The 237344-nt window shown below is 52.2% G+C and overlaps 8 protein-coding genes across 41 annotated transcripts; 3 read left to right on the top strand and 5 right to left on the bottom strand.

The window, feature by feature from the left end:
* Nucleotides 1-3058: 3058 nt before the first annotated feature.
* THUMPD2 (THUMP domain containing 2) lies at nt 3059-14760 on the bottom strand. The gene is given in 11 exon segments (XM_039549271.1): nt 3059-4089; nt 6276-6393; nt 8122-8236; nt 8830-8901; nt 9496-9583; nt 9906-9958; nt 11382-11459; nt 12623-13038; nt 14241-14330; nt 14333-14372; nt 14635-14760. Coding segments are annotated over 11 exon segments (1512 nt in total). The 5' UTR covers nt 14734-14760; the 3' UTR covers nt 3059-3746.
* A 6445-nt stretch (nt 14761-21205) lies between these two features.
* On the top strand, nt 21206-47779 carry MAPK15 (mitogen-activated protein kinase 15). 6 transcript variants are annotated; one of them, XM_010391413.2, is made up of 14 exons: nt 21206-21321; nt 24261-24359; nt 24621-24650; nt 26948-27038; nt 27199-27329; nt 27888-28051; nt 28953-29092; nt 29503-29560; nt 30323-30460; nt 30677-30782; nt 31188-31491; nt 31764-31906; nt 33376-33603; nt 34770-34854. In XM_010391413.2, the coding sequence occupies exons 1-13, from the start codon at nt 21253-21255 to the stop codon at nt 33580-33582; spliced, it is 1680 nt and encodes a 559-aa protein (XP_010389715.1). In that variant the 5' UTR covers nt 21206-21252; the 3' UTR covers nt 33583-33603; nt 34770-34854. The 6 variants fall into 6 exon arrangements, with proteins under 6 accessions (XP_010389715.1, XP_010389722.1, XP_010389719.1 ...); XM_010391420.4 differs by lacking the exons at nt 33376-33603; nt 34770-34854 and adding an exon at nt 44725-47779; XM_010391417.3 differs by lacking the exon at nt 33376-33603 and having other exon boundaries at nt 34770-35825.
* Nucleotides 35598-60954, bottom strand: FAM83H (family with sequence similarity 83 member H). 2 transcript variants are annotated; one of them, XM_039548820.1, is made up of 5 exons: nt 59325-60954; nt 42887-43347; nt 41333-41497; nt 40877-41001; nt 35598-38484 (listed from the first exon to the last, which is right to left on the bottom strand). In XM_039548820.1, exons 2-5 carry the CDS (start codon nt 43331-43333, stop codon nt 35835-35837), a joined length of 3387 nt encoding a protein of 1128 aa, XP_039404754.1. In that variant the 5' UTR covers nt 43334-43347; nt 59325-60954; the 3' UTR covers nt 35598-35834. The 2 variants fall into 2 exon arrangements, with proteins under 2 accessions (XP_039404754.1, XP_019136641.1); XM_019281096.3 differs by lacking the exon at nt 59325-60954 and adding an exon at nt 55161-55379.
* Nucleotides 60955-67246: 6292 nt separating this feature from the next.
* On the bottom strand, nt 67247-164502 carry SCRIB (scribble planar cell polarity protein). 21 transcript variants are annotated; one of them, XM_039548822.1, is made up of 46 exons: nt 164284-164502; nt 146562-146679; nt 146265-146343; nt 144828-144917; nt 144092-144148; nt 140546-140609; nt 138927-139001; nt 138699-138843; nt 138244-138362; nt 137449-137648; nt 136586-136752; nt 135916-136040; nt 134646-134771; nt 133808-134029; nt 133022-133339; nt 130066-130128; nt 118057-118146; nt 117402-117479; nt 115314-115628; nt 114517-114597; nt 109407-109664; nt 108739-108849; nt 107406-107582; nt 106889-107005; nt 105085-105273; nt 104198-104317; nt 103894-103950; nt 100559-100615; nt 99785-99868; nt 95283-95669; nt 93745-93813; nt 91581-91631; nt 90864-90905; nt 89929-90054; nt 88089-88202; nt 86797-86844; nt 86250-86415; nt 84237-84402; nt 82731-82820; nt 82174-82362; nt 78393-78557; nt 77532-77671; nt 77090-77127; nt 76119-76193; nt 74410-74461; nt 67247-69440 (listed from the first exon to the last, which is right to left on the bottom strand). In XM_039548822.1, exons 1-46 carry the CDS (start codon nt 164443-164445, stop codon nt 69280-69282), a joined length of 5943 nt encoding a protein of 1980 aa, XP_039404756.1. In that variant the 5' UTR covers nt 164446-164502; the 3' UTR covers nt 67247-69279. The 21 variants fall into 21 exon arrangements, with proteins under 21 accessions (XP_039404756.1, XP_039404760.1, XP_039404761.1 ...); XM_039548826.1 differs by lacking the exon at nt 144092-144148; XM_039548827.1 differs by lacking the exon at nt 130066-130128.
* A 4547-nt stretch (nt 164503-169049) lies between these two features.
* Nucleotides 169050-170248, top strand: LOC104684214 (NAD(P)(+)--arginine ADP-ribosyltransferase 2). The gene is made up of 2 exons (XM_019281087.1): nt 169050-169839; nt 170169-170248. The coding sequence occupies exons 1-2, from the start codon at nt 169050-169052 to the stop codon at nt 170246-170248; spliced, it is 870 nt and encodes a 289-aa protein (XP_019136632.1).
* A 2287-nt stretch (nt 170249-172535) lies between these two features.
* On the top strand, nt 172536-173478 carry CCDC166 (coiled-coil domain containing 166). The gene has a single exon (XM_010391422.4). The coding sequence runs from the start codon at nt 172610-172612 to the stop codon at nt 173456-173458; it is 849 nt and encodes a 282-aa protein (XP_010389724.4). The 5' UTR covers nt 172536-172609; the 3' UTR covers nt 173459-173478.
* Nucleotides 173479-181240: 7762 nt separating this feature from the next.
* On the bottom strand, nt 181241-203821 carry PUF60 (poly(U) binding splicing factor 60). 3 transcript variants are annotated; one of them, XM_039549528.1, is made up of 11 exons: nt 203720-203821; nt 194942-195037; nt 193558-193647; nt 192570-192620; nt 188542-188703; nt 187355-187447; nt 186113-186326; nt 185518-185708; nt 183264-183399; nt 182376-182611; nt 181241-181983 (listed from the first exon to the last, which is right to left on the bottom strand). In XM_039549528.1, exons 1-11 carry the CDS (start codon nt 203744-203746, stop codon nt 181684-181686), a joined length of 1596 nt encoding a protein of 531 aa, XP_039405462.1. In that variant the 5' UTR covers nt 203747-203821; the 3' UTR covers nt 181241-181683. The 3 variants fall into 3 exon arrangements, with proteins under 3 accessions (XP_039405462.1, XP_039405465.1, XP_039405464.1); XM_039549531.1 differs by having other exon boundaries at nt 192248-192620; XM_039549530.1 differs by lacking the exon at nt 192570-192620.
* Nucleotides 203822-207089: 3268 nt separating this feature from the next.
* NRBP2 (nuclear receptor binding protein 2) lies at nt 207090-229179 on the bottom strand. 6 transcript variants are annotated; one of them, XM_039549291.1, is made up of 19 exons: nt 228721-228808; nt 219293-219423; nt 216590-216712; nt 216220-216321; nt 216004-216093; nt 215049-215089; nt 214871-214965; nt 214352-214375; nt 214001-214144; nt 213774-213829; nt 213450-213545; nt 211627-211759; nt 210980-211082; nt 210828-210878; nt 210460-210595; nt 210207-210260; nt 209603-209666; nt 208503-208558; nt 207090-207740 (listed from the first exon to the last, which is right to left on the bottom strand). In XM_039549291.1, exons 3-19 carry the CDS (start codon nt 216695-216697, stop codon nt 207672-207674), a joined length of 1422 nt encoding a protein of 473 aa, XP_039405225.1. In that variant the 5' UTR covers nt 216698-216712; nt 219293-219423; nt 228721-228808; the 3' UTR covers nt 207090-207671. The 6 variants fall into 6 exon arrangements, with proteins under 6 accessions (XP_039405225.1, XP_039405222.1, XP_039405221.1 ...); XM_039549288.1 differs by lacking the exon at nt 219293-219423 and having other exon boundaries at nt 216226-216321; nt 228721-229179; XM_039549287.1 differs by lacking the exon at nt 219293-219423 and having other exon boundaries at nt 228721-229178.
* Nucleotides 229180-237344: the final 8165 nt, after the last annotated feature.

Here is a 237344-nt window from a genome sequence, read left to right on the forward strand (position 1 = left end):
TGCAGTACTTTTAAAGCATTTTCGACCAATTTCTCAATTTTATTCCCTTCACAGAGGCGACCTTTGCCGTGACACCTTTGAAGCAGCACCCCCTGCCCAAGGTGCGCCGCGGTGCAGCTCATTTTATCCTGAGGAAGTGGCTACTCCTGCTGCGGTGCTGTTATTATTTCTCAGACCTTTCTCTATATTTTATTTCCCTCACACCTCCAGTCCTTTTCCGTGCCGCACGTTTACCATCAACACCACCCCAAAGGTGCCTCGGTGCAGCTGTTTTAGTGAACACACGCAGCGGCCATTCCTGCTGCAGTACCTTTTGAATATTTCTTAGACCATTGTCAATATTTTATTCCGCTCACACTTCCCAGCCTTTCCCGGGCTGCTCCTTTTAACCAGCAGCGCTGCCCCGACGGTCCCACGGTGCAGCTCTTTTAGTGACGCGGGGCAGCGGCCACACCTGCTGCATTACCTTTATTGTACCTTTTTTACCATGCTCAGCATTTTATTCCCTTTACACCTCTCAGCCTTTCCGGGCCCCCTTTTTACCAGCAGCGCTGCGCTGACGGTCCCGCGGTGCAGCTCTTTTAGTGATGCGGGGCAGCGACCACTCCTGCAGCAGTATCTTTATTGTACCTCTTTTACCATGGTCAGTATTTTATTCCCTTTACACCTCTCAGCCTTTCCCGGGCTGCTCCTTTTAACCAGCAGCGTCGCCCCGACGGTCCCGCGGTGCAGCTCTTTTAGTGACACGGGGCAGCGGCTACCCCTCCTGCATTACCTTTATTGTACCTTTTTTACCATGCTCAGCATTTTATTCCCTTTACACCTCTCACGCTTTCCGGGCCCCTTTTTTACCAGCAGCGCTGCCCCGACGCTCCCGCGGTGCAGCTCTTTTAGTGACACGGGGCAGCGGCCACTTCTTCTACAGTACTTTTAAAGCATTTTCGACCAATTTCTCAATTTTATTCCCTTCACAGAGGCGACCTTTGCCGTGACACCTTTGAAGCAGCACCCCCTGCCCCAGGTGCGCCGCGGTGCAGCTCATTTTATCCTGAGGAAATGGCTACTCCTGCTGCGGTGCTGTTATTATTTCACAGACCTTTCTCTATATTTTATTTCCCTCACACCTCCAGTCCTTTTCTGTGCCGCACCCCAAAGGTGCCTCGGTGCAGCTGTTTTAGTGAACACACGCAGCGGCCACTCCTGCTGCAGTACCTTTACAATATTTCTTAGACCATTGTCAATATTTTATTCCGCTCACACTTCCCAGCCTTTCCGTGCTTCTCTGTTTAACCAGCAGCGCTGCCCCGACGGTCCCACGGTGCAGCTCTTTTAGTGACACGGGGCAGCGGCCACACCTGCTGCAGTACCTTTATTGTACCTCTTTTACCATGCTCAGCATTTTATTCCCTTTACACCTCTCACGCTTTCCGGGCCCCTTTTTTACCAGCAGCGCTGCCCCGACAGTCCCGCGGTGCAGCTCTTTTAGTGATGCGGGGCAGCGGCCATTCCTGCTGCAGTACCTTTTGAATATTTCTTAGACCATTGTCAATATTTTATTCCGCTCACATTTCCCAGCCTTTCCCGTGCTGCTCTTTTTAACCAGCAGCGCTGCCCCGACGGTCCCGCGGTGCAGCTCTCTTAGTGACACGGGGCAGGGGCCGAGAGCCCTCTAGGTGCGGCTCCTCTCTGGCACTTTACCGCGTTCTATTTTATTTCATTGGCACCTCGCGCGTTGCGCCCGTCGGCTCATTCGGGGAAATGCGACGGCTCCCACACCGCCCCGCCAGCCGCCGCTCCCCGGGGGCCTCCCCGCTGCTCTCGGGAGATCGCACACCGCAGGCGGCCCAAGCCCCGTCTCGCCGACGGCACTCACCACCCACCGCCCGCCGCCGCGTTCTCCCGCTCCCTACCGGCACGAAGCGGCGCTGCCGATGACGGAGCCGATGCGCGGCTGCCACGCCGCTTTCCCCGCGCCTCAGGGCCGGCGGCTTCGGCCGCACAGGGCGGCGTCCCCGCATCCGGGCCAGCCCGCGGAGCTCCTGCCGCCGCCGCCGCCGCCCCCCGACTGAGGGGCCGCGACGCCGGCGCCCCCTTTTATACTCCGCACCCCCTTTTCCCGCCACTGCCGCGGTGGGCTCCCCCCACCTCAAAACCGCCCACAAGCGCCCGAGGCGGGATATCCCCCGCGCCGGAATCCCTCCTGTCCTGGAAAAGGCAAGCTCAAGAAAAAAAAAATTAACTCCGAACTTTCCACAAATGTCCCAAAAAACGAAGCAGCTGTGAGGGGCTTCGAGCTGTGCCTGGTCCCTCAGGTAACGGCGCTGTCCATTGGCTGCCGGAGTAGCCAGGGCTCCTATTGGCTGCCGCACGCTGCGACGGTTCCGATTGGCTGCTGCCCGATCCGCAGCCCCCGGGCAGCTGCTGCTGGGGGTCTCGGCAGGCGGGCTGCAGCCGGAGCAGGACACACCGCAACGCCAGCAGGCGTCCAGCGGTGCTCGGTGTCTGTCGGCGTTTGCAGTTCAGACAGACAAATTGAATCCAAATTGCCGGCGATTTCCACCACCTGCTATTTCTCCTCTGTTTTCCTGGATGGATTTGACAGCGCTTTCTTTCCCCCCTCAGAGCTGGAAAGCAAAATGCTCAGCTGCCCCTTGGCCATCTCCACTTCCTTCCACAGCTCCAGCCTTGTCCCTCTTTCTCTCCCTTTTACTTTGCATCAGGTTCTCCCTCCTCCTTTCCCAGGCAGCTCGCCGCAGAGACATTTCACCCACCGGCACCACCTGCTTCCTCTCACTCTGTCCCCGTTAGCCCACTTTGAACTACTGTAGCCGCCTGCCCGCGGAGCCGGACCCGCCGTGCACCTGGGTAATGGTGGCGTGAATTATCGCAGGGATTACTGGGGTGGGCTGGGCCTGGCCAGGTGCCTGGTGCCAGCGAAACCACTCTGTCCCTCTCCTCCTCACCCTGGGCAGGGAACAGAATACATCAGGAAAGACTTGGGGATCAGGAAAAGGGCCTAGACAGATCACTCACGGGTCACTGGAGTAAGAGACACGACTGGGGGGAATAAATTGAATTTATTGTCAAACAAATCAGAGCAAGAGAATGAGAGGTAAACCTGCAGGGGTTCAAGCCTAGGAATGAGGACTTTTTCCTCGGCAGCTCGCAGCTGCACGAGGGGGATAAAGGATCCCCCGGGGCCCCCGAGCAGCGGCTCTGCCCCCCCTCAATGGGGATGTGTCCAGACCCACCAGTCCATCCCGGGCTTTGGGGGGCAAGAGTGGAGCAGGCGCTGAGCTGCTCCATGGAGCTTCCAGCCCCTGTTTGATGTGTCGGGGCGTGACACAGTCACGGCTGGGTGTCCGTTGGCGCTTGGTGTCTGTTACCTGTCCCGGGGCCAGAAGCAAGAGAGAGCTTTCCCGGGGTTTGTCCATTCTTAAATGTGGACCACAGAGGCGGTCAACATTTTTAAGTGGCTTAACAAATTGTCAATATTCAAACTAGCCAGTTGATAGGTTCTGTCAGGTCGTAGAGGAAGTTGTAAGCACTTCTTTGCAAGAAAATCGCTTCCGGAGCTATGCTAACCTATGACAGCATCTTCCATCTCTCCTAAAAACCAAGGAGAGAAAAGCAGTGCCTTAGGACATCCAAAGAATGTGAGGCAATCTAATGGATGGCACCACGTTTGTTTGCTTCAGCAGGGCTCCACCGAGTCATGCCATGCTGCTTCTGAAGGGTCTCAGGATTCAAGTTCCCTTGAGTACAGTGCCAGACAGCTCCCACTTCCCAGCAGCAGACACCTTCCTGTACTTGTGTATGAAAGCATCCATCTTCCCAAGACTAACTGCATAGACACCATCTGGCACCAGAGACCCGAAATGTCGGCTGCTGAGAAAGGATTCTCCAACACCACGTGCCAAGGAGGAAGAATTCCCATCAACACTTCGGAATTTTGCAGGGGCTGCTTCGCTGTCGCCATCAGCAGTGGCCTCAGGAGAGTCACTTCCAGCACACTTGGTCAAACCATCCATGCGCTTACGGAGATCCTGGCTCAGCAACAATACAACAGTCCCTCCAACACGAAGCACTCTGGCAGCCACAGGAAAAATAACGGTTAGGTGTTGATCCTTCCTGGCATCCCTTTGCCTGTGTGGAACACAACACTGCTGACACTTCAGATGCCACCTGCATTTAAGAAAACACCTGAGCGTGTCATGGCTCAACTCAGTAAGCTGCATCTCCAAAAGGAATTTAAATCTCGTATCTTCCTACCTCTTCCTAGATGGGAGAACTAGGCCCTGTCCTGACTCCCAAACATTTCTGGTATCAGCAGTTCTTTCTACTGGGTTACCAGGGAAGATGGGACTCATTTTTTACCCCCTTAGTATTCTTTCAAGGATTGAGGGCACCATCAAGCCTCGAGTTTTTGGAGGTTGCAAAGGAACAGCCTCCCAGCGCAGCAAGGGCTTCTCAGATTAGCAGGGTAATTCTGAAACTGACTCTTCCTTTTGGAAATTTTAAAACATCTGTCCTTTCCCTGTTCCACTGATCCTTAAGGGCTTTCAAACTTAGGAAACAGAGGAAAATTAACCACTGTTTGCAATTAATTTTTCTAGGTTTATGTCCAAACATTACATTTGGCTTTGAAAGGGGGGGGGAAAAAATACTATCCTGACTCAGTTTACAGCAAGTAGTTTGAACAGTTTTACTGGTGGGGCTCTCATGGTAATGGTCCCTTCCTCATCTCCACCTTCCCAAGGGTATATTTTGCTTAGGATGGACCAATAGAGCAAATAAGGCCAGAGGACAAGCACAGCAAGATTGCCACACCGTTCTGTGGAACCATGCCACCTCCTCTATCCCCTTCCCATCACATTCCTGCATTGGGTGAGTGAGATCAACATGCACTGAAGATGAGTCCTAGAGGAAGAGCTTGTTTTCAGGCAAGAAGTAGAGGGGAAGATGGCTTGAACTGTTAGAAGCAGCCCACCTATTAGTTTGGCTCAACTCTGCCACAAAATGACATGGTGAGAGATGAAAGGACACACCTAAAATCTGACCAAGTGGCTAGTGAGATATTCCTGGATAGCAAGGAAAATGCATACCACTTTTTCTGGTCTGAGATCCTTCCTGTCAAGGTAGGCTGGTTAAAGCTTGGCCGTGACCTCAAAAAGGAAAGCTTGTGATTTTATACAAGCAGGCCTCAACTGAAAAAGGATTATAGCTTTATTTGCCTGGCCATGCTTTAACTTTGTCCAGGCAGGTCTCTCCTCTTTCTCCTTTCTGCCCTGTAAAGAAAACTTTTGAGTGTGGTAACACAGCGCCTGGTGCCCGAAGCACGAGCTCTGGCATGCCCCAGGTCAGAGACAGTCCAGCTGCGTTACCTCCACGTGTCGCTGACGCGACTTCGGGATCAGGAAAAGAGCTGCTTGCTGGGTTAGCTAGCTGGCTTCTCGGCAGAGGAAACACGGCAGGAGCCGATGGGATCGGCTCACGTTAGCGCAGAGACAAAGGAAGAGAGAGGCTGTTCAGGTCTGGCTTCTAACAGCTTTATTGTTAGAAGTTTTGCAACCCGAACAAGGCTGGAATCTGATGGAATGGGAATGATGGGATTGTGATGGGATGGGATCCTCCCTTGAGGCTCGTCCTCAGTTTTATAAGGAATTTGAAAACTGCGGCGAAAGGGGAAAACATCCAACGAGTTACAAGCCAGGGGGAGGATACAACTTAAAAAGAACCACTGGGGTAAACCGAGAGGCGGGGGTTATAATAGAACCAATGAACGACCCAGTTAGCGGAGAATTTTCCCGAACCGGGGGAGGCGGCTTGGGCACCGCCCAGGGGGTGCAGCTTAGGCTTCTGAGCCGCCCCTCAACCCACCCTCCGAGTCTGTGGCCTGGGGGAACTCGATCCGGGGGAGGGGCTGAGATTGACTGGCATCTCGCTGCCCCAGCCCTGCAGGGGGCTGGGTCACACGAACTGTGGCTCAGAAATATTTCACCATCATGCCTTGTAAAGAGTATTTGTGAGCACAGCTCGCACAAGATCATTCCTTGTCAACCTGCACCGCCATCGCCACTCACAGCTTGCAAGACACAACACAACAGTCTCTAAGGGACAAGTAAGGGCTTCAGATTTCCACAGCATGCACAGGGTCAGACTACAGAGCTGGAGAATGTTTGGAATAAAGCAAATCTGAAGCTGACTGAATGCTTAGATCACACACCATTGTGGCACTTACATCAAACTTCAAGTGTGTCAAAGGCTACACATACCTCTCCATCTCCTGGAGAATATCTGGTAGGAGCTGGGCATCATTCGTGATCTTGAACTTCTTCCCAAATGGAATATCCGAAATAACACTGTCAAAGCTTTCTGAAGGCAATGGCAATGCTGCAGAATAAAGGCAGGTCTTTATGTCTGTCTGAAAAGCGCACAGCAGCTATGCCCCCATTCCCCTTACAACACTGTCTGCCAGCTCTTTTTGGGTTATGCACCCAGATTCACAGCTCCTTCTGCACTTGCCCTCACAAACGACACTATGAAGCCACCATCCCTCTGCAGACTGGGAACAGACAAATGCATGACAGCATAGTTTAGTTTGCAGATTCCCTGCTCCTGATGATGTTTGCCCATACTGGAAGACGCTCCAGTAGGGCACTACATGGTTCCAAATTAACTGCTGCTTCTCAACACACAGTACATCTTAAACATGAAAATAATTTAGCAAAATACAAAAAAAGAGCTAAGTTTGTGAGCACTTTACTTAAGTGCAGATATTCAAGCGCACACATATGAATGGCATGGAACCACATCAAATTCCTCTCCATCCCCCTTTTCTCCCCCCACAAGAATCTGGTTACAGCCAGAATCACTTGGATTCTGTCAGAGCTAGTGTCTCTGAAGTGTCTCCTTGGAGTTTCTGCATACCAGCAGCAGTCAGCTCTCCTGATGAAGATGCAGTACTTGCGCCCTGTGGTGATAAAGGTCGGCTGTGTCAGGCTGTGGAGGCCAGTCTGAGACCCTTCCTGAGATCCTGTGGATCCTCCATCCCTCAGGGTGCTCAAAATTGACTGGACAAGGCTCTGAGCAGACAACAGGACTGAAGACCTCCAACAGTCCCTTCTCACCTAAACTCTGCTGTGATTCTATGCCAACTTTTCTAGAACTAGCTGGAAATGTTTCCCAGACCATTCTTGGATCAACACTTGCAGCACAACAACTGGGTATTAATTTTATCTGCAAATGAAAGGACATGTCACCTACAGCCCTGCTCAAGACATACAGAAATAACACCTTCTGACCAGTCATGAAGACACCAACTACTTGTTCAGTTTAGAAAACCTGACACCTAAGTACCTTCCATGATCCTAGAAACCAAAGTCAAACACAGCTTTTAAGTTAGAAAAAAACCTACATTTTTATAAAAAATAAATATTTCTTACTATTCCAGTAAGAAATAAATACTGCAAGGTAAAAAAATATGCACATTTCATCACTCATGCACAGGAAAAAACAGCCAGCTTGCCTGTCATGAATTTCATACAGGCGTAGTTTAGCCTCAGGCTTTAAGGTCCAGAGTAAGACCACGAAACTATTATCTTCTCTACAGACTAGGTTGTGAATTAAGAGCAAACAGATTCCCTCTTACAGGAGAAAGGCATCATCCTTCAAAATACTCCTACTCCAAAACATGAACAATTCAGCTCAGCTCAGCTTAATGAGTCCTCACCATTACTCACCTGGTAAATTTAAGTTACAGGCTGCATTTGATTTGGACTTGTCCTGGCTGTGTTCCATTAAGATACAAAGAACTCTCACATGGTACATACTCTTTGTGGTGTTCACACATTTACCATAAAGAGAGTCAACTACTGTCCACGCTGGACAATTGTAATTTTTATTGTCTTCTGCTGACTTCATTCGTACCAAAGTTCCCAGGCACAGGCAGCAGGGAGAAAGAACCAATAATGATCCCTTCACCAGCACTACAGAGTCACCACTCAGCTATTTGTTGGGAGTTAGCTCTACAACGTATCACCTCAAAAAAACCTACATTACCTGTGCAATCCCAGAAACACAAAAAAAAAAAAAAATCACTTGGAAAGCCTACAGACATACCTTTCACAGAAGCTTTAAGCAACTCAATCTTATCCATTAAGCCTGCAGTTCTAATATTCCCATCTGCACCCTCTAGCTGTGAATCACTTATATCAGCACCCCAGTAACAGGCTTCCTGTTAAGAAAGAAAGAGAAAAGTAATTTTGTTAACACTCAGGTTATTTATTTTATAAACCCTTCTCAGAAATGCTTTGTTGCACAGCTCCTTCAAGACAACCCCCTTTCAGGGATATCTACTATTGTTACACAGATCAATTCACAGTCCAGAGGATGGAGGAACGGAGGAAGTATGTGCTGTCTTCACTTCTTTAATGTTCTGGTCTGCTCAAAACACTCAAAATTACAGAAATATCAAGGGCATGTCCTAACAGCAAGACTCCAGCTAGCTACAGCCACACTGCCCCTAATGCTGTCGACTGTGCCATTACACTGACTCCTCCGATCCCAGGATAACCCCAGGAAGCTTTACAAGTCCATGGTTGCCTCACGCAAACCCTGCAGTGTGAATCAATAGCTGCACCAGCCTGTAGGACACACTCATTTGGAGGAACATTTGCACTAAAACGCTTTTAGCAGCTGCCTAGAAATTTCATGTGTGGTTCCATCTTTCCAGCAATGGACTTTAGCCTAACCGGTACAGAGAAAACCCTGTATCACAACTACCAGTTTCCCTGCAAAAATCCAGCCAGCTGTGACTGGGATACTTACAGGCCACTCTTTGGCAGCCTCCAGCAGTATCGTTCCTAGTCCACACATGGGATCCAGTACAAGGGCACCAGCCTACAAAAACAGAGGCGTTACTGCATACCCAAGCAAGACAGACTCCTTACCCAGGACAAAGCTTACAGAGGGATGTGCATAATCCCACTGAATCCAGCGCAGGTTAACAATAATCACTGGTAATCCCAGGCCAAACTCGCTCGTAAGGAAATATAGTAAAAAGCATCAACAGCTTCACTACAGACAGCCCTGAGGTGACATTCAGGAGGAAATATTACAAGTGGACTGCAGACAGATATTGGTACCAAATTAATCTGTGAAAAGAGATCACATTTCCCTGGAAAACAACACCAAACAAGGTTTCATTTCCTCACTGTCACTGGACAGTGAAAAAAATCTTGCCACTTAGACATATGCCTGTACGAGGATTAACAGCTCTGTTGAGAAGGACCTGGAATTACAGCAGACACCTGGCTGAACAGCAGGTGACAGCACACTCTCATCACAGATACGGCAGACCCTGTCCACACGCATTAGAGAATGGGGCATTAAAATCACTACAGCCCTTCAAAGTGTCCAGTTCCAGCCCCGATGAGCAGCACCCCCCTCCCCTTCATTCAGGACTCCATATCTTTGCAAGGAACATTCACTGACACTTATTTCAGCCAGAGATGCCATGGCCCATGCGACTGTTGACCGTAGTCCTGCTGTTCTGATATACTCTCTGTTTGCCAATGGAAGCCTGCAGACAGCAAAAAAAAAAAAAAAAACAACAACCAAAAAGTTAACTAAAACAACAGCAGAATCACTCAGAAAAGGCCATGTAATGTCAAAGAACAAATGAACCGGACAGATCTACTGAGAGACAGAAAAGTCTGCTTTTAACCATAACTCACTGCAAAGTCTGGCCTGTGTGCTCATTTAAGATCCAGGAAGATCACAAGACTAATTTGACAACCAGTGATTATCAAACCAAAAGATAAATACTCACAGTGGACAGCAAGATTTACAAATCTTGCCTGTTCTGATACTGCAAAGACAAAACTGGTGGAGAGAATGCTTACCTGAAAAGAGGAATCCCCACCACAGAGTGAATGTCATTAAGATGTACAAAGATCTAAAAGAGGAAAAAAAACCCCCAACATTTTAAAGTCTCAAACTGACACAACAATAGCTTTAACTCATTTAAACCAGATACAGATGCTTCTACAAACTTCTGATCTTAGTTTTTAAGAACAAAAAAGCATACTATAAGCAATAACAATTACTTGGAAGAAATTCCACTAGATAATCTAAATGCCACTTTAAAGATGATTTAATGCTTAAGCAAGCTGAAGGGGATTTTGTCAGCCAGGAATCCATCAGCAAGCACTTGAAATTATAAGGGGGCCTATTTTTCCTTAACACAGCATGGGATTTTTTAGTTATAAATCCATTTACTACAAGTGGGAGAATATTGTTCACTGTATACTAGCAACAAAATAAATACATAAAAAAGAAAAAACAACCAACCAAAAAACCCCCCCAAAAAACAACAACAAAAAACAAACCAAAAAAACCCAACCCACCCAAAAACCAAACCAAACCAAAAAAATAACCAACCAACCAACCAAAACCCACTATTACCCACACTAGTGCCACTAAGGGGCAATTCAGATAGAAGTTAGACATAAGTAATCCTTCCAGAAATGTAGGCAGCTAAAAGAAATTGTTCCACTGTCCCATAGAGAGCATCCCAAAAGAAGACTGAGCTCCCCAGGAGGTCTTGCATGACTGCAATTCCTGCCCCCAGAAAGTGCAAAAGGAAACATGATGCTGTCAAAAAATCCCAGTCCTCAGCACCTGAATAGTTTCAGAGCCAAAATCTGGGCAAGAACAGAGCCCCATATGAGCCTCAACAAACATAATGCTCAGTGTGGGAAAACCAGTGCCAGTAAATGAATTCAAGTTTCTACAGCATCAGTGCTGAGAGCAGCTTCCACAAGCTAAGTGCAGGGATGGAGAAACAGCTTGTCAAGAGCAAGGAGTAATTTTGAAGGTCTCCAGGCGGCCTGCACCATTCAAGGGTGCACTAAGCAAGCTGTTTGTCACAGACAAGGCCCAGGGGGAGGCTCTTCCACAAATAGCATTCTCAAGTCTAGCTCCTTGAGAACATACCCTCTGTTGCTTGCTCACTTCCCCTACAGAAGCTACAGATGCCCCGTGGCTCAGGTGATTTCCATTTTCACACAGTCAGAGTCCAGCACCCTGTAAGGTGCCAGATCCTGAAACACCTCCTCTATGGATCCTTCCCCTCCCCCTCCTCCCATGCAGGCCCATGTGGCCAGGCTGGTGTTTATTCCAGAGCTCTGGAAAGCACACACACACACACGGGCCACATACACGCTTTGCTCAGTGCTACCAGCTGATTTCAGTTAAATTCAGTGGCAGAAAGACCAACAGGGAGAGGCCATGGTCCCATGTGCAAAGGGAGCAGAGAACAAAACAGAAGATGTCAGGGGTGATTCTGGAAGCATCAACAGGCAGATGAGCACCACTACCTCTATGTCAGGGTCCCGTAGATCAGCACGCCACCCGCACTGCTTCACAAGTGCTACGCCAATGGCTCTTCCAATCTCCTGCAAGGGGGAAGAACAGTCACAGGCAATAAAATCCCCAGAATTCAGAAAACTGCAGATCACAGCCTTGGATGCACAACCCTCAGAAATCCCTGGGAAAAGAAAGACTCTATGCCTAAGAGATCAACTCACACAATTCACACCATAAGAGGTACAACAGGGCAGAGCAGGTGCGTGAGGGGCAAAGCAAACACACCACATGGCAAACAACCAACACTCAACTGGCACAAGAGAGGCTAAAGTTCAAGTCCTGACCAAGTCACAACAGAATATTCACTTGAGCTGGGCTTGATCCTTGTGGGTCCCTTCCAACTCAGAATATTCTGTGACTGCCGTCATTTCAGAATTCTTAAACACATGCACTAAATACTTCCAACGGCTCTAAAGTAGATTACCCAACAGAAAACCTGCAAATGCACAACTAAAACTCACAGTTTCAATGCTTTCATTACATCTAGAAAGCTCTGATTACTTTCTGAGTGTAAGTTCAAACACAGCACAAATTTAGGCAAACACTCTTGTAGGGAGGCTCATGTGACCCACCTCACCAAGGTATTAGCTTTAGTAGGAAAAAGTCTAAACTAGTTACCTTCAAGTAAAAGAAACCTACACAGATGGGAAGACGACAGGATACAGAGCCCTGGAGGTCTGTATGCCACCATTCTTTTCCAAGGACCAAGCTCCACTTCTCCCAAGACTCATCCCAGGGCTGCGGTCCTGAAGAACAAGTTCTCCCCAATACCCAACCAGAGGCAACCGAAGCTGCAAGTTCTGGCTTTTACCCCTTCTTCTAGACTGCCTGCCACAACTGAGAGGAGTCTGGCTCCATGGTCCTTGCAATGGCCCTTTAAGTAACTGTAAACTTATCTGCTCACTCCTCAGCCTCCATAGGCCCAGAAACCTCAAGCTCTTACCTTTGCTTATCCTCAATAAAAGGTATTGATTTGAAAAACATTAAGGGTCATAGTGAACAGGAATTAAAAACAGCATTTGTATTTCCACTTGTTTAAGGTGAATGCAGGTTAAGGGCTTTTTGAGAAAATACAGAAAAAGCTTACATCAGTTTATTATTCCAGAACACAACACAACTGAAATGACAAACAAACTACACATCTTTGTTCACCTTTGCTAAATTCTTTTAAAACACAGATACTTCAGCATACCTGTGAAGTAAGTATTTTGGCAATCGCTCCACTGCAACGACAAGACACTCTGAAACTGAAGCTAAGCTTCTCATTTGCAGTAGGATTCTCTCCACTGCCTTTGGAAGGGAATTCTGAAGAAGTCTTGCTCTCAATCCAGTACTCCTGACCTCTCACTCTCTCTGGTGCCACACACCTCTCTCCAGCTTCCACCTGACACTCCTTAGATACAATTGCTCTCACTTGTCCCGTTTTCTGCCTTTTACTTGCAGTATTTGTTTCTTCTTCTGACTTTCTCTTCAGAGCCAATGTGTTTTCTTGAGAGAAATCATCTGTTTTCCCCTCGTGTCCACTAAGCTTTCTCCAAAGAGAGATAATATCCAGCCAGTATTCTGGTTCCTCAATGACAAGGCTTTTAATCTCGTGCAGCATTTTCCCTGGAAGAAAAAAGCAGTTTGGGGTTAAGTACTTCAGCCTTGGCATTTCATTTCCCTCCGGACTGAGAACAGCTGTTAACAGCGACTGTGCTCAGAGCTCATTAATGTGTAAATCCAGAAACCAGCAGCTGACACCACAGGCACAGCTGAGCTCTCAGCACCCACATACCCACCAGAAGACACACAGGCATCCCTCTGATTACCAGCTCCGCACAACCAAAATTAAATCAGGCAAGGCTTGAATTCCGCACAAGAATTGAGCAGCTCTAGTAAACCAGACCACGTGTGAGAGTCATTCCCAGGGACAGAGGACCAGCCTACCATGCCATTCTCCCCAGAAAGCACTTGGCCCAGGATTAAGAGATGCAGGACACTTTCCAGGATTGAAAGACAGACACAAACATGAATTACTTTGAGTCATCTCAGGCAAAACCAAGTTCATTCTTTTAGAAAGAAGATTTCTGCTTACCATTCATCACTCTGCCTTCAATCCTGCAACACACACTTACTTACACATGTGGGCAGTCCTAAGCTAGCTACAAGAGAGGCATGAGGAACAAAGAGGCCAATTCACTTAAATATCTCAAAGCTGGTCAAGATAAAATATAAAGGTCTTTCTAGTTATCACTTAGAATTTTAGAATTATGACCAAATTTGATCCTCAAAGCTGAAGGTAATCTCCCAATTAAAAACCTACCAGCAGGCAGGAATCAATCCATCTACCTTGAAATTCTCATTCCAACACTAACAGAGAGGACGACCCAAGTAGCTGAGACTTAGAAGGAAGCTGTGTAGTTAACAGTCAATTGACACAGGATATAGGTCGGGATTCACTTTGCTTAACAGAAAATAAGACCTCTTGTTAAAACAAACACAAGAGATCCAGAACTGAACTTTGGTTTTCGGGTAGGGTGTTTGTTCTTCTCTTTTCTGGGACCGAGCAGGGGGAGAGAGTCACAAAAATACTCATATACATTCAGTGCCGCCAGAATACAGGCTGGAAGGTAGCTATTGAAAACAATTTAAAAGCCCTTTTCAGATTAAAAAAATGTTGAAAACACATCTGGATGAAAGACACTTCAGAATCGATTACTGTCAATTACAACTACAGCCATTAGTAAAAAAAATAAACACCTCAAATTTTATAACTAGGACTCAAACCGAGACTTCCCGTTCCCGCGCAGCCCGTGCCCGGGCCGTACCTTTGTTCCTGGACACCGGCAGCGGGCTGTGCTTCTTCAGCAGCAGGAACAGACGCTCCCCCGACCGCAGCTTCCTCAGCTCGCCCCCCCCGCCGCCGCCCTGAAGAACACTTTTCCCGTGACGCAGTCCACCTCCGGGGAGAACACACGTCGGACCCGGTAGGGAGGCTTCGGGTGAGCCCCGCGCCCCGCAGCCCGAGCTCCCCACCGGTGACAGCCCCGCCTGAGCCCGGCCCCGCCTGAGCCCGGCCCCGCCGTGCCCCGCGCGGGTGGCGGCGCAGCCCAGGCCGCGGTCGCCGGGCTCCAGGGCGCGCAGCGCACGCGGCCGCGTTCCTCGCTGAGGCGGACCGGACGGGACCGCCTGGGTGGGCACCGGCTTCGGCTCCCCGCTCACCTCCGTGGCGCCGAGCCGCGCTCGCACCTCCCGCGCGAGGAAGGGCTCCAGCCCGCGGCCCGCCGTGCAGAAGAACCGCCCGGGCTCCGCCGACGACATCTTGACGAGGCCAGGCCTGCGAGGCGGGACCGCCTCGGGGGTGGCGCCCCGGCAGCGGACTGGCCGGTCCGGGCGCGGGGAACGGGATTTAAAAGCGCATGGTTTTTGTATTGTTTTCTATTGTATTGCTTTATTTTATTTAGCCTTCGGATACCCAATCCTTACGTGCTGTTTGTGCAGGGCAAACGAGTTTTCCATATGGAAATGCACAAGATACTTGTCACCAACTGCTCAGCAGGGCAGGCTCGAGCTCTTGCAATGGCTTTATTCTCTGTACAATTAGTTCCGTGTAGCGATGACTGTATATAAATAATATAGATACATACAGTATAGTACACACGATTGTTTTCATTGTAAATTTAGAAGTGAAAAAAATATTTTCCATTGTTATTCTACACAAACACTTCGGTAGAAAGTTCCAGCTGTTGTTTTAGCATGACCTGCAACTTCAGAGGAAAAATGACAGGCAAATAGATCTATTCAGAGCTCTAAACTTCACTTTGTAGTAAATTACAGAGGACAGGTACCAGCCAGCAGAATACCAAGGATCTGAATTCAGTACAGTAGTGATTCTTCCTCCAAGGAAAAAAAAGAAAAAATCTTGCAAAAAAGAAAAGCTAGGAGCTTACATTATGTAACTAAGACAAACCGCATATGGTACAGCCTTTTCTTTAAATGTTTGTAAACAATAGGCTTACGGTTTTAGGCAAAGAAAATAAAGTTCTTGAGTTGGTCCTTGCACCCTTCACACATAAACAGCATAGTAAAGGTGCAAGGACCTCAGCAAACACCTGCATTTCATGCTTAATAGCTTAAGCACACATTTTGTAGTTTTTGTATGGTACATACTCTGTTTATTAAGGCTACTGTGCAAAAAAGATTCTCAGCCGCTGAAGGTGTTTTGTAATTCTGTAAAAATTATTTGTAACATTATTAAAGTTTAGCAGGCCTGTGTGAGATTATTAAAAAAAAATCATCCTTGTGGTTCACCCTCAATCCTGTACACAGGCCCTGCACCCCTGCACTGACAAATGAGAGAACACTGGCAGCAGCCTTCATGGCCAATGAAGTGTTGAGAAAAATGAGCTAATATGCATTGCAGTTCACTTTAAAATATAGAAATATTTTTAAATGGCACAAAGCTTGGTACAGGTGCATCTGACAGTGTAAACACAAATATATGAAGCACCAATCATTGAGGCCAGATCTATTTTCATGTATCTTGCAATCACTGTCTTTATTTCTTATTGTCAGATAAATGCTACCGCTTGTCAGCCTGTAAGAAAAATCAAAGTCAAAACAATTTTGGAGCTTTTTCAGTATCGGACCACTGTAATTTCCTTACAATTTAGGTTTTGAACTTCCACTCCTGAAACTGCTTACATTACTTTTATTTTTAAAAACACGAGGATTCATTTTCTTTTACAATATTTGAGACTTGATTATAGGAAATAGTTAAAACTGTATAATGCATATTGGAACAATAACTATCAATGTCTGAATATTTTAACATTGTTTGAAATTTTAATAAGTCCTGTCAGGAACACAGTTATTGCTATTCAGGGGCTTAAAAATAAAACAAACATGAAGGCATAGACAAAACTGTTTGAATAGTGAAATTAAGGAGATAGAAACCAGCATTCTGCCTAGAATTAATCCTTTTCCATTTGAACACTCCACAAGTTCTCTTCAGCTTTCTCTTCCAGGCAACTATGATGACATTTACATGGAGATATGGATTTAAGTGACTAACTGTGGGGGACACAGTTTTTCCAGTTTTTCAACTCTGATAATTCTTCAGACATTCCAGGTGCTCCACCTGGAATACATTTGGTTTTTCAGGGTTTGAGCCATGTATCCTGAGTAAATGAGAAAAGAAAAAATGCTGTTCGTATAAATTGACAGTTAACAGAAATGTACACTAGATGATGAAACTGGGTTTTTTTTCCCTACTAGAGTAAAATTAAGCATCAGCAAGTCTATAAAAGCAGTATATTTGAGGTTAGTATCCAGAGTTTTGCTGCTCATCTTGCAATATAAAATGGCATTTCTTTACACAATGGTTCACTATTTCATTGCATCTAATAAAAACCTAGCCACTGGCATTTACCTCACTTAATCTCCTGAAAAATGTGCCATTACAGGTGACACAAAGCAGTGAAGTAAGAGCAGTGTTCCAACCTTCAAACTTAAAGGTCTAAGAAATTTCAGAGCCCTAAGATTATTTGAACAGACTGTGATGCACTACTTGTATGTGATACTGAATGGAGTTTATATGTACTGTTTCAAGAAGTATTTCACCTCCCCCAAGTTCAGGACCATTTTTTAAACGCTACCATAGCAATATTAAGTGAAGAGCAAAAAACCAAAAACCTGATCTTTATGCAATTTTAACTATCTGTACTATTTTAAATAGTCTATCCTCTTTTCACTTTCTTGTTTTCACATGTAAACAAAACTTCAGGATTTGAAAGGTCAGCATCAAACCAGATTGTCCCAACCCAAAACACATTTTGAGTGTGACAGTGTAGTCACTGAGCAAAACTCGAATACTACGCGGCGTAATTCATTATAAAGCAAAAGCATTCGTGTTCCTGTGACCCATCTCTGGTGTAACACTTGACTGTGACAAGGGTACATCCTGATGTCCTGACATTAATTTCTAACATCAGCATGTTATTTATATCCAAAATTTAAATCCTGCATCCCTCACTTGTAGCTGTTGCAGATATACAGTTTCAGGTATTGCTGGTCTCTAGGTTTACCTTCTTCAAATGAAAACTTGTGGAAGAAACTACCATGGCTTCTCTCTTAGTCTTTTATGAATATTCATACTTTCACTTATGAGTCCTTCAAGAAATCTGTTTTTATTGCATCATCCTTTGCCTTTCATATGTGTTCAAGGTATGTGTTCATATGTGTTCAAGGAACACAATGTCACAACCAGACCTCTGGAATGCTACACAATAGAGTGCAAGATGCCTTTTTACCCTGATCAGACAACTTGTGAACTGCGGGTAACACCAAGACATCAAAAATAACATACAGCTCAAAGAGTGGGATAGCAATGAGATTCAAATGAGGAAACACTTCTGCAGGAAATAAAGCTATGGATCATGTTCTCTTACAGTTAGATCAGAAACAGTTTCTGTGAAGAAATTCCTAGAAGTGGGGATAAATGCATTCCATTCTTATGAAATTGAAACAGAACGCATAGCAGTTAAATTACTTGCACTGCACCTATAATCCAAATTGCCAAATAGAAGCCATCTGCAAAATAAAAGCCCTTCCTGCCTGCAGGCATAACCTGTGCTTTCTTCAGCTGACTTAGCTGACACATTACAGACTTCTCTATGCATTCAAGACAAAGCACTGAAAACACCTTAGGAACTTTAGTCCTTCCCATCAGTTAGGAGAAGAGCAAAGCTGTATTTCTAAGCCCCTTGTTCCTAGAACATGGCTAAGCATGTTTCTAAAAGGCTTCTAGCAGGTATTTGATTAGTTCTATACTATGGCAAGCATAAACTCTGTAATTCTTGCTTCATATTAAATTCTTTCCAGTTGAGATTTTGGATGAATCCAATTCTCCAAGCTCCTTTCAGTCCACAGAAACTGGTCTGCTCCGGTCTGTGTTTATAGTGTTTCTTCGCAGAGGAAACAATTTGAAGCACAGCTACACTTCTACCTCAGAATTTCCCGGCCCCACTTTTTGTTCAGGTCCATGAAAGCACACATTTGCAAAAACAAAGCAGAGTGCTAGGACTTCTCTTATTAATTATTTCCAACATCACCATCAAAATAAGGAATGAACTCTCATCTCCCTATACTTCATTCTTCAACAGAGAATTATAAGTAACTATGCTCCAAAGTTCCTCCATTTGACTTCCTATTATCAGAAAGCCTTGCAGAAGGCTGGGAAGTCCTTTAAATACTACTTTTTAAAATTAGCACTTTCTACAAAAGACTTACAGGACATTGCAGGGTTATGCAGTGGACATAAAACTGATGTGTTTGGCTCCTGTCAGGTGTTTTTGCAACCTCTGAAAACACATACAAGTCTCAATCACAGATGGTTTCCTTTGCTATCCCTTCGTCCAAAACCAATTAGCAGCACTAAAATAACGTTTTCATGCTAAGATTTACTGAAGCTTTTGAATAAAACTTTTTATTTTTCTGTTCTTGTCAAGCTGAACTTGAGTTTACTTTGCAATCCACAAAACAGACTTAGACTGACACGCATAACATTCTAATTCAATCACTCAGTAGATTAAATTAAAAATGAACTAGTACTGGTTCACTTCCTACATAAATCCATGCTGTTATTTAAGTAACATGCTCTTTCAGTCAAATAGGACAGCACAGACTTGAACAGTCTTCTACTTTTGAAAAGTGTTATGACTGCTTTTACCTTGATTGCCAGCTAAATCTGTGTAAGCTTTGGGAATTACTAATACTAATGGAGAACAGACCTTTTATCTGGAGTCTGCAAATGCAATGTGCAACCATAAGGAACTGTAGCGTTTGGAGAAGAGAGAAACACTCAAGATTCTCATCGAAAAGCTTTCAGCATAAACGTCTGAGAATTACTGATTTAATATTTTCATGCAGTTGTGTGTATTATTCAACAGACAACTCAAATCATATAAAGTGAATGAAAAAAAGATAATGAAAGTATAAGTTAGCACTCACCCCCTCTCCATGACGGTATTTAATATACAGCCAACAGGTGGGAAAACATTAGATTGTATTATTGTTTCTGAGTTCAGTATATTAAAATACAGAAATATTTTCTGGACTGTTTAAAAGCTTACCCAGGAGAAAAATATCAGAAAAATCACCACACAAATCCTGCTTTAAAATTAATAATTTTTAACAACCCAGAGAATTTCACTACAACATGTTAAAGTTTCTTCTTTAAAGTTTCTTCTCTAAATAAATTTGAAACATCAAATTAATAAAGAATTAGAAGCTTGAGCAGAAGCTCAAGACGAACAAGGGTTCTTCTCATCACCACCATCCACAGGACAGCACTGTATGCAGAGGCCCCTCTCAAGAGTCAAGAGTTGGCAGCTGTTGTATAAATAATATTTTAATCAGATTTAAGTGCTCAAGTCACCAGTAAAACTTGGACTTGGCTACAGGTGAAAATGGAACCAGTAGTCTCAGAAGCAGCACTCCACCAACCTAACTAGCTGGGCTGCCAGACAGATGGCCTTTTCCCATCGGTTGGTACCCATAATGCCAAAGCGCTAATGAACCCCACTGAGAACAGCAGTAATTGTCATAATCAAGACCTGAACATTGGTGTCTGCTGGTAAATGCACACACACAACTTTATGTCTCTATGAACAGGTTAAGGCAGATAAATGTATCCTATTAGACATAAACAATACAGGCTGAAGTAATTAGTGAGTCCCTTGAGGAATCCTAAATGAACATTTAAAACTAAACTGAATGCAATTTCTTAAAAATCATGGGCTGAGAGGAATAAGCCTCTTTGTAAGAGTCAGAATTCATTATTATATAAAGGAAACCTTCCACACAAAATGAATGGTCAGTGATGGAAGCATACATCAGCAATCCAAATCCCTGCATGACCAAAGATGACAATTCACTAGTAAAACTGAAGTCATATCTCAAATAAACATTTACAGTCATACAACTCCATTACACTAAATCCACGTTCATAATATTCTCATAAAAAAAGAAGTCACAACAGAGTATCTAGTGAGTGCATTCAGCTTATCAAGTATGATTTCAACCATCTAACTTGGACAAGGATCAGGCTTCAGAAATCTTCTTTCTCTACCTGCTGTAAAACACAAGAAAAAAAGGCAAAGCTCTAGAGAACACAACATAAGTATTAACTCTCACTGAAAAGCGTCATATTAAATAAGCTTTAGCCTCATGGGAAAAGTTGAAATTGGGTGGGGGTAGGGAGGAGGAATCAAAACTGGGGGGAAAAAACCCAAACAAGTATCATTTAATCTCAGAATGGTTTACGTTGGAAGGGACCTTAAGACTTGTCCAGTCCCATCAACCTGTCATGGGCAGAGACACCTTCCACTATCCCAGGTTGCTCCAAGCCCAGTCCAACCTGGCCTGGAAAACTTCCAGGGATAGGGCACCCACAGCTTCTCTGGGCAACCTGTGCCACGGCCTGCCCACCCTCACAGGGAAGGATTTCTCCCCAACATCCCATCTAACGCTGCCCTCTGGCAGTGGGAAACCATTCCCCTTGTTCCGTCACTCCAGGCCCGTGTCCAAGCCCCTATCCGGCACTCCCGGAGCCCTGGAAGGGGCTCGCCCCCTGCCCGTTCTTCCTCCTCTTCCCGCTCCTCCTCCTCCTCTTCCCGCTCCTCCTCCTCCTCTTCCCGCTCCTCCTCCTCCTCCCCCGCAGCGCTCCGGCACCGCCCGCCCGAGGTCACGGCGCCGCCTGGCGGCCCCGCTGCGGTGCTGCGCATGCGCAATGCGTGGGGCAGTTTCCATGGCAGCGGGAGCCAACAGGGAGGTGCCGCCATGAGCCCGCCCGAGGTGGAGCCGCTCGTGTGCCGCAAATACGAGATCAAGAGGCGCCTGGGCAAGGGGGTGAGTGCCTGGCGGGGGGGCTGGCTTGTAGGAGCTGGGGTGATCGCGGGAGCTGGGAGGGCCCATGAGAGCTCGGGGGGCCCGTGTGGAGTTCAGGGCACTGTGAGAGCTTCAGGCGGCCCAGGGGAGCTGAGGGCGTGTTTGGGAGTTCAGGCGCCCGTGGGAACTCTGTCGCTCAGGGCCCCGTGGGAGCTCCAGGTGACCCAGGGGAACTCCGGGGGACTGTAAGAGCTCAAGAATAAATAGTAAAATGGATCTGAGTCTCAAAGTACATTCTCTTTGTGCCTGCCAAATCCTTCTACATTTACTGTAACCCCATCACTTCAGATCATGGTGCATCGTCATATTTTCTCCATAACATGTATTTTTATACATGAGCCAATGGTAATTTCTAAGATATGTCTCCTCAGACAGTCTCTAAACCCTCCCCAGTTATCTGCTTTTCTATTCTGGCAGCTCTTTGCCATCACTTAGTTGCATTGATACAAGCATTTAAGTATTTCCCTCATTATCTTCACAGAGTCAAGGAATCACTGTGGTGGAAAAGCCCTCTGAGCCTGTTGAGTCCAACCACTCCCCCAGCAATGCCAAGGCCACCACTAATCCATGTCTCCATGTGCCACACCCACACGGCTGTTAAATCCCCCCAGGGATGGGGACTCCACCCCTGCTCTGAGACTGTGCCAGGGCTGCACAGCCTTTTGCAGGAGGGTTTTTTCCAATATCCAGCCTAAACCTCCCCTGGCACAACTTGAAGCTGTTTCCCAGTTGCCAGCAGAGTAGTACTGTAGCACTTACCTAAGTGTTTGTACTTCCTCATGCATGGCAAAGGTCCTGATCCCATGCTCCAGGACTACAGATGTCACTGGGACGTCTGCCTTGGTGTCGTTACATGACTATTTAATCACTAGAATCACACATTGCAGCTTTTTTGCTTTGTGCAAGTATTTAAACATTAAATGGGCATTTCTGCGTGGGATACGATCCCGTTGTCCAAAGGTAAAGCAGCTCCTAGACTGTGGAAAGTCAAGATTCAAATCTATGCCTAAAATAAAAAAACTGGATCTGTACCACAAGTGAGACTGAGCAGTCATCATTTGCAAGTATCACAGTCATCCAGAATAGGGAAAACTCAGGGAGAAGTTCCTGTTCCCTTAACAGACAGCACAGCTTTTAATTGGAAAAAAAAAAAGGTTTAGTGTTGGATCTGACAGTGCTGTGTTAGTGGTTGGACCCAATGGTCTTGGAGGGCTTTTCCAACCTCAGCAATTCTGTGGTGCAGGGATGCTGTCACTACAGACTTTAGTAAAAAGTCTCTCTCCATCCTTCTTACCAACCCCCCTTCAGTATTGAAAGACCACAGTGAGTTCTCCTTTGAGCCTTCTCTTCTCCAGACTGAACACCCCCAGCTCTCTCAGCCTGGCTCCAGAGCAGAGGGCCTCCAGCCCTCGGAGCATCTCCATGGCCCTTCTCTGCACCTGCTCAAACTGATCTGCATCTTTCTTGTACTGAGTGCTCCAGGTGGGAATCTCACCAAAGTCAAATACAGGGGAAGAATTATCTCTCTTGACCTGCCACCCACACCATGGCTGCCAAAAACTAGGTGCCATTGGCATCTTGCCACCTGGGCACACCTGGGCTCATATTCAGCCACTGTCACCAGCACCACCAGGTCCTTTTCCAGCTTTCCAGCCACTCTGTCCCAAGCCTGACGTGTTTCATGGAGTTGTTGTGACCCAAGAGCAAGACCTGTCACTTGGCCTTGTTGACCCTTGCACCACTGGCCTCGGTGCAAGGGCCATCGATGCTGCCTTTCCAGACCCCTCTGCAGAGGTTCCTGCCCTCCTGCAGATCCATGCTCCTGGCCAGCCTGGTGTTCTCTGTGAGCTGGCTGAGGTGCCCTCAAGCCCCTTGTCCAGAGCATTGATACAGACATTGAACAGGACTGGCCCCGGTACTGAGCCTAGGGAATCCCACTGGTGTCTGGCCCCAGCTGGATGTAGCCCCATTGCCCACCATTCCCTGGGCCCTGCCATGAGCCATCAAACAGTGCACCTGTCCAGGCCAGGAGCAGCCAGGTTCTCCAGGAAAATGTTGTGGGAAACGGTGTCAGAGCTTTACTCGAGTCCAGGCAGACACATCCACAGCCTTTCCCTCAGCCACTGAGAAGGTCACACTGTCACAGAGGGAGATCAGGTTGGTCAGGCAGGACCTGCCTGTCACAACCCTGAACTGGCTGGGCCTGATGCCCAGCTTGTCCTTCTTTTGATGCATCCCAGGATATGGTTGGCTGTCTGGGTTGCTAGTGCATGTGAGCTCATTTCCAGTTTTTCATCCAGCAGCACCCCCAAGTCCTTCTCCTCAGGGCTGCTCTCCAATACATAGAGTCATGGAACCACAGGATAGTTTGGGTTGAAAGAGACCTTAAAACCCACTGAATCCCACCTCCTGCCATGGGTAGGGACACCTTACACTAGACCCGGTTGCTCTAAGCCCCCATCCAGCCTGGCCTTGGACACTTCCAGGGATGGGGCAGCCACACCTTCTTGGGGCAACCTGTGCCAGGTCTCCCCATCCTCACAGGGAAGGATTTCTTCCCAAGATCCCATCTAAACCCTGCCCTCTGGCAGTGGGAAGTCCTTCCAAATTGTGTTGTCACTCTGAGCCCTGGTCCAAAGTCCCTCTCAAGCTCTCTTGGAGCCCCTTTATGCACTGGAAGGAGCTCTAAAGTCTCCCTGCAGTCTTCTCTACTCCAGGCTGAACAGCCCCAGCTCTCTCAGTCTCCTGAGTAGAGTGGCTCCTTGCTCTAATCGCTCTCTTCCATGTAGCTTCCATCATCTCTGATTCCAGTCCCTCGTTGAATACATTCTGGTTCCACTTCAGGCCTGAGCTGCGTGCAGGTGTCAGCACACTGCTCACCTGCCTGTGTTTCTCCCCAGGCCTATGGCATTGTCTGGAAAGCAATTGACCGCAAGACAGGAGAAACAGTTGCTGTTAAAAAGATTTTTGATGCTTTCAGAAACAGAACAGATGCTCAGGTGAGAAATTATTGTCCTGATGTGTTCCGAGATGTGGTGGGATTCCATAGGTATTTTCAGGATTTTTGTCTCTGAAAGATGATAATTATGCATGTAACAATACAGTCTGCAGCTATATTGGGATAAAAACAAGCAATAAATACCAAGCTTTGTGTACCATGGCATGTACAAAGAGGAGTGGATTTAACCCTGTCACTGAAGTGCATCTCTGTTCTGCCATTCTCTTGAAGTGATAATAAACTGTTTATTCTTTATTTCTAGAGAACATTTCGAGAGATTATGTTCCTGCAGGTAACGTTCCTCCTCTTCTCTGATTTTTTATTATGTCTGATCTCTAAGTATTTTGTTCCCGTTGTTTTCCAAAATGCAGGGGTCATTGATTAGTGTTGATAACTCTAATTTCTTTTCTGCACCATCTTGGCAAAGGGCCTTTCAGCGTGAACCCACCTGAATGAAACACTCTCCATTTGGGCTTGTTTTTACTCTTTCCTGCCCTTTCCCCACTTTTAGCAATGTGTCTGCTGCAGCATCAACACATTGACTTGTACCTTCTGTCACTTCTTGCTTCTTTGTGGATAGAAACTGTTTCTCTTATGTTTTAACTGCCGTGATTGGAGGAGGGGCTGGGGTGGGAGAGGGATTTACATGCCAAAATTGTTTTCCTCCATCATGCGGTAAGCAATTTAATCACTTAAAATAATCGAACCAAAACTAAAAAGGGAAGTTCTGCAAGGAATAACTTAAGACTACTCTTGTTTTGATATAATTGACCTTATCAGTGGCATTCCAATTATCTGTCCACTCCTCCTCAGCCTTACCATGTAGAAACATCAATATTTTGGAATAATGTTGTTATAACTTGTGATTTGCTAAGGACACAAGTGAGGCAGGGCTCATAGAAGAGGTATTTCCTAAGACTGCCAAGTTTAAGTAGGAAAGAGATTATGTTTTTTTACTTTTTAGTCATTCTTGAAGCCTGAAATAGAAGCTGCAGACTTTAAAGCTAAAAATAGAAACAGTTCCTTAGAAATGAATTACCTGTTAGATCATCTCTGAAAGTGCAGAACTCTGGAGTGGATGGATGTAGGAGGAGCAGGCTTCTGAAGGAAAGAAGGAGTCACTTGGCAGTGGAGGGCAGGGAGAGCAAAGTTAATGTGCCGTTCAGCCCGTACTTCCATGACTTTTGGTGCTCAATAGACTTTAAGAATTTTAGTTTCCCCTCCTATTTTAAAACTCTTTCTTGTGGTTCAAGACTGAGGGCTCAGAAAGGAAAAGATGTGAAAAATGCTCTGTTATTCATAACTGGGTGTTTGTCTTAATTTGTTTGTCCGCGCATAATAATTGCTTTGTTCTGTCTTGAAATTTATCACAAGGCCATTTGATGGACTAGGTTATTGTTTTATATTATGTATCTCAATTATTCTAATTGAGAAGTTGCTGTAGAATCGGAGGTATGAATGATTCTCTGATGCTCTGGTCATTGCTTGCAGGTTTTGTGTTTGCTGTTCAGTGTAGTTGTAGATCTCCAGGTGCATTTTAGGCCAATTTTAGAATGTCATTTTGGTAAGTATGTTAGTAGCATTATTATTCATTAAGCAAAGATTAATAGAACTGGCCCTGACAAGGTTTTTTTCAAGGTAACATGTTTTTTTCAGTACAGATTGAAATTTTTTCATGACTTTCTGTTATCAGTTCCAGGGCAAGGCAGTGTGAGACACTGGAATTTTCCTTCTTAAATAGTACTCAAGTAACACTGTCAAGATTTAGCTGCATCTCTAGAACAATATCCCCTTTTGGGTAAAAACCTTCTTTAGATCATTTGGATGGGTATTTTGACTGTTCTCCTCACAATGAAAACAAAGCGTGTGGTGGCCTGGCTGAGTATCACTGCTTTGTGAGTGTGTTTTCACAGGTTGCTGCAGGTGAACGTGTTGTTCTGTGAACTTTCCTAGATGTTATGCATTATAAAATGTTGGTCTATTATGAAGTGTTTACTGTGTCCCTGGCTGCACAGAAGTGGGAAATAAAAGCTGTTAAAGCTGGGGATGAACTTAATGATCCCATCAGGATTGTCAGTCTGCAAAAATGTGAGGATGGACTCCACCTGCAGTGTGATAGCTGTGTTCAGGTATCTCTGGGTGCTGTCTGATCTCCATGCAGTCAGTTCCTCAACGCAGCCTGTGAGTGTCTGAGCCAGCCCTCAGATCGACATGTTCTGGTGGTGTTTGGGTTTTTAACTATAATGTTGATGGCAACTATGATCTATTTGCATGCCACAAAAATTCTGTGGTTCAGTAGGAAATGTGTGTGCATAAAGGGGGCTGGATTTCATTATAAATGGTATAGAGGGAGTTTTAGAATAAATGTCTCATTCAACAGAGATTATTTTTTTCATTAACTGACTGGTTTCCTACTATGGAACAAACTTGAATCCTTTTTTTAAGTTTATTTCAGAAGAAGCCTAATGGAGGAAACAGCATGTTAATGTTTGTTCTAGACAGTAATACAGATGGAAATAGGTTATTGTCCTTTTTATGATTCACAAGCAAAACACGTGAATTTGACAGCTGGGTCTCTTCCCTGTGCAGAAATTTGGAGAACATCCAAATATCATCAAGCTGCTCGATGTTATCCAAGCAGAGAATGACAAGGACATCTACCTCATCTTCGAGTCCATGGGTGAGACTCAGTATTGCAGCAGCCATTTAAACCCAGCCTCTCTTAGGAGTTATCCTTGTTGTCACTTTGATAGTGGTGTGATATACATGATATATATGAATGTTTGTGATACTACTGATATTTACTGATGTAAATCTATTACTGGTATAATGTATTACAGAGACAGATTTACATGCTGTGATTAAGAAGGGGAATTTGCTGAAAGACATCCACAAGTGTTACATTGTCTACCAGCTCCTGAGGGCAACTAAATTCATCCACTCAGGGAATGTTATTCACAGGGATCAGAAGGTACATTTTGGTCATGGTCTGTATCCTTCACTCCAGTTTTGTGTTGAACAATAAATAAAATCACAGACTGATTTGGGATGGAAGGGACCTTCAAAGCCCATCCGTTCCCACCTCCTGTCATGGACAGGGACACCTTCCACTATCCCAGGTTGCTCCAAGTCCAGTCCAACCTGGCCTGGAAAACTTCCAGAGATGGGGCACCCACAGCTTCTCTGGGCAGCTGGTGCCAGGGCCTTACCACCCTCACAGGGAAGAATTCCTTTGCAATATCCCATCTATCCCTGCCCTCTGTCAGTGGGAAGCCAGTCCTGCTTGTGTTGTCCTTCCAGACCCGTGTTCAAAGTTCCTCTCAAGCTCTCTTGGCACCCCTTTAGGCACTGCAAGGAGCTCTAAGGTCTCCTTTGAGCCTTTTCTCCAGGGTGAATACCCCCAGCTGTCTCAGCCTGACTCCATAGGAAAAGTATGAAGAAATATACGAGACTAGTAAAACAACCTTGATAATAATCTTCTGCTATTCAGAGAGTAAAAGGCTAATTAATTCTCCTGTGTTCAATCCAGCCTTCCAATATCCTGCTGGATGCACAGTGCTGTGTGAAGCTGTGTGACTTCGGGCTAGCCCGTTCCCTGTGCCAGCTGAGTGAGGACCAGCCCACCCCTGCACTGACTGAGTATGTGGCCACACGCTGGTACCGAGCCCCCGAGATCTTACTGGCCTCTCGCAAGTGAGTGAAGGGATGGGAGCCTGGGACTTCACCACTTGCAAATTTTTTTGTCTAAAAGTCTTCAGTTTTTTAATTTTCAGTGTCATGTCACCAGTCTGTTTGCTCAATACACAGTTAAACTTCTGTGACATAAAAACCTCTCATGAACATGTACATGGCCTTCTTGTGCCCTTAGACTGTGAGTGTATGTACATGAGCAGTTCATCTGTTTGTCACCCTTTCTCCCACCAGACTTACTTCTTCTCCCTTAAACCCATAATTTTATAAAATTTGCTTGAGAACTTAAGTCCTCTTTTCCAAATTGAAGCAGTGTTTTTTGATAGACCTTCATGAAATATTCCCTAATCAGATTTTGAACCAAGTACCTGTCAGTCAGGCTTATGGAAAACCAGAAAAGTAAATAAATAGATGCTGGGGTAGTATCCCGAATTTTAAATGTGGATGTTTTGCAAACTGTCCTATACCCATTGTTTGGCATTTACTTTGCTTAAAAATGTAGTTCTTAAGTAATTGTAACACTTTGTGCATACATTATGACCAAAGTCAATTGTTTCCAAAGAACATGTATCTTCATTCTTGGTCATATGAAAAGGCTATAAAACCTTGTTCTGGCATTACCTTTAATATATTACTTTGTTCTGGCATTTTCCTGTAATGTATTTCCTTTTATGGCTTCTTAGACTAGACTTTGAGTAAGATAAATCTCCTTTCTGTTTCACGCATGCCAGTCTCATGATACCCAAATGTTACTCAACTGATAGTTCAAACCTGTGAGCATTTACATCTGAGAAGTCACCAAGCATGCTCTCTAGCAAATAAATCAATGTAGGTGATGTGAATACCAGGTACAGGAAAATATTTGCTTGATTTAATCCTACCTCTGTTCTCTTCCTGTTTGTAGTTACACTAAGGGTGTAGACATGTGGAGCATTGGCTGTATTCTTGGCGAGATGCTGCTTGGAAAGCCTCTTTTTCCTGGGACATCAACAATGAATCAAATAGAGCAGATCCTGAGGGTCATCCCTGCTCCGTCCCCAGAAGGTAGGACTCTGCTGCAGGGAAAGGTGTCTAGAGAAAGGGTTAAGAGTGGAAGAAAGCAGCCTGGCTGGGTCGGGGAAGAATGTATCTCTTATTCATTCTGGCACCTTTCCAAAGAAATGAAAGTTTTCATCTTGAATGTCAGAGGAAAATAAGAAATTCAGATATCCTGGTGCTTCTGCATCTGTTGCTATGAGAGTGCAAGTTTATGAAGTGTATGATTTATAAATAGGAATTCAAAAATCAGCTTAGAAAATTTGTAAGTAAATATTCCATCCCCCTTCCATAGATCTCTGACTGAGTTTTATGAGGATAATTTCCTATGTTAATATCAAATATTTGCTTTCCTTCATAAACTGTGTAGCTCTTCTAATCCTCATCTTGGCAGTAACAGTATCTTTTTATTATTGCAGATATTTTGGCTCTGCAGTCAGAGTACAAGGCCTCAGTTATTAACCACATGAGTTCCCGGTAAGCTTGAGGTGTTCGTGTGTCTTGGATCATCTAATGTAGGACCATGGAATCATGGAACCACAGAATAGTTTGGGTGGGAGGGACCTTAAAGATCATCTCATTCTACCCCCCAACATGGACAGGGACACCTTTCACTAGACCAGGTTGCTCCAAGCCCCATCCAACCTGGCCTTCCAGGGATGGGGCAGCCACAGCTTCTCCAGGAAATCATTGCAATCCCTCACTACCCTCACAGGGAAGGATTTCTTCCCAATATCCCATCTAACCCTGCCCTCTGGCAGTGGGAAGCCCTTCCCACTTGTCCTGTCACTCCAGGCCCTTGTCCAAAGTCTCTCTCCAGCTGTCTTGGAGCCTCTTATGGCACTGGAAGGGGCGGGCTCTAAGTTGTCTCCTTAAATAGAAATTATTTAAAATATGAGTAAGATTTGGTGCTTAAAACTGATTTTTTCAAGATACTTTCGTCTTCATTATGTTCACAATTATATTTAGGATTTCAAAATGCAAAACCAGATTTTCTCTGTAAATTACAGAGAAGTATGTTTCTATGATCTCAGGTCTAGATTTGTGGGATAATGGGGCTGGAAAGTGATGAACTTTAAGGTCCCTTCCCAGCCAAACCATTCTAGGATTCAGTGATTATGACACACACTTTGTGAGTGAACTCGTGTCTGTTGTCACCTTGACCCCAGAACTGTCATTCCTGCCTTCACTTGGGAATTAAGACACTGAGAGCTCGTATCATTGTTTTCTGACTTCTAGGCAGCGAGTAGCATTTGAGGAGATTTTCCCATCCTCTACTCCATTGCCTGCCTTGGATCTGCTGAAGAAACTTCTGGTATTTAACCCTGACAAACGGCTCACAGCAGAGGAGGCTCTGCGGCATCCTTATGTGAACAGGTGAGAGTGACACCGGTATGGAGCTTCCCCAATGTCTTCTGAGACATTACAAACCTGCTCTTGTCAAAAATTTTCTTTAAATGCGTTACAGAAAAAATGGCAAAGCTAATTCTTTTTCTCCAACTCTATTTACGTGAGATTGTTTAACTATCCTGTTTAAATTTTAATAATCTGTTTCCAGTCATTGAATTACATGATGTGTTCTCATTTCCTCAGATTCCACTGTCCTTCTAGGGAGCCCTCTTTGGATTTTGATGTGATCCTTCCTTTGGGTGATGATGTCCAGCTGTCTGTGGCAGAATATCGAAATAAATTATATGAGGTACTTTCATCCTATTTTCCCAAATCCTAATCCTCCAGGTAACCTGCCATTCTTGCGCACACTTAACGAATTCTGTCATTGTCTTGTCTTTGTGTTCTCCTGGGCTTTTGATACCTGCTGGCCCAGTTACACCTTGGTGTTTGATTGGCCAGTTCCATACTGTCGTAATCTTTGAGAGACCTTTACATGTTAAATTCCCACATGGCAAAGAAAAATCTCTGAAGCATGATGTCTGAGAAAGACAGAATGGTTTGGGTTGGAAGGGACTTTAAAGATCATCTATTATACTTGTTACTTACCCTGTAAAATAAACTGCAGATATTTTTAAGTATTCCTCTTTGTTTTGATGTTTTATTTTTCGGCTGTATTGCTGCATTAAGTCTAACCTGCTTTTCTGTTCTGCAGATGATCCTTGAAAAGAAGTCAAAGAGCCTTCCAAAGGAGCAAGGGCAGAGAGAAAACATTCAGCTGAGCCAGTCTGAATCCAGCACACTTCTCTCAGGTTTCAGCTCAGTGGCTGTATCTACCAGGAAAGGCCAGCAAGAACCAACACCCCCTCTTCTAAACCCTTCACATGTGCACACTGGAGCCACAGCTGGGGTCCAGCCAATAGGATCCAGCCAGAGCAAGGATTTGGCCAGAACTGTGTGTCAGAGGTCACAGACTAGTGTGATGATGTACAACCCCATCACACACACCACTGTGCAGAGTAGGTACCACCCTCCTACACCGGGAGGTATAATGCCCCTTGGGGTATTGTTGTGGGGAAGAGAGAACGAGTGGTGTAAAAGAAATAAGGGAATTTGCAAACTGATGCAAGTTTGAATTTGGTAAAATGAGGGGGTGAAAGTGTGGGAGGGAAATGACATGAGAACAAAACATTGTTGAATGAGTGTTGAGTATGGGACTGCTCCTGCCTCAGTCAATGTGTTCTGTGTTCTTCCAATTTTCCTACTTTCTCTCATGTTTTTCCTTCTGCAGGAAATGCAAATCCTGGTGCTGGGATCAGGAACTGTTCTGCACCACCTCAACAGTCCAGAATCCCCAACAATGGGAAACTAGGGAGACAAATCACACAGCCAAACACTCGGCTCTCTCCTACCAGTGTGCAGAGCCTTTACAATGTGAGTAGCTTAACTTCTAACCCTTACTTGTGGTAACCTGCGTCACAGCAACTCCCTGTAGTGCTCCAGGCCGAGTGGCTGGAACGCTGGAAAAGGTCACCTACTGGTGCTGATGATAGCAGCTGAACATGAGCCTAGGTGTGCCCAGGTGGGCAAGAGGCCAGTGGCGCCTGGCTTGTACCAGCCACGGTATGGTCAGATGCCCAGGGCAGTACCTGTCCCCTATGCTGGTCCCTCAGCTGGACACTGCTGAGGGACCTCCAATCCTGGGGACAAGTTTGGGCTCCTCACAAGAAAGGAGGGGCCACATTGTGGGGGCTGGAGTGTGTCCAGAGAAGGGAACAGAGCTGGGGGAGGGTCTGGAGCAGCAGCAGTAGCTGTAGAGGAAAGGAGGCTCAGGTGGGACCTTCTCACTCTCTGCAACTCCCTGACAGGAGGGTGCAGCCAGGTGGGGGTCGGGCTCTGCAAGTGACAGGATAAGAGGAAATGGCCTCAAGTGGTTCCAGGGGAGGTTTAGGTTGGATATTGGAAAAAACCCACCTGCAAAGGGCTGTCCAGCCCTGGCACAGACTGTCTCAGGGCAGGCGTGGAGTCCCCATCCCTGGGGAGATTTAACAGCTGTGTGGATACGGCACATGTGGAGACATGGATTAGTGGTAGCCTTGGCATTGCTGGGGGAGCAGTTGGATCCAGTGGCCTCAGAGGGCTTTCCCAGCCTCAGTGATTCTGTGATTTCATGTTTCTGCATTTCTAATGAATTGCTGTTGCTGAGCCGTGAAGGTGTCAGTCCTGTCCTCTCTGCTCCTCCCTCTTCCCTTCTTGGCCATGCTTCCTTGCAAAAGTCCTTACTCTCACTGCGTTCTTTAATGACCTCTTGCTCCTGCCTTTTTTTCTTCCTGAGCTGGCTGTCTGCTGCCTGGTGACTGCTGGCACCTGCAGAAGTGATGGGAGGAAGCTTATGACAGAAGAAGAGTACGGAAGGAGGAACCACAGATTCATAGAATCACAGAATCACAGACTGCTTGGGTTGGAAGCGACCTAAAAACTCATCTCATTCCACCCCTGTGCCATGGTCAGGGACACCTTCCACTAGCCCAGGTTGTCAGAAACTTTCAAGTATGTCCAGTAGCACACTTGCAACCCACCTTTCAGCCCCTCTGATTTGGAATCCCTTCCAAAATGTTTTGAGAGTGAGAGAAGCCATTTATTCCCCAAGATGGGATTGTGGAGCTTGCTGCACATGCAGGTGTACACATGACCAATGCATTTGGAAGAATCTTTAGGGAATTGTGACCAACTTTCTGTGACAGGAAGAGGAGAAGAGGGAGAAGATCAGCCTACAAATGCCCTGAGTTTGTGTTTGTTTTTTGAGAGGATAATGCTGACCAAAGCCCAATCTGTGTCCTATTTGCATTCCAGAAAGCTGATTCCAGGTTATTAACTTTCCTTGGCTTTTCTTTCTCACACAGAATCCCAGAAACTCTCAGTGTAACAGCAAAGATGTTCGTCCCCTTGTAAAGCCCAGTAAAAAGATGTTTCAGATCACTGCAAACGTGGGAGCTGCAGGTGATCCAAGGGCATCAATGGGCAGCTACTCCCAGGCCTACGGAACCATCAGTAAATCTGCACTGCAGAGTCTTCCAATAGCAAAGGCCTCTGAAAACCCTGAGCAGTGAATGTGGAGATGTTCCAGACAGGTGAAGTACAGCTCATCCCTCAGCCCCTCACTAAACAAGGGCAGCAGGGGAGAGCAAAATATGAGGAAATGCTTTATTCACTGCATAGGACAATGTCCTCCTTTCCTCTGGACAAGCTAATAGGAAAGGGAGTCCAGCCCCTCTGCCTTCCAGTCTCAGCAGACAAGGACACCGCATGTTTGCTCTCAGACTGTGAGAACAGTGAATGCTGTCAGTTCATACTCCTTCTTTGAATTATTGCAAAAAAACACAGAAAACTGCAATATTCTGATACTTGAGTGATTTTTAGACATATTCAGGGTCCAGAGGAACCTCCTGAAGTTCAACGAGGCCAAGTGCAAAGCCAAGAAAATGCTCTGAGGGCTTGAGCCCCTCTGCTCTGGAGATAGGCTGGGAGAATTGGAGGTGTCCAGCCTGGAGGAAAGAAGGCTCTGAGAAGACCTTCTAGTGCCTGAAGGGGCTCTAGGAGAGCTGGAGAGGCACTTTGGACAAGAGCCTGGAGTGAGAGGACAAGGGGGGAAGGCTTCCCACTGACAGAGGGCAGGGTTAGATGGAATTTGGGAAGAAATCCTTCCCTGTGAGGGTGGGGAGGCCCTGGCACAGGTTGCCCAGAGAAGCTGTGGCTGCCCCATCCCTGGAAATGTTCAAGGGCAGGCTGGACAGGGCATGGAGCCACCAGGTCTAGTGGAAGGTGTCCCGGCCCCCGGCCCACAGCACGCAGGGGTTGGGACTGGGTGACCTTTAAAAGGTCCCTTCCTACCCATTCTAGGATTCGTCAGCAGTCTGCCTAAATGGTGGATATTTTTTTGAGCAGAACAGGTAACTGTTCTCTGAACACCATGAAGACCTAACTCTTCACAGATAATCTTACAGCCCTTCACTCATTTCTATGACTCTTCTGGGCTACATGAACAGAATCCATCATGGTCTGGTTTTGTTAAAATCAATTAGAAAAGCATTTGAAATAAAGGTGGGTTCTTCTACAATACTTAACAGCTTCTCTAGTGTGTAATATTGTAAGTATTTTTAAAATAAATACTTTATATTGCACCACAGAGAATCTTTGTTTTTCAAGCAGCATTTGCTGTGTTGAGAGCGAAACTGCGTATTGGTAGGGCTGTCTTCTTCAATGAATAATTGGTCATTTTTACTGTTTTTGCTTTCAGAAAGCAAAGTTTCATGAGATACTATTGCTGAGACATCGTGAAGGTGTTGCCAGTCTACAGTGGGACTACAGGAAACTTTATATTCCTGTTTCAATGCTGATTTTGGATATGTTTTCCTCATTAACTTGAAGCCCTTGTCTCTGTCTCTGAAGTTTTACTCTACCTGTGATAAATGATTGTTATTCCCTCCCAAGCTCTGTCAGCTGCTCATGCTGGTCCAGACCTGTTCCCTCATGAACTGGAAGGTGAAGAGAGAGTGACTTCCACTGTCAAGGAAGTCACTACTTGGCCAAGGCAGGATTTTATTTTAGATGCTTATTTAAACTCAGACTCACCTGAAAAGGCATCCTAAAACCAAGCCCTTCTCCATCAATAGTACCTCAGCAGCTTCTTTTGGCTCAGCCCCTAAAGCAAGTAATTCCCTATACACAAAGGAACAAACCACAAGCAAACCAGACCCTGCAGGCTCAGGAACTGGTAAATAGAAAAGCTGGGCCTGTGCTGCTGGAGATCAGAACCACAGATTAGGTCAAAACATTGGTTACAACTGTTTTTTTGTCTGTAAACCTTCAAAAAGGTACCTCCTGTGTCTGATTCATTGTGAGATACAGAAAAAGAGTAACTTTACCTGAGAAACCACTGGGCTTTAAATACTTTTTCCAGTTAATACTTGTGTGTATGTGTGTCTGTATGTATTTATCTTTTCTGGCCCAAACTCAAGTATTGCATTTTCTATTTTTAATTCTTTTCCGAAATTGGAATAGTTTTGTCTGCTGAAAATATTCCTTGGGTTTAACAGAGACTTGTTTTTAAAAAAAGAGACTTCTGTGCTTTAAGCATGTTGGCATTTTAATTATTTTATTTGGAACATACTGTGATAAGGTTGTTTGATACCACCTGACTTTACTGAGCAAACTGTGCCATGGGAGGCTCATGCTGGATACATTTCTGTTCACTAATCAAGAAGAGCCTTGCCATTGGGGTTTGTAGCCGTCATAGACAAGTTTCTTCCTTGTTTCCCTGTGACAGTCAGTGATTAAATGGAATTAAATAGGATTTCTAGAATCATTTTTTGGTCTTGAAGGTCCCCAGGATTTTGGGCATGAATTTTCCCATTTTCTTGTCTTTGGCATCTGTGTCATATTCCTCTTCACTCGGACTTGTGTGTTCGTCCTTCTTGCAGAACACCTCGAACCTGCTGTAGACTCGCTTCTCCTTCCGCATGTTCTCCATTTTTTTCAGGAGGGTGTCTCTATCCTCCGATGGCTGCCGCTGGAGGTTCCGTTTCTGGCTCCCAAAGCTCTCAGACCTGTGGATGTTGCAGCTTTTCTCCTTTTCCCCTTTTCTTTCCAAGCTTGTGGTTGACCTGGAGAGGTCAGGGTTGCTGGTGGATGGCAGCTGCTTGGCCAGCTCAGCTCTGTTCTTCTGGCTATTGGCAGAGATCTGCTCCAGGATCACCTTGGTGTCATCACGCAAGTTGCTGCTGTACAGGATGTTGGCTGTGGAGGAAGGGAACCTCCCTTGTGTTGTCTGGCTGCTCTTGGGGGGGAGTGGTGCTGTGAATTTGTGGGATTTTTCTTCCTCCATCGCTTCCTGGCAGTCCCCTATGGACGATCGTTTGAGCACCACTGCCTGCTTGTCACACTTCCCGCTCTCAGAAGCAGGTTCCTCCTCCAATTTCTTTTCACCTTTTGGGTTCAAAAGCTGCTTCAGCCGTAGTGACCCTTTTCTTAAAAACTCCATGGGATTTTGATCTTGTTTTGAACAGTCTTCCTCAGATTTGTTGAGAGAACTGTCAGACCCTTGACTTCTAGACAGGCTTTCTACAACTGAGGATGTAGTACTTGTCCTAACCTGTGGTTTCTTCATTTCTGTGTTGACTAATTTTGGAGTGTCTTCTCTGAAGGTCACTCTGTCCTTCTTCTCTGGAAGAGCCAATTTCTGAGTGTCTCCTACAAATATCAGGCTCTCTTTCTCTGGAAGAGCAGGTTTGTTCTCAATGGGGTAAAACCGGGATGACAGCTTGTCCACCTTAGTGCCAAGATGTGCCAGGGGATCTTTACTCAACGCGTCCCCAAGCTGGGGGGTGGATGAGGCCATTCCAAATGCTCTGTCCAACTCTCCATGCATTTTGTAAGTACTGCAGGAGTCTTTGGAGTCCAGCACCCTGCTCTCCAGAATCTTATACTGCACAGATTTGGTACATTTCTTCTCCGTATTCTGTGATTCCTCCTGTAGGTAACCTGAAACAGCTTTGGTGTGGGTGACTGTGCCCCGTTCCGTGTCCTTGCCCACAGCTTTGTACTTCTCCAGCAGCTCAGCCACTTTGGAGGAGGCAGCCGTCTTGATGGTTTCATTGTCCTTTGTTAACTCACTGGACATTTGCTCTTTTTGGATCATCTGCACCTTTTCTATTGTGGTGTTGGGCTGATCTAATTTGGCAGCACTGAAAATCAGAGAGGACCTGAGCCTGGAGCTCCTCTGGATCAAGGGATTTATCCTGGACCTGAAAGCATCTGGTTTCATTATTGAGGTTTCTTCACCTGCTCTATCAGGATCTGAAGATTCTTTAGCACTGTCAATTCCCAGTGGCTTGCTATTGAAAGGCATGGGGGATTTGAAGGCTGGGACGAGGTCAGTGGGGTGCTTTGTGAGGGGATCCCCAAGAGCATCGTTATATGCCTCGGACTCCATCGGCATCGGGAGCCCTTCATCTGGTTCAGACTGGTACGCACTGAGGTACGAAGAAATCCTCCAGTTCCGTAACCCTGTTCTGTTTTCCTGTGTGTTCTTGTCGTCATCCTGGTCTTCATCCTTGTCCTGTAGGAACAGGCGCTGCTCCAGGCTCTGCTTCTGCGTGGGAGAAGTCTGGCAAATGAATTTCTGTCCTATATTCTGCCTCCGTAACATCATTCCCATTGGGCCATTGCCCGCAGGGTTCAGCTGGTCAGAGCCGTGTCTCACCTCCCTGGAAGAATTTGAGGGTACGTAATCCAGCCGTAAGGGGAAACCCTCCTGTGGGAAACTGGGTTCCAGTTCAGGGTATCGGGGTCCCTCTCCATAGTCTTCCAGTTCATTGAATCCTGGCCTCCCCCCTCGAATCCTCTCAAAGAATCCCTGAGGTCTGCCAGAAAGATGGGGATGTTCAAACTGGTACTGGTAGAACTGGTCCTTCTGGAAATGACTGGATTGGATTTTGAACTCGTCCATGTTGTTCATGAACATCTGCCGGGTGTACTGCTTGGCAGAAGCAAAATTTTCAAACGTTCCTTCTGCAAAACTGTGTCTCTTAAAAGCATCCAACTCCAGCTGCTTGGAACGGAGGAAACCCCTGACTGGATCCATCTGGGAATTCTCCATTTCCACCTTTTTATACATCCGCATGGCTGAGCCCTCCACAGTGTGCCGCAGCATGTCATCTCGTCGAAAATTGGAGAGGAAGTACCTGTCCGGATCCACTCTGTCCATGAAGGAGGGGAAGAGACTGTCATCCCTCTGGAACATCAGGGGGCCTTTTTTGGGAAAGAAAGGCATGTTATTGCCAAAGGGAGCCATGGCGAACGTGTTCTCTGCCTTTGCCAAAACGTTGGCCGGAGGAACGAGAGGTTCTGACTGTGCAAACAAAATGCGGAATTCTTCATCAAAGCTGGCCACCAGCTCGCCCTGGAAGATGTGCGCAATGCTCCTGTGAATCTTCTCAAAGGACCACATGAAGCTACAGAGAGAACAGAAGTGATGGAGGGTATTACCATCGAGTAACTCAGCTGTACCTATTTTCATTATTAAAGCATTTGCTCACCTGAAGCAAATTCTAAATTTTCTGCTCAGGCAGAAATAGGGGAAAATAACGGCAGAAAAGTCCCCTGCAGGTACTTGTTACACATGACTGTTCCCAAACCTCACAGTTACAGATTGATTTGGGATCACATCTTTGCAGAGAATTTTACACGGCAATAAATGATTTCTGTTCTAAAAAGCCAGTCAGATGTGTCCCCCAGAGTGCGAGCTGATGATAATCCTTATGTGAAGTAGATGTTCCTGTCTTTAACACTGTCAGTAACGACCTGGACACCAGTCAGTGTGTACCCTCAGCACCTGGCAGGTGAAACCAGTCCCAGGACCCCAAAGACTGGGGAGATGTGCTGACAGGAACCTCTGAAAAGACAAATTCAGGATCTCAATCCTGGGGTGACACAATCTACAACCTTTTCACCCACACAGTTTGAAGGGAACTGAACAGAAGGAGCTGAGCTGGAAATGAGGGAGGAAGATGTTCAGTGTTATGGAGTTCATCTTCCCAAGTCAAGTTCTGCTTTTTTTCCCCCATCTGCTGACCGACGGGAAGCAGGGAAGGGACCCCTTATTTTGCCTTGCCTGTGTGTGCAGGTTTGCTGTAGCTGTTAAACTGTATCACAACCCAGGAGTGTTCTCACCTTTAAGATTCTCTATTACATTCTGCTGGGAATCATGAGGGACACCTTTGTAAGGCTTGGCTGCCTGCTGGGGTTAACCAAAACCCTTAGAATTACTGTCTTTTTTTTTCCCCCCACGGATTTTTTAATTCTTTATGTGAAGGAAGCCTGGTTTGGGGTTGCCTGGGCTGAAGGACTTCTTTAGATGGTGTATCTACCGCTACTGCAAAATGGAGTACTTTTCCTGAAAAATTGCTGCTCAGTGTCCTTCAGTGAACAAAATTTTTGTCCCTGATATCCATGTGGAAGTGCCAGAATGCGGCTTTACCAACTCACCAGCCTGTCCCTCAGAATCCCACACTGGTTTGGGTTGGAAGGGACCATCACATCTTTTTTCACTCCCCTGCCATGGGCAGGGACATCTTCCACTAGCCCAGGTTTCTCCAAGCCTTGTCAAACCTAATCTTGAACACTTCCACAACTTCCCACTTCAGAAATGATACAGTATTTGAAAGTCCAAACCACATGAGAGCATGTCAGAAGTAGTCCTGAACAATTAACTTGATCTTCTCGTAAACCAAAAATGATCCAATCAGAACAGTTGTTTGGTACAGCATCAAGTGTGAATAATTCTTTCCAAACATCAGGAAAAAAAACCCAAGGTGGAATCTTATTATCAAGGAATGTGCACTTTAGTCAGATTCTTGTAACTTTTTTCTTCATAAAATTCATTTAAAAATACCCTTTATTCTATTTGCTTATCTTCCACCATGAGAAGTAACTCATGGTAGGCTTTGAGCAACCTGGTCTAGTAGAAAGTCTCCTTGCCTTCTACTACACAACAGCACGGGGAGAAACCATATTAAGCTTTAGGGTCTGTCCAACCCAAACCATTCTGTGATTTTATGATTACATTCTTAGAGCATGGCAGGTGTTTATCCCATCACCCTTTTAATAGGTGAAGGAGAAATTCTTCTACAGGAACTCACTAAAAACATTTATTCTGCCAAAAATGAACACCTTAGCTAGTAAGATTGTTATTCCCAAAAGGATGGTTAATGGCTGATCTCAGTCCTAACTAAAACCACCCACCACTAAAACCATCCATCTCTCTGTTGCCCAGAGAAGCTATGGCTGCCCCATTCCTGGAAGTGTCCAAGGCCAGGTTGGATGGGGCTTGGAGCAGCCTGGTCTAGTGGAAGGTGTCCCTGCCCGTGGCAGTGGAGTGAGACTGGGTGGGCTTTAAGGTCCCTTCAACCCAGTTCTAGAATTCCATGAAATGACATATTGGGAAGAAATCCTTCCCTGTGAGCACGGTGAGGCTCTGGCACAGGTTGCCCAGAGAAAACTGTGGCTGCCCCATCCCTGGAAATGTTCAAGGCCAGGTTGGACGGGCTTGGAGCAACGTGGTCTAGTGGAAGGTGTCCCTGCCCATGTGGGGCTGTGGGGGTGGAACAAGCTGAGCTTTAAGTCCCTTCCCACACAAACCATTCTGTGATTTGATGATTCTATGAGTGGAGGTCAAAGTTCATTTGGTCCAGACTAAGATGCAAATCTTACACTCCTTATGCTATGGCAGATTGTCCCTAGAATGGATCAGATGGGAGCTGAGCACCTTTGCAGCCAGCCCCTTGCACAAAGCACCTGAGCATCTCTGTCTCCAAACTGGACAGGTACCACGGCAGGGCTCCTCACCTGTAGTTGCCACTCAGCACCACCATGCAGTCCACTAGCAAGAACTTCTCCTTCAGGTGCCCTTTGAAGGACATCCCTGTGCGGCAGTAGTAGGTTGGGCCAGACACCGTCCTCACCCTCAGGAACTGCAAACCAGAAAGGCACTGACTCAGATGGGACCCTCATTCCCTCCCCTGCCCCTCCTTCCCTGTCTCCTTTTAACCTCCATCCTGCCACCGGGATTATCCTCCAGCTCCAGTGATTCTGCCTGCAGACACAGCGGTGTACAAACCCCTTTCTCAGTGTGTCTTCAGCCTTCACCCCATGTCGTGCCAGATCTCATTTTCTTCACATTGATCTTTCACCAACCTATGGCCCATTCTCCCCTTTCTCAGGTGTTTCCTGCCATACTAGCCCTCTGTGTCCCAGGAGACATCCCCCTTAGGACACAATCAGGTAGGGCAGGTCTTTGCTCACCTCCACGTAGTTCAGGTTGACTCTGCACTTGGCAGCTGTATCGAGGAAAAGCTGGGAGTTCATTTCATCCAGCAGGATGTAGACAGGCACTCGGCGAGAAGCAGCATCCAGCACCTCAAACAGTAGATCCACATCCGTGAAAATGTCCATCACAATGGCCACCACCTGGAGACAGGATGCAGAGACACGTCAGCCACCTGTGCTGGCTCATGCCCTGACCAACCATGTTTCCCAGCTTCTCACACCCCAAAGCTGCACTGTCCCCATCTCGGCTTCCTTTTGAAACTGGAACTTTCATTCCAACTTCCTTTTGGAACAGGAAACATCCCAATTAAAGGTTCCATTAAGCACTGTGGGCCCCGAACACAGTGAGTTTCTGTCCAGGAAGGTGCATGTTCTGTGTATGCAGGTGAGGGGAAACCTCCCCGGCTGTTCCCCGACTCATCAATCCAATGATTCCATGAATTTTTTGGCCATGTAATGACACTAGATGGTGTATGGAGCTGCTCCCCCCACTCCAGCATCCACATGCCATTTTTAGGTAATTTCCTGGCCAACATTCAGGCAGCCACTATTCAGCTGCATCCACGTGCTGGTTATATGGGAAGCAGCTTCACAGGTCTACCTTCCTGTCCTTCCCAGTTCTGTGAGTATAAATACTTGATGGAAAAGGTGTAAGGAAGAAGGAGCCAAACTCTTCTCAGTGGTACCCAGGGAGAGGACAAGACACAAACTGAAACACAGGAAATTACAGTTCAGTTACAGAAAAGCCTCTGGGACTGTAAGGAGACCATGAACATGGGAACAGGATGTCCAGAAAGGTTTAGTCTCCACCCTTGGAGATGCTCAAGGACACAGCCTGAGTGACCCTCTCTAATCGACGTCCTCTGAGCAGGGGGGCTGGACAGGACCAGCTCCAGAGGCCCCTTCCAATCTCAACTGTTTTGGGATTCTGTGAGCTCTTGGTGTATTTTAGCATGGCCTTGGACACCGTGCCACGAGAGCAGAGCAGAGACAAGCTTTGGTGCAGTCAGTGGTGGATTTGAATCATCCTGCTCCTTTGTCAGGTTCTGGAAGCAAAGTTAAGGGAATTGGCAGAGGACCTGATGTTGCTCAGCCTGGAGAAGAGAAGGCTCCAGGGAAACCTTACAGCCCCTTCCAGGGCCTAAAGTGGCTCCAAGAGAGCTCAAGAGGGACTTTGGACAAGGGCCTGGAGTGACAACACAAGGGGGAGTGGCTTTATACTGCCAGAGGGCAGAGTTAGATGAGATATTGGGAAAAAATTGATCCCTGTGAGGGGGATAAGGCCCTGGCACAGGCTGCCCCAAGAAGGTGTGGCTGCCCTATCCCTGGAAGTGTTCAAGGCCAGGTTGGATGGGGCTTGGAGCACTCTGGTGTAGTGGAAGGTGTCCCTGCCCATGGCAAGGCAGGGAGAACTGAAGGAGCTTTAAGGTCCCTCTGACTCCAACCACTCCATTATGATTCTCTATTCTGATGCTTCTCTGGCACATGTGTGATTTTACCTCTGCTCTAGCTGGGCTCTCCCTCTCTTACCTGCTGTGCTGCTCGAATCATCCTGCGAGCCTCCTCCTTAATGCTGGGGTTGTCTGGCGGGGGTGGCTGCACCAGTGTTGTCACCTCTGTTCCCCTGAACCCAAAGACCATCGGCCAGCCCAGGTCAAGCTCAGGAACGGCAAGATCTGAGTTCATGGGCCAGTAAGTCCCGGAGGATCCGTCCATGTCATTGTCCCCCGCAGTGTCTGTGCTGCCCTCCTGGTTGGCGTACTGGGGCTTCTGGAGGTTCTGGATTATGTGATCTACCTCAGAGCCACAGAGGAAATCGGGGGCCGCTTCCTCTGCCAGGAAGCGCTGGTAACTCTCCTTGCCCTCCTCTGTGAGCACATCCAGTGCCAGGCGGTAATACTCCTTGTAGTGGGGGGGAAGGTAGTTGGGGTCGAGGGGGTTGTCCCCCTGTGAGGAGCTTTGGGACCGACGAGCCATGAGGGGAGGGAAAGCTGGAGGGAAAGAAAAAACATCCATAGGAGCGGTGTCATGACAGTGACACATCTTCCTCACAGAGCAAAGGCAAAGGGAAGAGATTAAAAGCACATGGAGCAATGCTGCAGAAAGTTCAATCCAAAGGCACGGGAGCCTAAAATCAGGCAAAGGTGTGAGTCACTTAACCATTACCTTCACAAAGTTAACTGTTTTGGGCCAAAATAAGCAACAGATCAACCAGGCAGTCCTGGGATAAGCAAGGCCCATGCATCCAACAGAATGCCCAACTTTCTCTTTTAGGCTGCTGGTTGCTAGGCTTAAATTTATCATTTGTTTTAAAGTCAAGAGCAAAGCTGTAGGTAGTTATTATCTACACTCCATAAAAATTACTTTCCAAATGCTACAAAAGTTATTTACCATGTGTAATGTGGCCCTAAACCAAAAGTGCATGCCTGAATACAAGGGCACCCTCTGGATCCTTACAAATCGGGTGTTATAGCCACCTCAGCATGTGAACAGAAGCAGGCAGTGCATGGGTGCAGGTGAGTATAGGGATGTCCTGCTGGTGTAACAGTCAGAAGGCAGAGGAGTCTTCATGAGATGAATGAAGAAATAAATAAACAAGGGATGTGATCACTTTTCCAGTCTCCTCATGCTGAGAAAAAACAGAGCTGAAGGGACTCACATGCAATATTTGATAATTGTCTATAGGGGATCAATTATTTGAGACTATAGACAAATCTGATTTTACCCCATTTTTGAGAGAAAAGCTTGTTGTACCACAACAGTAATATCTGACTGATCCACAAATTGCTCAAAGCACTTTGGCTTCAGACTCTGAACTAATGTCAATGCTGGAACATTCTTTTCCTGCACCCCACCACTGAGGTGCCAGCAGAGACTTCCTCATGATCCCCAAAAGAGTGAGTGACTCCTGCTAAGTTATGTTACTGAGTGAGTTCAGAAGGTGAGGGTTGCTGCTGTCGTTGTTGCCATCCAACACTTCTGCTTCAAAAATGGGAGGGATTGCCATGGACTGGGAGGAAGATAAAGACTTTAGACTCAGACTATCACTCTCATTAAGAACTGTAAGGATAAACAAGTTTCAAGTTCTTATTCGACCACCTGCCTAGCAGAGCAGTGCTGTGTTACTCCTGCCTCAACCTCCCACAAGCTACTCCTGCTCCAAACTGAAACTCCTGGTGGAGCTGCATGGTACAACAGGAAAAAAGGTCTTAATATAAGAATAGGAAAATCCAACAGGTCCATGTGTGATGTATTGCAACAGATAATCATCTTTATAGTCCTCATATGCAGCTGCCTTTACAGTCTGGATTGTCTGCATTTATCTTCCCACTAATTCTAATTTCTGTCTTTTTCCTCTTCAAGTACAGAGCACTCCACTATGTATCTCTGGTGGAAGGTGCCCCTGCCCATGGCAAGGGTGTGGAACAAAATGGTCTTTTTGTATCCAACTCATCCAGATATAAGCCACGATGGAACAATGATCACACAGCAAACTGCTCACAGTGCTCAGAGACAGGAGAGTGACAGTCAAAGAACCAACTGCAACGCTAGAAGGAAGAAGCATCAGAAGAACCCTGTGATACTGCTGGACAATCAAAACAGCAGCAGAAAAATACTGGTCAAGTGGTGAAACAATTTTATATTGATTAATATAATTATTTCACTACAGTTAAAAATGAAGATGGAGAAGATTGAGCTTTAAAGAAGCACCAGGTAGTACTGACTGTTATCTGGTAGGACCACAGAGAACAGCAGCACTACACAGATTCAGGAGGAACTCACAGCCAGAGTGGCCTGGGGATAGGGACGTTTTACTCCTCGCATCCCAAAAAAAGGTGGCACCTGAACTCTGACTCCTCAGCCTAGAGAAGACATCTACAAACTGTGACCAGGGCATCTCCGCTGCCAGGACAAGGACTAAACAGGCAGAAAATTAACCTGGCAGGTGGTAGGTTCAAAGGGACATCAGGAAACACCTGTGCTCACCTGGGCTGATTTGGGAGAACTCTCTCGTTGCTCTGCAGCTCCCTGACAGGAGGGTGCAGCCAGATGGGGGTCAGGCTCTGCTCCCAGGTTTTACAATCAGGAGTCACTTGAGTTCCCCATGTGTTTGTGGTGCTGAGTATATTTGTGAGTAAGCAGGAAAAAATGGTACCAGTGAAGAAGTAAATTTGATGTGAAAGCAAAGTGATCATCATGGGTTTCCCTGAGACACTGGGAGAACATGGATATGGAGCTGGAGGGTGTCCTGGTACCACTGAACACAGCAATAGTGGTGGGTTGCTGGTCTGGCAGGGATGTTCAGGGAAGCCTGCAAGGGATGTTTGGAGGGGACGTGGAAAACTCTGCACTTAATCTGGGGGGGGTGGGCAGTATTTCCTCCAAAATAGACCCGCGACTCAGAACTGTGAAATAAAAACCAGAAGTTGTGTTTATGCCACTGTAAGTGTCTGCCCCAGCTCTACACGTGTTCCATGGCTGGGAGCCACCTGGTCTAGTGGAAGAAGGAGGAACAAGATGAGCTTCCAACCCAAACCATCTTGTGCTTCCATGATTCCATTAATTGTTGGCATCCTTTAATTCCCTGGGTTGCAACAAGAACAATACCATGTTGATGAATTCTCAGTTTGCATGAAAAATGCTGGTTTATACATATAAGTGAATAAATAAATAAATACCTATACACACATACAGACACACACACACACACACATACGTACATATATATACACACACACACACACACACACAAAATTACGGATATTTCATTAATCTTCCAAAATCCTTCCCTGTCAGGTAAAGCAGAAGGGAAGAATTTACCTAGAACCCCAAAGGTTATTTATGACCTTTTGTCACTTTGGTGGGCGTGAGCTGAGTTCAGGTCAAAGAATAAATAAAATTTCTCCTGCTACAGCCCATCTCCCTGAATTCAGATGGATTCTGCACTTAGTTAATGGATTTTTAAAAATTTTGTTTTGGTCTGTTCCAGCTCCTGGGATCACCTGTCTGCAGCTGGCAGAGCCCTGAGGCACTGGGTCAGATTTGGTGTCATGAAGCTGCTGACTGCCAGGCTGGTTCTCCACTTCTGCACCAAGTCACCCACTCTTTAGAAAGCAATTCCTCTCCAAATCAGATGGAAGCAATCACATACCATTTCTGACTGATACTTGTGTGCCAGAAGGAGGTTTCTAAGACACAACTGGCTTTTAAACTCCTATCTTTTCACTTCTCTCTTAACTACTCTTGATCCATTCCGTGTGTGTCCATTATCCCAGCGCAAGGCTGGATTTGATGGAGGACCAGTTCACGTGCCTCAGGAAACAGGAGATGGATCACTCAGTGTGCCACATTGCCTTGTTATTTTTTTACTCCGGAACTGTGTATTCCATGTTTTTTGTAGGGCATTCCGTGCTTTAAGCCTTGGTTCCTTTTAACAGGAGTAAGGGAACACCATGTCAGGTTTCCCCTCAGAGGGACAGGAGAGTGGACACATCAGTTAGTTACAGAAAGTACTCTTTCTTCCCTGATGGCTGGATTCTCCTTGATCAGGGGCACCTGAAACAACCTGGAGGAGAGTGAGGGAGACCTCATTGCACTCCACAACTTCCTCCTGAGAGGAAGAGGAGGAGCAGACAGCGATCTCTTCTTTGTGGTGACCAGTGACAGGACCCAAGGGAACAGCTGGAGCTGGATCAGGGGAGGGCTAGACTGGATATAAGAAAAAGGTTCTACACCCAGAGGGTGGCTGGGCACTGGAACGGGCTCCTTGGCAGAGTTCAAAAAGCATTTGGACAACACTCTCGGGCACGTAGTGTGAGTCTTGGGGATAGTCCTGTGCAGGGCCAGGAGCTGGACTCGATGATCCCTGTGGCCCTTTCCAACTCAGTTTATTCTGTGATTCTGTGCCTCCAAGCAGGAGTTGGCTCCTTGTTTGAACTTCACCTGCAAATCTATTTCCTGCAGCTTCTTTCAGAAAAAGACAAATGTTGTATTTTTGGAATTCTGAACCATCACAACTGTCAAAGAAACTGAATCACAAACTGAAAATATCCGAAATGTAGATTTTCAGCCTGTAACTACTGATGAATAGAGAATTTTACTTACTTATATGCTTGTTTATTTTATTTAATTAGGAATTTAATTTTATTTTAATTGCTGGTCCCAGTTTACAAAATCTTCTGACACGAGTAATGAGGAATCGAGGGAAAAATGAGGATGCTAAAAAGAACAGGGTGTGGCAATTCGCTTGGGGGTCTTTATAATGGGTAACAAATATTCTTTAAAATGGGTAACAAGTTATTCTGTGTCCAGTTACAGCTCAGGCACTAAACCATCAGTGGGTACAGGAGAAGAGCTCGTGTCAACCCAGCACCCTGCAGCTGTGAGCAGATGTTTGACATGTTTGGCCAGAGGGGACCCCTGAACATCCCTCCTTCAGTTTTCATGACACTATTGAAAAACTAAGGCCCTGAAGTCCCTTAGTCCAAAAACCCTGTGGTGCACCTCCACAAGGGAACAGAAAAGCTCAAGCACATCACCAATGTCCTCCATGGCTTCAGTAGCCACAATTTTATCAGAAAAAGCTTCCCAGGAAGAGTGGGCAAGAACTTCGCTGGCACTGGACAGGAAAGGAAAGGAATCCTGCTACATCCTGCCTATATGACCTGGGAAAAAAAATCCAGCAACTGTTTTAAGCTGGGTTTTTTTGAGCAGCACACGCTGATACAGGACCTGAGACATTCTTCAGACCACTGAGCACACTGGCAACATCCCCACTGATCCTGCAGCCAAGGTCCTGGTGCTTTGAGGAAAGAAAAATTCCAGAAAGTAAATTAGGCAGCAAGGGGGGAAATCTCCTTCTTCCCATTGCCAAGCCCTTAGGTCTTGGGAAAGTCACTATAAATAAAGTGCAAACAAACCATAGCCAGGGCAGCAATTGAGGTGTTCACACAGAGGCACTCCATGTCACTTGGGATGCCCGAAGGTACCTGGCCTGGCCTCCAGCAGCTGCTGAGGAGGCTGTGAGTCTCTGCAGGGCTGGTGTCACACCTGCTGTACCTTAGATGCCCAAAGGCACCTCGACTGGCCCAAAACCCCCAAGTTTCAGAACCAGGATTACTCCTCAAGGGTCAGTGACCAAATGTGTATGTATAATGTGCCTATCTGCACCCCCTTACAGGTGATGGAAAATAAGTGAATTATATCCAAGAAATATGGGATAGGATTCATCTTCTAACAGACATGCTCATGTTTGGCCAAATATTCTCTTAATTTTTTCCCCAGACATTAACAAATCAGCCTGCTAAAGCCTCAGTGCTCAGAATTGTTTTAACTCTGAGATTCCCCCTTACCCTGTCACACAATCCGTCCTACCAAGATCCTGCCTAGAACTGTCGATGCTTTATACTGGAATTTACCTAGAGGACAGGAGGCAACTTTGACAGGAGGATGAAATCAGATATTGAGGACACACTCTTCCCTGTGAGGGTGGTGTGGCCCTGGCACAGGTTGCCCAGAGAAGCTGTGGCTGCCCCATCCCTGGCACTGTTCAAAGCCAGGCTGGATGGGGCTTGGAGCAACCTGGTCCAGTGGAAGGTGTCCATGTGGCAGGGAGGTGGAACTGGATGAGGCGTAAGGTCCCTTCCAACCCAAAACATTCCATGATTCCTTCCCAATATCCCATCTAAATCCTGCCCTTTGGCAGTGGGAAGCCATTCCCTCTTGTCCTGTCACTCCAGGCCCTTGTCCAAAGTCCCCCTCCAGCTCTCCTGGAGCCCCTTCTGGCACTGGAAGGGGCTCTAAGGTGTCCCCAGAGCCTTCTCTTCTCCAGGCTGAACATCCCCAGCTGTCCCAGCCTGTTTCCAGAGCAGCAGGGTTCCAGCCCTGTGTGTCACAGTGTCACTTTTTCACATATTCTAGAAGTCTGTTACCATTATTTGGCATTTCATGCACTTCTCCGCTATCCTAAGCGATCATTCCATGAAATTATGTCCATAAATTTAGAAGTATCACCATTCATGATCAGAACCTTCAGAACCAAACCGGCAAACTTTAGTTCCTCCCCAATAAATCCTTCTCCTAATACAATGGCTGGGACAAGGATGAGCACAGACAGGTACACAGAATGGTGTGGAAAAAACCACAGAATCTCCTGAGTTGGAAGGGACACACAAGGATCATCAAGTCAAACTCCTGGTCCTGCACAGGAAGCCCCAAGAATCCCACAGAAAGAAGGTAGTATGATTTCTGTTGCCACTCTCCCTCGCATGCTAACCTGGGCTGGTGGTTGGGTTTTGCAGGAGGAAGCTGCAGGAGAACAGAAGGCAGCTCTGTGGCTGTTTGCAGTGACTCCTCCCATGCTCGGGGGCAGTGGATAAAGGAGAGCACGAAGCAGCTTGTCAGAAAGTTAACAAGTGGTAGATGAAGGCCGATAGAATGGGCTGATGAGAAGCAGGATTCAGTTCTCCTCCACCCGTCTGCCTGGGCTGTGCCAAAGACACTGCACTGTCTGCTGCTGCTGCTGCGCCAGTGCCCAGGGAGTCCTAAAGGAGTCACTCCCCTCCTTGGCCAAAAAAACATCAGGAGAGGAACAGGTGGAAAGGAAGGAGCATGCAGGTCTCAGCCATCCCTGTGCTATGATCAAGGCGGGGGTGAGGAGGGAGTCTCCAAGGGAATTTCCCTTTGGCTTGGCCTGAGATCTGCCTCTGTTCCCACTGGTATAAACGGAAGTGGACTTTACTGGCTGTGATACCTGTCACACACATTCAGTTTTGTGATTCCCAGAAGCTGTCAGACCCCCTTAATAAAGGGAAAAGTCAGATGTGATCACAGCCTGCAGATTCCTCCACACAGAAAAACATTCAACCATATGGAATATTTAATGTAAGGAAAAGTGGCTGACAGATAAAGCTGGGGGTAAAAACTGTCCCTTTACCTCTGGATTCACTGTAAGAGCAGAAACTGGGAAAAGCACGAACCTGTTGACTTGGGCAGCAGTTGGTGTCTGCCCGTATTATGTTCCATTTCAATAGACTTTTACAGTTTTTTTCCTAACAGAGCAGCAGGAAATCACAGTTTCAGCCATGCTGTGATCACCACATAGCCCTACAGATTAAAATACATAAATGAAAGGATCTGCTTTTCTCCAGAGTCTTTGTGCCAGGTGTGAATCAAGGGCACTGGACTGTGTTTGCCCAGTCTAAGCAAAAGGGAACCGGCTCAGTGTTACCTTTCTCTCTCATCTGCTGTGCCTGGTGCCAGCCCCACTGATGCCTCAGCACCTGGGGCTGGCTCCATCTGCCTCCCTGGTGCTGACTCCAGTGCTTGTTGTTACGTGTTCTGCCTGCACAGCCAGTTCCCAGGCTGCCTCGCTCAGGTGATCCCTTCTCTGGCTGGACCTGCTCCGCTGCTTTGGGACACTCCCAGGAGCTGAGGCTGCCGAAGGCCTGTAGGCACCGAGGAAGAAACTACCTGGGAGGAAGCAGGGCTGGATCCCTGAGTCTGGAAAGGGCTGGGAAGACCTGGTCTGTTCCCCAGACCCCTTATGTGCAAGTACAGGCACAAGTTCCTGGGCTTAACCACCCCATCTTTTCACTGCCCTGGACACCACCAAGAAAGGAAAGGCAGCACAGACTATTCTTTAGCCCACACTCAGCACAGCCAGCCACAACCCCTCTGTGCTATCAACACCTGAAGGACTTCCAAACCATGGGCAAGGAACGAATCAAAGCAGGTCTGATCCCTGTGTCGGGCCCCACCTGGCCCGTACACTACATTCAATGGTATCACTGACATCTCTTAGGGTGAGCTGTGAAAAAAATTAATGTTTCCAAAATGTCTCAATACATGAATTTTACAAATCAATTATTTAAAAGAAAATATTTGCCCTAAAAAAAAAAAAATAGGAAAGATCCTATGCAAACAGACTGCTGATGTTCTGGGAGGGTTGGGTTTAGGAGAGGACAGCAATGCCTGAGGGAAAATGACTGGAGCAGACATAGTGACAATGAGACATGGAAAGTGTTAGTTTGCTCTCAAGAAAATGTTGTACTTGGTAAATGATCTGGGAAGGGACCTGTCTCCTGGAATATGGTTTAAGGTGTGGGGCTTTTAATTCTGCAGTGTGTGATGGAAGGACAAGCCAGTGCCTTCTGATCTTGCTGCAGAGGAAGAACCTGTATGAACAGCAGGACATGCTTGTCCTCTCCAGAAGCCGGTCCTGCATGTGCTCATTTTCCATCCTACGGGTTGGACTTCTCCCGAAAAGGATCTCTCTGGTTAAGGCCTCTTACTTGCCAGTCTCACAGTGGTGCAGCATATGTAGTTTTGAAGTGTAGCCCAGAATTTCCTACTTTGGCCAGAACACGTGGCCATGGAATCGTATAGGAGCTGGGGCCAAGAGGAAGCTGCACAGAGAAGCTGTGACTGCCCCAGCCCTGGTAGTGGCCAAGGCGTTGGATGGGGCTTGGAGCAACCTGGTCTAGTGGAAGGTGTCCCTGCCCATGGCAGGGGGTGGGACGAAATGGTCTTGAAGGTCCCTTCCAACCCAAACCATTCCGTGACTGTGTGATAATGGATGCTGGACACCTTCCCATGAACTGCTCTGCTCACCACGCACAGCTCAGGCACATTCCTCACACCAGGACAGTGAAATGTGGGCAATAACCTGGATTAGACTCTTTTTTAGCAATGACTGCCTCTGCCAAGTCCTAATTTTTTTTTTTTTCTCTTTCCATTCTCCTCTCTGCATTTCCTGCTGAGTCTTACCATGTTCTCCTTCTCAATGTCCTCTTCAGGCAGTAGGCTCAAAGTCTGCGTTACTGTCAAAATTTCTGGCTGGAATTTGTTATTCCTGTTACAGTACCATATAATGCCCCTAGACCTTCTCCTTTGGTCATCTGACCAGCTGATCACTCCATGTTAATCATCTGAGTGAATGTCACCCCATTTTTTAGTCTGGATGGTCTTACATAGATCTCAGTCATCATGAAAAAAAAGACAATATGTCTGCCTGCTGCAGTCTGGGAGTTTCACTTCAGAAGTTTTGGCCATTAGATGAGAACTTGCTTCAATTAATCAATTATTCACTGAGCTTCCGGAGATCACAGCTGCGCTTCCCATGTTCATACCTCTGGCAGCTGACCCTGCTAAGTGGCTCCATGAACTCTTTCTGTGTCTCAGGTGAATAGTGAAAGCCCTGAACACTATAGGCTTGTAGTCGAGTGGAACTGGGAGCCTGGTCTGCACCTCTAACACCCACTGGACTCTCACTCATCTCTGCTTACTAGGGCAAGGGATCCCAGAGAACATTCTTTGCTGGAGAATCAGGAAAGTGGCCAGACATTCAGAATATCCAGGGGATCTTTCTGCAGGCCAGAGGAAGGGAAAAGTGGCAGAAGAATTACATGTTGTAATTTTCTTTGTGAAGTGGTTACTGAGACACCTGTCAACGTGTCCCAGAGTGGCAGCATGTGAACATGTCAGCCTTAACTGTCCCGTGCAACAAGGGTACAGAACAGACAGGGAAATCTGAGCTGTGGGGAGTCACCAGCACAAAACCTGATGTTTACAGCAGCTGGAAATGAAATGTCATCCTGCATGCAAAAGGTGTCTCTTAGAGAGCAGATTATCTGAATAATCATGCAACCCTTTGGGTTGGAAAAGCCCTCTGAGACCCTCGAGTCCAACTGCTCTCCCAGCACTGCCAAGGCCACCACTAACCCATATCCCCAAGTGCCACAACAACAAAAGCAATGCTCATGCCACATTCACTGTCCTTCAGCCAATCTCTTTCCCTGGGTTTTTATTCAAAAGGTAGCAAGTATAAGGAAGTCTAAAACAGAGAACTTAAAAAAAAAAGGACAGTGTAAGGTCTAATTTGGAGAAGGAGAACCACGTGCTGCCCTTGACTTTTACTTCACACACACAGATTTTAGAAATGCACTCATCAATCTCCTCTTACTCATTAAGACTACAAAAATCCAGCATATGGGGCCTGATAAGCAGTCCAGATGTGTCTCATGTAACTGTAAAATGCAAATAATTCCAATCCTGCAGGGTTTGGAGGTGAATTTCAATTGCCTGGAAAGTTGTGATTGCCAGAAAAATTATGTCTAGAACATGCGTGAATCTGTCCTGAGCCACGACCCTGCTCTGGCACAAGCACACAGACATTTCCGCATTTATAGTATCTCAGAATCAGAGACCGGTTTGAGTTGGAAAGAACCTTCAAACCCATCTTGTTTCACCCCTCTGCTGTGGGAAGGGACATCTTCCAATAGACCAGGTTGCTCCTAGCCCCATCCAGCCTGGCTTTGAACCTTCCAGAGATGGGGGAACAACAACTTTTTCCTTTAGCATGCAATTTCCCCTAAACCGTAAAAAGAGCAAGACTTTTTTTTTCTCCCTCAGAATACTCCTATTGCAAGGTCACAGCAAATCCAACTCTCTTTTTACCCCTAAAATGCAACTGTAAAGCCCCTCAGGTAAATGGGAGTGAGACCAAAATGAAAACAACTTTCTCTCCCTAAACTGCAGCTCCCATGTGTCCATCTACCGGGGTTGGGACACACTGTGCTCTCCTGCCTCTTGATCCAGGGAGAGCCTATGCATAGGGAACTGGAAACTGGTGCTTGGTACTGCTGTCACTGTCACTGCTCTGGTTTGGGGTAGTTTGCTGTTACTGACCTAGTTTTGGCCTCTCTTGCAGCTGAGCTTATTGCAGCTTCCACAAATTAGATGTTTTCAGCAGCAGAAGGATGTGACCAGTACTTCTGTCCCTTCACAGGTGCCTCTTCCCTTTCTAACTGTTCTAGGAGATGGAGAACCCAATCCTCAGGCCAGGCAAGATCCATAATTGACCCCTATTGACCTCGGGCAATTTTGAGAGAGCAACACGGAACCATCCCCTTCCTCTCCTCACACACAAATCCTGAGGTGTGTCAGGCTCACACCTATGGAAAACTCAGCGAGTACCAGCACGTGTGCCTGTGCACGCCTGTCCACACACATCTGTCCATGCTCCTGCCTGTACGTGCATGACTGTGTCAGGGCTCGTGGGCCGTGTCAGCACTCGGCTGCACACCCAATCCATGTGAGTGGAATGCAGGGGCCTCGGGAGCTGCTTCCCAGCTCCTTGCCCACCGCAGACCTCGGCCCTCACAGCACATCTGGGGTGACATCCCCTCTGTCCCAACCTCCTGACCACACATCCCTACTGCATTCCTGATCCAAAGAGGAGGCCAGCTTGGGCTCTGTTATGGGGAGCTCAGTCAGGCTGCAAGACTCTTCCCAAAGAATGAGGCTGACTTTCGGAATATCTGCTCCTTAGGGATTTCTCAAAGGGGACGGGACATAATTGTGTGAAGTGTTTGATAAGCAGTTTTGATCTAAGGACAGAAAGGTCCCTTCCCTTGCCATCCCTGACACATAGCTGGGACATTCCAGGTCCCTTCCCTCACCTCTCCAATCCCTGCTGCCAGAACTGGGACATTCTGGATCCCCTCCCTCATCATCCCCAATCCCTGCTGCCAGTGCTGGGACATTCTGGATCCCCCCTTGCCTCTCCCATCTCCTCTTGTCTCTCTCCCTTCTCCCCATCATGGTGTGACTGGAACCTCCTGCCACTGGAGCCTTCCCGCATAGAAGCAGCAATCTCCTGCCCGTGGGCTGCCTGCAGAATTCCCTGTCCCAGACGCCAGGTGCTCAGCCCTGTGCAGAGGAGCAAGACAGGCCCTCCCCAGCCCTTGCCCTCCACCTCACGCAGCCATGCAGGTACCCCAGGAGGTATCTGCCCTTCTCCTACCTTCCCAGGAAGACGGGCAGGTGGTGGGTCACTCTCTGGCTCAGGCGGCCATGCAGGTACCCACGAGATCCCCGCCCTTCTCTACCTTCCCAGGTGAGCTGGGGCAGGTGGTGGGTCACTCTCTGCTCACTTGGACGTGCCTGCAACCTGATTCACCTGGGAGCCAGGCGAGCGAGGCTCCACCCAGGGCAGAGCGGGGGTGAGTAAGAGCGAGAGAAAGGCAAACTCCGGAGAGCTGTTCCCTCCCTAGGCGTGCAGGGAGCCAGAGATAAGGGCTGCGCATTCCTGAGCCGCCGGAGGCCTCTCCCTTCCCGTCTGCCCCGAGCCTGTCAGACCAGCTCGGGACTGGGAGCGGGGCAGGGCAGGGCCCCAGCCCCTGTCCCGTCCCGTCCCGGCCCTTGACATGGACCCCCACCACAGTCCTGGGCACAGACCTTGGTCCCCAGCCCCGGGGAGGGCCCCTGGGCGCTAGCCCTAGCTCGGTCGTAGCCCTGGGCTCCCAGGAAGGGGAATCTGGGCTCCTCGGGCACTTATCATAGTCTGGGTCTGTTGGGGGCAGACGAGCAGTAGCTCCTGGGCAATGGCACCGTGGCAACAGGAGGGGCTGGGGACAGCGCTTTCTGCCCTGCGGAGGGACTGTGCCCCCCGCGCCCCTGGGAGTTCCGTGACAGGGGGTCTGAGGCCTATACCCGTGGCCTCCTATCTACCCCGACCACTGTCCCCGCTCCCGGAGCCGGGGCCCCGCGGGCAGGGAAGGGTTAAGCGAGATTCCCCGCAGCCCCGGGCGTGGCAGCGCCTGTTCCACCTTTCATGTCCCGGCTCGTCCCGCCCGGCAGCTGCCGCCGCTGCGAGGGCCGGGCCGGCGCTGACTCAGGCGGGGGTGGGGGAGGCACCACGTCAGGGAGGCGGGAGGGAGCGAGCGCCGGGGCTGAAGGGTCTCGGGGTGTGCGAGGGCTGAGCCTGCCGTGCTGGGCACTGCTGAGGTACCTCCGGTCCGGGAGGCAGCTTTGGGCTCTTCACGAAGAGAAGGGTACTGAGAGGCTAGAGCGTGTCCAGAGAGAGGAACAGAGCTGAGGAAGAGTCTGGAGCACCAGGAGCGGCTGAGGGAGTTGGGGGGCTCAGCCTGGAGAAAAGTGGGTTCAGGAGGGACCTTCTTGCTCTCTACAACTCCATAACAGGAGGGTAGAGCCAGGTGGGGGTCAGGTTCTGCTCCCAGGTAATAAATGACAGGACGAGAGGTCATGGACTGAAGCTGCACCAGAAGAGGTTTAGATGGGATATTTGGAAGACTCCTCCTGAAAAGGGCTGTCCAGCCCTGGCGCAGCTGCCCAGGGCAGTGGTGGAGTCCCCACCCCTGGGGAGATTTAACAGTGGTGTGAATGTGGCACTTGAGGATGTGGGTTAGTGGTGGTCTTGGCAGTGCTGGGGGAGCGGTTGGACTCTGATCATTGAATCATGGAGCGGTTTGGGTTGGAAGGGATCTTAAACCTCATCCAGTTCCACCTCCCTGCCATGGACACCTTCCAGTGGACCAGGTTGCTCCAAGCCCCATCCAGCCTGGCCTTGAACACTGCTAGGGATGGGGCAGCCACAGCTTCTCTGGGCAACCTGTGCCAGGGCCTCCCCACCCTCACAGGGAAGAATTTCTTCCCAACATCCCAACTAAACTCACCCTCTGGCAGTGGGAAGCCATTCCCTGCTGTCCTGTCACTCCAGGCCCTCATCTAAAGTCCAGATCTCTTGGAGCCCCTTCAGGCACTGGAATCGAGGTAACGATTCATCAGCTGCTTGGCTTCTCTTCCTGTGGACAGAGCACTTCTGCTCTCTAATGGAATGCAGTGTTATCTTTGATTGTTTACATTTTTGACATAATACCTTTTCTGTCATCAGTAAACTGCAAAGGATCTGTTTTGAGGCCCCAAAAATGATGACATTGCTGGTAGTGTCATGGTTATGATATGGCTGTTTAAGGCAGGATTTATCAGACTGAACACTGGTGACTACTACAGAGGTGGCTGCATCAGCACCAGCCATCCCATGCTCATCCCATAGATCTTGGAATGGTGTTGCTATGTACATGGGGGCAATTCAGACCTTCCAGACCAAAAAGATTAACTGTAGCTGAACCCCACTGGATACAAGAGCTAAACCATCTAGCTGATATCTCAGATATAAATTTAGATTGGCTAAGTAGTGCTCCTGGTCTGAAGCTGTGATTCAGAATGAGCTGAACCAATCCTGCCTGTAAGGAAAGCCAGTTTCAGTAGGAGTTAGGGGCTTTTCCCTGTATGATACTGAAATATGAATTGATGAAATCCCTCAAAGTCAGGTCTAAACTGTTTCATTAGTTTTTCTACAAAGTTTCGGTGTGTGGCTTTACAAACCTTTTATTCCTTTAAATAATGATGACTTGTAGTAAGAGTCTAGAATGAACTGTAAAGGAACTTAAAATCTATGTGAACTTTGGCTTTTAGATTCTATCAGCCAGCAAGGACCTGTGTGAGTTATTCTGAGATGTTATTACTTGAGGGAAATCCCAGTGAAAACACATTGGCCTTCACAGAGTTTGTGGTCAGAACTACCCCCTACACTCTTGTTTCAGCCTTTATCTCACACCAATTTAATCTACTTCATTAAGTCTCATAACCTGTATTTGACTAAAGTGCTTCTCAGTAATTTAAATACAATTATCACCTTTCAGTCTTCTTGTTATTAAACAGAAAACACTTAAAACCTCTCATTTTCTCTTTTCCCCATTACTTAAATGGTATCTGTGGACCTTTTCTGTTCCAGCTTTTCAAAACTAGCTTTCAAATCTGATTATTGAACAGGATGCTTTTACCTTCAGTTTCACTATATGCTTTTACCTTCAGTTTCACTATTGCTGTATACACAAATACATCGCCAACATTTTATTAGGGTTTTATTAGGGTTTGACTTCTCCTGAGCCACTTTCTGTTGCACTCCTGAGTGAATATTATCTGGAATTGCTGATTTTAAAGCCTTTCCTAATGGAATAAAAAGGCCTGCACCCTTCCACTTGGGAATTAGTAATAACGTTTTGCTGCTTTTCTATTTTGAATGTTGGCTGTGTTTATTTTCTTGTATTATTTCCAAGATAATACTGGTTACTTTAGAGCTTCTTCTTTCATTGTAAATGCAATGTACATGTGTAAGTGGTGCTTGTTTGGTTTTCATGAATTACAATGTATGTTTGCATTGTTACACTAGATTAGTGCAGTAATCTGGGTAATTACTGTTTGTCACCAGTGTCTTACTCGGCTCCTTCTGCCAACGGCCCGCAAACAAGGGACACTCGTGTCCCAGATTGATGATGTCTGGATTAATGACATGGGGTAAAACAAAGAGTGTGAAATGAGTGTGAGACCTAATTTCAGATTGTGGCAGCTGCTTCTGCTGTGTCTGCAACTCTTGGAGCCAGCAGAGCACGACAGTGAACCCCCCGAACAGGTGGGCAGCAGCAAGGAGAGCTTTGCTGCACTATTCTCCCCAGGAACCAACACAGCCTACATGTGCTGGCCAGGTCACACTGGGGTACTGCTCTAGCCCTCAGTTATGGCAGTAGCCAGAACAGGAGCACTGCAAGGGGTCTCAGCAGTGATCAGGAGGGGATTGCACAAATTTGTGTCCTCAAGTGCCACAGAACTGAAAACACATGGGGATATGGCACTTGAGCACATGGTTTAGTGGTGAACATAGTGGTGGGACTGGGCTGGTGGTTGGTCTTGATGATCTTACAGGTCTTTTATGACCTTAATGATTCTGTGATTCCATTACTATAAAATTGAAATAATGGAAATCTGACCTGATGGGAGCTTGCCTTCTGGTAGGTTTAGATGGGATACTGGGAGGAAGTTCTCCCCTGTGAGGGTGGTGAGGTCCTGACACAGGTTGTCCAGAGAATCTGTGGCTGCCCTATCCCTAGAATGTCCAAGGCCAGACTGGACGGGGCTTGGAGCAACCTGGGATAGTGGAAGGCATCCCTGCCCATGGCAGGGGGTGGGACTGGATGGGCTTTGAGGTCCTTTCCCACTCAAAACATTCCATGATTTTGTGATTACCACACTTGGCCCCTGGCTCCATCCACCAAGGAGCCAGTGGCCCACTGTCATCACTGTCAGAATGCAAGGAACAGACACATACCTGCCCCAAGGGCGCCACGAACAGAGACAAGGTAATCTGGAAAACAGGAACTCGTTCTCGGAGTCGCTTCCTTAGCAGTGCAGATCCATGGGCTCTTTGATAATGGAGAAGGAGTTGAATCTTCCCCTTGACTCCACACTGGTGACTCATCCCAGCTGTCACTCTGGGTTTGATCTGTTCAGGCTCTGCATTTGTACGTATCAGATTATCTGGGTTAAGTGCAGCTTTGCTTTCGCCCTTTACCTGTCTGCTCTGAAGCTGTTAAACATGATCTGCCTGTTTTTATGCCAGCTCAGTATCAAGGAGTCCCAGGCACAGACTGGCACTGAGCTGATTTTTTCTGCAGTGACCACAGGCTCGGTCACTCAACTCACAAGTCCCTAATCCAATTCCCATCCCCTGCTGTGCTGACAGAATAGGAAGAGTGTCTTCGGTGATTGCACGAGTCATTTCCCTCTAGTTCTTCACAGTAACTTTTTATTGTAAAGAACTGTGGAGAAATCTCACATTATTCTAACAAGCAGAACCGACATCTGAATGGAACTCTGGGAGTGGGAACAGGAATGTGGTCTTGCACAGTTTCACTGTTAGAAGTTGTTTGCTTTTTTAAGGAAAGCTGCCTTCAATTAATGGGGCTGATGGGGAATAGTCTGCGAAGAATCAATGTTACATTTATACAGCAGCACTGTTTGGGTACCAGGGCATGAAGGTGTTGTGAAGGCTTGCTGGTTTTTTTCTTTACCAGTGTTCATCCCTGATGGTCATCCTTTCCTTCTGGGGAAAAACCCAGGAGTGACCTAAGGAAGGAAGGTCCCTGGGATCAGGTCACCTGGCCTTAACCTCTGACCACATCGGAGACTCCCCAGTGCAGACAGGGGGGATTCAGAACATACAGTATGACCTGATTAAGAGAAAATCCAGACCTGCTTGGCTGGGCCAGTAACGCTCCCCCACAGGAACAAGGATATCCAGAGCCAGATCTCATCCCTCCACTGGCAGTGTCTCTATCAGTAGTCACAGGAGTCACATTTTAATTTCTAGTCCAGACTCGTCGCAGTCTGTAACTTCCTTATGAGGGGACAAGGTGCAGACACTGACCTCTTCTCTGTGGTCACCAGTGACAAGATCCAAGGGAATGGCCTGAAGTTGTGTCAGGGGAGGGTTAAGTTGGGTAGTAGAAAAAGGTTCTTCACCCAGAGGGTGGTTGGGCACTTGAACAGGCTCCCCACGGCAGTGGTTACAGCACCAAGCCTGACAGAGTTCAAGAAGTGTTTGGACAATACTCTTTGGCACATGGTGTGAGTCTTGGGGATGGTGCTGGGCAGTGTCAGGAGTTGGACTCGATGATCCTTACTCTGTCATTCTGCGATTCACACAAACTAGTACTGTAGCGTGTAGAGAAGGCAAACGAGATTTTGCAGTCAGGTGCACTGTGTGTCTCCTCTGTCCGCCCTGAAGAGAAACAGCATCACTGCACAGCGGGTCCTGATTTAGAATGTTGGTTTAAGGTTATTAAATAGATGAGAATTCAACACAACTGCAGGTTAATGGTTTCTGCAGGCAAAGAACTGCACCTTTGTACTGGTGGTGCGCAGCAGGGGCCCTGAGCCGGTCCCGGAGCTCCTGGGAGCCGTTTGAATCTGCCCGCTCCAGGACTGTGCTCCCGCGATCCGCTCGCCGCCTCCCGTGCTCGGCCGACGCCCCGCCGCGCCCGGCACCGTCGCGCCACGAGCGCGTCACCTGCGGCGTCACCTGCGGCGTCACCGGCGAGCGTCACGTGACGGAGCCGCCTGACCGGGCCATGCCCTGGGCGGTCCCCGCACGTCCCGCTCGGTTCCGCCCGCTTCGGGTCCCGCTCCAGGCCCGGCCCGGCCAATCCGCGCCGGCCCCGCCTATCCCTGCACAACTAGGGCCCCGGGCCGGTGCCAGACACGCAGGTCGTCGTTGTTCATCACAGGCGGCCAGTGTCCGCGTAGCCCTCCGGCCCCTTCAGGTCCCTCCGAACGGCGCCTCTGCCTTCCAGGGAGCTGCAGCTCCTCCTAATTCAGGATCATCCACCAATTTGCTTACAAGACATGGATTCCTGCATCCAGACCATGAAGGCATTGAAGAGCTGGGCCTGAAATGGGCCCCGGCGCGGTGACGGCCATCGGCTTGGCATCGCTCCGCGCACTGATCTCGAGCAGCTGCTGACACCGTGTAGGGTGCGTGCTCCGGCTGTGCCCTGGGCACCTTGTCCGGAAGGATCCTGGGAGAGACAGGGTCCAAAGCTACGTTAAAATTAAAAAACCCATCTACCGGCTTCCCTCAGCCCCCCTGCTGGGTGAGCTCGTCGCACGAGGGATTGGAAGTGGTTAACAGCTGGTTGGGCAGTACTTGCCCTCTGCCCGGAGAAGCTGTGGCTGCCCCGTCCGTAGCAGTGTCCAAGGCCAGGTTGGACAGGGCAACCCGGTCCAGTGAAGGGTGTCCCTGCCTATGGGAAGGGGGTGGGACTGGGTGATTTATAAGGTTCCTCGGACCCAAACCATTCCATGATTCTATGAACTCATGCTGGGAAATGTTGTCACACATTCCTGTCCCATTGCTCCCAAAAGAAGATTCTGTAGTTTTTAGGCTGCTTTAGCCAGCTAATGATTGCCTAATCCTCTGTTTAATAAGATGCTCCTTTCCTGTGGTTATGATATGGATAAATTCATAGTATTTGGGAATTGCTGAGATGAGGGCAACAATACAGGGAAACATCCATTTAGGAATTCATTGCCATGCCTGTGCCCTGGGAATGTCACTGCCCACTAAAGACCTAAAACTCGTTTCTGTTTGGTCATTGGGTTTTTTGTCTTCCAAAACAAGCAAAATTAAATAACCTTGACTCCTGTCAATGTTTCTTCCATGGAAAATGGCTGGAGCTGCTTGCTTGTTCCTTCCTGTCCTCAGGGAGTGGAAAAATGGGTAATATGAAAAAAGACTCGGAAGTTGTGCCGGCCCACACTTATTTGTGATAGCCTCATGTAGGGACCCCAGGTGGCACTTTGGCTGCACTGACGAGTAAATCCTTCTCAGCTGGATCTCCTGGAGTGCAGGAATTACTCATACAGCAAAAACTGAGGGAATGAAGCAGCTGGGAGTCTTTTAAGATCTAGAACTTTTTTCCAGTGTCTGTTTTAAATTTACTGAGGTTTCTTTTAAAAAGTGGAGATCCTCTGGGAAAGGCTCAGTTAGTATCAAAGGAGCCTGTGTGTTCCATCTGTTTCCATCCCCACGGGTTGGAGTGAGAGTGAGGAACCACTTTGTAATTAAACTTAAGAAATGTCTTCTGATGGCAGCACTGGGACTGTCTTTGTGGACAGTTCAGGTGTCACCAGGTGAGATGGGTGTCTCCTACCACTGTCTAGAGTAATTTGCAGTGAGTGAATCATGGAATCATGATTCTCTGTTTCTCTGACTATCCCAGGATTCAAAGGTGGTGTCTTGTCTCAGTTAAGCTGTATTTGTAGTGTTTACTCTGAGGACAGGGAAGCAGTGAAGTTAACGGTCAATGCCAATTCATGTTTAGGTGGAGTTTGAGGGATTTTAGTTGCACATGTAAAGCATGCGCAGGTTTTGCTTCATCAGTGTGTCTGAGGGCATAAAAGGTAATACATATTTGGAGTTAATGAAGTACTACATTTGCAGTTAATGAAGGAAAATTCAGCTCCTGGAGGGTCATTCATAGAATCACAGAATCATGGAACCTGAGAATGGTTTGGGTTGAAGGGACCTTCAAGACCATTCAGTCTATCCCCCTGCCATGGACAGTGAGAACTTGACCTTGAAGACTTCCAGGGATGAGGCAGCCACAACTCTGGGTAACCTGTGTCAGGGCCTCACCATCCTCACAGGGAATAATTTCTTCCTTATATCCCATCTAACCCTGCCCTCTGGGAGCAGGAAGCCATTCCCCTTGTCCTGCACTCCAGTCCCTTGTTCAAACAAGGGGAAGTGCCTAAAGGGGCTCCAAGAGAGCTGGAGAAGAACTCTAGACTAGGGCATGTGATGTGATGATTGTATGATCTGTCTTAGAAGAAATGCCAGTGATGAATCAAACACCTGTTTGATTCTCTCATACAGGGGCTGAGACTAAGCAAACCTGACCAGGACGTCAGCCAGTGCTGGATGCAACAGGAGGAATTGCCAGACATGGAGGTACCATGGTGAGAAGGTGAGAAAAGCTCAAATAGTGCTGGTAGGAGTGGCTGGAATCCAGCGGTAGTTCAGGGGAAACCCTGTGAGGGAGGAATGCTGCAGATAACCTGAGTTCTGGAGACCCTGTGGTGCAGAATAGAACAAAGTCCTCAGGTCACTGTATAAGTGACACCGTGTAGAGGCAGGTGAGCAGGGAACCCAGCCAGAAGGACCGTATTTAGTTATGAATGAAGCAAAACTGGCACCAAAGGGGAGGATGTAAAGGCCAATTGTTTTTCTCGGAGAAGATCAAAATGAAGCAAAGGAGGGATGAGCAGAGAAAAGGATGGTCAAAAAATGGTAAAGAGGATCAGAAGATACCCAAATGGTGTAATCTAGAGCATTTCAGGGTACCCATCAGGCAGCCCCGCCTTTGGTCAGTGGAGCCTGGAGCAGGACAATGGACGAAACCTCTTTTCCTGACTTACAATGTGTATTGAACCTGGGTTTGCAACTGGGAGGACTTGGAACGAATGGGCAGGGCATAACCCCGGAGTGGATCCAATGGAAGGATAAATGGATAGAGCATTCTGGTGTCACCATATCCGTGCCCATTCTAGGCCTGTTGACACTAACCTAGAACTGTAGAATGTTTTGGGCTTGAAGAGTCCCCCAACATCATCTAGTTCCATCTTCCTAATATCCTTAGAAAATGTTGCCAGGATGAAATGCCATAGAAATAGTACCCCACAATAAATTGTTCTGTCATGGAAGTGCTCAGTATCCTTTCTGCCCATGCCAGACTCAAACAGATGTTCTCATTGAGCATAATGCTTCCTTCTGCTTTTTTTTTTGCCTGAGTTTTCCTGAATAAACCCAGTTAGAATGTCTTCTTTTGACGAGCAATGTCTTGTGCTGACATTGGTAATGTCCTGCCTGCCAGCATAGTGTTTCATGGTGGGTTATGTCCATTGTTCCTCAGGCTCTGATGCCTCACAGAATTCATCTGCCAAAACCAGGTAGCAATAATAGCACTGTGTGCCCCTGCCACATCCTGTGGGAGAGGGAATGAGGAAGAGAGAATGGGAGGGAGCAGCTACCAGAGCAGGAGCGCAATGTAGGGTTGCAATGAAACTCCAAATTTATCCTCATTGCAGCTGTTTTCTATGGAATACAGAATTCTAGTTTCTGCATAGAGGGATGTGATCAGGACATGGATGATGTGCTGCTGGAGATGCTGGAGACAAAATCCATTAGAATAAACAGTGAGTTTGGAGTAATTTTATCTGTGAGAAGCTGTCACAATATTGCTGATACAGAGGAGACCACTGGGATAGCTGAAAAAGAAATCTCTGCAAGCCCACCTTCGCAGCAGCTGCAGTAAGGGAGGCTGTGTGCCATGGGAGAAGAGGCGGGGGAAAAGGTCTCTGTTTATAAGAGTAATTGTTCTGTTATTGATTCCTCATACATATGAACTTTGAGGTAAGATTACATGTTCCTGGGGGAAACATGCACAGGCTGTTTGGGAGGTTCCATCCTCCAGCAGTGCATTGTTGCAGTCTGATGTGTTGCTGATTATGCCTCAGGTAAAATACAGATGTCAATTTTCTGAACACTTATTTATAGCCTGCTTTCACTTCAGAGTGAAATAGGTTGATTTCAGAAACACAAATTACACTCTTTTGTACAAGGTCTGAAATGAGCTTGTGCTTTGGTCACTCTGTGGTGTAACAGGAAAAGCAGAGGAAAACTAAAAGAAGGGGAATGAGGTTGGAGTGGGGGCAGGTAGTGTCTTGTTGCAGAAAACAATGAATTGCCCCTTTATGGCGGGGAGGGGATGCTTGCTTTGTCCTACAGGAAGGGCTGTGGGTTGCTGGGTCTCCTCTGTCAGGAGGGCTCTCTGGGGGCTGGTACAGATTTTGGAACAGGCTTTAGCTTGTGTTTAGGTGTGTGGTTCATTTCTTGTAGCAGGATAGTACCTGCTCTTTGTCCAGGTACAGTCAGGGGCTGTTACCCATCTTCAGCTTTCCTGTGGCATCAAGATGTGATGCACGAGGACACACGGGCCTGGAGCCCAGTGAGGTGGCTTTGCCCAAGGCCCTAAGATGGGCAAACCAAACTCCTGTGGTGGTGGCAGTGGTTGCTGTGGCATGGGAGGTCCTGCATTGCTCTGGCTTTGGGGTCTTTCACTGCTCCATGTGTCACTAATGGTGACTGTCAGCACAGAATCAACAAAAGCTACATGTAGCAGCAGCAAAAGTGGCGCTGAGTTACAACCACAGCTTCATCTCCTCCAGCCATTTGTCTCTAGAAGCAGCTGGTGGGAGGTGGGCAAGACTGGAAACCAACATTCTCCAGCCTCCGGTTATCCCAGGTGTTCCAAGGGCCACATTTCTCAGAGCTGAGGAACAGGTAAATTTGTTGTGGTTTGCAGCTTCCATGACAGCCCCTCCTCTCTGTCGGCAGACAGTCCTTGAAGAGAATCCTACAGTTATTCCTGCCTGCTATTATATATGGAGGGAATGCAGGGAAGGAACACAACAATGCAATCCCTCACCTTACGTACCAATACCAGACAGGATTGACTCCTGAAACCATTTAGCAGGATCAGAGGGGTAGGCTGTGCAGGTTCACACCTGGAGTTGTGTCCAGATATGACATTCCCTACCCCTCTGTCTCCCAGAGCACGTCTGTGAGTCACTGCTGCTACACAAGGCAGTCAGATTCAAGTGTTTCTTGCAAACTTTCCAACCCAGCCAACTGTGCTCTGGTCTTTGCCTGTGCAACCTTGGAGATCTTTGCATTCTCCCTATATATTGAACTGGGTTATTTCTGTTCCTATTTATATAAAAATCATAGAATCATAGCATGGTCAAGGTTGGTAGGGGTCTTAAATACCATCTAGTTCTAATCCTACGTGAATAATCCCAAAATAAATATCCCTAAATAAACAATTTCCATTGATGATGTTCCTGTGTTTACTTTTTTCTGAAGGGGTAACTACTTCTCATTGCCTAATCAGGATTCAGTTGTGGTGGGTAAATTACACACACTGAGAGAGAAACCTGGTGGTAAACCTGGCCTAAGGAAACTAAAGTGGGGAGAAAAGAGACATTAAACCCAGCAAAGGACCCATATATAGAGCCTGTGTGAGGCTTGCAATTCAGACTCCTGAACCTTCATGTTGACCAAGGACAAAGCTATTCCTGAGGTACCACATGGCATAGCCAAGGCCACTTTTCCAGCTGTACCTGTCACACAGGTGGAATAATGAGGCTGAGGTCCGGCACTACCTTGTCTCTAGGAAAAGGAAATCCACCCTCTCTTTCCTGAGACTGCTCCTCTTTCCCTGGGGTGGCAGAGCGTGATGCCCATCCACTGAACCAAAGGAAAACCTGGTTGAGCTACAGGAAATGGGGTTGGTTTTTACCAGTCGAACTATTTTAAAAAACTTTAATAATCTAAACAAAATAGTGTTGGGTGTTGTTTTGGATTTTTTTTTAACAGAGCCAAGTAAGGAAAGCTTGCTGGTTTCATCATCAAGATCAACTGTGTTTCATATTGTTTTTTTTCTCCCATCCCTGAATATTGATATTCTCACCGCTGGCAGTAATTTGGGTGAGCATTAATTTCTGCTTTCTCCCAAAAGCAGGAAAAGCAGGAGCATCTTTGCTGGATTATGCTGTGGGTAACAACCACCACCAAAGTGTTGATACTGAAATTCCAGACTTCACACAGGGCAAACCACTGTGACTAAAGGCTCTAAAATGTAAAGTAAACTTTATTATCCTTGAACCACAAAATAGATTTCTTTGGTTGTACAAATTTCACTAGTTACAGTCTTGATGCGCTAATTTTCCCCTCGGAGTCTCTTGGGAGAGAACGGGAGAGAATCCAGAGCCTGGCACCAGGTACCGCACAGGGAAAGGAGAGAAGAATCACAAGTTAGTCACCAAAACCCAGCCAGGATTGTTTCCAAAACTGCTGTTGTTAAAAAGCAAATGCTAAAATTAGATTTAAAAAGGAAAAGCTCAAATTGCTGATGATGGAAGCAGCTTGCAGCTGCAGTGTGAGATTATCAGAGTTCCCCCTTCACAAGTCTGTAAAATCAAAACATACAGAGTCAGTTAAAATGATCCGCTGGATTTTGGCATGAAAGGAGAGGCTCAACTAAAAAACTGCACCCAAAAAACTGCATCCAGCTCTTTCCTTCAGCAAATGTACAAGCAGATGTGCCTGTCACTGCCCAGCTGTGAGGCTCAAGGTCCAACCCTGGTCTTACTTGGGAGTCAGAGAGCACCAATGGACAGGGAAGGGGATTGTGCCGAGATCGGACCTTCCTCATGGTTAGAGGCAGTGAAAAAAAAAAAAGGGCTGTTTCTCCTCACTAGTGGCAGCAGAGGCTGATGACAGAGCTGGGAGCAGCAGCTGTGACCTCCACATCTGCAGAGCTCACATGATACAGAACCTGCTCACAGCCCTTGTTCCACATGTGGAAACCAGAACTCACACCCCCACTCATTTTTCATTTTCCTTTTTCCCTCTTGCATGGGCAAACGTGCATTTTCCCTGTCCTCCACGGAAAGGGGCCTGAAGCCAATGAGCTGGCAAAGTGGAACTGTGTAGTTATTGCAAGGCACAGGCCAGCCCCATCCTGCTCTGTGGCACTCCTGATGCTCCCTGCCGGCCCCACACCAGGCACCCCATGACATCCCGCTCCACCCCACAGCCAGCCGTGGACACTGTGGACTCCCCACCAGTATCTCCTACGTGTAAGATCCTGTAACTCCCAACCTGACCCCAGCAATGCCACATTCTACCCATCCCCAGTTCCTGAACTCTACCACTAAGGTACCTGCTGTCACACCTCCCACCTCTGCCACCATGTCCTACCCCAGTTATCCTGCTCCCCATTGCTGCCACACACTGCCTAGACCCCTGCTGTGGCTGTCGGCTCCGTCCCATTCCTGCCCCAGCTGACCAGTTCAGCCCCAGTGCTACAGGAGACAGACTCCTCTGACACTCGTGTGCTCGTGGAGCGGCTCACACCATGTGTGACAAAGGGGGACGTGACCATCCAGGGAGGGACCTGTCCCCAGGACAGCACAAAGTCCCAGCAGGAACAGTGTCCCACCAGGACCAAGGCACAGAGCTGGCACAGAGCTGGCTCTGTTTTCCTTGAGCACAGAGTGTCAGTGGCAGAGGGAGGCACTTTGCTGGAATTCTGGTGGGTTTTTTTCTCTTTTTTTCTTCTTTTGCCTCCAAGCTTCCCATTCCCAAACACTCCCAAAGGGAAGTGAGGTGACACAGTGCAGGAGGTGGGAGAAAATGCTTTTTGGCAAAAGACTGGAAATTAAACAGGAGTAAAGGCAGGCTTCCTCCTGATTCCCACCAGAGGAGAAGCTCCTTTTAACCACTACAAAACCCAAGTTGAGGCAGTAACAGCTGGAGCCCAACACACTCTCACACTCCTACATTCTCCCTGTCCTACCCTTCCCCACACACAATATTTACAGGCTAACAAGCTGCCCACTGTCCTGGCCACCCTTCCTCTCCATCTGCCAGCAGTCAGTCCAGTGTTGTCCCAGTTTTGGGATGTGCCCCAGTGCACTGTTGGGTGAGAAACGAGGGCAGTTCACAGCCTCAGAGGAGTCAGTTGGCCACAGAGCTCACGGGAAGCTCCGGTCCCATCCAGAGTCTGTAGGCAGGGTGGCAGCCTGGTGCTGTCCCTGGAGCACAGGAAGCTCGGAAGGGCTGTGCCAGGCTAGTCCATTGCCCAGGTGTGTCGGGTCACCTATGTGGGGACAGCGGTCTCCAAACTGCGCCGGCTGTGTCGGAGCTTCCGCTTGCTGCTGTACAGGGCCATGTCCTCCAGCGCTGAGGGAGTTGGTGCTGATGGATCCCGTGTTCCTAATGCATCCTCTTCCTCTGGCTGCCCATCCTGCTCCCGGGGAACTGCAACGGCAAGAGATGTTTAGGTCTGAAGACAAAGCACTGGGTTAACTTCGGTAAGATATTGAGAAGAAATCCTTCCCTGTGAAGGTGGTGAGGCTGTAGCACAGGTTGCCCAGAGAAGCTGTGGCTTGCAGCAGCCTGGTCTAATGGAAGGTGTCCCTGCTCAGGGCAGGGGGTGGGACTGGGTGATCTGGAAAGTCCCTTCCTAGCCAAACCATTCTGTGATTCTGTCAGCACACAGCTGGCACAGTTAATGCAGATGTTAAGGCTATCATAGGATGACAGAATGGTTTGTGTGGGAAAGAACCTTAAAGCTCATCTCATTCCATCCCCTGCCACAGGCAGGGACACCTTCTACTCGATCAGGTTGCTCCAAGCCCTGTCCAGTCTGGCCTTGAACACTTTCAGGGAGTGTTCCAGGGTATTCCCAGGTGCTAGATTTGGGACAGCACTGGTCTCAGTGACTCACAGTAACCCCATGCCCAGAACTTTCTGGTGACCTGTAGCTCATGTAGTGACCGCTGTCGATCCTGGGAAGAAAGTGCCATGCGTGAGAAGACACCTGCCTGTAACACCCATCATTCGCTCAACATGACTGGAAGTGCCAAGCTGTATGAAAAATCAAGTGTCCTGAAATGCTTCTGCTCTCCAGACCATGGACCCACCCTGACTTGGGTCTGTGGGGGGCTGAGGGGTCCCTCTGTCAGGGAGGGGGAGGAGCATCTTTGATCACAGACTGGCCCAGCCAGTCAGGAGGGCTTTAAACTTACTGGCACCACAGAGACATGGTGGGACGGCTCCTGTGACTGAAGTGTTGGAACGGGAGGATCCAGGCCCTTAGGGAAGAACAGGCAGGGGCAAGGGGGTGAGGGTCACCCTCTATGTCAGTGCCCAGCTGGATGCAGGGAGCTGCACCTGCGAGGCTTGAGGAGCTGACCAGAGCTCACAGGTCAGGACTGCAGGGACAGGTGACGTTCCTGACCAGAAAGACTGAGGGGATGAGATCTCCATAGACAGATGGGAGCAGCCTCACATTCACAAGCCTTGGTCCTCATGGGGGGGGGAAATTCAACCACCCCAGTATCTGTTGGAAGGACAACCCAGGAGGGCACAGGCAATCCATGAGCTTCAAGTGCAAATGGGCTCCTGGGAAATCTCTCTAAAGCCTTTGGATGCAGCAGAGAACCTCAAATAGAGAAAAATCCATGAAGATCTGTCAGACTAAAGGCTCAGTCTGCAGAGCTGTGCCCTGTGTATCACCCTCTGCTCCAGATGCAGGTCTCTGGCAGCGGGAAGCCATTCCCCCTTGTCCTGTCACTGGAGGCCCATGTAAGAAGTCCCTCTCCAGCTCTCTTGGAGCCCCTTTAGGCTCCCCGGAGCCTTCTCTTCTATAGGCTGAACACTCCCAGCCCTCCCAGGCTGTGCAACCCCAGAAAGAACACTGGGGTTTGGAAGCAGGGGACTGATTCTCAGACAAGGCACACAGGTATAAAAGGAACATGAAGATAAAAATCCAGCCTGGGTGGGTGGGGAAGGGAATCCCATGGCTTAGAGAGAAGTCAGTCCTTTTAGATCCTTATGCCAAAGGAGCTCCCAAACATGCAGGTTTAGTGATCCCCACGCAGCACAGTAAGCTTTAAAAACCTTTTGATTGTACCCTGGGAAAAGCTCTACTGAAAACAAATGGGGCAGCTTTGGTGGGCAGATAAGGAGTTAAACCACAGGAAAAGGGCAGGAAGGTGCTGCCCCAGGACCCAGCAGCCTTGGGTCAGTATCTTGCAGCTGAGGAGGAGGAGTGATAAGGCTGTGTCGGGAGAGACTACTGATGCCACCAAGCTGTATCAGGGAGTCACATGAAGCTCAGTTATAACAAAGTGCGGCATGATTCATACAGCTGAAGGGTAAAATGACGCGGAAGGGGAAATTTACTGCAAATGTGAATAGATTCAAGAAACAAAGAGCTCTAAAATCAAAGCCTCTGTCCTAGAAAGTGCAAACCCACTAATGGCTGCAGCCTGGAGCAATTCTGGAAGGAACTACTTCCTGCTTTTCTTCTTTTATATCCTTTTCTGGCATTCCCAGTGGCTCCCATCAGACCCCAGATCAGCCAGAACCTTGTGCTGACTTGGTAAATTCATTTTTACAATACTGGATGATGTTTAAGCTCAATAAAAGGAACAGAATCCTGACTGCATAAAAGAAATGCACCATCCTTAAATGAGATGATGGCTCTGTAGGCACTGGCAGAGATTTCTGTAGACTCTGGCAACTTCCCAGCAACACCATTTCACTTTGAGGTTTAGGTATTGGAAAAGATGGGAGAACACAATTCAGAACATCCTCTCCTCCTGCACAAATGTGCCACACAGCTACGTCTGAGCACTGCACGCAATCCTGGTCCCCTCCTCTACCTTAGAAACCGATGAAATAAAAAAGGTCCAGATGAGTGTGGCAATTATTCCCACAAAGAGGAGCCAGGATTCATCAGCCTGGAAAGAAGGGAACTGCTGCTATATTGGCTGACATGACTGGCACAGACAGAGCAAGTGAGACACAGTCACTCACTGCATCCCAGAAGACACAACAGAGTTATCAAGAAACAATTAAAGTAAATAAAATGCCTCATTATGGAACTTGGTATCACAATGCTCCATGGAAGATTAAAAAAACCTGCACAGTTTTATAGAGGCTCATTCCATTGCTGATGCAGATACAACACCTGGCTCAAGACATGCCTACACAATAGGTGAGCCCAGAAAATTGAGAATATCCATCTATGCAAGCTCATTTTCCCTGTTTCTTATGGTCTTACCCTAAGAACCAACTTCCAGCCAAACAGAACCCTGATGTATCCTGAACCAGGACAGGCCTCACATGTTTCCCATCCTGAGAGAAAACAGGAAATACTGGAGGAAAGCACAGGCATTGCCACTGGTATGAATCCAGATTCCAGTTTTGTGAAATGTTGGCATTTTGGTAGGAAAGAACCTGTGAAATGCAAGTCTGGAGAAGAAAAGGATGGATGTAAGTCTTTGGAGTAGTGATGTGACTGAAAAGGCTGGACAGGGATAAATTAAAGCCACAAGAGGGCAGAGAGAACACGTTTGGTTCTTCTGAGTGTAAGAGCTGCGGGGTCCTAGGCAAAGGTCATTATCTGACAGCAAGTAGGCCAGGCCAGGATGAGGAGGCACTGTTCCTGTGGAAGCTGCTGCAGAAACCAGACAGTCCACGTGGGCAAAGACCACAGGGACAAAAGCAGCTTCTCACATCCCATAAGTAGGTGTCCAGTAACAGGAGTAACACAGAATTTCTGGAACCTGACGGTTACAGGGTTGGGAAGCAAAAGACTGTTTCCAGGTGATCTGGAAAAGTTGTGCCATAACATGAGGACATTGCATGGTTCCACTCTAAAAATGCTGCTCTGCAGTTCAGTAACTCCATGGCCTCATGGAAACATTGGAATAAAGATTTCTAAATACATTTAAGAGATGACGACCATGAAGTCAGACCAGAGAATGGAGGGAACTGTTTCTGCATGGACAAGAGGACAAGGGTGTGCTGGGAGGAGTGAGATGCTAACACTTTCCTGCAGTTGGATATTCTCAGAGTTCCTGACATAACAGTTTGCTAGCACAAAGTTTTAAGAATTGCTGTGAGTCAAAAAGCTGTAATTCCATGATCCAAGACAATTCTGATTATGTTGGCTGGAATGCTGCACTGCCTGGAAGAGTGAGATGGTATGGGGGGATCTAAAAAAGCCAGGAGAGCTTGGTCCCACACCAAGAGAGCTTACTTGCATGCTCACCTGCCATCCTTTCCAGATGATGTGGGAGAACCTTCTTCTTTTGTTTGTGCCTCACACATCACAGGTGATTTAAGCATTACTTATGGACTAAGGGCTGGGTCTCTCGATGAGCACCACACTCTTTTCTTTCTGGCTTTCATCCCATTTGAGGGCCCAACAGAGCAGTGACAGGCAACAGTGAGGTCTGAATGCCCTAAGCAGGAGCTGGTATTTCCCAGACCTTCCCTGACCCCTCAGTTCCCTGCACTGACTGAACAACCAACCTCAAGAGAATAACCCAGAACTCAGAGGATGACTCTGAGGGATAAACAGATACTGGTCTCAGGAAAGTAAGTTTTTCTTGAGTGCTACAGCACAACCTCCTGGAAACAGCTCAGCCATGGATCAGCTGTCTGGGACGAAGCCTGTACTCAAGAGGAATTTGTCAAGATAAAAGGAACTGGGGTTTTTGTCAAATAAAGGGGGGAAACATGCAAAACAGATAGAAGCAACCAGCACCAACTGTTGGAGCTAACAGGAGTGCTCCTACAGAGCAGGCAGGTTCTGCAGAGCTCCACGGTGCTGCTACAGCCACTGGAATGAACTGGGTGAGAGTCTCACCTGTCTGTTACAGCTGGGGACAGGCAGACACACCCAGCTGGACAGCCTGGAGATCCAGCTGCAGACCTTTAATTCCTGCTGATTGAACTGACCATGCCCACAGATCCACGAGTGTAAGTCAGAGCCATCCGGGTACTGGAGCACCAACTGCTCCAAGTCTGCACCAGGATGAATTTACCTGCATGATTCCCTTTTCCAGCAAAAGAGGCACAAGACAGCCCCTGAATGATGGACATCATGCACCTGCAGCAGGTGACAGAGGCTGAAACTTCCCTGCCACATCCTGCTACCACTCTACTCCAGGACACAAAACTGGAGAAAACCAGGCATGCTTGTAACACACCACACTGGGAAAATTAGTCATCACTGAAGCACAATGCAAATATCCTACCCAAAATGAACGTGGTGAGCACGGAGTTTTCATTCTAGAACAGACAAAACATGACATTGCTTCAAGCAACAGAAGGTGAAGTCCTCAGGGTGGTTCCACAAGCAAAGGAGAACCCTCCAGAACCACATCAGGGAGCGAGTGATATAGCTATGACTCCTTTGGCCTGGGCTTACCTGAGTTATTTCGGTCATCGACGTATCTGAGGTCATCAGCTGCATCAGGCGACTGGAAGAGAACAGCAAATGTGATCATCCACACCTGTAACACTTGTGCCCAGTAATTCCCCACCTCCAGCCTTCCAACACCCTACAGAGAACCTGCTGCCCTCACAGGCACTGGCATTGCCACAGCTGGGACACGGCCGCAGAGACTCCAGTACCAATCCCTCATTCTTGAGTCAAGCATCCACTGCCTGACCTGTGTGTAGGAAGGAGAGGAAGTAACACAAAAGGCAGAAAGTGTAAAAGAGTGAAGAAAAAGGCTTTAAGCTGGAAGAGGGGAGATTTATATTGGATATGAGAGAGAAATCTTTCCCTATGAGTGGTGAGGCCCTGGCACAGAGTGCCCAGGGAAGCTGTGGCTGCCCCATCCCTGGAAGTGTCCAAGGCCAGGTTGGATAGGGCTTGGAGCAACCTGGGACAGGGGAAGGTGTCTCTGCCCATGGCAGGGGGTGGAATGAGATGAGCTTTAAGGTCCCTGCAAACCCAGAACATCCCAGGATTCTATGAACTATTGCACTGTTGAGAGAAGCCCACAGACATTGCCTGAGGATTTGGGGTGCAGCCTCCTTTGGAGGCACCTTTGCAGCTGTATGCAAAGACCCAGTACTGCACCTGGGGAAATTTGGGTGGTCTGGAGCTGCCACGGGGCTCAAGCAGCCAGTCCCCCAACTTGCCTGGAACAGAACCTGGAGAGGGGCACATCCTAAAGGAAGGCACTTCAAGAAAACGATGAATGACTTTCAAGGGCAGAGCAGTACCACAAGGGACAGGTGTCAGTGAAGAACAGACATCAAATAATGTAAAACTGCCTGAGAATTCTCAAACCACAGCTCTGCCACAGCCAGCTTGCCTTTGGAATGACACACCTTGGGCCAGGACCTTTGTGTCCCCACAGTAAGGTGAAGCCCAATGTGGCAGTGCTTCCTGGCTCTCCATGCACAGGTATCTGCTTCATGGTCTGTATTTAGAACTAAAAAAACCCACCTGAAACCGTTTAGACACAGGGTACCTGCTCACATCAGCTGTCATGAATGCCATCAGTGGCTGACTGACCCAGGCAGTTACAGCTCCCAGCCCTAGAAGATTGGTTCCAGTGGCCCCAGAGCAGGGGATAGGGGTCAGGATCACTTCCAGAGCTGGGATTCCATGACAAAGCAGCTTAAAATAGGCCATTTCAGGAAGAAGCACCTCACCATGGCATCCACCCTCAGAACCGGGTGTTTACTCCACAGCTCACTGACAGCAGAACTACAACTTGAGAACTGGCACCCCAGCTGCTCCTCAGGCAGGACACCAGACACATCCCAGCTGGAAGTTCACATCTGCTCCAATTTTGCATTTTCTAGCCATCATTTCTGTAACTTTTTCTTCCCTTTTAGTTCTCATCTTTCACTTAAAAATATTTCAGGAGCCATTCCAGTGAAGATGAAGTTGTTTTATATCTGCAAAGCTTTTGTCATTCATTTTAAAACCATCTGGACCAACGTTTTTCCTAATTCCACTTGGCTGAAGCCTCCAATAAGCCCTCAGTTTTCAGCAAGTGTCACTGCCCCTACACAGGCAAGGCCTCTGCAAAGGGGTTCCCCAAATCTCTCAGCCTCAGCTCTTCCACCAAACGAAGTCCTGACCTATCTAAAGGTGGCTCAGCATGCAGTTTATACCTGGATTTCGTAAACAGGTTTGGAGGAAGGAATAGCAGCAAATTCCCGGTAGTCAAACTTCTTTTCAGACATTGACTAGAAGGGACAGCAGAAGGGAAGAAACAGAAAAGAGAAAGTGAGGGGAGAGAAATGGATGGAGAAGCAGCAGCAAGCTGAGCAATCTGAGCAGAGATCACAGCAGAAGCAGAGGGACATCCTCAGGGAGAGGCAGCAGTGCCTGGACAGAGCCTGGCACATGGGACATCCCTAGGACACTGCCTTTGGAGCTCTTCTGGTGTCAGGACAGGGGTTTTGAGTCATAGAGGAAACATCATGTGCTTCAGTGAAATGCTAATGCCCACCAAGTCAGGTAGGAAACTTGTTTTTGGGGGGAAATTCATGGCAAGATTCCTGATAGCTGGAGCACAGTCAGAATTTCAATCCAGAGCTGCATTATGGTGTGGTTTCCTCTATGCAGCTGCTCCCTCCCTGCTTTCCCTGGTCTGGTCTCACCAATTTTTACAGTTCTGTGCAACGATGTCCCATGGCATTTACTCAGGGTTAGGAAAAGGAAAAAGCTGGTTGCAGCTGAAGGTCTGTTTTGTGCTATTGAGGAAACATAGGGCCAAAGTCCCTGAAGTGAAGTGAAAGGCTTTCAGAACCCAGGCAAAGGCCTTCAGAACCCAGGCAAAGGCCCTCTGAGCATGGTGAAAAACTTTCTGAACAAGGAGGTGAAGAACCAAGGAAAGGACAACATAATAAAATAGGGAAACAGAAAGCAGATGTCATATGGGAGCTGCAATAAAAGGGGGTGCCTCTAGCCAGGAGTTTGGCCAAGTTCCATCCATTGACCCTCTCACCATTCCCTGCACCATGCAGCCAGGCCTGGCTCAAGGATTAAGTGGGAACCCACAGCTCCCAGGCACAGCCAAGTAACCAGGGAATCCCAGGATTTAGGAAAGGTGAAAAAAGCAAGGAGGAGAGAATCATACCAGCCTTCCTGGGGAAGTGACGTTCCTGGGGCTGCAATCTGCAAGAGGTGACAGAAGAGCACAGTTAGTGACCGGCTGGCAGTGTGACATTCACCCCCTGAAACAGCTCCTTCCACTCAGCAGCATTTCAGTGTGGTGACACCAAGCTGAGGGAAGACCCTGCCTTCTGCCACCCCAACAAACACCTCATTACTGCTTTTTCGGAAAATCAGGATGCTGATAGTGTTTCCACCCTGGCTCCCTGGAACCTCACCTCTACCTCAGGTGCTATCACATGTTCTACAGCTGAGGCCCATGCCCCTGCTGAGAGATGCCACATGCCCCCAAGGACCTTCCAGCCAGGTTGAAGGAGGGAATTGCTCCCCACAGCTCTGCTTCTGAGTAGGTTAAGTTCAAAGAGCACTGCCCATTTCCCCTGTATGCAGCAGCAGCCGTTCAGTACCTTCCAGTGGCGTTGGAGATGGCGTCGGAGCGGGCGATGGTGACTCTGCCAGCTGCTCCAGCGTGCTGCGTTTCTTCCCCTCCTTGGACTTGGCAATAACCATTTGGGCTTTAAGAGCATCCTGTTCCAGTGATTTCATCCTGCCTCAGGAATGGGGTCGGGAGAAAAAGCCATCAGTTACTGCCCCGTTGGTGAGGGGACATGTGCCATCTGTGTGCAGCAGTGCAGTGCCAGAGCCCACAGGCTGAGCGCAGATGGGTGGAACAAAGCCCCCAAGGGTCCCCAAGGCAGGCAGGAGGACAGCTGGGTTAGCTGCCATCCCAAAACACACGTCATCACATGTGCCAAACAGACAGAGCCTGAAGCTATGGATCAACACACTAAGCAGCTGTGGGCAGTCCCAGAGGTGCCACACAACAGGACAGTGACCCAAGCTGGGGGCAGAACTGCAAGGATCACATGAGCAGGATCAGTCCTTGGGGGTTTAATCTCTTCTGTGCTCAGTGTGTTGCACCTTAATCCTCCTCAGCCATCAGGAGATCATGAAAGGCCAGGCTGGATGGGACCAGCAACATGGTCTAGTGGAAGGTGTCCCTGTCCATGGCAGGGGTGTGGAACAAGATGATCTTTAAGGTGCCTTCAACCCCACTCTGGGATTCTGTGAAATAGCTGTGGAAAAGTGGGCCCAGCCCTCAGAGACATCTGTTCCTTTCTCCCCATCAGACAGCCCCAGCATCCCCCCTTGTTCTCTGGGCAATGGACACCAGGGACCACTCCCACGTCCTCCTGCCCCAGGAGGCCCCAGTGGGGCACAGGGACACAGACAGGAGCATGCAGCTGTGGGGAGGGGGCTGTGCACACCTGGATTGGCCTCCTGACCCAGGGATTCTTGAGGCGTGACTCTGCACTGGGCTAGACATCTGAGCTGGCCTGGCCCCAGTAGCAGGTGCCCACTGCCGGGACTGGTACAGCTTCCTGGCCAGATCCTGCTCGTACTGTTTAATACTGTCTTCAAGAGCTGAGGATCTGAGGAGGAGGAGCAGGAGAAGGAAGAGGAGAAGGAGGAGGAGGAAGAGGAAGAGATGATGGTGATGAACATTGCAGCAGACAAGCACAGGAAAAGAAAGAAACAGATACAGGAACATACCCTGGTGAAGGGAAATATGGGTCTGACACAGGGGCAGCCTTGGCTAAACTGGGTCCCATATCTGATCCTGCCCAACGCTGGCCACTGCTGAGGCAGCAAAAACCCCTGGAGGCAATCTGGGATTGTGCCCAGGAGCATCAGCCTCAGAGCCTCCACATCCAGAGCTGCCTTCCCCCTGTGCTGGGAAGGGACCAAGAACAACTTCAGACCCAAGGGAAAGGTAAAGAGTGTGAGTGTGAGTCAGCCTGAGGGGTGTGGGGCATGGGTGGGTGTGTGCCACACATGGGACAGGCTCTCAGTGTACACTGGTCATGTGTTACATGCACCTCTGCTGGACCATGGGAAAAGGGGAACAAAATGGCCAAGCATGACACACAGTTTTTGTCCTGGCACAGATGTAACTGAGGGTGAGCATGTCCCTAAACCAGCGTGTGTGGGGGAGGATAACTGCCCAAATGCCCACAGGCCTGGCCAGGCACCTGCCCCTCAGTGTGCACCAGTGGCTCTGAACCTCCCTCTTCCCACGGTGCAAGGGCCTGGAGTGCCAGACAAGGGGGAATGGCAGAGTTAGAGGGGAGAGTTAGATGAAATACCGATATTAAACCCTTCCCTGTGAGGATGGTGAGGCTCTGGCACAGGCTGTCCAGGAAAGCTGTGGCTGCCCCATCCTTGGAAGTGTCCAAGGCAACCTGGGATAGTGGCAGGTGTCCTTGCCTGTGGCAGGGGGTGGAACCAGACAAGCTCTAAGGTCCCTTCCAACCCATCTATTCCATGATTTCATGACTCTGTGCCAGGCTGTGTATGCCCAGAACACATGTGTAACATGGGGCTCTGTGTGTGTCTGCGGGGTGCCAGGGGGGGAAGGAGGGGCATCACACATCCTGGCAGAGCACTGATGACACAGGGAGAACAAGGAAAGCCCAAGTACGTGCAAACTGATGGGGTCACGAGTGACAGCACAGAGCAAAGAACTGGAAAGAAGCAGAAGACAGGAGATTAGAAAGGGAGGAACAAACCCAGTGGTACTTGGAGAGAACATGGGTTAGTGGGGCTGAGCTCTGTGTGTGGGACAGTGCAGAATTTCCCCTGCAGCACAGGGGCCTCTGGAGACAGAACCTGATCACATCATTGTGCCCATTCCAGAGCTAGTGAGGAGAGACCTTGAGACCACTGGATCCTCCTGGGAGATCTGTGGCAGCAGGGAATTGTCTTACAAAAAGGAGCACATTAGGGTGACTGATTCCAGCCCAAAGCATCAGCCAGGCACTTCTCCAAGAACTGCACAAAAAGCTGTGCCTCGGCACTGGAAACAAAGTGGAACTGAAGCCCTGGTCTGCCAAACTTAAACCCAGAAAGGCTGGATCTGACAGCTCAAGCAGCTTCTCCTTGACAGGTATTCCCTCCTTGGGAAGACTCTTCTTTTGCTAGCCTCATTTGCCATGGACAAAAAGAGACTGAAGGTTTGGGATGAGAGGTCTCTCTTCTGCCCACAGTGGACAAACCCATGGTGCTCCACACTCACTAACCCTCCTACAGTGTCATGTGAAACTTACTGTGCCCTGAGCAACTCCAGCCACATCCTAGCTGGCCCAAGACCATGGGCAGATAAACAGTAACATTACAGGAGCAAACCATACCATCACATCACCTAAAACCATCCTCTCCCCTCCCAGCATTTTTCAGGTTTATCTGCTGGCAATGCCAAGCTCCTGGAAGAGCAAAGTCCTAAGACTGGAGCTGCACACCTGGGACATCAGCAATGTATGTCCCTGCATGGACTCTGCTTCCAAAACTCTGCATGGACAACATCCTGTTTCTCCTTTTGACACCCACCTTAAACAAAGCTTCTATTACAGCATTCCTTGGATACAGTCATGCCTAGGCATGGATCAGAGCTGACAGATCTCAGAAAGCCTTCCCCATCATGTGAGGAATGAACCTGGGAAGTAGAGGCACAAGGGAGTGAAACCCTTGCATGTCTCACTGGGAAGGGATGGCAGATTGGGCACTCCCCCTCTCCAAGCACAGTGATGTGGATTTCCAGGAGAGGCCTGGCAGGAGGTCTGAAGACCAAGAATAAGTTTGTGCAGGATGTCTGACACTGTGGTGCTCGCACAGGGTCACACTGATGGCTGGTTTTGGCTCTAGTTCACACTGACAGCTTTTCCTGAGACAGAGATGTGTGATTACAGCCCTCTGAGCACCTGCAGCACAAGGAACTCGGTGGTCTCTCCAACCTCATAAGGAAGGACATGGCAGGGCAAGGCAGTCCCTAAAGAGGCTCCAAGACAGCCGGAGGGAGACTTTGGACAAAGGCCTGGAGTGACAGCACCAAGGGGAATGGCTTCCCACTGCCAGACAGCAGGGTTAGAGAGGATCTTGGGAAGAAATTCTTCCCTGTGAGGGTGGTGAAGCCCTGGCACAGGGTGCCCAGAGAAGCTGTGTCTGCCCCATCTCTGGATGTGTTCAAGGCCAGGTTGGACAGGGCTTGGAGCAGCCTGGTCTAGTGGAAGGTATCCCTGCCCATGGCATGGAGTGGAACTGGATGTTTGTGATGGCTCCTTCTCACCCAAACCATCCTGGTGAGATGTGAGATGCTAATCTCAGAGAAAATTTGCTCAAAGCCCCAGAACATCAGTCCAGCTCTCACTGAGGATCCGCTTTGCACTTCTCCATTCTCGGAGCCTCCCCAGGAGCAACAGCAACATGATCATCCATGTCAAGTACAAACACTGGAATTGCTAAGTGGAATCACACTTCACAGTAATCCCTCCAGTCTTATCTAAAACCCTGTTCCTCTCCAAGCCTCATCCAAACCCCCAAAGAGACAGTTCAGACTGTCCTTTGAATGTCTCCTACAGGAATATCAGGAGAAGAAAAACTATCATTAGTTATAGGAGCAGCCTGACTAGTTTTTGGAAGGAATTCTATGACACAGTAAATGCCTGGACTAGCTTCAAGTCTTAAGTTCTGAGTTAGGAAGACTTCTTTCTTCCAGAACAATTTTTAGTCACTCTTTCATAGCTGATGAAACAGCTCATGTGGGTAAGAATGGCCTCATCCTGTCAGTGTCTTGGCTGCAGCACAATTTCCAGCCCAGCAACACTGGAAATACGAAATTCCATTTTTTGTTTTGGGTATGTGACCTTGCAGCTTCAATAACACCATTTTACATGGGTTAGGAAGAAGGCTGAGGGAAGGAACACACCCACCACAACACATAGCTGTGGCAGTGTTCATCATGAACTCCCCATGTCCATGGCCATGCAGGCATTGTGGGAAGCTGGCTGCCCTCTCCCCTGGGTGCTGACAGAAGTGGACAAGCTCAGCCAAGCCACCAGTGCTTTGCACTGCTTGAACAGATCCTACATAACCTCCCTCAACATCTGCCTTTGAAGGGGTCCCTTATTCCCTGGTTTTATTCCCTTTAGGCCCCAGACACACAGCAGCTCCCCTGCTCTGGCCCAGCACAGGAGCAGTGAAGCTCTGGCTCACCGTGCTGCCCTCCACATGGCCCGTTTCTCTGCTTCCAGAGCCCGGCGTTCTGCTGGAGACAGCTCCTTCTCCTGCCCGCTCAGCAGCTCTGGGCTCTGCATCCGCAGCCGCTCCTGGTGCCGCCGCTCAGCCTTGGCCGTCCGCACTGGGGCCCCGGGATCCGCCATGCCCACGAGCGACGGGCTCAGCCTGGGCAGAGAGAGAAGCGGTGACAGGGAGGCTGCCTGTGGCCACCACAGCTCCCTTGCCTGGGAGTGGCAGCTCCAATCGCCTGCTCAGTGCCACATCCACAGGCTGCCGTGGCATGTGGGAGGACACAGAACACAGGCAAGTTTCTTGTAAGGAGTTTCTGGCTGGACGGGGCTTGGACTGACTGTCCTTGGAGCAACCCCTGAACGGCAGGGGGGTGAAACCAGATCGTCTTGAAGGTCTCTCCAACCCAACCCATCCAGGGATTCTAGGAAGTTGGGTCTTCCTCCACCAAATCCTTCCTTTGCAGCCCCTGGCTGCTACAAAAGGAGATACTATCCAGTCCCTGCCCCAGCTGCCCCACTCACCCTGACATGGAGTTGGTTCTCTGCTCAGACTTGATCCCCTCTTCCAGGGAATTCCTCTGTGAGCTGCTGTTCTCACCGTGCTCCAAGGGCCTGGAGAAAAAACCCCTCTGAGCTGCAGCACCACAGGCTGCACACCCAACGAAGGGTGGGACAGGTCCACCCCCAGAAAGCAACAACAGGTTCAGGGTGAAGTCACACCCGTCCATGGCTTTGCTCAGCAGCTCGTCCACCATTGCTGTGAGCATTCCCGTGGGGATCTCCTGAATGTCCATACTGGTATCAGAGCCCATTTCCTAAAGCAGGAGGTCAGCCAGCCACTAACACACACACACACACACACAGACAGAAGCTTTTCCTCAGTTTTTCTAATAAAAGTATTTGCTGGGCTTTCTTTTCCTCCAGATCTTACCCTTCAGTCCCGGGAACTTGGACCTCACACTTGGGTTTGTTAGATGTGGCACAAAGGAATTGCAAACAGAGGAGCCCAAGAAAGATTCGCCTTGGAAACACTAGTCACCTGATCCTGATTTTATACCTTCATTAACAGATTAATTTGATCATTACAAGTTCTTCCACGAGATGGGCCATGGAGCTGCTCTGAGGGCTAGGACCTGGCTGGGAGAGCTGGGGGTGTTTGGTTTATAGTGACACTCAGCCCTGATTTTTACTGCTCAAGTTCATTTTAATTAAATTTCAGTTTATCTTCCAGCATGAGAAATATTTCAAGAAACACAACTTCAGTCTCTTCCACTGCCTCCCCTGCATTCAAGTGTAAATAATAAGACACTAAAAGTCATCTGATAGATCCAACCTTCCTGTTCTTCAGCATCCTGTGTTTCAGTATAAAAACAGGAAGGAAAAGTGGGACTTCCCAGAGAATCAAGGAGCTGCATTTGAGTGCTTTCCTCCTTGGAGCTGCCTCAGCACAGAAGGGGCAAGGAAAGTCTCAGGGCATCATTATGTGAGAAGTTCTTCAACTGAGACTGGCCAGAAAAACAGAGAGAAATGAGATTCCACATGCCAGGGTGTTTTTTGCCACTGTGACTGAAAAGTTTTTGTGGAGAGGAGAATGTCTGTCCCAAAGATTTCAAAGACAGATAAGGACAGCTTCAGCTTCACTCCAGTGCATTATTCATTTACCTGTAGCCTTTGAGAACCCTTTTCTCATTCTTTTCTCAGTTCTACACCCAAGAATTAGAAAAAAAACCATCAAGGTAACCTGGAGGCCAAGTTCCAGAGAACAGGGAAACAAAAGCCTAAAAAAACTCCAAACCTGTTTTAGCATCACTTTATCATTCAGCTTATCTGGAATCATCTCTCTGTAAAAATCAACCTCTCCACATATCCTTGGGCACAGCTGACGGAGCTGCTCCCTGACAAGAGCGAGCTGGAAAACTTGGCCTTTTCTATGCTGAAGAAGAAATCTTGCCCAGCCCTCTTCCCTGAGAATTCCTGGGACACCTCTGACACGTGCGTGGTGCAGGGCTGCCTGTGCTCCTGTCTTACCGAGCTGCTGGAGCCTGGATGCTCCTTCCGTTCAGCCTCTCGACCTTGTACTCGACGCCCTCGATGATGATGCTGGACTGCACAGCCTCAGGCACCTGCCTCACCTCCTCATCCTCCTCGGCTTCCTCCTCCAGCAGAAGGGCTCGCTGCTGCTGCAGCTTGCGGGCTGCCAAGGGAGACAGGAGCCAGCTGACACCACAAAGCATTCGCTGAACCCCCAAGGATGGGACCTCTGGGCAGGTCCTTACACTGAACCCCCCAAGGATGGGACCTCTGGGCAGGTCCTTACACTGAACCCCCCAAGGATGGGACCTCTGGGCAGGTCCTTACCCTGAACCCCCAAGGATGGGACCTCTAGGCAGGTCCTTATGCTCCTCATCCCTGCAAGTCTGGGCTGGGTTCAGTCTATTCCCTCTCCATGGACACCTTTGTTCCTCCACACTTCCACTAATGCTTCAGATGAAACAAACTGCATCATTTCCTCAGTCCTCCTTCCTTTATCCACCAAGCTTCCATTCCTGGACACTCTAGGGGCAGATTTCCAGCAGCTCCTCATGCCCAGTGTTGTCATTCTCAAACTGGAAACTGAGTACAGTCTCTTCTGCCCTTTTCCCAGAGGGAACAGCCCTGGGAGTCTGCATCTCCCCACTGGCCTTCTGGAGGAACCAAGGCCTGGGGTGATGGGTCCCACACATGGCAGTGGCCCTGGGAACCATTACGCTGGTGAACACAAGTCACGAGAGGGTCAGGAACACGAGGAGACAGAGAGCAGGTGGCTCTCTGAGGCAGGTGTCCTGCAGGTTACCAGTCCCCAGGGCTGTTCCTCAGGGCTCAGGCCTGGGACCAGTTCTGGGCAAGATTTTTATTAATACTTTTATCTGGCTGCGGGAGCTGAATGCAACAGTAACACTTTGCTGATGATGCCAAACTGGGAGGTGCTGGTGACTCTCTCAAGGGCCATGAGGCCTTGCAGGAGGATCCAGACAGGCTGGAGCATTGGGCAACCATTAATGGCATGAAATTTAACCAGAGCAAATGCCAGGTTCCACAGCTGGGACAGCACCATGCCAGGTCCAGGTACGATTTGGAGAGGAGGGGCTGGAGAGTTCAGTAAAAACTCTTTTTTCCACTTCACATTGTTCCTCATGACCTCCTAAAACAACTCTCAAACAGGAGGAAATTACATCAAAAACGAGAGCAGCAATTTATCTCCTACTGCAAACCTAAAGCAGCACAGTGAGCACTGAGAGTCTGAGAGCTCTGCTGCCAGTCGTGAGTGAGGGTGCAGCTGGCACAGACTCACTGTCTGCAGTGGCTTTAAAAATGTTACTGAAGGGTTTACCAACTGCAGACATAGAGCTGCTGCAGAGTGCAGAGGAGGGATATGGGAATACTCCGAGGGCTGAAGCCCCTCTGCTCTGGAGACAGGCTGTGAGAGCTGGAATTGTTCAGCCTGGAGAAGAGAAGGCTGCTGGGAGAACTTACTGCAGGCTTCCAGTACCTACAGGGGCTCCAAGAGACCTGGAGAGGGGCTTTGAACAAGGGCCTGGAGTGACAGCACAAGGGGGAATGGCTTCCCACTGCCAGAGGGCAGGGTTGGATGGGATGTTGGGAAGAAATTCTTCCCTGTGAGGGTCCTGGCACAGGGTACCCAGAGCAGCTGTGGCTGCCCCATCCCTGGAAGTGTCCAAAGCCAGGCTGGATTGGGCTTGGAGCCACCTGGTCTAATGCAATGTGGCCTTGCCCATGGCAGGAGGTAGGACTGAGTGAGCTTTAAAGTCCCTCCAACCCAAACCATTCTGTGATTTCATGATACAGGACACCCTGAAACTACAGCACTTCCACCAACCCAGAAAGCATCAGTGGAGCATTCACAGAATTCTTCAACATTCACTTACTTCAAATTATTCCCAGGCCTTACAGTAACCACCCATGGGCTTCTGGAAGTGCTGCATTTCCACAGGAAAGGAATCACTTAACAGGACAAATTTCTGTGCACATATTCCTATGTACCTTCCTCCTCTTTCATTTTCTTCAGGTCATCCTCCCCCACCAAGGACACACGCTTGGGAGGCTTGTCCAGGTGCTGCTGCTTCACCTCAATCTCAAAATACTTCTGCCTCTCACGGAAGGACCTTTGCTCAGGGCTGTGCTGTCCCCCAGGGCTGTGTGTGGCCATCTGCAAGAGCCACACTGCTGCCCACAGGCCACCCAGGCACACCACTGCCCACGGGTCACCCAGGCACACCACTGCCCACCAGCCACCCAGCCACTCCAGGCTGCCCACAGGCCACCCAGCCACACCACTGCCCACGGGTCACCCAGCCACACCACTGCCCATGGGTCACCCAGCCACCCCAGGCTGCCCATGGGTCACCCAGCCACACCCACTGCCCACAGGCCACCCAGCCATGGCACCCTCCCAATGTCACCCCAACCCTTACTCTGCCACCTGCCCCACACTGTTCTCCTCCTCCTCCCCAGCCCTCCCACACTGTGACCCCATCTCCCCATCCACAGCCTCCATGACTCCCACCTTCCTTCCAGCCCCAGCGCTCACCTCCAAGGCCATTTTGGTGTTTTCTGTGCTGCTCTGACCAGACAATTCCTAAGAACAGAAATAAACAGGCATGTTCTAAAAAGAAAGTTTCCAGCCACTCCCCAGCCATCCTCCAGCCATGTGTCCCCAAGGCCAGACCAGATGACACAGGCTCCTGAAACTGTCCCAGAATTCGCACAGATTTAACAAGGTTTAACAACGATCAGGAATGAGGATTTATGTTAAATTGAGGGTTAAACAGAACATGGTGTGACAACTTCTGAAAGGGCAGAAACTGAAAAACACACACAAAACAGGAGCAGGGGCTGAGCTAGAGCTGGAGGGGGTTCACAGGAGCTGGCGGGAGTTCACTCACACTTTGCTTACATCAAAGACAAAACCGCCCAAAATTTACTTTGAAGAAGCAGAGATGCCATCAGAAAGAACGAAATCTGTAATAAACTGGGATGCGTAACAGAATACTGGATGAGTAGAAGTACAGGGGGAGGAAACTGATCCACAAAATCTATCTGTGAACCAGGAATCCATAGGAATAAACTGAGAACTGCAAATGAGTTATGGAAAAGAAGAAAGTTTTATAATTAGACAAACTGAAAGGACCCACAAAAAGAGAGCAAGGAGATGACCTCTGGCTTTATCCAAACATACTCCAAAAACTAATTCACAATTCAGAACTTGAGTGGATTGGCTTGAGCAACCTCCTACAACTTTGGAGGCATTTGAACAATGCTCTCAGGCACATGGTGGGATTCCTGGGGGTGTCCTGAGCTGGACTCGATGATCCTTGTGGGTTCCTTCCAACTCAGGATGCTCCAGGATTCTATGGTTCTTACACCCAAGGCTGCCCTATTTTGCATGGGGGACTGAGGCAATGACCTCCATGGCCTCACCTAGCCCAGACTGTACCATGATCCAACTACGTGGAGGGGAAAAGGAAGAGTTACAATGAAGATCAAAATCTATTCAAAAGTATTTCAGCACAGGTTTAGACTGGCCCTGCTTGGAATTTCAGAGTTCCTTTGCATGAGAACAGCATGGTTGTACATCAGTACCCCAATGTCTGGGGAGAATAACAACGCCATGAGATTCCATGAGCTTCCAGGACCTGATACAGACAGGACTCTGCCAGGATGACCCATCTGCATCATGAACAGACTCCAACTTCCACAGGACCTCAACATGTCCCTCCTCTACAGCAGCTTTTTTTGGAGGGAACAAATCATCACCTCCTTCCCTTCTCACCTCTGGCAGCTCGCACCTGTGCTGATGTTACCCCCAGCAGCTCGAGTTACCTGTGTCCCGAGCAGTGGGTGGGACAGGGGCACGGCTGCGAAGGTCTTGTAGGCCTGCTTGACATTGATGGGGACCTCGTCGGGGGAGGGTGGCGACGGTGGCGATGGTTTTTGCTACAGGGACAGACAGGAGGTAAAGGTGAGCACAGGTGGGGTGGAAAAACCCACACGGGGGAAACACAGCCCAGCTCTTGGCCCGCAGAGCCTGACGAGTGGAATATGGAAAGGAATATGTTAGGGAACATGTAAGGAATGTGTAAGCCTTGTGAAGGCTGCTCCTGAGCCTTGGGCAGGAACACGAGGAGCAGAGCACTGCACACAGACTACACACAGCAGCACAAGGATCACAGCCCCATTCTATTGCCTGGATGGTGAAGGAGGAGTGGCACAGGTCTTCACTGAGCTGATAAGAATCTTGTGACAGATCCTTTGGCCAAAGGCACATTGCTGTCCCAGTCCTTGAGGATATCCACCCAATTCAACCAGCAAGTGCCTACCTGAATCAGGGTTTTTTGGGCTAGAACAGGACAGCTACACATTGACTCTGACTCTAGGGCTGAACAAGATTCCCTCTAGCGGAAGGTGTCCCTGTCTTTAAGGTCCCTCCCAACCCAAACCACCATGTGATTCCACAATCTGATCCAGGGATCTGTGATCTGGAGGAGATCTGCCTTTGATCTCAAATTTTCCCTTTGCAGAATTAAACTTACTGAGAAACATCTGACAAGCCCTGAGGGGACCTTCCTACTGCTTGTGTCTGTCTTTGCTGGTCCTTTCCTCACCCACATTCCCTGTGACCCTTCCTGCCACGTCTGGGGGGAAGCAGCACTGGGGTCACCTGCTGAAAGCATCACAGAAATGTAAGGAGTGGGGGGCAATGACACCACAACCTTCCTTCTGCTGGAAAGTAAACCCCCTTTAGCTGTTCACCCCTCCAACCTTCCAGCTGCACTAATCCATTTCCAGGCCCTTCTGGTTCTTCTTAGTCCTGCACTAGGGCTAAATTATGCTGTTTGATGATACTCCTTCTGCATGGGCTGGAGGACAGCACAGTGAGATCAGAAGAGACTGTAAAATGTGAACCTTGTCCAATCCCATGGATCCCGTACAGCTGTTTGCCTGCAAACCAGGTCTCTTTTGGTATCACATTGTACAAGCTCCAGTAGGGAGAGAAGGGCTGGATTCATGGAATCTCACCCAGGATGGTTTGTGTGGGAAGGGACTTAAAGCCCATCCAGTCCTTCCCCCCTGCCGTGGGCAGGGACACCTTCCACTATTCCTTCCACTTTTATATTGGAGGAACACATGTCTTCTGTCATGACAAAGACCAAATACCCGAAATTTCTCTCCCATCAACAAACAGCCCCAGGAATATGAACCTTTCAAAACTAATCATTTTGCAAACCATAAAACCCATTGGCAGGATGGTATTGGCTTTTGCTCCAAGGTGCCAGACATCAACAAAGGTTCTGTAAGATTTATGTCTCCATAGAATTCAACACCTCACAGATATGGCTCTAAACTGGTATCTGGTCTGGGGATTTTGGCCACAAAAGCTTCAGCAGCGCAGACTCCTGGGACAGGGTCATGGAGCCATGGGGCAGCTGGGGAGGCCCAGAGAAATAAACAGGATGCACTGACCTGGCTCTGCCTGTGAGGAATGTGGGCTCCTTCTCAGAGAGCCCAGACTGGTGCATGGACACCACCAGCCTTAGCTCAGGCACGTGGTCATCAAAGCACAGAGTCACCTCTGGGAGGGTGTCCTGCCCCCACAACACTGGCACTACAGCCACCCAGGGCAGACACATGGCTTTCAGGGAGGAAACCCCAGGCCACTTACAGAGCTGTGGATCCTGAAGCATGGCTCGGGCTGCTGGAAGGGGTTGGGGCTGTCCCCCTCCTCCGCACTGTGTGAGGCACCACTTTGTCGCACGCGGGAGAGAGGCTGAATGACGCCAGGCTTGGTCTGCTCATGCCAATGCCCCAGGACAGGATGGGGAAAGGCAGAGGAAGAGAAGAGGAGGGAGAAAGAGAGAAGAGAAATGAGCAGTTAGGGCAGTGCGGTGTCTGCCATGCAGGTGAATAAACAAATTGCTAATCCATGCACCCCCGCTCCTTTCCTCCACTGTGCTGCCTGCTCCAGCTGCTGGCAGGGAGAGCTCTTGGAGCCAACACCAAAAAGACTCAGCCAATGAAAGGTTACACAGGACCAGTAGATTACAGAGAAGGCCAGGACACAAGGAAGCACCTGCCATACCAGCAGCAGCTACAAGGGTTTGCAGGGTATGGTAAGTGTGACGAAGCTCGGAAAATGTGAGCACCAGGGATGGAAGCAGGGAAACATCAGCCAGGAATGGGAATGGGCAGAAGCTGTGGATGGAAGTGAACAAGACCGAGTCAGAGCTCTGACTAGAAATGCAGTTATTGGAGCAGAGACAAGAGTCTGAAACTTCTAGATGTCACCACCACTGCTGGATGTCGTGTGAAAGTGAACAAAGCATCTTCAACTAGAGAAAGCGGCAGCAGCAACTGGGTAAGCCAGCAAAACCTGCAGGAGGTGAAGCTGCGAGGCAAAACAGGAGTAAAAGCTGCAAAAACAGTTGTGTTGGGTTTTCATATGGACCATATTTAAGACCTGATGCATTTGTACAAACTTGAGGCAAAGTGGAGGACTGGAGGAGACAGAGTAGGAGCCAACAGGAGGAAGAGACAAGCTGCATGTGTTGGGGGATGCACAGGGACACCACAGTCAGAACTCACGGCAGCTGTACTCACTGATTTACTGTCATCCTGCGAGGTAATGAAGTTAATGGAAGCCTGCAAACAGAAATACAGGGGTAAATCTGGAGTCCACCCTGAACGCCTTCAGTTTACCCCTGCCCCACTGCCCACCTTGTATGGGGAGCTCCAGGTCCCACAGAACCCCTGCCCCCCCATACCTGCTTCTTCGGTGAGGACAGGCCAGAGCCCACCTCCAAGAGCCTCTCCCAGCACCTCTGCTATGTAAGGAGGCCCTTGCAGCTCTCTGCACATCTCCAAACTCTGACCCCAGCTCTTGGATAGTCCTGGCCCATGGGCACAGCCCCTGCTCCTGGTCCCTGGGCACACCTCCAGGTCCTGGCCTGTGGTCACAGTCCCTGCTCCTGTCTCCTGCTCACATCCCCAGCTCCTGGTCCCTGGGCACATCCCCTGCTCCTGGCCCATGGCACATTCCCTGGGCACATCCCCACCCTCCGCACTTGCCCCCGAGCCCGAGCAAAGCCATCCCACCACAGCTCCTCCCCAAAGCGCTCGCAGGTGCCATCACAGCAGCGACACACGGGGAGCAGCCCCTCGTGCCTCGGGTGCCATCAGGGTGCTGCTCCCCCAGTGAGCCCCGGGGGAGCCCCAGGGGAGTCCCAAGCCCCCACGGGGACATGGGGCCAGAGGAGGGGGCGCGGGCAGCGGGAGCAGCCGGAGCAGCAGCGCACACCGCACACCAACAGCACTTACAAAGCGCGTCTCCCTGCCGGCCAGGTGAGGAGGCCGGGGGGCTGCGGGCACCTGGAGAGGGGCATCGGCGGGGGAGAGAATGGGAGAGAAAACGGAGAGACTGGGTTTTCCGCAGGAGAGAAGCAGAGAGATTGCAGCAGCTGGAGCTGGTAGGGTCCCCACCACAGGGGAAGCCCCTCTGCCCTGCTTGGCACACACAGATCCACCACAAACACCTCCTACCTCCCCCCACCCCCTTGCAGAACTTGAGGCCAAGCATGACCATCACAATGCCAACTCAGGACAAAGGATTCCATTTCCCTCAAGGAATTCTCTGAAATAAGCCCATAAACTCCGGCTGAACTACAAGATATTGAAACCAAAGAATTAACATTAAAAATAGATGGAGCCAGAGAATAAGAGACAAAATTCCTCAGAGCTTCTGCTCTAGAGCAACAATCTGAAGGTCAAGACTCCTAACCCCCAGACAAAGACAGATCTGGGAGTGTTCAGCCTGGAGAAGAGAAGGCTGCAGGGAGACGTTAGAGCCCCTTCCAGTGCCTTAAAGGGCTCCCAAGACAGCTGGACAGGGACTTTGGACAAGGGCCTGGAGTGACAGCACGAGGGGGAATGGCTTCCCCCTGCCAGAGACGGGATTAGATGAGATTTTGGGAAGAAATTGTTTCCTTCAAGGGTGGTGAGGCCCTGGCACAGGTTGTCCAGAGAAGCTATGGCTGCCCCATCCCTGGAAGTGTCCAAGCCCTGGCTGGACAGGGCTTGGAGCAATCTGGGATAGTGGAAGGTGTCCCTGCCCATGACAGGGGGCTGGGATGAGATTGTCTCAAAGGTCCCTTCCCACTCAAACCATGCTGGGATTCTGTGAAAACTGATCTCAAAGAAAATTGACGCTTGTGGTAAAAGGAAAACTTAAAAATAACCCAGCTGCTGTCAGAAATGCAAATAGGGAAACACAGCTAGAACAAAGTGCATTGAAATAGTTTAGCTATAACAGACAGTATCTTCTAATCTTGCTGTGTTCCTGATGAACACTCAGTTCTAAATGATCCAAGAACTGAGGGAGACAGGCTGAGAAGCAGCAGAAGACGGACTGAAGTGCTGCTCCTACTGCTTCCTACATGGTCCTGACCCTTCTCCTAAGCCTGTGTTAGCAGTCACCTCACCCCAAGGGGATTCTGTTCACCTCAAGAGCTCCTGTCCAGCTCTGAGAACTGAAATGGTTCACTGAAGACCAGGGAAGTGCCAGAGCTGGTGGGGAGAGCAGCTGGAGAACAGCTGGACTACAAAATGAAAGCAACAGACCCAAAATGAATAAGGACAGAGAACAAAGTACGAGTGGCAGTTCACTCCAGCCCCCAACATAAAACCCAGTAGTAGACAATGACTGTAAAGGGAAAATTTAAAAATCTATTTAAGTTCATTTAACTTCAAAAGGCTCAGCTGAGCTGTGACACCTCCTGCCATGGGATGGACAGAGGGATCAAAGACTCAGATATTGAAAAGGAAAGTTCAGAGATCATATAAGGAATATGAATGTCCAGGGAGAAAAGGTAACGTTTATAAAGAAAAAATAATCAGGAGTCACAAGAATTAAAGACACTTCCCATTCCAGAGGAAAACCCTCTGAGCAAGGAGCTGTAGCAAATCACTCCCTGAGGGCAGGGTCACCTAAAACTGGCTGCAGCTGGACCCTCCTGCCCAACAGTTCACGTGGGTCACCTCCAGTGTCACACACAGAACCAGGGATCCTCTGCAAGCCTGGGCAGCAGTGGGCAGCCCTGGTTTACAGACCCAAGATCATTTTCCAAATCCTGACTCCTCCATTTCTTACTACATACCAGTTGCTAGAATTAAAGAATCTCTGCACAAGGCACTGGTGAGACCATTCCCAAAAAATTCACAACTACATGTTGTAGCCCCTCCTCATCACCCTGCAATTAAGTTACCCCTCAGAGCTTATTTATGACCAGCTAATTACCATCCTGGCTCTCTGAGACATTTAGAAGGAGGGAGTTCTTCTCTTGCTCTCTGCTTGCCTGCTGCGCGGGATCCCCTCCACCTTGAGGGTGTCCCTCAAGAATGGAAATTGCCCTCAGCTACCTCTGTCCTTTATCCCTGAAGTGCCTCCCTGCCTTTCCCATATCACCTGTCCTGGGGACAGTCTCACCTGTGGATTACTGGGAGAATAGGGGGTTTCACGCCTGGAATTTCCTGTCCCAGACTCGCCCACAGGAGCCTGAAAGAGAGAAGACAAAGCTCAAGACAAAGCTTGAGTGTTACTCTGCAGCAGGAGGGGGTCTGTACACCCCAGGAGGCGTGGGACACCCTGGACACCCAGCGACGGCCCTTCCCCAGGGAGCAAGCTTAGCAGGGCCGAGCAGCACCTGGCACATGCCAAAAAGCACCAGAAACAGCAAGAGAATGATGTTAAACACTGGAACCAGGACCATATCCCAGTGCCCTGTGAGGCCAGCTGGATCAGGTTACAGCCTCTGCCTCACAGCGTGTCCCCGGAATCCTCTTTCCTGACTCTTCACAGCACTCTCAGGCAGGGTCACGGTGCAGGCAAACCTCCTGCTGCACAGACACTGAGCAAAAAAAGCCATTCCTGGCTGGAGGGAGACAGGGCTCTCCTCACTTCCAGAGGAACCTCTGGCTGAGCCAGCCAACAGCCCGGCCCAAGAGCTGAGCAGAGAGCAGCGTCCCAGGAACCACCTGCACTCTGACTGTGGAACGGAGGAGCACGTTTCAGATGCCTTAAGGTAGAAGCAGGTCATCTGGGATTTAGGGAACTATTTAGGCAAACCTACAGTTCCCAGTCACTAATACCACAGCCACACACATGCTCAGTTGATTCAAGTCAGTCTTGGGCAACAGTATTTTGACAGACCAAGCCTGAAGTGACTTGAAGTTTATACTGGAGCACAGATTCCAGATACCTTGCTCTAAGCTCACCTGGCTACACACCTGTGGAACTCCTACCAAGGAACTGAAACACCTCCAAGATCACTATAGCTGAGGGTTGGGTTTGTTGATTGGTTGGTTTATCCCCTGTGTATGGGGCTGTTTATGTGGAGTTGTTTTGCTTTTCAGACCTCCCAAAAGGCTGCTGAAAAAGGAAGAAGAGGAGAGCAACATGGTGCTCATCTGCAGGATGGTATCTTTGGATCTAGTCTGTGCTCCACCACAGGTTCCCTGTGCAACAGCAGGAATGTCAAATACAAACAGATTGCCAGAGCAGAAAGCAAAGTTCTCCCTTGAAATTCCAAAGTCTTAATCTACTGAATAGTGTCCCTTGGAGGAGCAGCTCCTGGGCTGCGGATCAACTGTGCTTTTCAGATGTCTAGGAAGGGCTGTGTTCAAGCCCAGGAATGGAAGTGTGGCACCAGCACTGATCTTCTACTAGTCCTGCCAGCTCCCTGCTGCCAGCTGAGCAGGCAGGGACGCCACTGCTCCCAGCCAGACCCAGAGGGACAGCGGGGAAGTCACAGATGCCATCCTGTCCCCTCAGCAGGGCCTGGCAGTGCACTAGTGGCTGGAGGATGACACACGGACCGCTGGGGACCGATGGCCCCTGTACGCAGCGCTGGGGGCACACAGGTTGGGGGAACCGGCCCATGGGCGCCGTGCTGCCCGGCACCGGGGTTTAGTAGGGTGCAGTGGCTCGACTGTGTGAGTGCATGCCACACGCTACACGCTGCTTGCCTTGGAGTACAGGCTGGTCTTCAGCACACCCCCCCTGCCATAGCCCAGGGGGGGCCCCCCCAGGCCAGCCGTGCCTGTGGCCTTGCCCCTGCGGTTGGCCACCACAAAGGGGTTCTCACTGAAGGGGATGGGCTGCGAGTCGATCAAACACTCTGGCGTCTCTGGCAGCTGCTCCTGGGACAAGGGACACCCCACGGGGTCCTGCTTGTCTCCCCGGGGCTGTTCTGCCCCGCTCGTGTGCTGGTGGGGAGGCGTGGGGTGCCGGAGGGGCCTGGTTGCGCCTGCCGCTGGGTCCGGGGACACTTCCCGGCTGTCCCATGCCGTGGGCAGGGACAGCACCGCGCAGTCACCCTCCATGCTGGAGCTGGGCTTAGCACACTGAACAGGCTGAGAGGAAAACAGAAGGATCAGAGAGAAATAAGGAGAACAAAGTAAAGAAGAGGAGGGAGAAAATACAGAGCAGCTGCTGAAGGACAGGGGAGAGAATTCCAGTGCTAATGCCCACACACCATCCCGACCCTCTCTCCTGCTCTACCACCAGTCTCTGACCCCCAATGTCACTTCCAGGAGAGGACCTTGCCATGCACACATACCCTGGGGAACTGACAGATACTCCCTGCGCTCCTCCAACTCACACACATTCCTGCAGCTGCTCCCCAGCCAAACTAATTTCCAGCACCTGTACAAGCACACGTTCCCCCCCGCTCACCTCAGCGCACAGAATCACAGAATAGTAGTTAGGGTTGGAAGGCACCTCTGGAGATCATCCAGTTCAACCCCCACTTCACTGAGCCCCACCGCCTACAGCCCAGCCTCTACTGTCACCCCAACGCTGCCACACAGTCACACAACACCCGCTCCCTGCACTTCCACCACACCTGCACAGGTGAACATGCTCTAACAGCCCCACTGCACCACAACACACCCAAAACACCAGAGCTCACTGCAGCAGACAGAGCACAGACCCTTTGGGTGGCTCTTGCTGATGGCAGGACTGAGGCAGTCCCAGCTCTGTTGGGGCTCAAGGCACGCAGCCCAAATGAAGCCCTGACCCTTCCTCTTAATGCCATAGAAGAGAGTTTGTTACCACAGCCAGAGCCTTCCTTAGGGGAGCAGTGAGAGTCAGAGAGCAAAGACCAAAGCTTCCACCCAAGTGCCTCCAGGGAGCAGAAAGACCTCTCCCGCTCAGAGCACATTCTTCAGGTCCTGTGTCATGGCAGTGGTCACCAAAATAGCTCTCAAGGGTGGGCTGGTGACTACAATGGCAGCTGGGAGGCTCAGGAATTTCAGAGGCCCTCCCTTAACCCCCAACCCAACCTCTGTGGTTGGCAGAGCCCTGGCTCATATCGTGTTTCCTCATCAGTGAAGCCTGTGCTACCCTGAGAAATTCTGCTGTTGTGGCTACGTGATTTTTCAGTGTAAAAACCCTACTTCTAACCACTTTTCCCCAGAGTGCCATAATGCCTGACAGCCAGTGGGGAGCCTCAATCCCTGTTTTGTTCTTGGACCCGACTGGAACTGGGCTGGATCTGTGTCTTGCTGTGAGCTCCAGCTCCTGCTGCAGTGTGTCCTCGTGCGGGATTCCTCCCTCCCCAGCCTCACTGGGGCCATTCCTGTCAGACAAGCCACAATTTCTATTTTGGGTAAGCAAAAATTTAGGCAATGCAGCGTGCTTTCCCAGCTTGCAGACAAGACAGACATGTGCTACCCTGCATCCTCCCTGGCACTGAAAGAAATCCAATCTTAAATCTGATGAACAAGTGAAAAAAAAGAATCAATGGCAAGAAACTGAAGAGAAATAGATTCAGAACAGAAAGCACAGGTTGCTAATTAACTAACCATGGTGACCTGGTACTGGGATATGTCAAATCTTCTCCATTTCTCATAGTCCAGAAAGCAAAACTGGACTTGAACCATTTTGTTGTGATCAGTCCCTCATGGGTCTGGCTTTCATTCCTGTTCAATGCAGAAGATAGAGACTGTAACAGCTCTTTCACTTCTCTAAGGGAAATGTCAGAGTCACAGAATCCCAGGATGGTTTGGGTGGGAAGGGACCTGAAAACTCATCATGTTCCACCCCCTTGCCATGGGCAGGGACACCTTCCATTAAACCAGGTTGCTCCAAGTCCCATCCAACCTGACCTTGGACACTTCCAGGAACAGGGTAGCTACAGCCTCTATCCAGATGCTGCAGTGCACTGGGTGCATGGCCAAAGAGCATCACTCAAACCAGCATTCCCAGGCTGCTTCCAATGGGAGTTTTCACTTTGGCTTAGAACAGTGGACAAACAGAACAGGCCTCTCACCAGCCTTTGTTAAATCCTGCTCACAAAGGGACCCAGATGTAGCAACACAGATCGATCCAAGACAGACAACCACCTGCTCCCTTCTCTGGGGACCATTCTTGGAGAATCCTTATGACTAATTCTACCCACAGTTACAGTGGTCAGTGGAGAGATCTACACCTCCTGTTCCACAGTGGACAGATGGACCTGCACCTCCTCCTGCTCCACAGCAAGAACAGCTCTTCGTGTCCCATGGTGAGGACAGGAACTGTTCCCTGCAGCTCCCTCACGGGGAACTATGCAGCAGTAAAAGACACCCAGTCACTGTTTAGAGGAGAACATATGTGGTGAGAATTGGCCTGGAGGCAGGAAGAAAAAGAAAACCACAATGGGAACAGGGCAAGAGCACCAGTCCTCTGGAGGTTGTCCAGAGATAAACGATCTGTTACTGACCTGCCTGCTCTTCCACTGGCCAGACTGACCCTGGCTGAGTCTTCCAGCAGTCACCTAACAAGCCAGGGCAGCTCCTGAAGGACCACCAGAACCTCCCTCTCCCTACACCAGAACCTCCCCGTCTCCACGATCCAGGCAGATGTACTTTTCAAACCAGAGCAAAGACAGGGCTGGTGACAGCTGCACAAACATAGGCACCCATGGACCCTTCCTTGTGATGGGACATTTATAGATGCCGCCCATCACCATGGCATTCCGGCGTGCTCAGCCCCACATTCCCGTGCCTGGCATTCCCAGGCTGACACCGGCTGCAAGGCACAAGCCCCACAGTGCTGCTCTGCTCTGGACCACACTCGAGCTGTCCCGCACGGAGGCAGCTGCTGCCTGGGGCTGACTCTCCCCCTCTTCCAGCTCCTGAGTTACACTTAGAGATGCTAAAAATAAACCTTTTCCTGATCCTGCTTTTTTCTGTGAACAGCAAAAGGGAAAAACCAAAACCTGGGAAGTGTGGGAACAAAAGGAGGCAGAGCTGGAGCCAAAGCAGAGCTGTTATTGGAGTAAGACCTGGAGTAACAGAGGAAAGGGAACAGGAGAGGAGACCTGTCTGCATGGAATGAGATGGAGACAGGAAAGGTGAAAGAGATGATCCTGAAATACCGGAATGGGAATGCAGAATGGGATGATGACAGCAAATGGAGATCTTGCTGCAACAGGAGGAAAGGAAAAAGACTGAGGATGTGTGAAGGAGCAGGCAGAAACCCGGTAGAATGGGGGTGATGCAGGAAAGATAAAAGGAAGAAAAGATGGAGAGGTGAGATTTTAAACAACACAGGAGAGAGGTAAATTTGTAATCTGTGAAGTTTGTGAAATCTGGAATTTCTCTTGGCCACTAAATATGAGGGACTGCCAGGCAGGACACAGGGCAGGAATGCCCATGGCAGGAGTCACAATACACAACAGGATACACAAGCCACGGGGCTCGATCACGACACACAGCCACAGCCACTTCACCTTCTGCAGGCCTGGGGGAATCTTGGCTTTAATAGAATCTCAGGGTAGTTTGGATTGGAAGGGACCCTGCAGACTAGCCAGTCCCACTCCCTGCCATGGGACACTTCCACTAGACCACCAGTGGTAGACACTTCCCCGAGAGGGATGGCTCCAAGCACTGTCCAACCTGGCCTTACACTTTTCCTATTTTCAATACTTTCAGCAGCCTCATCCCTCCTCTTTCCTAAACATCATCCCACCATGGATTTACAACTGAGCTCTGCACACAACACTGTCATCACTGTGTCAGGAAAAATCTTTCTCTCCCTCCTTGGCAGCTTTTTGGAGCCTCTTCCTTCCACAACAAATCCCTGAATTCTCCCACTCACAGCCCCTTCTCTCCCACCAGGCTGTTTCTTCTGCCTTGTTCCCAACTCTGCTTTTTGCAACTTCTCAAACTTTGCCTCTTCCCTTCCCAAAAGGCAAAGCCACCTGGCTCTTGCTCTCCTCATTTTCTTATTCCCATCTTTCTTTTGCAGCTACCTCCTGTTTCAGTGCCTGAGTCCCCCACAGTTCTGCTTCCCAGTTTTGCTTTGCAAAGGATGCTGTCACGTCCCACACCATGGCACAGGTGGAGGGCAGGTAATGGAACCACCATGGCCTTCTCTGTTGGGACCCCCACCTCCACAGCCCCTCGCTGCCTCCCCTGCAGGGACCCCTACCTCCACAGCCCCCCATGGCCTCCCCCCGCAGAAGCCCTCATCCCCCACTCACGCCACGGTTGCCTCTCTGCAGGCCACTGCTGGGCAGTGCTGCCAGGGTCCGGTAGTCCAAGCGCAGGGGTTCACTGGGGATGTTCTGGAGAGGGGTAGAAAAACACAAACACCAGGAAAGGTCAGGCCCAAAGTCAACTAAATCAATGAGAAAGACCAATAAAAAGGGAACCACCCCAGTAATAACCAGGCCTTATCTCCAAACTCATCAGAGTTCCCACTGCCTGGAAAAAGCTGGAATTGTTTGAAACACAACCATGTGAACTCATGGCAGGAGCCAGGCTTGAGAAACCCTGCAGAGAACGTGTCACTGTGGACCCCTGGTCACCCACTACTGCTCAGATCCCTCCACTCCTCCTGCCCCCATGTCCACTTCCTTATGGAGGAGAGAATGTGCCATACCTACGCGTTTCCTCCAACAGCATCCAGAACGGCTGGATCTGGACATGTTTAAGAAAGCAAGTCTGCAATTCCTCTACCGTTTCTTTTTTCAACCTTAACTCACACACACTGTACAACTTCGTTCAATTTTGCTTCCCATGTGTTGTCTTTCTAAGCCTAAATAGAAGCCAAAGTTTCTAACCCAGCCGTTTTCCTCAATCCCTTACACGCTTCTTCAGTTCTGATCTCTTATCCCCAAAGCCACATCCTTTTAGGGGAGGGAGTGGAAAACACAAGCTTTGGGGAACAAATTCTTTTTGGGGATTTCTCCAGCTTTCCAGTCTAGCTGTAGCCCTTTTCTGGGACTCTCCAGCCCTTCCTCTGTGCTGCTCACCTCCGCTTCCTCCTCAAGCTGCTGCGTGGCTGCCTCCCGCTCCCTACGCATCCGCTCCTTCAACAGGACAGAACAGAGCCAGAGCAGAGAGACAAGAGAGAGGCAGAGAGGTCACACATGCTGGGCAGGAACTGCTGAGGGAACAGACGTGCAGTGCCAGCACGAGGAGAGTGGGAGTAGAATCCCAGCACGAACAATGGGACTGGGGAAGGAGGAGCTGGAATTTGGCACTTGCACCATTATCACCAGCAGAATGGACAGGGACAGAACATGATCTGGGTGCCACAGGTGAGAGGTGAGAGCAGGTGTCCCCAAGATCCTCAGCAGGGACAATCCTGGGGAAAGTAAGGAGAGGTACAGTGCCCCCAAGCGTAAGCTATACCAGCACCAAGGGAGGGGAGGAGTTTGCTCATTGCTGGAAGAGACACCTCGATGGATCACAGACAGGACAGGCTGGAAGGGAATGGAAAAACAAACCTACAGAGCACAGGCCTTGCTGGCTTATAGCATCACATACAGAATGATGCAAATACAAAGGGTCAGAATGGTCTTGGCACAAGGTCAGCTCAGCACCAGCTGTCAGCCCGCAGTCACTCAGCACTGCAGGGACATTAGAGAGTGACCAGTGACTAATCCCAAAAGCTCCAGCCACAGGCTTGCTCCCAGGCTGCAAGAGGAAGGGAACAGCGTGGGACTTGTCCTAAGGACTGATTTCTGTGCACTGATATTTCTGACTTGTCACCCAGCACCTCTGGGCAGAGCCAGGCCTGGGGACAGCACAGCAGCATCCTTCCCTTCTCTTGTCATGGAACCCTCCCAGGTGCTCCTCCCAAGCAGGAATCACATGGTCCTGAAGTCCTGACACTGGGAGGATGGGAGGTGGAAGGCAGCTTAGAGGGAGTCAACTGAAAATTCTGCTGAGCATCTGGGCCCTGTTCTTAAACAGATTCCATGCATTACAGATTACCACTGTCCCACATCACCCCTTGACCTCCAAGCAAGAACATGCAGCATGAGAAGACACTAATGCTCTGGAGGATCACAACTCCCAAAAGGATATTCAGGGATCTTAAAGTTTATTCTGAATCTGGTTGTGCTTGTTTTGGCCAAGAGTTCTCTGTAGGGTGAAGGTTCCAGGTGACACTAATCTGGTGCATGACTGTTCTCTGAGGTCATATTCTGAGGAGTGGAAGGAGCACCAGTCAGCCCGGATGGAGCTGTGGCACACTCCAAATCCATCTCTGACAATATCTGGGGAGGACCTGGGTTAAGACTAGAAAAATAACTACAGCCACAGAGCCAGGAGAGAGCTCCAGGAATCAGTCCACAGAGACTCGGAGTTACTGACACTTCTGCTAGAAACTGAATTATCAGAGAACTGAAGACAAGAGGTGTCAGCAGTGAATGGGTTTGAAAACTTCTACCATGAGTAGAGCAAAGGAATAATTCCTCCCAGTTTTTCAGTTCACAGCCTGCTGTGGGCTGGAGACACGTTTGGTCTCTATTGCTCTTGTGCAAGAACGAACATGAAACATTGAAGAGTAAGAAAAATGGTCCAAAAATGGTGACAGAAATTACCAGGGATCTGGCACCAAGATGGGAACTTCCTTCAGTATTCCAGTGGCCACCAAGGAGTGCTGGCTCCATCACTGGGATAAATTTAATCATCAAAACCAGTTTTAGAGACATAATCCCAGATTCAAGGTTTAAAAGGCCCAGCAGAAAAACATGTCTTTGCCCATGGGCCTCAGGATCCCGGGAGGTCCAAGGAGCCTGGAGCATCCATTGCTGCCTCCTCCTGGCACATCAAGGGAAGTGGCACCAAAATACATCAGCATTTTTTAAAATGAGATATGGCCAAGGCTACTTCACAAATCTTAAAGGTTTTTCTGGGGTTTTTTTGACCCAAATATTTTTAAGTAATCTCAGTATAAATTTTGGCAAAATTTTTCTCTACCTGAGCCTGGACAAATGCCACCTGTTCAGCCCGAGCAGCACAGTTCGGTGCCACACTTGCTATATTCACAGGTGTTAGGAATGCTGATACTGACCCACAGTACCTGAAGTCTCCTGGAATGTATTTAAATCCATATATCCATATTCAAATCCATAAACTGCCAACATTAAAACTGGCAGGAATACCCTTTGCTCAAACAGAAACACAATGAAATCAGGTTTGCTGAAACCACATCAAACCACTCTGAGCTCCTTCCCAGGCAAGGAATGAGGCATTTTATAGGAAAAACCTAAATCTGATCTGAATTGCCTCTGCTCTGGGCTGAACCAAGAGAAATGCTGAGGTCCCTCCTATGCAAATTATTCAGGATGGTTTGGGTTGGAAGAGACCTTTCAGGGTCATCTAGTCCAAGCCCTGCAATGAGGGACGTCTCCAAATGGATCAGGTTGAAGACCATTCTGTAAGGTCATTTGACTTCCATCCAGAATTGCCAACCTCACCCTGCTCTTGTGGGGCAGCAAATGTAAACAAGCTCAGAAATTGCAACTGCAGAGAGAACCCAGAGAAACTTCAGGTGTATCTGAACCGGAAACTTGACTAAACACCTGTAAAATGGACACACTCATCTGCCAGGAGAGAAGATTTCCCACTGACAACACTGAAGAATTCAGTTTTCCCTCTTCTTCCAACAACTCTGACTGGATAAATTACCATTTTAAGAGGGACTGGAAACTCTAAGTCCTCAAGGGGCTTGAGTCTGCTGATCTATTTCTGTGAAACTCTACTTCTGTGAAACTCTCTTTCTGTGCAAGGCTGAACCAGTGGGCAGAGACACAAAACTCTCACAGCAAAGCAGAGAAATGACCATGTGAACTAAGGAGCATAAAGCTGTGACTGATTAACAGCATCACTTCTCCACTCAGGGCATCTCAGAGCTGTGTGTTCTCATCTTTGCTCACAAAACCTCTGTCAGTCACAGGGTGCTGGACAGAGAAAACGGAGTAAATTTGGGACTTCCAAGCTCATTGGCCATTTTTCTTGAAGCTGCAGCTTGGCCAGGAGGTACCAGCAGGTAACAAGGGTGGCCTTTGTGAATATCACAGGAGCATCACCAGAGAGGTGCACAGGGAGGTACAGAAAAGCCAAAGAGCAGCCGGGGCAACAGAGCAGTGCACTGCAGAGAGGGAATGCCCAGAGCTCTGCCCCACGGCACTGACAACGGGGCAGAGATCCAGAACTCCCATGGCACTGACAACAGGGCAGAGCTCCCCATGGCACTACAAAGAAGCAGAGATAACCTGTGACACCTTCCTTGGGACTCACAGGCTTGGCAGAGCCACTGCCACGAACAGATTCTGCTACACAAATAATCTCTCACCACTTTCTCCATTTCTTCTCTCTCCCACTGAGTGGCTTCTCTCACCATTTCCATCTCCTAGGAGAGAGCAGAGTTAGAGCCACCTCACCCAGTGCTCTCTCCACACCTGCAGCATCTAGAACCTCAATGAAGGTGTCACAGGCCCATCCTAGCGTGATCCTGATCCAAGTGCTGGGTCCTGCTGATCACACGCCATGTGCACTGCCCATTACACTGCAGGCTGCATGCACCAAGGGAGACACTAGAAATTTCCAGAAACTGCTTTCACTCTGTAACACGCTCCCAGTTCAGCCACAGCACACACCTTCTGAAGGATCTCCACCTCCTCGGGGCTCAGATCCCGGTCGATGGAGGAGATACTCTCCAGGCTGTTCTTGCGCCCAATGCCAGCAGCAAAAGGGTTTGCAATGATTCCTGGGGACATCTGCAAAGCAAGAGGCAAATCACACCTGGTGGAAGCCCACAGAGGGCCATTCCGAAAATTCCCTATTCCAGGCTCCCAGATACAGAGTACCAGGACAATCCCAACCAAGTCAGAACCAGAACTCTTTCAACAACTTGAAACCTTATTCCATAGAATCCCAGACTGGTTTGGGTTGGAAGAGACTTTGAGAGCATCCAGCTCTATCTATCCCTGCCATTTCAGCTGACAATTGTTCGAGGAACCTGAGGTCTAAGTAAGCTGAATTTAAATTGATCCAGGTGCAAGAAGCGGATAAAGGTGAGCAGGGATCGCGTTCGTGTTCTACTGGAGAATACAAAAGCTGACTAGCTAAGCCTTGGAAACAGAAATCAGAGAGGGCACAGGATTTCTCCAGGGAAGTTTCACCCTGTGGGGAAAGATGAATCCCAGTAAAGAGCCAGAGCATTTATTATAAATGTAACACTGGCCAAGAAAAAATGGGCATAACCGAGTGAAAATGATCTTGAAAACTTTTTTTTTTTCAGTGCAGTGCTATTGTGGGACTGTTCTGGAACCAGGAGGAGCAAGTCCTGAGGGACCACTGCTTTTCTGGACTGAAGACCCCCTCCAGTTCGTATCATAGGTCAGACTTTGAAACCTGGGACCTCAAAAAACCAAAAAAATCTACAGCAAAAGGTTAGGAAAATCCAGCATTCTGTGAAGAAAGAGGTGGGATCCATGTGGTGGGATTCTGGTCACTCCAAGGGCACCTGCACTCCAGTCCTCACCTCGATGGCAGCCGCAGCCTTGGGGTCAAAGCCATCACACACCAACACGAGGAGCGCGTCGCCCACACCGCGGAGGATCTGCACGGCTTCCGTGTGCGTCATTCCCAGCAGGCTCTGGTGATTCACCTCCAGGATCCGCATCCCTACCTTCAGGCGGCCATCCCGGGCTGCAGCCCCAGAGGAGCTCACCTGGAACATAGCGGGGAGTCACTGGAGCAGGTCAGAGGCGATGGGAGAGCACGGGGCCATGGAGGGGAAGGAGCAGACAGCACACACAGGGAACGGGGACAACAGCCCGCAGCTGCAAGTCAGGGGAGGCATCTGGAAGTACTACGGAAAGGGCAGAAAAGGAGGAACCTGTACAGGCTGGTGGAGGGAACAGGTGTGGAAGAATCTTTTATGTGAGATAAAAGAATGTGAATTTGAAATGTGTTGTCCCAAGGAAAGAAGCAGGTGAGAAGGAAAAGCTCTCACATCATGATGCATCGCATGGAAAGAGAAATCATTTTGTGGTGGGAGAGAGACACAATGGAAATGCAAATGAAGACAAACTAAGGAGGAAGGAGGCAGGGATCAGACATGCAAAGAGGAAGAAGAGGAAAAGCACCACTTTGTCTCTTGGTTACCAGAAATACACGTGAAAATCAGAGGCAGGAAAACCCCTCTGGATAGGACAGGTAAGAGAGGTTGAGGGGACTAACACAGCTCAAGGGAGAGCAGGGAAGTTCAGAGTTTTGGTTCTCTACAGGCTAAAACAACCAGTATTTGGAAAAACAGGGAGGGGAAACGGGATAAACTAACTCTGCACCATGGCTAAACTGTGAACCTTCCAACCCCCAAATGCTGTAAGGCTGCAGGAGAGAAAACCAGACCCAATTATTAGAAATAACTGTCAGTTAGAATAATCCCAGGTTTTCTTTTCCTGCTGTTACAAATGTCCCAGGTGAACGTGCAACTGCCACTCAGAAAGAGGGAATTTATTCTCTTAACTTTAGAACTCAGATAAAACAGTTACATAATGACAAATGCTGAGTGTTCCCTTGCCTTAACAGCAACCAGTGATCAATTATCAGGGCTGACTGGCAATTATGGAGTGTCTTCAGCCATGAGGATAACTCATACCAGTTTCTACCCCAAAAAACCAGGTAAAGAGGGAACCAGCGACACTAAGGTGAACAGCTGGAGTCCTCTTTGTCAGCAGCAAGACCAAAATGACACCACTTATTGCTGTGCTCCACTGCCAGCAAAGAAGAAGCAATAAAAACTTTTTGGGAAGGGTTGGGAGGAGCATAAACTGGTAAGCATAAGTTGAACAAGAAAATGTGTTATTTGTGGGGGAAAAGTAATGGGAAAAGTACGTGTGACACAAACAGTCACTTAAAAAAGGAACAAAGTTACACATGGAGTGCACGACACAGGAGAAAAGGTTACGAATTCCTGAGGCTTTCCATGGAAGGAGGAAAGAGCTTGCATGTCTAAGTGGGCAGGAAGCCACAGGCACACGGGGACCAATAGGAATGTGGGTAAAAGGAAAGATGTGTGAGTTTGCATTATAGAAAAAAACACAAGAGAAGGAACACAAAGCAAAACAAAGGCAAACAGGAAATAAAAGAAGAAATTGTGTAGCTGTTGTAGAGGAGGAAATATGAAAGGACAAGGATTTGTCTCCTTTGCTAGAGGGACAATCTCCAGAACTGATGCACCAGTGAAAGCTGAGAGCGAATTCCAACAGCTCCCCCAGGGATCACCCTTCACCCTGGCACTGCCTGCACACCACCAACGTGCACAGTTACTGCTCTGGTACCTTGGAGATGAAGATGCCTTCATCAGTGGGATCAAACGGATTGCCAGCATGGCCCTTTGCTCCACCCCGGATGCTGATGCCCAGCTTCTCTCCTGGAGCCTTTTCAATGCATATTTCCTGGAAACACAGAAAAGTCTCCCTGTTTCTGGGCCAAGTTCAGCTGAGGGAACTCTCCTCCGAGCAACCACAATTCTAAATGCCCTGAAAAGGGCCTGAATTAGCCCCATCCCTCATCTGGCAGTTTATTCCTGTTGGTGAGGACCTGCCCTTTTCTGTTCATGCTCACATCTGATATCTCGTCATTCTCTGATGACAGAGTCACCATGGCCACGGCACGAGATCCTCACCATTCCCCAGCTGGAGATGCACTTACAAGAGACTGGATTCTGCCAAAGGAGGAGGAAATTCCAACCAGGAGTCTGGTTGTATCCTAGTCCCAGACCTCCAGCCCGGTAAGAAACTGCCTCCAGAAACAACCCTGTGTGATTCCCCCCCAGCCCTCTCACTTGGAACCCACCTGCATCCCAGGTGGAGGTGGGTCTCTCCGGACCACCATGGTGAGCTCCTGAGCGTTGGAGAGCAGCGCATTCACGGCTTCCTGGTGGGTGGCATGGCGCAGGTCGATGCTGTTCACCTCCAGAATCCTGTCCCCGACGCGGAGCCCGCTGCGCGACGCCAGCCCCCGGGGAATGACCTGCAGAGAACCATTAACACAGCTAGAGAAGGGAAGCCCATCTCTCCTTGGAGATGTGATTGTGTCCCCAGGCATCCTCCAACACCCTGCAGGCCTGCTCTGACTCCTTTTCTGCAAAGTTCCCTAAGAGGTGACTTATCTGGGAACACTGGTGAAGAATGAAGTGGGATGTGCTTTGAGGTGCATTTCTTTATGTTATTCTCATATTCCCAATTTACTCTGAACCAATCCTGTGCTGTTTTGCCATTATTTTGCCCATGACTGTAACCAGGACTGACTGCAACTCCAGTCCTTACCCAGTGCTCTACAGGGGCTCCTGAGAGCTACAGAGGGACTAAACCTATAACCAAACCTGTGTTCCTGGTGAAAACAAAGGAGTCAGCAAGGAAAGGATGAAACCTGTGAGCACATGGGCAAGTAGGAATGGTGGGAAAGGATTAGTTAGGCTTTGAGAAGAGCAAATCCTGCCTCATTGACCTGCTGATGCACTCCAAGAGAAACCATGGGCACATGAAGGAATAGATCTGGCAGGCATCACTCCTAGAATTCCCAAGCCCTAACAAGCCACAGGTGTCAGAGGAGTCAGATTTGGCATCCCCAAGTGACAAGAGAAGTCAGGAAGTAGAAAGGGCTCAGCAGGAATCCAGCATCCCTATTCCAATGAGCACGGATGTGCAGGACTGTGAGGGAATGGGCTGCACACAGTGGCCAGCCTGTGTGCTGACCCTAAATGGCAAATGATGTCACCACTGGAATGGAAACGTGGGATCGAAGGACACTGGCCTGAATGCAGCAGAGCAGTTCTGGGTGTACCAGTAGTCACACACTCATCCCACCAGCCCTTTCCCAGTAATGACTGGCTTTCTGCAATGCCAGTGTCTCCCCAGGACTAAGTAAAGCCAACATGAACTCAGCAATTTCAAAAGCTAACTGGGATTCCTCCAAAGGGTTCAGCATGGATTATATAGGTTTTCTTACATGCCCACAGATGGCTCCACCAGCAGCAGCACATCCAGTACAACCCTTCACACATCTCCCTCCTACCCCTTTATTTCACAAATCCATCCTGTACGTCTGGACTCATCAAAATCCTTCACCTTAATCCCAATAATCCAACAGCTCAGGAAGACTCAGGGCAGCTCTCCTGGGACTCTACCTTGGAGATGAAGACACCCGGCTCATGAATCCCAAAGGGATGACTGGAATGGTCACTGCCTCCGACGATGCTGAGGCCCAGGGGACCACCTGCTTTCACCAGGTGAATTTCCTTGAGGGAACAAGAAGCAGTGTCAAAGGGAATGAAGGATATCACATACAGACCACAAACACTGACACAGAGTCAGGGAGGTGAACACTCATGGGACAAAGGGGTTCCCCACGTGGGACTCTGCAACCTGGAGAAGAGCTAGAATGGGGCTCCAAGAGAGCTGGAGAGGGATTTTGGACAAGGGCCTGGAGTGACAACACAAGGGGAATGGGTTCCCCCTGAGAGTGGGCAGGGTTAGATGGGATCTTGGAAAGAAATCCTTCCCTGTGAGGGTGGGAAGGCCCTGGCACAGGTTGCCCAGATAAGCTGTGACTACTTCATCCCTTTTTCAAGGCCAGGTTGGACAGGGCTCGGAGCAAGCTGGGATACCGGAAAGTGTCCCCACACATGGCAGGTTGCGGGTCTGGATGGGCTTTCAGGTCCCTTCCAACCCAAGCCTTTCTACGATGACTTCTCCAGGCTCCAATAACCCAGCAGGCTGGTCCCCATCACAACACCAATCTTTCAAATGAAACCCAGCAGGATTGCACTGTCCCCCGTTCCAACGCCAAGCTCACCTCGATAGGGTACTGATCCTCCAGCCCTTTGGAGAGGTGGTTCCTCTGCGGCGCAGGTGTCTCCTCGGGCGGGCTGTCCCCGGGACCGGGGGGCGGCGGGGGGGAGTGCATGCGCACGCGGGGCGCGCCGGGCGAGTCTCCCTCGCCGGGCTGCTCCGCGCCCTCTCTCTCTACCAGCAGCACGATGGTGGGGGAGGCCGCGGTAAGCAGCGCTACGGCCTGATCATGCCTGGCTTCTGTCATGTCTACCCCATTGATCTAGAACAACCCGCAAACTCAGCGTCAGACCATCACCCCGGCGCTTCCCGGCATTCCAGCACTCAGCCAGGCCCCTGAGGAACCCTGTCCTGCTGCACGTGGCTCCCGCTCAAAGGCCTGTGCCCCAAAGCACCTTGGAACTCTCCCAGCTCCCTCTGACCTGGCAAAGGGACACAGGCACCTGCTCATTCCCACCTGACCCCAATCCCCTTCCTAGACAGCTTTTCTGCCCCTTTCCCACGCTCCCTGCACACCTGGTGCCCTGCAGCACCACTGACATGGTGCTCAAGGGGACCACGCAGGCCAGGTGTGATGTTCCACCTCCCACAGCCAAATGTCTCAACATGGGAGAAGCAGAAACAGTGATTGCCAGAGCAGTGCCACAACACAAGTATGTGCCGAGGCACCTGCTGCCTTGACACTGCGCCACCTGCCCTTATGAGTCACCCAGAGCCCAGACACGGACACTGAAGGCACAATTTGATGGGTGACAAGATCTGTCACTGGTCACTGGGCCACTGGCTGCTCATGCTGGGCAGGGTCATGGTAGCCTGGGGAAGATGCCAGCTCTAAGGCATTAAAAGCAACCCCAGGTAGAGAGAGACTTGAAACAACAGAGAGCCTTTCCTACAAAATTAAGATTTAAAACAGACTCCTTAGAAACTCAAAGGACCGGAAAGGACATGACTGCTCTCCATGGATGTACAAGGGGGCAGAAACCTGAGGAGAGCCAAGCTGAGGGAACACAGCCCAAAACAAAACTTGACAGGAAAACGTTGAAGCTGAAAATTAAAAGGCATCTAGTCATTAGGTTCTGGAAAAGCTTTCCAAAATGAACGATGAAGACATGAAAACAGCAGCTGCCAAGATGGGGTTTGATCAGCTCATGAAATAACAACCTGACTGTAACAGTCACAGCAACTGGGCTTTGTAGCCCAACTCCCTGCTGCCTGATTCCCAGAAATATTGTTACTCCCCAGCTCCTTCACAGAGAGCAGTTTCTGGACTAAGCTGACACACACCATCTGACAGGACTGCGTCCAGCCTCCCTGTGACACTCCCAGCACTCACCCAACCTGCCCTGTCCCACCTATAGCTGTGGGTACTGCTCTCCTTAGGACAGGGAAGGAGAAGCACAAGTGGCCCTGTACTGGCCTGGGAACTCCACAGTGTCACCTCTGATGAGAGGACTGTCCCCAAAGGGACACCTCTGGCATGACCCAGAAGGATGTCAGGGCAGCAGCTGGCACGTGCCCGCAGGAAGAGGAAGGATGAAAGGGACGTGGGAAATGGCTGCTGAGCACAGGACACTGGGCATCAAGCAGGAAAGGTAATAAATTAACCACACAGGTGCACAGCTCTTAACGGAATGCAGGTAACAGACGAACGGCTCAGACACTCCGGGATGGATCCTTAATGCAATCACCAAAAGCAATCGCCAAAAGCAATCACCCAAAGGAATCACCCAAAGGAATCACTCACGTTAGAGAAGTGCGACCAAGCTTGGCAACTGATTTGAAGAAGAAATGGAGATTATAAGGGGGTGTATCAGCACATCTCTTGTAGGAAAGGGCCAAGTGGCTGCAGGAAGCTTGAAGGAGGTGTTGTGGGAATATGCAGCACTTATTATGGGATGTTTAACAGACCAGAAAGAGGACTGGAGGTGAGGAACAAGCACGGGGAAATACAGAGGGTGGAGAACACGAGGCTGCTGGTCAGTGCTGGTCTGGCCAAGCCCTGGGCCTGAGTCTATATCTGCTCTGCCTTCTCCCCACATTCTGTATGTTCTGTGCCCAGTTCACTCTGTTCTGGGTACATGTGCGAGAGCTACTGGTAAAATTCAAGCTGGACTAGCCAGCAAGTAGGAATCCAAACCATGGGAAGACTCAAGAAGTGGCCCAGAAGCTGGATGAAAGGCTTGGGGTGTGACCAAAAAGCCTCGAAGACCTCGATGCTTGGGGCAGAGGCTGGAGACCTGCAGACACGAGCATTTACTCGAGTGAGTGAGGGAGCGATGTGCACGTTCCACCAGCAAACTGAACCCCGATGAGCTGGAGGGCAAGACCAGGGAGAAGCTGGCTGTTGCTCCTGCTCTGTGAGGATACTTGTGCTCAGGTGTGCACCTGTAAAGGTACTGCCCCCTTCCTGCCCCTGTGATCTGGAACCAGCTGTGTCTGCAATGTGTTCCACGTTTGGAGTCTGCCCTTATCCCTGCTGATGGCTGCACCTGGGAGCAGGGAAAGCAGAAGCCACATGTCCAGGGGATTGGGAAGGGAGGATTCCTTGGATTCTCTGATGGTTAACAAAAGCAACATGCAGGAGAGACTTGACTATTTTTGGTTCTATCACCACATCAAGGGCAAACAGACTCATCGAGTGGGAGCAAGATGATCTTTAAGGTTCCTTCCAACCTAAGTCTTGCTCTGACTCTACGACACTACGATGACACCGCACAGACCTACCACAGCACGACCCACTCTCATTTCTCACATCCCCTCTGCTATTTTCCTGTCCCTGACAGGATGAGAGTGGTCAGACAGGGTCGGACCAGAAGGGCACAGCGGTGCCTCCCCGGAGCAGGGACCAGGGACCAGGGCATAGGACTCCTGGAGTCAGAGGTGCATCACAGGTAACAGCCCTTGGTGCATTTTACCCAGTAATTCTCCACTACCTGGAAATCCTGGTGGCTCCCCAGCTTTGGGGCAGCTAATTTTCCATGGCCTTTATCTGGCTAGAGAGCAAGGCCAGCCACGCAGCATGGCTCTCCATGGGGAAGGGACAGTGTCTGTCCTTTCCCTGCTCCACATGTTTCTCTGTGTGCCAGGGAACTATATTATCCTGGCAAATCTCTAAGGGGTCACACTGCCTCATTAGGACTTCATGTGTCACTGACCACTATCTTAAATCTCCCCAGAATCAGTTTTCTTCCCAGTCCCATCCCAAAAAAATCAGCTGCCCTTACCAACTGCTCCCAATCCTGCACTCTCCTTGCTAGATTCCCATCCCACAACTCCAACTCTCCAGCACTCCCCCCAGCAGGTCCCTGTCCAGTGTCTTCCCCCACCAAAAAGACTCCCAACAAACACAGGAATACAGAGAAGCTGGGAAGTGAGTGACAGTCACTGGGGAGTATTGAGGAGTGTTAACTCAGAGGGGACGCCTAGGCTGGGCTCTTCAATCCATGTGCTCAAAGCTCCCTTTCTTAAAAGTCAAAGGAGCAATCCCAGTTCTCCTGAGGAGAAGTCCAGGAGGATTTAGAGCACAGGGGAAGAGCAGGAAGCTGTGCTGTATTTATTTTCTTAAGAAAACAGGAATTCTTTGGCAAAGTGAGAGCTGAGCAGGACCAGGAGACCATGGCTTTGGAAACAGGCCCTGCCTGAGGGACCCACGACCTCTCTACCCAGCAAGGGTCCTCTCCCTCCCCATGCAGGTACAGGCAACCGGCACCCACATCCCAGAAATCATGGCACCTTGGAAGCTTTCCAATAGAACTGGGCAATTGCTGCTTCAAAAGATTGTGGTAAGCAGACTTGGAAGTGATGGGAATAGCCCTGGTGAGTATTCTCCTGAAAGGTAACATGTTCCTGCATTCATCAGAGGTGAGCACAGGATCTGAGCTTCAGTCGGTGCTCAGCACCAAACCTGTAGGGCCACACATACCTCAGCACAGGTAACTAAGGGATGTCAGGACTAATGACAGCAACGCCTCAGCCACATCAAAATCTGGCAGAGGCCTGAACTCTGTAAGCCCTGAGCTCACACATCCCGTAAGGAATCCACTGCAAGCTATTACCAGGGAATTAGATCTGCCTTTCCTGTGAAGCTGCCCATGGATATAAATAGAGCTGCTGAAGCAGAGTGGAGACAGGTTTGACTTTTGAATCTGTTCTGAGATTTTTGTGTCCTTTTTACCACAGGTTGAGCAAACCAACCCCAAACGATGGGCCTCAGTACCACGAGCAAATCCAAAATAATTCAGTCTATCTGGCATTAATCAGGGTCAGGACTTGATTTGGGGGGTGGGAAGCACTAGAAGAGAGGGAGAGACGCTATACCAGTTCAAGCTTCCTGCCAAGACACCAGTGTCAGACCTGGGCCTGAGCTCCACTAAAATGTTGCGCCTGAGCAAATACAACACAGCCCCAGCCCAGGGATAGAGCAGACAGAAGCCAGCACTGACAAGGCTGTATCAGTGTTTACTCACGCCAGCGCTGTGGTAACACGTGCTCTTACCACAGCTGCTGGGCCAGAAACCCACCACCAGCACCAGGATGTTGGAGGTTTCCCTCAGAGGCAGCATGCGAGCATGGGAAGAGGGTCGGGAGGCTCAGGACAGGCTCCCCGCAGGAGGGGAGCGAGGACCAGTAGGCAGAGACAGGAGGTTAGAGCAGTGAGAGCTGCACGGACAGGACGGGAGACTGGGGCCAGAGTTCCAAGCAAAGCACTGAGGTACCCCTGACCTGCTCCACAGCACCCTTGGGCAGCTCCTTCTGCTCCAGCCCACACTGACCCTGCTATCCCACTGCACCCCAAAGGGCTCCCCCTCTCCCCGTGGCAGAGCCCCCGGGCTGCCACCCAGGCTCCAGAGGGACACCAGGCTGGGGCAGTGCTGCCATGTCCCCTCCCTCCACACCATTTCTGGGGAAAGCACTTGCATAAAGCATTTGGGAAAAGGGAGCTGTAACTGCACCCACCACCAGGCAGGGTACAACCACCCAAATTAAATGCTCTCCCAGAAGGCTCAGGAGCTGAGAAAAGGACCCCCAAAATCCAGCTCCAGTAACAGAGAAGCAGCCCCTGCACAAGGAAGGGCATGGAGCCGAGTCAGACCCTTCCTTGCACACTCACTCACCGAGATGACCCGGTCTCCAACGTGCAGGATCCCATCCCGGTGGGCTGCACCACCCTCTGCGATCCGGGAGATGAAGATCCCCTGGAGCACAATCAGGAAGGTCAGAGCAGCCTGGGCTTTCCCTCACCTGAGCCTGGCTCTCCAGATCCGTTTCCAGACACCAGGCAGGTCTCGGTCCTCTCCTGTCCACAGACCCTTCCCCTGCCCTGATGCTTCCCTTTTGTTCCCCACTCCACACAAACCCTCTGCTCACAGAGCCCCTGGCAGCAAAGCCTTCCCGGGCCCAGAGCCTGGAATCCATGCCAAAAGGGCAGTAGTAGGATTAGATGTCACTGGCAGGGATTTGGGAGCCCCAGCCCCCTTCGTTCTATAAAAAAGAGGGAGAGGGATTTTGGACAAGGGCCTGGAGGGACAGCACAAGGGGGAATGGCTTTCCACTGACAGAGGGCAGGGATACACGGGATATTGGGAAGGAATTCTTCCCTGTGAGGGTGGTGAGGCCCTGGCAACAGGTTGCCCAGAGAAGGCTGCCACATCCCTGAAAGTGTTCAAGGCCAGGTTGGACTGAGCTTGGAGCAACCTGGGATAGTGGAAGGTGTCCCTGGTCATGACAAGAGGACGGAATAGGTGAGGTTTAAGGTCCCTTTAAACCCAAACCATACTGGAATTCCATGATTCCCTGACTTAAGAGCACCTGGCTCTCAGAGACCACCCGGACCACCAACCCAGGGCCAGGCTGCACTGCTGCACGCCGAGGGATGAGGAACATTTGGGGATCCCAGGGGATCAGAACTGACCATGTCCCCAGCCCGGTAAGGAGTGGAGCCCTTGCCACCAGCAATGCTGAAGCCGAGGCCCTTCTCGTTGCGCATGAGGCAGGTGGAGAATCTTTCGGTGGCAGGTGCTCCCTCGGGACGCTCGGGGAAGCGCAGCCCCCCACGCCGCTCCCGTGGGCTGTAGTCGTCCTCGGGGCGCAGGGGAGTGACGGTGATGGCATTCTCTGGCTCCACCATCCGCTCCCGCAGCACCGTCATGGAGACGGAGCTTCCCGACCCCCGCAGCGCTTCCACGGCCACGTGGTGCTCAGCACAGTGCAGGGACACGCCGTTCACCTAGACACAGAGCAGAGGCAGCCCTCCCTCACACACAGCCCTCCCTCACACACAGCCCTCCCTCACACACAGCCCTCACCTCAACACAGACAGAGCAGAGACAGCCCCTCACCTCAACACAGAGCAGAGACAGCCCCACGCACAGCCCTCACCTCACACACAGCCCTCACCTCAACACAAACAGAGCAGGAACAACCCTCACCTCAACCACCACTGCCTGAGGGAAGTGGCTCAGCCCTGCCATACCTGGGCCTCGTTCCCACAGGTGTGCCCAGACCTCTGGGAAGTTTTCCTGCATTCCCATAGCACCTGCTATCTGTCCCAGGCCAGAGTAACCCAGGAAAGGCCTTTCCAGAGGAATTCTGTCCCCACAGGGAGTTCTAAATTCCCTACACCTGTATCATCCCTACAGGCAACATCCCAGACAGATAACCCCCCCACCCAGAACCACCTCCACCAACAAAATTCAAGAAAAGTCAACACTGCTAAGGCCTACACAAGTCCCTCTTCATCTTCCAGAAGGGACATCCACCTCCTCACACCCTGGAACACCCAGGACTGTCAGTGTGACAGTCCCGCAGTGTGGGGAATGTCCCAGAGCAGATCATCTTGAGAGTGGCACGTAAGGGGAACCAGGGGATCAGGCCCAGGCAGCCTGGGGTTGTGACAGGCAGGTCCTGCTTGAGGAACCTGATCTCCCTCTGTGACAGGATAATCCGCTCAATGGCTGAGGGAAACGCTGTAGATCTATCTGCCTGTACTTCAGCAAAGCCTTTGACACCATTTCCCACAACATTCTCCTGAGAAACTGGCTGCTCGTGCGTGAGCCAAAATGTGCCCAGGTGGGCAAGAGGCCAATGGGACATGGCTTGTATCAGCCATGGTGTGGCCACAGGCCCTGGACAGTGACCTCCCGTGCTGGGCACTGCTGGGGCTCTTCCAGTCCTGGGGGGATGTCTGGGGTCCCCAGGAGCGGGACACTGAGGGGATGGAGCATGTCTGGAGAAGGGAATGGAGCTGAGGAAGGGTCTGGAGCACCAGAGTGGCTGAGGAAGCTGGGGTAAGGGTTAACCTGGAGCAAAAGAGACTTGGGGGAACCTTAGAGCCTCTTCCAGTGCTTAAAACAAGCTCCTAAAGAGCCAGAAAGGGACTTTGGACAAGGCCCTGGAGTGACAACACAAGGGGGAATGGCTTTCCACTGACAGAGGGCAGGGATAGATGGGATATTGGGAAGGAATTCTTCCCTGTGAGGGTGGTGTGGCCCTGGCACAGGTTGCCCAGAGAAGCTGTGGCTGCCCCATCCCTGAAAGTGCTCAAGGCCAGGTTGGACTGGGCTTGGAGCAACCAGGTCTAATGGAAGGTGTCCCTGCCTATGGCAGGGGGTGAAATGAGATGAGTTTAAGGTCCCTTACCACCCAAACAATTCCCATGACTGGCTCCCTGGGTTGGAACTTATTTTACAGGGTTCACTTTTGCCCTGCCCAGGTATGCAGAGCTCAGCCCGCTGGGGATGTATTTCTTCCCACCTGGGTCACACAACACTTCAGAGCTGGGCCAGAGTAAATGCAGGAGCTTATAAAGCAATAAAAGATTCATGGTAACATTAATTAAACAACTATCTCTGAGCCAAAGGAATTTTGTTTAGCTCTTACACATCTCCTAGTGCTTAATTTGGTCTAAAACACATGTGATGCAAATCCATTCCCAATCATCTCATCCCTCCACTCTAAGTACTCCGAAGCATTTGCTTTGTCACAGGAGTCGAGTCCTTACCTCTAGAAGCTTGTCACCAACACGGACCCCTGCGCGAGCTGCAGGACCCTCTTCAGACACACGGGAAATAAAGATGCCCTGGAAACAAAACCATCTATTATATGTAGAGCCCATTCCTTACCCCTTTGGAGTGCAGAGACCCCTCAGATCCAAGGAGAGGGGTCAGTCCCTGGCCAGTCCTGAACCCAGAACGAGGGAACATGGCAACCACATCATCCCGCTCAGGAGCTGGGAAAAGGGAACAGAAACCTCATTGCAGGGCTACCCTGAGGTGACAAGGGGGACAGAAACCCCACTGCAGGGCTGCCCCCAGGTGATACACAAGACCAAGGAATGACATGTTAACCCTCTTCCAGTGGAACTGGAACATGACACAACTGATGCCACCAGGTGTGGAACAACCCCACACTCTGTGCCCCAGGACACAGCTGGGAAGGAACCTGCTGCTCCCATGGCTGCTCCAGGTCAGACCATCCCAGTTCAGGGGCAGATGTCTGCTCGACCCCGTCAACCTCGTGCTTTGGGGGGATTCAGGGCTGCTCCCACCTGGCCCCGAAAGTCCACACAGCTCACACGTAAGGACACCCAACCTCCAGCCACAGAGAACCAGTCCCCAAAAGCAGGTGCCTCAGCAGTGGCACAGCCCAGGTCTTACCTCATCATCCCCCTTATAGGGGGTGGAGCCCTTGCCCCCCGCGATGCTGATGCCCAGCCCCCCCGTCTGCCGCACGATGGTCAGTGTCAGCTGGAAGCAGAAGGGACAGTGGTTATGGGTCAGTGCACCCGAGAACAAGGTACGACTCCTTTAATAAAAAATAGTAACTCCAAGTCATCTGCTGCCACACTGGGGGACCCATGGCACCTGTGAGTGAGCCGTGGCACCTGTGGGTGAGCCATGGCACCCGTGGGTGAGCTGTGGCACTCATGCCTCAGAGGCACCAGCACTACAACACATGAAACACACAAATCCCTCCCCACAGCTGAGTCCTGACCCAACAGTCAGCTTGCTCACGATGGGACACATCAGAAGGGGATTCCACCACAAAGTAAACTGGGCAGCCACGGACTGGGGCTGGATCACAGAACAGGGACAGTGTTCACACCACAGCCCGGCTCTACCATGGGGCTCCCCTTGAGTGTAATTCCATAAAGTCACTGGGGGATTCCTGGTCACCCCAGCTTAGTGTGCAGTGACAAGGATGGTACCTTGTCCAGAATACTCTGGATGGATACTTGGCTTTGTTGTATTGACGGAAATCAACACACAACTCCAAAACCCTATCTGCTCTGTCCAGATCCTCTGCTTCCCTCTGCCCTAGCTGCTCAGGATCACAGCTGAGCAATCCACAAGCCTCTTCTCCTTCCTACCTCCCACCTCTACATACCCAATTATGCCCACTGCCAATAGTTGATCAAACTTGACCTGAAGCTGTTTCTTTTCAGGACACCAGCATGAACCATTCACAATGCCACAGTCATGAGAAGGAAGACAGGGAGCATGTGGTAGGACACAGGGAAAGGAACAGGATAGATAGGACTCTCTCAGGGCCAAGGACCAAGGAGCTGGTGAGGTAAGTGACAGAAATGAGCAGAGACTGATGTAGAGAACCACATTTGCTGTCCTCCATGTCACCTCTTTGGAAACAAAGCCCAGGATGGAGAGAGGCTGCTGCAGAGATGTCAAGCATCAGTGTCAGCTCTACGTGGCCACAGCATGGGCAGCAAAGGGAGCAGGAGACTACCTTCCAACCCTCTTTCACTTCGACAACGACAGAAACAACATCTTGTGGAGTTCCACATTCTGCTAAAACAAAAACCAAACCAAAAAAAACACTGCAGGAAACATGAAACAAACCTAGGTGCTCTGCCAGTTCCTTTGGCATCCAGTTAACAGCACAGCAGAATACTCTGGGATCTTCCCAGGGAAATCCCTGATTCTAGACCTACCATCAGTTCACTGTCTCTGGTGCAACAGCCAGAAACTGAACAAAATTCCAAGTTTTGGAATACCCAAGTAAGACGGAAATGAGGTAGTGACAAGACAGCACCACATCCGAGACAGCCCAACTCAAACCAGCTCCAGACAAATGCTTCTTGCATGACCAAGTCTATTAGGAACTAATTACAAACCCCAGGTTTTTCCATTCAGAGCCACTGGACTCCAAAAATGCTCTAAAGACTCACATCTGTATTGTTCAAGGAGTGTTCGGACAATGCTCTCAGGCACATGGTAGGATTTTTGGGGTTGTTTTGTGCAGCAGCTGGACTTGATGATCCTGGTGATGAGGAAATTGTGTAATTCTATATTCAACACAAAAAGTTCTAAGGATGATAGAGAACCAGGTCTTCAGGCAAGGATTACAGACTAGTCTAACAGCAAGATCCCAGCATTTACGAGGAAGACAGATGATGGCTCTGCTCAGCGCCTGAATCCCTTGGACAGGATCATGATTTTGGACAATGAGGATTGTCTGATGTCACTGGTCACAGAAAGTGACTTCCAGTTGCATGGGAAGCTGATGATGTAAACTAACAGAAAGATATACCACAAACCCCCTGGATTTCACACGTTCAGCAAACCAGTCTAAAACCATGGGGAAACCTGCCAGAAAAGCCAATTGGCCTGAGGGGGAAGAACCTTCTGTCCGTCAATGTACACTGAAAAGCAAAACACCACAGAGAAAACAGACACGATTAAAAACACTGAAACAACTGCAGCAAAGGGGCTTGAATCAGACAGGCTGGAAAGAAGATTTCAAACTCCAAAGCAAATCAGTTCTCCCACAAAAACCAGTGTGGTGAGGAACTGAATTGGTGGATGTTTGTTTGAAGTCTATGCAAAGAGTAAGTGATGTGAATATGAATCTTAAGAAGAAGGACCTGGATCCAGCAGCCTCTAATGGCCCTTCATGTTGCAGTTCAGACTGTTTCTTGCACTAAACCCTTAAGTTACTTGTTCCCCAAAGCTCCTCTTTCCTAAGGCTGCTTCTGGGCTGCCTGGACTGCCATGATGTTGGACTGGCACTGAAACCACAGCACAGAGCTGCCCCCAGCACAGACAGCTCAGCTCCCTCCTTGCCATTGCTCCTGCCATGGAGTTTACTGGGTATTTTATTCTTTGTGTATTTTTCCCCCAAAGCAAGGGATCCACCCACAGCCCATCTCAGATGATCCAATCTTCTGCTTCCCACCAAAACTCGCTGCTTCTTCCTCTGCAGAAAGAACAAGCCTTCATGGAGAGCACACCACACTCCCAGTTCCTCAACGGGGGTCCAGCCCTGCATGGAAAAGTGCTGCAGTGTGAGGAGAAAAGTGGGGAAATTGAAAAAGCTGCCACATCAGCTTTGAGCTGCCATCCTTTCCCCTGGGCTCCCACTGGGAGCTGGCTGCTACTCACCATCAATGGCACCAAATATGACCCAGGAAAGCAGTTCCACCTCTTCCCCTCAGTCCTGCCTGTGGCTCTGCCTGTGCCTCTTTGAGGACATACCAAACATGAACCAGGGCCACCCCAACCCACTATTCATATGGTTTTTAGTAGAACTGTCTTTTAAAATGGAATCATGGAATGGTTTGGGTGGGAAGGGACCTTAAAGCTCATCCACCCACCCTTCTGTTAACAGATTCACTTGCTTGTGCAAGAATTCCCAGCTTTCAAGGAGTAACTGTACACCCTGGACGTGCTGCACACCTGGACAGATTCACTTTCAAGTAGCAGCCAGTGGTGGACACTGAGGCAGTGACCAACCACTGCATCCACAGGACTCAAGGGACAAAGCTCAGGGCTGTTGTACTTGAGAGCTGCTGAAAGACCAAGTTCTTCCTCCAAATACACCCAGGGGCATGGGGTTCAAGGGCTTCACATCCAGAAGACAGAAAGTTTCTGCCAACATGGGCATCAATTTATAGATGGTTGTACACATGGATGCTTACAGCTGGGGTCAGTTTGTCAGTCATGACAAGAAAGACATCAAAGGGCATCAGCAAGTCCAGATACAGGGACAGAGCTGGGGCAAGGTCCAGAGCACCAGGAGCAGCTGAGGCAACTTGGGGTGGCTTAACCTGGAGAAAAGAAGGTTCAGGGGACCATCTCAGTCTCAACAACTCCCTGATGGGAAGGTAGAACAAGGTGGGGGGTCAGGCTTTGCTCCCAGGTAACAAGGGACCAGACAAGGGCAAACAGTCTCAAGTTGTGTGAGGAGAGGTTTAGGTGGGATATTGGGAAAATTCCTTCCTGCAAATGGCTGTCCAGCCCTGGCATAGATTGCTCAGGACAAGGGTGGAGTCCTCATATCTGGAAGTGCTCAAAAACCACATGGATACGGCACCTGAGGACATGGTTTAGCGGTGAACATGGTGTTGGTGCCGGGTCGATGGTTGGACTTGATGATCTTCAAGGTCTTTTCCAACCTTACTGATTCCCTGACTCTCAGTGTCCAATCCTCGCACTTACATGTCCCGAAACATTTATTTGAGACTGTCATACTGACACAGGAAATGCACACTGCAATAAATAATTTGGATTTATGTTCGGACAGACATATGACGATGGACAGGTGTCACATGAAGGTGAGGGATCCCACCTCAACAGCAGCTGAAGAATCCATTAAATGTCATCAATAACCTTTTCAAAACTCAAAATGACTGGATAACTTGTGTTCAAAAGTCCCAACATTTGCCTAAGATCTCTGAGATGCTTATAGAGCATTTCCAAAATTCTGGGCTTTTGATACCCTGAGACCCCTTATATTGTGCTGATGGACTGAGAGACTACACAGGATGATGCCTGTAACCATCAGCTCCTCATCCAGACACCATTCCAGAGGAGTAACTGAGAGACACATGTGGCTCTTACCAGGCACACAAATGGCTCTCATGAAAAACAGCTGAATTTTATGAAAACCAGGTCTCTCAAAACCCAAACTATTTCATTCTGAGAAGACTCCAGACCTTGGCTGATGAAGTGAAGATTCATTAAGCAGACTTGTGCAAAACACGGAACCTGTGATCCAAGACCTGGCACTGATATAATCCAGTGCTGGTACAGATGTGTGCTGTACAAGCCAAGAACCAGGTAAGAGTCATTGGGAGAGAAACAAGAATTTGGATTCTGTCAAGATGTATCAGGCCTGGTCTTACTCTAAAGCAGATAGAATTGAAATAATTCCATATGAGGGAAGGCTGGGAGCCTTCCAATTAAGGAGGGGGAGATAGATCCTTTTTCTCTTTTCATGCCATTAATAACTTTATAGAAGATGATTATTCCATGTTTGTAATCACAAAGGAATTAGGGATATTCAATGGAACTCAATAGGATACCAAATGAAATATCAGTGGCAGGCTTTAAAAATGCTTTTTAATATAAACCTCAAGTAAATTACATAATTTATTGCCACTAGATTTTGTGGAACTGAAACGTATAAAAGGAATGGGAGAGGATCAGACAAAATTGTGGATGGCAGCTCCATGGTGCCTTGTACACTGGCATGAACAGCCCAGAAATCTTGATCCACAGACTGCCAGGAGCTGAGCACCCACCACTGAAAGCACCTCTTTGTCCTGCTGAGGTCTGGGCCCCTCACCTCCTGTCACTTCGCTCTGACAGCACGTTCAGTCAGTGTAATATAACATAACATGTCAGTTTGTATCTGTCACAATTATAGCCTCAAGGTTTAGGTTGGACATCAGGAAGAATTTCTTCCCAGAAAGGGTTATCAGACATTGGCAGGGGCTGCTCAGGGAGGTGGTAGTCACCATCCCTGGAGGTGCTCAGGGAATGACTGGACGTGGCACTCAGTGCTCTGGTCTGGTGACAAGGTATGGATCAGTAAGAGGCTGAACTTGATGGTCTTGGAGGTCTTTTCTAACTTAAATAATTCTGGGATTCTGTTCACCTTGGGTGCACACAGCTGGGTCATGGAAGAGCAGGAGCTGGAGGCACTGATTCACCAGGAAAGATGAGAAGAGCTAAATCTGTCTGGCTTTGGTCAGTCACAGCTCATGGGGACAAGGAGACAGGCTGAAAATATCAGTGAGCAAAGGGGAGATGGGAGATTGCTATGTGACTGCTGAGAGCTAAATTAACCCCAGGCAGTGGAAAAGGAAGATGAAGGAAAAGCAGCCCTGGCAGGAGAGCAGCAGCTGCACATGGGCTGGAGGTTTCCTGGCTCTGATGTCATTCCTTCCTCTGTTCAATGGGTTTAGCTCTCAAAGGAAAGGGTACTCGGAGGGCAGAGATGGTGGGCACAGTGTGGAGGAGTTTGAGCACTTCACTGACTTCTCACTGAACACCTCCACAAAACCAACACAAAGTAGAGAGCCCTGAATGAGACCTTTGACAGCAGCACTGGGAACAGATGAGACAGGGGACCAGCCATGCTCAGGGTGCTGCTCTACTCTTGCACATACCTCCCCCAGGAGACTCAAGGACAGTGACCACATTTCCCAAAGGGAGAAGGAAGCAAGGATGCCTTTTTGAAACATGAAATATGGTCACATTTGAAGCATAAATAAAACCCGAGGTTCCTACAGATACATGAATATTCATACATCATATGAGACTCCCATCTGATAGTTGTGCAGCCCATAGAGATTCATGGCTCTAGAGATTCATATCAAGATTAAGCGTATTGCTGTGTGTCTATATAAAGATATGACTTCATCTTGGTACATGAAAAAAATGTTTGCAGTGAAAACAATCCTTCACTGGGACAAACTCCACAGGAAGGTGCTGAGTCACATCCCTGGATGTGATGGGCCGAGGTGCTGATAACCTCACCAAGGCTCCTTCCCCACAAAACCTTGGGCCTTTCGAGGCCCCTTCAGCCTGGGCTGGTTTATGATTCCAGGATTAATTCATGAACTCCAGAAACTGGGACTTAGGAAGCTGGTACTTCCTCCTTATCACCACTGGGAGCCAGCTTTGTCGTGGGCACAGAAAAAGAAGGGAATCTTCAATGGTCTTGGCTGACCAAACTATGGAATGCAGCAGGACAGGGTCTTTCTGGAAATGAAAACACTCAAATGCTTAAAGAGAAGCAAAACAAGCATTGTTCAAAGCCACCAATCCTCAAACCATTTCAGAACACGAAACAGGGCAAAAGCCTACACCTGGATTCAGATGAAACAGGTAACACTAAAACACATTCTATTTCATCTCTTCAGCAGTAGAGAATTTTTATTCCTGTTCTTACTGACCCTTGTGTGGTGAAATCCTTGGAGCAGTCATTCTCTTTGCAGCATTCCACTATAAAATTCCACTGGAGACTCTTCTCAGCCCAGCAATTTCAGACTATTCTGAACGTCTGTTTTGCCCATCATTTAATATACAATTACAAGACTGCAAAGACTGGGGAGTTTACAACTCTCCTAAAATCTACTTCAGCGCTGTGCTGCCAAGGGCAGGCCTTGCAGGAGGAGAGCATTTATCCAAGGAACAGCGGAATACACGGAAAACTCACTAAACCTGGCATCACCTGCTTTAAAAGACACAAGCAGAGACATCTCTATGTGCACCTTGTTTAGAGGCCAACCCTCCCCAAGTCCTGAAGGATGCAGGAAGAAAAGCTAAAGGTATAATAAAAGTATGAACAAAGGTGGCTAAAGAGAATTCCCATCCAGGAACAGGAACTGCCATATTTGAAATGGAAAAACAAGTATGGAATTTAGTGAACTAAGGTCTGAATAAACTCTCTCATGTTGTCTACAGGCACCAGACCTGAGTTCAGATAAATCAGGTGAAAGAAAAGGCAACGAGAAAGGCAGGGAATAAATGGAAATCTCTCTTACCAGAGAACACCATAGGAATTGGGTTTCTCTAATCCAGCAAAAGGAAGGCTGGAAGAAGCCAGACAAGACTTTGGTCTTCATAGAATTACACCAAAGACAAGCGGGCAATGGGTCAGCCAGCAGGGAAGAGATTGGACAAGATAAAATACAATGAAAACAATGAACTAACAAATGACAGATTAAAAGTAAGTTTTCTAATCACTCCAGAAGCAGAAACCTGGAGAAGTTTTGGGGCTCTCCCTGGAGGAGGAATCTCTGTGTCTGCGCACACTGCGTAACAGGATGAAACAATCCGTATTTAACAAAAAGTTTGACTGACTTATTAACCAGAGCATAGTGTTGGGTTGCCCATCGTGGTAGGAGACTTGACCTCAGCACTTCCTCCAAATCATCTGTTATCTTCCTGGCAAGCTCAGCTTTGTTGTTCCTGAGTTGAGTACAGCCCTTTTTCAGCTAAATTGTATCTTCCAGAAATGCCAATCTATCCAAGTCTGGCCTCATTCCAGTGCCCACATCCAAGCTGGGGATTGTTTCCCACCACAGAGTCTTGGAACTTTCTGGGAGTTGCTGTTCTCCTCCCCTGACACAGTCAGAACATGCTGTGGCAAACAGGGACCAGTTTTAAGGCAGGTAAATGCTTCAGCCCCCATAATTTCTACGGGGGTTATTGTAATGCCTGAATTTTGTACATAACCCTGGTACCAAGCAGCAAAGCCCCATGTCTGATACACACAAGGCACCTGCCTAATGCAGAAGCGAGAACTGCATTTGCTGTAGCACTGTGTTTAAACACATAATTGTCTCTCCATCAATTGCTTCTCTGCTGCTTTCTGCTCTCTCTGTGAAAGCCAACAAGATGATTGCGTGACAGAGTGGAACCAAAATGATCTTGCCCTACTCTTGGAGCAGGGAAAGGAAACTGCAGATAGTCCTGCATTTGTGTGAGAAATCATTCCACACTTTGCTCCTTAGTCCTTAAAGGACTCTGGATCAGATAAAACTTGCAACTGAAACAGGGATCAATGATGATGAACCAGCAGCAATCACTCAAACAGTCTTCAATCTGCGACACTTTGTGGGTGACTTGTGTCCAAATCGTGCCTTAACAGGTCCGAATGTGAAGCTGTACATTTACAGGAAGAGATCACAATCCCACCTCGAGATCACAATCCCACCTCCAAACTGGAGGCCTAGGAAAGGTGGCAGAACACTGGTCCCAGTTGCCCAGAAAAGCTGTAGCTGCTCCATCCCTGGAAGTGTTTAAGGCCAGGTCAGACAGGGCAGGGAACAACCTGGGATAGTGAAAGGTGCCCCTGCCAATGGCAGGGGGGTGGCACTGGGTGACACTTAAAAGGTCCCTTCTAACCCAAACCATTCTATGATTCTATAAAGAACACCGAGGGCCCTTCAACCCAGTAGGAAAAGGTCATAAAAACATTTTGATGGCAACAAAGTAAAAGCCAGACAAATTAAAACAGAAAATATGGCACATTTTTCTTCGCTCAGTAGGAACTCAGATCATCTTAAAAATTAAATGAGAGAATTGAAGTGTTGTATCTTTTCTTAACATCAAAAGGACTCCACTCTGTCATATTCCAGTTAAGTCAGGTGAGCAAACAGAGGTGATGTGACCTCTCCAGCACTACACAAGAGGTTTATTAAACTTTTCTGGGTTTAAAATTTATGGGTCACATTGTGGGAAAATCAAATTTGCTGCATAAGAATTCCAAGCCTGACAATGCCCTAATGAAGCACACACCCCAAAAATGAAAAACCAGAGCAAGGGGAAGAGCTCCACATGTGGAGCAGCAATGAGCAGCCCCACGCAGAGGGCCAGGATGGCTCCCAGCACATCCCAGTGGTCCCCACTACATGTGCTGGCCTTTCCACAGCTGAATCCCTGAGCAGGGGATGCTCCAGGAGGCACAGGATGGCTCCCAGCACATCCCGATGTTCCACATGACATATGCCAGCCTTTCCAAAACTGAACCCTTTGAGCACAGGATGCTCCAGGACCAGGCTGTGCTGTCACATCTGCTGCTGGCAAATACTAACTGGTGCCAGGCTTGAGGCTGGCATTCCAACACAAATGGTGACAACTCCTGAGCAGTTTCCACACGATAAAACTTCTTCAAGGAGAAGATTCCACTCACTCCTGACGGCAGAGCAATGGGATGTAACACCTGAGCAGCAGCAGCAGCAAGGAAGTTAACATCCAGGATCTTCGGACACCTTTGCTCCTCCCCAGGGAGCAGAATGGCAGCGCCTTCTGTCCAGGAAACCTTGGGCAGAACAAGAGACAAAACCCCGTCCATGTCCCCTGGCAGCAGAAGCTTCGGCAGTGCAGAATCTTCTGTAGCTCCTGGACCTGCAGGGGCTCTGCAGGACATGGGTTAAGGCTGGGCACACCCAAGGATGTGGATGACACCAGCCACTGCTACAACAAAGCGGCATCGGGCACTGAAACACAGTTTGGGACCCTCCTTCCACTGCTCCTGCAACCTGTGCAGAAGCTTTCCAGGCTACTCCATCAGAACAATCTGAAAACAGAGTTCAGGTCTAACCTCATGCCATCAAACAGGTGCTCAATAAGCTGCTTTTCTCCTCTACATCCCAGTACAGTCACTTCTGTAAGGCACATGGGGATGGAGACAAAACACTGGGAACAGAGCCAGCCCTGGAATCCAGATATCCACCATCAGATATCACACACTTCAACAAAGTTACTCTTTCAGTGCAGCAGAGCCCCGTTGGCACCAACAGCAACAGGAGCTCTGGGTGTACCAATGTTGGGTGTGCTGGCAGAAGTTGGGCATGGCTCTCCAGGTCTGCTCCAACAAGCTCAGTCTCCAGCTCACGACTATGGTTGAGGATTAGGGAACACACAATCAGGAATCAGTAGTCCCTTTTCTCTCAGGGCTGTATTAAATCATATAAGGAATGTGATAGCAGTATAGTGAACTTAAAACTGTGCTGCTCAAGGGCACCAGGCTCTCTGCTCTGCAACGCTCTTGGCTCAGTTCCATCAGCCCACTGATTCTTCTCAAGGAATCATCCCTGGAAACAGCAGGCAGATGCCATTTGGAAGCATTCAAGGACAGGCTGGTCAGGGCTTGGAGCAACCTGGTCTAGTTGAAGGTTCCTTGCTGAGCACTCCCCAGAGCTGTAGGACAATCAAGTATTTCAAACCAACTTCCCAAAGCTGGTCTGCTCTTGACTTCAGCTACCACCGCCAGTCTGGGGGTTCTCTAGCATGCTGGTCCTTGGGAGCTGCATACCCATGTTCTTCCTCACAGTACGGAACAGATCCGTGCAAAGGGGGCTGTGCTGAGCAGACATCAGAGCCAGTGTGGGGTCTCCAACCAGCCACACCCAGGAATCACAGAATCATTTAGGTTGGAAGAGACCTCTAAGATCATCAAGTCCCACCTGTGACAAATCCCCAACCAACTCTGTTAACCAGACCAATGCAATGAGTGCCATGTTCAGGCATTTCTTGAACACCTCCAGGAATGGTGAACGCTTCCAGGGAAGGAGTTCTAGGTCCTTCCATCAGATGTAGGTGCAGCAAGGGCAGGAGTAAAGGAAGAGGTGGGCAGACTGTATCCCAGTACAAGACTGAGGTTTCTGGGGCACAGCCCCCCAAGGAAAATTCTGCAAATGGAGCAGGATGTCCAACAGCTGGAGAGAATGTCTGGGAACAGTGACTTCCCAAAGGAACGGGAAGAGTAATCATGAAACACCAGGCTAAGTTGTTTTACCCTCAGTGACAGAAGATTACATAAAAGAGAAATTCAATAAATACTAATGTGGTTTTTAGGGACCTAGAGATGTAGAAAGATGGAGAAATCTTCAGGACCCACTAACAGGGGACCACACCTGAGCCAGCTCATGTTCTGCCTGGTGGAAAGGATTTGTCACCTCCCTCCTGGAAAGCCTTACTCCAAAACCAAGAAAAGTCTCCATTTTACACCTGAGGGAATAGCAGAGCCAAGTTCTCAGAGATGCCCAGGCCAACAGTGCCAGGTGGCACACGGGTGTGGTGGCCCTGTACTGTCTGTCCTACGGGAGAAATCTCCGTGTGAGCTGTCAACATGGATGCAGTTTCTGCCTCTTGCCAGCGGCAGGAGCACTCTGCTTCCAGCAGCTCCCTGGAAACCTGCCTGCAGAAAAGTACTGACCCCATAGATCAGGCACTGACCAGGCACTGAAAACCTCGAGACAAATGCAGGAAGCTGATCACAGACAGAGGATGAGCCAGTCAGCCAGCCACAGGCCTTTAACCCTTAGTACAGACACTGTCCCCATGCCAGGGGCTTTGTGATCCCTTTGATGCCACCTGCCCCCTTCTGACACCTCAAGGTGCTGCATGTGAAGCCTTGAAGGGATTTGAGGGAGGCTTCAGGAGATGCACAAATCATTGGCTCCAGCCCACTTTCCTCAGGCAGTGGCACAGTGTCCTGAGTGAGATCCTCCTCCTTTTACCAAAGGGTCAGTACACAGCACTCAGATGATCCTTGAGGTCTCTGCTCCTCCAGGGTTACCCACACGTCCAGAAATTTCTATTTATTTAATTCCACTTCTCCACCAACACACAGCAAATAGGAACCGAACTTCCCACCTCAGCCCCTTTGGTTTTTACATCCTTTCCATCTCACTCCTGCTCTGCAGCAGCCACTCTCACCTCAAGGATGGGAAAGGAGGAAAAGGGTAAAGCAAGGAAGAAACAATCATCGTGTTTGTGATCAGCCAGGTCCAGAAGCCACTTGACCCAGAGAGATCAGAGTTCCCCCTACAACAATGGGTGAGGCTGGGAAGCAAATCAAGCAGGCTGGATGATTTTTGGCAGAGAGAGAACAGTAGGAGTGGTACAGACCTCTTCCTCCTCAATGCGAGCAGGTTCAATCAGCAGATTATTGGCTTGATCAAACGACACCCCCTGTTAGGACAGGAACCAGCAAAGAGGCATGCGGATTAGTGGAGCATCAACCAAACCCGCCACCACGACCACCACCACCACCCAACACACGCACGCCACGCCGGAGCTGATCCAGCTCCCGGAGTCACTCCTGACCACCACAGCTCCAGAGCTGAACCCACTCCCGGAGTCACTCCTGACCACCGCAGCTCCAGAGCTGAACCCACGCCCCGAGTCATTCCTGACCACCACAGCTCCGGAGCTGAACCTGCTCCCGGAGTCATTCCTGACCACCACAGCTCCAGAGCTGGACCCAATCCCGGAGTCACTCCTGACCACCGCAGCTCCAGAGCTGAACCTGCTCCCGGAGTCACTCCTGACCACCGCAGCTCCAGAGCTGAACCCACTCCCGGAGTCACTCCTGACCACCGCAGCTCCAGAGCTGAACCTGCTCCCGGAGTCATTCCTGACCACCACAGCTCCAGAGCTGAACCCGCGCCCCGAGTCACTCCTGACCACCACAGCTCCAGAGCTGAACCCACGCCCCGAGTCACTCCTGACCACCACAGCTCCGGAGCTGAACCCGCTTCTGGAGTCACTCCTGACCACCACAGCTCCAGAGCTGAACCCGCTCCCGGAGTCACTCCTGACCACCACAGCTCCAGAGCTGAACCGACTCCCGGAGTCACTCCTGACCACCACAGCTCCAGAGCTGAACCTGCTCCCGGAGTCATTCCTGACCACCACAGCTCTGGAGCTGAACCCACTCCCAGAGTCACGCCTGACCACCACAGCTCCGGAGCTGAACCGAGTCCCAGAGTCACTCCTGACCACCACAGCTCCAGAGCTGAACCCAATCCTGGAGCCATTCCTGACCACCACAGCTCCGAAGCTGAACCCACTCCCGGAGTCACTCCTGACCACCATAGCTCCGGAGCTGAACCCAATCCTGGAGCCATTCCTGACCACCACAGCTCCGAAGCTGAACCCACTCCCGGAGTCACTCCTGACCACCACAGCTCCAGAGCTGAGCTCACTCACATCCCAGCTCCAGAGTTGACCCCTCAGCACCAGAGCCCCCACTCCTGCTCACCAGCTCACTACTGCCAGGGCTGCTCATGGGCTCCCAGAGTGCCCAGTGCCAGCACACTCCTGCCAAGGGGCATCCCTAAGGCCAGGTTTTGTTCATGCTGGCACCCTGAGGTCATGACCCTTGAGCTGACCACCACTAGCTGACCTCACTCCCTCCATACCAGGTCACTCCAAGAAGAAGGAAGGGTTAAACACAGGAGAAGGCACCGAGGAGCCTGTGGTGCCACAAGTTGCTGCACAGGAATGAGCAATCCCAAACTCAACTGCACCAATCCCTTTCTCTGGTGAAAAAGTACATCCTGACAGGCACCTGGGATCCTGCTCCCAAGCACAAGAAGCCTCAGGATTTCTTCTGAAAACCAACTGTCCTTGCAACAAAACCCTCTGGTTTTAGGATTCAGCCTCCTGCACAGCCTGTCCTGCCTCCTCCTTCAATATACCTCTTGCACAAGCCTCCCTGCACAGGGACACTGGTCCCTACATCCCCACTCCAGGAATGCAGCTCAGGAGGCAACTCATAAATGTCTTCATGGAGCAGGCATCCAACCCAGCCCTACAGAAAGGAGAACTGAGTCCCAGGCAGAAGGTTAAGCTGACAACCAGGGTAATTTCTGACAGGTACCTCACCCCTGAGCAGACATCACAGGCTCTGCCAGTGGGTCAGTGTTTCCTCAGCTCTGAGTCCCCAGCTAAAACAACCTTTTCGGGTGAGGGCATTCCCAAGTATGGTAGGTCTTGGATGAAGGGGACTTGGGACAGTTTCAAACATTCCTTCTGAGGAACTTCACCAACAGTGGGAAAACTGCATGTCTCATCCCTGGGGAGCACAGGATGAGCTGCATCGGCTTAAGCAGAGCAAAGCAAGCATCCACTGAGGGAAAGGCTTCACAGCCAAGTGAGGGAAAGGACCTTTCCGTGGGCAACCTGAGCTCCAGCAGGGATGGGAATTATCCCGGCACCCTGGAGCATGTGCAGTTACAGCAGAAGCAGGTTTTACTCCAGCACCTTCCACACCTGGAGACCCACATCTCACCCATGAGATTTGTTGATGTCAGACTGTGATGGAGACTCAGCCACATCCTGACCTCTGCCCACCAAATACAATTAAAAATCCTCAAACCAGCTTGGCTGAGAATTGGGCTGATCTCATGAAGTGTCCCTCATCCACATATTCCTTTCCATTGCAAGCAACTTCCTCAAGCAGGAACCTCTGTGTGTCCCTAACCAAACGTGGTGGTTCAGCTGAAGAGAGCCAAGGATCCCCTATTTCTTAAGCCCCAGTATAACCAGTAAGGCCAAAGCTTCAGAGCACAAGCTCCCCGAAATCTCAACGCACCCTCCATCAGGCTGTGTCTGGGTGGAAGCACAGGGAGGGGCACACTCCTGGCTGCACTTACATGCTCCAGGAAGCACTGTGCCAACAAGTGTCAGTGGCCCAAATGCCAAAGATTGAATCCACCCAGGGATATTAGCTCATCCTCCTGTGAACCAGCAGCAACAACCAGCGAGTGAGGAGGAGGCTCAGAACCCAGCAGTGATGAGACAGAGAACTGTTCCTGCAGCACAGGGAACAGTATATGGAATGGGGATGGTGCAAGGACCTGGATACAGTGAAGGTGTCAGACATAGCAACATGGCACAGCTCTTTGACAACCCTATGAGCCCCCAAGGACCTTCAGCTCTCCCACCCTCAGCACATCCCGAAGTGCAGGAGCCTCTTGCCAGTGGTTTCATCAGTACCACATCAACCTGGCTGCTTGGTCACAGGAGCAGAGGGCAGGTCTGCATCCCTCTGACCGTCCCCTGCCCCGCAAGACCTTACCTTCACAGATGGCTGAGCAGACAAAGCTGCATTCTTTCTGTCATCCTCATCCCATGCTTCCTCCTGATCCTCAGGCTCTGTGTTATTATTGCAGCCTCCCAACTCCTCTTCCTCTTTGGGGACCCCATCGCTGTTCAGCCCCTGCAGAAGTGCCACCACTGCCTCTGGCTTGGGCAGTTTAGTGATCTTGAAGTGTTTCTTATAGTGGGGCGTGTCCTTGCGAATAAGCCTCTGTTTCTCCACTGGGAACGGTCGCTCTTCATCCTCATCCTCATCCTCACTCCGTATCAGTGTGTCCTCAGCGAAGTGTACGGTCGGCTGTGATAGCAAAGCCGCAGACATGCCGTGAGCCTCACGGAACAGAGGACCCTGCTGTCCCTGTGACCCCTCCCCCAGCACAGGCAGAGCCAGTGTCACTGCTTGTGTGCTCAGGAAAATGCAGGAATGTGTTACCATTTCCCCATCCTTGCCTTTTTCCATAACCACGCCTTCCCCCAGACATGCTTCTGTCAGCTCCAGGGATGGAGGGCATTCAAACCTGTCACTGTCACCCCAGTTTTCCCACAGCCTGCCTGGCTCCCATCCTGTCCACCCCAGTCTCCCACGCGTGCAGCTCCCACAAACTGCCCCAGTCTCTGCTTGTACTGCCTTCCACGGCCTGGATCTGCCTCCAGCGATGACCAAATCCCACATGGATTTACCTGTACATCTATTTCCCACTTCCTCTGAAACTTCCAAGTCCTTCCACTTTTTCTCGTGACCCTGCTGCAGTTCCCAGGCTCCTACCTCATTGTATTCCACTTCCACATCTTCCTCCTCCTGGTCAGCAGCTTCCTTGCGCTCCTCTTCCACTCTGGGCTTCACCTCCTTCTCCAACTCCCGCGCATCGGGCACCTGCCCGTTGGGCCAGCCCCGGTCCCTCTCCTCTGCCCTGCAGTCCGCAGAGACGGTGCTGGTGGACAGGTGGGAGTCCTCGCTGCGATTTGATGTGGCACTTAGCCTCTTCTCCTGAGAAAATGGTCGTGATGGTCAGGATGGAACCCAGAGCAGCAGATGGAGCCACACAGTGTGACTGGTGTGAGGTGTGAACAGCCCAGCACCAACAGAACCACCTTTTCCTCAGCTTGCCCACAGCTTCCCCTCCTGAGCTTCCTCCATGTGACCTGGGTCCTCCCTGTTCCACCTCCTGTGTAGGCATTTATTCTCAGCCTCCCACCAGGGCAGCAAGGTGCCTCCACCAAGTGCTCTATTCCCGTCATTCTTTACTGGGAATATCAGAGCCTTCTCTTCCTCTCCCTGTGCTACGACAAAACTGGCACTGACACACACAATTCCCCTTGTCTCCTGGTTCCATCTCTTGCTCTATTTCACAGGCCCCCATGACACCTCAAGGCAGATTTCCAACCCTCCCAGGCAATCCATTCTCAGTCCCTCCCAATCCTTCCCAAATGTCAGTCCTTTCTACCTCCCCATTTCCCACATATGCTACATGTTCCTAGTGGAAAATGTCTGTGCCCCTGGCATGGAGGTGGAACTTGATGGTCTGTAAGATTCCTTCCAACCCAAACCATTCCATGATCCCATGTTCTCTATGGTTATCCATTCCCCAGTGCCCAGCACTCACTTCCGAGTTGGGAGAGTTCGGGTTGACATCAGCCTTTGCAGCGTTCACCTCATTGCGCCGAACTTCAATCACCTTCTTCATCACCTTCAGCTCACTAGGGTGAGGGGTGGCTCGGCGCTGCAGGCCCTGACAAAGTGAAACCCTCAGGAAGGGGATTCCAGCCCTGGCAGCACGTGCCAGGCCTTGGGAATGAACCTCTGCAGGTAACGAACACCTTTATCAGGGAGCGAGAGCCCCAAGGGGATGCAACCAACACATCCTGCTGCAGGATCTGCTCCAGTTCTTACACAGCCTGCAGCTGGGAGGAGGCAGGGAACACTGAGAACTTCCTCTGGACATCATCCTGCTCTCCAGCTAATAGAAGGTTTGGGAAGAATGATAGGAAGTTTAAAATGGTGTTTCAGGCTTAGTAAATGAAAAACTGTCAAGACAGAAACTCCTCTGGAACAGATTTGGGATATCTTCCTAATTCCTCTGGAGTTACTTAACAGGTCTGCCAAGCCCAAATGCACCAGAATTGGTGCTGCTTAGTGAGTTCCATCCCAGCTAAAGAGTGAAGAAAACCAGCATTCTAAAACTAGTAACAATGTTAAAACAATTCAAAAAACCCCCAAACCTCCCAATGCCAGCAGCACACACACACACTGCCAGGACAGCTGCAATCATCGTTCATTAGAGGGATTCAGATCTCAAGGATGACTTTCCATAAAATAAAAAGGAAAAAAAATCCACAAGAGACGGAAACCCTCAGAGCACTTGCTGGAAACTTCTATCCTGGCTTTGCATCTGCACTGAAAGCACAATGATCTCTTGCAGGTTTTGAGGCTGCCTACAGTGTTTAGTACTTACTTTACCAACAGGACACTCTACAGTGTGGGCTGCACTGGCTCCATGCTTGGAGGGATGGGGATGGCCTGGGTTTGGCTGGGCAGCCTTTCCCCATGAGGGGGGTGAGCTAAAACCCTATCCTGACAGTGCTCTGTTGGGATCTCTGGACAACTCGAGTGCTCCCTGGGCACGTTAGTGCTCCACTCCCATAGAAGAACCTCAAGATATGACTCTGCACCATGGCTCCCAGGGAATTCATTCCTTTCACTCCTGCTTGGCTCCTCAGGGCACCAAACAGCCTTCAGACCGTGGAAATCCTGCACACGCCTACAGCAGTGTCACAAGGTGAAACATGGACACCACAGTGGCTCCCCATCTTCAGAAAGCTTAGCTTGTCCCTGTGCTTCCACAGAGAGCCAACAAGCCTCCAGGAATTTCTTACTCGTCTCTCAGCGCCAGACTCCTCGTCATCATCTCCTTTAGGTTCATCCAGGAACTGGATCACGCTGACTCTGTTTAAGTTGGTGTCTGTCCAGCTCTCATCCACGCTGTTCTGCAGGAGGTTCTCTGGGAAGAAAGAGACACAGTGGGAGCTCCTTTTGGGAAGAGCAGGGTTGTAGACTTAGATGGAAGACAGTTCTCATCCCATTAGGGCACTTCAGTTGTATCTGCCCATGGCATCAGAGGCCTTGAGGACAAAGGCTGTGGCCTCAACATCCTGTCACCTTCTGTACATCTCCCACCAGACCTACAGCAGCCTCTACAGAAGTGTCTGATGCTGCAGCTCTAGCACTCCTTACCCAAGAAGTACAGAAAAAGGTAGAATTAGGCAGGAATACCATGCTGACAGGACAATGAAAATTAACTGCTTGGTCAGGAGATCCAAGCAGAACACTCAAAGATAAGGCTGCAGCTTCCTTATCACCAGGCAGAAAGCAATTCCTCATTTTTAACAATCACTGCCTGGGAAAGCTGTCCCAGCCATACAAGAGCCTGGATCTGCTGCAGGAATCACAGTAAGGGACAGTCCAACCCAGCAGAGAAGGTTCAAGGCTTCAGCCCCCTCCTGAGCACAAGGCTCTGCAGCCAGTGCTTGTGATGCAGGCTCTTACCCAGGCTGGGAGAGGGCTGCTGGGGGAGCAGGTAGCAAGTGAGAACCTTTTCTCCTGTCTTTTCATCATCCTCGGTCTGGAATTTCAGCATGGGCTGGGACTGGTTTTCTGCCAGCCACAGGGCTTTCAGATTAAGATTTGTTAAAGCAAAGGGCAAATTCTGCAGCCTGCAAAAGAGAAGAACAAACTGCTTGTTAAACTTACCTGGTCAGGAAAGAGCTTCACCTCAGCTCCAGACTGCTCCACCTGAACGGAGAGGGACAGAGCCAAGCTGCTGTGGATCCCTCAGTCCTGCACCACTGGAACAGCTGATTTGTCCATGGCTGGGGACTGGGCTCCAGTAACCCATCCTCACCAGCCTTTACCACAGGACAACTCCCTCCAACAGTGTGGAGGGGTTTAGAAACAGAAAAACGATACTCTCACAGACCAGAGTATAGAATGTTCACCACAGAACCTCTGGTCGGCTTCCAACTGCTGACCAAATTCCAAAAATACCAACCCCAGTGAACAGAACCATAGGACTTTTCAGAATAGCCCCCAGGCACCTTCACACCACGAACGAGACTTTGGCACCACTCACCTGAGGACTAACAACACAAACCCACAAAATCTGCAGGAAGGAAAGGAAGCCAGTGACCAGGGATTTCCCCTGATCTCCATTTCACACATGACAAAATGCCCTCACACTTCTGCCTTACCTCTACCCTGTGTTTAGGTGACACAGAGAAGGGGTTCACAGGCAAAGCTCAAGCCTTCCGCAACCAGCCCAGGCTCCTCCACACCGTGGATCCTGGGATCCACACAGATCCAGCATCTCCCTCACAGCAGCCTCCCAGCCTGTGTGTCTTCCTGCTGCTCACCTGTTCCCAGCCACATCCAGGACATGGAGCTCAGTGGTGTTGGCCAGCTCGGGGGGCAGCAGGGCCAGGCGGTTGTCCCGCAAGGACAGGACATTGAGGTTGGCACAGCCTCCAATCTCTGCTGGCAGCGCCGTCAGCCGGTTCCGGTCCACGTTCAGGTTTGTCAGCTTGGCCAGCTTGCCCAGGGACTTGGGCAAGGCCTGGGAAGGAGCCGAGTCAGTGATTGCAAGAGGAAAGAGCAGCACAGGCAAAAGGCACAAAGCCCTCGGTCTGGGGAACAAGCTGCCTTCCGTCCCCGCACATGCACTGGGGATAACGTTCTTCGGGACATCTTTGGGACAGGTTTTCCTTTGGGCCCACAGACTGAGCCATGCCAACTCTTCCCCTCAGCACAGCACAGCACATTCCAACCACCACTGGTCAAGACTTTCCTTCTGTTTATCTGCCCATTCCCAATCCTTATGTTTTATCAATCAAACCACAGGCAGTTTGGAGCAGGGCTGTTCCCAATCACACCATCCCAAACCCCTCACCAATGCAGCCTGGGATATGATCTTGCACCTGTCAGCCGGGATGGTCTTTGGGATGGGCAATCCTAGCATCCCTGCTACCCCAGAGAATGTTTTAGGGAAAAAAATCAGTGAGAGAAAGCAGCTTCCAAATGTCTGTGAACTTGGTGAAACTCTAGAAGCAGCTGGAGCGCTCTCAGGAATTCAGCTCGGAGGGCAGAAGATGGGAAGGGATCCCTGGCAGCTGGCTGAGCATGGGAGAGGCAGGTGGCTGCTGAGTACTCACCGTCAGCATGTTCTCAGTCAGGATGAGCTCAGACAGATTTTCACAGTCCCCAATTGATTCTGTCACATCTGTCAGCCGGTTCTGGTCCACCTTGAGGATGGAGAGCTGCTTCAGCTGACCTGGCCAGGGTGACAAGTTAGGCGTGAGCAGTGCCAGAGAGAAGGATGATGTACTACACTCACCTGGCTGTGATCCCATCAAGGATCCCATAACCCAACCACAGAGGCTCTGCCATTCCTCCCACCAGGCCTCACACACACCTGATGCAGACGAAGCATCTGAACTCTGCTGCAGAGTTCTGCTCACCTGTATCACCCACTGCTTCTGCTCTCCATGACTGTGCCTATGTCCATTAATCCCCAGCTCCCTGCCACAGACACTCTTTCCTGAAGCTCCTCCAGGAGCACTGCCAAGGAATTGAAGTCCTGCAGCACTCCCCATCCCACAACACTCACCGATCCCATCCGGAATGCATTCCAGCAGGTTCTGTGACAGCAGCAAGTCTGTCAGTGCCACCAGCCCACTGACCTCGTTGGGCAACTGCTCCAGCTTGTTCTCAGACACATCCAGACAGACCAGGCGGCGGAGGTTGCCCAGCTCCTGCATCAGAGAGGAGATCCATGGCTCGAGGGAACAGCTGGGGCAGGGGCAAAGGGCTGAACATGTGCCCAACAGACACTCACCGGCGGCAGGGCCGAGAGCTGGTTCCGGTCCAGCCAGAGCTCGCGCAGGTTTGGGAGAGCACCCAGAGTGTCCGGCTGTAGGAGACAGGACAGTGATGGCATCAGTCCCTTCCACAGGGAGAAGCTGCTTGAGGATGCTGCAGATGCACCACTCTGCAAAGCCAGGCACTGTTCTGCCTCTCACACCTCCCAGGACCATCCATGGATCATTACAAGATAGCAGCACACGTGTCTGGGAATGCCTGGGATGGCCACTGGCTGCAGGAGGTCCAATGGGACACACAGAAGGCAACAGCAGGACTGTGTCAGCAGGCAAGGCAAGAACTAAACCTGCAGCGCAATTCTGATGGAGAGCAGCTGAGGGACTTGGACAAAACAGGGCTCGGGGGGACCTTCTGGCTTTCTGCAACTCCCTGACAGGAAGATGGAGCCAGGTGGGGGTCGGGCTCTGCTCTCAGGGAGTAAGGGACAGGACAAAGGCAAATGGCCTCAAGTTGTGCCAGGGGAGCTTTAGGTTGGATATTGGGAAAATTCCAAGAAAGGACTGTCCAGCCCCGGCACAGCTGCCCTGGGCAGGAGTGAAGTCTCCACCCCTGGGGTAACTTAACAGCTGTGTGGACGTGGCACTTGGGAACATGGGTTAGTGGTGGCCTTGGCAATGCTGGGGGAGCGGTTGGACTCAATGGTCTCAGATGGTTTTTCCAACCTAAATGATTCCATGATTCTAAGGGGTTGGAAATTCTGGCCTTACAGAAGAAATGCATCTTCCTCCTGAGACATGAAAATAAACATTTGGGTACCACTGGCCAACTCAACATGACCCAGCAGCACCATCAGCCGTGACAGACACATGTTCACATCCCACAACTCCCCCAAGCAATCAGCATCTGGAGCTTGCTCCACTGGAGGACGGCTCAAGTGCCACACCCCTGTTCTCACAGGTGAGTTCAGCCTGTGTACAGCTAAGCTGCACGAACCACTTTGCCTCCTAATTTTGATGGTTTTCTGCCAAAACCATTCCAGAACACAATGAGTAAGATCCAGTAATAGCTTAATCCACAGCTGCAAAGTTACAGAGTATCACTGGATGTCCCCAAATGCCCAGACAACCTGAATTCTGAGACTGTGCCCTTGCTCTCCACATGCTGAGCCCTCCATGGAGAGAGTCCCCACACTGGGCTACCCTCACTGCCGTGGACAACACGGAATGGCCCAGCACCCTGTGGGGCAGAAATCATATCAGAAAGGAGAAAGGCAGGAAGCTGGATGAGAAGAAAAACAGCTGGGGGCAGTGCAGGACAGAGAAGGGAAGCACCAGAGTCTTGCTGAAAAGGAAAGATCCTTGGCAGCCAGACAGGAAGAATTACCATCCCAGAGCCTGGAAAGGACAGAGCAGGTGGTGTGAGAGGCCAGCAGGAAACAAGACACGAGGGTTGACACATGAAGAGAAAATTCATCTGGGAATGATGACTGAGCCATGCTGGGCAGATCAGAATGTCCCCAAATAACCTGAGGGTCTATTTCTTTGCATGTCAGGTGGAAACCCACTTGCTTGCACTTAGGTACAGGATCTGACCCTACCAACCACCCAAACTCCCTCCCCACCAGCCCTCACCTACCAGTACTTCCAGGTCATTGCCACCGAGATCCAACTGCTCTAACTTGACAAGGAAGGAGAGTGAACTGCAAGGCACAGGAGACAGAGAGATAAAACAAGAAATAAAGAGTGGAAGGTTAGCCTCTGGGACACACATTGCACAAATTACGTGATCTCTAGCAACTCCTAAAGCAGGTGGGGCAATCCTGACCTTTCTCATGGTCCCTCTGAGCCCAACAGTTTATAGAGCTGGTCCCTTCCCCAAGCCAGACCGTTCATCCTAGGGAACTGGGCTCAGAGGCACCAGCAGTCCCAGCGCAGCCAGTTCCACTGGTACCAGTTTGCCTTCTTCCCCCCCCCCCCCCCCCCCCCCCCCCCGCCACCATCATGTACTCTGATCAAAACCATAACAGATGAGCAGCCACACCTTCACATCGCTGCCTGTTTCGCAGCAAGGACAGGGACCTGGGCACGGACTGACAGGCAACAGGAGGTACTCAGCAGAGGACAAGACATGTTTGGGGGGGCAAGGGGAGCACAGCTGCAGGGACAGGGAGGAATGACAAATTCAACAGCCTCAGTTTCCCCAGACGGGATGCTCATGCTACTGCAGAGGAACGGAAGACAACAGGGGCCTGATGTCTCAGGTGAGGTGACAGCATACAGACAGAAGCTCACTATGAAGACACTGCACAGGACCCACAGCCTGTCCCACCAGTGGCCCACGGACGTCCCCCAAGCATCCCATACACCACACCTGGGGATGGACAAGGCCTGCAGTCCCACAAACCCAGGAGGGGGCTCTCATGACATGATCCAGGTGCTCATTTGTCTTATCACCTGAGTCTGACCCATCAGCTCCAGCTCCAGCTCCACCTCCCCTGAGGACTGCTGCCCCTCACTGTGTGCCAGGGTGGAGCTGCCAGCCCTGCCCACTCCCCCTGCAGGGAACAGTTTTATTCTCTGCTTAAGGAACTGTCCCAGTACAGAAATCCCTGTACTTCTCTGGAAACAGGTCCACCTCTCAATGTCACCCACACCAAGGCAGTTGGGGGCTGCAATAAAAGGGAGCTTCTTGTCTGGGCCAGGCTGTAAAAACATTTGGGTTACGCAGGAAAACTAATTTCCTACTGTACGCAGCAGTGGATTTTGAGATAAACTCCAGCAAAGGTAGATCAACAGTTTCATCCAAAGGATCCTGTTGCACAACACTCCTTCACCAGGAATGTACATCAACTCTGACTCCTCTGAAGGTGATGTAGCCTTGACTGTCGCTTTGCACCTTCACAGCTTGAATTCCCAAAATAGGAACAAGGGAGCTGTGGAATCCACACTGATGACACCTGGCAAAAGGTCTCAATAGAGATCATCCTCTACTATTCCATAAGAATATATGAGAACTGCCCTTCCCAAGTCTCTGGCTGTGTCCCATCTGCATAGGAGAGATGAGGGGTTGATCACCAGCTGAACAAGCTGAACCGTTTCAGAACTCAGTCCATATCTGAAGACTGACCAATGAAATGGAATTTTGGCAAAGGTCACTGCAAGCTGACCTTTCAAGAAGCTCATCAACAAAAAGATACCAAAAGGACACCAATGCATTATGCTGTCCCAAATTCTCAGCGTTGAAGCCCACCTACCCACTGGGCTCAGGAATCTTGGAAACAAAGCACCAGACATCTCTTGCTTAAGTCATTCTCCTCTTTGGCAAGGTCACCTGGTCTCATTTAGAGCTGTTCTTATGCACGAAGTGCAGCCAGGGTAAGCACCAGAGCCTTAGGCAGAGAACCCAGGGAAATGGTTCTGGCCATCAACTGCCATCTTGTATTCGACTGAAAGACCTGATCAGAATTACCTTGGCCTTCAAGATCCATCTTCAACTTTTGGAAATCATCCCAAAATAGACTTTGGGGAATTGGGGAAAGATGAAAAGAAGCTGAATTTGCATTACAGAATGAGTGTCAAGCCTGGACTAACCTTCCAGTGAAAAACACCAAAGCCTCACAGCACACTACAAGCACCCTGCTGGATGGCACACGGATCTACCAAAGGGCAAATGGGAGCACTGGGCATGAGAGACCTCCACGAAAACCAAAGGGGTGTGGTCACAGACTGAATTCTCAAGACTCCAGAGACTTGCTGGTTCTGAGATGGTGAAAAGCCACTGGGACTATCTTCACTGCAGTTTGAAAGCCCAATCTTGGATGTAGCTACTGCACCTCTTTGCTGACATGGTGTAACCCAGCAGTGGTCCCTGCCTGTATGAACACCCACTCACAGGAACAGACAGAAGAGCAGCCCAACACCAGGACCCAAACTCCTCCTGCTTGCCAGTTCTCAGCCTGGAATAAGTGTTCAAGGCCAGGTTGGATGAGGCTTGGAGCAACCTGGTCTAGTGGAAGGTGTCCCTGCCCATGGCAGTGGGCTGGAACATGATGAGCTTTAAGGTCCCTCCCAACCCAGACCATCCTGTGGTTCTACGATGAAGAGCTTTAACCCTCATATTGTCCTCTGAGGTGATATTCCACATGGGACCATCTCAGCTGGCCCCCTCCTATCACCTTTCTGTGACAGGGTCACTGCTGTGCAGAAAAGATCTGCTGACTGCCACACTGTGTGATTCTGATCTGTGCTTCTACAGGGTGTAACCATGGGGGGAAAGTGCCAGCAGACAAGCTGAGTTCCTGCCAGTAGCAGTAAGAGAGTTCTGAGGACAGGTGACAACAGCTGTATGCATCACACCTTCACTGAGGAGTTCATGTGGACCCAAAACAACTGCTGTTCAAAAAGGAGAATCCCTTCCAGTGATGTCCAAGGAAAGGTGGGGGAATCATCAGTGGGGTGGATAAGCAGGCAGGAAACAAGCTGACAGAGCTGATGTAGGGTAGAAAACTCAACAAACCCTCATGGGCCAAAGCAAAGACCAAAGTACCAACTGGACAGTTCTCCACGTCCATCCACCTGAGAGCATTACCTCCACCAACCACAGTCCCTGCCAGGAACTCATCCCTGTCCCTAACTCCAAAACGGGTCGCAACACTTACCTCTACTCCCTTGCTGGCTTATGTTTTGTCTGCTGCAGGGAAGGTAGTTATCCCATCCAGAACAACCAGGAGGGATATCCAACAAAACAGATGTCAGAAGCAAAATGTACCCTTCAGCTGTATCCTGTTGCTCTTCAAATCCTGAACCTCACTGTGCACAGAGCTCCTCCTACACCCCCATCCACATAGGTTTCTCTTTCTTTCCAAAAGAATCCACTGTCTGCTCCACCTCTTCAGGAAAAATGGTTCACACTATTTCCAGCAGCTTTTTTGGGGAACCCTGTCTATTCCAAATCAATCCTTACACAGAGGCTGAGTACAGGCTCTGAACATCCTTTGCTGCTCTCCAGCCCTGCACCATCCTCTCCCTCCTTGCCCCAATTTATGGAAATCCAGCAAGATGCAGCCTATTTATGCCCAGCCTGAGCCCTCCCAAGCCAGGTGATGGGGCCTGCACTAGTCCCTGAGGAAGCAGCAAGAATGATCAGGCAGGAGACTCCTACAGCCCCCAGACAGACACTCACGTGGGGAGAGTCTTTAGCAGGTTCTCACGTAGCTCCAAAGTCACCAGGTTTGCCAAACTGCAAGAGAAAAGGGAGCAAGAAAGCCAGGTTCACTGGACAGGGCTTCAGGGATACAAGGAGCTGCTCATCTCCCTTCCTTTGGAACCACCCCTCATGTCCTGTGCAATGCATGAATGTACACACGTGGATGGAGATGGGGGAACAAAAACAACACAGCTGTAAATGGCTTTGGTGGAGGTGAGTGCTTGCTGCAGTCACAAGGAACAACACCATGCCCACACTCAGGACAAGGAACACGCTGTCACAACAGGACTGTCTGCCCTAAAAGGTAAAATCTCTCACATGTGGAAAGCCAAACCCCATGGGAGAGGCACTGCACCCCATGGGGCCATTTGCCAGCAGCATAAATCATTCCAACGTCATCAGGCAGCCCACACCTGCTTGGAAAGGGGCAAATGGGCACTCAGAACATAGGGAAAGACAGGATTTGAGAAGACTGGATCAATCCTTGCTGCGCCATGAACCACAGCAGGAGAAGCAGCTGGGACCAGGACAGGAACCTTTGTAGGAAGGTCTTTCTTTTAACAAACCAAGAGGTGCTCACACACAGCACTGTCAGTACCACAGCAAACCTGCACCTGGCTTGTCCCTCCAGGTCCTGCCACTGTCCCCATCCCACCAGCAAGGTGTCCCCATCCCAGCCCCCTCCCTGCTGCCAGAACAGGGCCATACTCACTTCCCAATGTCAGTGGGGAGGCTCTGCAGGGACACATCGTTCAAGGCCAAGTGGCCCAGGCTTCGGAGCTGGGTGAAGCCCTCAGGAAGCCTGTGAGAACATGAACAAAACTCCATTAATCCTGTGCACAAAGCACAGAATCCCCCAAAACACTTACATCCCGCCAAAACCAGTCTTATCCCAATTGACATCAACATATGGAAAGGAGAACAGGACTCATCACCAACCCTGGCTGCTGATCCAGGACAAGTTCCATTTCTAAGACCACAAAACCCCCTTGCACCAGACATTACCTGTCCAGGTTTGCAAACTCGGCTCTGCAGTACCTGAGCATAAATCCCAGACCAAACCATGCCATGGGATCACTTACACTTGGAAGAAGGGAGGGCTCCCAAGCATTCCAAGTGCCCAACAAAGGATACCTCTGCAGATGACACTGCAGCGTTCCCCAGGACCAAGCACCATCACAACAGATCCAAGGTGTGACAGAATAGGGAAAAACCCTGGAAGAGGAAATTCCTTTGCTTCCACAGGCAGCTCGCAGAGCACCCCCCCACCAACTCATCTGAACCCTGAGCCAGAAAAAGACTCTGACAAATAATGCCCAGTGCAGAAGTGCTGGTCACTCCTGTGGTACAGGGATTGTCACCGACAGAGAAGCTTGTCCCACTCCAGCAGTGCCCAGGACCAGGAGAGAGAGCAGAAATAAATGTGCCTAAAGCCTGGACAGCACCTGCCCTGAGCACTAAGGGAAGGGGACACCTGGGGCCAGACTGGCACCTGCAGGGACCTGGCAGCAAGACAACAGTGCCTGAAAACATGGCTCACCAAGGCAGGGTAGCCACACTGAACTCCAATATTATGTATTAAAAGCTCCAGAGACAGAGTACTGAAAGACAAGTCAGACATTCCTACTTGGGCACAGCTCAGGGCACTGAGGTAAGGGGGAAACAACCAAACACAGGGTTCAAAGGATGGTTGTCCTCAGTTCTGAATAAGAGAGAGGTGGAAAAGGGGCTGAGAGGCGGCAAAAAGAGCTGAGAGTGGGGCCCAAAAGAGGCTCTGGGGGGCAGAGGATGGCATGCAGGCTTTTTCTTCTCTGCAGCACAAGCACACATCCATTCTGGTTTGTGACCAGTGCAAAGGGAGCAACAAACTCATTGCAAGAGGACAGTTGTCACTGTTGACACCAGTACAACTAAATGCTCATCATTCCCAGCCACAGGCTCTGAGGATGGAGCACACACCAGCTCCTCCTGACGCCAAGTGGTCCACCTGCCAGGAGAGCAGACAACTGCAGCTCTGGAAGAGGCAGGGTGATCCCAGGCCTTGGCTTTACAGAGAGACAATTATAAGATGAAGGTCAGAGAAAGCCAGGGAGAATGTACAACTTCAGTTCTCCTCAGCTGGACTAATGGGTTGCATATGCCTTCCTACCTGGAGAGAGGATTCCCACTGAAGTCTGCGATTTCCAGGGATTTGCAGAATTTGATGCTTTCAGGAATTTCTGGAATGTCTGGAAAAAATAGGTGAAAGAACAAAAGAGGCTTGAGAAAATGGGACAGCAGGTAGTGGTGACAGCTTGAGACACGGTAAGACAACCCCACTGTCACAGCTCAGGACCTCTGAGGGATTGCTCCAAAGGGTGAGGAAAGGCCCTGCTTCTCCCGAGCACGAGGGCACAGGGAGTACTGCAGGGCCTGGGCACCTGCTCCTGCCCAGCTCCAGCCTTACCATTGCGGGAGATGTCCAGCTCCACCAGCTGCATGAAGTTGGCCACCTCAGGGGGAAGCCTCTGGATCTCATTGTCACTCAGGCCCAGCTTGCGCAGGTTCAGAAGCCGGAAAAAAGGCTGTGACAGAAGCAACACAACTGGGTCAGCAGAAGTTCTGGGGGAAACCCATCTCCTCACCTCAGGAGAAGCCTGAGCGCCCACCCCTGAGACACCTGCGTGTTCCCACCACCCCCACCCCAGCCAGGCCCTCATGGGGCAGTCACTGTAGGAATCAGAATCCCCATGAAAGGATGAGGGTGAAAGAAAGAGGTATAAATGAGTTTAGCTTGATCATTCATTTAGCATGTTACCCCACTGCTATCCTCCCTCCTGTCTAGGATACAAACTAAACACTCCTTGTTTCCTACAGCAACAGTTCAGCTCAGGCTCTGAGCTCCAGCACCATGGGGAAGTCACTCTGCTCGCAGCAGACACTTGAGTTTGTGAGTCAGCTGCAGAAGAGCCAACAGTGGAGAAACACAAGGAGACTCCCAGTCCAAAGTGCTGCCCCTGCTTTGCACACATCTGCTGTACAGGATGCTTGGTCAGGACATCGGTGGCAGGTCCCCACACCATCAGGGACAGCATTTGTCCCCCTTGTGCTGGGTGGAAAAGGCGCAGGTGAGCTGTCAGCACAGCCCCAAGTAACACAGAACTAGAGAAGGCACAAAAATTCTTTTCCAGAAACACCATAGCCATAGGAATGGTGACTGGAAAGGCCCTCACAACACTCAGCTTTTTCACACACCCCTTGGTGCTCCCAAAAGTCCATCAGCTGCAAATGGCAAATTCCAGGATCCATCAATCACTCCTCCAAGACACCACCAGCCCCAGCAAGTTTACTAAACACAACGTAATTATCAACTGACCAAATACTGCAGCTGATTCTAACCACTGCCAGAGGTCAGATCCTGGACAGGATGGGAACCAGGGCTGGGGTGTTTGCTGCATTTCCTGGATTGTTTCGGAGTACTGGGAATAACAAACAACAATGCAGGGCCACTGCAGAAAACATTCAGAAGTGACCAAGAACAAACTCAGGTCTCTGCAGTGACATGCAGAGGCCATTTCTAAATTACATCACCCTGTGTTTGTCCAAGGCAGAGGCAGGGAGGGGGTCACAGCAGCACAGGAGAGGCAATCTTGGGATTATTCATAGGTCGCCAAACACGGCCAAAGTCGGGGCTACTCGTGCAGCGCACACTGAGAGGGATCAAACCAGAGCAAGCTCTGAACCTCCCTCCTCAGGTGCCTTTCCAGGTGTCCACCTGCACAAGAGCTGCTGGGACAGACCTCCCCAGGAACACCTGCAGGGCACCTTCAGGTGTGGGCCACCTTCAGGAGCCCCAGAACACTGCCGAAAATGAGAGCACAGAGCAGGCAAGGGAGGGGAGTGGATGAAAAGGTGGAGCAAACATAACCTTGAGAAGGTGCACAGATCACATGTGAGCTGCTCCCCGCTCCCGCCGTGACAACCATGAGGTCTGGTAGTGTAACTGGAGGAGTTTCTGCACAGATCCAAACCTCTGCAGTTTCCAGGTCCCAGTCAGGACACACTGCTGGGCACGTGTGTGTCTGAGGTACACCACACCACAGCACAGCCCCTGCTGCCCTGGTGCTGTCTGGCTCCCACAGCACTCTGCACAGGGGAAGTGAGCAGGGATGAACAGCACTGATAGGAAATTCACACTTCTGATGTCCTAAAGGACCATAATAATTGTATAATGAGTAAATAAATTTAAAAAATAACTCCTCTCACCACTGACCATCACTGGCTCTGTTTAACTCTGTTTATCTAATGCAGACCAGCTCGGTGAAAAGGAAGTGGGTGAAAGTCTAAATAACAACAAAGGTTCAGGGGAGCAGGAGTTTAGAGACTTGATTTGCTATTGTTTCCTAGAGCCTTCTCCTAATTTTAGAATGCAAGGAAATTCCAGGCAAGACATCGTGCTGACCTGCCAGAGTCTGCACACTGGAAAATAACCACAGGGACTGAACATCCACAGTCCAGTCTGCAGCACTTCTGCTTCAGGGTTCAGGTAGCCTCCGAATACATATTCACACTTGTAAATAACATTTGGAGTAAACGGGAATAAACCCAGGCTGTTATGTGGTGCGGCAGCCCCCAGCTTCCTCTTTTTTCTTAAAAAGAAAATAAAAAGGTTTCTAAACCCCCTAGCACTGCCAGAGCTGGGCACAGCCCATGTGCAGAACTGCAGGAGGATGGACACAAGTGCTACGTCCCACCTGGCAGAATCAGTTACACTGGACCTGAATAAAATATTTATGTGTGACAAAAAATAAAACCAGCCAACAGCCATCAGTGGTAGCCAGAAAAAACAAATGTGAGAATTACAGTGTTTTCACGCTCAAAGTCAGGTTTTACATTTGCCAAAAAAAGATGGCAAGAGGATGTGACCAAGAGCTGCAAACGCTGTCTCTGACACGAATTTCCATGTCATTTCCAGCTCAGTATTCTGTAAGCTGAGGACTTCAGCTCAGCCCAAAGCAAAGGCTGCACAGGAGATTCACTTCTGATGCTTGAAAATGAGAACAAATTAATTTTAAAATTGTTACGAGAACTAAGAGGGAAACCTTGAGTAGGCATCTCTGGAGACTGGTAATTATCCCTCTTGCTAATCAAAGTTCACCCCAATTCCCAGAGCTGACAAAGCAAACCCTTGGACCAAGCACTGCACTGAACATCTCCAGTAAAGAGAAACTCCCCCAAATTCAGCGGTTTCTGATTTATAAAATAAAATACCACCAAATCTGCCTGACCTAGATCCTTCAGTGTCCAAACTGGACTCAGAGTAGATTAAAAATAGAAGTTTGAAGAAGAAAAAAAGGTAAGCCCAATCTCTCCCTGTTTCCTGGCAGCCCAGAAGCCCAAAGCCCACATGGACCAGCACAGAAGTTTTCCAGCGCACAGGAATCCAGAATCAGCTCAGGAAGATTCCAGCACATGGGAATCCAGCAGCTCTGAGTGTGATGGAAGTTATCACGAACAAAAAAAAGCTCAAGATCGGGGGTACTGATGTAATAGTAGCTGAGTGTAACTCGGGGTAAAAGCCTTTGCAAATCAGGGTGCGTTACAAAGATATTCACTGTTGAAGCATGGGAGTATTCACAGGGTAGATAAGGCAGAAAACAGCTACAGAACTGTCCTACAATTAAAATTCAGGGACATAAACTTTAACAATACCCAGAGCAGAGCAGCCACAGTGCAACCAACTGGAAATACATTAAACAGTCATTAATTAGGGACAGGTATAAAGAGTTTGTAAAAAACCATATGCCAAAAGATAAGAAATGCTCCACAAAATGACAACAATGCAGAAAAAGGCAGAAAGCTGTGAAATCCAGGCTCTGAAGTAGGTTTTCAGATGTAACATCCTCCCTCAGCAGCCCATTGAGAACCAAATGCAGGCAAACACATTCAAGGGTTTTTGCTAAGTTCTGAAACAAAATTCAGTTTCTTCAATCTTTAAAAAATATGAAAAAAGGCAACCTAGACCCACGGATTTTCCAGTTAAAAAGGACTGAAATATAATCTGATAAAATATCCTTCCAGTCCTTTGTATATCACCTTCACCACAGACCCCTGAAATAATTCATGTTGGAAGGTACTTGGGAGGTCGCCAGTCCAACCTCCTGCTCAAGACAGGATCAGGATGAGGCCAGAGCAGGTTGCCCAGGCCTTTGTCTGGTCAAACCTTCAATCATGGGAGACGGCCCAAAACTCCTCTGGGCCCCGGGGTCCACCAAATAACTACCCTCACAGGGGAGCCACATGGCTCCAGTGGTTCACAGGCCTCTGCAGGAACAAATAAAACCCCTCAAACATCCCCTGTTGCTGCTGCCAGTCAAATACTGAGTGTGGCCAGTATCACCCATGGAAGGGAACCAGCAGAATTTGGGGAGCCCTTCATGAGCCAAACCCTGCCCAGTGACACCCCACAATCACTACAGGTCCACAAGTCACACTGCTTCCCTCTACAAACCTGTCTCTTCCTTTCTGCATACTGTCCTTGTCACAGAGTGGCTTTTTTTTTTTTCCTTTAACTGGAGTATGGAGACATTTGACACTGGGTTTTCACTGCTGAACCCTGTTTTGACTGGAAGTTATGTGATGGCAGTTTTGGGACGCCAAACCATAGAAAGGTTTGGGTAGAAAGGGACCTTTAAGACCACCCAGTCCCACTTCCTGCCATGGGTAGGGACAACTTCCACTAGACCTGGTTGCTCCAAGCCCTGTCCAACCTGGCCTGGAACACTTCCAGGGATGAGGCATTGACTGCTTCTCTGGGCAACCGGTGCCAGGGCCTCCCCACCCTCACAGGGAAGGATTCCTTCCCAATATCCCATCTAGTCCTGCCCTCTGGCAGTGGGAAGACATTCCCCCTTGTCCTGTCCCCCTCCAAGCCTTTGTCCAAGTCCCTCTCCAGCTTTCCTGGACCCCCTGTAGGTACTGAAAGCCTGCAATGAGGTCTCCCCAGAGCCTTCCCTTCTCCCAGCTGAACAATCCCAAGTCACTCAGCCTTTCAGCACTGGAGAGGTGCTCCAGCCCTCTAATCATCTCTGTGGCCTCCTCTGGACTCATTCCAACTGGCTGATCTATGCAGGAGTGAGAAAGGATGAAAGTCCCGTGCAATTATTAGTGAGCCTCTTGATTCAGAGGCTGCATTTGGTGTCAGTTTATGAAAGAAAAATACCCAGTGGTCACAGCAGGATCACACTGGGACAGTCAAAACTATCCCCAAAATGTCCCCTTCCAAGCAAGACCCTGGAGCAGCCAAGCAGAGCCACCCCGGCCATACCGCGCTCACCCGCGGTGGTGAGGTCAGGCCTGCCCAAGAACATTCCCACACAGCACACTGTGGCTGGATTTGAGGTTACCCAGAGACACAGTAACAGGCTCAGCCGGTTTATGGAAACAAGACACACCGGTAGCAGCAAACACAGGCTCCACTGGCAGATTCACCTTTGGCTCCTGCTGAGGAGCTGGAACACCTGGGCAGTGGGGCAGCCCAGAGCCTCAGGCACTGATTGCTGATCCCAGACACAATTCTCCCTGATAACACAAGGATGCCCAATGCCCACTGGCAGAGCTTTTCAGCCAGCAAGAGGCACAGGCATCAAAGTCCCTGACCCTGGGGAGCTCAGGAATTACGAGGTGTGCCTGTGCTTCAGCCAGGTCAGGGCACAGCTCCAGGTCCACAGGAAAGCAAAGCGCTTCCAGAAGGAAGGAGATGCCCACCTAAATCAGGAATGAGCTTCTGCCCTCACCCCAGCGTGTCCTGATGGGTCACCAGCAGCATGAATGGGTGGCACTGGAGGAGGCATTGGCCAACATTAGTAGAAAGAGATGACCCACTTCTGAGCAGGGACAACAGAACCCCTGCACCCCTTCCTCACTCACTGCATGGGGAAACAACTGTCCTGCTCCAAACCTGGCTGCACCAGCCACCTCCTGCCCTGCCCGAGAGAACCACACCTGTCCTCACACAGCCTGCAGTAGCACCAGGCAGGCATCCCAGGCCCTGCAGACACCAGCACAGAGCTGCCAGGCATGCCCAGAAAGCAGGGGATGTTCCGGAGAGCCGACAGCTTCAAAGGCACAGGAGGACGAAGGACACAGACTGCCAAGTACAGCAGCTCCCTCCAAAAGGCAATCTGTACCACAGACATGGGTCCAGCAGACCCACGGAGGGTTGAGATTGGAAGGGACCTGTTAAGACCAGGTAGTCCAAGCTCTGCCCAGAGAAAGGTCAGCTATAGCACACCACCCAGGGCAGTATGTGCATACACAGCAATGTCATGTGACGTACATACACAGCAGTCACACATATGCATATACACAGCAGTCACACGTGACACGTATCTACACAGCAGAATCTCAAAGGGCCTTCTAAGCCCATCCTCTGTCTTTAAGGAACCACCTGGAGCAAGTTCCATCCCCTCTGCCATGACCAAGCCTTCAAGTTGTGTTTCTCCAGCTGATGTGACATGTCTGTGTTCATGTTCATGAAGCTCCCAGCAACAGTGCTGAGGCTGCAGCAGAGCCCCAGGACATGAACAAAGGGTTGCTGGAGCTCTTAGGTGATCTAAGAGAACCACAGTGTCCAGTGATGCTAGGAATTCAGACACCACCCACATGTCTCCCTCCTGCTGCAGCGTGATGCTTGGCAGAGCCTTGGTCCGCCCCTGCTCACTTACTCAGTCAGACCAAGAGGTGGAAAATGAAAAAAAGGAGAAAGGACAATGGATAAAAGGCTCAGGACAAACCCTCTGAGCCACCACTCAGTTATGCTGTTTCCCAGAAATGGCAAAATCCCAAGGGCAGGCCCGGAAAGCCAGCCATTCCCCAGCCAGGATTAGGGACAGAGAGGCAGCCTGGCTCAGGGTCACCACAGCCACCCCCAGGCTGGTACAGTGGGCTGGTGGAGCTGGTCCTGCTGCTCAGGCAGGAGGGGTGAATGGGTTGCAGTCCTGGAACAACCCATGCAGACTGATGGTAGATGGCAGGGTCAGGGAGACAGATCCACCAGATCCACCGAGCCTCCCACACAGACTGCTGTGTCTGCAACCTGCAGCAACCACGGAGCCCTATGCCCACCCACTGTGCACACAATGGCAACCCAAACCCCTGTGTGCTACAGCTCCCGTCCCACCTGCAGGAGATGCATCTTCACTGCCAAGAAAAGAGAGAAAGCGTTTGCGTGCTGAGCCTGGGACCTGGAAAACACCAACAGTGTCCGGATGCAGACTGATCCCCCTCCCAGGTCAGCATCACGACTCTTTTCCAAACCTTTGTTTTCCTGAGGCTATAAAAAAAGGGTTTCTGGCCTACCCAAGCTTCCAGCTCTCCCCTTCACCTGGTGCCTAATCTCATAATGCCAGGGGAAGGGAACAAGGACATGGGGGCCCTTGTTCCCCAGCATCACCTTGTGCTCTGTCTGGAGGGCCAGCCCCCATGTTCCCACCTGCACCTGGAGGAGAGCCATCTCCATGTGTTAGAGGGAGAGAGGAGGACAGACAGACACCTGGGCTCCTCTACCAGTTTCCGTGGAGAGGAAGCCATGCTGTCCTCAGCACAGACAGCTTGTGGAGCTGCCTTGGCCCCAGGACCCCTCCTGCCGACAGCAGGCAAGAAGGGGGGTGGCTGCCCAATGCCACCACAGGCCCTGGGGACATTCTTTCCCTCAGCCAAGCAGGCTTTAGGCAGGTTTCAGTGCAACACCTCAGAATCTCTGCAGGTGAGAAACAGCAGCGCTACTGGAGGGGAGCAGGACACATGTCAGGGGAAGAGGAGTCAGGCACCAGCTTAACCACAGAGTCACAACCACCTGACACTCAGGCCAATGGCTCTGAAACCAGGCAGTGACAATTTCTACAGCTGGAGATCAGGAACGGGGTCTACATCTCAAACACAATCTTCACTCTGGAATACGACAGAGACTTCCTGCTTCTGCAGCCAAAACTGCCACAGCGTTCCCAGCTTTGTTGCCCAAATAGCAGGGCTTGGACACCTCCTCTTCCTCAAAAACAATGTGTGACAACCCAGGTTGCCCTGAGACACTAGCCCTGAGCCAGCAGTGTTGGTAGCAACCAAGCACCCCAGCAGTGCCTGCTGTGTGACAACTCCTCCAACACGAGCTCTACTCCAGAGCAGAGGTTTTGCCAACCCTTCCAACCATGGAAGTGCCCATGCTAAAGTCCTCCTCAGCCTCCTCACCTCTCATTTCTCTTCAGAGAATTTCAAGTCCAACTGTCCAGCCCTGCTGGTACAGTCCCTGACTCCAGCAGGACAGCACATGTTTAATTAAAGGCAGGATCAGACTGTGCAGCAGGAAAATAATTACAATTCTCCTTGTGATTCACAAGCAACAGGGCCTGGTTCCCATGCCACCATGGGCTGGGCTCCTAGTTAAGTTCTGTGTTTGTCACCAGGCAGGATGAATGCATGGGATCCTGCACTGCAGGTCGGAGGTGTCTGTCCATCCATCTGTCCATCTGCCAGTGCAACACAGCAGCTCCCCAAATGCTGACAGCAAAACCAGCTCATGTATTTGAGCCTTGTGTTTCATTCCCATTTTCCTGGTTAAAGAGGGGCTTGACATCTTAAGACCTGCCCCTGGAGGAAACAGAGACTGCTGCGTGCTCCACAGCTGGGCACTGGGACATGCGAGCACATGTGTCTGCCTTGCCTGTCTCAGACCTACAGGCAGGTGAAGTGTGAAGGGACCTGGGGCCCCTCCTCTCACACGTGTGCTGAGAGATCTGTGACACCTGTGCCAGTGGCATTGTCTCTGGGGGAAGCCAGCCTGGGACAGAGTCAGGAGGAGCTGCAAGCAGCAAAGCAAAGCAAAACATCCAGGAGCTGATCAGCTCTAAGGTTAAACCCAGCACTTCCAAGTCACTGTGCTCAAAGCCAGCATGGCACAGGTGAGGCCACAGAACCAGAAAGACCTGTATCCCATGGCTGGGCAGCACAGGCAGGACGCCAGCTCCAGAGGCTGCACAGCTCCCTCAGCAGAGCAGGACTCAGTCCACTTTCAGCAGAGCCCAATCCCTCTAGCCAGCACCAGGGCAGCAAACTCAAGAGACACCTTTCCCGACAGAGAGAAACCAGGAAGGCAATGGTTATTCCCAGAATAGCTTAATTCAAGAATAATCACCAAAATCTGATCAGGATAACTGAGTTAACACGAGCAGAGGTCAAACAAGCAATCACACTGCTGAGAGGTGGGAATATCAGTTTGGAGCTCCAGCAGAGCGGCTGCTACTGAGCCCCAGGGGCAACCCTGGTGCCAGAGGGAGGGTACCACAACCACCATCCAGGTGCCAGTCACCCGGGGACTTGGTCTGACCCACCTCAGCAGGCGTGGGACAACACCTCAGGCAGTGGACACAGACCACCTGTCCCCCCAGCACCAGATCTTCCCAGCTGTCTCCCACTCCAGAAGTGTTTCCTTCTCCACTCCTCACAGTATTTGCCAGATCCTGAACTAGCTCCAGGCTAGTGAACTTCTCTGGCCACAAGCACATGGTCACCAACACCTGAAAGGAGGCAATTCAGACAAGAGACACCGCTGACATGCCAGCCACACTCAGGTCTGCAGTCAGACCCAGAGCAGAGAGCACGGGGAGAGGGGACACTCCTTGCCTGCCCACAGGAGGAGAGGCACGAAGGGGCCCAGCGAGGCGGGGCAGGGGCGCTGAGGGCAGCGAACAGGACTAGCCCCACATGCTCCCACACACTGGAGCCAGGAGGAGACCAGTGACCAGCAGACTGCTCCTGCCAGCCGGACACAGCCCTCCCCACAGCCCTCCCCACGCAGACCAGCGGATTTCCGACTATTTAACCCCGTATCAGGCCCTGAGGAATGCACTGCTAATATATAAAAGCACTTAAGTGTTGGGAATACATTCCAGCACAGACAAAGCAAGCTGTCTCCGAGCCAAAGGCTCAGCAGCTGCTGCTTCTCAGGCACTGAAGCAGGACTGAGGAATGCTGTCCCCTTCAGAGGGGCCAGGGCAGCAACTGCTGCCCAGCACACAGCGAGGACACAACTAGGAGCAGGGAGGAATCTCTGGTCCAGGTGAAACAACAAACCAACCCAGGCCCCCAGAAAGGCAATCCCGAGCCAGAATTAAATCAAGACACCACAATTAGCATCCCATTGCTTCGAAGGCCTGGGAAGTGATCGATGCTCTCAGACCGATCTTCAACACGAGGCACCAGTAGACTATGGCTGTGTGAGGAGAGGGGCCCCGACCACAATTACAGCCTCCACCTTAGTCTGTGCGGTGGGATGGGGCAAGTCAGAAGGACCAGAAATCCCTGCAGCAGGCTCAGGGCATTCAGGGGCATTTTCCATTGAAGTACTGGAATATATGAAATAATCATGGCATTTAGTGCTATGGTTAGTTGACAAAATGGTGTTCAGTCAAAGGCAAGATTCGATCTTGAAGGTCTTTTCCAACCTCAATGATTCTGTGATTCTACTGCAAAAGCATTAATCTGGAGAGACCTGTGGAGATATTTCATGGGAGAGCATCCTGGGTACAGGTGAAGCAGCCAAATCCAGCACACCACAAGCACTACCCAAGGACCTCTGCCCCTTTCTGATTTGCCCTACAGTTTAGGACTTCTCACCCCGGCCTCTCCCTGGCATACCAGCACCTCAGGAATCACCTTCTCCTGTTCAGCCAAAGGACACCATCTACTTCTAAACCATCTTCTCAGCAGAGGGTCAACTTGCAGTTACAGAAAGTAATTGACTGATCTGTAATGCCACAGCCATTAGCAAAGGGAACAATGCCAAAAGTTGTACTATACAATAACCTGTTGAAATTGTTTCCAATTGGATTGTGTTTTCCTGAGGCAGAAATCATAAGTAAGTTTATCCAGCACAGGGAGGCACCATAGAACAACCAAAAAACCCCAACAAACCAGGTCTAACCCTGATACCAGGAATCCAAGTCAAGGCAATAAGACCAAGACCGGTAACTGGTGCAAAGTAGGGGACTCAGTAGCAGACTGTACCCTTGGGGTGCAGGAAAGCACATCTGGGGGACTGGAGAAGTCTTGAAGAAGAGTTAAGTGTCCCTGAGTGGAAGGACACAGACCCAAACATCTCCTCTGAGCAGGAAGAGCACAAGGAAGGAGGTGCTGGAACAGCTCCCAGGGAAACAGCCCAGACACAGACCAGTAAATGCCCTGAACCAGGAATGGAACAAGGAGTTGGAGCCCATAGAGATGCTGTGATGCCACATCCTCTGCTCAGCACAGAGCATCCTTTCCATCCATCACACTCCCACCACTGCCTCAGCCAAGTTCCTGCCAGGGAGATGGCAAAACAGTGTTCCAAAATGCAGGAAACACACAGAACACGTCAGAGGAGACCTGAAGAGGTTAACCCAGCCCTGCCTCTACCTCCAACCATCAATGAATTAACCCTTCCTGGCAGACACTCAGCAGCATCCAAAGGGAACTGGAGACACGTGTGAGGTGCAGGCAGGGCCTCTGCAATGTCACATTCAGGCTTCAGAGACAGTGTCAGGAGCACCAGCAAGGCTTAGGCAACTGACACAGGGAAGCATCAGCAAGCAACAGCAGGAACCCCAAAGGGGCCAACCAAGCTGGCAGTGATGCACCCACAGACAGGGCAGGTGTTAAATCACCCAACAGAGAGCTACAGAGAGGTTTATAACAACCTGGGAAAGACTGAGCAGGAGCTTCCACCGCTGACCTCCCCACAAGTACCACACCAGTGCCAAGGAAGGTCTGGTGAGAGGCAGAGCCATTCCAACCACGGCCACCTGAATTTTCATGAACTTTTTACGCCACTAAAGCTCTCTGCTGCCCAGCTGCCTCTGTACCTCGCTATTCCACGCACCTGAACCTCCTCCAAGAGCCAAGCTGCTGGGGAGACCCAGGCTGGACAGCACACCCATGCCTGTCCCACACAGAGCTGAACACACCTCGGAGCTCAGGGAAGTGAATAGTAACAGTCACTTCCCATTCACAGACCCCAAGCGTAAACTCCATCTGCGCGCCTCTCTCCTGTTCCCTGTTTGTGTATCCAAGAATTGTATGTCCAGGAGTTTTATCAGCTCTTTTCTCTGTGACTGAGCCTTTATTTGGCTGCTGCCACCCCCAGCATAGATCCCACACCTCCGCTGTCACCATGGGAGGATGCAGGGGACATGGCCTACGCTTATTCTAACTTCTGGGCAGCAGCAATCCAGAACACATGGCTTTTGGAGAGACAAACACATCCAGCTGTCCCATTAACCCACAGGGTTCCTGAGGTCCTCCAAAGCATGGAGAGCCATGCCAGCTCTGCACACCAGTCTCACAACCAGCAAGCGAAACCAGTTTGTTGGCTGGTTTTGCTAAACAAATGCAGCTGTAGCTTTGACACAGCCTGGGATGGAAAGAAGCACATCCAGAGCAAGAGGAGGTGCCCTCTGCACATCAAGCCTTGACAGGCTCCAAGGCTGGCTCCACACAGTGAGCCACGGAGGATTCCCGGCTCCCTGACTTTCTCAGGGAAGGGCTATTAGTACAGAGAGATTAAAAGGAGAAGCTTTACTCTTCCATGGAAGTAAATAAAACCCAAGATCCTCCTTACAGCCCTCAGATGCCAGGAAATTAAAAGCTGCTCTTAATTAGCTTTGTGAGGCCCCATTTTGCTTTGGGAAAGCAGCAACCATGGCCTTGAGCTTCACCCTGGTGCACTGGGATCCTGGCTCCGGACATAGGACATGGATGCTCTCGCCCCAGGCCACAGCAGCCAAACAGGAGGAACTGCTGAAACCCAGCCAGTTTCAAAGGGCCTTGCCATGATGCAAACAGCAACAAGCCCAAACAGGGAAGGACCTGCCCTGGACAGAAATGGGCTCCTCTCCTCAGTGTCCGTCTCCCACAATTTCCAGTGCAAGTGGTTATCAGCTCACTGAGCAGCGGGAAGAGTGTTTTCTGCACGGGGCTCAGTTTGCCATGAGAGCTGTAGTGAGGAAAAAGCAAAGCAGTGGAACTGCAGCCCCTACATTTGAAATGCCGGGAGCTTCCCTCTTCAGCACCACTGCTAAAACTCTTGGGACCACAGCCAGCCCTTGAGTTTCCTCTCTGTGCTGCCCACAGCCTGCCCACAGCCTGCCCACAGCCTCAGACACCTCCAGCCCCAGTATTCCCCCAGGAGGTGTCCATTGGCCTGTCCCTGTGCACACCCATGCTGACACACGAGAGCTCTGAGGTCTCCTCCCTCTGCACAGACTTGTTCAGGATTTCAATTCCTACTCAGCTCCACCCTCTTGTCCTCCTACACCAGGCCCTACCAGCTCTGCTCCACCCAGGTCTCCTCCAACCTCCCTTTTGCCTCCCTATACTCCAAACCAAAGCACTCCTCCAAAAGCACACCAAGAGTCTCTGGATCCTTCTGGGCTGTGACTGGCTCTGTTGTCTGCCACCTCCAAGTGCTCCAAATTCCACACTGTGTTCATTCCTTCCTGGTGAGACCTGTGCTTCTCAAGTGCTGACGGAGTGGCCTGGATGACTTAGGTGTTAGGCAGCTCTGATGCAGTGATTAAGCCAGCTGTATTTCCAAAACCTACACCCCCAATGCAGGATCTGCTCTCCACCGTGCTCCTGCCGATACCCTGTAGCTACCACTCTCTGCAAGATAGGTATAGCAGAAGTCAGCACGGAGCAAGTAATTTCCACCTCTGGAATTCAGACACCCTCGTGGAAAGCACAGGCAACTTATCAAAGGGAATTTATAATTTTTCATTAAATCATGTGGTATCACCCTGGCAGCAAATCCCTGCAATGGGGCAGCAGATGCTCCCACACAGATTTAATCAATCCCTTCAAACAGCCCAAGCAGAGCCACCCTAAGGGGAAATTTAGGCTCAAAACAGGCAAGTTTCCACAAGGGACAAGCGACGAAGCAAGAGCAGATAGAAGAGTACCCAGCACTACAGGATGGAGAGAAACACAGGTTCACTTCCACAACTGGGAAGGGAGAAGTGAGGAGAAAGCACAGTAGTGTCACTCGGCAATCCCAGGACATGGGCAGAGCATCCCATCAGATCTGGAGCAGAGCAGCAGCACAAAGGGCACTCTGGAAATTCTGCAGAGGAAAATGGTGCCACAGAAAGAGCAAGAGACTCCATGTTTCTGGAACGGGTGGAATAAGGACACATAAAAGCCCATCTGAAAAACCCAGCTGGTGCTGGGTAAGAAACCCCTCAGAAGAGGAACCATATAAACTCAGGTATTTTCAGGAGAGTTGTTTGATCTTTCCAAAAGCCATCCCTCCAATCCTTTCACCCCAAAAATCATCTCCACAGAGAAGTCTTCCCTAAAATCCCTGCTTGAGCCCTCAAACACAAACTTGCTGCCCAAGGCTGTAAATGTTCTCTCATTCCCACTTTTCTGACAGATCTTCACAGGCACATCTCTGTGTCCTTTAGACTTTCTCCCATGGAATGGGCATGTGCAGCCCTGTTCTGTGAAACAAGCAAACTGCCCTTTCTCCACCTTACCTCATGGAAAGCACAAACCCTCCTCCCAGGGTCTCTTTCCCACAAAAGCCTTGTTACCATGAAGGGCTCCTCACATGGAAAACATCCCCCTGACCCAACCAAAGACCTTGCCCACCACCATCCCTCAGGGGCAGTGTGTGCCTAAACCCAGTGTTCCCACCTTCCCTCTTCCTGGTGGAAGGCCAGTTTATTTTCAATTTTCATCACCATATCCACCTCATACTACACAGATTCCTACTCCTGCCTTATGTATCTGTCCCTACCAACAGCAACATCCTTCCTGCAGTAACCTGCGTGCCTGGGACCAAACACACCTTGGCACTGCTCAGGGAAGCACTGCGAACACAAACCTTCAAGACACACAGAGTCAAACCTAAGGTGGATCAAACCTGCTTTCTTGTTCTACCAACTGCATACCTCCTCCTCCTCCTCCTCCTCACACACCTCTGGACCAACCATGGCACCAGCCACAGGGAACCTGGAGGGGCTGGAAAGGGGAAACACAGTGGGGCGCGAGTCTGCTTTCTCTGCCCAATGTGTCTCCAAGGCTCAGCACCTCTGGCATCCCCAAAGTCCCTGGCTGTTCTCAGGAGCAGCAGCACTCAGGACTGCTCTGCTTGTCTCCCTTCTTGTCCACAGCGGCAGGCACCTGATGTTCAGCTGTCATATGAGGGCATTTAGGTTTGGCTGGGGATGGGCTGACACCTGGCATGGCCAGAGAAAGCCCTCAGCAGCTCCAGACAGGGGTTGAGAAGGAAGAGTGTGAGTACAGCAAGTCCAAAGCCAAACTCCCTCCAAGTCTCTCCCAGGACACGCAGTGCAAACACACAGTGGTGTCTGCAGATCCTCATTTTTGGTGGTTTTCTCCTTCGTGAACTGCTCCACTTCTCTCCTGAGCTCATGTTAACTCAAAGCACTGTTATGTCATGTGCCAAGTGGTTCTGCAGCTCAGTTAAACTACATTTTGCATGAAAAATGATTTAATTTGCTCTGAACTGAGCCCTTTTTCGTTTCACTCAATGCTCTCCTGCAAGCAGCGGCAGCAGTCAGTTGCTCCCTGTCCACCCTCTCTGGGCCATCATTTACACTCTAGGCCTCTGCCATCAGATGGGGAATGGCTCTACCTTTTACTGCCTTTCCCAGACAGATGAAGGCATCCTGAGAGCGTTCACTTCCCTTGTGCAAAAGCTGTTATACATTGGGTCTGGTTACACCGTTTGCTGCTCCCCATTCTCTGTCCCTCTCCTGATTTACTTCATCTCCTTGAGACCAGGGGATCAGGACCTCACTGTTCTGTTCAATTTGTTCTTCTAATAATTCTTTGCCAGAAGACTCCAAAAGGGGAACTCAAACGCCAGAGAGGAGCCTGTGAGCCCAGGACAGGTCATGGCAAGAACCCTGATGCTCCAGGCCGAACAGATGCCACAGTTAAGTGAAACAGAAGCTCTTTGGAAGGTACAAAGGGCACACACAGAGCACCTGCGATCACAGGAAGGATTGTGTCCACACCATCACAGGCTAAGTAAAATGTCAGTATAAAATTTGCATTTATAATCCAAAAGATGCTCTTCCAAGCTCACAAACCCCGGGTTGTCCCAGTTCCAAGGGGTTCCATGTAGCACAAGGCTGGGCTGTGACTGTTCAGCAGGATACATGAAGCTGAGAGCACAGGGACCAGCAGGTTCTCCACGGCTGTCGCAATCACTCTCCTCTGCAGACGGGACTGACACCCATTCCCATGTCCCAGCCTGCCCATAACACACATTTCCCAGTAGTTTGGGAAATCTTCCCACCTAAAGTACAACAAGATGCTGAGCTACCTGACAGAAGAGCAGAGAGTATCACACTGGTGTCTCCAGACCTAAACAACCTCACAACTCAATCCCACAGGCAGCCGAGCTCACCAGGATTCAGGAAGAGACAAGCAGGAAAGACAAACAGAACCCAAAAATACCAGAGCAAGAACTGCTGCTTCCAGACAAGAGAATCTGCTTGGGCGGGGATGCGTCAACTGTATGTTTTAACAAAACTGAACCAAACTACTTTGGTCTGAATCAAAACCAAGTTTCTGGTTTGTAAGGGTTTTTTTTTTCTACATTTAATGATAAATTCCATAACATGTCAGTAATCCAATAAAAAACTTGAAAGCTAATGACCTACTTCTCAATTTTTTTAATAAACAGGCAACTCAGCCTATATTCTCTGAAGACCATCTCTCCAAACACACTGCAGCCAAACACCTTCTCTCTCTGGCACAGGCAGAACTTAAATAACTTTAAAAAAATCATACAGTCTCCACAGGGGATACACGATAAAACTTCCTCTGGAATATCCCACAGCCCAGTACCTCCCAAGAGGCAGGTTCAAATTCCCATCTGCAGCATCCCGTGTACCAGATTACCAGGCAGAATGGGAGCATCACGGCTTGGGTTCCAGCTGCATGGTACTTCAGGACACAAACACAAGAGCTCATCCCATCCCAGCACCCTGCCCTGCAAAAGCAAAGCCTTGGGAGTCAGGAGATCCTGGGCCAAGCTGGCAGTGGAGCAGATGTCCAGTCCTCTGCTTCTGCAGAGATCACGGTGGCGTGGAACAGCACACGGAGGGCTTCTCCTGGTGTTCCCTGTGTGGAGAGCTCTGCGGCTGAACAGAATGGCAACAGAAGCTGCAAGTGCAGGCTGGAGCCCCAGATCAAGGAATGATTTGGGATAGAAGGGATCTTAAAGACCATCCAGTCCCACCCCCGCTTCCATAGGCAAGGACACCTTCCACTATCTCAAGCTGCTCCAAGCCCCATCCAACCAGACCTTGGGCACTTCCAGGAAGGGGGCAGCCACAGCTTCTCTGGGAAACCTGTGCCAGGGCCATGCCACCCTTCAGGAAAGAATTTTTTCCCAATAACCCTTTTAACTCTGCTCTCTGGCAGTGGGAAGCCATTCCCCCTTGTCCCGTCCCTCCAGGCCCTTGTCCAAAGTCCCTCTCCATCTCTCCTGAAGCCCCTTTAGGCAATAGAAAGGGCTCTAAGGTCTCCCCAGAGCTTCTCTTCTCGAGGCCAAACACCAAACACCCACCCCCAGCTCTCGCAGCCTGTCTTCACGGCAGAGATGCTCCAGCCCTTGGAGCATCCCTGTAGCCCTACGATCATAACTATAAAGCAGTTCTATCGCTTTTAATTAACTTACTCGACACTTTTTGCAGCTTACTGATTAAACCAGAGTTTTTTTTAATTCATGCTGTGCTTCGCTTGGCAGTGACTGTCACAGGACTGATGACTCGGATAAAGCGATCTCCCCGCGGGCAGGGGACACCCCTTTATCCCGCTAATCGAGCAGCCGACATGCCCCTCACAGCGGAGGGCTCCTCCTCAGCCACGGTCTCGGCCCGTGGTGGTCGCACCGCGCCCGCCGGTCCCCGCGGGGCGCACGGACTCCCCGCGGCGCTGCTCCGCGGCACAAGCGCCCGGCCCCGGCCCCCTGAGCACGGGAGGGCGCCGGGCTCAGCGGAGGCCGCTCGGCGAGCGGGACCGCGCAGGCCGGGGCAGCGCTCGGGCGGGCCGGAGCGGCCGCGGCCGGGCCGAGCCGCGCTCCGGGAGCCGTGGGGCGGCAGTGCCGGTCGGGGGCTCACCTTGGGCAGCTCGCGGAGCTGATTGGCGTCCAGCAGCAGCTCTTCGAGCGAGCGGCTGTAGCGGTAGATCTCCTCGGGCACGGCCTGCAACGAGCAGTGCCGCCGGTCCAGCGCCTCCACGTGCCGGTTGCAGCGCCAGAGCGGCGGCATGCAGCGCAGCATCGCGCCGGGCCGGGCCGGGCCGAGCCGGCCGGGATCGCCCGGGCCGGGCCGGGATAGGAGCCGGGCCTGCGGGAGCGCCCGGATGTGCGGGGCCGGGCCGGGCTGCGCCGAGCGGCGGCCGCGCTCCCGCTGCGGCAGCGCCCCCGCTCCGCTCCGCTCCCTCCGCCCTGGCCTGGAGCTGCTCCCGGTGCCGCTCCCGGACTGCGCCCGGGGCCGCGCCGCCCTCCGCGGGTGTCCCTGGGAAACGGAGTCCCTGGGAAATGGAGTCCGCTCCCCCCCGCCCCGCACGCCGCCGCCCGGCACCGCCCCGGGGGCCGGCGCCGCAGGCCTGAGATGGACCGGAGGCGCGTCCGGCAGGGGGACCATCCCCCTGGAGCCGCCAACCCCCGCCTCCCGGAAAACATCCAGGAGGAAAAACATCCCGAGAGAAGAACGAGCCCGAATGTGTTTGCACAGCGGGGTCTGGGGGTTCCCTCAGTAACTCATGGGTAGGCACAGAGACACAGACACAAACACAGGCGGACACACACGGACATGCATCACTGGCAGGTGCCAGATCTGGGGATCGGATTTAGGAAAACACATTGCAAAAAGCCCCTGCCACGGCGTGAAATTCTGTCGTGGAGCAGCATTTCTCTTGTAGAAACTTGGTGGGACCAGAGACTGTGCACAAAGGCAACCAGGAGCATGAAACAGGTCCTCGTGGATAGAGCTCAGTCAATGCTCATGCGTGGAACAGGAATCGAGGACTCCTGGAGTGTGAAGCTGGAGAAAGCTCTGCCACAAGAGAAACAATGAGCAGCCGCCTCCATCCCTTCTCCCTGCACAGGGCACAACAGATGGATTAAAGCCCACACATGTCTGTTCTGGGACACAGCACCCAGGTGCTGCTTCGTGATAAAAGCCAAAATGCAAAGGGAATCATTGCCTCTGAGCTGTCCCAGGACACTGCAGTCCTCCCTGTTCTATCCCCTACTGCTTTCACAGTTTCCTGGCTGCTTTGTCACTCTTTATCTTTCCTGTCCAGTTTCTCCTCATTGAAGTTTAACCCTGCTCTATCTCTTATCCCAGCGCTGTCACATGGCCCTCAGACCGTCTCCTTTCCAGATGCAATTCTCCGTTCCAGCTCCTTTCGCCTTGCACCTAGCTCTCCACCAGCTCCTGCCATGGTTGTTTACCTCATTTCTCTCTCATTTTTCTTTCAGAGATCAAATCCTCCTTCCTCACAGTCTGACTGTGACAACTCTTCATACCCACACTTGTGCGACACTGGGCACAACCCAGGAACAGCCTGGGACACCTGGGACATCAACCCAGGGCAGGAAAGATACTGTATTTCTCAGACTGCAGAGTCAGAAATAATCCTGCAATGAGCAGAAAGTGACCAGTGCCTGAGTGACACCAGAGCTTGAGGCACTGGTAAAACATTGGTGGGGGACTGGTCCTTGTGCAGGCAGGAGGAGGGGAAAGTTGTCCTTTCAGCTTCACCGTCCACCACAGGCAGAGGCTATGAAACTGGGAAGAAAGGAATTTATGAAGTTGTGAAATCACAGAAGGGTTTGGGTGGGAAGGGACATTGAAGCCCATCCAGTTCCATGCCCCTGCCATGGACAGGGACACCTTCCACTAGCTCAGGTTGCTCCAAGCCCTGTCCAACGTGACCTTGAACACTTCCAGGGGTGGGGCAGCCACGGCTTCTCTGGGCAACCCAGGTCAGGGTCTCCCCACCTTCACAGGGAAGGATTTCTTCTCAGTATCCCATTTCTGCCCTCTGGCAGTAGGAAGCCATTCCCCCTTGTCCTGGCATTCCATTTTTAAACATTTGGGTTTATCGAGCTTTCATTTGCCTCAACTGCAGTGTCTGTATCAGAGATATCCTGCTGTGTCTGTCACAGCAATCCTGTAATAGAGCAATCCTGCCACATGGAACACGAACCTGTGACTTCATACCAATTATTATTTCTGGGGCAGTACCTGGAGTGATGCATCAGCTGGTGTCGTGCCCTGTCAGAAATCATCAAGGGAGCCAGGAAATATGGGCGTGACAGCAGGATCTGTGTGAGAGACAATGAATTGGCCATTAGGAATTAGACAGATGAAATTTAAATTTTCGGGCCAGCTCTGAGCATTTGTACAAGTATAGGATGGTCCCCTGTTTCCTATAAGTGGAGGGGCAGTACAATGGAGCAAACCCATGATGCTTTGAGAATGGTTTCATTGATCTACCTAAGCCTCAGCAGAGGTGCAAGATCATGGCAGGGACAAAGACAAGAATTACAGTTCTGCATAAGGCTCAGAGGTTTGATAAAATGTGTCTCTCGAGGGAGAGCTTGCCCAGCTGCTCTCCGTTGTTTATCATCAGTCCTGGCTGCCCAGAGAGGTCCCAGATGACTGGAGATGCCAATGTGATGCCCATCCACAAGCACGGCCAGAAGGAGGGTCCAGGGAACTCCAGGCCTGCCAGCCTGACCTTGGTGCCTGGGAAGGCCACGGAACAGATCATCCCAAGTGTCATTACGCAGCATGTGCAGAACAAGCCGGGGATCAGGCCCAGCCAGTTCAGGGTTGTGACAGGCAGGTCCTGCCTGACCAACCTGATCTCCCTCTGTGACAGTGTGACCCTCTCAGTGGCTGAGGGAAAGGCTGTGGATGTGTCTGCCTGGACTCGAGTAAAGCTCTGACACCGTTTCCCACAACATTATCCTGGAGAACCTGGCTGCTCCTGGCCTGGACAGGTGCACTGTTCGATGGCTCATGGCAGGGCCCAGGGAATGGTGGGCAATGGGGCTACATCCAGCTGGGGCCGGACACCAGTGGGATTCCCTAGGCTCAGTACCGGGGCCAGTCCTGTTCAATGTCTGTATCAATGCTCTGGACAAGGGGCTTGAGGGCACCTCAGCCAGCTCACAGAGGACACCAGGCTGGGCAGGAGCATGGATCTGCAGGAGGGCAGGAACCTCTGCAGAGGGGTTTGGAAAGGCTGGATGACCCTTTCCCAGCACTGTTGCCCTTCCCTGGACACATTCCAGCCCCTCAATGTCCTTCTTAGTTGGAATGGGCCCAAAACTGACCCAGGATTGGAGGTGACTAAACAGTGCCCAGCACAGGCCTGGCCAGGGCCTGTGGCCACACTCCAGCTGATACCAGCCAGGTCCCATTGGCCTCTTGCCCACCTGGGCACACCTGGGCTCCTGTTTAGCCACTGTCACCAGCACCTCCAGGTCCTCTTCCAGCTTTCCAGCAGCTCTGCCCTAGGCCCAGGTCTCTGCAGGGGGCTGTGGTGACACAAGGGCAGGACCCAGAACCTGGCCCCAATGAACCTCATCCCCTAGGCCTTGGCCCATCAATCTGGCCTGTCCTGATCCTGTTTAGGCTCTGCAGAGCCTAAACTCAAGTTAATCAATAACTGTTGAGAACTTCAAGGGATTCTGCTGCCATAAACTCACCCAGGCAGTGAGTCTGAGCTGAGCCTGGGGACAGGGTGAGCACCGGGGGATCCCCAGGTCCTGCCCCAGTCCATCCTGGGCTCTGTCCCCTCCATCTCTCCCTCCTGGTGCCCCTTGGCCCCACAGTGGGACCTTCCCTCACCCTGGTGTGTTGGGAGTGACTGAGCTGGAGCTCCTGTTCCCCTGGCAGCCCTCCCAGCTGGGCTCGGCAGCGGGACCTGGGCAGGTACCGATGACACCCCTGTGCTTTGGTGCTGCTGAGCAGGGCTGGCACTGTACCAGCATCATCTCCCCAACATTCCAGCTCCCATCTGTCAGGCCAGGGCCTTGGGAGGGGACACAGCCAGGACAGCTGACCCAGCTGACCACAGGGATAGCCCAGGGCACATGACCTTGGCTCAGATACAAAAGCTCAGAAAAGGAGGAGGAAGTGGGGGAAATTTGTTATTTGCAATATTTGCCTCCTGAAGAAATGGCTCCAAGTGCTGGAGCCCTGCTTTCTGGGAAGCGGCTGGACTTCACCTACTCATGGGAAGTAGAGAATAAAATCTTATTTTTTTGCCTTTGCTTTTGCAACCTTTTGTTTTTGCTTGTGGTTTTGCTGAATTATTTCAACCCACCACACCTGGGTGGGGGCTGAGAGGATTTATCAGGGGGTTCCTGCCCATTCCAGGGGCTAGAGGGGACAGTGGCTTCTCTGAGTCCTGTGGGGGAAACAGTAAAATTTCCCAGGAGCAGGGAGAGTGTCTGGATCCAAGCCCAGCTATCTCAGCTATAAAATGCCAGAGGAACCACATGTCCCCTGTCCAGGAGTGCAGGGATGGACTGAGAGCAGCACCCAGACCCTGCACCCACCACAGGGCACAGGTAACACTTTGGGTCAGGGTCCTGGGAGTGATGCCATGGAGCTGTGGGGACCAGGCCGGGATGCTGGATGTGTGGGGGACAGCAGCCCATGGGACCAGGCTTGGGGTCAGGGCACTACTGGGACATGGCTGGGGGGCCTCTCTGGCCAGAGATGCAGCTGGGGTACCCCCCTCTCCCTGGGCTGTCCCCTCTCTCCCTCCCGACCTCCTCAGCCCCTCACAGAGGAACTGCCCACATCCCCCCCAGAGTCCCTGCAGGGTCCGAGGGGTCCCTGGGGAGTCTCTGCCCACCATGGAACTCCTGTCACTGGTGCTGGTGCTGCTGGCTGGGACCCTGGCTACCAGCATCCACCTGCACTGGTGGGACCGTAGCAGCGCCATCAAGGAGATTGGACTGGACATGGCCCCCAACTCCTTCGATGACCAGTACCTGCGCTGCCACTTCAAAATGGTGAGGGTGCTGCCAGCACTCAACCGCACGGAGTTTGTCCCCCACGGTGACTACGCCGAGGCCTGGAACAGGGCCGCAGCCAAATGGGGCAGCCGCCCCTACCTGGGCCGCCCCTTCCTGCTGCAGCTGGAACAGGCCATCGCCCTCCTGGCCTACACGATGGAGGAGGGCCTGTACCTGGAGTTCAACAGGGCTGTGCGTGTGGCCGGGCGCTCCCGACGGGAGTACCTGGACACCTTCCACTTCAAGGTGCTGCATTTCCTGCTGACTGAGGCCCTGAGTGAGCTGCGGGGTGCCCAGGGCCACCCCCACTGCCTCCACGTGTACCGGGGTATCGATGGTATCCGCTTCACCAGCAGGATCGGACAGATCATCCGCTTTGGCCAGTTCGCCTCCACCTCCTTGCTGAAAAATGTCAGCAAGTCCTACGGCACCAGAACCACCTTTGAGGTGGACACCTGCCACGGTGCTGACATCCGGTACTTCTCCAACTACCCCGAGGAGGAGGAGGTCCTCATCCCACCCTTTGAGACCTTCAAGGTCACCAATATCACCCACCAAGGGGACGACATCTACATCCACCTCCGCTCCCATGGCGTGCACAGCAAATACAACTGCGCGTGGTTCCGAGGTGACGTTCCTGGCGTGGGGACACCTGCAGCTGGGTGTGGGGGGCACGAGGGCACCAGCTCTGTTGGGGCAGGAGAGTTTGTGGTGGGGCAGCTGAGGGAGGTGGCGGGGCTTTGGGTGTGTGGCATTGCATGGCTCCAGCGGCTTTCCTGGGATGGCACGGCCTGGCACAGGAGAGCATGGGATAGGATAGGATGGGATGTCATGGTGTTGTCCCAATGGTGGGCTTGTTTCCTGGGGGCAGCACTATTTCACACCCCAAGATGAGGGATTTCTAGTTTTTATTCTACTTTGCACAAACCCCCTGACCCCCTTCTCTGGCCTCCCCAGGCAGAAGTGTCCCCAGAGACCCCCCAGGCCTCACTGGACTCCTCCTGGCAGTGCTGGCAGCTGTCACCAGCATCCCCTGAGCCATAAGGTCATCACGGCTGCTGAAGACAAGGTGTCAGGGATGGAGCCACTGGCGTCACCAGGATGGCAGAACTGGCCGGGGGCACAGAGAGCCCCCCCCAAAGGGTGGACACTGGACAAGCCCTGTGGACACCCTCCCTGAGCCATGGCTGGGGTGTCGGGTTGCAGCTGTGTGGGTTGGGGAAAGAGGGGCACAGTGGGGATTGTCTTCTCTTTTTGACTTTTTTTCTCCTTTCCCATATTTTTAAATTTTCTTTCGAATTATTAAACTGGTTCTAACTCAATCCATGAGTTTCCTTTTCATTTTTCTCCACCTGACCCTGCTCTGGTGACTCTGGACATGGGCCTGGAGGGACAGCACGAGGGGGAATGTCTTCCCACTGCCAGAGGGCAGGATTAGATGGGACATTGGGAAGAAATCCTTCCCTGTGAGGGTGGGGAGGCCCTGGCACAGGCTGCCCAGAGAAGCTGTGGCTGCCCCGTCCCTGGAAGTGTTCAAGGTCAGGTTGGACAGGGCTTGGTCCTGTGGAAGGTGTCCCTGCCCATGGCACAGAGCAGAACAAGATGAGCTGTAAAGTCCCTCCAACCCACCACCGTCCCAGGATTCCATGATAATATGGAACAAGAATAAGAAATCCATTTCAGCTTTTTGCCATATTTTGGCTGCTCCTTCCATCCTTTTTTTTCCCCTACCTCTCAGCTTTATTTCCCAGTTTTCCACCTCATGTTATAACAAAACTCCTCTTGTTTCCTGCAGATTTTGGCCACCATCTCTATGAAAGCGGAAACAGCTTTTTATTTCAGCATCCATCTTTCCACACATCCCGTTCCCAAGGTTTTCAAGAAACACTAAAATAATCATTAACTGCTCCAGATACATAAATTCTATAAATCCTACTAAATTCAATCCTGCATGCTGCCCTGGGAGCTGGGATCCCAGGAAAAGCTGAGGGTTTGGAGACCCAGCTGTCACCTTTAGGAACTGGCACAGCCTCCTGCCTCCTTCCATCAGCCACGTGCCTTGACCAAACTTATCCTGGATCCCCCTGCAGAGGGATCTGGCCAGGCTGGATTGATGGGATGGGATGGGATGGGATCGACGGGCTGAGGTCAATGGTGTGAGGGTCAGCATGGCCAAGTGCTGGGTCCTGCCCTGGGGTCACAATGACCACATGGAAGGCTCCAGGCTTGGGGCAGAGTGGCTGGAAATATGGAAAAGGATCTGGGGGTGCTGGTGACAGAGTTTCCCAGGGAATGGGATCCTGCTGCAGAGCTTCCTCGGGGATCAGATCCCACTGTGGAACTTGACTGGGGATGGGAACCCACTGCAGTTTCCCAGGGACTCACTGTGGACCTCCCCCTTGTGATCTCACTCCTCATCTCCATGGACACAGCTCCCAAACACTTGGGCTCCAGGACCAGTCTGGCCAGCAGCAAACCAGAAGCAGTGGAACCAGGGAAGCAGCTGGAAAACCTGGGAGCAGGGAAGGTCAGTGCCTTAAAATCCCAAAGTTTGTACAAACCCAACTTTGTCCTTTTCCCACGGGGATTTGGGAATTCTCTGACCCTCACACATCCCCTGCACCAACCCCCCAAAATTCCAGCATCAGTGCAGCCTGTGCAGGGATTTTAGTGGATTTATTCTGTTTTTCACCCATCTCCTGGAATTCTGCATTTTTTTTCCTTAAAAATTGACATGAATTGTATTAGGAAATGAGAATTTTTAATTAAAAATATTCACTAAAACTATCAGACTTGTCAGACTCTGGCTCTAAATCCTGAATTTCAGCATTCTACACTGGAATAAAGAGTTCATAAATTCAGTCAATCCTGAAATTAATGCTTAAAAAGTGTTAAAAAACGTGAATCTCATTAAAATAATGCTGATGAATATTTTTTAAAAGAGAATCTCCTGAAATTGGGATGTGAGATACTGGTTTGGGACAGGAGATACTGGTTTGGGATGCCTTTTCAGACACTGGAATCAGTGAGGCAGGAACGGGGCATATTTGCACTTTTTCCTCCAAACTCTCCAAACTGTTAGGAATATCCTAGCATTATATGGCAAAAAAGAGAAATCTTAAAAAATGCGCATTTTTGGTTTTCTCCTGAGGCAATTCAGGATGGGAAATGCAAATCCAGGTATGGCACCTGCGCTTCCACCCCAAACAGTTTTGGGTCAAACATTTGATCTGCTGGAAGAACCAGTTGGAAACACAAGGGAAGAACTGCAGCAAAAATATTTGCTCTGAACTGGCCTTTTTTCCTTCTGTTCCAGTTTTTCACAGCTTGATTGGGAAAGGGCATCCAAATCCAAGGGGAAAGAAGACGCCGTGACTGCTGGGAAAAACAAGCAAAGAATGGGGACCAAGGATGGAGAGACACCCAAAGAAATAAGTGACATGGAAAACCCCCCCCAGGAGAGGAAGCTGTACCTGCAGGAGGAATGCAGGATCCTCACAGAACACCTGGACACGTACCTGGGAAGAGCGGAGCAGCTCCTGCAGGGAAACAAATGCCTGGAAAAGGAAGCCCAGGGGAGTCAGAAGCAGAACCAGGCTTACCTGTCCTGCACAGCAAAGTGCAGCCAGGACCCCCCGCATATGGTTATCACCCTGAACGACCAGAATTGCCGGGATCTGGCCCAAATCCAGGCGCAGAAGGAGGAGCTGATCCCACAGTATGCTGTGAAGGAGCAGGAGGTGAGGAGCTCCCTGCAGGACACGGAGGCCGAGGTTGCACTCCTGGACACGGAACTGGAGGAGCTGGAGCCGTACAGGGACCTGTTAGTCCAGGCGGAGCAGAGGGTGAAGGCGCTGGAGAAAGAATTGCGAGTCACCAGGATACGGTGTGCTGAGGAAACCCACGCCATCAGGAGCAGGTTCCTGCAGGAAAAGGCTGATTGTGAGCAGGAATTCCACCAGAGGATGCAGGAGCTCACCTGCAGAGCACAGGAAGTGGCGCTCCAAGCTCTGATCCAGCACGTGGAGCAGGTGAAAGCAGAGAACGGGCACCTGCGCCAGGAGCTGCTCGGCCTCCTCCAACACTGCCAGCTCCTCAAGGACGCCAAAATCCGGCTGCAAGATCAGCAGGAGCAGCTGCTCCGGGAGCACCAGTGCGCCCAGCAGGCAGCACTGCTCACACCAGCACGAGGCCCACGGCGCCGCTGGGACCGCCTGCTGCACTCACCCGCCAGGGGTGGCCACTGACCCCAAACCGCCTGTCTGTGACCTGGAGGAAATAAACGTGGAAGCAACCAAATCCTTTTGGCAGTGGAAGCACGGAGGGGTTTGACCTCTGGTCACAAGGATCCATAGAATATATTTATGGACTAGATCCATATCAATGTTCTCCTTCTGTCCCGGGGAGGTGGTGGCTGCCCCGTCCCTGGAAGGGTTCAAAGCCAGGTTGGATGGAGCAACTTGGTCTAGTGGAAGGCGTCCCTGCCCATGGCAGTGGGGTAAGACTGGGTGGGCTTTACAGTCCCTTCAACGCAAACCATTCCAGAATTCCATGAAATTATGGCTCTCAGTGCAAATGGCTCATGAGAGAGAGACCTGTGCCTGCAGCGGCAGCTCTTGGGCTCTGCAGGAGGGAGGTCCCAGGAACAATCCCCAGGAGTTCTGATGTCATTGGGAACAGGTGGGATTGAGCTGGAGCTCTGCTCCAGGCTCTGGCTGAGATCCAGGTATGAATTGTCAGACCAACAAAGGCTTCTGTGGTCACTCCCCACACAACTGCCAGGGAAAAGCCTGGTAATCAGCTCATACAAAATAGACCCCTAAAACAACATCCATGGCTGTAAACTGTGATGATTTCAGCCAGCCCCTGGGTTTGGCTGCAGGTAAAGGACTCTCTGGAGCACCCACACAAACTCACCAGTGCTGCCCAGTCTCCCCCTGCCAGGTGGGAGTTTGGAAGGACAGGGCACTCATGTGTTGGCAATGCCAGCCCTGTTATTCCAACTGCCTCTCCCAACAACCATGGAAACAAAGATCTCCACACCAGGCAGTACACACAGCAAAACACTGACAAATCAGGATCTTCCCTTATTCCCACCAAGTTGAACCATTTACCTGAGATGAAGCTGATATGAACAGAGCCTGTCCAAGCACCAGTGAGACACTGAGCAACCTCCTTGTGCAGCTGCTTTGCTTCAGGCTGTCGCTTCCCAAGTGATTTGGGCTCTTCCTGCTCATCTACCAAGTGGGAAGAATACTCTGATGGGGTGTCCAGATGCAGGATTCCAGCTGGTGATTAATTATTCACATCAAAGGGACTTGGAAAAAAGTGTTTCCACACTGGGAAAGGTGGGGGGAAGCAGGAGTGACAGCTACAGGAATGGACCAGAACCAGTTTCAGGTGAATCCTGTAATCATGGAATGCTTGACTGAGCTTACTGAAGCACCTGTATCCATTGGGGATGAGACCTCCAGCCTGATTTTTCAGGGAAGTAATCCTCAGCAGAGGAGCAGGAGCACCTGAGTTCCCTTTTCCCCCAAAATGATCCAAACTCAAAAGCCTGGAGCCAATCCTGTCCTGCTGGCACCAGGCTCTGGGGTTCAGTGCTTCTCCAGCCTCCACTGCAGCTGCTCCTGCTCCACACCAGGACCTTTATGCCCACAGGGAGGCCCTGGTCTGAACAAGGCCTGGAGTTTCAGACCCCTGCTCCAAAACAGAGCTGGAGTCTGTGAGCCCTTGGCTGCGGAGCCGAGATGTGGAGGCCCATCCCCAGCAGCCTCTTGGCCTCTCCTTCCCCCCGCTGCCGCTTCCTTCAGGGATTAGAAAGGTTGGACTCCCAGATCGCAGGATAGTCTGGACTGGGAGGGACCTTTAAAGCTGATCTCGTCCAGCCCCCTGCAATGGGCAGGGACATCCTGGCCGAGAGCCCCGTCCAGCCCAGCCTTGGCCACGCTCAGGCCCTGAGCTGCAGCACTCAAGGAAGAAGGTCCCGTGCTTACCCATGGATTTTGGGATGTTTTTCCCTAAACACCAGAGCCTCCGTTGACAGGTGCCCCCAGACAGAGCTTCTCAATGGCTGCTGCAGCTACCCCTGAAAGCTCGGGGCTGGCAAAGACAGCACCACAACTGCTGTAGACACATCACCCTGGTATCCCAACATCCCTGCATCCCAACATCCCAGCTGCCACAGACACAGCATCCCAACATCCCTGCATCCCAACATCCCAGCCGCCATAGACACAGCATCCCTGCATCCCAACATCCCTGCATCCCAACATCCCTGCATCCCAACATCCCAGCTGCCACAGACACAGCATCCCTGCATCCCAACATCCCTGCATCCCAAAATCCCCGCCTGCCACAGACACAGCATCCCTGCATCCCAACATCCCTGCATCCCAAAATCCCCGCCTGCCACAGACACAGCATCCCTGCATCCCAACATCCCAGCTGCCACAGACACAGCATCCCTGCATCCTGCCCCCCTCGCTGCTCTAAACACAGCTCCAGGACACCCCAGCATCCCAACATCGCAGCTGTGCTGACTCAGCATCCCGGCTCTGCTGCAGCCCGTGCGATTCCAGCCCAGGCTGAGTTTCCCAGGCTCTGCTGCAGGACACGCCCAAGCTTGGCAGCAGCCCCCAGAGGGAGGCTGGGCTCGGAATTCCCTGCTGCAGTTCCTTGGAGATCATTCTGCTTCGATTTGGATTCCTCAACTAAAAGGATCATTTTCTCCAGACCTCCTGCTGCATCCCAGGTCTGTGGAATTCCTGAGCATGGGCTCAGCTCACAGTTCCTCTGCATCAGGGCTCCCTCCCGGCACCCCCAGCCCCCTCCCTCTGCCAGGAGAGGAGCCCCCAAGGGTGACACCCCCACCCCGAGTGCCCCCTTGGCTCCATCCCAACCCCTTGGGGCCCATCCTGGAGGGAAGTGGTGGCTCCTCCCCCAAAGGTGCCGCAGGGTCCTGAGCTGAGCGTGGCTGGAGGGAGCTCGGGGCTGGGCAGGGGCACCCACAGCACCTCTTTAAGCCCAGCCCCGCTCCTCAGGGTGCCAGCCTGGGCTGAGGAGGTGCCAAGCTGGGTTGTGGAGATGCCAGTGCAGTGCCAGTCCTGTGCCAGCCTGGGCTGAGGAGGTGCCACACTGCTGCCAGAATGGGTTGAGAAGGTGGCAGACCAGTGCCAGCTGAGAGTTGAGGGGGCTCAGCCTGGAGAAAAGGAGACTTAGGGGGACCTTCTCACTCTCCCCCACTCCCTGACAGGAAGGTGGAGCTAGGAGAGGGTCAGGCTCTACTCCCAGGAAAAAAGCAATAGGACGAGAGGACATGGTCTTAAGCTGTATCAGGGGATGTTTAGGTCGGACATTAGGAAGAGTTTTTTCATAGAAAGGGTGATTTGATATTGGAATGGGCTGCCCAGGCAGGTGGTGGGATCATTGTCCCTGGAGGAGTTTGAGGAAAGACTGGATGTGGCACACGGTGCCATGGTCTGGGTGACAGGGCAGGGGTCCGTCACAGGTTGGACTGGATGATCTCAGAGGTTTTTTCCAGCCTCAGTGGTTCTGTGATTCTGTGATTCAGTGATTCTGTGGCTTCCCTGTCAAAGCTCAGAAAATCTGCAGGTCAGGAAACTTCATCAGAGGAACAAACTGGCCATGGCCAGACAAGAGGCCTGATGAGATCAACAAGCCCCCTCCAAGACCTAAAGGGGAAAAGGAGAAGAGAAGAGAAAAGAAAAGAGGAAAAAAAAAAAAAAGAAAACAAACAAACAAAAAAAAATCTTACCCCCGTCCTCTGCAACTTTTCTTTGGAGATTCATTTACTTGCATTCATGCCCAAATTCTGTGAATTTCCACATATTCAGGATTTAAACCCAAACAAACTCTATTTCCACACCCCAATTCCTTTAACCCTAATGAGCCTCAGCGCCCACAGACCCCCCCTGCCCTTTTCCTCACTCCGTTCTGCCAGGGACACATGCTGGGATCAACCCTGACCCACCTTGCTTGCCTCAGTTGTGCCAGAGATTCCCATTAAAGGGAAGGGAATCCTGCTTTTCCATTGCTCCCCAAAAATTGGTCAAAAGAGGAAAAAAAAAAGGATTTTTCTTCTTCAGAAGACTTTGTGGGACAGAACTGAAGTCACGGGCTTATGGGCATTTCCCAAAAATCCCAGAGTTCCATTTGATCTGCCAGAATGGATCAACTTTTGGCTTCAGGAAAAGAAGGGCAGGATTGGCCATTATTCCTTTCTTTTGCCTCAGATCCCCTATTTCAGCATCAGGTTGGAACATTTCATGTGCTGTGGTGAAAAACCCTGGAATTGTGTTTTGCTTGAAATTCCTTCACTGAAATAACACCTCTGCCAAGTATTTTTCAGTGAAAACCAGGCCCTGACAGCTGATTAAACTTTCAGTAATTTAAAATATTTAAATCCCAGTAATTTAAAATATTTAACAGATACAGACAAGATGATTCCACAACTCTTTCAGCCACAGTCTTCGTAACCCCAATTCCAATGAGGAGCTAAAGCTCAGCAGCACAACTAAGAAATCCTTGTCACGCTTCACAAAAAACGTGCAGGAATTTTAAAATCTGTGGTAAATAAGGCAAATTCTAAACATTTTCCTCTCACTATCGGCTGCTCCCATGCAGAGCTCTGAGCCCTGCTGAGGGCTACGATCAGCTGCTTCTACAACTCATGGAAATGCCACTGGATCATTTTAGCTTTAAAATAACTCAGGTATTTTCTTATGGATGAAATTTTTAATCCCCCAATAATGAAAAGAAACAATTTACAAAAATAATTCAATTTACCAGCATGTGGTCACGTATTCCCAGATGTGAACTGCTGGTACTGCCACAAGCAGTTTCATGGTTATATATTGCCATTTAACATTTTGTGGCACATGAGAGTCTGAAGGTCACTTAAGGAACCCCCGGCAAAAGCATCAGCAGAAGCAGGTTTAAAATAAAAGCAAAAGCACGACAGAGTTCTTTGGCAAAGCTCACTCTGCTACTCAACGGATAAAGCACACACAGAGAAAAAAATCTAATATTGGTCAATGTAAACCTAAAATCACCCCAGCCTGACTTACCCACAACTCTAAAGAATTTAAGGATCCCAGAGGAACATTCCCGCTGCGTTCGCTGCAGCGCATTCGCGCTCCCACCCAGAGCCCTGAAGAGTTTGCAGCGGGCAGGTGCCGGCGGTGCGGGCGCAGGGGAGGCACCGCGGCTGTGCAGGCGCACGGGCAGGTTTGCACTGAGAAATCCCGCAGAGCTCAGGGAAGGGTCGCTGCCTCTGCTCTCCCCGAGGGCCGAAGGGCCGAGCCCCGAGCAGCGGGGCAGCAGCCCAGGCTCCGGCGCTGCTTCTCCGAGCACAGCGGACGTGGGGCCCCGCTGCCGGGGGGATGCTGGGCACAGCCCGCCGAGGCGCGGGACAGCTCCAAAGGTCTCAGGACGGCGTCCACAGGTCACAAGAGAGTGGACTTTGGCCACCGTCATTTTCCATCCCAGCTGCAATTTGGGTCAGGGACTTTCTTTGAAAGTTCGATAACGAAAATGTTGTTCCGCTTGGGTTGTTCTCCAGGCAAGAAAAATGAGTTCCCAAGGCTGTTTGTTGAAGCAGGAGCTCGTTAGCCAGCAGCAGTTCCTGGGAGCAGACCGTGCTCCCGGTAACCTCGAGAGGAGCTCGGCGCAGGCGCCGCTCGTTGGGGTCTGACGGCCTTTCTGAGACCACAGAGCAGCGCGAGGCTCGGGGAGAGAGGCACCGCCACCCATTTGTTTATGGAAATACCTGATGTTTCGCTCAGGAAACTCTTTTTTCCTTCAAATCAGGGGATTTTTCCCTCTTTAGCCCGCACATCTCCTGGAACTCGCCGCGGAGTTGTACTTCGGGAATTGTCCACCGGAGGGCAGCAGCGAGCGCGGGGAAACAGCGGCACTGCGCATGCGCCGCCCCGCGGCTGCAGTTCCGGCTGCCAACACCAGGTGGCAGCACGAGCTGACGGCGCTGCCGAGCGCCCGCCCCGCCCCAGCCCGGCCCGGGGGCTCTGGGATGGTTCGGGAAGGGGCGGCCTCAAAGCCCGTCCAGTGCCACCCGTGCCATGGGCGGGGAGACCTTCCCCTGGGCCGGGCTGCTCCAGGCCCCGTCCAGCCTGGGCCCGGGGGCTCTGGGATGGTTCGGGACGGGGCGGCCTCAAAGCCCATCCAGTGTCCTCTCCTGGGGAGCGGTTTCCATGTCACTTATTTCTTTGGGGGCCTCTCCATCCTTGCTTGTTTTCCCCAGCAGTCACGGGGTCTTCGTTCTCGTCGGACTTGGATGCCACATCCCAATCAAGCTCTGGTCCCACAGTGAATCCCTGGCCGGACGAGGAGCCTCAGAGCCCTACTCCAAAACGGAGCTGGAGTCTGTGAGCCCTTGGCTGCGGAGCCGAGATGTGGAGGCCCATCCCCAGCAGCCTCTTGGCCTCTCCTTCCCCCCGCTGCCGCTTCCTTCAGGGATTAGAAAGGTTGGACTCCCAGATCGCAGGATAGTCTGGACTGGGAGGGACCTTTAAAGCTGATCTCGTCCAGCCCCCTGCAATGGGCAGGGACATCCTGGCCGAGAGCCCCGTCCAGCCCAGCCTTGGCCACGCTCAGGCCCTGAGCTGCAGCACTCAAGGAAGAAGGTCCCGTGCTTACCCATGGATTTTGGGATGTTTTTCCCTAAACACCAGAGCCTCCGTTGACAGGAGCCCCCAGACATAACTGCTCAATGGCTGCGCAGCGACCCCTGAAAGCTCGGGGCTGGCAAAGACAGCACCACAACTGCTGTAGACACATCACCCTGGTATCCCAACATCCCTGCATCCCAACATCCCAGCTGCCACAGACACAGCATCCCAACATCCCTGCATCCCAACATCCCCACTGCCACAGACACAGCATCCCAACATCCCTGCATCCCAACATCCCAGCCGCCATAGACACAGCATCCCTGCATCCCAACATCCCAGCTACATCCCCGCCTGCCACGGACACAGCATCCCTGCATCCCAACATCCCTGCATCCCAACATCCCTGCTGCCACAGACACAGCATCCCTGCATCCCAACATCCCTGCATCCCAAAATCCCAGCTGCCACAGACACAGCATCCCTGCATCCCAACATCCCTGCATCCCAACATCCCAGCTGCCACAGACACAGCATCCCTGCATCCTGGCCCCCCCCCCCGCTGCTCTAAACACAGCTCCAGGACACCCCAGCATCCCAACATCGCAGCTGTGCTGACTCAGCATCCCGGCTCTGCTGCAGCCCGTGCGATTCCAGCCCAGGCTGAGTTTCCCAGGCTCTGCTGCAGGACACGCCCAAGCTTGGCAGCAGCCCCCAGAGGGAGGCTGGGCTCGGAATTCCCTGCTGCAGTTCCTTGGAGATCATTCTGCTTCGATTTGGATTCCTCAACTAAAAGGATCATTTTCTCCAGACCTCCTGCTGCATCCCAGGTCTGTGGAATTCCTGAGCACGGGCTCAGCTCACAGTTCCTCTGCATCAGGGCTCCCTCCCGGCACCCCCAGCCCCCTCCCTCTGCCAGGAGAGGAGCCCCCAAGGGTGACACCCCCACCCCGAGTGCCCCCTTGGCTCCATCCCAACCCCTTGGGGCCCATCCTGGAGGGAAGTGGTGGCTCCTCCCCCAAAGGTGCCGCAGGGTCCTGAGCTGAGCGTGGCTGGAGGGAGCTCGGGGCTGGGCAGGGGCACCCACAGCACCTCTTTAAGCCCAGCCCCGCTCCTCAGGGTGCCAGCCTGGGCTGAGGAGGTGCCAAGCTGGGTTGTGGAGATGCCAGTGCAGTGCCAGTCCTGTGCCAGCCTGGGCTGAGGAGGTGCCAAGCTGGGTTGTGGAGATGCCAGTGCAGTTGCAGCCCGTTGGAACTCTCGGTTTAAAGAATTTAGGTTTCTGGGATGTAATAATGTCCCTGGATATAATAATAGCCCTGTGCCAGACTGGGCTGAGGAGGTGCCAGCCCTGTCATACAGACACACAGGTGACACCAGCTTGCTTTGTGTTTTTATCCCAACTCCCCAGACACCAGATCCCTGTGCCCGCCCTGGAATGTCCTGGAATGTCCTTTACACACAGCTACAAAAAGCCTGGGAGGCAGAGGGGGCAGGGCCAGTCCCCGGAGTAGAGCTTGGCCAATTCCTTGGAACAGAGTTGGGTGGATTCCTCGGACTGGAGTTCGGCCGAGCACCGGGATCAGACTTGGACCAATTCCCAGATGCCAAGCTCAGCTGGGCCCTGAGACCAGAGATGGACCAATTCCCTGGATCCAAGCTCAGCTGGGCCCTGGGACCAGAGTTGGACCAATTCCCTGGATCCAAGCTCAGCTGGGCCCTGGGACTAGAGTTGGACCAATTCCCTGGAACCAAGCTCAGCTGGGCCCTGGGACCAGAGTTGGGCCCATTCCCCAGATCCAAGCCCAGCCATGGGATGCAGTTCATGCTGAGAGGTCGCTGTTGTCGAACCTCTCCTGGTCGTAGACCTCGGCCACCACCTTCCTGCCCGCGAACCAGCGCCCGTTGAGCGCCTGGATGGCCTTGTGAGTCTCTGAGGCCATGGAGAATTCCACGAAGATCTTGACGATGATTTCGGCATCCTCCTCCTCCCCCTGCTTCTCCTGGTAGATGATGACCCTGTTCACAGCCCCGAACTTCCCGCACTCCTCCGTCACTTCTCCCTCCAGGTCGTCATCGATGTCCTTGGGATCCACCATGTTCCGCAGCACCATCACCGTGGACTGCAAGGGAAGGGACGGAGGAATTAACGCCTGGAGACACAGAGGAGACACCCAAGCACCCTGGCCATTCCAGGCACGCTCCATGGGACTGATGGCTCAGCTTCCCAGGGATAATTACTGAGTTTCCAGGTCTGTTTGCTGCTGGCTGTGAGGGGCTGGCCCCTGGATCAGGAATTCCCGTGGGCTGGGAATGCTGTGTGTCATCCCCGGGATTTCCTGGGATACACTCTGGAACCACAAGGAGCCTTGGGCACTACTCTCATTTTCCCTGTGCTGCTGCAGGTGTCCCCGAGTCCCCTGAGCTCAGAGGTACTGTGGGTGTTCCTGAGCCCCCCCAGCGTGCAGAGCCCACCCTGGGACACACGAGGCAGCTGTGACCTGCCTGGACTCACCTCCTGCTTGCGGAGCAGCTTCTGCATGACCATGTGCCGGGCGCTGCTCCCGGAAATGCTCATGTGCTCCTGCTCGCTCAGCATCTCCGGCCGCTCCGACTCCTGGAACACCTCCTCCTCCTCCTTCTCCTTCTTGACCTCCACCAGCCCCAGGGCCGGGGGGCTGGCCAGGATGGGATTCACAACCCCCACCTGTGGGATGGTCACTGGGATGGGCGGCCGGGCAGGGGTCACACCTGGGAGGGCACAGGACAGGAAGATGGTCAGTGACCTCTGGGTGATGGTCAGTGACATCTGGGCAATGCCCACTTGGGCAGTGGTCAGTGACACTGGACAATGGTGATACCTGGGAAACATTCAGTGATACCCAGGCCATGGTCAGTGACACCTGGGCAATGGTCAGTGACACCAGTGCCAATTATCCAGCTTTTCCCCCCATGTCAGGTGTTCCTGCTGGGAACCCATGGCCTGTCCCATCTATGGGACACCAAAATTAATCCATAAAACATCTGAGTTCTTGCCCAGGCAGGGCCAGGAGCAGGTTCTGGCTCCAAGTGGACCCCAGGTACAGAGTCCCATCTGTGGAAAAGGGACATGGGTGACAAGAGGCAGAGCATACACAGGTGACAGGAGCAAGGGGACACACAGAGGTGACAAGGGAAGAGCACACGTGGGCGACAGGACGAGGGGACAGACAGATGCAGGTGACAGGAAGACAAGCACACAGGTGACAAGAGCATACATACATGACAGAACAAAGAGGACACAGAGGTGATGGGAGGAAGGGGACACATACAAGTGCCAGGAGAAAGGGACACAGGTGACAGAAGGGGACACACAGAGGTGACAGCAGAAAATGGACACAGGTGGCAGGAGGAGGGGTCCCACCTGTGATGACACCAGGGGCCTGCGCTGCCATCACGGCCTGGGGCAGAGCCCCCAGGGGCTGGGCCAGGGTCAGGGCAGGGGACACAAGCCCTGGTGTCGCCAGCGTGCCCAGCACTGCAGCTCCTGCCACGGCTTCCTGTGGGGGACGCAGAAAACCTCGGGTTAGCCCTGCCCCAGGGCATGTGCAGAGCACCCAGCCAGGCTCAGCTCTCCTACACCTGGCATGTGCCAGATGCTCCCATTCCCAGGAGCTCCCAGTGCTGCTGGGGAAGGGAAAGGTGTCACCCAGCCCAGCAGGGAAACAGACTCTGAAGCACCTTGGAAAAAAAACTTCCTCTTGGAACTCACATCCCAATAAACACCCCAACTCCAGGTGCCCAGAATTCCAACAACATTTGGGAGGAACATGCAGTTTAACAATAAACACTTCCATGGAAGTACGGAAAACAATGTGCCTAAAACACACTCCAGGACCCCAATGTTTTTGGTTGTTGTTGCTTCCCAGGCCACTGTAGTCCTGATTTAATTGCTGACATCCTTCTCTTCCTTGTATTCTCAGGGCTCCTGTAATCCCTGATGTGGCACAGCAGGAGATCCCAAGGTTTTGTCCCTCCACTCCCACATGTTCATGGATCTGCGACTCAAAGCTGCTGCAATATCCCAGCTCTCCTCTACATAAAACACCCAAACTCTGGGATCCAACCCATCCCATCAGGGCTCTGCTCCCAGTGCCCACAAGGCCACTCCTATTTCCACTGGAGATGAAGCTCCTAATGAAGGGGAATGGGAAAGTGCTGGAACAAAACCACTGGAATTTCTGGCTACACTGGTTACCAGCTGCCCCCACTTCTCACTGAAATGGCTAAAAAACTTCTCCCACCACTTTTGATTCCTTCACTTCCTTGCAAGCCTGACTTTTCCTACCTCTGGTAGACAGGGATGACCTTTGCTCCACTCTCTTTAGTGCCACTCTCCTCACAGAACAGATCCCACAGTTTCTTGACAAACAGCAGGATTTATCCATATCTGTATCACATCTCTACCATTTCACTTAAGAAGAGTCCATAGTTCTTTCCCAAAGTGATTTTGATCCAAGTAATTCCAGCCATGTCTCAGCTTCCTCCCTCCCTTGACTGCAGAGGTTTCCAGACCTGTGGAATCTTTCCTGGGGACCTGCGAGTTCCATGCAAGGGGCAGCTCCTCCCACTCCTGCCTCCACCTTTGATTCAGGGAAACATTCCCCAAAAAGCCTCTTCTAACCCCAGCTCTGCTGCAGCAGCACCAGGGACTGCACTGACCAGCAATTCCTGCCTGAGAAAATCCCAAAACCCAACAGTGCTGGAATTTTCTTTCTCCATGGGCTACAGTGCCATGGGGGGATCCTGCTGCCCAAGGCAGGGATGGGGGCACAGCCATGGGAATCTGTGCCCACTGTTCCCACCCAGGAGCTCCTGGTACTTCAGGAAAATTACATCAGAGAAGTCAAGTTCTGTATCAATATCCAACCCACCCCACCACTGCCTCTCCTGTCTCCCAACATCCTAAACCATTCCAGGCCTGTTCCACTCTACTACAGGTGGGACCTTTCACCAGAGTGCTGCTCACACAACTGCTCCTACCCTCATCCCTCTGCCCCTTCCATGTCCTTCCCTGCTTTCTTTCAGCCTCTTCTGCAAACATTTCCCTCACTGCTGGTTTGATTTCCAGACTAGGAATTCTCTCCAACCTTCCCCACCAGTTCTGTGCCAGACCATTCCAAGATCTGGTGTCTCAGATTCCCCAGGTGCCAGGGATAAGCTTCCATGTGTGAAATCCTGGGACAGAGCATGATCCGGAATTATGACATCCTGGAATGGTTTGTGTTGGAAAGGACCTTAAAGCTCATCCAGCGCCACCCCCTGCCATAGGCAGGGACACCTTCCCCTACCCCAGGTTGCTCCAGGCCCCATCCAACCTGGCCTTGGACACTTCCAGGGATGATGGGGCAGCCACAGCTTCTCTAGGCAACCTGTGCTGTGCCCTGAGCTGTCCCTGTGCCTCACCTGAGCTGTGCCCTGAGCTGTGCCTGTGCCTCACCTACGCTGTCCCTGTTCTGTCCCTGTGTCTCACCTGAGCTGTGCCCTGAGCTGTGCCTGTGCCTCACCTGTGCTGTCCCTGTTCTGTCCCCGTGTCTCACCTGAGCTGTGCCCTGAGCTGTGCCCGTGCCTCATCTGAGCCGTCCCTGTGCCTCCCCTGAGCCCTCCCCACGTCTCACCTGTGCCGTGATCTTGGCAGTGGCGGCGGCAGCAGCGACAGCAGCCGCGGGTGGGAGTCCTCCAGGTGTGGCCGGGGTCAGGAGTGGCATCGGGGGCGTCACGGCCTTGCCCACCCGCAGGTACTGACCCCCCAGGTCAAAGAGGTTCATGGAGGAGACGGCATCCTGGGAGGACTGGGCCTTCTCGTATTCTGCAGGAAGAGATCATTCACAAATGAGCCTTCTGTTGTTCAATCATGGAATTATGGAATGGTCTGGGTGGGAAGGGACCTTCAAGACCATCCAGTCCCACTCCCTGCCACCTTCCATAGGCAGGGCCCCCTTCCACTGGACCAGATTGCTCCAACCTCCATCCAACCGGGCCTTGGACACTTCCAGGGATGGGGCAGCCACAGCTTCTCTGGGCAGCCTGTGCCAGGGCCTCACCACCCTCACAGCTGCTATAAATTATATTCCTAAATCCAGCGCTGACCAGCTCCCAATTTATTCCTATCACTTAACAAAATTCCTTCACTAGAGTGGAAAACCCAACCCCAAAGCCACCCCCAAGAGCAGAGGACACTCCCGCCCCTGCCCCAGCTCCACCCGGCTGTACCAATGAAGCCGTAGCCTTTGTGCTTCCCTGTCGTGGGGTCCCTGGCCAAGGTGCAGGATTTGATCTTCCCAAAGGCTTCAAACACGCTCTTGATGTCGTCGTCAGACAGGTCCTGGTGCACGGAGGCCACGTAGATGCGGTTGAAGGCCCGGGCCTCCTCTGCCAGCTGGTCAATGATGGGCTGAGCCTGCCCGATGTTGCTGGGCCTCCCCACCTGCAGGGATAGGGATGGGAATGGAGTTGGGAAGGGCCTGGAGCACCAGGTGCAGCTGAGGGAGCTGGGGGCCTCACCCTGGAGAAAAGGAGGCTTAGGGGGAACCTTCTGCCTCTGCACAACTCCCTGACAGGAGTGGGCAGCCGGGGTGGTTGGGCTTTGCTCCCAAGGAACAGGAGACAGGACAAGAGGAAACGGCCTTGAGCTGTGCCAGGGGAGGCTCAGGCTGGACATCAGGAGGAATTTCTTCAAGGAAAGGGTGGTCAGGCATTGGAAGGGGCTGCCCAGGGAGGTGGTGGAATCCTCATCCCTGGAGGTGTCAAAGGAACGCCTGGACATGGCACTCAGTGCTCTGGGCTGGGTGACAGGTTGGCCTCGATGAGCTGGGAGGGGTTTTCCCATGGGAACAGTTCCATTATTCTGTGACATGGACAGTCCATGGAGCAGGGCAGCACTTGGTCCCTTCCTGCCTGTGCAAACCACAGGACACCTCAAAGGGCTATCACCAACAGAGGGACAGCTCCAGGAACAGCTGGCACTACCAGGATCTGGGCTCTGCTCCCTCCTCCCGGTACCTCTCCCATTTACCTTCCCTGACCCACCAAACACCAACCTCCAGGGATTGAGAAGGATTCTGCAAGCAAATCACAGTGCTCCTACCCCTTTTTTTCAGGGTCTCCTAAACCCCCTGGGCCATGGGACCCTGCACACCCTCAGGGCATGTCAGAGACATCATATAAGATATAATCACCTTTACTTTGTCTTCAAGAGAATTCTATGTGTGTGTGGGAAAACCTGAGTCGAGTCCCTGGAGCCGATCTCAGGTGGGACTCGCAGGCCGGCGGTTTCTCCTCGGAGAGGAGGGACCCAGAGCCGCCGTGTGCCCCATGTTGGACATCAAGGTCCATCAGGGAACAGCTTTTAGGTTCCTTCCCCCATCACAGTGCTGTGGGGAGCATTTCCAGGCATGAAACAATTATTCCCAGGAAAAGAGAAGCAGGAATTTTCAGAGCAGGCATGTAACTCACCTTGATGTTCCTTCCCCCCAGCATGACAGAATTCATCTGCTCCAGGGCCAGCTGGGCGGCTTCAGGAACCTCGTATTCCACAAAGGCAAAGCCCTGGGATAGGAGGAGACACCTGTCAATCACTCCAGCTGTGCCAATCTTAACGCAGCCAAGGTTTCCCATGGAGCAGATCCCTACAGGTGAAATTGATTCCCACCCCACTGATTCCTGCTCATGGCCCAAGAAGATTCCTTAGAGAATGGCAGAAAATGGCCTGCAGAGGTTCCACCAAGGGCACCTGATTCTGGAGCCTCTCGGTCTCTGAGGTCCCACAGCAAAACCCCATCTCACTCAGGGCTGCTGCCTTGTCAGCACTTCCAGCAGAGCTTCAGGTTGGACATCAGGAGGAATTTCTTCATTGAAAGGGTGGTCAGGCATTGGAACAGGCTGCCCAGGGAGGCATCCCTGGTGATGTCCGAGGAATGACTGAATGTGGTGCTCATTCAAGTGCTCTTGTCCAACCTCAATGACTCCGTGATTCCATGCACTTCACCCCACACACCCCTGGCTCCCATACAGACTCCTGCCCTACGCAGATCAGGGAGCTGCAAACATTCGTCCCCAGTGCTAAAAGGAACCTGCTCTTCACAAGGATAGAGGCCCCTTCCTCTCCTGGCTGCATCTGGAAAGCCTTGAAGAGAGGAGGATGTTCCTTGAGGGCTGGGAATCATAGAATCATGGAAAGGTTTGTGTTGTAGGGACCTTAGAGCCCATCCAGTTCCACACCTTCCACTAGACCAGGTTGCTCCAAACCCCATCCAGCCTGACCTTGGACACTTCCAGGGATGGGGCAGCCACAGATTCTCTGGGCAACCTGTGCCAGGGCTTCACTACCCTCACAGGGAGGAATTGCTTTCCAGTATCTCATCCAATTCAATAACCACCAAAGCTGGTTATTTTGTGTTTAGGACACATGGCTGAAAGAAATATCCTTGCAGAAGACTCCAAAACGCCTCATCACTGGGGCATCAGCACCAGCTCTCGCTGCCCCCAAGGAATTCCACTCCTTCCCAGGACAGCTCACCTGCTCTTTGCCAGACCCAGGCAATCCCGCAATGGTTTGGGTGGGACAGGACCTTAAAGCTCATCCAGTTCCACCCCGTGCCATGGGCAGGGAACCTCCCACCAGCCTGGAAGCCCCATCCCACCTTGTGCTTCATGGTGACAGAGTCCCAGGACATGTCGATGCTCTTGATGGGCCCGAAGGGGGCGAAGGCCTGGCGGATGGTGTCCTCCCCCAGCTCGTAGTAGATGGAGCCCACGTAGACCCGGCACATGATGGCGAGTGCCCGCTGCCTCTGAGCCGCCATCTGTAGCGAGACAAGGACTGGCTGGTCAGTGCTGGGCTGGCCGTGGCCACTGGGGCCTCCTCCCCCTCCTGCTTCCCTCCCGGGAGCCACCCCCGGCGGCAGCTCTGGCACAGCCTGGATCAGAAGGATTTCCCTGCTCGCTGCACAGGGCGCTGGAGCGGATCCATCCGGCTCAGTCCCGGATAAAGTCCGGCTCATCCTGGGGCAGACACATTCCGGTCCCTCTGGCCGGGTGTCCCCCAGCCTGATCTCATCTCCAGCCACACCTGCAGGAGGAGGGAATCCCTTCACTCTAGGGCAGCTTCCCCCTCCAGGCAGCAAAGGGCTCAGCTCTGGGCACTGGGAGAATCCCTCCCGCTCCCCCCCGACAGCAGAGATCCATCGGCACTCCCACCCCCGCCCCATCCTCCCTGGCAGCAAAGGGTCTGGAACTGGGAACCTCCCCCCGCTCCCTCGGGCTCCAGAGCCTCCCCCCACCCCCAGCAGTCCAAGATCCAGTACTGGGCACCACTTCCACAGCTCAACAGCAAAGCCAAACACTCCCGTGGCCCAGTGGGACTCCTGGGAAGCGTGTGGTGCCAGTACTCATCCCTGCCTGGCGGCACTGGCTGTACTGGTGCAGCCCCAACACAGCTGCACAGAGGATTTCTGCTACTGTGTCCTAAGTCTGCCTGGAAACCTGTTCTCAAGACAAATCCAGCCATTCCTTACAGGAGGGATCCCAAAAGCAGAGCACAGTGTGTCCTTCGTGTCTGTAACCCCTAGAGCAGCTCTAGAGCTGCTAAGGGACGTGTGGCCCTGGAGATGTGGCCACACCATGGGGTCTGGAGGAGTCACTGCCTGCATGTGAGGGGATGGCTCTGGGACAGGTGGGACACACCTGGGGCAGGAAGAGGCTGGTGCAGAGCACGTGCAGCAGTAGGTGATGCCTCTGACCCTGCCCAGCACCATAGCAGGGAGCTCTGAGCACCCCCTTCCTAACCCAGCACCCCCATGGCAGAGGGGCTGCAACCAGGACCTTGAGGAGGACGATTTTTGGGGTGCCCTAATGAGCAGAGGAGCTCTGCCATGCCTGGGGACCCCTGGGGCAGAGGGAAAGCACTCAGGGCCTTCTTGAGGCTGATTTCTGGGGTGCCCTAATGAGCGCAGGAGCTCTGCCTGGAGATGCTGCAACCCAAAAGGAGGGAGAGCTCATCTGTGACAGGCACAGCACCACAGACACAGCCTGTACCCGAGGGGCTCCTGCTCCCTACAGCACCTGTCTGGGACTACCACTGGCCACAGGAGAAAACAACCTAGGAGGGTTTAACTCCTGCCACTCCATACAGGACACTGCAAACAGGGACGGCTCTCACCCCAGACTCTGCCCCTGAGGTGACATCAAACCCCAACTGCTGCTCCTGAGGTGACACCAAGCCCCAGCTGTTTCTCCTGTGGTGACATTAAACCCCAACTGCTGCTCCTGTGGTGACATCCAGCCCAGACTCTGCCCCTGAGGTGACATCCAGCCCCAACTGCTGCTCCTGTGGTGACATCCAGCTTGCCCCTTGCCTGGCTTAAGGATTTCCCAGCATGGCTGGGCCATGGCTCTCTTTACTCTGCAGGCTGTGACCAGCAGGACTATGGCACGTACACATGCAGGACAGTGGCTGGGTGGTCTCCCAGGTGCTCCAGCACATCCCCAGCTTTGGTGCAGGAAAGCCCCTCTGCAGCGTGTCCGTTTGGGGGTCACAGCCATCACCAGTGTCACCCCGGGTGTCCCAGGGAGAGGCCTCTCCCAAGAAGCCTCCGCAGGAGGAAATCCCCACCTTGCCCTGCCACAGGACCCTAAAGGAGAGGGGGGGAGTGAGGAGGACTCAGGATTTTCCGATGGCAGAATTCCTTCCTGGAAAGGGTGGTCAGACATTGGAAGAGGCTGCCCAGGGAGGTGTGGAGTCCCCATCCCTGGAGGTGTCCAGGGAACACCTGGACATGGCACTCAGTGCTCTGGGCTGGTGACAAGGTGGGGATAAGGCACAGGTTGGACTCGATGACCTTGGAGGTCTTTTCCAGCCTTAATGACCCTGGGATTTTGGACCTGCAAAAGGCAGAGCTGAGGTGGGCTGTGCTGACTCTGGTGTCTGTGGGTCACCAACAGGAGCATCCAGGTGGGGGATATGCCCTGGGCACCTGAGCTCAGCACAGGTCAGTGTCAGGGCCTCCTGCCTGGACATCTCACTGCTCTCACCAGGCCCCACACTGGTTTCACTGCCCCTGTGCCTCCTTCTCCTCGGGTAACATGGAAAAGCACCTGCAGCCTCAGCCAGGCAGCAGCCCCCAACTGATGCTGCTCTAAAGGGATTTGGGAGGTTTTTTTAAGGACAGGCAAAAACCGCACCGTGGGGTGCTCTTATATCAAAGCAGGCGATGCACAACCCTGAGCACAAGCATCAGTCATGACACAATGACACCAGAGGATGGTGAAGGGACGTGGGAATCTTACACTGTGACATGTGGAGGGAGGACTGAGCCCACGGGAAGCTGTAACTTGGGCCCTGAGACCCAGAGCTCAGGGAGTTCAGGCTGTGCTGCCCCCACGGAGGAACTGGGGAACCCTGGCAACAGGAAAAGTGCTGGACAGGGGGCTGTTTGCACTTTGTGCATTCACAATGGGATCTGGGATGACGCATCTGCCAAGAATGGGATATCCTGACTGCTCTGAACTGTACCAGGCTCCTGCTCCTGGGCTGTGTCCGCCTGTGACTCCCGAGGGAGGAATAGCTGAGGAAAAGGGGTCACAGCCCAGTGCCTGGGGGTCATAAGCCATTAAAACTTTCCTGTGCCACCAACTCAGCTGTGCCCAGCTGGGTAGAATGAGCCAAAAGTCATTTAAGCCAAATTGCTGGAGTTCCACTGTCAGGCAGCAGCCCCAGGGATGGGAGGAATTCCCAGGCATGAGGGCTCCGACACCGTCTCTGCCAAATCCACACCAAGATGGTTGCTCTGTTCCATTCCAAACTTACCCCTGTCCCAGAACATCCATTCTGGCTCCCCACTGACACACCACCCACTGCCAAAGGAGGGAGAGTGGGGATTTCACTTCAGTGCCCTTTTTCTTGGAGTTCAAACCTCCGGTTGTGTTTTACACTAGGCACAAATCTCATATTCCAGCAAGACTGAAAGGTATTTACAAACATGCAAAGGAATTTACAAATGAACCTTTGGGTGCAGAGACGAGTCATAGGACACTTTGTCCAGCACATCTAGGAAAAAGGAGGGGATGGATCATGCCACGTCGCTCAGCTCTTTGTGGCCTCTGATTAGAACGGGCACAAAGGCTCACACAAGTTCTCTGATCAGTCCTGCAGTTCTGTCCCTTCCATCCTGCTTTTGCTGCACTTGGAACGTGCCATATTCCCCTGGTCTGGACCATACATAGTAAAGAGCATCTGAGCCTGGGCTACACCATGTTCTGCCAACCTCCGGCGCCCCGGCCCTCCCCAGCACCGGCCGGCTCTGGGTGCTGGGAGGTCGTTCCACAAGAAATCGCCCCTTGGTGAGTTACCTTGGCCGTTAGTTTTAGGTCGGGACCTCAGAACTGTAGCATCCCTAGAAATGCAGCTCCCACAATTTCACGGGTGTGTTCAGAACTGGTGGAAATCTAAAGCTGTCTTTGCCCCCGAGTGGCAGTGTCCCCGCAGACTGCACAGCCTGGGGTCTTCTCGGGGCAGTGACACCTCGCTCTGCTCCTGGGCGTGTCCAGTACAGGTGGGGATGTGGGAGGGCTGTGCTGGGCGCGGACAAGAGCATTGGCACCACTACGAACGTCCCCACGCTAGGCCCTGACTAAGACAAGTGCCCCAGAAGAAGTGAATATGTCTATTGACCGATTGTAAAGGTGAGAGAGGATCTCCAAAGCCCATTGTCACTGCTGCCATCTGAAAGACAGTAAAGACAGAGTTCAGTCTGTTGGAGCTGAGCATACTACGGCTGTTTGTACAAACTCAAGCAGAGCGGCGGCACAGGGGCACCTGCGGAGAGGCCTCTCCTTCCTCGGCCCTCACTGCCTGGTCCCCAGGACTGTCCGGCGCCAGGACCCTGCCGAGTCCAGTCCCACCAGGCCAGGGTGGGGTTGTGCTGCTGCCGCTGCCTCGGGAAGCAGGGTGGGATCCCAGGGGGGGACTCAAGGCAATAGTAACCTCTGCAACCACTGTCGTTGATTCACCCCCAGCATTTAAAAGGAGCCCCTCAACTAGAGCAGACCCTCAGAACCAGGCACAGCCCCAAACGGCCTCAGCTGCCGGGCAAGGAGAGCACATCCACAGGGATTCCTCAGGCAAAGCCCTTGTTTTGGGCTTCCTGACTTCATGTAAAGGCAGTGAGACATGTTCCAGAAACATCTGAAGCAGGGGAGGTCAAACCCCAGTTAAGGGTTCTCCCAGTATGGACATTCCAGTACAAGCAGGAACAGCCAACAGAACTTCTCCAAAATTGAGAGCACCTGAGTGCAGGGGAGGGAAATGGGCCAGCACTGGGACACGGGGACGCAGGGACCCTCCCTCAGGCAGAGGAGATGGTGACAGGACATCGTTCCCAGGATCACTTCTGCCTTCACCACCTTAAACATAGCTCAGAAGCAAAACCCACGGCAAAGTCTTTGGCTTCTTCTATCTCATGGAGGGACGTCCAACAGGACAGGAATTTTTAACCATTTCCTCTTGGAATCAAAGAGATTTGCGGGCAATTTGTGAGGTCAGTTGGGGTGCCTGGGTGAGCTGCAGGCTCAGGGCTGTGCTCTGGTTCCGAGGGCCCTGAGAACTCCACCGTGTCGGGGGGAGCACGAGGCAGAAGGAGCAGCTCGGAGGGGGGTCTCACCTGGAGGTTGGTGAGCTGCTGCTGCTGGTGGGCGATGGTTTGTTTCACCAGCACGCTCTTGATGCTCTGCTCCATCGCGTACTTCTTGGCCTGGAAGGAAAACAGGGGCTGTAGGGGCAGTACAACACAGTGGGGCAGGGAGCGACGCCTGGTTCCGCACCACAGCTCCCAGAACCTTCCAGTCTCCATCCCTAAGCACCACGGCACTGCCCACAGCTCCCCAGCACCTCGAGGCCCTGGGACACAGCGGGATGTTGTGAGGGGCAGCGCAGGGAAGCAGCATGCACCAGGAGCTCGGCATTCCCCTCTTCCGCCCTCACATCCCACCACAGCCCCTTACCTGCAGGGCCCAGGGTGGGGCACGGCCTCCTTCAGTCCTCTCCTCTCAGAGAGCGTCTGCACAGACAGGTGCTACAGGAGGGAAGGGCCTCCACCTCCCCATGGCCACCCCTGGGCTGGGCTCTCCCCTCTCAGCACACCCGGCCTGCTCTGGATCTGCTCCCAAAACACACCAGCTCTTCCCTGGCTCTGCTCCCTAAATGCCCCAGTTCACCTCTGGCTCTGCCTGCACACAACAAGGCTCCTTTGGGGTTTCTCTCAGTCCTCTCCAATTTTGGCAAAGCCAGAGATTCCAGCCGTGCCGCATGGAGGCTCTGTGCCAAGGCAAACCTCATCCCCACACCTGTGCACATTCCCCGGGACACACACACAGCCACCCCCCTGGGCACCTGGTCTCCATGGCTGTGGTTTGGGAGCTGCCAGGGAATGGGAGGATCTAACCCAAGGGATTTGAGCTTAGGAAACCTGGAAATGGACAAGGAGGTTTGCATCCAGAGGCTCTGGAGAAGCCAGAGGGAATGAGGCTGGGAGCCAACCACCATACACAGAGGGACAGCTGTGACAGCACAGGCACATCCACATGGAGCCTCGTGAGGACAGAGCTCTCTATCCTTGTCATCCCGAGGACAGGGATGTTCTGGGATGCATTCTGGTGTGGACAGTGACAGGCCAGCTAGAGCAGATCCCAACCCCAGTCCTTGTGGAGAAGCAGCTGCTCCTCAGTGACTTTGTGGCACCCATACCCCAGCTCAGAATTCCCATCTGACTTAGGATGCCATTTTTCTGAACTTAATTACTTTTAAATCAAACCTGCTATCACCCACCCCAACAGCAACTCCCCATCATGCTCCCAAAAAGTGTCTATGAACTCTAAACCAAAACAAGTAATTCCTGGGCCCAAATGTGCCTGTGGGACCCTCCAGCATGGCTGCGATCCCAGAGATCTGGTGCTGAGTTCCCTTTGGCCCCACCAGAGACAGAGGCTCATTAAAAACCCAAACAACACCACCCCCCCAAACAGCAAACTCCCATCAGTTTTACTCACTTTCTGGAGAGCTTCCTGCTGCTCTGGGGTGAGAGGGGGCAGCCCCAGCTTTGCTGCTGTGCTTTGCCCATTTTCCATCTTAATGGACTCCGTACCCTAAGGAAACAGAAAATGCTCATGGAAAACTGTTCTCACAGGAGTGACCTGTCTCTTCCTTCCCAGAAAACCAAAGCACTTCATGTCAGAACATCACAGTTGGCTAAAAACCCTTTCCAAACCCTGTACGTCAGGAAAACCATATTCCCAGCATTCCCTGTGGGAAGAGCCATCCCAGCAATTTTACAAACCCAGGGATGTATTGGACACTTACAGAGTTCTCCAACCATGTTTTCCATGAACAGACAATCAGATAATCCTCAATCCTTGCTCACATCATCTCCATCCCCTCAATAGATCCCATGTCTGATGTCCCCACTAGTGTTCTCATCCCACCTCTCCCTCCCAGCTCTGTTGACCCAACTTTCTCAAGTTCTCGTTTTAAAACCTTCTCTGAAACTTTCCCAAATCACAGAATCATGGAATGCTTTGGAGGGACCTTAATGCTCACGCAGTCCCACACCTTGCGATGGGCAGGGACACCTTCCACTATCCCAGGTTGCTCCAAGCCCTGTCCAACCTGACCTGGAACACTTCCAGGGATGGGGCAGCCACAGCTTCTCTGGACAACCTGTGCCAGGGCCTCCCCACCCTCACAGGGAAGGATTTCTTCCCAATGTCCCATCTAATCCTGCCCTCTGGCAGTGGGAAGCCATTCCCCTTGTTCTGTCACTCCAAGCCCTTGTCTAAAGTCCCTCTCCAGCTCTCTGGAACTATGACTCCAGCACAGCAATCCCACTGCTGGAACCATGAATCATACTGCTGGGACTGTGACTGACTCTAGCACAGTGATCCCACTGCCAGGACTGTGACTCCAGGATGGTGATCCCACTGCTGGAACTGTGATTCCAGCACAGCGATGCCACTACTGGAACCATGACTGATTCCAGCAATTCAGCAACCCAATGACTGCACTGCTGGGACCACAATTCCAGCATGGTGATCTCACTGCTGGGACCCTGTGCTCAGCCCCCAGCAGCAGATGTGGCCCTGCCTTCAGTGCTCATGTGGGTTCTGGCAGCACCATCCATCAAAACAGAACTGGTTCCTTCTCTCGACTCCACATTTCCCATCAACCACCCAAAAACCAAAGGGGACAAACTCCAGCCTGTGGTCCTGGACACGCTCCTGTGGGAAGATTCTGCTCCCAGTACAAGTAGCACGGAAAAACCTCTCTTCAGAGCAGGAACCAGGACTTGAAGCTTTTCCTTTACCAACTGCAAAGCTTCTCCTGGATTGTCACAGAATCATGGAATGGCTTGGGTTGGAGGGACTTTAAAGCTCATCCCATTCCACCCCCTGCCATGGGCAGGGACACCTTCCACTAGAACAGGTTGCTCCAAGCCCCATCCAACCTGGCCTTGGACACCTCCAGGGATGGGGCAGCCACAGCTTCCCTTCCCACCCCAACCATTCCAGGACATACCCTCAAATCATCTGACTTATTTTACAGCAAGAAGGAGACTCCTGGTTTTGTGCAGCCTCCAGCTCCCTGGGGGGTGTTGTGAGCATTTTCTAGGATCAGTGAACATGGAGCAAACAGGAGACAAACCCTCCCAGCACAAAATTCTGTTCTCCACGTGTCTGGACAGTATCCAGAGCTGCAGGTGTTTCCCCAGTCCCTTCAGAAGTTCATGGCTGGACAGAACACCAGCCATGGATGATGGGAACACCAGGGCACCAACAGGGAGCTGACGTGGGAACAGAGGTGGCTGGAGCTGCAAACTGGCAAACTCCAGTGCACAAAGCCACGACTGCACAGGCCACACCCAAACTGGAAACAAGACCAGCAAAGTGATGTGGTGTCATGGAATTGCTGAGATTGGAAAAGCCCTCACAGCCCACCAAGTCCAACTGTCCCCAGCACTGCCAATGCCAGCAGTGACCATGTCCTCAAATGCCATCTCCACCCAACCACAAACACAACCCAGAAATGCTGATCTGTTTATAAAAGAAGGCTCCCTCATCTCCAAGATTCATTTTGATTGTGGAACATCCAATAAATTAATTAAAAAAACCCTTCTTGTCCTTTCCCACCTGGCTGAAGCCCTGTTTGTCACCAGCTGCCCCTGTTCCCTCCCACATCTCTGCCATTGGACACTCAGGCCCAGTGTTCTCCCCAGCCAATCTCAAAGCCTGCAAATCCTTTTCTCACTGCTCCTCCCATCTCCTCCAGCTTAAAAAACTTAATTATTCCAATTTAGGAACTGTCATGGGTTAGCAAGCATAGTCCCGGAAGTGATTTTCTTGCAAAGAGGTGCTTACAGCTGCCTCTGTGACCTGACAGAACCTATCAGCTGGCCAGTTTGAATATGGACAATTTTTTAAGCCACTTAGAATTTTGACTGCCTCTGTGGTCCACATTTAAGAACGGACAAACCCCGGGAAGATCTCTGTCCCGTTTCCAGTGCTGGGACATGCAGCTGCAGGGCCCGGGCCAGGCCCTGCTCAGGCCGAGCTGGGCCACAGCCATCCTGGAGCCATCCTGGAGCCATCCTGGAGCCGTGCAGCCCCGTTCCACCTGCGGCCCCCCCAGTCCTGCTACGGCCGAAGATGAAGATTCAGCTGAAGCTGCCTGGCAAAGATAATGTGACCAACAGCGATAAGAGAAATTCCAGCTGTGAGGCCCAGGTGAGATTAACCCTTTTAGTGCTGTGAAGAGCTGAAAACCTGAGGGAGGAGAAAGAGGAGATGCTTAAAGGTGAAAATCTGTTGTAAAGCTATGGTGGTGATGGACTACGATACATCAGAGTACCCGTAGTGATTTCATGAAGGCATGTGGGGTGGAGCGTTCAAACTGCACTTGTGAGCAAAGGCACCTGTGCTGGAATAAGCAAATGCTGAAGCAGCTGTAATTTGATCAGAAGTTTGAAAAGGGAGAGATGGAAGTGATGAGGACTCTTGCTCCAATTGGAAGGAGAAGACCTCAGTTCCTAGAGATGCTCTCAGAGATAGTCCTAGAGATGAAGATGTTTTTTTTTCTCCCAGGAAAGGAGGAGGGCCTCTATTCTCAGAGATGGAAATGCTCCCAGAGATGGGTGAAGAGAACTTTTGTTTCTGAATGGCTCAACCTTAAAACTGTACCCCAGTAATTCAAGAGTGGACCCTCGAAAGCAGTTGTGGGAAAAGCTGCAAGTCGGGGAAAGGACTCACATGAGAGCAGAGAACCAACCCGGGCGGCTGTCTCATTGTGATAATGTCTCCATAGCATGAGCAAGAGAGACTCCACTTCCTAAATGAATTGAACAAGGAAGTGGTAAACAGACTGAACATCTCAAGGGTTGTCTTTTCACATCGTCAGTGGGAGAAGGGGGAAAGGCGGGGGGAGGAGAAGTGTTCTGAAGGTGTGGTCTGATTTCTTTTTTTTTTTTTTTCTTCTTTTAGGTCTATTAATAAACTTCTTTATATTCTTTCAAGTTTGGTGCCTACTTTGCTTTTCTCCTAATTCTTATCTCACAGAAGGTAAAAAGGAATGAGTATTTTGGACCAAACCACTACAGGAGCTCTGAGATGTGGGGGGAGAAGAACAGAGTGAAGGGCTGCCAAATGTAACTATTCAGAATAAGAAAGCCAGGAGCCCAATCTGTTGTGATTCTTCCAAACCCAGCCCACTGCAGGACTGAGGTTAATATAATTTACGTATTTGGGCTCATTAACAGGAACAGCTTCCAAAAACTGCTCCAGAACATCCCAGCTCTGACACAGAGGATGAAGCCGAGGCTGAAAGGACCCAGCAGTGCCTAGGAGCACCAGGCACTGCTGGCTCCAGGCTCCCTGCCACCACACATCCCTCTGGGAAGAACTCACAGATCCAGGGGTGATCTCTGCTGACCAATGGCATGGCTCCAACAGGAATTCCTGAGCATATATCCCTCACCATGGAACACTCCCCAAGGATCATCATCACCCTGTCACTCCAGGCTCCCTGGAAAGCAGCACATTGTGCAAACCCATCCCAGCCTCCATCCTCATACTCAAGAGAGCCTGGACTGCTGATTTCCTCTTTCCAGGCACCTTGGGATAACCCTGCTTCCAGGAACAGGCCCAGCTCAGTTCCCTGGGGCCAAACAACAGCATCTGGCAAGGAGCAGCTGGGGCTTTGTGCTCAGGCTCCTCCCCTGAAACCTTATTCCCACATCTGTTTTTTTTTAACAGCCATCTGGAGCGAGGAAAGAGGGAAAAAAACTTGGGAAAAGCTGGTAGAGGAAGCAAGAGAACAGGAGCTTCTTTGGAGAGAAATAGATATGGGACCCGGACTCCTGCTGCTATTCTGGTGTCTGAGCATGGCTGAGCCCTTTTAGGGGGTTTGAACTCCAAGAGTTCAGAAATATTCCTGTAAATTTGTTACAGGGTTGAGAACTTCTCTGAAGTATAAACACACAAAAATGACAAAAACCACAGAATCCCGTTCATTTAGGAACCACAAGCATCAAACCACGCGGATATTCAAGGAGACACAAGTGCAAAAAGGAAGGATGAAGCACATGGCCAGGGCATGTGGCTCCATCCCTGCTCCACCTCCTCGCCAAGACATGGAACAGGAATTCAGCTGAGTACTTTCACACTGCCCGCAGCAGAGAGGCTGGAAGAGCATCACCTGAGCAGCACAGAATCCCAGGATCACAGAGGTTGGAAAAGATGCCAAGATCATGGAGTCCAACCTGTGACTGATCCCCACCTTATCACCAGATCAGAGTACTGAGTGCCATGTCCAGTCGTTCCTTGGACACCTCCAAGCAAGGGGACTTCCAACCTCAAGCAGCAGCCCCTTCCAGTGGCCTGACCACCGTTTCCAGAAACAAACTCCTCTACAACAGGCAAGTGTCCAGGAAAGGCCCTTCCTGGCAGATACCACATCTCAGTAGTTTGTCCCTATTTACCATCAAAGCCCTTGAGGATTCCATTGGAACTCTGGAAGCCCTTGTGGGCACCGTAACCTTTAGGACTCCTCAGCTGCTTTAGCAACTCCTTTCCCACAGCCCATGGAATGCTCTTTCCCAACTGGGAACAGCAGTGCTGGCAGTTACTGCTGGCACATGCAGAATCCAGAGCATGGGGCACATCCAAAGCTTCTCCGCTACTTCCCAGGTGTGCTCCTAGAGATTGGCAGGAATCAAAACCTCCCAAAACGGGCCATTTCTGCAGCACCTCATGAGCAAATGGCTCCCACAATGGCAGACGTGGCCAGTGACACAGAATCATGGAATGGTTTGGGTGGGAAGGGGCCTCACGGCTCATCCAGTCCCACACCCCTGCATGGGCAGGGACACCTCCCCCTATCCCAGGTTGCTCCAAGCTCTGTTCAACCTGGCCTTGAATGCTCCCAGGGATGGGGCAGGGGGTGAAACCAGATGAGATTTAAGACTGCTCCCATTCCAAAGCAGGCTGTGATTTCATGATTCCGTGGCTGACCCTATCAGGCTCCCAAATGACTTTTGCCAAACTGCACAGCTCAGCCAAGGGAATGGAACTGAGGCTGATAAAACTGATGTCACTGAAGTCCCGAATGGAGACCACACATTCCTGCAGGGCAGGACCACCCACCCAACCCAGATGGGATTCAGGAATGCAGAAGCAAGTCAGGCACTGGCAGAGGAGTTGATGTGAGGGCATGAGGGCTGATAGTGATAGGGAATGCTCCAAAATCCCTCCACAGAGGTTTTGTTCTCCCAAATGGTATCGGTGAATATTGTGGCCACTTCCAGGGGTGCAGAGAGCCAAGATTGTCAGGAGAGAGCAAAGGAAAAATACCCAAGGGCCTGGAATATTGTACCCATTTCCAGGGGTGCAGAGAGCCAAGACTGTCAGGAGAGAGCAAAGGAAAAACACCCAAGGGGTGTGGGAAGGTCCCAGCTCAAGAACTGAGGGGAACACTGAACTGGGAGCACTATCACAGCACTGACATGGTGCCACCCAAGGTCCCAGAGCCCCAAGATTCCTTTAGCAAGACAGCAACGCCCAGATCAGCTTCAAGAGGTGATCCCATAGCCACCACTAACACCAAGGTACCATCCAGGGAATGGAGAGATTCCCTGAGAATTCCATGCACAATCCCCTGGGCCCTGCTCTGTCTCGCAGCACAGCTCTCCCCTGCCCGGGGCAGCCGCCCGGGAAGGATGATCCAGTGCAAACATCACAGCGGTTGTTTTCCAAATCCTTTGGGTCAGAAGGAAGGAGGGAATGTAGAATGGACTTTCACTGGTCCTCCCCAGCCTCCCGCAGAAGTTAATCAGCCGCTCTGGGCTGAGAAAAGGTACCCCAGAAACATCAGAGCTGATTTTGGATCTGAAAGGCAGCCACACACCTGCCTTTGTGTGATTCCCATTGCTCCTGGCATCCTGGAATCACTGAGGTTGGAAAACACCTCCAATACTATCAAATCCAAGCTATGCCTAATCTACACCTTGTCACTAGCCTGCAGTAGAGTGCCACGTCCAGTCCTTCCTCGGACACCTCCAGGGATGGGGACTCCCTGGGCAGCCCCTTCCAGTGCCTGACCACCCTTTCCTCAAGGGAATTCCTCCTGAAGTCCAACCTGAACCTCCCCTGGCACAGCTTGAGGCCACGTCCTCTTGTCCTGTCACCCCGTGCAGGTGTGTCCACAGGGATTCCTGACGCCTGGAAATCCCTGTGCAGGTGTGTCCATAGAGATTCCCAACACCTGGAAATCCCTGTGCAGGTGCGTCCACAGGGATTCCTGACACCTGGAAATCCCTGTGCAGGTGTGTCCATAGAGATTCCTGACACCTGGAAATCCCTGTGCAGGTGCGTCCATAGGGATTCCTGACACCTGGAAATCCCTGTGCAGGTGTGTCCATAGAGATTCCCGACACCTGGAAATCCCTGTGCAGGTGTGTCCATAGAGATTCCTGACACCTGGAAATCCCTGTGCAGGTGTGTCCATAGAGATTCCCAACACCTGGAAATCCCTGTGCAGGTGTGTCCATAGAGATTCCTGACACCTGGAAATCCCTGTGCAGGTGCGTCCATAGAGAGTCCCGACACCTGGAAATCCCTGTGCAGGTGTGTCCACAGGGATTCCCAACACCTGGAAATCCCTGTGCAGGTGCATCCATAGAGATTCCTGACACCTGGAAATCCCTGTGCAGGTGTGTTCACAGGATAAATGGGAACTCTGAGGCCAGGTGTTCACTTCCCATCCCCTGCGGAATCACAAGGAACCTCACAAAGTAAGACCCGCCCCCCCCTTCCCAGCATTCACCTGGGAAACTTCCTAATCCAACGGATTAAGGAAAGATAAGGCAGGAAACAAAGAGAGAATTATTTATATTTACTCCCAAATGAGAGCACCAACACCTGTGAATTCACAAAACAAATTCCAGGACACACAATTCCTTCTGGGATCAGGAGCAGCCCCTTGGAGCAAGGCTGAGCAGCTCTGTAATTGGAGCTATTCCTCAGAGAAATCCTGTATTTTCCATGGAAACAATGATGGGGAAACAGGAGACAAACCTAACAATAAATTCCTGCTGTGCCACAGAGACTGCAGATCCAGCCCAGTACTCCATGAGATCTGGGGATTTGCAAGGGGAGCCCACGGGCCCCACAGGTATTCCCAGGCTCCTTCCCTGAGCCCTGGCACCTGCGAGGCTATTTCCATTTCACACAATTCCCAGTGAGCCAAGAACCAGCCCAGCAGGCCCACGGAAGCACTTCCATCACTCTACTCACGGTTAAAACCCAGGAAAACCAACAGCCCGGAAATTCCTGTTCTCTCACACCCTCAACCCATCCAGGAAAGCCCTAAAAATGTCTCAGAACCCATAAAGAACTCCCATAAGACGCAGCCCAGGAGGATTTGGGAATTGGAGCCCAAAACCAGCACTTAAACGAGCGGATTTGGGAAACCCAGCCCCAAACCGAGCATTTAAACAGGTGAACGTGGGAACAGTAGCCCAAAAAGGAGAGTTTAAACAAGTGGATTTGGAAACACCAGCCCAAAACCAGCGACCTGTGCGGTCCCTCGCAGAGTGATGCCCGATCCCATTCCCTGCAGGGCCCAGGATAAGCACTGCCGTCCGTGCAGAGCCCGGGGATCTCACTCCCTGCACGGCCCAGGATAAGCACTGCCGTCCGTGCAGAGCCAGGGGATCTCATTTCCTGCACGGCCCAGGATAAGCACTGCCGTCCGTGCAGAGCCCGGGGATCTCACTCCCTGCACGGCCCAGGATAAGCACTGCCGTCCGTGCAGAGCCCAGGATAAGCACTGCGTCCGTGCAGAGCCCGGGGATCTCATTTCCTGCACGGCCAGGATAAGCACTGCCGTCCGTGCAGAGCCCGGGGATCTCACTCCCTGCACGGCCCAGGATAAGCACTGCCGTCCGTGCAGAGCCCGGGGATCTCATTTCCTGCACGGCCTATAGGAGCCATGACCGTTCCACGCAGAGCCCGAGGTCGCCTATTCCCGCTGCAGGCGGGGAGGGAACTGAGGAGAACCGGCTCAGGACCGGGAGGGGAAGCACCGACACCTCCCCCACAGGGAGAAGGCCGGGTCGGGAGCCCAGAACCGGAGGAGAACCGGGGGGAAGCAGCGCCGTCCCCTCAGAACCGCCACCCCTCACCCGCGGTTCCCCCTGGCGGCCGCCCCCAGCTCCGAGAGGAGCCCCGAGGAGCCGGGAGGAGCCGGCCCGGCCTGGTCCCGCCGCCCCATCGCCCCCTCACCAGCGCCATCGTCGTTGTCGCCGCCATCTTGTCCTTCCCGTCTACAGCACGCGGGTCTCGCGAGAGCTCCGCGGCGCGCGCGCGGGAAACGGGCAACAGGAGGTCCTCACGGGAAAAGGTATCGCGAGAGTTCGGGGATGTCATGTGACCCGAGCGGTTGTCAAGATGGCGCTGCCCAGGCGCGGTCACCGGAGGCGTGGTGAAGCACGGCCTGATATGATCCCGGGGGGATCAGGGCCCCAGCTCGGCTGTTGCGCACTTTAGCGCCCCTGGGCTGGTGCTGGGCCGGCAGTGCCCGGTGTCTCGGGAAGGTCCAAAGCTGCTGGTGCCATGGGCAGGGCTGTAACGGGCCGGGCCCTGGATAAGACGGGCTCAAACCGGCTAAATGCACTAAACCTGGGTAAACCCAGCTAAAACGGGACAAAACATGCTAAAACCGAGGGTCTGGCTGGTACCAGGTGGCCCTTGGTCGCAGCCGCGGGGGAAGAGCCGCGGGAACCCCCTCCCGGTACCGGCGGTGGGCCCCGGGAGGTGCTGGACGTGTCATGGGAGGGCGGATCGGGACCGTCTGCCGGGAACTGGAGTGAAATGTCCCTGTCCCCATCCCGGTGTCTCTGTTCCCGTCCTGTCCCTTCTCTTGGTTCTGTTCGAGGGGCCCCAATCCCTGGTGTCCAAATTTCAACGCAGAGCCACGGCCAAACTCCGGCACAGGGAACGGAGCCGGGCTGGGAGAGCTGGGAATGTTCATCCGGAAAGGAGAACATTCCGGGGACACCTTAGAGTCCCTTCCAGTGCCTAAAGGGGCTCCAGGAGAGCTGGAGAGGGACTTTAGACAAGGGCTTGGAGGAACAGCACAAGGGGGAATGGCTTCCCGCTGCCAGAGGGCAGGGATAGATGGGATCTTGGGAAGGAATCCTTCCCTGTGAGGGTTGGGAGGCCCTGGCACAGGTTGCCCAGAGAAGCTGTGGCTGCCCCTGGATCCCTGGAAGTGTTCCAGGCCAGGTTGGACAGGGCTTGGAGCAATGGCACTGGTGGGTCTTGAAGGTCCCTTCCCACCCATCCATCCTGGGATTCTGTGTTTCTGTGCCAGGGGATGGAAGGGCAGCTCTGGGATGGCCCCACCTGATGTCCCTCCCCACGTGTGGGTTCTGCCTCAAAGACAAGCAGCCCCAGCAGGACACAGGTGCTGTCACACCCGGCACCTCCAGAGTGGAACTGGCACCAGGATCTTGTACTCCCACTGCAGAAGATACACAAGACTGAGGAAAACCCCCAAGGAATTCACAGAGCCCCCACGTTTTATAAAGGATTTTGGGAGTTTGGGCCGCTAAAGTTCACCAAGGGCAGGGAATTCCAGGGTCAGAGAAGCTGTGTTAGATCCTGTTGAATCCATGGATTCATGGGAGGGGTGCATTAGGGAAGTGCCAAGGAGGGGCTGGAATGTCTGGGGCCCAGGGCGGGTCTGCTCTGGGGGGATTGGCAATCAGCAGCTGTGAGGTGTTCCCTGAATCCCTCCTCCTTGGTTTCACTGGAGTAAGGAATTACAAGCAGTTTGGTGCAGAGCCCTCCAGTGGGACTGGCTGCTTTATTGATTTGTCAGGTTGGAACATTGGCACAGCTGGGGATGCAGCACAGGCTGGGAATGCAGCCTGAGCGAGCCAGGAATGCAGCCTGGGCCGGGAATGCAGCCCGAGCTGGCAGTGCAGCATCTGAGCACGGATAAAATCCCGGTGGGATGCAGCCAGAGCGACACCACAAAGCGCGAGCAGTGCGGGGCAGGTGGTGCCACACAGAGGTCCAGCAGAGAGTGGAACATCAGCACGAAGCAGGATGCCAGAGGCAGCTTCCCATGGCACAGTGGGAGCAGCAGGAGCAGCACCAGCACAGAGCACTGGCATGGAACACCAGCACGGTGCAGATCACCAGGACAGCACCAGAGCCGGATTCCCACAGCGCAGCAGGAGCAGCACTGGCACAGCACAGAGCAGGATGCCAGAGCTGGATTCCCACAGCACAGCAGGAGCAGCACTGGCACAGCACAGAGCAGGATGCCAGAGCTGGATTCCCACAGCACGGCAGGAGCAGCACTGGCACAGCACAGAGCAGGATGCCAGAGCTGGATTCCCACAGCACGGCAGGAGCAGCAGGAGCACCACCGGCACAGAGCACCAGCAGAGAGCAGGATGGCAGAGCCAGCTTCCTGTGGCACACCAAAAGCAGCAGGAGCAGCACTGGCACAGAACACCGGCACAGAGCAGCACAGAGCAGGATGCCAGCGACAGTTCTCCCTGGCACAGCAGGAGCAGCACCAGCACGCAACACCAGCAGGATACCAAAGCCAGTTTTCCCTGCACAGCAGGAGCAGCACTGGCACAGAGCAGTGGCATGGGGCACCAGCGTGGTGCAGATCACCAGGACAGCACCAGAACCGGATTCCCCCAGCACAGTCTGAGCAGAAGGAGCAGCACCAGCACAGCACACAACAGGATGCCAGAGGCAGTTTTCCCTGGCACGGCACAGAGCACTGGCACAGCACAGCGCAGGATGGCAGAGCCAGATTCCTCCAGCACAGCAGGAGCAGCACCAGCACAGAATGCCAGCATGGAACACCAGCATGGTGCAGATCAGCAGGACAGTGCCAGAGCTGGACACCCCCAGTACAGCGGGAGCAGCACTGGCACAGCACAGGATGCCAGAGCCAGTTTTCCCTGGCACAGCGGGAGCAGCAGGAGCAGCACCAGCACAGAGCAGGATGCCAGAGCCAGTTTTCCCTGGCACAGCAGGAGCAGCAGGAGCAGCACTGGCACAGCACAGAGCAGGATGCCAGAGTCAGTTTTCCCTGGCACAGCAGGAGCAGCACTGGCACAGCACAGAGCAGGATATCAGAGCCAGTTTTCCCTGGCACAGTGGGAGCAGCAGGAGCAGCACTGGCACAGCACAGAGCAGGATATCAGAGCCAGTTTTCCCTGGCACAGTGGGAGCAGCAGGAGCAGCACTGGCACAGCACAGAGCAGGATATCAGAGCCAGTTTTCCCTGGCACAGTAGGAGCAGCAGGAGCAGCCCCGCACGACTCTTGGACAGAGAAAATTCCTGTTTGCACTTTTCCCCACATCAAGGACGTGTCCCTTTGGCAAAGGGCAGCATTGGGGTGGTGACGGTGGCAATTCCCCCATCTCCAGGCTAGGGACTGACATTCCAGTCACTGCAGGAGGAATGGGAGGAAGAGGCACCAGGGCTTTCTCCTGAAGATGCCAAGGGATTTTGGAAGGCTGTAGGAGAAACTGGAGAATGACAAGGATTCTGTGGAGCATCAGCGAGATTCCTGCTGATCCACGTGTGTGGATGCAGGTGGTGGGTCAGGATTTCTGGAATTTCTTCTCAAGCCATATCATGTCCAGCTCACACAGTCCCAGCTCATCGTGAGGATTCTGAGCACAGGCAGCACAGTGGAGACCTTAAACCTGGAGAAACTCAGGATTGAGACTGGAATGTGGCAGATGGGAAGCTACACCAGGGTTTTCCAAGCCTGCTCCTCCCCTCCCCTCAGCAAGGACCATTCCAGATGGCAAAGAGGGAAAAAATAGCTTTGGGACCTGCAGCAAGAAAAGCCGATCATTCCCAGAGGGAAACGGATCCGGTTGGGGGTTCCTGCAGCAGTTTCACAAACCCCACCGGGAAGGGGCTGCTGGGGGGTGCTGCCCACTCCCCCACATCTCCCCTTGGGAGCAGGGACCAGAACATGAGTCCCAACATTCCAGGATGTAATTCCTGGTGTTTGCCGAGTCCTCTGTCAGCTGTTGCCTTCCCAGAGCACGGATTGGGCAAATCCCCCTCGGCCCAAGGCCCGGCCAGGTGAGTCCTGCTGCAGTTCGGTGGGTCGGGAGCCCTGTGGGATCCTCCAGTCCGGCACCTTAATCCCCTGGGAATGGGGCTCCAGTGGGTCCCCGGCACTCACAGGGCTTGGGAGCGGTGCTTGTGGAAGGCGCTCTCCAGGAACATGGCCAGCTTTTCACAGTCGTCCTGAAATCCAAACGTGCCAACAGCTCCCTTTGCTGGGCTATCCCAGGTCCCTGCAGCCTCCCACAGTCCCAATCCCAAGCCATTCCTGGGGCAGGTTTGGGGTCCCCAGGTACAGGACACTGAGGGGCTGGAGCATGTCCAGGGGAGGGAAGAGAGCTGAGGAAAGGAGCGGCTGAGGGAGCCTTGGGGGCTCAGCCAGGAGCAAAGGAGGCTCAGGAGGGACCTTCTGGCTCTCCACAACTCCCTGACAGGAGGGTGCAGCCAGGTGGGGATCGGGCTCTGCTCCCAGGGAATGAGGGGCAGGACAAGAGGAAATGGCCTCAAGCTGTGCCAGGGGAGGTTCAGGAGGGATATTGGGAAAATTCCTCCTGGAAAGGGCTGTGCAGCCCTGGCACAGCTGCCCTGGGCAGTGGTGGAGTTCCCATCCCTGGAAGTGTTCAATAAACGTGTGGATGTGGCACTTGGGGATGTCATCAGGGTGACCTCGCATGTTTGGTCACAGGTTGGAGTCGATAATCTTGGAGGTCTTTTCCAAACCTAACGATTCTGTGATTCTTTAAGTAAGGAATCAGCCTCCTTCCCTGGGGGCTCCCACTCAGAATTATTTAAGGTCCAGCTAATTAACATTGCCGCAACAGGCAGTTCCCCTTGGAGCAGCTCCTGGAGCAGAGTCCGGAGGGAACAGGAATCCAACTCCTGCCTGTGAGGGGCCAGTGCTGGAGGAGCTCTGTGGCTCCAAATTGGGGGACAGCAGGGACTCACCTCGTGGATGAACCCATAATGCACCAGCTCTGTGGCCAAATCCTTGGAGTTATCAGCTGCAGAGACAAGGAGCAGGAGAACATGAACATGGATACAGCTCGTGGAGCTCCTGTACCTGGGAGAGCCACAGCAGGAGCTGCTCATCCTGGGAAAATGGGCCAGGGAGGTGGAACAAGGTTCCCAAGCACCCAGAACACAGCTCAGGACAATGTGTCACTTGGAAAGGTTTTGTATGGCTCAGCAGGGAAAGCCCCAGGACAGTGCCTGCAGCAGAGCCCGCAACGGGCTGGGGAAGGAGCAGCTCCCAGGCACCATTCCCCAGCTTTCTGTGGGGATTTTGTCTGTGAGGCAGCCCTGGGGCTCTGGCTGCATGGCCTTCAGAGGCTCCTGATGTTCTGGGAAGGAGCTGGACCTGCCCCTTTCCTGGGCCCCCTCAGAGGAGGGTCCACCTTTCCATTGGAAAAGTGTTGGGGACACTGTGCCAGTGCTGGGAATGAGAGCAGAGTGCACCACGGGGACCCCAAGAACTGCCCTCTGTGGGTCCTGGTGGGAATGCAGCTCTGGAATGGCCATTGGATCATCCACTCACTGCCCTCCCAACTCTCACTTTATGGGCAGGTGACTCCCTCATGCCAGAGGCACCAGCAAAAGGGCCAGGTGGGAAAGGGCTGGGACCACAAGGGAGAAAGGAAAGAAGAGGAAAAAGGAAAGGAAAAAGGAAAGGGGAGGTAAGGAGAGGGAAGGGAAATGAAAGAAAAAGAAGGGAAGGGAAGGAGATAGGGAAGGAGAAAGGGAAGGGAAGGAGAAAGGAAAGGGTAAAGGAGAAGAAGGAGAGAAAGGGAGGGGAAGAAGAGGAGAGGAGAGAGGAGGAAAGGAGAAAGGAAGAGAGGAAAGGAAAAGAAAAAAGAGGAGGAAGAGAGGAAAGGAATGGAAAAAGGAGAAGGAGGAGGAGAAAGAGGAGGAGGAGGTGAAAGGAAGGAAAGGGAAAGGTTGGGAAGCTGTCTGGGAAGCTGGCACATTCCGTGTCCAACAGAGCTTAATCCCAGCAGGGCCACGGGATCCCCCAGCATCCACACCCAGCATTCCCTGCAGGAACGTACTGGGCAGCAGGTCATAGCTGAGCTGTCGATGCAGTTTGTCCTCCAGGATGAGCAGGAGTGTGAGCTGCAGAGACAGGAGAGAGTCTGCTCATCCCAGCCCCTCCAGAGGCACCCGGAGGTGCTGGGACTGCGGGAATGTGGGAGCTCTTGGGCAGTGCTGGTGCCCTGGAGCAATTCCAGCTCCCTGCAAGTACTGGGCTAGAAAAAAACGGGAGTCCAAAGGTGTCTGGAAACACCAGGGACAGAGACATCCAGACACTCAAGGTCTGTGTCCCACAGGCCAGGGGAATTCGTGGCTTCTTTGGGAATTCTTTCATTGTACAGGACAGGAGTAAGTTCTTTGGGTACCACGGAAGCTGGCTGAGACCATTTCCAGTCAGACTTCCCAGTACCATTTCCCAGTCTGATATCCCAGGCAGGTTTCCCTTTCCCCTTTTCCAGTCAGATTTCCCAGTCTGATTTTCCAATCCCATTTCCCTGGTCCCATTCCCCAGTCCCATTCCCAATCCCATTCCCAATCCCATTCCTAGTCCCATTCCCAGCGGGATGTGCAGGGAGCAGGTCTTTCCCAGCGCCGGGAGTGGGTCAGGATCCGGGTACTCACGTGCCACTGGCTCTTGTCCTCGTTCAGCTCCATGTTGCACTGCATCTGCACCACCTGGAAAAGCCCAGCTGGGGATCAGCTTGGACAGGGCCCCTCTGGCTCTGGGGCCTTCCCAAGCAGGACTTTGGAATTCCCACTGAAACCCTGTAATTCCTCTCCCAGCTCTCACCTGGGCCATGGCTAACAGGAGAGGTGTCCCTGCAGCAGGGATGGAGACCAGTGAGGAGCTGTCCCCACCTGGGTCTGGCCTTACCTTCCTGGTCTCCACATCAAAGGGCTCTGGCGTGGGAGTCTTGGCTTTCTGAGGATCCTCCTGGGGCTGGGACAAGGCACGTGGGAGGGCGTGGGGTCTGGAGACAGCGAAGTTCATCAGGGGGTAAATCCCATTCCTGGCACAGACACAGAGGGAGGACACAGAGCTGATTCCATCCCCTATGGCCCTGGCAGAGCTGGCTCTGGAAGGAGCAGGGGTGGGCAGCTCCCCGAGCCTGGGGACACCACAGGGACGAGGCACCAAGCACAGCTGGGGACAGCACGGACAATCCCCTGTGCCCATCCTGGCTCCACATTCCCTGGGGAGCTGAGGCAGAGCTGGGAGCAGAGCTGGGAGCTCCAACCCACCTGACGTCCTCCAAGAACTTGTCGAGCTCAAGGAAGGAAACCTCCGAGTACCTGGGCAGGGAACAGGACAGGAGGGTTCAGGGGGTGAGGGGCTGCTCCCCACGGCACTGGGATCTCCAGGCTGGATGCTGTGGAATCTCCCCCATCCTCACCTCCACTGTGCCCCGGGCCGACCCTCCCTGCGGATCTCGGCCATCACCATGTTCAGGTCCAGCTCCTTGATCTTCTCCTCCACCACGTTCTCTGGCATCAGATCTGGGGCAGAGGCACAGCGAGTTCAGGGGCTGGGGGATCCTGCAGGGTGGGTCCTGCAGCCCCTACTCCAGGGAGGGGATGGGAGTCACCGCCTCCCTCCCCAGGCTCTGCACATGGAATCACGGGACGGTTTGTGTGGGAGGGACCTTAAATCCCATCCAGTTCTATGCCCCTGCCATGGACAGGGACACCTTCCCCTATCCCAGCCTGCTCCAAGCCCTGTCCAACCTGGCCTGGAACACTTCCAGGGATGGGGCAGCCACAGCTTCTCTGGGCAACCTCTGGGCCTCCCCACCCTCACAGGGAAGGATTCTTTCCCATTATCTCATCTATCCCTGCCCTCTGGCAGTGGGAAACAATTCCCCCTTGTGCTGTCACTCCATCACTTGTCCAAAGACCTCTCCAGCTCTCCCTTTAGGCACTGGAAGGGGCTCTGAGGTCTCCTTGGACCCTTCTCTTCTCCATGGTGAACATTCCCAGCTCTCCCTGCCTGGCTCCTTGGGAGAAGATGAGCTCAGAGATCCGGGTGGTCCCGGGCACTCACACTGGTGGTTGATGAAGCAATGGGCTGCCAGCAGCTTCAGGGAATGGACCTCGAAGAGCACCCGGTGGAAGAGGAGGTTGTGGGCGGTCGGGCGCTTGTCCGGGTTCAGGGTCAGGCAGGACAGGATGAACTCCTGGGATCAGAGCAGGGGCACGAGCTGGAACAGAGCGGGACATGCCCCTGCTCCTCTCACAGGAGCATTTCACACAAGCACAGAACCATCACAGGAATCACTGAGGCTGGAAAAGAGCTCCTAGACCATCGAGTCCACCCTGTGCCCGACCCCCACCTTGTCACCAGCCCAGAGCACCGAGTGTCCAAGTCACTCCTTGGACACCTCCAGGGGTGGGGACTCCACACTGTCCTGGGCAGCCCCTCCCAAGGCCTGACCACCCTTTCCTTGAAGAAATTCCTGCTGATGTCCAGCCTGAGCCTCCCCTGGCACAGCCTGAGGCCATTTCCCCTTGTCCTGTCCCTGTTCCTTGGGAGCAGAGCCCAACCACCCTGGCTGCCCCCTCCTGTCAGGGAGTTGTACAGAGCCAGAAGGTCCCCCCTGAGCCTCCTTTGCTCCAGGCTGAGCCCCTTTCCCAGCTCCCTCAGCTGCTCCTGGTGCTCCAGACCTTTCCCCAGCTCCATTTCCTTCCCTGGACATGCTCCAGCACCTCAATGTCCTTACCTGGGCACCCCAAACCTGCCCCAGGACTGGAGGGGCCCCAGCAGTGCCAGCACAGGGGTCACTGCCCTAGGCCTGAGGTCACACTATTTTTGATACAATTTCCCAGGAAATGGAACCAAAGCACTCTTTCTGCAGCAGGAGCCCCAGGACAGGGAGCCACAGCAGAATTCCAGGTGGGCAGAGATGGGAAGTGGGTCCCCACTGGCCCCATCCCGGGTGTGAGCCCAGCAAAGGCTGCAGGAGAAGGGGCAGGACCAGGATCAGCCCCAAGAGCAGGAATGTGGTGGTGGGAGTGGGGAAAGGGCAGGATGAGCAGCGGAATCCAAGGGATCTGCCCGTTCCTGCTCACTGAGAGCAGAGGAGCCCAATCTTCCGCTGCTCCTGCAGCTCCTGCCGTGCTGCTGACAGGGAATGGGCCAGGATATCTGGGATAGATCCAAAAGTGATCCCAAGGGTGCCAGGTGGGCACCCCTAGACTGGACCCCTCAGAGCCACCTGCCCCAGAGACCCTCGGGCGTGACTCCAACCACTCCCGGAGCCGATGCTCTGCAGAGGAGACTCCCTGGCTCTCCCAAGTCGTGGGAACTGTGGGATCTAAGGGGCAGGATTTACTGTGGGATGCCTCGAGAAATCCTGTGATCAAACAAGAGAATTTGGGGAATGTACAAACTCATTATGGGATGTCTTGGAGACTGCCAAAGGAAGAGGAAGGGGGGTTGAGTGGGTCAGGGAGGATGGACGGTTATCAAAGGTTCCGGCTGTTCCATGCCTTCCTCTGGCTGAGCCCGAATCCCAACTACCCCCCCAAACTGCCCTGTCTCCTTATTAAACTCTGTTCCCAAATATTTGTGGGGCAGCTTGTTCTCTGTTCCCTGGGATCCATGTGGGCCTCCTGAGGAGGTGAGGAGTGAGATGGAGCTTGGGAAGGGGGCACAGATACCTGGGAGACCATAGCTCTGAGGGAAAACGGGCACTCATGGTACAGGGCCAGACCCCACCTGCACCTACTGGGAACTGGCTGGATTTGCATCCAGGAGGGATGTACGACAGGGATTTACCCCCAGGAAGGATGCAGGGTGGGATTTACATCCCAGGAGTGGTGCAGGACAGGGATTTACCCCCAGCAGGCTCCTCCAGCTGCACTCACCCGCATGTTGGGATCATCCAGGGAATGCCGGGCCCGCGCGATGGCCTCCTCCGAGACCCGCGTGTCCCCGTTGGTCTGGATCTCCAGCACGGCCATCTGCGAGAGGAAACACGGCCAGTCCATGGGGGCTTCCCAAAGGACACCCCCGGACAGGGCAGGGACAAGGGACACCCCTGGACAAAGGACACCCCGGACCTAGGACACCTCCCAACAAGGGCCACCCCTGGACAAGGGACACCTCCCATCAAGGGACAGCCCCGGACAAAGGACACCCCGGACAAGGGCCAGGGTCCCACCATTCCCAGGGTCCATCCCGCTCCGCACCTCCAGCGCACACATCCCGAAGGAGAAGATGTCCACGGCTGTGCCATCTGCCTTCTCTGGAACACGGACCAGGACACATCAGGACAGAGCCTCAGGCCTGGACCCCCACCTGGAGACCCCCGCCCCATGCCATCCCTGTAGACACTTCCTCCTGCCCTCCCCTGTTCTTCCCTGCCCGTGCCTGACCCCCCATGTCCCCCTTTTCCCCCGTCCCAGCCCCCACTCACGGCCATATTCCGGAGGGAAGAAGTGCAGGTTCCGCAGCTCCTCCCGCTCGATCCGGATGGGGCTGCGGAGATCGTCCGGGAGCGCTGGGGGGGTGAGACGAGGCAGGGTCTGAGGGAGGTCTGTGTGTGCCCACCCGTGGGGGTCTGAGGGGATGAGGGGGGATCTGTGTGTGCCCCTGCCCACCCCATCCCAGGAGACCCCTCCGCTCCCAACCCAGGAGCAGCAATTCCTAGAGGGATGAAGGTCCCCCCCTCCCCTGTGTCCGGTGCCCCACTGGTGGGGGCTCAGGGGCCACAGGGGGGTGTCCCCAGGGCAGGGGACATGCTGGAAGGTGGCCATGGGTCACTCACCATTGGCAAACACCCGGTGCCAGACTGCCGGGCAGCGCCAGAGGGAGCCAGGCATTGGGGAGGCAGGAGGGGACAGAGAAGAACAGGTAATGCCAAGGTTGGCACCCCAAAAGGGACCCCACAACTCTTGGGGCTCCTGCCCGGCTAGGACCCCCCCCACACCCCACATGACCCCTGCCCCCTTCCTCCTGCCAACCCCCTTGGACCCCTCAGACCCCCTGGGCCCTCATGGACCATCTTGAACCCCTTGGACCCCCCCAGACCCCCTTGGACCCCTCAGACCCATTGGACCCCTCGGACCCCCTCAGACCCCCTTGGACCATCTCAGACCCCCCAGACCCCCTTGGACCCCTCAGACCCCTTGGACCCCTCAGACCCCCTCAGACCCCCTTGGACCCTCAGACCCCCTTGGACCATCTCAGACCCCTCAGACCCCTTTGGATCCCTCAGACCCCCTTGAACCCCTCTGACACCCCCAGACCCCTCCGGACCCCTGGGGTGGGGCCGGCGCTGCCCCACCGGAGCCGATCTTGATGAGCCCGTTGTGCTGGATGAAGATGGTGTCACTGGTGAGGTTGCCGTGGATGATGGGGGGCTCACAGGAGTGCAGGAAGCTGGGGGGACACAGGGGTGTCCCGAGCACAGCCCACACCCCCGGGACCCTGCGGGGCAGGGCAGGGAGCCAGGGGAGCCTCACCTGAGAGCCGAGAGGATTTGGGTGCACCAGCGCTTCCAGGCCTAGGGCAGGGACAGAGCTCCGTCAGCCAGGACACACCAGCACCTACGGCCAGGCCAGGGCTTCCCACTCCCTCCCAGCGACAGGGACATCCCCCTGTGCCCTGCCAAGGCTCAGGGTCCTTCCCACCCCTTTCCAACGACAGGGACATCCCCCTGTGCCCTGCCAAGGCTCAGGGTCCTTCCCACCCCTTTCCAACGACAGGGACATCCCCTTGTGCCCTGCCAAAGCTCAGGGTCCTTCCCACCCCTTCCCAGCGACAGGGACATCCCACTAGGCCCGACTAAGGCTCAGGGGTGTGTCCCACACTGTCCCACAAAAGCAGCCCCTGTTCCCTGCTCAAATGACTCCAGCAAATGGCTCAAGGCTGCAGGAGAGCTGGGAGGGACTTTGGACAAGAGATCGAGGACAAAGGGAAAAGGCTTCCCACTGCCAGAGGGCAGGGATGGATGGGATATTGGGAAGGAATTGTTCCCTGTGAGGGTGGTGAGGCCCTGGCACAGGGTGCCCAGAGCAGCTGTGGCTGCCCCTGGATCCCTGGCAGTGTCCAAGGCCAGGTTGGACACTGGGGCTTGGAGCAGCCTGGGACAGTGGGAGGTGTCCCTGCACACGGTAGGGGTGGCTCTGGATCATCCCACAGGTCCCTCACACCAGCCCTGGGCAGTGGCTTTGCAGGGGATGCTGGTCCCTTGTCCCCAGGTGCCAGCCCTGGGCAGTGTCACCCACTGCAGCCACTCCCACCTTGGAGCCAGTGGGATCCAGTTTGGGCTCCCCTGGGGTCCAGCAGGGTCCCCATGTGACCCAGGGAACAGCAACCCCCACCTGCTCTGCCCTGTAAGATCCCAGAGACCCTCCTGGGACACGGCCAGAGCCACCCACTCCAGCTGGACCCCCTGTTGTGCTCCCGGGAACTCACCCGGGCATTCATGGCCTTGTGGTTCTTCTTGGTTTTCTTCAGGAACTGCTTTAGGCTCCCTGAGGACACGTACTCCGTGATGAAGATGACCTAGCAGGGGACAGGGGGTCAGCTCCCCCCAGCCCGGCCCCACATGGGGAAGGGAGGCCCAGGAGCAGGATGAGGAGCAGAGCTGGGATCCCACCTGCTTCCCCTGTGCCCCCCCAGACCCCCTACCCGTGCCTTCAAGTCCTTCACATCCAGCCAGTACTTGTGGAGCTTCACAATGTTGGGGTGATCCACCAGCACCAGCTGCTCAAACATGGTCTTGATCTTCTCCTGGGGGCCCACAGAGCACAAGGGAGGTGTGGGTCCTGGGATGGGGCAGGACAGGGGAGGTGGTGGGTTCTGGGATGGGGCAGGACAGGGAAGGTGTGGGTTCTGGGATGGGGCAGGGCATCCCAAGGGCTGGGGACATCACAGGGACACTGGTCTGCGGTGCAGAGGACACTGGAGCTGCCTTTGAGAGAGCAGCCAAGGAAGGCCCAGGCCCATCCTGCCAGGCTATGCCCCACCCAGGAAGGTGTGGGGGGTCTCAGGGTCTCACCTCGTGTGCTTTGAAGGCCTTCTTGTCAGTGAAGAGCAGCTCGTTCCACACCACCTCCACACCCTCCTCCGTGTCCATGGCCAGGAAGGTGCTCTGGATGCCGGGCATGTTCCCCTGGTTCACCTGGGGGAAGGGAAGGCTTGAGGAACACACTGAGGGGACGGGGGTGGCCTGGGGGAGGATGGCACCACCTGCTCCACAGGCAACTCACAAAAGAAAAAAAAAAATCCATTTTCTTTTGTCTGTGGCACAGGAACAGCTCATCCTGGCCTGATCAGCCAGATCTTACTGGTTTATCTGACTGGTTTATCCACGGCCCCAGCTCCAGCCACTTCTGGGAATTCAGAGGTTTTCTGACCACATGAACCCACCCCTTGGGTGAGTACCTTGTGACTACAGCTTTGTTGTGCAATCCCCTCTGTGTCACTGGCAGAGCAGTGGCACGTCCAGAGTGATTGATACTGACACTTCCCAGAGTAAAAGCATAAATAAATAAATACAAAATAATAAATAAATCAGCCTGAAGCCCGATTCCTGCTCAGGAAAAGCAGAGCCTCCATGCTCTTACAACACTCCCTGCCATGGCAACATGGGACTGTCTTACAAATAAAGTTTTTTTGGAATTAAGGTGCCTGGAGTGGCCGCAGAAGAGGCTCTGGCTGGGAACTGGAGCGTGGAGCAAATCTCCAGCTGGTGCCTGTCCTTTGGGAGCTCTGGGCCAGGAGGGAGCAGGAGAACCAGCCCTTCGAGCAGGTCCCAAGCTGGCCCCTCTGGCTTTTCACTGGGGGTGACAGTCACGGGCCCCACTCCTGCATACAGGTGGGGACCTGCCCTGCCCCCCCAGCCCAGAAGCCGTGGGGGAGCCACCCGTACCTGCACTGTCCAGGGAAAATCAGAAGGTATGGTCAAACCAAAGCCACCACATCATCTCTGAGCATCCTGAGGAGCCTGCGTACAGCCCCCAGATCTGTCCAAGCACTTCCTATCCCCAGAGGTCACAGATCCCCATCCTAGGACCCCATGCAGAGCAGCTCTGTGGGTGTCACCTCCACAGGTGACATCCTGCAAGGACCCTCCTGGTCCCCAGACCAGCCACGACCACCAGGACCCACCTCCAGCCCAGGTAAAACCCACTCCAAGGCACCTGGCTCAGACTCCCACCCCAGGACAGGGCTCCTGCCTCCCAGCAGTGGTGCCTGCTGCATCCTGACCCGCTGCATCCTGACCCACTGCCTACCCCAAAGCATCCCTGGGGAGTGGGACTGCAGCCCCACCTGCTCCTGCCCCTTCCTGTGGGGTTGGGGGCACTTCAGGGCTGGGGCTGTGCCCCCATCAGGCCGAGCAGGGGCACAGTGCCCACTCTATCTGCCACGCCACGGGAAGCCAGAGAGAAAAGGGGGATTGTCCTGCTGCTCCCGGGGCAGGTACTGGCATGCTGATGGTGGGGCTTGGGGCTCAGCCCACGGCTGGGGCTCAGGGCTCATCCTGCTGCCAGGGCTTGTCCTGATGCCAGAGCTGCTCCCACTGCTGGGGCTCATCCCACTGCCCGGGTTCGGGGCTCGTCCTGCTGCCAGGGCTGGTCCCTGCGGGGCTCGGGGCAGCCGTAGGCGCTCAGCACCCCCAGCTCATTAGCAGGGCACGCCCAGGCAGTTCGTGGCCCAGTTCGTGCTGCGGCCACACAAAGCACCTCTGTTCCTTGTTCTGCCCGGCACAGGCTCCACGTGCTCCGCAAAAAGCCCAGCACGGACGGCCAGGGACTCAGCCACAGCCTTCCCAGTGATCCCAGTGATCCCACTGCACTCACAGCCAGAGTGGGAATCACAGAATCGTCTTGGAACCACAGACTTTGGGTTGGAGGGACCTTAAAGCCCATCCTCCCTGGTGACGCACAGCAGGAGCCCGGGGGGTCCCTCACAGCTCCGAACAAGCTGCTTTCAGAGCCTGAGGGGCATCCCGGTGCTCAGGGCCCGGGCAGTGGATCTACCGGGCTCCGGGAGGCTCTGGAACGTGACGGGGAGGAGGAACCTTCCCCGCTCCGTGCGGACACGAACGTGTTCCGTCTTGAGCTGAGTGGGAGCAAAGCTGATCCCCACCAGCTGCTCCCGCTCCGAGCTCCGGCCCGGCCTCCATAAATAAATAAACGCGGCATTTTCCGCACAGCCTGACTGGGGCAAAAGGCAGCGGCGCGGGTCTCCGTGGTTATCCCGCGTGGTTATCCCCCCGTGGTTATCCCCCCGTGGTTATCCTCCGTGGTTATCCCCCCGTGGTTATCCTCCGTGGTTATCCCCCCGTGGTTATCCCCCCGTGGTTATCCCCCCGTGGTTATCCCCCGTAGCTATCCCCCGTAGCTATCCTCCGTGGTTGTCCTCCGTGGTTATCCCCCGTGGTTGTCCTCCGTGGTTATCCCCCCGTGGTTATCCCCCCGTGGTTATCCCCCCGTGGTTATCCCCCCGTGGTTATCCTCTGTGGTTATCCTCTGTGGTTATCCCCCCGTGGTTATCCCCCCGTGGTTGTCCCCCCGTGGTTGTTCCCCGTGGTTGTCCCCCGTGGTTGTCCGGGGCTCCCGGCAGCTCCGTGCGCTGCTCGTGGTGAGCACCAGCGGAACCGGCGCCTCTCCAGCGCCGGGCTGGGACAGCCCCCGCTGCCAGAAAGGCTCGGCCGGCGCCCGGAGCGATCGCTGGGGACGGGGCAGGGCGGGTTTACCAAAGATCAGGTTGCAGCTTCCACTCAATCGCTCCCTTCTGAGGTTTTCTCGTCAACGAGGGCTGAGACAGGCACGGGAACGGGCTCGGGGATGCAGCTCTGGGGCCTGCGAGAGCAGCTGGTGGATGGGGCTGGGAATAACGGGGAGAGGAGGTTTTGCTCCCATGGCAGGGCGGTCTGTAAGGTCCCTTCCCACCCGAACCATTCCACGATTCCCCGCTCACTCCTTGTGCCACCCCGACATTTGGTGCCGGGAACGGGCGGGATTTGCCGGCCCTCGGGGCTGAGCAGTGAACGCGGCGTGCCTGGAAAACCTCTGCAGAGTGAATCCCAACCTGGCCTGTCCACCCCAGCGTCCCGGGAGCTGGGTGACAGGGAGGGCCGTGTCCGGCTCCTCGTGGGACACGGGAGCAGGGAGTGCCGGGCACGGGGACACCCCGCGGGCAGCAGGGAAGGGGGGGAGTCCCTGCGGGGGCTGCTGGCGCTGGGCCACCCCTGCCCCCCCAAACCTCGTGTCCCCTGGCCCTGACCGAGGCTGTGCCCCGCCGTCCCCGGCTGTGGCCCCAGGCAGGGCAGGGGTGGCTGTTGCAACATAGAAATCGCTTCAGAAAACATGGGAAAGGAAAAAAATGAGCTGAGAGGGCTGAGGCCCCAGTCAGGGACACCTGAGCTGTATCCTGAAGGTCCCCAAAGGTCCCCACAGGGACCCCTCTGTGCCCTTGCCGTGCCCCTCTCCCGAGCTGGGAACACATTCCAGGCTCCCAGGCTCTGCTCCCAGCTCCCAGCTCCTGCTTCAGGGGCCCCATTCAACACCAGAAGGGCCACCTGCAGCCCCTCTGTCCCCAGGGAGGGAACTGGGACCAGCAGCAGCCCTGGGCAATGACAGATCCACCTATCCATCAGCTGGCAGGAGCACTCAGGGCTGGGGACACCCACGGGCCCTGCGGCTCTGCCAAGGAATCCGTGGTGCCAGACAAACCTGTTCTGTCCGTGAGATCCTGTTACACAACGAGCAGGTGAAGGGAATGCACAAGATGGAAAATACTTTGATTCCAGTATGGCATTTGATCCTGTCTCTCACAAACCCATGATCTCAGCACTAATTCAGCCCTGTGCCCAACGGGCTGAGGAGCCCCAGCTGAGGGCAGGGAGGCACGGGGTGAGCTCTGCCACCGGCACAGCTCACCCCATGCCACCTGGTGCCACAGGCAGGTACTGGTGACCAGTTCCATCCTGGAGCCTCGAAGAAGGAGCAGAGCTGGGGCACAAAGCAGCAGGGCCACTCAGTCAACCAGAAAAACCACCCCAGTGCGGGGCTGTGCTCCCGGCCTGGGAGAGCGGGCAGGGACAGAGTCAGGGACAACCTCGCAGGATGGGCAGTGGCAGAGCTGCCCCGCCCAGGGCAGGAGGGTCTTTCCCAGGAACTCTCCCTGTCACAGAATCATCAAAGTCCAGTCCAGTGGGTAGGAAGAGACCTTAAAGCTCATCTCCTTTCACCCCCTGCCATGGGCAGGGACACCTTCCACTAGCCCAGGTTGCTCCAAGCCCTGTCTGACCCGGCCTTGGACACTTCCAGGGATCCAGGGGCAGCCACAGCTTCTCTGGGAAATCCATTGCAGCACCTCACCACCCTCACAGGGAGGAATTCCTTCCCAATATCCCACCTAACCGTGCCCTCTGGCAGTGGGAGGCCACTGTCCATTCACAGGAGATTCCTGCTGCCACAGCAGCACAGGGGTCCCTGTGTAATCCCACGGACAGGGATCCTGCCTCTCCCAGCAGGATCTTGAGCAGGGCTCCTCGGGAACACAGCTGGAGGGTGCCCCAGCCCATGGGTGGGAGGGCTGGAAGCCTTTGCTTCCCTCCGTGCCTACAGCTGCCCTTCCCTCCTGCCCAGCAGCTGCTGGAGCAAACACTGTGATCCCTGTTCTCTGGCCACTGCTGCAGGAAAGGGACAGAGGAGTATTTTTCCACTGCCCAGACCAGAGCCAGGAGAGATCCTGCATGGGGCAGTACCAGGGTTGTTATTTCCTGGGAGAAGCCATTCCCTTCGCACGCCTGGAGCCTGGAGCAATGTTTGCTTTACCCCCAGGCCCTGCATGGCCCCGGGAGGGGACACAAACCTGGGGTCAGCCCCAGCCCAGCACTGCCCAGCCCTGGGAGGTGAGACAAGCCCAGCACCCTCTCCCAGGAAATGGGGCTGGCAGTGGTACAGGGCTCTGCAGGATCCAGGAGGAAAGGGAGAGGATCCCAGTGCCAGCCTGCACTGGGCAAATGGAACCCAGAGGGGTTGGGGCAGAAAGTGGGAGCAGGGGATGCCCAAGGGGAGGATGAGCAGGTGGTACCCCATCCCTGGGCATCCTGTATCCCATCCCTGTGGACATGCAGTGCCCCATCCCATAGGCTTCCTGTGCCCTATCCCATGGGCTTCCTGCACCCCATCCCGTGGTTATGCTGTGCCCCATTCCATGGGAATGCCATACTCCATCCCACTGCACAGGCCCCCAGTGCCCACCAGTCCAGCCCGGGGATAAACACCCAGGGAGCCTTTGCAGTGCTCAGCCAGGATACACCAGAGTGTGCTGGATGAGCATCCGAACCCAGCGGGAAGCTGCAGCCAGCAGCCTCTGTGGGCCGGGCAGGAGCAGTGACCAGCAGGAATCAGCCCAGCTCAGAGGAATTTGGTCTGATTTCCCTGTTTTTGCCCGGCTAACCAGCTCAGCCATCAGCAAAGCAGCTCCAGGAAAGCCAAGGAAACCCTTGGTGACCAGTCTGTCATCTCTGCAGGAAGCTCTGCCACAGGTTTGCTGTCCAACTGCTCAGTGAGGAGCTAACCCGCAGCACTCCAGCAGCTTCATCCGTGTAACACGGCCTGGGACACCCCCCAGGCCCAGCAGTGGAATACAAAACCCTCTGGGACTGCGAGAGGTCTCCGGTTACAGCAGAGGAAAAGCAGGAAAGAGCCAAGGGGCACAGAGGGGGCTCAAGCCTGCAGGACTCGGCTGCGACATCTGGGCACTGCAAACAAAACCACCCCCTTGGGAAAGCGAGGGAAAGGGCCAAAAAAGCTTGGATAAAGACAGGAAAGGGAAGAAAACATGGCAAATGCCAGTAATTGTAACAGTTCGGGTGGGGGGAGCACAGAAGGAACGGTCTGGGAGCTGAGGAGCTGCATCCGTTTGGGAAACGGAGGAGAGTCAGGACACAGGGACTGCCTTGGAGCAGGCAGAGAGCACCGGGCTGCAGCCAGGAGTTCCTGTACAGCACAGGGATGGGATAAAGGCACTGCAGCCAGGAATTCCCTTGCAGGATAGGAATGGGATAAAGGAGCTGCAGCCCGGAGTTCCTGTACAGCACAGGGATGGGATAAAGGAGATGCAGCCAGGAGTTCCTGTGCAGCACAGGGATGGGATAAAGGCGCTGCAGCCAGGAATTCCTGTACAGGATAGGAATGGGATAAAGCAGCTGCAGCCAGGAGTTACTGTACAGGATAGGAATGGGATAAAGGAGCTGCAGCCAGGAGTTCCTGTACAGCACAGGGATGGGATAAAGGAGCTGCAGCCAGGAATTCCTGTGCAGGATAGGAATGGGATAAAGGAGCTGCAGCTAGGAATTCCCGTGCACAATATGGATGGGGATAAAGGAGCTGCAACCAGGCATTCCTTGCAGAATATAGATGGGGATAAAGGAGCTGCAACCAGGCATTCCTTGCAGAATATGGATGGGGATAAAGGAGCGTGCTCCTGCATGAAAAACCACAAGTTCCTGCACTGAAGCCTCACTGCGGGCTGACGTCAACTCCCTCCCCAGCAGCGAGAACAAGGCACAGGATTGTTGTGGCCGGGTAAGATCCCGAAGGATTAAAGGCTCCGTGAAATGGAGAACGTGGCACGGGGAGAGCGGCCCCGAGGCACCATCCAGAACAGGCCCCGCACCGCCCACACGAGCTTGGAGGGTGATGGGGAGGACTCTAAATCTGGCACAGCCAAGGCTTGTTCCCTGCCAGACCCCCGGAGCACGTGCTGGGGACAGAACTCCACTGTCTGCTTCCAGCAACATTTATCTACTGGTGAGTTTTCCACTAGAATTCCATTTCCTCTTGGTTTATCCTCAGCTAGAAGCCTCTGGGCTGCCCCAAAACCTCTGTTCAGAGCACAGTCAGGGTGAAGCCTTCACTGTCCTAAAGGTTGGATATTAACCCCAAATTCTTGGCTATTAACCCTAAAGTTTTGGATCTTAGCCTAAATTCTTGGACATTAACCCTAAATTCTTGGATATTAACCCAAAAGTCTCGGAAGTTCACCTGCGAGATCAGCTGAGCTCGGCAGAGTCACCCCAAACTCACCCTGCAGAGTTCACCCGCAGCAAACAAAAGCTGCAGAAGCAGAAAGAGGCAGGAACAAAAGAGATGGCAGGAAAAGAAGGAGCCAAGTCCTCCAGCTGATCCCCCCCGTGCTGGAAAAGCTCCTCACAGCTCCGCATGCTCCAAGCCCAGATCCCTGGGGACGGCTGGCAACAAAGCAGCTTTTAAAAATAACCCTGTGGCAGATATTGCATAGTTGGAGCCTTCCCAAATCATCCACCATGGAACCGGCGATCCCGCTGCCAACTGCAAACCTCATTAATGCCTAAAAATGGGAACCCCCTGCACCTCACGGGATTCCAGCACTTACACTATTTTTCCATGTTTTGTTTTTGTTTTCTGATCTCTGGGAACCTACAGCAACACCCCAAAACCTCCCTCTCTTGCTGATTTTTCCTTAAATCACTTTATTTTCCTCAAATTCTGCTTCAGCACTTCTTCTCTGCATTTGAACTGTCGTTTCCCTCTTTCCCTTCTTTCATCCTGCTGGATGAATTAAAGCCCATAGTTGGAATTGTAGAATCCCAGGATGGAGTGGGCAGGAAGGGATCTTCAAGACCCCCAGTGCCACCCCGTGCCATGGACAGGGACACCTTCCACTGTCTCAGGACGCTCCAAGCCCTGTCCAGCCTGGCCCGGAAAACTTCCAGGCATGGGGCAGACACAGCTTCTCTGTGCCAGGGCCTCCTCACCCTCAGAGCCAGGAATTCCTTCCCAATATCCCTGCCCTCTGGCAGTGGGAAGACATTCCCTGTGTCCTGTCCCTCCATCCCTTGTCCCCAAGTCCCTCTCCAGGTCTCCTGGAGCCCCTTTAGGCCCTGGAAGGGGCTCTGAGCTCTCCTCAGAGCTTCTCTTCTCCTGGTGAACACCCCCAGCTCTCCCAGTCTGGCTCCAGAGCAGAGGGGCTCCAGCCCTGGAGCAGCTCCAGGGCCTCTCTGGACTCTCCAGCAGCTCCACGTGCTCCTGATGTTGCTCCCCAGGGCTGGGGCAGCTCTGCAGGTGGAGCCTCACCTGAGCAGGGCAGAGCGGCAGAATTCCCCCTTCCCTGCTGCCCACGCTGGGGGGTCAGCCCAGGGCACAGGGGGTTTGGGATCCCAGTGCATGTGGCTGGGGCATGTCCAGCCTTTCCTAGCACCCCCAGGTCCTTCTCCCCAGGGACTCTCTCCAGCCAATTCCCCCATCCTGTGTCTGTGCTGGGACCCAACCCAGATGCAGGAACTTCCCTTGCCCTTGTTGGACTTCACGAGGTTCCCTCGGTCCCACCTCCCCAGCCTGCCCAGGTCCCTCTGGATGCCCCATCCCTTCCCTCACCGAAGTCCAAGGGCGCTCCAAAACAAATCCCACACTGGAAGCAGCAGCAGAATTATGAGCAAGAGACAGCTCTGGGGTTGCTTAGAGGAATAAATTACAGGAACAACTCCACAGTTCCATCCATGAACCACAGCTGAGCTTTGCCACAGCACACACCACTCTCATCCCAAGGGGAAGGCCCTCAGGAACCCAGAGCATGAGGGCATTCCCACAGGGAGCACAACGGGCAGGACTGACAGGCGCCGATGGGTGGGAGAGATGAGGGGGAGGATGTGGAAATCACAGCCTGAACCCAGAAAATATGACAGATGAGCATGGTGGGACCAGCACTCGTGACCAGCAAACACCTGCTGGTCACAAGCCCCCCCCCACCCCCCCTTTCTGGGTGGATTGAGGGTTTGGGAACGCAAACCAGCAGGGATAAACCAGACTCATCCCAGCACGAGGTGCTGGGGCTCGGCCACAACCCCTGCTCAGACCAGCAAAGGTGCAAAACTTTTCACAGGAGCAGAAAACCAAGTTTCTTCTCCCTTCTGCTCATATTCCCCAGGGTGGGTGGGAAAAGCAAATGAGGTCATCAAAGCAAGGCTGAAAGAGCCCCGGTGTTCCCACGTGGAAAATTCTGCGCCAGCAGCAGTTCACAAACAACAGGAGAGCACTGAGAGGGGCAGGGCAGGGCAGGGCTGGGGCTGTGACACCGCGAGGGCCACAGCGCTGCTTCTCGTCACACCTTGTCCGAGTGCTGCTGTTCCCTGAGCTGCTCGCAGCAACCTGTGACTTCACATCCCTGAGGAATAAATGATCACAAACAGGCAAAGGAGGTTGGGAGGGGAGCTGGTTCATTTCGGGGGGGTCAGGGCAGGCCCAGCACAGCCCTGTGTGTGAAAACAAGGTGCAGTCCTTGTGCCCACACCATCAGTGAACAATACTGTTAATGTATCGGACACTGCCTTTCAGTCTGCAGAACCATGGAACCATGGAGTGGGTTGGGTTGCAAAAGCCTCTGAGCCCACTGAGTCCATCCATTCCCCAAGGCCACCACTGACCCATGTCCCCAAGTGCCACATCCACAGGGATGTTAAATCTCCCCGGGGGTGGGGACTCCACCACTGCCCTGGGCAGTGCTGGGCAGCCCTTTCCAGGAGGAATTTTCCCTATATCCCACCTAAACCTCCACTGGTACAACTCGAGGCTGTTTGCCCTTGTCCTGTCCCTTGTTCCCTGGGATGAGCCTGACCCCACCTGGCTGCACCCTCCTGTCAGGGAGTTGTGGAGAGGGAGAAGGTCCCCCCTGAGCCTCCTTTTCACCCCAGGTCAAGCAGGGCACCTGCCCCTGCTCTGTTGGCATTCCAGCTTCAAGCTCTGCCCACCAGGACGCTCCCACCCTGATGGCCCTGCTCTCCAAACCAGAGATCGGGCACAGCTCCGGAGGTCCTACACAGGGCTCGACTCTTCTCACAAAACCAGATTAGGGAAATAAATGATTACAACGACTCTTCAGGAGAGTGAGGGAAGCTCCCTATGGGTACAAATCCCGGGAGTGCTGAGGGCAGTGAGAGGAGAGCAGATTGGCAGCACTCAGCTCCTTCCTGCACGTCATGAAGCATCTGTGAATTTGCACAAACATGGCTCTTCCACAAAGCTTCCTCCACTTGGCAATCAAGGAGCCTTCCTGCCACTCCAGCTCTCCTGGAAGAGTTGTCCTGCCCTTGGAAAGGCCAACCCACCCCTCCCACTGCTCCGGCTGGAAAATCCCTGTGGATCGAGAGCACGGCACAGAGACAGCAACCCAAAGCACTCATGTGGAGATGGCACTGGGGGGTTTCCACTACTCCCACGCCTGCACAGGAAGATGAACCCCCTGGGCCAGATCTGAGCATGGCGGCACCGCTCCAGAGAGCTCCTGCACAAAATTAGTGTTGAAAGCCTCATCATTAAACACCACTGTTTGGCCAGAACAGACGGAAGGAATTTTCCCATTATCCCACCTGAGCCTCCCCTGGCACAGCTCGAGGCCGTTCCCTCTTGTCCTGTTGCTGCTCCCTGAGAGCAGAGTCCAACCCCCCCGCTGCCCCCTCATGTCAGGGAGTTGTGCAGAGCCACAAGGTTCCTCCTGAGCCTCCTTTTCTCCAGGCTGAGGCTCCCAGCTCCCTCAGCTACTCCAGACCCTTCACAGTTCCATTCCTGTGTCTGCACGTGCTCCAGCTCCTCAATGTCCTTCTCTTCACCAGTGTCAGGGTCAGGATTAGGCACCCTGGTGTGGGGAAGGTGTCTTCCAGAGAGGAGGAGGGAGCAGGAATGGGGGGAGGGGGCTGTGTGGGTGTGGAAGCACTTGGCAGCACCGAGGGATGGAAGGGCAGGTGCTGACGGCGCTGGCAGGAGCAGGTTATCAGCCAGGAGCAGGTTATCAGCCAGGAGCAGGTTATCAAGATCTCAGCAAAGCCCAGACTAGGAATTCAGGCTGGGAGATGCAGCCGCAGGCAGAGCTGAACGCTGGGGCCGGGTCCTTAACCGTGGAGAGGGGAGATAACGGGAAGAGAAGCAGTTCGGCCTTGGATGGGCCTTTTCCCCTTCGGGTGCTGGCAGTGCCTGACGTGTCTCTCCCTCGGTGCTGTCCCGCCCCTGCTGGGGTCAGGATTCACCCACTGACTCTGGTCCCCGCTCCTGGGTGCCCTGACAGAGACAGGGTGATTCCAGCCCCATTTTTCGGGAGATGGTCCCGATGCTGTGCCCTGGCCTAGGAAGATGAGCTGAAGTGAACTAACCCCCTTCTCTGGAGAGGAGGAACCGGATTCTCCGGCCCTGAGGGTGGGCTGTGAGGGCCGGCCCCGACACCCCACCATTGACCCGGCCAGTCCCCGTCCCCGCAGGAGCTCCGGGCCAGCGCCCAGGGGTCACCATCCTGCGACCTGTGTCGCAGTCACCGGGCACCGCTCAAGGACCCAGACCAGCAAAACCCTCCAGGACACCCCAGCAGCCCCGCGGGACGGCTGTCGGCAGCCCAGCACGGCTGGTCCCGCGGGCATCGAAGCCCTGCGCTGCGGAACGTGCCCGGGACTGCCCCGGTGCCCCGGGGCACACCGCGGCTTCCCACACAAGGGCATGGCGAGCCCAGCCCCTGGGCCCTCCCAGTGGGGCACAATGAGCCCGGCTTCGGGCATCTGGCACCGTGCACTGGGACGCGATGAGCCCGACTCCTTGCTCCAGACACCCCAGACCAGGGCACGGAGAAACCCGGCTCCTTGCACGGAGCACCCCCCACCAGCAGCCGCACCGGGGCACGATGAGATCGGCTCCCCACGCAAGGGCATGGCGAGCCCGGTCCCCGCGCACCTGGGCACAATGAGCCCGCTCCCCGCACCGGGCTCCCCGCACCGAGACAAGGCGAGCCCGGCTTTCCACACCGGCACACCCCGACCCGGGCATGACCGAGCCCGGCTCCCCGCGCCTCCGGCCGCCGCCGGGGACTCGCTCCCCGCGGAACCGCTCCCCGCATCGCCCTCCGGCCGCGGCCATCGCCGTGCCCTGGGCACCTGCGGGCTCTGCCCGCGCCCGGGGACTGCGGCCGCCCCGGCCCCCGCGATGGGCGAGGGGTCGCGCTGGGCGCCCCGCACAGCCCGGGGCCCCGCAGGGCCCGGCGGCGGCGTCCCCATCCCCATTCCCCGGGATCCACATCCCGTCTCCCGGCGTCCCCCTGCCCGGCATTCCCATGGCCGCCCTCCGGCGTTCCCGTCCCGCCGCGCCCGGCTCCCACCTGCTCGCGGCGCTTCTGCCAGCGGCCGCAGGGACTCTCCTCCAGCACCTCGCTCTCCTCCTCGCTCTCCTCCTCCTTCTCCTGCGCCAGCCGCGCGTCCGGCTCCGGCACCGCCATCCCCGCCGCGAACCGCGCTGTGCAGGCTGTGCCGAGCTGTGCCGGGCGGTGCCGAACCGTGCCGAGCCGAGCTGTGCCAAGCTACGCTGAAATGTGCCGGGCTGTGCCGAGCTCTAGTCCGATCCGATCCGCTTTGATCCGACACGAGCCGCTCCGAATCACGTCGAGCCGAGCTGATGCGCGCCGAACCGAAGCGAAGCGAACGGAACCAAGCTGAAGGGAACGAAACGGAGCCGAGCCGAGCCGCACCGACCCCAGCGGCACCGCACGGATCTGCACCGTCGTGAGCCCCACCGCGCTCTGCCGGTGCCGCGCGGGGCCGGCCCGGTCTCGTCCCGCCCCGCTCCGGACGTGCGACCGCGCACGCCCCGCCCCGCCGGGAGGGGCCCCCGCACCCCGCACACCGCCGGCACCCCCGGCACCTCCCGCACCCCGCACCGGGATGCGCCGTCAGCCTCGACCCTCCCCGGGGCCGCCCAGAGCGTGTCCGTGTCCTCCCCCCGCTCCCCGCAGGACTCAGCGCCGCCCCCGCCAGCGCCCGCCGGTTGCCCCCGCCCGGGGCCCCGGGGCTTGTTCCACCCCTCGGAGCCGCGTTCCATGCCGGTGGTGCCGCCTTGCCCAGCCTCTCCCCGGTCGCTGCCCCCTCCAGCCCCGTCTCGGGGGGCTCCCATCCTCCCCGCTTCCCGCAGTCGTCCCTGGACGTGCCAGGGCCACCGCGGCATCTTCCCGAGCAGCCACTGCTCCGCGCGAGTGCCGGGGGCTGGACCCCTGCAGGACCCCCTCGCCGGGCTCTGGGCACCCCGAAACGGCTGGACCAACCCCCACCCAGCGCCCAACAGATGTTTTCATTCTACTGGGAAAGTGTCTGGCTTGTTGGATGTTTTTTTTCTTTTTCTGGCCGTCTCCAGTTACTCTTAGCCCGACCATGCGTTGTCCCACCCTTCTTCCTTGCTGTACTGGCGCCTGGCTGGGTTTGGGCACGTCCTCCCCCTCCAGCCTGTGGCTGCTCTGGCCGCCGTGGTTAACCGAGGGGACCGCAATGAGGGTGGCTCTGGGCGAGGTGACACAGGAAGTGCACACAGGTATGGTACACAACATCCCGCCCCTGACACAGGAGAAGGGACACAGGAGGTGTTTCCTGGTGTGGGCCACCACCAGGTTCTGCTGGGCCACCGACTGGGCTGCTCTGACCGTGCCACCCGGGTATTTGGTGCCTCCAGCTACAGCCCTGTGGCACTGCCATGGGCACTGCCAGGGCCCCGTGGTGGCCCCGTGTCTGAGCCCACCTGGGTGAGTCTGTGCTGTCACTGTCAGTGCAACCCGAAGATGGCCGTGGTAAAGGCTCCCCCATCATCACCCCCTGGGGCACAGCCACCTCCTGGCACCCATCCAGCCCCGCTGCACCCCTGTGCTCTGTGTCTGTGCCAGGTGCCACAAGCTCCCACGGTGGGTGACCTTGTCCCGTGTGTGCCACACAGGGCTGGAAGGGAAGTCAACCCCTGGTTCTTATCATGGGGAAGTCTGGGAATAAGTTCAAGGACGAGGAATAAAAATGTTGAAACCAAACACAAACCACACACCACACCCAGGCACCTTTCCCGTCTGCTGCATCTTCACAGCCCCTGTAGCACTTCTGTGACCACTTCCCAGCCTCAGCTGGCTCCAGTTCCCAATGGCACTCCTGTGACCACCTCCTGTCCGTGGCTGACTCTGGTTCTCCGTGGAGCTGCCTTTCATCACCTCCAGCACCCCCTGAAAAGGGATGAACAATGAGTTGGCAGAGTTTGCTGATGCCGCTGAAGTTTCTGGGTGGTTCAGCTACAATGCTGGCTCTGGTGGTGCAGGGAGGGGTGGCAGAGGTGTGGACAAGCTTTCGTGTAAAACCAGTTACTCAGCTGGAGAACACCTGAGCTGGGGACATGCAGGGCTGGAGTGTGGGGCCGGCATGGGCATGGGGAGAGGCTCTTCACCGTTCCACACCTCATTGTCCTTCCACAACTCCCTTTTCCTTTCCTGGGGAACGCACAGCAGGGCACATCTGTCCTGCCTGTTCGTTCCAGGCATGTCATTCCACACGGGGAGGCAGCTGGCAAGCCCAATGGGAGCTGTGGAATACATGGAGGAGGGAAATCTTTTACTGTTCCTTGGGGTGAGTGTTCGGTGTGATACGCAGCGGAATTCGTTGCCTCAGGGTGTTTGCAGCGGCCCTAGCAGATTTTAAAGGGATTTTAAAAGCCATTAGGCAAATTTGTGGGAGAAAAATTGATTGAAGGCTATTAACCAGAGACGTAGATGCAGCTTCTGGCTCCAGAGGCTCCGCGCTCTGGATTGCCAGGAGCTGCAGCTGATGAAACACAGCTTGGCCCCTGCTCAGGTCCCTGCGCTTTTCCTCTCGGGATCTGCTGTTGGCAATGGGCCAAAATAGGATGCAGGGACATGGTGGGCTCAGGTCTGAGCTGGGGAGCTGCTTCCAACTTTCTGGGGGGAAGTGTTTGGTCTTCAGAGGCACTCTGTGGATCTCCCACATGTTGTTGCTCACATGCAGGACACATCCTTGGCTGGAGATTCCCGTGTCCCTGGCCTGGCCCAGCCCAGCAGCTCCTATGGGAATCCTTAAGGTCCTTTGAGGCACATAAATCCCATCCAGCAGCAGTAGCTGGCTGGGCCCTGGATCTCCTCGTTCAAGGTTGGTCACTTTGAGTGCAACATTCCAGGTGTGGGAATCCTTCCGTGGACAGGTGCAGGGGCAGTGGCTGTTCCCGCAGCAGTGACACCTCCTGTGTTACCACTGCTCATCACCCCTGTCCAGACAGCATCCCGATGTCCCACCTCCTCATCCTCAGTGTCCCGTCCATGGATTGTTTTTTGCTGGAGGATACACAGCAGCGATACCTGTCCTGCTGTTCCTTTCCAGGCAGGAGGCACACGGTCCTTCCTCCTCTGGTTGTCCCAGCCATCAAATCACCCAAGACAGGAGAAATGGGCTCCGTCCTGGTGAGTGTGACCTCCTGCAGCATCTGCCTCCTGCAGCATCTCCTGCATCAGCCCCTGGCTGCTCCCAGGGCTCCAGCTGGGAATGCTAACAGGGAGCAGGGCCCGAGCAGTGCAGGCAGCCTGTGCTTGACCCCTGCCTGTGACTGCTGTCCCGAGGATATGGGACCCTCAGGCTGCTCCACACCCACATCCAGAGCCCCGGGCTCTGCCTGTCTGGAGCTGAATGCTACAAAACAACCCTGCCAGAGTGTTCGGGTGTGCCTGGGTGGGCAGCAGCCTCTGGCTGTTCCAGCCACAGTGTGGCCACAGGCTGAGGGCAGTACCCCCTGTGCTGGCACTGCTGAGGCACCTCGTCCTGAGGCAGTTTTGTGCCTCTCTCTCATGAAAAGAAGGACATTGAAGGGCTGGAGCATGTCCAGAGACAGGAATGGAACTGAGAAGGGTCTGGAGCACCAGGAGAGGCTGAGGGAGCTGGGGGCACTGCAGGAAAGGAGGCTCGAGGGGAGGGAACTTCTCAGTCCCTAGAACTTCCTGACAGGAGGGTGGAACCAGGTGGGGGTCGGGCTCTGCTCCAAGGGCAGGGGGGACAGGACAAGAGGAAATGGCCTCATGTTGGGCCAGGGGAGGTTCAGGAGGCATATTGGGAAAATTCTTCCTGGAAAGGGCTGTGCAGCCCTGGCACAGCTGCCCAGGGCAGGGGGGAGTCCCCATCCCTGGGGGCATTTAACATCCGTGTGGATGTGGCACCTGGGGACAAGGTCAGTGGTGGCCTGGGCAGTGCTGGGGAATAGCTTGACTTGGTGGGCTCAGGGGGCTTTTCCAACCCAAATGATTCCAGGATTCTCATGCCCAGGAGCTGGCTGCATCTCCTTCACCAGCCCCTACAAGGCCATTTCCATTGGGAATCCCCTGGTGTGGGGCAGCTGCAGAGACCTTTAGTCCCAGATTCTGTTCTGTCCCTCTGCCAGCCCCTCTCAGGTTGTCCCTCTGCTCGGTCTCACCTTCTCCCACCACAGTTTGCAGTCAGGGACCCTAGGAAGGTCCAATGCCTCTGGCAGGGCTCCAGGAGGGAATGCTGCTGGCAGAGGAGCTCACCTGGCTGCGCTGCCATCAACCCCTCCTTTCCCCAACTCCTTTCTGGCTGCCCTGAGCACAGGAGCAGGCCAGAGCTCCTGGCTGAGGAGCCTGGGGATCTCAGCAGTGACATTACAGGTCTAAAGGTTCAGATTTTGGTTTCCACCCAGGATTCTGGTGTGTGGGAGGCCAGGCAGGCAGGATTTGCTGCTGGGGGCGAGTTCTGTCTGCACTGCCCCGGGCGGGCGGCACTCAGAGGGCAGAGCTGGGGCTCCTGTCACCCCTGTCCCCAGGTGCCCTGGGCATGGCTCCCTCCAGGGCTTGGACCAGGACCTCCAGACCCCATGGTGCTGTTGACCCTGGTGGGGCTGGCAGGTGCAGGGGGTCTGAAACGGCTTCCCAGCATGGAGATCTGGAGGGGGTTATCCCACAGGGATGTGCAGCCAGCCTGGAGCTCCTTGCGTTATTTGAGGTGGATCCCAGGTATGGATCCCCCTGAGCCAGCTCTGACTGTGAGCTGACAGAATCCGTGGGGGCTTCTGAGCCCCTCTCGGGTCAGTTTGCTTTCATCCCGCTCTGGAACCTCTGCAGGCCCTGGGGTTTGCGGGAACACCCCCAGGCTGGTTCCGTGGGGGCTGGGGAAGCTCCCTGCTTCCCTTCCCCTCTCGCTGCCGGGAGGCCCCTCTTGCTGTGTGTCTATTTTTATCCGTGTGTGATGGATGGGGCCGGGGTGTGATGATGTCATGTGTTGTTGCACAGCTCACTCTGTGTCGAGGTTGAAGGTTTAGGTGCCAAAACATCTTCCCGCTGCTCCGTCTGTCTGAGCACGTTTGTCCGTGCACTCTGGGGGCCAACGTGGCCGGCACAGGACTCCGGAGGATCCATTGGTGGGGCTGAGTTGCACCAGGCTTTAACCTGCCCTGTCCTGCAGCTCCTCACCTGCAGCAGGTGTGGACATGCTGCAGGTGTCAGCAGGTGACTCAGGTGTGTGAATTAGGGGGGTACAGGTCAGCAGGAATCCAACACACGCGATCAGAGCAATCCCGGGAGAGGGGCAGAGCAGTTTTCTGGGACTGCTTCCACATCTGGTGCCGCTGAAAACATCCCCGCCATCCCCCCGGGGCACGGGGCGGGCCTGAGAGCTGGGAGAGGGGCTGCAGCCTTTGGAATGGCTCGTTCTGCTCGTTCCAGCCCTGCCTGTGTTCCTGCTGGGCAGGAAACACGTCTCCAGCTCTTCCTTAAGTGCTTCCAGAAGCGGGAAGGGAGCCAGCGCCTGTGTGGAGGTGAGGCTGACCACGGGAGCCGTGGGCGCTGCTTGGATGAGGGCATTGGCTGGAGCTGACTTCGGCTAAAAATGGGAATTTTGGTCTGAAGCCACTCGGGAAGGCTCACCCACCCTTGGAGTGGGGGGTGCAGGGAATGGCAGCCGAGGGGCAGAACGGGGGCAGAGGCTGAGCCGTGAGTGGGGCAGGGGATGGGTCATGGCAGGTGGGAGAGCATAGCCATGGGATTTGGGACAGACCACGGGACAGGCCACGGACTGAGGGACAAGCTCCTGGAAAGGGCTGTGCAGCCCTGGCACAGCTGCCCAGGGCAGGGGGGAGTCCCCATCCCTGGGGGGATTTAACATCCCCGTGGATTTGGCACTTGGGGACATGGGTTGGTGGTGGCCTAGGCTGTGCTGGGCGGATGGTTGGACTCAGTGGGCCCAGAGGGGTTTTCCAACCTCAGCAATTCCATGATTCAGTGATTCTCAGGGCAGAGATAACAAAGGGAGTTGGGGGTCAGGGCCCTGAGAGCACTGTCAGCAGCTGCTCGCACCGGAGCTGGCTGGTTGTGTTTTGGAGGACAATTATAGTTGGGAGCAGGCCAGCTGGATTTTGGAGCAGAGTGATTGTATTTGGGAACAGGCCAGTTGGATTTGGGAGCAGAGCAATTGCATTTTGGAGCAGGCTGGCTAGATTTGGGAGCAGAGGGATTGTATTTGGGAGCAGAGTAATTGTACTTTTGGAGCAGGCTGGCTGGATTTGGGAGACAGTTGTATTTTGGGGCAGAGGGGATGTATTTTGGAGCAGGCTGACTGTATTTGGGAGCAGAGGGATTGTATTTGGGAGCAGAGTAATTGTATTTTTGGAGCAGGCTGGTTGGATTTGGGAGACAGTTGTATTTTGGAGCAGGCTGATTGTATTTGGGAGCAGAGGGATTGTATTTGGGAGCAGAGTAATTGTATTTTTGGAGCAGGCTGGTTGGATTTGGGAGACAGTTGTATTTTGGAGCAGAGGGATTGGATTTTGGAGCAGGCTGGTTGGATTTGGGAGCAGGCTGGTTGTATTTTGGAGACAGAAAGTTGTATTTTGGAGCAGAGGGGATGTATTTTGGAGCAGGCTGGCTGGGTTTTGGAGGCAGCTGTTGGACTTTGCCCATTGTCTGTAGCTGGTCATGCACAAAGGGCACCTGGTTTGTGTCAGCCCCTGCTGGCCCTCAGCAGCTCCTGGGAGAATTCACTGCTGCTCCACAGGGCCCCGGTCAGGGTTTCCTGACTCCTGGCCCCACTCACAAGGGTGGCAGCTGAGCTGGTGGAGCTCCTGGTGGGGATGGTGCGGGCACACCTGGTGCTGAGTGTGGCTGAGACCCCGACCCCAGAGTCTCCATGTCCTGAACCCTGTGCTTGGCTGATGGGGAATTCCCTGCTTCTCCAGGCTGTGGTTTCACTTTGAAATCTCTGCAGGTTCCTTCAGCCCCCATCCCTCTGTGATCCCACTGCTGTCCAGGATCCTCCCCAGGACCCCCAAAGGAGCCCCGTCCCCAGGCAGAGCTGGCCGAGGCCCCTGTCCCACTCCCCATGCTGAGGGGACACTGGTGGATGTTGGGGGATGGGATGGGCAGTTCCTGGTGAGGCGAGGAGGGGACAGCCCATGTCACACTTTTGGCAGAACCTCTCCCACCCAGGGAGGATGAGGAGGGAGGACATCGTGACCCCACGAGGACTTTGGGCTGCAGGACCATCTCCTGGCTGTCATGGAGGGAGGAGTTCGGTCATGTCACAGCTGGGGAGTTCCCTGTCCCAACAACCTTTAACACTTTTCTGAGCTTTGATTAAAGCAAAGATGTGGAACCAGTTGAGTGGAAAATTGGACAAAGCTTCATCGTAACAGTTTGGTTTGTTCCTTTTTACCTTCCAGGTCAAACCTTTCATGAGGAGAAATGTAACAGATGGTGCTGGTGCCAGGTGTGACCTCTGGAGTTGGGGAGAAGGTGCTGGGGACCCCAGGGCTCCATTGCTGAGCCCTCTCTTTGTGCTGTTGGGACAAACCAGGACAATTTGCACTCCCCAGCAGATCTCAGCAGCAGCAAAGCCAAAAAGGAAACTTCTGTCCCCTGTGACAGCCTGGCTGCTGCACAGGTGGGAGAGAGACACGAGCAGTGCCCTGTCTGCCCCGGAGACTGGAGTGTGCTGGAAGGGGAGTTGTAAGGGGGAACATGGGCTCTCAGAGCCAAATTAATTTCATATTTTTATCAGCAGCTTTGTCAATAAACACCAGGTGCGGTGAGCAGGCTGAGTTGAGGGAGCACAGAGGGCCGGGACAGGTGACATTGAAGCTGGAGGAACAGTCATGGGACCATCAGGAATGGGCCCGAATGCAGAGTCATGCCCTGGAGTCACTGAACAAACAGTTACACCATGAAGTGTAGGACACAGGGGTGATTAAAGAGGAAAAGGCCTGTGTGGGCTCAGCAGCCTCAGGAGGGACGTGGGCTCAGGGTAATGAGGCCGTGGCATGTTCTCAGCTGCCCCGGGAGGTGTTTCCAGAGGGGCAGATGGTGCCGGCGGCTAGACAGGGCTCCGTGTGCAGCCTGAGCACCAGCCATGCCAAAGACCCACGGATTCGCTGCGGAAAAGGGGCAGAGACACAACTGAGGGAGGAACGCAGAGCAGGAGCAGCTCTGGCAGGACAGATGTGCTGGGAGATAAAACTGCCCAGGGCAGCCTTATCAGGGACAAACAGGGGGCCAGAGTGGGTCTGCTTCAGCTGATGGAGGGGTTTGCATGTGAGGAGATTGGGCTGGATACTCAGAGAACATTTGTGGCTGCTGGAAAAGGAAGGGCAGAGCCTGCCTGTTCCGCATGAAGGTTCCTGGGGAAGGTGCTGCCATCGGAACCCGGCCTGGGAGTGCCCTGCCAGCCCCCTGGGCTGTGTCCAGGTGGGCTGGGGCCTCCAGGGGGGCAATGGGCCAGGCTGGCACCACATCCCACACTCGAAGGCACCGCTGCAGGGGTGTGTGCCCCTGTGGGTCCCAGCAGAGGGACTTTTCACAAGGGCCTGCAGTGACAGGGGACAAGGGGGAACAGCTTTGTGCTGAAAAAGAGTAGATTTAGATTGGATATTGGGAAGAAATCCTTCCCTGTGAGCGTGGTGAGGCCCTGGCACAGGTTGCCC

Source organism: Corvus cornix, chromosome 2 (assembly GCF_000738735.6).
Source record: "Corvus cornix cornix isolate S_Up_H32 chromosome 2, ASM73873v5, whole genome shotgun sequence".
In the NCBI taxonomy this organism is placed as follows: domain Eukaryota; kingdom Metazoa; phylum Chordata; class Aves; order Passeriformes; family Corvidae; genus Corvus; species Corvus cornix.

Excerpts from the sequence above, each read along its gene's own strand:
- SCRIB (XM_039548822.1), bottom strand. The coding sequence starts at position 164,445 with ATGCTGCGCTGCATGCCGCCGCTCTGGCGCTGCAACCGGCACGTGGAG. Across the intron at positions 138,363-138,698 it reads ATGCATTCCGGATGGGATCG|GTCAGCTGAAGCAGCTCTCC; the intron begins GTGAGTGTTGTG and ends CACCCTGGCCAG. Across the intron at positions 100,616-103,893 it reads GAGAAGAAATGGAGAAAGTG|GAGCGGATGCGTAGGGAGCG; the intron begins GTGAGAGATTAT and ends GTCCTGTTGAAG.
- MAPK15 (XM_010391413.2), top strand. The coding sequence starts at position 21,253 with ATGAGCCCGCCCGAGGTGGAGCCGCTCGTGTGCCGCAAATACGAGATC. Across the intron at positions 29,093-29,502 it reads CCCTGCTCCGTCCCCAGAAG|ATATTTTGGCTCTGCAGTCA; the intron begins GTAGGACTCTGC and ends TTATTATTGCAG. Across the intron at positions 30,461-30,676 it reads CGGCATCCTTATGTGAACAG|ATTCCACTGTCCTTCTAGGG; the intron begins GTGAGAGTGACA and ends TCATTTCCTCAG.
- FAM83H (XM_039548820.1), bottom strand. The coding sequence starts at position 43,333 with ATGGCTCGTCGGTCCCAAAGCTCCTCACAGGGGGACAACCCCCTCGAC. Across the intron at positions 41,498-42,886 it reads TGATTCGAGCAGCACAGCAG|GTGGTGGCCATTGTGATGGA; the intron begins GTAAGAGAGGGA and ends TCCTGTCTCCAG. Across the intron at positions 38,485-40,876 it reads GTGCTGAGTGGCAACTACAG|CTTCATGTGGTCCTTTGAGA; the intron begins GTGAGGAGCCCT and ends TTCTCTCTGTAG.
- PUF60 (XM_039549528.1), bottom strand. The coding sequence starts at position 203,746 with ATGGCGGCGACAACGACGATGGCGCTG. Across the intron at positions 195,038-203,719 it reads CGACAACGACGATGGCGCTG|GGTACGGAGTCCATTAAGAT; the intron begins GTGAGGGGGCGA and ends CTGTTTCCTTAG. Across the intron at positions 193,648-194,941 it reads AGCAGGAAGCTCTCCAGAAA|GCCAAGAAGTACGCGATGGA; the intron begins GTGAGTAAAACT and ends TTTTCCTTCCAG.
- NRBP2 (XM_039549287.1), bottom strand. The coding sequence starts at position 228,837 with ATGGCGGTGCCGGAGCCGGACGCGCGGCTGGCGCAGGAGAAGGAGGAG. Across the intron at positions 215,090-216,003 it reads ACAAGGCCATGAATGCCCGG|GCCTGGAAGCGCTGGTGCAC; the intron begins GTGAGTTCCCGG and ends TCCCTGCCCTAG. Across the intron at positions 214,376-214,870 it reads GCTCATCAAGATCGGCTCCG|TCTGGCACCGGGTGTTTGCC; the intron begins GTGGGGCAGCGC and ends GCTGCCCGGCAG.
- LOC104684214 (XM_019281087.1), top strand. The coding sequence starts at position 169,050 with ATGGAACTCCTGTCACTGGTGCTGGTGCTGCTGGCTGGGACCCTGGCT. Across the intron at positions 169,840-170,168 it reads CAACTGCGCGTGGTTCCGAG|GCAGAAGTGTCCCCAGAGAC; the intron begins GTGACGTTCCTG and ends TGGCCTCCCCAG.
- CCDC166 (XM_010391422.4), top strand. The coding sequence starts at position 172,610 with ATGGGGACCAAGGATGGAGAGACACCCAAAGAAATAAGTGACATGGAA.